This window comes from Copadichromis virginalis, linkage group LG11, assembly GCF_057382275.1.
Source record: "Copadichromis virginalis isolate Kocher_CV1m ecotype Utaka linkage group LG11, C_Virginalis_male_GT1.1, whole genome shotgun sequence".
Classification (NCBI taxonomy): domain Eukaryota; kingdom Metazoa; phylum Chordata; class Actinopteri; order Cichliformes; family Cichlidae; genus Copadichromis; species Copadichromis virginalis.
The window spans coordinates 7381885-7603009 of record NC_140628.1 but is presented as its reverse complement, the minus strand read 5'-3'; the positions used below and the strand labels follow the sequence as shown (position 1 = coordinate 7603009).

Below are 221125 nucleotides of genomic sequence, written 5' to 3'. Positions count from 1 at the left end.
GTTACGGTCTCCTTCACTTACATTTGAGCATCAGTTTTCCTCACTTCTAAAACAGTCCCGCTTAAGCTTAAGACCACTTGAAAAACGGTCGCCTCTCTGGCGTGTCTCATGGATGCAACCCAACAGTTAGTCTAAGGAGCTTGGAAAGGTAAGGATCTGGACTTCTTTAAGTTTCTTGAAGATGTTTCACCTCTCATCTGAGAAGCTTCTTCAGTTCTGAAGTGAAGATTATTATGGCATGGATGACTAAGAACTTACACAGACACCCCAGCAGTTACCATTTACAGTGAGGTCTATAAGTTTATGGACAATAACACAGTTTTGTCTTTATACAATATCTCAGTGCGTTTTAAATCAAATCAAGTTGTGAATAAAGTGTAGCCCTTCGTCTTTAATGGATTTAACAAAAGTGATAAGGAATTATCACTTTTGCAGCCCCCAACCTTCAGAGGCTCACAATTAATTGAACAATTGTCTTATACATAGTTTCATGAGGGTGTTCCCAATTCCAAAGAAATGTTGATGGAAGTGAGGGAGGCTGTCACTGGTCTGAAGGTCGACAGAATAGAAATATGTGGATGGGGAGGTGCATCATTGCCAAAGACACCTTCATGAATGGAAATACAGAGTTTACAACAAGGTGCAAACCACTGGTTACACTCAAGAACAAAAAGGCAGAAAACATCTAAAAGAGTTGCTAAGTTCTGACAAACGTATTTGGACAGATGAAACTAACTTTTACCAGAATGATGGGAAGAGCAACATATGGAGAAGGAGAGAGACAGCTCATGATCCAAAGCATACCACATCGCCTGTCAAATATAGTGGAGGCAATGTACTGTTTACTGATAATGTGACTGTTGATGTAAGTAGCACGATGGATTCTGAAGTGTACAGGACTACATTCTGCTCAGATTCAGCCAAATGATGCAAAACTGATCGGACAGCATGTCACAGCAGATAATGACCCAGAGCGTACTACAAAAGCAACCCAAGAGTTTCTCATATGCGCTGATGCCCACATCTCTTTGGCCTTCACATTTAATTTGCCAGTTTGAATTAGCTCCAGATAGTATGTCTGCCTCCTTTGTCAAGTCTTGCATTTAGCTCTGTCCACTACATGACACACTTTAGTGTTCATTTTTTATAGCTGTGTTAAGCTCTGCTGTACATGGTGGATGGATTCTAGAAGTCTTTTGGCAAATCAACAAAAGTCTGGAATATTCTGGCTGCCAGTTTAGCCCAAAGGGCGAGCAGGCAACCATATGCCACAAGGCTTAATGCTCCAGCCTGGACTCACCTCTGACCCAACGCCTTTGTTGTGTGTCTTCCCCTGCTTTTCTATCCTAAAAAAGGCCCAAAAACCTATGAGCAGAGTTGAGAATAGATTATCTGTCATGGTATTTTGAAAAGTTTGTGTTGTTTTTTTCGTTTTGTTTTTTTTTTTTACAAAATCCAGTTGGAATCCACTGTAAATGCTGTGACTTCATGCTGACTATAGTTGCACAAAGGAACAAACTACAGTTGAAAAGCACCTTTTATGCCTACAGGTGGTGAAGATATGATGGTAAAACTCTACACTCTCGGAGGATGATTCCTTCAAGTTAGTCTATTTGGTTGTGGAATCTCCTCGACTGGCTGATAGTTTGCTCTCCATTTTTCATGGAAGTTTCATTTTACTGGCCTGTCATATCTCCCACAAAATCTTTTAAAATGTTATTAATGGCATTATATAATTTATAGCTGTAACAGAGTTGTAAAATGGAGTGTTGAGATTAATACGGATTTTAATCAAAAATTCATTGATGGAAGTGTCAGTCCATCTGGCCATTTCACACTTATCCTTTGTTGGGTCTTACTGGAAGCAGGCTAAGCCAGAAGTTTGTCTCCAATGCAACATTTTTAAGCTCCGCCTGTGGGATCCTCAAATATTTCAAGACTGGATGACATATATTCTCTATGGCGTAACCTCCTAGTGGGACGTGATGGGAAAACCTGCACAGATAGCAGCCCAGGATGCATCCTAATCCGATGCCTGAACCACCTCACCTGACTCTTTATGATGCAAAGGAGCAATCACTCTACTCCAAGCTCCCACCAGACTGAACTCCTTACTCTATAAGGCACATGCAAATCCAGCCTCCAGCTTGAGTTAATATGGTCTGCTGCCGACCAGGTGCAGTGCGAAGTGGACAGGAGTCAAACCCAGGATCAATGTGTTGAATCTGTTACGGCCGAGAGGGCCCGGCTGTGGGTGTGGACTCAAATGCAGACACAGAGGGAGGCAAACGGGCGTGAACACAGTGCTTTATTTACAAGTGTCTAGTGAAATTACACAACAGGAGACTATGAATGCTATGAATTATGAAATGCTATGAACTGTGAACTGTGAGGCCAAACTATGAACATGAAACTGAGTGCTATGGCTAGGTGCTGGATTTCACGGATGGAAAAAAGGGGCAGCGGCTTGGATGGAGGTACGCAGTCACTATAATGAGAAGAGACAAGTAGTCAGTGGCAGTCCAGTGAATCACAGCTGCAGGATTAGGCTATGGAGGTTAGGGCTTACGCGTTGCAGGTTTAAAGTGTCATGCGAGGAAGGGGTGTCCAGGGGGTTCCGGGTGAGGAGTGTCCAGAGAGGATCCAGAATATGCGTGGAGTGAGGGACTTGGCAGGGAGGCAGGCAGGTGTAGTCCGATGGTGGAGAGGAAGAAACCAGATGACAGAACCAGCGTCCAGGCGGAGATGAGAGTAGTTCGGGAAACGTGACTGCCAGGTGGGTCCTATGACAAAGAAAAACACGGTGAGGGAAAAGCAGTAGTTGAGGGTTCTCACAAGGGGTTCGCAGCCTAGCACTGACATGGGTTAGCAGAAGATCTGGCAGAGGTCTGTTGTGAATGCTGGTCTTATATGCAGGTGACGTGATTGGAACCAGGTGTGGAAGCTGATTGGAGTCTCTGCCTGAAGGTAGAACCCAGCGGAGTGGAAAAACCCCGTGCTCACCCGGACCATGACAGAATCTCAACCAAGCAACCAGTATCTGCGTCTGAAAAATTAAGACAGTGCAGAAAAGGGCAAAAACTGCAGTTCCTCTAGTGGCCACTTGAGGCTGGCTCCATGTTAAAATGTCCAACTAACAATAGCTGATAGCTTAGTACTCTGGCCTCCGGGCTAAATATGGTCACATGTGGCTCAAATATCAGCGGGTGATGTCACAGTGATTGCATTCATCTTTTATGTACAGTCTGCAGCCTGATCTGAACACGTGCAAACAAAAATAGAACAATGTAAATAATAGAAATTAGGTTGACCTGGTGTCCTTTTTCCATATAATACTAGAAATGACTTTGTTCCTTGTAAAAATCAGTCAAAGTACGACCAGCATGGAACCTGTCCCTCCACATGTTGCTACAGTGTTTTGATCACATAAATCACAGCAGGTACATTTTAATCCAAATCAGTGAGAAATACATTTTTGAGGGAAATTGATTCCTGGTTTTAAAACGGATTTTCTGCTGTCAGTGAAAAACAAACTGCCATCTTATATTTAGGTATCATTTACAGAGATACAGTGCATCTGTCAAAATCTCCACAGATAATAAAGGAACCGGTTAATGGGTCGTTAACCATGAGGTACTTTAAGGAAGAGCGATCACACTCTTTTGTGTAGCCTGAGCGATGAAAATAAGACCTTGTGTCTGTGCAAATGAAGCTACTGAGTGACATGGCATCACCCTTGGCTTGTCTGCCTTGGGCTCAGATTCCTGGCTATTGTTGCTTGACAAGCTGCCAACAAGGCTGGCACCACTGATGCTCCTGACTCCTGCACTGATCCTGTGTCTCAAGCATGGCAGCCTGTTAGCCGATGCTTTCAGTTTCTCAACAAACACTGCCAATGCACTAGTTATTACTCCAGTCTTACTTTTGGAACTGCTAAATTTTCCAGGCATCAAGTTCCTCTAGCACTGTATCTGTTCATTTGTTCCTTTCGCAGTGGCTACTTTATAAGGTGTACATGTTTTATTGTAACCACATCTTCTGATGGCTGGCTTAAACTGGCTTCTCAAACACACCAATGACTTCGCTGTACTCTGTACACTGTATGTGATGGAATGACAGATTTGCACAATGCATGTGCATCCAACAAATCTGCAGAAACTGTGTGATGCTGTGTGATACATCACTTTTTGGGCATAATTGCCATAAATATATTTTATACACAATGAAGGTTTATACCCAGCACTATAACAGAAAGTTGTTAATGCATTTTATTCTAAACCCTAAATGTAAATTAGACGGTGCAACATCTTAAAAAAAAAAAAAGAATTCAAACAACCCAGCATGGCAGCCCGATGTGAGAGATTTGGCACTATTTGCCAGCAACCAGCACCTTATGAGTAGTGTGACAGCCAGTTAAGCAAAGTAGAATCAGGTACGGTATAAACCCCATGCTACACTGGTTCAGTGCTACACTGGTTCAGTGCTACACTGGTTCAGTGCTACACTGTTAGAGAATAGATGCAAACAGTGTGTCTTTGTGAACTCTGAGAACATAATTTGCTGCCGGCAAAGTTATCATGGCAGTGCCATCACACTTCCTGAGTGCAAATTGAGTTGAGTTGGTTGCTTTGTGGTCGACCTCATTATGCACTGAATGCTTTGTGGTAATCAGAATCTAGGCATTCAGTGGTGTAATTATCTGAAATTATCTGTTTGAAAAGCAACAATTTTATGATTAACACCCAGTGTGTTGTCTTCTATAGTATAAAATATTGAAACAGAAGAGGAAACGCTCACCCAGAGGTACTTACAGTAAAGGGAAATCTTTATGGCACCCTTATGAAACATGTTTAAAAGTCCATTACCTATATTGGTTTGAGCTTTTCAGCACTCAGTGGGACTCATTTTTGTATAATTATTTCACAGGTAAGCCAGATTTTAAAGATGAATTATAAGCCAAGAGTATGCTCTATTTAAAGAGTCGCTGTAGCTCACCTAAAACCTCCAACCAGGCTGAATTCACTTCCAACCCTCTGAACTGGCTTTCGGGGCTTCTTTGCAGGTGCATTCTCATTTCAATGATAACATGCACACTGTACCCTACACCCTCCTTCTCATGGAAGAGTCCGGGGATGTCAGTGGTGTGTGTGTGTTTATCTGTGTGGTAATGGTACACCACCTCACCTCATACCTTATTAATGCTGATTTCTCTGTACTGGTTCCTTTGGCTCAGAGGGTAAAATGTAGAGAGGATGGAGACTGCTGCAAATTAATGGATAGAGGAGAAGAGCAGAGAGAGGGGAAGAGAAGAGAATGACATGATGGAAAAATGGTGACTTAATGATGTCTTGAAGAACTGTAAAAAAAAAAAATCAGCAAAAAGAAGGGCAGAACAGCAGGGAGGGGAACAAAAAACAAAACGTAGGCATACTGTATGTGGATAGAGGTGAGCCATCCATCCCCATGAAGAGGTCACTGGAAACTGCCTCATTAACCAGACAGAACACATAGATCCTCCCTTGGGTGAATTACTATAACAATGATGAGCCGTGTATCGCAAAAATAACACACACTCACACACACACACACACACACACGCTGCCATAGTAATAATGAGCAGAAGTGCAACGGTGCTTGTATGCAGGGGAAAACCCCTTCCTGTGCTAATGTATGTGAAAACAGCCGATCAGGTTTCCAGACATTAAAGATGCTATATTCTTTAAGTTACCACTTCCTCCCAGAATACACTCGGACACAAGATCACCTGGTGCTTGGAGATGTGCTGCTCCAAGGACCAACTCAGGGAACAAATGCACCTTTGCTCATCGTTCGATAACCTGCCAAAGTGCTACGGAAAATACAAATGCATCATTGTACTTTCAAACCTAAACAAACCACTGCCAGTGTTTACAGGGATGAATGCTGTAAAGTAGACTGAAACCCATCATTGTCACCAGTTGTTGCTGTGTGTGGAGCACCTTCTATTAGTCTAATGCATTACTGTTATCAGTTATCACTCCAGGTTTAATGTGGACTGCATGTAAAAGAGGAGTGTATTGACTTGTTAGTTTTGGACACTGTGTACTGAGGCGTACTGCTCACTGTCATACTGATTTCTCTGGAGCCAGAAGTGACCATATTTAGATATGAAGGTGAGGTGCTAAGTGCTAAAAATGGCCAGTCGGTTAGCAGAATCTATAAATTGTATGGGTTCAAAGCACAGACACACATTTACGCAGATGGATTAAAAACTAGAATTTCACTCAGGAAACTGACACAGTGGATTATAATATTTGACCAGATCAGTGACTTGAATTAGCAGAGGTGGACAGCTATCAGCTACAGTATGTGTTGGCACAGCAGCAATGTGCCTAAACTGAAGCCTTATCAGTATTTGAGGGTAGGATTTTTTTTTTTTTAAATCACCCACCTTACAGCTGTCATGAAGGTGGAAACTAAACAGAACATGTACTATGCTCCAAGAATGATTTTACACATGTCCTGGGATTTACAGCTTCATTTTTACACATGAATCTCAGCCGGAGCTAGGAGAATGGAGTCTGGGATTCGTCAAAGTTGCAAATTTTTATTTTATTTTATTTTTTTACATTCAATACAAACAGCAGATTCACAGCCTCAGCTACGTTCTCACTTGTGGAAATACCGAGTTTTATTTGGGTACAGTGCTGTCTGGACAGAGCATGCAGGGGCAGGCCACATGACATCCACTCAGTATGAATTTTCCAGAGTTTTACCTGCCGCGCTGTCTCATGCATGATATAATTCTGTCGTTTGTACAATCTAAAGCTGATTTTTTTTGTCCAAATCTCTTTAATCAAAGTGGGACTATTATACCATCCATAGTTATTTACTCTGTGAGCATTTCCATGTGGAAAGCCAAAAGGCAAGGATATCAACAACAGCAACCCCCTGACACAACAGAACAGGCATAAGTAAATGCCATGAAAAGCACAAACCGGAGGAGTTTGGGTGGAGGTGGGTTGCAAAATGGCTTGCAAAGGCAGCAACATGGGGCTGAAACTTAAATAGCACACCAAATGGACAATTTGCAATAAAATGTGCCAAAGAATATCAGCTGAGCGAACAGTTGATGTAAAATAGCATTAAATCAACGGATGTACCAAGATTGCTGACTGTGCTTGACACTGTCACCTGCTAAAAGTAACTATGATCAGTTTAGGGATGGGCAGTCCTGGGAATGTGCACCACTGTTCCAAATTCTTTCCATTTACTGGATTCCATAAACCTTAAAAATGACTTTGTAATCTTTTCTAGACTGATGGATAACAATGACTTTGTTTCACAGCTGTTTTTCTAGACTGAGGCATGATGTATTACATTTTTAGTCTACTTCACTTTTTTAGACATTTTCTCTTTAAGTGATTTCTTGATCCAACAGGCCTGGATGTGCCTCGTGAAACTGAACTTTCCATAAAAAAGTTGTTTTAATCAGTTCATTCATGATGTAATAATTGTGCAATTTCTTTTCACATTGGTACTACTTTTTCAGTCATTTGTCCAGTAAATATAGTGGAGTCAAACTTAAACTTTAATTATCATGTAGAGCAGTAGAATTGATGTGGAAATGATTGGTGGGAAAATGAAGAAAAACTGAGGGATTCAGTTACACAGCTGCCTCTCACATACTCTCACTGAATAAATTAGCATGTTTTCACAAAGGTTAAAGGGATAGTTAAAATAAGAACAGTGAAAGAAGTTGAGGCATTACATCTGTTGTGAGCATCAACAGAGCTGAGTTTTTCCATGTCAGCTGTAGTAAAAGTATTCAAGTTTAAATGGCAACAAGAAGAATGCAAGTAAAAATCAGATTTTGAAGGAAAAGTTTTTACGACTGCAGTCTGCAGCTCAGTTTAACATAGTCCAAGTAAAAACATGAAACTGATGTACTGCAGATAAGTTTATAGCTAATTTCCAACCAGTGTCCCTTGTTGGGCTTACATTCACAATACACGGAGATAAATCATGAAACCAAAACACACCATGAATACAGCTACAATTAACAGACAATGTAAAAACAAACAAACACTGTCAGAACCTGAGCAATCTGATTCTGTGTCGGTATGAATAACAGTCCATTTACTACTGCAGAGATAAGCTCCTGAATGAAAACGGTGCCACACGTTACAAAAGCCCATTTTCTAGGTCAGCTGGGTCAACAGTAATACACAATCCAAAGACGGCAATGCCAGCACACATAAATGTATTCCCATAGCTGCTAAAGGTCACTTAATTTTGAAAGGTAATTATAGGTTATAATAAGCTGCTCTCATGCAATATGTGGTTGATTATGTGCAGGAAGATTCTCCTCTTGGAACCGAAATGTCAATGCATTCGCAAAACCATAAGCATAACTGTGAGATACACTATAAATGAAGATCTTGCCTAACGACCCACCTCCCTCATTTGCTTCCCCTTCTTGGATGACCTGGAACACCTTTCAGGATCCTCCATTGGTGAAAACTACTGCCAGAGATCTACACGTCTTCTGAAAAATTACTTTTTCTATACATCCCAAGCAGAAAGCAATGGCTTGAAGTATATAAGTCCAAACAAGTTAGTTTGGACAAGTAGTTTAATTTTTTTGTGTATGCGATCTAGCCAATCAGAAAACAGCTAGGTTTCAGCTAAAGCAGTTTCAGACATATGAGCTGCACAAACCCCCGGTATGATATAAATAATAGTTATTTTGAACTGTGAAGACCATGAAAAACACAGAGCTAGGCATGAGCAGCTTATGGAACAAATTTGTTAGGCCGAATTATAGTGCCCCTCTTATTTTTCCAGCCAATAAAGGCTCCAAAGGGAGATCTTCATAAGGTTGGCAAATTTAAAGGCTGCTGTGATCATTTCTGTTATCATTCTGCAATCTTCGCTATAGAAGGAAACACTGGTATACGGTCAGTGTTGCAGCAGTTTTCTTAAAAGGCGTGTGGTACTTTCTAAAGTAGTCATGCACTAATGCAAGCCCAATGCTATTAAAGTGAAAAGTTTTATTATCCAGTGACTGCTACTGACAGAAACTCTCTAGCATGAACTTTACACACTCCCTGCCCTGCACAATCCCCCAAAGTCACCTTAACCTTTTAACAGAGATCAAAGAGGGGCAAAAAAAAAATACAGAGACACAAGAAAGCTTTAGTCACAGTTCAAAGCACCGATATCTGTGTGTGTGTGTGTGTGTGTGTGTGTGTGTGTGTGTGTGTGTGTGTGTGTGTGTGTGAGTGCAAAGAAATGATGGAGAAAGTGATGAGAGAAGAGAGGGAGAGAGTCAATGAGGCACAACCTGACTTCAAACACATACAGATTAACCTTACACCCCTCCTCATAGTGGCATGTTGGTTCTGCCAGGATCCAGAAACCTATTAGTGAGTCCAAGCTCTCTTTAGAAAGATCGTGATGGGGAAGGCGGGGCACTGCAGTGGCACTGTCTGAATACAAAGAAATCCGCCTGAACACTTGTTTCTTCCCATTTAATTGGATCTGGTTCAGTTTGTACTCATGTATATGTATATTTTTACTAATGATGTGAAGAAACCAACCACAGTTGTGGAAAAGGATAATCAGAAGTCTTATTGAGAGGTTAATAAAAGAGCTGCTCAAAGGTCATCAAACACAGCTGGACCTTGAGTTCAGAAATAAAATAATCCTGCCAATTCCAAGGTTACTAATCTGAATAAAAACAGAATCCAAAATAAACATTTAAAGTCACGAAAATTTGATCTCAATATTTGATCTTCAATATTAATATATTATTTCAGTGTTTGGATATAGCCTATAGGTGATCAGTCTGCTAAAGGAACTAATGTGATGACCAGTAGCTGAAAATTAACATTAAATAATGCTGAAGATCAACAAGAGTCGTGGCTAAAAAAGTTACTTTCACTGTTATATAAGCTACTTGGATATTCTTTGCCTCTCTGAAAGTACTCTGTCAGAAAACTCTGAGGGTCTGTCTGGGGGATTTTCCTCCTCCTCGTTGCTTCTTTTTCTTTTTTGGAGTTCTCTATTCTATGGTTTTTCATCTGCTTGTTTAAGTTCGTGGTGTTGACACAGGAGTGAATATCTTATATATACAGATTACAGTTTACATTGTTCTCATTTGCAGCCATAGAATATCTCCTCTTTTTTTCTGCTATCGTGCTGTCTCACACTCCAGAGTCACATGACAGCATGGCAACAAGACACGGCAGAGCAGGGGAGGAGGTGACAAGCAACATGTGCATGCAAGATGTGAGAGAAGCAGCATTTGTTCAAACCTGTCTACTTTTTGATGGAACAGGAGCAATGTACTGAACACAGAGGGGAGAAACAAACAAAGGTATCGATCCCTTCACACGTATCAATCAACTGGTATTGATACTATCAATATTTGGATCAATTCACTCATAGCAGTAGGTTGTGAAGTCCATATACTCATAGTTAAATCGGCTGTAGTGTGGAAGTGCCAATGCAAAAGGGTCTTTGGTAACATAAAGTAGTAGTAATCCTGCTACTTTTCTCAGTAAGCAATAGATTTTTAATGACTAACAAATTACTTTAAAAACATAATGCTACTCAACACTGTCTGTCAGGCTTATAGTATGATTTACTGTTTCTAAAGTTCTACAACACAGAAACATTGTGTTTTACATTTTGCCTCTGTGCAGAGTAGCTTCACAGTGTTTGGCTAGAATAGACTGCAAAGACAGCAATGGAGGGGTAAAAGATAGATAGATGAATGAACTAATTTAAATATTCATTAATGTCCACAAAATAAAGAAGGTAAAGCTGCACAGTTTCATGCAAATCATTTTAGAGTCTTTTTTAATGGAAAACCTTATAAATAGCTGATGAACATGAAGGCGTTTTTATGGTCTGACCAAGTGAGGTTAGGTCACCTTTTAAAGAAAAGCCAGCATGTCGTATGAAGGTTCAGTTATCTGTGCAGAATATGGCTCAGTGAGATGAGAAAGGTACAGATATCCCCTCTGGCTGCATCAGATTAATCTGTGCCTAAAATGTTTGCACAGGGAGAGAGAGTCTGTATGTGTGATGACCTAAAAAAGGCAGAAAGTCAGTGTAGGTTCAGAAAAAAGGGTACAGATAAGAGATTTGACAAGAACACACTTCAAGGCAACACACCCAACAATAGCAGCAGAGTATAGGCAATTTTCAGGGAATATATAAACATTTTTTGCAAATATGTTTGCTTTGCTTACCAGATTTAGGAGAAAAGACTAATATTAATGTGTTAAATAAGATCATTTTGAGCATCTTAGAAATTTGCTTGAAATTTAATCAGCACGCTCTTCTACCCACAGGATGAACTGTGTTCATTTGAATTCCCCATGAGCTTTTTATTTGCCATATTCTTTAGCCAGAATGTCCCATTCAATTCAATTCTATTTATGCAACACCAAATTACAACAACAGTTGCTTCAAGGAGCTTTATATTATAAGGTGAAGACCCGACAATAATACAAGGAATACACAGCAAACCCCAACAATCAAGTGCTTTGGCGACAGTGAGAAGGAAAAACTCCCTTTTAACAGGAAGAAATTTCTGGCAGAACCAGGCTCAGGAAAGGGCGGCCGCTGCCGTTACCATGAGCAGAGACAGGGCAAAGACACGCTGTGGAAGAGAGTCAGAGATTAATAATAACTAATAAGTAAATGCAGAGAGGTGTATAAGACATGGTGAGTGGAAAAGGTGACTGAAGAAGCAGTGCATCATGGGAATCCCCCAGCAGAATCCAAACTGGAAGCTGGTTCCACAGAAGAGGGGCCTGGAAACTGAAGGCTGTGCTGGGTCCACATCTACAAAACAAAAACCAAACAGCAGTCTCCAGTGGAAGAGCATGCTGTTTTTAAGACTGTGTCAGGTGAGAGTGTTACCATTCGACATTTAAAGTACGCCGTAAACTCAAACTGTCAGTGCCAAGTCCTACAGTAGCATCCTGAACAAGAACATTTGGTATAGACAGCTTCATGGACGTGACTGCTAACGGTTCTCCCGAAGAACTATGTGTTTAGTACTGATTACATTCAAGGGCTATGTAACCACAATGGACCGCAGTAAGTTTACATTATTATTTTGAATTATTGAACTATTACTCAGTACACAATCAGATGCTAAACTGGCTTCATGAATGAATCATCAGTCTCTTCAGCTTTATCTCCAGCTTTGTTTGTCCGACCATGTTTAACAACTTCTGCCTTCCTCACATTTCAGTTCTCTACCTGGATGTGTTGTCTTCCTATTTATTCTCTGCTCACTACTAGAAGAGGTTAATAATTAACCCCTTGCTTACAGTTTTCTTGCATTTTGTACCTCACAAATCAGTCTACACACTTCACTCTTATAAACCCAAAAAATTAAATAAATGCCAGAAGATTCAAATTTTTTGAAACTGGAGTCATTATTGAACCTTCCGGTGAATTAAAAACAATAAATGTCAGTTTGGATACATCAGTTTAATTTATATCATATTTCTTACCTCTGGCATATTTATATTTATTCCTTAAAAACATATTGTTCGGTTTTTGAAGACAGGAAAAACTACACTGATGATGTAGAACTCTCAAAAACTCATACATATGATGCACTTGGTGTAGGGTTAAATAACAATATCTAAGCTGTGACTGTTCATTGGCTCTCTTGCATGAAATACACTTAACTGATGACTCACTGACCTGTGAAATATCTACCAAGAATTGGATCACCAGAAGATGGATGGATGGATGGATATGTCCTGTCACTGAACTATTTAATCACACCTTGCAAGGACAAATTGATAATTCTGAATGTAGCTTAATAACTTGAACAAGTTAGACAGCAAAATATCAAGAAAAGAGCAAATAGACATACTGTATGTCACTTAGTTTATTCAAAAATGTGAGAAAAACTGTTAAATGTTGAAGCTGTAAATTTACTGTAGCTTGGTGAAACAGCTGAAAAGAATAGTTGTGAAAAAACTGTTGGTTTAGAAAAGAAAGCTGAGGTTTGTTTCACAGCCTGCTGCAAGTATTTGTGTGGATGTAGCTCACGAGGTAGAGTATCTACTAATTGGAGGGTTGGTTGTCCAATCCCTGCCTGCTCCAGTCTGCATGCCAAATATCCTCGGGCAACGTGCTAACCCCAAGATGCGATGCATGCATTGAAGTGTGAATGTTAGATAGAAAGCATTTCAGCTGGAAAAAGGAGAGAAACATGAATGGGAGAATGAGGCATGTTGTATAAAGCGCTTTGAGTGCTCAGGCAAATTAGGAAGCTGTCTGTTTATATTATTATTATATTGTTTTTTATATATCACTGATGAAGCGATTACATTTAGAATTAGTTGTGTTGGGTATTTTTTGGCACGATGTATGCATATGGCATGCCATTCTTCCACAAGCAACAACTTCAATTTAAATGTCTTCCAACCATCAAAACTGATCATGTGGTGCTTCTTTCTATGATGTTTCACCACTTTCATATTCCAAACAATGATTTTCTCCATTTGATCCCTTTTCACTCCATCTTTATGTGCTGGCATCTTGCAGGAAGCCTGCAGGGTTAGGTGTATGATGTAATTAGGAAGGAAAGCTGTCTAGAATCCACTCATGCTCCATAAATTCTAGATAAAAGTGTTCGTTTTGAGGGGCTGCTGAAAATCAAGACAGCATTATACTTGTATATAGGGCAGGACAGTTTTTTCTATGCTTTCTTAAATGATAATCATCAAGCACCTTTGAGTAAATATCTATATATTCAAAGAGTGGAAAAATAAGGGATAGCTCTAAAAATTCTTATTAAATGTGGCTTTGTGGTAAAGTCTTCCACCAAATGATGTGCATTCTGTTGACAGATGAAAATATCAATACCTTAATGTGACATGACTGCCTCCACTGAGAGTAGAGAGTCAATATTCAGTGCATTTATCTCTAATTGTCTCTTTCTGTGATATCAGAAAAAGCAAAAAATTACACAAGTACTTTTTTCTCTGCTCTGCATTGCCATCAGAGCTAATAGAGCTCTGACGGTGGGGTGGAGGAGGGAAACAACATTCAGTAGTTGAGTTTGTGTAATTCCATTCGTAATGATGACAAATCCACTCTAGGGAGTCATTCAAATATCCAACGCATGTGAAGGAAATGAGAAACATTTCCCTTCCTGAAGCTCACGAAGACACACTATTATTCTTGTCAAGTGTAAAAAGAGATTTACAATTCGTTAGAGGCCCAGATTATGCTCATCAACATCACACTCACACCCTTCACTGTGTTCAGTGGAACTTGCGCTTACATACACCAGTGGGGGATGGGGATTATTCACTTGTGGGAATCTTATGTTTACACATAAGCAACATCTTTGACAAGCTTGGTGTGCTAGGCAACTTAGTGACCATAGAAGGGCATTAAAATGTTTTCAACAGCCAATCACAAAAGCAGACTACATCCAACAATTCAGCTTGGCTACTTGTTTTAATTGTGTCTTTTCCTCTAAACTGAAAAATTAAGCAAAAAACAAACACAGTAAAAAGAAAGTGAATTGATGTGTAAGACAGTGAAGCCAAATTTACAACAAAATGTGTTTATATACTCAATACAGTAGTACTCTTTGGTACTGTTGATTTTGCCAGTGCATGGTGACACTGAAGAATCATAAATGTACAGTTATATGGCATGACAGACTATAACCTAACACTAAAACAAACCTGATATAAACACAGACAACATTCACATTTTTAATGCAGTTTTACATGCATGCTTAAATTACACATATGATGGACATGGGCGGCACGGTGGTTAGCACTGTTCACAGCACAGCAAGAAGGTGCTGAATTCAGTTCCACCATCAGGCCAGGGAGTTTGCATGTTCTCCCCGTGTTTGCCTGGGTTCTCTCTGGGTACTCCGACTTCCTCTCACAGTCCAAAGACATGCAGTTAGTGGGGATAGGTTAATTGAGAACTCTAAATTTTCCATAGATGTGAGTATGAATTGTTCACTGTGTCTATGCGTTTTGCATCTTGCCCCCCGGTGACCATGAAAAAAGGACAAGTGGCAGCGAATGGATGGATATGTATATTCTAACTGACAGGTTGCGAAAAATCAGAAGGTTGATATATCCTAATAGTACTATTTACTATTAGCATGTATAGTTAATGAGCAGAAACTAAAACTAATGGAAAAGGTTTAGCAGAAGAAAAAAAGAAGTAAAAACATACTAATTAGATGCTGAATGTCAAGATTAATTGACAGTTAGATTAATCTGACAGTCCTTTTGTGCGTTCCAAATTCCATCAATTTTGAAAAGCTCTGCAGCACCACTGGCTGAAATGCTGCCCACATCATGACAGAGCCTCCACTGTGTTTTACAGAAGGCTGTAGACACTCACTGCTGTACTGTTCTACCTCTCTCCTGACCTTCGCTCCTCATATTGACAATAGTTTTAACCAAAAGTTGTCAAATTTGAACCTGTTGCTACTGCTTGCTCATTTCTTCAGTCCAGTTTTGTGTAATTCAGCATATCTCAGCCTTTTGTCCTTGTTTCCTTTCATAAGAATGGCTTCTGACAGCCACCCTGTTTCTGATGAGGCTTCAGAGAACAGTAGCAGGATCATTGGAAGGGCCCGATGTATCTCTCATGCACTATGTCAGAATCTTTGCTAGAACTTATCCTTTTTCTTAAAGACATGACTTTAAAATATACTTTCATTCATACGCTTTCATTTGTCCTCCACTTTCCAGTTTGCTGATATTTTAAGGACACACAGCGCACAACACTAAGATATGCCAGGATTTTACCAACAGATCTTTGGAAATTGCGTACAAAAATAATATTTTTTTCCCCTGTCAAACTGTCTTTGGCATTTATTGCAGTTTCAGCTAAAGAAATGTGAACAAATGACTTTTTTTTTTTGTGATAGGGCGCTTTAACAAAGTGCCTAAAGATATCATTTTAAATTTGGCTCTTTCCTAAGATTTCTGTGATGTGTACACACAGGACTGGTTCATCCCTTGAGTTAGTTGTTCTGTTATTGCTTGAATTCATAGGTCAGTGTTAAGTGGCTTAAAAAAGACATTATTCTGAAAATGGTCAGGTACAAGGGCTGGTTTGAAAATGAGTGAAGAAGCAGTCAATGTCCAAAGAAAAACTTTTAAAGAGCTTCAGAAAGCCTGGACAGCTATTGCTCAAGAGCACTTTAAAAATTAAACAAAGTCTGTTGCTTTGGAAGCAAAACAAATCAGGGGTTGCTCAAGACCATTAAATTTCACCTCCTTTTTGCTCTTAAAATTTAGTGTATCTCCATTATTAACGCTCGTAAATATCATTGTCTTGATTTTCCATCATCCTACAATTCAGAATTGATTTTTGTCTTTTAAATTAAACTTGCTTTGCTTTAGAAATCAAATTTCCTTCTGAGCCACAGAGAGTGGTTTTATAAAATTTTATTACAGTGTAGCTTAAACTTTGCTCAGCCTTTGACATAGTTTCACCAGTGACTGTACAGTCATTGGTTGTCACTGGCTATAGCTGTGTCTGTGCTTCAGTTCGCTGTGCCGTAGTGACTGACTGTGTCCAGTGATTGCTGAGCTTGCTAAGCATATTATTGAAACAGCTGGGCATGTTGTCAACACGATATTTAGCATATAAATACAGCTGAAGTCTGAACAACAATCACCAACAGCTTCACCTAGCATAGTCAGGCAGAGCAGCTATATACTGTTGGGGAATGTTACTGTATGACTTTTCATAATCTTTCCCAAAGAAATGATGTCTTTTGTGAGATAAATGAGACCAAAGCAACATTTTAAATCATTGTGAATTGACTAACACCAGATAATGTTGTCCATTATTGCAAAAGGTAGTAGCAATAACTGTCGCTGCAACCTTTGACTGAGAGGACTTCATGTTTTGCAGTGGTTAAAAACCCATCCATCCATTCATCCATGTCCAGGAGAGATGCCCAGACCTCCCTCTTCGTAGCCACCTCCTCCGACTCTTATGGGGGAACACCAAGGCATTCCCAAGCCAGCTGAGAGACCCTGCATGTCCTGGGTCTGCTCCAGACCTCCTTCAGGTGAAGCATACCCAGAACCCCTCACCTAGGAGGTACTTGGGTAAAAACCAATCAAATAATTACGATTACAATATTAATCAAATATTTAAATGCAATGAATGTAATAAATGTAAAGATTAATTTACTAAGCAATATCATTAATTTGAATATTTGAAAGTATGTGAAAAGAAACCAAATGTAACATTTCAGCACATTTCAGACTTAATCAGAGATCTATAGATATGCCTTCAAATCAGCTAAGTACAGACAGTACACTATATAAAAATTCCCCACTCGCCCCTGCGGGCAGTCTATCCTTCAAGCTCGGGTCCTCTACCAGAGGCCTGGGAGCTTGAGGGTCCTGCGCAGTATCTTAGCTGTTCCCAGGACTGCGCTCTTCTGGACAGAGATCTCCGATGTTGTTCCTGGGATCTGCTGGAGCCACTCTCCTAGTTTGGGAGTCACCGCACCTAGTGCTCCGATTACCACTGGAACCACCGTTACCTTCACCCTCCACATCCTCTCGAGCTCTTCTCTGAGCCCTTGGTATTTCTCCAGCTTCTCGTGTTCCTTCTTCCTGATGTTACTGTAATTCGGAACCGCTACATCGATCACTACGGCCGTCTTCTTCTGTCTACCACCACTATGTCCGGTTGGTTAGCCACCACCATTTCGTCCGTCTGTATCTGGAAGTCCCACAGGAGCTTAGCTCGGTCATTCTCCACCAGGCCTCGAGGGCCGGTGTCCTGCAGGTTTTAGATGTGTCCTTGATCCATCACAGCTGATTTAAATGACTAAATTACCTCCTCAACATGTCTTGAAGTTCTTCAGAGGCCTGATGATGAACTAATCATTTGATTCAGGCGTGTTGACCCAGGGTGAGATCTAAAACCAGCAGGACACCAGCCCTTGAGGCCTGGAGTTCGACACCCCTGCTGTACACTATGCCGGCCACTTGGTTATGGCGTTCCATGTATGGCCTGCCTGCTAGCATCTTGCACCCTGCTGTTATGTGCTGGATTGTCTCTGGGGCATCTTTACACAGCCTGCACCTGGGGTCTTGCCTGGTGTAATAGACCCCAGCCTCTATGGATCTTGTACTCAGAGATTGTTCTTGTGCTGCCATGATTAGTGCCTCTTTCAGTCCAGCCTTGTCCAGCCACTGGTAGGATTTCTGGATATCAGCCACCTCCTCTATCTGCCGGTGGTACATACCGTGCAGGGCCCTGTCCTTCCATGATGGTTCCTCGCCTTCCTCCACTTTCTTGGGTTTCTGCTGCCTGAGGTATTCACTGAGCACGCTGTATATATACATATGCATATATACAGTGTTGGGGAGTAACGGAATACATGTACCGCCGTTACATATATAAAATACAAAATATGAGTAACTGTTTTCCGTTACAGTTACCGTTTAAAAAGGTGGTATTCAGAATACAGTTACTTTGCTGAAATAAAGGGATTACACGGCTTCACAGAGTGGAACGGACCCTCTTAGAAACCTGTTTGGAGTTACATTCACGCAGTCAACTCTCAGATAAAATACTCTGAAAAGGCGTAACAAGTACAAATTCAGTGATTTTCTCTTTTAATATATATAAAAATATTCATGCATTATTATTTTGCTCAGTCTCAGTGAAGCTTTGTATCACACACATGTAGTCCATCTCTCCCTGCTGTGGTGGGCTCCCTCTTCTTCCACTCCAGGGAGGGCCACTGTCACTTAATCCGGCCACTTGGCCCTCTGCACCTGTCAGGTGCCATCTTGTATCTGCGGTTAAGCTAGCAGAAAATAGCCCTGGGAGCACAAAGCACTACAGGAACTGAAGAGAGGAGCTGGGCAGAATCTGAGCTCTGACCAGGAAATCTGGTCCGTTGTTCTGGAGAGGTGATGGGTCATTGTACTGCAGTGTTTTTTTTTTTAACTAAAATCATGTCTTCTGGGCAATATACCTTCTGACAATATGGTGACCGGAACATGGTATATGCCATCTATTATTTAAGTTAGGAACAAACACATGAGAAAAATAAAATCTGAAATTGTTTCTAAAAGAAGTCAGTCTAATTAACCTTTATTACAAAAAAGAGATGAATTAGCCTGTCGAGGACAAATCATAATTGATTTGTCCGTTAGATAATCCACTTAAAAACTACATAACACATTACAGAGCCCCTGGCCACACTTCATTATGTCCACTGGAAAACATACAGTGGTATTGCCTTTGTTGTATATGATGCAAAAATAGACTGGCCATCAGCTTCTCAGAGCTGCGCATACATTAGAGCCTGTGAAGCCCTGCTTGATAGTTAATGCATAAATTATCAGTGAGTACAGAGCAGGAGATGTACTCTCAGTATATACAACTTTAACAATTTCTAACTTGCCTCTAGTCTATTGGCTACTGGATCAGAAATACGGTAATTTAAGACACCAGTCATTGGCTTGTGTTGTCAGAAAAAAGATATTTTCTCCATTTCGGTATCAGAATTTCTGCTTTTTGTGCACCTGTAGTCAGGGCCTTTGTGTAACAATATTGCAGCAGACTGCAGGGAAACTGAAACCTGCTCTCTAACTATGCACACCTTGTCCTCTTAGTTCATTTTTGTGCAGCTGCCTTTCTTAATATTCAGAGAGATTGTAGGTAATTTTTGACTTTTAATACTCATTTGTCCACAGTTTTACAAAAATAACCATTTTGCTAACAAAAAGGTAAGCAAATTATTGGGTGAGCTTTTACTGTATCCATAACACTGTGAAAAGCTTAAACCTCCCACTATCCCAGACAATTAGCATTTCATTACCATTTGAAAAACTGCAGCACCATGCCAGCCAGTAACTAGAAGGTCTAACAGAGCCAAACCTGAGGCACAGTAAAGTGTGCCAAATTTCAGAGATGGTTGTATTTCACACACCTTAGGCTTGTCAAATTTGCATATTTTTGGAAACACGTTTTCTTGCCGTTATGGGTCACGATGCAAAGTGGGCTAATGCTAGTTCTTGGTTAAGATGCCAAAGCTTAAATTGTGTGCATATGTGTGTGAATCATGATCATCACAAGCACGTTAACCTGAAAAATAAATATAACTTGAGTTAGTATATGTGTTTTGCTGTTCTGTGCTCTGTCTTTAACGTGACAGCAAAAACATCACTTTGTCCATCTTTGAAATCTTTGTTCTAGTAGCTGCAAGTCCAGCAGCGTGAAAAAAAAGTGACTTAGCAGCATTAGGACCAAGGCTTAAGTGCAATCAAACTATGTTTGATAGCTTTTGTTTTTACCCACTGTCCGTTCAGATAAAATAAATAAGTTAGACTGTGGCTCGATTCATAAAAAGTACTTGCAAGCAGTGCTGAACTCTTCCTTCTTTCTTCCAAGAGCATGCTGTGACTGGCTCCAGGCCACAGTAACCCTGACAAGAATAAGTGGTTCAGCGAAATTAATTATTAAATGATGGTGGTAATTGAAAAGGTTTAACTCGCACTGTAGGTGCCTGATTCTCCCCTGTACTCTTATCTTATGAACCTGGGGCCAGTTCATTTGCTTCCCTCTAATGGGCTAAAGCTAAAATCCCACTTGAGCAAGCATCTGCATCGCTCAAGTGTCCTTGAGCAACACACTGAATCACTGACAGCTGACTGTGACTCCTGACCTGTGTGGGGAGGAAGAAAAAGATCAATCTCCATAAATTATTCTTGATTATTATCCATTATTGATCATACCCTGCTGGAAGGTATCAATAAGGGAAAAGGGAAGAAGGGCCCACTGTGTTCCTACACTGCCTGGATCCATATTTGACTGTTAAAAACCCCCCCAACAAACAATAAAGTGAAGCTTCCTGTCCACCAGTGGAGTTGCTCTTAACTGAGTGAATATTTGGGTGGCTCCACCACAGCAGCTTTGATTTGGATGAATTTTATTCGCTGATTTTTACTTGAGAGTTGCATCTCAGCAATGATACTGATACTACATTATTTAAAGATTAGTCAGTAAATTAGCAAGTAACACCTCTGAAGTGGAAAACATCAGCTACTGGCTAGCAACTTTATGGGCTTTGAGACGTTTGAGCACTTGAAGAAGAGATACTTTTTCAAGTAAACTAAACCAACAATCTATTTTTAGTTACTAAACAAAACAAAAAAGAAGAACCTTAACATGAAGACACCACTCGACTCACTGTCATCAGCTGTGTTCATCTGTGATGCTGCTCTAATACGTGTGAGGCAGAGGACATTAAGAGTAAAGTTGTGTCCACAATGGAAGCAGTTTGCAGTGACATGGTAACCAGGGACCATAGAAAATGAATGACATTCAGTGACTTATGGACAAAATAACTGCTCCCAGCACAAAGTCAGTGGGACAGACACCTCCAGTGTGAATGCAGCTTTAAAACACAAAGGGGAACGAGCATCTCTGATTGGCAAACACTATGATGACACTAGGTATGAACTCAGTATGTCCTGTAAAAATAAATATACATGTTCATTATCGAAAAAATACACCAGCACATCTAGTTCTGTGTCAGCTTATAATATTACCTGACTGATAAATCATGGAGCTATAACAGATATCACAGACAAGAAAGCTAAGAAATAAGCTTCTTTATTCAATCACACTCACTGAAAAAAAAAAAAACTATTTGCTAACAGAAAACAGAGACTCGTGTTTTACTCGGCACATACAGAGATACACAGAAATCTAATCAACAACACTAACACATACATATCTAATCAATCACATCCTGAACACACAGCAGTTGCTTAAAATAATCTCTTGAACATGCAGTGATAAACAACTGCATATGAAAAGTGGAGGAAAACAGAAAAGGCATGAAAATAAAAGCAAAAAGGAGCAGCAGCCACAACATTGCAGGCGGGACATCATAAAGTGTACAGTAAGGAAAATGGCGCAATCTCAACAATATAAGTCATTATTCTGATGGCAGTGTTTTGCCATTCCATAAAACATCTCTTGCTACATTCCTACTATGACATAGTTTCACCTCCATTTAAAGATTTATCAGTACATTTGTGCACTGGAGCTACCCACATGCAGTATTTAATTTGCAGACTACACTAAAACATGTTTAACAGGCAGCTGTTTCCAGCTAAAATTCAATATTAGTATTTTAGTATTTATTTATTTATTGTCATTGTCAAGAACAATGAAATTGCGTTTGGGGCTTCCATACAACCCAAAAAAAAAAGAAGAAAATAATAAATACCTTTAGACTTCCTTATACCAGCCAGAAAACCTTAGAGGAATGTAAGTTAAAAGACACATAACTGGGAATTTTATCCTAATTAACAGAGGTTCACACAAGGCTGTGAAACACTAAGCTGCAAAAATACCTTGTTAGATTAAGGAAAATGCTTTTTACACAAGGCAGTGAAATCCAACTGTCCAGCAGCAAACTGCTGGATACAGCAGGGAAAATGCTTAACGCTAATTACAGCCTGGCGTAACAGATATACACTCGAGAAAATGATAATATTACAGTTGTAATTACTGCCAATTAGAGAAAAATTAATTATTTATGAAGGAATTTATTTAAGCAGGAAAACAGAGAGAAGTGATTTGTTACCGGGCAGTGTGGAGCTATAAATATTACATAAGAGGAACTAATCTAAAGATATTAAACTCTACGATATGTTCTGAAATGACTTGACTGTGAATTTCCAAGACACTGATTACTGCTGTATTGTGAAACTGTTGCATTATCTGTGAGTCCTTCGTGACATTTTTGGAAGCAGTGTTAAACTTAGCAAATATTAGAAAAAAGCTCTATGATCTGAGGTGGCTGACATGAACGATGAGTAGCTGAAACCATGTGAAAAAGGTTGCTTTGGTTTTGACTAGATCCTGTAAATGACTGTGTATGGAATTTAACAATTGTGAGGCAAAAGACGCCACACAAAAAGTTAGGCCTGGTACTAGAAGTAATATGTATTTTAATTGCATATCAATTTTAATTCCATTTAGATTGCATAGTCTTAACATAAAGCAATAAATGTAATTGTAAAAAATGTGTCAAACAGTATTTATTTGTCAGTAAGACTACATCTTACTGACAAATATGCATTACATTATTTTTATTACTTTACATTTAAACTATGTAAAAAACGAGTAGAATCAAAATTTTTGTGCAATTAAATTATATAATCTTAAATATCAGGCCTGAATATTTTTTTCCCCAAACGGACACCATGAAAACACACACACACGCACCAATAGTCAAAAACCATTTTTTTAAAAATCGTATTCTAAAATGTCTTTTGTTCCTTACAGAGAAACTACATTGCATACTGTAAAAGGTAAAGAACCAGTGTTTTGACTAACACATAAAACATTTTATATATTATTTTTCACAAATAAATCTGCTGATCTGAATTCTAGTTTTATTAGAAGAGACAAAGTTTTTTGCACTTTCTTTCTAAATATAAGCGATGAACTTTTCATTCGTTTCTGGCCGTTTCTGACCATGGTTCTTCTGCAGTTCATCCCGGGCTGAGCATGGAAACAGCACCATGCAACAGCCATTTTACAGACCATAATCCAACAGAGTCCCCCTTTTCCAAAGTGATTGACTGAAACAGTGACTTCACCATTATATGAAACTGCACAAACAAACAAGCAGGCCTTGTGCTCACACTAGGTCCTGCATGTAAGAACATCAGCAAAGGGGCCTAATAGATTCTTGTTGAAGATGCACCTAACCCACACCAGGTAAGTGGTGAAGGGCTTAATGTTTTCTGAAAACGTGTAGTTCTGCTGGGGAAGGATATAAGGCATGTAGGTGTTCTCTCCCTGCTCCTGGATCCACACCTCGTACTTCACCTCTCTCACTTTTAAGAATTTCAAATTCCATGGGATCTGCCAAGAGACTGTGAGTTTAGCCTCATTAGTGGTTTGTACTGAAGTTTGACATTTAGGTTCTCTGACCCGGCCCGGATGGACCGTGCTGGCCACCTTGGCCTTTTTTAAGCTGGGCTTGGTCTTCATGCCTTCTTTGAGGACTTCCAGAAAGGATGGGATGTCCACTAAAGTGTCCTGATAGATCCGGAAGAGCCACTCTGGGTTGCGGCAGCAAAGGTGCCTGGGGACTTCCTTGCTTGCCTGGATCCGATCCTGCTCCTCTTTGTCCAAGTGAGCAATGCCTCCTTGTTCCCAGGGTCTGTCTGGGTGGGTGACAGTATTCTCCTCCTTAGTGTTCCTCCAGGAGATGTAGTGAATGTCCATGCCTGGAAGGGAGGCAAGAGTTTTATATGGTGTATACTGCTCAGGGTTCACAGCAAAAGGGAACAGCTCCACCACAGCAGCACCTCTAGGGAGGAAGAGTGAGGTGATAAGCTGAGCTCCATGCATGCTGACCAACATGGAAGCGCCACTGATGACCTGTACAATACTGGGAAAAGACTGCTCTTCCAAGGACACTGTGACCACTCTCATCTGAAACTCTTGGGCCAGCGCCATGATTACCTCTGCTTCATTCAGTATAAGTCTTGTTGTTGACCGACTGAAAACGACAATGTAGTCATCCTTCTTCTCTTTCTCCTTCTCATCCTCACCGCTTCCTCCCTCCTTCTCCATCTCCTCTACCCTTGTAATGTTCATTTTGTCCATCAGAGCTCTGGCAAACTGCCTGATCTCATTGCCTGAGACCAAGATGTTAGCTTTGGGCCCCTGTGGCTGGACAAAGCCATATTGGTACCAGGTAGTCATTTTGGACAAGCCAACATAAGATTTAGTAAAGCACATGAGCTTTCCAAAGTTCTTAAGCTGTTCTTTGAGAAGCGGTTGCTTACTACTGAGAAGACGGTAAAGGTCAAAGTGTGGGCCTTCGCTCCAGCCCTCCATGAACACAAGACGAGCCTCGTCATCCAAATCTGAATACTGGTTCATGGTATAGTAGGCTGGGAGGAGGTCGTCGTGGAATACATGCATGAGGTTATCAGGATTAAACCGATTCAGGATCAGTGTTATATCTGGTACAAACACAGGCTTGGGCATAAATTTTAAAGCAGCAGCTGGGAGCTCTAGAAAGTTGAAATATTGGGTATTGTGATCTTCTACTGAAGACAAGTCCAGCAGGGCAGGTTGGAAACGTCTGGACCCCAGGTTAGGCAGCATGACAGAGGAATTGGAATGGAAGAACACAAACTCCTCTGCCTCAGAGCTGTAACAGAGGTAGTCAAAGCGGCAGATGCGGTCAGTGTGCATCTTCCCAGTGCAGACCATGCGGGTGCCGTGTTCCTGAAGCGCCTGCAGAGCAACATGGTAGTCGATACGGGCCTGTGAGACCTCCTGGGACTGCTGTGTCATATGCAGCTCTTCCTCCAACAGAGCAGCATGCTCACTCAGCTTGGAATATTTCCAAAGCAGAGCTGCGACCACAGAGACCAGCAGACCATTAACAAGTGCACCCACACTCATCCTGCAACCTGCCACTGAAGCCCGCATCACTGCTGCTGCTTAGGACCCACCTCCTGACGCCAACTGGCCTCCAACCTCAGACGGAGGCGACGAGACATCCGCTGCCAGGAGCAGACTTAAAGAAGGGGAAGAAGAGATGAGCACAAGTTAAAATATAGACATTAAAAAATCTATTTAAAAATAAAATAAAATTTAAAAAAAGGCATTGTTGCTACAAGCAATTATCTAATCAACAATATAGCACACAGAGGACAGCTATGATATAATAACCAAATTAATAGTCAGACCTATAAGGTTGCAGTGCTTTTCATGTAAGCAACACAATATCTGGTGATTCATCTGAACGGATCTCAGCTCTCACCTTTGGGAATAGCAGCTGTTTACCTAAGCGAACAAATGAGACATTTTCCTAACCTTACATCCTCTGTCACCCTCCCTGAATATGTCAAGACAAATTACAGTGCGAGGAGGCAGAGAGAAAGGAACAACACTATTGCTTTCAACTCTACTCATCTGCATACTGAGAGAACAAGTGAGTCATTGAGAGACTCAAAATCAAACCAGCGGCTAATAGCAAGCAGCTGCCAGCAGACACACGACAGCTAGCATGCTAAATACCTACTTCAGGGCCAGCTTGGTTAAAACAACAGTTACTACAATAATCAATTACTTAACATGCTATTCCTAATTTTGAATGATATATGTACCCAGAGGAGGAGGTTAAATTTAAATGTATACTTTGGTATGCCATGCAATAAGTAATAATTTTATAAAAGGCATTTAGAGAGTGAATCGTCCCCTCTCTACAACAGGTCTTGTGACGCAAAGCAAACTAAATCAGGTCAGACAAAACTAAGAATGCACACACGCAAATTAAGCAAATTGTCAAGAACAACACATCGACATGAACCTAGCCTGGGGAAATGTTTGTTTTTTTAGATATAAATGGGTCCTGACCTTGGAAAGAAGATGGTGATCTTCTTTCCAAGGTCAGGACCCATTTATAACTTGCAATGTATGTACTGCTCTAACACTTTTCCAGTACTTTATTTTATCTTGTTCACTGCATCATTTCGTTCCTGTTATGTCATATAAAATTTGCACTTTTGTTTTTTGCTCCCTTGTTGTTGCCCTCCTGGACTCCCCGAGTTTCTTGCATGCTGTCTCTCTTCAGCAGGAGTCGACCTGACTCCCTGGGCTATTTTTGACATCAATGCAAGTACAATATGTTATTGTCAATAGGGTCATTTTTTGTGATCAACCTGAATACACACGGGCACAATATAGGCAAAACTCCCAAACACAAAATTAACAATGCAGTGCATGCTGTACAGTGTAGCGAGGAATGCTCAGACCTCCAGACTGAAGAGACCAAACAGCCACTTCATAATGCACAACACAGAAGAGCCACCTTAACGGGACAAGACTCGGCTGTCTATCTGCATCTAAAGGACAAAGGTCACTCTTTCAAGGATGCCAATGTTCACATTTTGGACAGAGAAGACAGATGGTTTGAAAGAGGAGTGAAAGAAGCCATCTATGTCCACTGTGAGCGACCATCTTTGAACAGAGGCGATGGTTTACGACACCAACTGTCTGCCATTGATAACCGCCCAATCATGATGGGGTTGGGCTAGGCTTCACAATGGGTTCACCCGAAACCTTGGCTGATTGTAACCCACACCCGTTTTCATACCTTGGCTCGTGTGATTAGGTAGAGGATCAATAGGGGGTCCATGACCCTCTTGTGGACACTCCCATAGGGCTTAAAATCTGGGACCATTTCAAATAAATAAGGCAAAGAAGGAAGGAAACAAAGACACACATGGACTGCCACAGCTGAAAGAAAACAGGAAAACAGATTTAACCTGCACATGATTGATGACTGCTTATTTTCATTCTAATCCGATGAGCCCATGATGATGACTACTGAAACCCTGAACCTTCCTTCCTCCAAAACATGGTCCTAAGAGCAATTGGTGGTTCTTTAAGTTTCCCTGAAGATGTTTCACCTCTCATCCGTGAAGCTTGAAGAGATGAAATTTAAAGAACACTTTTCTTTCAAAGCTCCTTAGACTATGATGACCTGGATGACTGAGAACCTTTGCAGACAAATATAAGCAGTTCAAAACGCAGCAATGAACAGCTGCTGCAGAGAATAAAGAAGGGTTGCACCGTCTCGACCTACTCTAGGTCTTAGGCAAAGTCTGCCACAATATGGCACTCTATGTCCAAGGTTTTAAAAGTTGAAGCATCTCGTTTTATTATTTTGTTCTCCGGATGATGACCAGGACAGTATGTCGCTAGCTGGGATGTATCTTGACCAATCTGATGATCATAGCATTTATCTCTTCAGCTAGCTTCATAATTCTCATACAACAATTCTGGTTTTATAAATGTCACTAGCTCATCTTTATTTTCCAAGCTGCTGTCTTTAAAGCCCAAAATGTTACTCTGCAATATACACTAACGGTCATAAGTCTTAGAACACCCCAATTTTTCCAGTTATTCATTCCAATTCAAGTCGTTCAAGTCCAATGAATAGGTTGAAATGGTACAAAGGTAAGTGGTGAACACCCAGAGGTTAAAAAAAAAAGGGGTAAGGTTACCAAAACTGAAAAATAATGTACACTTCAGAGTTATACAAAAACACCTTTTTCAGGGAACACAAAATGCGTTAACAATTTAAAGCTGCAGCAATGGAGGTTGACCAAGCCTTAAAGCTGGTGCTACTAATTCCTACAGCTGTTCTAACTTTTCTGGATTACTTACAACCCCCTCTGTCTGCATAAAAGCAGTGTTGGAACACACTGTGATACCGTACCCTCGTGAGCATCAATTGAACAGTATTGTACTGCAGAAAGTAGTGTGTTATTACAAAAATGGCGAGAAAAAGGCAATTAACAACGGAAAAGAGACAGACCTAGGGCTGCTCGATTATGGCAAAAATGATAATCACAATTATTTTCACTGAAATTGAGATCACGATTATTTGACGATATTTATTTAACCCTTTAAGACCTACTATAGAACCAAGTCCACCAGAGCTTATATATATATATTTTTTTATATGCTGTAGTGCCATTTGTGGGAGCATTTCAAGTTGCTATACATCAATACAACTGTTATAGCCCATATTTTAATAATATGTATGCATTAAGTCCATAGTAATTACATAAATTGCAAAAAAGTGCAATAAACTACAAAAAAAATTGAAAATCGCTTTTGTTTTGTTTACATATATTTCTACTTGGAGAAATTTAAGAGGTTTATCCCTCAAAACTTTAAATACAATAAAGTTGCAAAAAATAGTTTCCCACCACAGGAAATTTATTTTGAGTGTCTTCATAGTTTTATTTTGGAGATACAGCAATTTTTATATACTGCAGGAAAAACAAAAAACAATCCTATGATGCAAATTTGCAAAGAAAACAGCAGGTGCATCATTTCACTGTGGGAAGTGTTACGAACAGCTGATAGGAACGGCAAAGCGTGTTTCTGGAATATTATGTTTTTGTTCCTGCAAGCGCTTTTTATGCAATTTTTGCAAAGCTATATGTGGAACGAAACCGTGACCGAGGACAAGCTGATGGCATAAGATGTAAGTACAACTCCTCCGGTTTCATATGCAAAACAAATTATTGCGCTAGCTTACACGGTTCAGGTTCTACAGGGATTTAACAATAGTTACGCAAAACGGAGCTTACTGCTCTGACCGGCTTTAAAGGGTTAACAATGACTTTAAAAAAATAATATAAAATAGTGTGCAACACCACTGAAGTTTTTTTTTTTTAAACTCTCTTTTCAACCAACGGCAGTCACTCTCCAAATAACTTTTGCTTAGCTTTCCGAGCTTCCCTCGGGTCCTCTTAATCAGCGGTCTCCAACCTTTTTTGCGCCACGGACTGGTTTATGCCCGACAATATTTTCACGGACCGGCCTTTAAGGTGTCGCGGATAAATGAGGGAGGGGCTAATAATCGGCTCAGTCATTTTTAATGATCGTTGAAAGCCCAGATCGTAATCGTGATTAAAATTCGATTAATTGAGCAGCCCTAGACAGACCATCATAACACTTAAAAATGCAAGTCTTTCCTACAGAGAAATTGCAAAGAAAGACAAGGTGTCAGTGAGTACAGTTTTCTTTATCATCAAGAAACACTCAGACACTGGGGCAATCTCTGACAGAAAGGTGTCTGCCAGACCCAAAGCCACAACTGAATCAGAGGACAAGTTTCTGAGAGCTAACAGCTTGCGTGGTAGGTGGCTCACAGGCAACAGCTTCAAGCACAGCTTAATAATGGTCGTAATAAGTAAGCCTCACCTGTTTAATCAAAATTTGAAATCTTTGGTTCATCACACAGGATCTTTGTATGCCTTTAAGTAGGCGAAAGGATAGCTCCACTGTCAAACATAAAGGAGGAAGTGTGATGGTCTGGGGCTGTTTTGCTGGATCCAGGGTCGGTGACTTGTGCAGAGTAAGAGGCACCCTGAACAAAAACGGCTATCACAGCACTCTGCAGCACCATGCAGTACCCTCTGGCATACACCTAGTTGGTCAGGGGTTTATCCTACAGCAAGATAATGACCTAAAACATAAGTCCAAGCTTTGCCAGAACTACCTCTGGAGAAAAAGAAACTTCTAAGCTTGAAAACATTGAGTGACCAGCACAGTCTCCAGACTTCATCAAACTGGTTTGGGATTAAATGGACAGAAGAGTGAAAGCAAAGCAACCTACAGGTGCCACACATTTATGGGAAGCTCTGCTGATAAGGGAAGAACTTTGTGAAGAATATTTGATTTCAATTGCAGAAAGCATGCCACAGGTGAGTTCAGCTGTTATAGCTGCCAAAGGTGGCTACTTTGATGAGTCAAAAGTTTAAAATACATTTTGGCCGATAAATTAATTCCTTTTTTTTTTTTTTTTCCTTCTTTTTTTAACTCCAACTGCTTATTTGTACTATGCTTTCATTTCAGAGTGCAATGAGACATTAAATTGTTTAATGTCTCATTGCACTCTTTATTATATAAAAAACTGGAAAAATTGGGATGTTCTAAAACCTTGGACCAGTAGTGTGACATGTAATATACTGTATGTATGTATATATATATATATATATATATATATATATATATATATATATATATATATATATATATATATATATATATATATATATATATGTCTCAGAATGAGACCCTTGAGCGACAGTTGGAACACATCGCGGAACGGATCACTGCAGTTGTGAGGTCTCAGAATCAAAAGAATGACAACACCATGGAACAGAAAGTTTGATACCATCATGGGGAGGCTCGCGGCTCTCCAACGGGAGATTGAGAGACCAGCATCGGAGTGTTAAAGAGCAGCCTGAAAATTCTCCTGGGCTGCTCGCATGGAAATTTACAAAATCAATATCAAAATTGCGGACTCCCATCACGGCGCCAGCTGCGGCCCAAGGCTGGAGCCGAACACTTTCCAAACGCCTTCGATGCTTGTGCCCTACCGGGGAAGATGGCAGTCAACTGGACCAGCGCAGACATGCTGCAGGACCGGATGCGCTGTCTACACCGGCTCTCTCTTACCCTTTACCCGCCCCTGTTGCTTGTCTTGTGTTTCTATGGTGTATTGATAGTCATGTGCTTTTTGTGCTGAGGTGTTTTTTCTGTTATCAAACTGTTCTCCCACTAGGAGCTCAGTCTGAGTGGAGTTTTTTTTCTCCTCCTCTTACCTCATGTTATGTATTTTCGTTGTTTTTTTCCTATCAGCCTACCTTTCTGACACGTCTCCCCAATGTGATGTTTGTGTAAAGTTGGTCAGAAGGTTCCTTTGTAAGTGCGCATGCGCCATTAGCGTGCTGCCTGCTGTAACCCTAATTTCCTTCGGGATTAATAAAGTATTCCGATTCTGATATATATATATATATATATATATATATATATATATATAAATAAATGTGTGGCGGAAACAAAGTTAGTTTTTATAAGCAGCATCTGCAAACAGTTGCTTTATATGCAAATATATACACTGAACTCAAAAGAGGAAACATGCAGGTCATGAAGACTACAGAGGAAAAGGATTTGTCTTTATTCCCCTCAAAAAAAAACATTCCTTTCTGTAAAATAAGCCGATAAAGAATGCTTAATGCCATTTCCCATGACAAAATGTCACAGAAGAAGCACAATGAATGGGAGTCAAAGCACCATATACAGAAGCATCACATTGATGCTGATGCAGCAGTAAAAATAAAGTCAAACGAAGTGTGAAGAGGAGGCTGCTAGTGAGGCTAACATTAGGCTGGCAGCCTGCATGCGCTGTTTGCTCCACAACGACATGGGTGCGCAAGACAAGGCTTGCAGTGCCAGCAGTCCTGTTTAATCTCCCTGACTGCACACTGGCTCCCACAGGGATGCATGTGAATGCCCCCTGCAATTTGACTGAGCCAAGAAACCAAAGGCTTCAAAATGTCAAAGCCACTGCAAGACACCACAGCATGCACAAAACACTCTCATTTGCATCGCTATGTATTACAGGCTGCAAACAGAGACCTGAACAACTGTAAGCTGCTTCCTGGATCTGGTCACATCACAGAGCTAAAGTAAATCCAAAACATGGAAGTGCTTTCCAAAGTCTGATGTCTCTGTGTATACCTACATGTATTTGGAGTCATTTAAACTGACTCTTTGGCAGTGTGATGGAGAGAGCCAATATACTGCCCAAGAATAACAATGTTCAAATAAGGAAAAGGTCACAGCAGTCACCAAATATAATCAAATTTGAGTAAAGGTCTGGCTCCTCAGTAATGGTTATAATACAGAGTCATATTCTTTTTCATATACAGTTGTGGCCAAAGGTTTTGAGAATGACACAAATATTAGTTTTCACAAAGTTTGCTGCTTCAGTGTTTTTAGATCTTTGTGTCAGTTGTTTCTGTGATGTATTGAAGTATAATTACAAGCACTTCATAAGTTTCAAATGCTTTTATTGAGAATTACATCACGTTTATGCAAAAAGTCAATATTTGCAGTGTTGGCCCTTCTTTTTCAAGACCTCTGCAGTTGGCCTTGGCATGTTGTCAATCAACTTCTGGGCCAAATCCTAACTGATGGCAACCCATTCTTTCATAATCAATGCTTGGAGTTTGTCAGAATTAGTGGGTTTTTGTTTGTCCACCTGCCTCTTGAGGATTGACCACAAGTTCTCAATTGGACTGAGGTCTGGGGAATTCACTGGACATGGACCCAAGATTATTTGTTCCCTGAGCTACTTAGGTATCACTTTGGCCTTATGGCATGGTGATCCATCATGCTGGAAAAGGCATTGTTCTTCATCAAACTGTTTTTGGATGGTTGGAAGAAGTTTGCTGGACTTTCTTGAGTGCCCTGAAGCTGTCTTCACAATAATTAAACCTCTTTCCTTGAAGTTCTTGATGATCTGATAAATGGTTGATTTAGGTGCAGTCTTAGTTGCAACAACATCCTTGCCTGTGAAGCCCTTTTTTTGCAACGCAATGATGGCTACGTGTGTTTCCTTGCAGGTAACCATGTTTAATAGGAAGAACAACGATTTCAAGCATCACCCTCCTTTTAATGCATCCAGTTTGCTATTCTAACTCAGTCAGCATAACATAATAATCTCCAGCCTTGTGCTCGTCAACATTCTCACCTGAGTTGATGAGAACATTATTGAAATGATCTCAGCAGGTCCTTTTATGGCATGAAATGCTGTATGATGAAATGCAGTGGAAATTGAATTTTTGAGATTAAGTTCATTTTCATGGCAAAGAAGGATTTTGCAATTCATCTGATCACTCTCCATAACATTCTAGAGTATATGGAAATTGCTATCATAAAAACTGAAGCAGCAAACTTTGTGAAAACCAGCATTTGTGTCATTCTCAAAACTTTTGGCTACGACTGTACATACTGACTTTTCTACTCTCAATCCAGGAGTCAGAGTTGGTGTGATGATGATGATGACGAAGGACAGTACTATCCAAAATATTGGTCTAAAATTTCCATATGTGGTTAAAGTGATTAAGATCTGGTGACTCTATAAGCCTTAGCATATGGCATTTCATTGATCCGTCCTTTTGAAACTATTAAGTGACTTCTCATGCCCTGTGCATGATGGCACATAGTTATCTCGAAAGACACCTCTCCCTTCACAATAGAAATGGATCGTAGGATAAGGATGATAACTCAGAAACACAGTGCATTGATTTGCTGTGACCATTTCCCCCCAGGACATAGGTGGACCCAATTTGTCCCTGCAAAATGACACTCACAGTTTAACAGACCCAGCAGGACCCCTTCTTATAGACATGGGTTCAGGCTTTTAAAAGGTGTGTTCTGACAAGAAGAGACAAAAGCCCCATTTCCATTAGTACCTACTTGGATCGATCGGTTTACAGAGTTTTCCATAAGGTCATAGTACGTGGTACCAGGTAGGGATGCGCCATATCATACCGTTCACGGTAATACCGGCAACAATAAGAAAATGAAATATCGTGATAGAATATGGGTAAAACGCACATGCGTGGTGCCTTTGTTTTCATACGCACATGGCTGAAAAAGCATGGCAGCGACGGAGAATGAGAAGGGCGAAAGCAGATCGTTGAATGAAACGGATGAACCAGAATTGGTTTGTAAAAATGCTGCAACTTCAGTGGTGTGGAACTGGTTTAGCTTTAGTCCGTCAGCTCTAATAAAGTTGTGGAGTTGTAAAGTATTTTGTCTAGTGTCAATTATATCGTCAGTTATATCATTATCGCAAATTTTCAAATGTATATTGTGATAAATGTTTTTGGTCACATCGCCTTGCTCTAGTACCAGGCACTATTTTAGTACCTGCTCCCCCGGGGTTCCAAGCAATTTGAGCAGGTACTAAAATGTCAGACTGCATGTCACCGATTAGCGGATGAGTAGTGTCCCTCCATGAGTCCTGAGAGCGTTTCAAGCAAGCTACATTGTAGCCACAGCTGCCCTGGGGCGCACTGACAGAGGCGAGGCTGCCGGACACTGGCGCCACCGGGCCATCTGACCACCACCGGTAGGCAAACATGGGGTTAGTATCTTGCCCAAGGATATTTGGCATGCAGCCAGGAGGCAGCATGTGTCACATATTAATTACGTTGCGGGACACCCGGACACATTGCTATGACGACAACCAAGCACGTTAAGTAGTATCGGATTGTAATAGAAAACCAGTCGATACGGGTCGAGTCACGGCGAGTCGATCCAAGTAGGTCCTAATGGAAAAGGGGCTTAACAGCACTGGTGACAAGAGACCGCAGAATCTCAACAAAATCCAAGATGCTAGAGATCCCAAGTTATACTTTTCTAAAGTGACTTAAGCATCTATGACAACCAGTCAGCTACAAAAGAATTCATATCAAACCAATCCACTTTATGTGGACAGTGTATAGGGCAGTTTAATTAAAAATATTTAACAATATATCCTTTATTACGGTATAAACAAAATAAAGAGTTGTTCCTCAATATGGATCAAATCATACAGACACTGAAACTTTGCTTGTTTTAAACATTTCCCCTGCTCATTCAGAGATCCTTTCCTACCATGTTTTCTATCTAAAATTGAAAGCCGCATATGAAATATTCAGTGAATATCTTCCTAGCGATGAGCTGTAGGGATGGAGGAATTGTGAACTGAGCAAGAGCGAATGCAATAGCTATGAAAGGCTTACCTGGCCTCAGTCAAATGACTTCATGTCACTTGATGTGCAAATACAGTTTAGCATTACACGAAGTCTGTGTATTTTGTCTCTTAAAAGGTCCCTTTACTTTTTGCAGTTTAATGTCTTGTAGAATTTATTTAAAATAAATTACATTTTCTGTCACGATTCCACACAAAATAATCCCTTCAGATATCACAACTGTAATTACAGCCAAAGTACTGAATTAAGAACGTGAAACACTTCTAAAACCCTTCTGTCGTTATGACTTTAAGCTATTTAAAATGAGAATCAAAACAAAATGTGAAAACAAAATATCTACAAAAAGTGAAGAATATTTGACATTTTCTGATGATACCTTCTACTGCACATTGACCAGTATGAATAAGCCATGACTGTAAGGTTGATTACAATATAAAATGTTCATTTCTTTATGCCATAAAATTGTGTAAAACAATAATGCAATATAATCACAACATAGTATTTAGAATCTACTGAAATTAAGTAACTGATGTTTATCTCTTGCAGGTTCAGCCTTGGTCACTTTCCTCAATTGAGCCTGTTCTCATATTACGTTAATATACTCAAAAGGAATCCGGATATTTGGAGAAATGTGATTAAGGCAGGACATGAGAGAACATGTTTACCTGGTTACTGTAATACTATTGTTAAGATGCAGTAGTAGATCATATCCCCCTCCTGCTCTTCCCAGCCATTACTCCCAATTACTGTAAGAAGGTACCTTCTAAGTGACACAAGTGATGAGGCTGACTTTTCTCTACTGCCAACAAATGTTTGCTATGGAAATTTGCTCTTTGCATCCAGCTGTGCTGAAACGGAGCCAGTATTATTATTTTGAAACACTAATGTTTTGTTTCCACAATTATGAATGAATTTGTAAACTGGTTAATTTTGCTAATTGTGCTCATCAAGCAACCATAATTCAATTCAATTTTATTTATATAGCGCCAAATCACAACAAAAGTCGCCTCAAGGCGCTTTATATTGTACAGTAGATACAGAGAAAAACCCAACAATCATATGACCCCCTATGAGCAAGCACTTTGGCGACAGTGGGAAGGAAAAACTCCCTTTTAACAGGATATTTCTAATTTTAGAGATGTTGCGCAAATGGAAGAAAGCAGTCTTACATATTTGTTTAATATGTGCATTGAAGGACATGTCCTGGTCAAAAATGACTCCAAGGTTCCTCACAGTATTACTGGAGGCCAAGGTAATGCCATCCAGGGTAAGAATCTGGTTAGATACCATATTTCTAAGATTTTCAGGGCCGAGTACAATAACCTCAGTTTTATCTGAATTAAGAAACAGAAAGTTAGCGGCCATCCAGGTCTTTATGTCTTTAAGACATTCCTGCAGTTTAACTAATTGGTGTGTGTTATCTGGCTTCATGGACAGATAGAGCTGGGTGTCATCTGCATAGCAGTGAAAATGTATGCTATGTCTTCTAATGATACTGCCAAAGGGAAGCATGTATAGTGTAAACATTATTGGTCCTAGCACTGAACCCTGTGGAACACCATAACTGACCTTAGTGTGTGAAGAGGACTCTCCATTTACATGTACAAATTGGAGTCTATTAGATAGATATGACACAAACCACTGCAGCACAGTACCTGTAATACCTACAGCATGTTCTAATCGCTCTAATAAGATATTATGGTCAACAATAACTATCTTTTAAGACACCCAACACCCTCAATGTGTCTGAACTTCCATACTAGCATAATATTTAGCATGGTTAAATAGTATGTGAGCAGTTTTTAATATGTCCCTAACCAATGTTCCCTCTAAGCTCCGCGCGTGCGCAATTGCGCACTGATGGCACGGTCTCTGCGCAGAAAAAATCTGCATTGCGCACAAAAAAAAAATTCTAACGTGGATTGGAATTAAAGTAAATACATCAACAATTCTGTTTTGCAGTGTTAGTCAGTAAGTGACTGGCTGCTCCAGTATGGGATTAGAACGATGCCACCTTATCCCATAGTCCAGCCAATCACGTGATTCACATTCACGTATATACGCAGTTAATCATCGTCGTTGACAGGCTATGACAGCGTCCTTATGTGCCGACACAGGTGTTTTAGCTAGCAAAGCAGCGTGGCTGATGTGGAGTGAAGCCACGTTAATGACAATGTGTGCAACCATTGGAGATGTGAGCAGGACGGACAGAACAATAGACGGAAAAAGTGCGGACTTTATACCAGTTTTTAAATTGTGTTGATAGGCCATGTAAAACCAGAGTTGTGATAAAAATATCTGCAATGTTTGGTTTTCTTCCCGAATACTACCGTTGTTTATATTTACTGCGGGAAGAAATGGTAAAAACTGCATTTTATAAGGAAAACGCTCGAAAGCCTGTGAGCAAAGATGAAACCAAAACCCCCCCACCCTTTCCCATTGGTCGAAAAATGTACCATGTCGACCAATCAAAACATGGCATTTAGTTGTTAAGAAACGGGAGGAAGTTTTAGGAGTGACAGCGGTTTTGAGATGTGAGAGATTTGCGACGTTTAGCGCAAATCTTGTGTCGTTAGTGTGTAGTGTAGTCAATAGTTTTGTTGTGTGTGTCAGAACAATGAGGCGACTGCTGAATGTTACAGGTGTTACAGGAGTGATACCTCTCCTGCTGTCAGGCCTGCAGGTATCAGGCTGTTGTTCTCCTTTATCTCAAAGTGGACAGAAATTATTTTTTGGAGTGGCACAAATAATTTTTGTGGCATCAAATTTGATGCAGAACAGCTGATTGTTCTGTAAATAGTTTGAAATGTTTATTTTAAAAAATGCCTTGGCTGCATTTTTAGGTAAACAAGCTGCAAAAAACTTTGTTGTTTGCATAACTCAGTAACTTTTTTTGAAGAAGTAACTATATAATTAATTGCCCAACATTGGTCATTATTTACTGTATTTTGCAGACAGGGAGTTACAGGACTCTCTTCCAGACCACAGACTCAGACTCATAATACAAGTCAGAGCTTTTTTTTTTTTTTTTTTTTTTTTAAAGAAAAAAAAAAAAAAGAAAGTTGTGTTTTCAAAATTGGAGTTCAAGTTATTTTTACTTCCAATAGTGTTAAAATACTACACAGGTCAAGAACAAGGTTTTTTTTTTTAATTTGCCAAATGTTAAACTTTATTCTTTACTCATTTATTCTATCTTCTCAATTACAATCACTGTATACAACAGTATCAAAGGACCCCTGCTCCTCAGAACCCCCCATTACTTCTCACCAATTGCATTAACATCCACTGTCATGGGTGTATACAAAACCTTGCCTGCATCAGTTTTGCATACAGGATGTAGAATCATCAGGCATCTTTGCATCCCTTCAGCGCTCCAACACTTCACATCTACTTTTTTTTTTTTTTTTTTTTACTGTCATGCGTTTCCTCAGCAACACATGACAGTAAAAATAGGCACATAATTATTATCAACCATCTACACCAACACCAGGGCCCTTCAGGTGGTCCTCAATCCTAAATAAATTCTATGCATTTAACCTATCTAGTCTAGGTGTAGGACTAATGGACAGACAACATGGCTCTAGCTGTAAGCCCGTGCAAGTCAAGGCTCCCAAAGAAAAGTCACAATATGAAAGACTTTTCTGTCTATGCATCAAGGACTCTGTTCTTTTTAAAGAAAAAAATAGATGTAAGGTAATTAAAAATATCAGACATTTTTTAAACCATAACCAATCAGGCTACAAAGCTCTGAGAAGAAACACAATTAGCGAGTTCATCACTATGAGCAACCATTACTTGTAGTCGTTTGATTTATTATTAATGTGAAAATATTGACTAATAGAACTTAGTCAAGACATACATGACAAAAGCACTAAAAACTAGTTGAATAATGAGCAGGCAGCTGCTACTTTTTAAAAACACAGCAGCTGTGTGAGCCTGTAACAACAGAGCCCCCTGTTAGCCTAGTTCCATCAGCATGTGACTTTACACTGTCATTTTCTAGCAGCCAAATACTTACAACAGATTTAATAAATGCAAGGATTGGGGTAGTCAAAGGCTGATTTCACTATGATGAAATTCTGCATTAGTTTTGACGCTTATTTTCCTAATATCCAAATAAAATTTCAAAAGCAGGGCTGAGCACACTTCACTGCACAGTAATGCGGCTCACTCATACATTGCTGAGCTAAGAACCACAGCACAGGCTACCAGACTAGTTAGAAAATCCTTTTGTACATCAGCACTTCTCTGCCCAATAAACCGTGCGGTAATGTGCCTACATGTATAATAATTTTCATCAAGCTGCCTAAAGTATGCATGAAATGGCATATATACAGTATATGAAGCAATGTGGAAAATAGCTTTTTCAAAGAAGACATGATTTGGGAGCAAAAGTGGTCTATGCATGAAAATAGCTTCAGCTTGTTTTATAGCCTTAGTTTTCAAGTAAAACGAAGGACAATACAGCTATTTTTGGTCTAAATTGCAAAACAATGTTTAAACAGCTTATTTTAGGCTTGAAATATAAATTATGGATAAATTAAACATGGATACAAGAAAATTATTCAACCCAATCTACCAGTGAGGCCAATAACCTTTTCCTTTGCATCATTAGTAATACTTAACCGTACTGCTTTCATAAGACATCTACAGCTTAGTCTGTGCTGCATCCACATGAGTGTAGAAACCACTGATGTCTGGTTCTTTATATGTTGTACCACACTATACATTACATGGAAAAAACAAAACACGTGACCCAGCCACTATGAAAAGGTGAAAGCAGGAAAGGATTTTTGTGTCACACATCAGGTGAGCAGTTTTCATTCAGTTTTCATTCATTAAATCATAATTCCCTGTGATTTTCTAGAAGTTGTGACATAAGCACTTCTTTAGACCAGCTTGGACTGGGAATTGATCAGTGGTACAAAAAAAGAGGGAAAATCTGTCTGTAAGCTTTGTATGTACTAATGTTGATAAAGCAAAACACGGTCAGCATCATCAAATGTTGATAAATTTGGAAGGGAACTATTTAATGGCTAACTAATGCTGAAATACTCTATTATACTTCCATTCAAGACAATGACAGTCTCATTAACTACTAGACAATACCATCCATCCATCTTCCTCCGCTTATCCGGGGTTGGGTTGTGGGGGAAGCAGCCTAAGCAGAGGAACCCAGACCTCCCTCTCCCCAGCCACCTCATCTAGCTTGTCCGGGGGAACACCAAGGCATTCCCAGGCCAGCCGAGAGATATAACCTCTCCTGGGTCCTGTTCCAGTGCGAGCTGGAGGACATCATCCGATGAAGCCAACAGAACCACATCATCAGGCTACTATCTAGTACTTCCCTGGTGGGGAAGCCTGGTCAAGTTTCTGTTGTGGCAGTCTTCCAGACTCCATCTCTGGTGTTTTACATTTTTGCTGGCAATAGAAATCTAATCTCAAGATCTGCCTCAAAGCAGAGTACTGCAGGTTCTACAGCCAGAAAGTGTACGGTCACTTGACTGAGGATGCAGAGGTGAACAGGGATTGCCATTGGAAGCTGAAGGCCAATCAAAGTATAATAACAAAGTAGTAATAAAGTATAATAGAAGCTTTGGTGGACAATGTGATGAGCTTTTGTAAATAACTATATACCAGCTTTCTCAAGTGTAGTCTTCCTATGGACTCAGGAGCACATAGAATGATCCTTGAACATTTCGTTCTTCTTGTTACAGGTCAATTCACCTCTTTCTTTGAACTATCAATCACTGCTCTCTCCATGCTAACACCAGCGTTACTGGGTTACTCTGGAGATGGTAAGCACCCTGATGATGTGGAAGGTAACACGGGGCAGTATTTAGCGTTTTAATGGGGATCCCGGAAAGCCGTGAAGTCTCAGGGAGGAGTGGCAGAAGTATCCTGTGCACTGTAGCTGTTCAGCTGGTCCCAGCTGTTTATCATTCCTCATAGCTCACCATCCCTTCCCTTTTAGAGATAACCATCTCTCTTTTTCCATATCTTTATCTACTTTGAAAATCACCTCAGAGGGCCTACCCCTGCCTCTTTCAAAAACAGATTGAAAAAAAGAAAAACAGACACTGTATCACTAGAGTCCTTTCTTTTCTCCCCTGTACCTGTTTTTAGTTCCCTTCGGCCACTTGATTGCTGAGCTCTTCTGGCTGTGATGATGTGTCCTTATGTGTTGTCATCTTTATTCCTGAACTAAATGTGGCCTGTCAGATTGGATCAAGCTGCCTGGAGCTCAGTGTGGCACCAAAGAGAATTAACGGCCCAGTAGTCGTTATCTGGCTGTACAAAGACAAGTCACATAGTCTGTCAGAAAATCTTCCAGGTCTTTGTTTGACACATCTCATGTCTACCCACTTGCCTAGATCAAACTGAGACAGATTACTTGACTGTTTGATAGCCAGCTCTTTAACAACATTTTCTTGCTTCCCTATATCATTTGCTAACAGTGACCCACTGTGCCTTCTGCAATATAGCAGATATAACATCAAGGCTTTTGTGTTGTCTCTTCTCCCCCAGGGATACAGGCGATGCAGAGGCTGGCGTAGACAATCTGCAGAATGTGTGTGAGTAAGTGACAGACAGACAAAAAAGGAACAAAGTGAGAAGGACAACCTCTGAAAACACTGCAGCACAGCACTTCAGCGCTGCCTCAGGACAACAGGCAATATTCCAGAGAAGGGACCGAAATAGAACAGGAAAAAAAAAAAGCTGGATGAACACTTAAGGATATCTGCCAGTGAACAAGATCTCAAGTTGCTGATCCTATCCGTTTTGGAGACTTGGGAGTCCTGTAAATTTAGAAGGATTTTCTTCCATACAAATTTGTGGAGGGCATGGTGGCAGGGGAAGAAAATCTTGAGCATCCTTTGGTGTTAAACTACTGTTAAAGGGTATGTCCATTTTCACTTGAATTAGAATTGTCTGCAAATAGTGACATATTAGTCCTTAGTTGTTAGGATTAACATTATCACGCCTGTGTGCAGCAAGGATGATGCAGACAATAACAAAATCTGTGTCAGGATGAAAGAGTAAAGGTATGATTTCAGTCTGAAGACATCTGCTGCCAGTTCTGCACAACTGAAGTTAAAGTTCCCACAAGAAAATCTGACTACAAACTACTCCAACATCATTTATCTACTTCTACATTGGTGCTTTGTTTGTCATCTACCATTAAAATTTTCCTTTGTCTGAGTCATTGATCTTAATCTGAAGTCTATTTTTTTTTTCACTTCTCTGTAACAGCAATAAGTCTTAGCATTTTGAGAGATTTCCTCACAGTTTCATTTCTGGAAAAAAATGGCAGGAGATGCCATTAACTAGTCAAGAATTTATATTCTCTGCTGTAGCTAAGCATACTAAAAATACCTTTAGAAACTAGTGCTAGAACTGAGCTTTAAAATCCCTTTACAGTCAATTAATCCTGAAAGAAATAAACATACATGAAAAGACTCACTAGTCCTCCAAACAATATAATCCATCCATTCATATACGTACTTACAGTCACTTAACAGGGTCACATGGGCAGCATTCCAAGCACAAAGGGATGTCGGTGGTTTCAGAGGCAAAAATAAAATAAATAATAGATAACCACAATTTAGTACCACCTTTACACTTAATTCTAAATAGATATTTTCCTTCTGTTCTTAATGAAGGCTCTGGCAAATGTGTACTTCTTGTCCCTGACACTTTAGGTAGGGCAAAACAAATATCAGGTGAATTAGAAACCCAAATCTTAGGAACTTAAAAGCTTTTTCACAGGATCTCCATGCATAATTCATAGCCACTCTGAGACAATCAGAGGTTTCACTAACTTCTGTTTTGCTCTGAAACACAAACAAAGAAGGATTTCTTTAAACTACAGCCTAAACTGCATTTAAAAATGCAATGAGTGTTTGAAAACCTGGCAGCCTGCAGTGGTCATATGCGATAGAGCCTAGTGAGGAACTAAATGGAAGACAGTCCTGGATGATTCCCAGAAACAAGCTTCAGACCAACCAACCTAGTCTTTACACTATACATAACTTCTGGTGTAAAACAGAGAAATAATTTTAGGAGACACTTCTGATAAAGCACCGGTTGGTCATACCTATACTAGCAACAGGCTTTGCATTGGAGCCTGTTAGAAGATCAGACTCAGAGTTTCTTCCATTTGGAGCCAAAGCCTTCCAAGTAACATATGTTTGTGTTGTCCTACACACTCTGAAAGCACTATGAACCAAGCCAAACGTAACAAAATACTATATGAAGGTTTCTGGGGTGTCACGCTTTTACCATGAACACAGCAACAAACGTCCAATGTCATGGGTTTAGGAGCTGGTAAGAGAAACATGAGCCAGCTGTCACTCATTCAAGTGTCAGACATTAAAGTCTTCTATAAACTGTCTCAACAGCACCCAAATTAGAGAGCCTGAACTTAGTGAATGGGAGCATAATTATTCAATGAAAGACAAGAAAAAGATGATTTTTGAATAGGAATCATAAGGTACTCCCACATTGGCTTCAGCCCCAGTATAATTGCCACAAATGGCTTGTTACAGTCTTCTGAAGCCAAAAGGCCAAAACCACCCACAGGTACTTCCCAGCTGTAGTGGGTATTCTTGAGCTTATAATCAACACACCATTATATGGGTCAACTGCTCTGAATATGAGCTGGTTAGGAGACAGTACAGGAATTGTACCTCCTACGCTAACATAATCAGAGCATTATAAAATACAGCTTCTGCTGGCTCACTGTTCTACTTTGCTGACATGGGACCAAACTAACTGAGTTCTTGACCTTCTTTGACACAACGTTGATTTCAAGTGTAGCCCTAGTGTTTACCAGAGAGTTATAGACCTCTATCTGGGGTGATGGAGTGATCAGAGTCCATCAATTTCTATAAATAACCTATAAATTTAAATAACCAAGTAAGTCTCAGCAGAGCTACCTTCTCCTGAGTCTAACTACAACTCCATCACTGTAGCAGCAGATGAACCATTTCTTCATGAGCTGCAAGTCCTGGTTAGTGCAGGACTCTAGCTCACAGCAGAAGGTACCAGCTTCAGTCCAAGACAGAGGGATTGGAGTATGTCAGTGGAGCATGCTCTCTGGGGAAGCAGCTGAATAATATCAAGGACTGCAATAATGGTGAACTGGCCACTGGGCCAGCAGGCAGGAAACTTATGTGTGTAGAAGAGCCACAACTAGCTGGTTAGCAGTGACTGAACTTTAAAACAATCAGATTTTGCTCAGTAAGTTCAGCAGTTCAGCAATAAATTGGCACATATACTTGGCCACCCATTAATATATATGTGTGGCTCATCCAAATAAAAACTAAAACAATAAAACATTGAGCCCACTTAAAACCCAAAGTTCAATAAGCTTTAGGAAGATGACCTTCATGTAATACCTAAAGTGTTCTCTAATTGCATTTTTCGTTACATGTATAATGAATTTCTAACAAAGGCTGCAGAGTGCTACACCCTCCAAAGCATGCAGAAAAAAAGAACAAAAATGAAACAAACGATTTTTATGAAGGATGAAAAAAAAAAAAACCATGCCTAAATGACAAAAGCCTGGATGTGCCTCTTCTGGTGCCATATTCACTGACACTGTGGGTCACTGTGCCAAAAATGGTGCCTTCCATTTATCTGACTCATGGGACTGATGATTTGAGGCACATGTACATCAGCTCCACCACCAGCCTCTTAAGCTATGATCACCTGAAGAGGCCTCTTATGGTATAAATCTCTCTCCAGAGGCGTTTGTCTGCCTTTGCAGTGGTATGTTTTCTGACTTAGCCTAATGTATAATCTGCTTTCCAACAAACTGAACTGAACCCATACTGTGTGCACCAGAGTTGCTGTAAAAAGTAATGAGAGTCAATTTTGCTCAGCACTTAGGGGATATGGAAATGCATAAATATCACTTATTTCCACTGTTAAAAATGTAGGGGTCTTCACAGAGGGGACTCAAAATCTGCTAAATAAGCCAGAGCTATAGTGAAAGGTTGCAGAGAATGGCTTTGAATTATTCCAAAGACAAGAGCAGAAATGCAGATCATATTGGAAGTATAAAAGGGACAGGGCAAAGAAACAAAGCCAGGTGACACGTCAAGTCAAATCGCTTATGGTGATGTAATCAAGATGTGACATTATAACCACTGGATCACTTTATTGGTAAATATAAATTATTGAAGGAACACAAGTATGGTTTTAGGGAAAATGGAAGTACTACTTATGTATTAATGGTGATGTTGAAGAAATGCCACAATACTGATCTACAGAAACTTAATACAACATATTACAGTGAATTATTGAGAAAGTTGGCGACATAAAGGCACAAACTCATACCTGGATTAAAAAGCTGTTTGGAAAATAATGTGAAAATTCATTCATCATTTTCGTAATTTAGAAAGGCTACATTTTGATATTTTAGAGATTGGTCCAAACATTTTTTATGCTTTTTGCACTGCTTTTAATGTGAGTAGCTTCCCACTTACCCTCTATCTTGCTTATGGAACATTGCTTTTCAAAAGAAGACAGATGGATAAATTGAAGGAACGAAGGTTTGCAGATGTGCAGCATTTTGAAAATGACTACCTTTGCAGTTCTGGTGTTAAAACAAACATGAATTCTCACTAGGATTTCAGTCTGTTTGGATTAATGTCTGATTCAGAAAACATGCAAAAAGAATATTGGAAACTCCAGAAATATGAAATAACATCTTGTCTGTGAGTTTATCGACCATGAATACCACAAAAGCTTCACTGTGGTATTTTTATTTTCACAGCTCCAGTGTCATTACTGTGAACACCTCTTGTGAACCAATATAGAGGCAACAGCAAGCCGGTTTCCATTTGCTCAGAGTGCTAGGTTACAAAGCTGCACACCAAAGGACCATGATCAGACTGATAGTTATTCTTATTTTTGACAGTACTTATTATTATCAATCAGCTGATAAATGAATATGACAAAAGGGGATGTGTGGGATTAATCCTCCCTTTCTCAAAGGAAAACACAGCTATGGATGCATATGAATGATGTTTGCCTTAGATAATCACTGACTTGAGTCAAGTGCTGCTGACTCTTATAATTACAGTTCAAAGATACCTTGCTTGTATTCTGTGGTTTAATCTACAGGTTGCTTTTGAAATATATCATAACTTTCTTATCACACAAACAGTGGCGGTTGGTGGTTAAAAGAAAAAGAATAAATTTTGGGTGGGTGCAATTGGGTCTGACAGATCAAACAATGAATGTCATGAAAAAAAAACACAAACACAAATAACCCAGCTGTTCTACTATACTAAGCCTGAAAAAAGGTGAAGCTTCATGCTATTGTACAAGTGGCTACAGCTGCTCTCATGTCTTTTGCACTTTTCTGTTAAGTGCTTTATCATATAGCCTGCAGGGGAAGGTTTGTGTATATGCTCTCCCACGGTCCGTGGACTGCTGCTGTCTAATTCTGGATGGTCGAGTTCAAGCCCTTTGATTCTTTTCTTCGACCGACTGCCTTAAAAACAGAGTGTTGCTGTAAACAAACAACTGATTTTAACCCTGTTTCAGCAGCACTTGAAGTCACCATTCTTGGTCAAAAGCTAGCTAATGAGCATCTGTTCTTCTTCTTCAAAACAAGAGTGGCTGTGGTGTGACGATGTGTGAATGACATTGAATCAAATTCTTAAACAAGGCAGGTAATCCATGCCGACTGGTTCAGGATGCACAAAATTGCACCCAAAGGGGTGAATTCAATGCTCCAACTGACATGACAGGAAAACTTTCAGTGTGTACATAGACTCCCATTACTCTGTTTAAACTAAGTGCGTGTTATTTACAACATCACCCAAAAATCTATATTCAAACCCTTCATGGTCACAAAACTGAAAAATTGAAACTGTTAATTGCATTAAAGGACTCTGCCTGGAGGTTAGACTCCAGGACTTTTAAGAACCATGTGGAACGTTTACCAAGAAAATTAGAATAGAATGACTTTATTGTCCAAATTAATGGAAAATTGTCAGAATAAAAATTCTGGTGGCTATCAGCCAACATACATACATATGCATATAAAAATTCAAGACAACTATAGAAATAAATCACAGCATCTTATTAATTAGTACGCTGATTGCTTTTGGCACAAATGATCCCGTATACACCTTTTTACTAGCTAGATGCATCCTATAAAATCGTTCAGAGGTCATTATTTCAAATTCAAAATAAAGGTGTTCACATTCTGCAACAATAGGCCGGGCTTTACTTAAGACAGCCTGATGACAAAGCTTATCCAATGAAGTTTGGTGTCGACCAATCAGTTCTGACAATCCTGTTCAGTTCTTCCTATTTTCAACAATCGAGGTACCATACCAGACTAAGATACTGAACTGAAGCATGCTTTCAATCAAGCTGACATCAACTCTTTCCACAGTTGTGGCTAACTGCAGAGCCTCCCAATATTCTGATAAGAAAAAAATTCTTATTAGCAGTCTTGTAAATGGAATTAGCATTAACTATAAAAGTTTATCTTTACATTAATATATGTTCCCAGACTTCCACAGACTGACCAGAGAGTGAAAGACCTTTTATGGAGCCTGTGTAATTCAAGACAAGCTCTTTCACATTGGCAAAATTAATCAACAACCAATGAGAGTTATGCCATTATTCCAACCTACATTCCTGAGCAAAACAGTTAGAGTTGCTACAAAAGAGATCCACAACAGCTATGTCGTCAGCATATTTTAACATTTTCGCATTCCTATCCTGCAGCTGCATGTAATTTACATAAACATAAACTGGCATAACGATGGAACATACCGTTGAGGGGCCCCGTAGTAACGTGATTTAACTGACAAAATTTATTGATGACAAAGGTTGGTTGGCTGGTTATGTATGTAGAAACAAATCTTGATTTAAATCAACAAGTTGCAGGCTCATGCACTAGAATTGCACACTAGAATATTGTGCAATCCACAATTTTTGCTTGATTAACCTTCTAGGTCCACCTTGAATCCTCTTGATTCTGTGGATCACAGTGCATTACAGTTTATCTATCACAGGTGATTACTGTCTTACTCACCATTGCACCTTATATGAAAAAGTGGGGTGATCCTACCTCGCAAATCGAAGAGAGCAGCACTGTACCAAGGCTCGATTGCAAATAGTGCCTGCTTACCTTTGTTCTTAGACTGAATTTAAACACTGTACACAGCACCTCTTAGATGTACAAAACTATGAATCTACATTCTGTTACCTTTTAACATGTAATATTTATTTATCTTCAGATATATTGTGGTGCTATATGATTTGGCTATGTGTCTAAATTTGCTATATGGTTCTTGGAAATAGATCTCTTATTTTAAAACATACATTTTACATTTATCAAATTTATCATTAAATATAATAAATAACCACTAAAAAAAAATCTTAATAATAATCGTAGCTACATGCATGAATGTATTTTTCAGGTTAGGTTAAGTACTACTTTAAACAAACACGTCAAACACATCTATGCGTGAGCTGGTAGCCGCTGGACACGTTTCCCCCTGTGATATTTACCAACACCTGCAAAGGCAAAGCCCGGTGACAGTGAAGCTGAAGGAATTTCACAAGAACAGAACTGTGTCCCAGCAAAGCAAAAAGCTTTACCTGAACTGCAACTCTTACCTTAGGTCTAAGTGAAAATGTTGATTTTGTCTTTCAAGACAGTTGAGAGGTTAGCTCATTTGGGCAGCATCAGCGTCTCAGTATGTTGCAGAGTCGAAAGCAAAGACGTGTAGTGGAAACGGAAAGAAAAGCATACCGGCGTACACGGCAGCTGTGAGTAACCAAAAAAACACCCGCGTGTTCAGTCATGAAATTTCTCCGAGACTCGGCCGGGGGGTTTTGCTCTTGTTTACAAGCTAGCCTAGCGCTCACAAAAGCAGAACCAGAGAGATCATCTGCCTGAATACCGACTCCACTCTGCTGTGTCCAGTCTCCACCTACCGCCGAGGGGAATCCCGCGCTCAGATCTCGCGATGACACGAGCTCTCTCACAAATGCTCCTGTGTGTGACTACCTAGTAGTGATGTGCGATACCACTGATTTCCTTTCCGATCCGATACCAAGTAAAATTCAGGGTGGTATCGATGATGCTGATCCGATACCGATTCTCTGTACAAAAACTTAATGTTTAATTGTATTTCATAATACAATATAGAATTGCGTTATGTAATTGTAATAATAATATAATAATTGCTTAATGATGCAGAATAATCATATAGAAATAAAAAACCTGAGGTTGTGCGCTATTTGAGTATGTTGCCTGCCTGCAGCACTAAAGGACTCCGCGAGAGACGCCTGTCTCACCCTAGCAGCACCTGTCCTTCTCCTCCTCTTCAGTTCGCGTGATGAAACTGATGCAGTAAAAAAAAAGAAAGAAAATAATCCAGCATTCATTTTATGAATAGTTGCAGCTCTGCTTTGTTGGACAAGATTTGAACTGATACAGAAAACAAACATGTGAAATTAAATGTTACATATGGTACAAGACAATTGAAATGGTAAATGCAACTGGGTCCCAATCCCAGAACGGGTCATTTGGCAGATGACAAGGTATGTACTGACAATTTTGCCTAATATTTAATCTGTTATTATTAATCTATTGTAGGTACCTTGCATTATTTGGATCATCGCTAGTGGGAAGTGCACTGGTGTGTGATGGGAAGACAAACATAAAGCAACACTCCCATCTTGAGTTTGAAAAAAGAAAAGCAAGCAAGAGGATTGTTTCTGTTGTTACTCCATCTATTCATAATCTCTTTATAAATACAAACGCAGCTCTGTCATAACCAAAGCATAAGGGAACCTGAAAGTGACTGATAATCCTGAAAACCAACAGGTTATGACAAATTAAAGGATGACAAATAGCTTCCAGAATTACTTTAGTGCTCCTTGTTATAGACACTGCTCAACTAACTGGCTAACTTATTAACTAAATAAATAAATAAATAAATACATGAATAAATAAACATAATAAAGGAACGCTTATTCATCACAGTATATTATCAGGTCAGTTAAACTGGGGTATTAATCTGCTCGGTTAAGTAGCAGACAGGGTTGTTAATCAGTTTCAGCCTCTTTGGTATTAATGATGTTAACAACAATTGCAACACTGAGATAACCACTAAAACAGTAATGGTTGTACGGATGGAACCCACTGAAATTTGTTTCAGGATGAAAACTCCCCTATAAAATGACCTTTCTTAGTGGGCCCTGTGCTCACTGCTCAGCACTGTAGAGCCCAGTTGGCATTTTCATAAAATACCAGAATTGTCAGATTGCCCACTGGTGCTGTGTATTTTCACACATACTCACACATACTAACATGAAATCCTTCTTCATGTGACAGATGTGAAAGGAAGACAAGTCATTAGAACTTTAAGCTGCCTTGTTGGGTCTGTGATGGTTGAGGGAGGCATATGGGATGCACAGACCGTGCACATAAAAGCCTGGCCTCATGTGATGCAGTTCCTAGAGGATGAACGATTTTATACCATTGACTGCCCTCCATGCTCACCTGATGTAATCCAATAGAACACCTCTGGGACTTTATGTTTTGGTCCATAGGACACTGCCAGGTTGCCCCTCAGGCTGTCCAGATGCTCAGTCATGCCCTGGAACAGATCAGAATCAGAATACTTTATTAATCCTGAAGGAAATTATGGGTTACAGCAGGCAGCATGCTGGATAGCGCATGCGCACAAACAAAGGAACCCTCTGACCAAACATACCCTACACAAATATCACATTGGGGAGACAGGTCAATGAGGAAATCCCACAGTAAACCATCTGTCGTCTCATTCAGAGTATGCCACAACATTGTCAGTCATGCATGTCAGTCAAGCAGATTGTTTCAACTTTTATTTTTGGGACGTCTCCTAAATTCCTCTGTAGTTTGGTAATTTCCATCAACCCTGACCTTGGCCCTGTCGCCATCAATTGGCACTTTCTCTTCTCTGGCCAAAACTTAGCCCTAAACACAACAACAAACTGCTCCAACAAGAGATATTTGGTCTTGTACCTGCTTAGCTTCCAGAATGAGATTAACCCTTGTATGGTGTTCGGGTCTGTGAGACCCGTGTTCAGTTTTTTTCAAAAGAAAAATTAAACAATTAATGATTTTTTCACGTGTAAATGTGTTGTGTCTTTCCACTCACTCCACTTGATTATAACTGATTTATTTATAACATTTTATATAAAAGAAAAACGAGAAGCACATTAATTCATAAATGTGATCTAACAAAGGTAAAGGGAAAAAATTAACCATGTTTGCTGTTCATACGTCTTGTAATTGGGATGAAGTAAACATCTGTTGAGTAATTTAACATAAAATTGTTTGATAGTGTTAATTTGGAAAGCCAAAACTCTAGCGGGTCCATCAGACCCATGAACACTGGCTGAGTAACAAAAATACGAACACCACACAAGGGTTAAATTGGCACATGCTCAGTGTGTTATGGCAGTACGTTGTTGCTTTGATCACAAAGTAAGAATTTATGGATTCAAAGGGTGAACCTGGGCGTATGAACTCTCACTCAAACCCCAACCCTACCCAATATTCTAAAGCCCTAACCCCATCCTTGGCTGTAACCATAACCATTGGAGTAACCCAACCCCTGGCCCTAATCCTATTGGTTAGAGTTATTGCTTGTTTTACCAAAAAACTAACATTAAAAATGTATACTCTCTGCCCATTTCCGTATTTTTCCATGATCTTTCTCTACACATCAGGAACATTCCCATTCTGAAAAAACAAGATAAACTTTAAGCCCCTGGTATTCCCAAGTGGTCTTCTATTCAAGTACTAACCAGGCCCAATCCCGCTTAGCTTCTGAGATGAGACAAGATCAAGCAAGCTCAGGTTGATATAGCTGTAAGCTGATCTTTGTAGCACAAACTGGGAATTTATGGATTCGAAGAGTGAACCTAGCTGTACTGTCTCTGTCTCTCGGAACTACAACCTTTCCAATATTCTGAAACCCTAATTTTCTAAAACCCTAACACTAACATGGTACATGTGTATTCTTTCATGGGCCTCTGCCTTATTTTTCAATGCTCTTTCTCTCCACATCAGGAGCAGTACCTTTCTGAAAAACAAGAAAAGCCTATAGAACCTGGTATTCCCAGGCGGTCCAAGTACTAACAAGGCCCCACTCTGCTTAGCTTCGGAGATCACATGAGATAGGGCATGCTCGGGGTGGTGAGCTCGCAAGCTGCCACTTGGAGCAAAAACTGGAAATTTATGGATTCAAAGGGTGAACTTGGGGGTATGTTCTCTCACTCAAACCCCAACCCTACCCAATATTCTAAAGCCTTAACCCCATCCTTGGCTGTAACCCTAACCATTGGAGTAACCCAACCCCTGGCCCTAATCCTATTGGTTAGAGGTATTGCTTTGTTTTACCAAAAAACTAATATTAAAAATATATATTCTTTGGGCTCACAAACTGGGAATTTATGGATTTGAAGGGTTAACCTAGCTGTGCTGTCTCTGTCTCTCAGAACTCCAACCTTCTAAAACCCTAACCTTAACCCCAACCCTGGCTGGCCCTAACCTGATTGCTCGGATGTTTCTCTTGTCTGATCAAAAAACTAATATCAAAACAGACACTAAACTGTCCCAACTAGACATAAATGGCTTTTGGACATTACTAACAGGTTATACAAAATGGATGCATTAAATGTGTACAATTTAATGGGTCACTGCCTTAATTTTCAGTGCTCTTTTTCTAGACATCAGGAGCAGTGAAAAACAGGAAAAGCTTACAGCACCTGGTATTCCCAGATCCAAATACTAACTATATGTATGTATGCTAAACTGTCAAAAGCTGCTGCCTGTCACACAAACTGGCATTTTATGGATTCAAAGGATAAATCTGGTAGCCACTGCTCCTGTTGCAGAGCTCTTTACTTAAGTGTAAATAAACACTTTGAACTTTCCAACTATTTTTGAGTCTGCTTTGTGAGTTTGTGCAAGAATTCGGTATGACAAAGAGGAAATAGGCCTATGAGCTGGAGGAGCAAAACTGAATAATTTATATGTTAAATTTAGCTCTGCTGTATTTGCTCAGCATTTATGTAGCTACCGTAGAGCACAACACAATGGGATATGAATTACTCAACTTTATCTTGTTGCACATAAACTCTGAATGTCTTACATTTGTTATGTATTTATATGTATGTCTTTTGATTTTGTTATTTTTCACTGCACACATTTCAACATGGAAAATGCACCTTCTCTGTGTGGAATACTTCCGACTGAGCGAGCAAAAAATAAAAGCTGCAACTGAATAATGAAAGTCACTAAGCACCTGTGAGGGAAAGCTGGATGTTCAGTGAATCATTGAGCCAGATAACATGCCTTACTGGCAGATCAGGTATAGGTACACTGTGTGATAGAGCAAAAATAGAGAGAAAAGGTTTAAAGATCACAATTTTCAACTAAGAGTAATACTGAATAAGAGAAGAGAAAGGATGCGGAGTAAAGGCCTAAACATAGATCTGATTGTCTGACACTAGGTGTCAGTGCACACCTTTTACTGCAAAGACCAAACAACAGAGACAGGGAATATGTCCGAAAATGAGGTTTGTGTTAAAGTCTTGAAGTATGGAACCCAATTATTTCAGGTTGATTATCACTTTTGACATTTATCTTTTTTAAAAATCACGGAAGAAGTAAAGTACTTCCTGCTATCTCATAGTATACGGTTTTTGAACTTTCAGGGAAATGTGTCATTATTATTATTATTATTATTGTAACATTATCGTTATTTTTGTTGTTGCTGCAGTATCTGTCTACAATATTTGTGTTGTTCAGCAACCTTTTCCAATCAAGACTGTTTGACGTCAGAGTTGAATGCGGTTGATGATGCTGATATGCTACCTTCAAGTACTCCTCGAAAGAACCTGTATTCAGTCTGCTAGATTGTGAATATATACAATTTGCTGATGCCTGTCCAAATGACTACAACCTTATTAGTGTCAATTAGCAATAATAACAAAAGCGATCAAAAACAATTAGTGTCTATACTGTAGGTTCCATGAAAAAAATGCTACCTTGTTATTGCATTTAAAAAAAATTTAATGGTTTTGTAGTTAATCGTGATCCATATCTATTCAAGAAAGGAAATACGTTTTATACCTTGTGTATAATGTTTAAAGCAATTCTATGATAAGTGTGACGGTGTGACATTTTTGACACTTTCAGCACCCGAAGGCAGCGCCACAGCCCCGCCGCTTCGGCTGGGAGGATACTACCATTCCGATTAGGGCAGCTGTTGCCAACGATGCAATGCCTCCTTCATGGAATGAACGCTGGGCATAGGCACCGTGTAGTGCCGTGGTCTTCTTGAAGAGGCTGCACCGTCCTGGTCTTTTGTGATTATTCGCCACAAACAAACAGCCCCGGAGCGCATAAGGTACCCGGTGAAGACTTGGACACGCGGGTTTATGGTTAGCGGAGAGAAGCTGGAGCGGTGAGCTGAGTGAACCGTAGTAACTTTAGCTTGCTATATGCTACATGCTAACTAAGGCTAGCTGGGTGGTATTGAAAGAAACACCTGTTCCCCCGAGTGACCAAAACGAAAAATGAGTTTGTGTTGAAAATTCTGTAGGGTGGGCTGGTGACGTTCCGTTGTTTCAAAGTGATTAACGTGAGTCATCCGGTAAGCTAACATAGGATCAATCAATGAACAACGAGCTACCCTCGTCCCCCGGGTGGGAGCTAACGTTAGTTGGTTGTGCTACCTCCGGGCCCGTTACACAGCTGAGTTACGAGCTTAAACTCTGCCGTTGTTGTAACAAGTATTTTTAAACATTTAATGTATGTATACATATTAGGAAAGTTCAATTTTTATCAGTACGAGGCAACGAGTTGGGATGCATTAGCTGGTGCAGCAGTTAGCAACCACCCTGTCAAAACAAGCCCAAGCTCACTGCATTCAGAAAGCTGAGTGGTTAAACACACCGGGTTTTGTGCTAACATATATATGTTCAGTACGCTTAGCTGAACTCAATTAATTCTGTCATGTAGCCAAGCCTATTCTGTATAACGCTGTATAAAGAGACAGGCAGATGCATTTAGGCTAGACTGACATGTCACCACAATGGAAAAAGGTGCTTCTCTCTGTTTTTTTAACATCAGCTTTTCTCATGACAGGCAATTAATGCATTTTGCTTGTTTGTGTCTTCTGCGCATTAGGAAGCTGGAACCATGGGTTTAACATTAAGCCTTTGATGAACTGAAATAAGCTGGACCCTCTTGACTCATCCAACCCGCTCCTGCCCATAGCGGGGGCTCCCCTTTCCCCCTCACCTTCCAGAGTTATGGCAGGCTTTAAGCGTGGCTACGATGGCAAGATCGCCGGCCTGTACGACCTGGACAAGACCCTGGGCCGTGGCCACTTCGCTGTAGTCAAGCTGGCACGCCATGTCTTCACTGGGGAGAAAGTGGCGGTGAAGGTGATTGACAAGACTAAGCTAGACACAGTGGCGACGGGCCATCTTTTCCAGGAGGTCCGCTGCATGAAGCTGGTGCAGCACCCCAACATTGTGCGCCTGTATGAAGTGATAGATACGCAGACGAAGCTTTATCTCATCCTGGAGCTTGGAGATGGAGGAGATATGTTTGACTACATTATGAAGCATGAGGAGGGCTTGAACGAAGAGTTGGCTAAGAAATATTTTGCCCAAATTGTCCACGCTATCTCCTACTGTCATCGGCTGCACGTGGTGCACAGGGACTTGAAACCCGAGAACGTGGTGTTCTTTGAAAAACAAGGGCTGGTCAAGCTCACTGACTTTGGATTCAGTAACAAGTTTCAGCCAGGAAAAAAGCTGACCACCAGCTGTGGATCTTTGGCATACTCAGCTCCTGAAATACTACTGGGTGATGAGTATGATGCTCCGGCTGTAGGTATGCAAAAGATGTTTGGCTGATGAATGATGGTAAAGAAATGAAATGAGTCACACAGCTAATTAGAACATTGTATTGGTGAGTTGCAGAGGTGTGTACTAGACAGGATGTGAATGTTGATGCAGCGCATTTTTAAAAGTGTAATGCACTCATTAAGTTTCAGCAGTCATTTTATCTTCCACTGAAGAGCACCGGGCCTGTTGCCTTGAGCACTAGTTCACTATCTTGTCCACTTTATTAACTCCCCTAGCTCTTCCAAAAAAGGAAAGGAAAAAAAGACAAAACTAAAAACATTGTCAGAAAACAGGCTTTTGGAATCAAACTGCACAGAACGTCTTTTCAAAGTCACGTTAATAGCCAGTTTTAGCACACAGCAGTGTGATGGGTGGGAATGTGGCTAGCACCTGTTTCACACAGTTTTGTCTCACCCTGCTGTGACACATCGGCACTTAGTCTTTATACGGAGCCTGAGCATGTGTTCGCTGTTGTTGTAAGATAACTTTAACTCAACAGTTATGAGCCCTGGGACTGTGTAACAGAACTTGTTTTAAATACCAAGGTGTGTGTTCCAGCACTGTGCTGCTGGGCATGGATCATTTTGAGAGCTGCCGTAGGCTACAAGGTCAGCCCAACTACAGCTGATGTCTGTGAGTGTCCCATTGCACTGAATTAACTGTCTCATTGATTTTCCTGTGAGGACTGACAGTGCAGACAGACACATTGCGTGTCCTTCCATGACATAATTATGATATTTGTCATATCAGGTGGCTTTGCTGAGACTAAAACCATGGGACTAAGTCCATCTCCTGAATTGGATAATGAGATGTACTCTGTTAAGCTTGTTTTTCAGACGGTGTGGGTGTGCATGCAGTCTTAATCCTAAAGGAGTCTGAAATCGGTCTCATGATTATTTATGCATGTAGAAAGGGCTCTCAAAGGTGTTCCTTCAAGGGCAGTCAGCTAGATGTTAATTTGCTTTTTCTTTTTCAAATGGAGTTCTCACAAACTTGAGAGGTGCAGTTGAGGCAATGAGGAAGCTGTGGTTACTTTCTCATTGAGCCGTACACACCCATGCAATCACAAACCACACACATGCTCATTTATCCTAAGACTTTGATATTGTACGCGTGACTGGACAGCGTTGTACCCTCTGCTCTGTGAACAGTTTGACTGCATGACTGCAGGGGATATCTGATTAAATGGCAGGCTTCATGTTATCGCTTGCTGCTGTTGGTGGCAAGCAACCAACATGCATTATCCATTAAAGTAAAGAGAAGACAATTTACTTTTTTCTTGTTATGCACTTCATCTAAAGAATGAATTAAGGTATAAACTAACAATGTGGGCCCCCAAAATTGTGGTATGAACCAAAACCATTGTTTGGGAGAAATTGTTACAACCCCAGTAGTAACCAGTCTGGAATGTTTATCAGTTTCATGGAGTCTTCAGTAGCATCCCTACAATTGTAGTATTCAGATTAGTCCACAATGCCGCTCACCTTACTGTTGAGCTAGATGGTGGGCCAGTCTGTGCTTTCTTCCAGCTGGTTGCTGTGTGAGATATACTTATTGGCACACATAGTAATTGCATAGGTACTACTTGTTCCTGTGTTTTCTAGCAGCAGCTCTCTCCAGTTGTTGGGTTGATGGTTATTCTGTGGTGGTTTGTTGTTGTTGTTTTTTTGTCGCTTTTTTTGTTTGTGTTTGTTTTGTTTTTTTAGTGTGGCCTTTGGATCCTGTGGTCAGAGCCATTAGCCACATGGATTGTTGCACTCTAAAATAGTGGAATGAGGAGAAAGTGCTTATTATTTGCACATGTGCAGGCAAGGCTTCTGAAAGGTTTACTTAGTATTCTAGTGGGTGTCCCTAAGAGAGCAGAGTCCTGTTCATCTCCTTGCACAGAACCAAAATCATATTAGATTGTGTTTGTTATGTATAATTCCACAGATTAAAAATGATGGTCTGTATATAGTCTCAGTCCAGGCAGTGTATTTCAGTCACTACCACTTGGTTGTTTCATTACAGAGTATTGTTTCTTACTGTTATGGTCCAACTGATGGCGGGGTTAAACTTTGTACTAAGAGGGTTCAGCATTTTGTGCTCTTGGCACTCTTTAGCTGATGAAAAGCCCTTAACCTATGAAAGCCTTCCTGGCTACAAGCAGCCATTAATGAACCTTATCAACATATTTACTGGCTACTGTGTGTGCACGTGTGCACAGTAGAGCTGTTTTGCTGGATTTGGTTCCATCGCTAAAGCTTCAGGACTGTGTCTACAGAGAGCAGCCAGAGGGGCTCTTAATTGCAGTCCTGGTTACTGTTGCCCACTGCCAGTAGATGGGAAGGACAGTTAATCCATGCTATTGTTTGGACTGGGCCAGGAGAGGATGAGAAAGAAGCAGGATGCAGCTATTTATGCAGTCCTGTGTTGACACAGACTGACTGGCTTTGACTAGAACTCATTCAGCTTGTTCCCACCACTGGGCCCAGGACCATGTTTTCTCATTATGTTCACCATTTTCCACTGAGAAAAAGGATCTTCACATCTTTTTTCTCAGGATCAATATAAGATATCATAAATGGAAATGACTAAATGGGGAAAAAAAACAAACAACGAATGTCTTTCCTGCAATTCCTCTGGACAGAACTGTTATTTTCTTACTTAATGTGTGAAAGCACACTCCCCCTTATAAAGCTAGTCCTTTTAACTCATCGTTAAAGATGTGTTAAAGAGCTTGGTTACACAGAACCTTCTTTGGCTGCCTCCTTCCTTTTGTTTTATTAGCATCATTGTTGAGCCAGTGGAAGAAAAAGGCATCATATACAGCAAATGTTTTCTGGTTTTTATTAATGATTGTGTTTTTGCTCTGTGCTGGTTTGAGTCTCAGTCAATTTGTCATATCTCCACTCTGGGCTTGTTTCATGTCTTTGAACCCCCTTTATTGAAACTAAAGCCTGGTTTATTGCTGTAGCACAGAGCATGCTTTTCTTTAACGTAACCACTAAATAGGAGACTGAAGGAGCTGTGTACCCCTCCTGATTTGCAGATGATTTTGCAAATCAGACAGAAGATTTTCCTTGTCGCTGGATTTGGATTTAAAAAAAAAAAAAAAAAAAAAAATCTACATTGTTCATTTCTTCACTTTCCATTTTGTCTTTGCAGTTTATTTGCTCTGTGCCTGCATCATTTGGTAACCAGCTGGATACAAGCATGCTTCCCAATTCCACACATAAAACACACAAAGTAGTACAATAGTTTCACAGTCCCTTGGACTTGTCAGTGTTTCACAACTTATTCCTCTTTTGCTCTAGTACCTACTCGACTCCACTTGACTCTACTCGGTTTCCGTTGTTTTCCATTCCCATTATTGAGTACCACCTCAATGTGCATGGGGCTGTTATAGCAACGTGTCTGAACATCTGGGACGTCATTTGTTTGCAATGCAAACACCACACAACAATGGCCATAGACTGCTGCTCAGTCAACTGCTTTTTGTCCGGCTCAGGGACCACGGTGTTGGTTTGTGTGCAGCCATTTCCCTTGTTGCCCGGTTTTAAAAATGGCAGTTTTGATTATTGTGAAGATGTTGCTCTCGATGACTATCGAGTGATGCCACTGACTGGGCAATTGGTGGCATGCAGTCTGTTGATGTCACATATTCGTATTGACGCAGCTTGCTTGGAACACTAGCCAAGCAGGTACTGAAAAAGTACCTGGTACCAGGTACTGCCACCTAATAGAAAACCTTAAAAGTTGAGCTAAACTGAGTAGGTACTAGTGGAAAAGAGGCATTAGTGTATCAGCCTGACTGAAGGAAGGTTTGTGGGAATTTTGTGTGGCCAAACAGGCTCCTCAGAGGTGCACAGCTGGGCAGAATCACTGTATATGTCATAGTGATGCTTTATGTTTGTATAAGTACCAACACACAGTATTGTTTTTTTTTTTTTGTTTGTTTGTTTGTTTGTTTGTTTTTTAATAGCGATGCACTTTTAGTGTTTATTTAAAAAAAAAAAAAAAAAAATCTGATAGCTGATGCCAAGAGTGCCCAACGACCCCCAGAGGTCAAGTTAGGCACCAAAGTAGTACCAATACCAAAACTGATGATTTGTTTTCATTACAACATGTAGATGTCAGCCTGCGTTTATTACAATGTGGTGGCCTCAGCCTGTTGTGACATCATTGTCACGTCGCAATGCGTCGTACTAAAAACATAAAAAGTGTATTGTACAGCTGTCTCCATGCCCTTTCCATAAATTACTCGATATGGTTTCTTTAAATGTTTTTTCAAGGTCAATTTTGACCGTGGACCCTAACAGTGAAGGTCAAGGTCAAATGCATCTTCTGTAATTGTATGCAGATGTCCTACTCATGCATACATGCTTCAAATGTGAAGGTCTGCATTGTTTATTTTGGGGCAGTAAACAGTGTAGCATGCAGCAAATTTATGAGATTGCTAAAATGGCACAGCATGTAGCCATCTTAAGAATGTTTCCAAAGATGCTGTGAAATTTGTATCCATTTGTCATGAATTTTGGAAGAAAACAACATTTGTGATGGTCGCTGTAGATACAGCGGGTTGGGTTGGGCTGTTATTGACATATTCCTTTTTTCAGAAGGTTTTAATGACATAATTGTCTGTAGAAGGCCGGGGTGGTATTTTTAGATAAAACACAAAAGAATTACAACTTGTAATTATAATTACTCAATTTCACCAATCAGTTGTATCCATGACGGATTACGTAGCACTTACCACAAAGTCATATTGTGACTGATTTCACTCACTGTCTGCAGAGCTGCTAATTTTTCTGTAGTGTGTAGAAGTAAAGTTGTATAAAGCGACTCTGGCACACACAGCAAAATGCTCATTTTCTGCTGTCAGTTTGTAGGGTTTTGAACTTGAACTTGCATCAGTTATGGTCTCTTCCTTGAATGTAATCACACTGTCTGAAGACTTTATTGCATTTGGTTTAACAACACCATTACATTTGTACTTTGTCCGTTGATATGCAATATCTTTACATGTGATATCTAGTCTCTTAATCCAAGGCTGTCCTCCTTATTACAAAAATAAGATTGAGACAGAAATGTATCATCTGCCCCATTGAAATGCCAACTAAAATGCCAGTTTGTGATATGTGGAAGTTGGTAGTACTTCGTAGCCACCGCAACGTGATATTGACAGTATCATTGGATTTTTTGGTTGTATGAGAACTTGTGCATTTTAAGGTGTCTCTTTAGTCCTGCTTTCTTTAGCCTCTTGCACCCTCAAAAGCATGCTATTGCAGTAGAAGTCAGGGAAACCTGACCTGTAAGTGTGTGTAAAAGAGTGATTTATAAATCCAAGGGGGATGCAGGCCTACTTAGCAATAGTGTCTGTGTGAGCAAATGGTCAGCTGTCAGTCAGTTATGGTGGGGATTAGTCAAAGCTATCTAGGCTTCCAAGAGAGACTCATGTAAATGGATGGGGTGACAGGTGGCAGAGGCTGTGCATTGCATAAAGTCTCAAGACACGAGGACACTCTGAGTCAAAGGTTCCACTGCATATTTTTGCTAAAGCTAAGTTGAAAGTTATAGAATTGCAACAAGTCATTGGCTTACTTTCTTCAAGGCCTGTGTGCTTTTTAGGCGCTGAATGCAAAGTAGGGACTTGTCACTCTAAGTGCCATTAGTTTTTAGGACTTGAGTTGAAAATTGCGATATGCCTGAGAGGGTGGGATTGACACTTTATTTCTGCCTGACAGGGCCCTAACTACTCTGCGCTTTCTTTTGTTTCGGCCTTTTTATTGTAGAGGCTGCAGAATGACATGTTCAAAAGCACTGAGCAGTGTATGAGAGGTTAACTTGTCTCTTGCAGTGAGACCTGTGCAGCTGCCACTACTTTGTATAAGTGAAATAATGAATTGTACACACAAAGCCAGATGGATGGATAGCTGCTTGTGTTTAAAAAAAAAAAAGGCTATAGCCTTTTTGAGAGAATTTAATAGTTGCTCTATAGTGAAAAAAAACAGTACCCTTTATGTTTTTCACTGGATGTACTAACAGGGAAAAAAAACTCATTTTCTGTTTGCCTTATGTGTTGCTTACTTTGATATAGTGGAGCAGGCAATGTCTTTGTTTGTATGAAGGCTATAGTTTAGACCTCAGGCTCAAATAAAAGTAATGACAGAAGTGAAAACTCAAGAAAATATACCCCCTCCCCCAGTAGGTTGGATCCTTTGGCAGGCCTTTTCTGGCTCAGGGGTTCTGTGTTTGAAATCTCTGCTTTACAGTAGGGCTGGGCCATATTATACCGTTCACGGTAATACCGGTACAACGTTAGGCAACGATAAGAAAATGAAATATCGCGATAGAAGATGGGTAAAACGCGCATGCGCAGTGCCTTTGTTTTCATACGCACATGGCCAAAAAAGCATGGCGGCAATGGAGAATGAGAAGGGAGAAAGCGTTTCGTTGAGTGAAGCGGATGAACCAGAATTAGTTTGTGAAAATGGTGCCACTTCAGTGATATGGAACTGGTTTGGTGTTTGTCCGTCAGATACACAGCACAGTTTTTTGTAGAACATGCAAGCGGGCCGTCGTTATTGCCGTATTTGTGGGACTAAGGCGCTTGTAAATCTGGGAGTAATCTGGGTCCTAAACTCCATCCTTTCAGGTCCCAAAGTCAAACAAACACTGCAGCATAACTGAGAGTTAAAAGAAACTGTCTAAATTCTTTCATCTTTAATAAAACGATCAGCATTGCTGCTTTACCAGGTGTAACTATGAAGTTTAACATCCAGGCATCCATGAAAACAGAATTTATTACACTTAACGGAGTTAGAAGCTAGCAGGAAGATGGCGGAAGTTAGCTCGCTAGTTTCCTGAGCATTATATAGCATGTTCTGAAATTTCTGGAAAAATTCAAACGTACAGCTCTGCTATCACTTCCAACATAAATGAAGACAGGAAACTAAACAGCACTGACGTTTGTAAGGTTACTGAAGTTGGGCTAGCTGGTTTATAATGATGTGCTACGTGATCGCTAGCGACACAGCTATAACATAAACAGTGAATCTGGAGGAATCAACGCTAACACTTTGCCACTCATTAAAAGTTAGCGTGAGGGTTCCTGATAGTTAGAGACAAATGCAATCGCATGGCAGGATGCTGTAAACGGACCAAACTTCAGTCAGGAGAACAACTGAGACAATCCATCCACAATACCAGGTTAGTCATTAATATACTGCAACAACATGGGAATAGAGCAGCTGTGATAGAATACAGCATTAATGAATCAATGGTACAGAAGTGGAAGAAGCAAGAAATATGAGTTGAATAAAGTTTTATTTATCTGACTGCTTTGTTTCGCTTAATGTGTCTTATAATCCCGTGCACCTTATGGTCTGAAAAATAAATATTTGACTTTTCTATTTGTCACACTGCAGTTTAATGTTGCAAAGCACCTCTTTTTAACTTCAGTGGATATTATACATGGTTATGCTCAGGATATGTCAGCCCATTTCTGCTGGAAATGCCTTTTGTTAAACTTTTAGCAAGGAATTTCCATTTCCACTGTTAAATTTTTATATAGCTTTAATGCACATAAAAACAGCTGCTTGTTTAAGTGAAAATACATGAATGTTTTTTTTTTTGCTCTAGTAAAGTTGTGGAGTTGTATTTTGTGTCGTGTCAATTATATCATCAGTTATATCGTTATCACAAATTTTCAAATTATATCGTGATAAATACTTTTGGCCATATCGCCCTGCTCTACTTTACAGCATAGTCAGTGATTTATCAGCCAGAGGCAGAGATGAGCAGCACAAACCAGACCAGGCTCTGTTTTCTGCTTCGCTTTGAGATGTTGCCATTTTCTTCTTACTTGGGCCATCCTCTGTACCTCTGTTAGCTCCTCCTCTCCCACCCACCTCCTGGAGAACAGGAGGTGGGTGGGAGTCCTGCAGCAGGCAGAGCTGGCAGATGTCTGCTCTGCTTTCGATTCAACAGGTCTGCTATTAATACACACACTGAGAGGGACAGTGACTGTTTGGCTGACTTATCCAAAAGTTCACATCCTAGATAGAGCGGCAAGAGTGTATTGCATCTGGCCAGCACTTGGTGAGCTAGTGAAACAGTCAGCTGTGTTCACATTTGTTGTCAGTATATCTTTCCACTGCCAGCTGACACCCAATCTACTGTTGTTCTTAGTTGTTCTTAAGAACAAACTAAATAAGGAGTTAGATGTGGCTATTTTTTTTAAGAAGATGGATCGGAGGAGATAAAGAAAGGAAATTATGTTAGCCTTAGATCTAACCATAGATATACCTCTTAGATTAACCATTATCACTGCAGGATTCCACTTTAAAATGGACTCTTCACCCTCCTGCCTTTATTATTGCTTATATATATTTTGTAATATATCTATATCATGGCTAAAGCACTTCTGGATGGATGCAAACTGCATTTCGTTGCCTTGTACTTGTGACATGTGCAATGACAATAAAGTTGAATTCTATTCTATTCTAAAAAGAGCAGAGAGCAGGCATCGAAAGGGGTGATTAAGTGTAATTATGCCTTTCAGTCATCCATGACAAAATGGAGGTGGGTGCTGTTGTGTGCAATGAGGCCTATCATTCCAAATCATTGCAGTCCACTGTGTAGCCTACTGGCTGCTTGGCATGCTAATTGACTAGCTGATATGTAGACTAACACGTTTGTGGGTTAACTTTCATGCAAGCTAGTTAGCTTGAATTTTGGTTTTGCTTCAAGGCTGTACATTTCTGGAATTATATAAAGGGGACCAAAAGTATTTTCTCCTATGCAGAATTACTGGAATGGTTTCTGCAGTTCTGAATATATTAATGAATTGTTACACTTTTTCATCTAGAAATTTTTTTGCATTAGATGTCTAGACTAGGGCTGCCACAAACGATTATTTTGATAGTCGACTAGTCACTGATTATTTTTGCGATTAGTCGACTAATCAGATCATGAACGTAAAACGTACAGCTTATTGCACCAGCATGCATCTGGTCTTATATAACTATCATTAGCTTACAGCTTTAAGTGTTTAAGGTATGTGCTAAGTAAAAATAAAGACAAAATGATAGTTTAGATTGTTTCGGTGAAGTTTAATAAAAACCTTTCTATCTAAAATATAACGGGACACTGGAGTATATTCTCGAGCATCTCACACTTCTGGTAATCAGTTGTCTGCTTGACATTTATTCAGCTGTGTAAAAACTATAACTTTAATCTCAGCCAAACCGATTTACTCAGAAACAAATAAAATACTGAAAAAAAGCCAAACAATAACATTTTTAAGTTATCTAAGTGACTTATATATCATGTTTAACCTGAGTAGCGAAAGACGGCGGTGGGTTTGAAAACGATTTGCCAGGAGTCTGGTGTTCTCACTGGGTCTAGTGAGCCTTGAACCTCGGCTAGCTATCGAGCTAGTGGGTAACAGACGTCTCCGACAACGTCCGAGCGCTTTTGAAAATATGTGGTGTCTTGATAAACTGAGCAGATATTTGAGGTTTACACAGCTACATTCCTGCCTGAAAATATGTTAGACGTTTATTTTGTGACCCAGAAAGAATAATAAGAGTAACATTAAAACTAACTAGCTGCTGCCATTGCTGGAAACTGAGCAGGGCTGCGCTATGAATTCTGGGACACAGTCTTCTTCTTCGGGGTTTGGCATCCTTGTACATGCAGTGCTGCCATCTTCTGTTTCAGTCCGTTATTACACTCTTAAATCCTAGTACTTATTCCTGCGTCTTTTGGGATCTTACAAAGCTTCAAACGATGCGTCGACTATTAAATTAGTCATCGACGATTTTGATAGTCGATGTAATCGTGACTAGTCGACTAATCGTGGCAGCCCTAGTCTAGACAACTGGTCGCTAGGGCTGGGCCATATCATACCGTTCACAGTAATACCGGTATAATGTTGGGCAACGATAAGAAAATGAAATATCGCGATAGAATATGGGTAAAACGCGCATGCACAGTGCCTTTGTTTTCATACGCACATGGCGGCAAATGCATGGCGGCGACAGAGGATGAGAAGGGCGAAAGTGGATCGTTGAATGAAACGGATGAACCAGAATTGGTTTGTAAAAATGCTGCAACTTCATTGCTGTGGAACTGGTTTAGCTTTCGTCCGTCAGATACACAACAAAGCACTATTTTTGGTAGACCACGCTAGCGGGCCGTTGTTATTACCGTGGTTTTTGAAAAATACGGCACACTTAAAATCTGAAAATCGACAGTGCCCCTTATAATTCCGTGTGCCTTATGTATGAATTCTGGTTGCGTTTACTGACCTTGAAACGATTTTATGTGGTACATGGCGCTCGAAAATCTGTCAAATGTTTTAGTACGACTTTGCTAAGCTACAAACTGCACCGCCTGATGGATTGTCGGAGCATTGCGGCTATCGTAGGCAGGAGCCTCGCGGAGTGATACGTACTGTGCTTCAACATAATATTACGGTATTGTGTGTGTATAACCTCTCTTTAAGTTTTGTGAATATTATACATGGTTATGCTGAGGATTAGGGCTAGGCCATATTATACCGTTCACGGTAATACCGGTATAATGTTAGGCAACGATAGGAAAATGAAATATCGCGATAGAATGGGAGTAAAACGCGCATGCGCAGTGCCTTTGTTTTCATACGCACATGGCCGATTGTTGAGTGAAACAGATGAACCAGAATTGGTTTGTAAAAATGGTGCAACTTCAGTGATGTGGAACTGGTTTGGTGTTTGTCTGTCAGATACACGACAAAGCACATTTTTTTGCAGAACATGCAAGCGGCCGTCGTTATTGTCGTATTTGTCGGACTAAGATGCTCTTAAATCTGGGAGTAATCTGGGTCCTAAACTCCGTATGCTTCAGGTCAAACAACACTGCAGCATCACTTAGAGTTAAAAACTGTCTAAATTCTTTCATCTTTAATAAAACGATCAGCATTGCTGCTTTACCAGGTGTAACTATAAAGTTTAACTTCCAGGCATCCATGAAAACAAAAGTTATTACATTTAACGGAGTTAGAAGTTAGCAGGAAGCTAGCGGAAGTTAGCTCGCTAGTTTCGCTAGTTACCTAAGCATGATATTGCATGTTCTGACTGAGAGATTTCTGAAAAAAATCAAACGTACAGCTCTGCTATCACTTCCAACATAAATGAAGACAGGAAACTAAACAGCAGTGACGTTTGTAGGGTTACTGAAGTTGGGCTAGCTGGTATATAATGATGTGCTACGTGATCGCTAGCGACACAGCTATGTTAGCATAACATAAACAGTGAAGCTGGAGGACGAACACTAACACTTTTCCACTTATAAAAGTTAACGTGAAGGTTCTTCATGGTTAGAGACAAATGCAATCGCATGGCAGGATGCTGTAAACGGACCAAACTTCAGTCAGGAGAACAACTGAGATAATCCATCCACAATACCAGGTTAGTCATTAATATACTGCAACAACATGGGAATAGAGCAGCTGCCAGAGAATTCAACATTAATGAATCAATGTTACAGAAGTGGAGGAAGCAAGAAGAATGAGTTTAATAAAGTTTGATTTATCTGACTGCTTTGTTTCGCTTAATGTGCCTTATAATCCCGTGCACCTTATGGTCCGAAAAATGCGTACTGCACACTGCAGTTTAATGTTGCAAAGCACCTCTTTTTAACTTCAGTGGATATTATACATGGTTATGCTCAGGATATGTCAGCCCATTTCTGCTGGAAATGCCTTTTGGTTAAACTTTCAGCAAGGAATTTGCATTTGCACTGTTACATTTTTATAAAGCTTTAATGTACATAAAAACCAGCTTCTTGTTTAAGTGAAAATAAATGGAAGGTTGTCTTTTTGCGCTAGTAATGTTGTGGAGTTGTATTTTGTCTCGCATCAATTATATCGTCGGTTATATCGTTATCGCAAATTTTCAAATATATATCGTGATAAATATTTTTGGCCATATCGCCCTGCTCTACTGAGGATATATCGGCCAATTTCCACTGGAAATGCCTTTTGGTTAAACTGTCAGCAAGGAATTTGCATTTGCATTATTAAATTTGTATATAACTTTAATGTACATAAAAAAAAAAAAAAAACAGCTGCTTGTTTAAGTGAAAATACATTGATTTTTTTTTTTTTTTTGCACTAACAAAGTTGTGGAGTTGTAAAGTATTTTGTCTAGTGTCAATTATATTGTCAGATATATCGTTATCGCAAATTTTAAAATGTATATCATGATAAATATTTTTGGTCATATCGCCCTGCTCTACTAGTCGCACATGTGTGACTACTTGGTAAAGCATTAAGCTGTTTCAGGTTGTCAGAGTCTCAGTTGTTTATCCTTTTCATGTTTTTAACTAAGAGTACAATGGCACCAAGCCACTTAACAACCTCAGTAACATTGTGGACTCTGTAAAGATAATCTGATATCAACTTAAAGGTTCAATTTGAAACATTTTTTTCTCCTCTTGGATCTATATGATATCCAAAGTATGGCCATCTCAAGCACACACCTCACTGTGTGCAGCCGTAACCATCTGCTCTTTACACTCTGTGTTTATAAGGAGCAGCCAATCAGAGAAATGTTACCTTAAGAGGAGAGGGGCTGAAATGGCTGAAGCCAGAATGAAGATTAAATAAATAAAAGACACCAAGATTAAATAAATGATATGTAATGATAATTCAGATCATGGTTCAGAATCAAGCCAACTACTCTTAATAGGTAGAATAAAAATATGTCAGCTTAAAATTAACGTAATGGGCCAGCTGTGAGTTATAAGGAAGGTTTTACATACAGGTTTAGTGCTTTTGACCTTGTACACCACAGATTTCTGAAATTAAGAGAAAATCACAAAAGGCATAAAAAAGCAACTAATTGACACATCACTGTATTTAACTTAGTTAGACTCAAGGACACGAGTTAAGACTTATTTGTTTTCCTCTTCCAGCGCAGTCACATTTAACCCTTGTAACACTGAGATGCTGCTTTGCACTTTCAGCCCGAAAATATGCACATGATGCATAAGTCTGCATAGTAATTTAGCTTATTGTTCTTGACAGTTTTGTCAACATTGTCATTATTGTGAAGTCAAGGACTTAATCATTTGACTGTTATTATTAAGAAAACCTTTAAACAGGGGCAGGGATAGCTCAGTAGGTAAAGTGGTCGCCCCATGATCGGAAGGTCGGCAGTTCGAATCCACTTAACGGCTACCCTGAGGTACCCCTGAGCAAGGTACCGTCCCTACACACTGCTCCCCGGGCGCCTGCTTAGTGGGCTGCCCACTGAGTGAATGGGTCAAATGCAGAGAAAAAACAAGTAATTTCCCCATGGGGATCAATAAAGTATCCATTATTATTATTATTATTATTATTATTATTATTATTATTAAACCAGTTATTACAGTATATCTCAGCCTTGATGTGGTTCAGTTCCTCCTACTAGTTCTCTGGCTGCTGTCATTTCAAGCTGCTTGGTGGTTCATCAGAGTAAAACGGCTGAATGAGAGGAAGAGATGCCAAGAGACACAATCTCACAACCATTAATTAAAGCATCATGACTGTAATACAGAGAGAAGGAGGAGATTGCACTATGACTTTTTTCTTCTTTCTCCAGTAACCAACAGAGTAGTGGATTGTGATGGATTCCACAACCAAACTGGTTGTAGCTGGAAGTTCTTGCTAAAGGTTAAGTACCTGTAGAGGCACTGTCAATGTGTTAGAAGGATTTAAAGTGGCTGAAGATTGGAATGGAAGACATGTTGTAAAGGCAAGGAAGATGCTGCAATTAGGGATGTATGTGTAAGGTTTTTTTCGGGATATATAAGCATGTTCCTATATCCTTGCTGTAGCACTGGTATGTGTTTACATTCCCTAGTGTGCAATATTGAGACAAGCCCTGTCAAGGCATGTCTAAGACAGTGGCAAGAGCTCTGTCCCAGCTTGACAATTTACTGCCTAGAAAGCGAGTTACTTTAACAACCAGTAACAAAGTACTTAGGAAAAGATTCAAGGAACCAGTTCCCGGTGAAGCAGGAAACAACACATTTGCTTTGCCACTGGAGGTAAAAACATACTGCCCCGGCTACAAAGGAAGAGATGCTACTAGCTGATGATGTTTGACCCAAGAAAAAAAACAAATTACTCCACCAAGTGTTGCTGGAGCACTTGCGCAGTGCACTCTAATGGAAATTATTGATGCATTTACATGGTGGTTGAGAAGCTGGTTTAAAAACCTTGCACCCAAGATACACCATCCTAGGTAGAAAACATTTGTTATTTTTATTATGTAACAGTGTTGTGCAGCTCCTAAAGAGCTATAGGTTTCTTACTTTAATTATTGTTAAACTAAAATGTTAAGCAGTTATATTATACTTTCACTTAAGATTTAGAGGGAAAACTATCTGGGCTAGTTTTGTGCTTACATTTGGTTATTGCACTATAATGCTGCTGCTGGCAGTAGTGCTGGGCGATATGGAAAAAATATTTATCACGATATGAATTATTTTATATCACGGTAGCGATATATATATATATATATATATATATATATATATATATATATATATATATATATATATATATATATATATATATATATATATATATATATATATATATATATTGTACAAGATCAATGGGACCCTAAGAGCCTTCATCAGGAACTCAATGGGGATGTGGCGTACAACACTAGAGGCCAACTCCAAGCCCATAGCACAAGTCACCATCAAGTGCGGGATCTACCAAGGAGATGCTCTGTCCCCACTGCTGTTCTGCATAGGCCTGAACCCCCTCAGTGAGATCATTAACAAGACTGGCTACGGATACCGACTACGGAACGGAGCAGTTGTCAGCCACCTCCTGTACATGGATGACATCAAGCTGTATGCCAAGAGTGAACGAGACATCGATTCACTGATCCACACTACCAGGCTATACAGCAATGACATTGGAATGTCGTTCGGACTGGAGAAGTGTAGTCGGATGGTAACAAAGAGAGGGAAGGTAGTCAGAACTGAGGGGATTGAACTACCAGAAGGCAACATTGCAGACATAGAGGACAGTTACAAGTACCTGGGGATCCCGCAGGCAAATGGGAACCATGAAGAGGCCGCTAGAAAGGCTGCAACCACCAAGTACCTGCAGAGGGTCAGGCAAGTCCTGAGGAGTCAGCTGAATGGTAAGAACAAGATCCGGGCCATCAACACATACGCCCTGCCCGTGATCAGGTACCCTGCTGGGGTAATAGGCTGGCCAAAGGAGGAGATAGAAGCCACTGACATAAAGACAAGAAAGCTCCTGACCATGCATGGAGGGTTTCACCCCAAGTCCAGCACCCTGAGGCTGTACGCTAAGCGGAAGGAAGGGGGCCGGGGACTGGTGAGTGTCAGCACCACAGTCCAGGATGAGACAAGGAACATCCAAGAATACATTGGGAAGATGGCCCCAACTGACCGAGTGCTCAGTGAATACCTCAGGCAGCAGAAACCCAAGAAAGAGGAGGGAGACGAGGAACCATCATGGAAGGACAGGCCCCTGCACGGTATGTACCACCGGCAGATAGAGGAGGTGGCTGATATCCAGAAATCCTACCAGTGGCTGGACAAAGCTGGACTGAAAGACAGCACAGAGGCACTAATCATGGCAGCACAAGAACAAGCTCTGAGTACAAGATCCATAGAGGCTGGGGTCTATCACACCAGGCAAGACCCCAGGTGCAGGCTGTGTAAAGATGCCCCAGAGACAATCCAGCACATAACAGCAGGGTGCAAGATGCTAGCAGGCAAGGCATACATGGAACGCCATAACCAAGTGGCCGGCATAGTGTACAGGAACATCTGTGCCGAGTATAACCTAGAAGTCCCGAGGTCAAAATGGGAGATGCCCCCAAGGGTGGTGGAGAATGACCGAGCTAAGATCCTGTGGGACTTCCAGATACAGACGGACAAAATGGTGGTGGCTAACCAACCGGACATAGTGGTGGTAGACAAACAGAAGAAGACGGCCGTAGTGATCGATGTAGCGGTTCCGAATGACAGCAATATCAGGAAGAAGGAACACGAGAAGCTGGAGAAATACCAAGGGCTCAGAGAAGAGCTCGAGAGGATGTGGAGGGTGAAGGTAACGGTAGTCCCCGTGGTAATCGGAGCACTAGGTGCGGTGACTCCCAAGCTAGGCGAGTGGCTCCAGCAGATCCCGGGAATAACATCGGAGATCTCTGTCCAGAAGAGCGCAGTCCTGGGAACAGCTAAGATACTGCGCAGGACCCTCAAGCTCCCAGGCCTCTGGTAGAGGACCCGAGCTTGAAGGATAAACCGCCCGCAGGGGCGTGCTGGGTGTTTTTATATATATACACACACACACACACACACACACACACACACACACACACACATTAAAAAAACAAAACAAAAAAAAAAACGATATACCACCTGACCTGTGGTCATCTGGAAAGTACACAGTCTGTAAACAGCAAGCGCAGAGGGTGCAATCTTTGTTAATGAAATGGATGGTTACGCTCATGTAGGGGTGCGTATCTCTGCTCGTCCATAGGTCAGTCGTCAAGGCATAATGCACGACACTGCAAACATCCTTCAATACTTTGGCCTGGCATGCGTCATATAAACGAGGCAACTTGACTTTACTGAAGTGCTTCTGTACCTCGGATCAAGGACTTTGACGAGGTAATGAAAGCTGTCCTTCTCAACTTTACAAATGTAACGCGAGATGGCTCCTGTGGTTTGTTTATGGCGCTGGGACGTTTTCTCTTAAGGGCCTTGTGTGAAAGACTGGTGTATCTTTGGCTGGCTATAGTTTTTCTTTTCCCAACTTGCTGCAAAGAAACAGCATGTGCATCAAAATAAACTATTTCCAACAGTGTAATTTGAGTTCTAAGCATCCCAGAAACGGTACAGAAAAGCATAAAGTCAAACACAAGTTTTAAAAACACCAGCATAGGCTTATAAGGCCCTGAAGGTAAAAAATTACATTTTCCTTGAAAATGACGTCACATCCAGTTTCGGGCAGGTAATGGCGGACATGCGATAGTTCGCGCTGACCTATATTCCAACGTAGGAAGTGTTATGAACAGCTGATCGGATCGGCAAAGCATGTTTCTGTACCCTGCCTCTCGCCCTATGACAGCTGGGATAGGCTCCAGCGCCCTACGCGACCCTGAAAAGGATAAGCGGAAGCGAATGCATGCATTGTTGTTGCAAGTGCTTTTTATGCAATTTTTGCAAAGCTATGTGTGGAAGGAAACCGTGACCTAGGACAAGCTGATGGCATAAGATGTAAGTACACCTCCACCGGTTTCATATGCAAAAGAAAATTATTGCGCTAGCTTACATGGTTCCAGTTGTACAGGGATTTAAAAATAGTTAGGCAAAACGGAGTGTTTTAAAGGGTTAATGATATATTTTATGTAATAATTTATAAAATTATGTTAGAAACAATAGAAGACAAATGGCACATTTTTCTATCATTCACACGATATATATTTCGTCATATCACCCAGCACTAGCTGGCAGCTTGTTTCAATAGATTTACACTTCAAATTAGTAAGTTTGTCATCAATGACAGTAGCTTATTGGAAAGGAGTGATGGAAAATGGCCTTTATTCACTTGCACATAAACATGTGGCCGTGTCCATCTTGTCGTTGCCTGCAGGTGAAGCGATGGGGGAGGGGGAGTTGGGAGGCAGAGTAACATTTGCGTAGAGACTAGAGCAGGGCGATATGACCAAAAATATTTATCACGATATACATTTAAAAATTTGCGATAACAATATAACTGACAATATAATTGAGACTAGACAAAATACTTTGCGACTCCACAACTTTATTAGTGCAAAAGGAAAAAAAAAACATCTGTGTGTGTGTGTGTGTGTGTGTGTGTGTGTGTGTGTGTGTGTGTGTGTGTGTGTGTATTAAAAGAAAAAAAAACAAAAAAAACCTGCGGGCGGTTTATCCTTCAAGCTCGGGTCCTCTACCAGAGGCCTGGGAGCTTGAGGGTCCTGCGCAGTATCTTAGCTGTTCCCAGGACTGCGCTCTTCTGGACAGAGCCTCTCTGATGTTGTTCCCGGGATCTGCTGGAGCCACTCGCCTAGCTTGGGAGTCACCGCACCTAGTGCTCCGATTACCACGGGAACCACCGTTACCTTCACCCTCCACATCCTCTCGAGCTCTTCTCTGAGCCCTTGGTATTTCTCCAGCTTCTCGTGTTCCTTCTTCCTGATATTGCTGTCATTCGGAACCGCTACATCGATCACTACGGCCGTCTTCTTCTGTTTGTCTACCACCACTATGTCCGGTTGGTTAGCCACCACCATTTTGTCCGTCTGTATCTGGAAGTCCCACAGGATCTTAGCTCGGTCATTCTCCACCACCCTTGGGGCATCTCCCATTTTGACCTCGGAACTTCCAGGCCATATTCGGCACAGATGTTTCTGTATACTATGCCGGCCACTTGGTTATGGCGTTCCATGTATGCCCTGCCTGCTAGCATCTTGCACCCTGCTGTTATGTGCTGGATTGTCTCAGGGGCATCTTTACACAGCCTGCACCTGGGGTCTTTCCTGGTGTGATAGACCCCAGCCTCTATGGATCTTGTACTCAGAGCTTGTTCTTGTGCTGCCATGATTAGTGTCTCTTTCAGTCCAGCTTTGTCCAGCCACTGGTAGGATTTCTGGGTATCAGCCACCTCCTCTATCTGCCGGTGGTACATACCGTGCAGGGCCCTGTCCTTCCATGATGGTTCCTCGTCTCCCTCCCCTTTCTTGGGTTTCTGCTGCCTGAGGTATTCACTGAGCACTCGGTCAGTTGGGGCCATCTTCCCAATGTATTCTTGGATGTTTGTTGTCTCATCCTGGACTGTGGTGCTGACACTCACCAGTCCCCGGCCCCCTTCCTTCCGCTTAGCGTACAGCCTCAGGATGCTGGACTTGGGGTGAAACCCTCCATGCATGGTAAGGAGCTTTCTTGTCTTTATGTCAGTGGCTTCTATCTCCTCCTTTGGCCAACTTATTATACCAGCTGGGTACCTGATCACGGGCAGGGCGTAGGTGTTGATAGCCCGGATCCCCTAATAATAAAAAAAAAAAGAAAAAAAAATTATATATAAAAAACACCCAGCACGCCCCTGCGGGCGGTTTATCCTTCAAGCTCGGGTCCTCTACCAGAGGCCTGGGAGCTTTAGGGTCCTGCGCAGTATCTTAGCTGTTCCTAGGACTGCGCTCTTCTGGACAGAGATCTCCGATGTTGTTCCCGGGACCTGCTGGAGCCACTCGCCCAGCTTGGGAGTCACCGCACCTAGTGCTCCGATTACCACGGGGACCACCGTTACCTTCAACCTCCACATCCTCTCGAGCTCTTCTCTGAGCCCTTGGTATACCTCGTCAATCTCTAGCTGTGAGAGCAGTCCCTTCTTTCGAATGTTGGAACACTGAGCTACTAGTTGTTTCGCCGTCATTGTGGATGTTGGGTATCGAAGAATCCATAGGTCCCTCATCCTATTCATGTAGCCCCTTCCGCCGGGGTTACTTGCGTAGTAGCATTCCAACAACGCCCTGTTTTCGTCTCTTGCCCACCGATGCCTTCTTGTTCCAGTAGCCCACTTTTCGTCAGGGTGCCCTGGTTCCTCAACACCTGACAGCTTTAAACCTTGTTGATCCGGGCGACGTCCGAGCCGGCATGCCTTCATGTTTATCTGTCTCGCCCATGTCTGCGGTAGGCTTGCTTAGCATAGGGGGTCTAGCCTTAGGACCCTTACTGGATACAGACGCCCCAGGCAGGAATCGAACTTGCGATCCTCTGTTCCAAAGGCGTGTGTGTGTATATGTGTATATATATATATAATATATAGAAATAAAAATAAATAAAATTTATTTGTTAGGGGTGCAACAATACATGTATCGATATTGAACCGTTCGATACAGTGCTTTCGGTTTGGTACGCATATATATCGAACAATATAAATTTTTATTTATTTTCTCAACTTTTCTTCTGACGATGCTGTCTGTGTTGAGCGCTCAGTGGATCTGCATTCGACTACTCTGCCTAGGCTGCACTGTTGAGTGCAGATCCACTGAGCACAGCGCAAGCTAGCAAGACAGAAGCTGTGCCACGCAATGCTCAATTGGTGGGAAGTTCTTTGTTTTTTGAGTTGTGGGCCACTAGGTCACGTAAATATTGTTAAAACATAAATAACATTAAAGACAATTGTCATTCTCCAAGTAAGTTCACTTACAGGAGTGATTTAAAGTAACGTTTTTCTAGAAATAATGACCCTGTTTGAAGTTGGGTGAATGGCAAAAAGTGACTTGAGTGTTTCTCATATGTTTGGATCCTGTGGTTTATCAGGTTTTTTGGTGTTGCTGAATTGGTCAGTGAATTCCTTCTTTTTAACATGGTGGTAGTCGGGATTTGGAGGGGGACTTGCACACTGACCCAGAAATTGCAGCATTCCTTCAAAATGCACTACTCTTTCTCTTGCTATGTTGCTATGTTTTTTTTATATATATATTTTTATAAAAGGCATTAAATTATTTAAATAAAAATTCTAAAATGTGTCTTCACACTTACTTGGCTGGCCTGTATGTAGGAAGCACTGAACTTGAACTGAGGGGGGAAAAAGCAAGAAAAGGATACAGTGACCACATATTTAGGTGATGCACCGGTCTACAGTGTGGAGCTGCAGCATGTCTGTATGTGACAGAATGAGATCTCTAGTCATCTGGAGTGCTCTTTCTACTCTCTCTGCCTGTAAGTGACAGGAGCATTTATGTTGATGTGATGAGCGCACACGTGTATGAATCTGAAGGATTGATGAGTGGGTGTGTGTGCTCTTCAGGTTGACAGCTCTATACATGTTGGAAACCGCCTGTCTGTGAAGGTGATCGCAGAGTTTTTGTGATGTTCTACGTTTTCTTAAAACTAAACTGTAAAATATGTGGTGTGTGAAGAGTGTAGTTGGCTTTGGTCTAATTGGGTCACCTTTTTGTCTTCTAACTATTTGGAGGCCAAAGATGTCATCATTTTGTGTAGCATGGTAACCTTGGTTACATATTTAATTGTCCTTCTATGGTGGGTCACTGGAAAAAGAATTGTTTACCACTGGTTGACAGTAAATCAACAAAGTGACTCTCTTCAGTATAATTTAGCTGTCATTTCAAGGTTCAGTTGTTTGAACAGATCAACTCTCCTCTGTCAGGAGACAGAAACCACCTGGAGAGTCAGACTGTAATAAGGTAGTAATAAAGCATAATAGGAGCATACTAAATTGCTCTGACTCAGGTAGTTTTTCAGTATTTATTGAAGCTCATTGTGACCAGTGTTAAAGGCTTCTCATGCTCTGTAACTACAAGAAAGATGCTGCACTCCTGAGAGAGAAGGAACAAAATACTACTTTGTAAGAACTTCATTTTAAGGCTAATGAAATCTCTTTTCATGCTTACTGAAATATCCAAGCTTAAGTTTGAGAAGCATTCATAGGTAGGAAAAAAATATATGTATGCTTTGCAGCCTAGCAGCAGCAGCTGACATTTCACAAAGTTCACATCTTTCAGAGAGTGGGCCTAATTAAACAAGTTCCTGAAGCAAATTTTGGGTGTTTAGACATGCTTTGACTTTGACAATACAAATCCACATACTCTGATCAAGCACCTGAATAAACCTGAAGTGTATTTCTAAGCACGCCAACCTGTTTATTTAATCAGTCTTGAAACACATTGGCACACGGTTTGGGAAAGACAAAAATAATGTATACTGTCATCACTGTAATGTCATACATGGAGGGAATTAAATATCACATGTGTAAGGCTTACGAGTAGGTGTGTATGTGTGTGTTTGTGGGGGTTCATGGCAGTGGGGTGTAGCTTTTCTGTAGATCAAGCGTGTCAGTCAAGGAAGCCAACACATTAGTCATTAATGATAGAGTAAATAAAATACTCTATTGGAAACTCATTGTGAAAACATTTTTTAATAATCCTTGCCATGTAAAATCCAAATGGGTATCGTGAACAAAGGAAACGAACTAGGCCTCAAGAAATGCAATCTGAGAATTTTCTGTCATCTTTGTGGGGGGTTTTTAGGGACTGACACGGAAAACATATAAAGGATCCCTCTGATCCTGTGTGTGTGCCAGCACGTTGAGATCTAATTGGTACATCGAAACGTGAGCTTCTACGACCAAGGTTAGACCAAGCTGAACTTTCTCCACATCCATATCCTGTTAATATTTCAGCAGAAGAGGAGACACTGCTACAGGCTGAGAGGGAACTCTTTTATGGCGCTAGCATACTGCAGATGTGGGCACATTAAGGCTGTGATATATTTTATAGCAGAGTGCAACATCAGCCTCAGCGTTTGGGATGAAGACCTCTTTGGTGCTTATAATGTAGAGGTACATATTGTTTTAGCACTTTATACTCAGGCAGCTTTTTGGTCCATTAACACGGCTCCAGTAAAATGCTTGATCTGCTTCTCTAGTAGCTGTTAAACAACTCATTTCAAATAAAACCACTGCAGGTACTTTGTAAATGGTTTTAGACACACAATAATTGCACTGATGCATTTTTTTTTTCTTTTTTTAAGGAGAAATGTTCCTGTAACACCCCATTTGTTGGGCTTTAGCAGTGGCTCGGTGATACATCACTTTTTCAGAACAAATGCCATCTGGAAGTCAGACAGGAATTATCCTCTGAAGTGCTACAGAGCGCCCCCCCCCCCCCCCCCCCCCCCGCCCCTCCCAGTGGGGACTCTACTCTCATAAGACAACCTGCAACTGCACCGCTGTCTGCTGCTCGCACACTGAGCTGGGAGAGAGCCATGGATGGCTCCTGAAATCAAATGTGATGGATGGTATCAAAATGCATACCACAATAATTAGACTCAGTATTCAATCAGGCAAGCTGTTTCTTCAGAAAGTTCCTCTTAAAGGCACTCGGCCCTCTCTGTACGGCCATTTGGTTAGTTTAATTATACACAGCACTCCCTAGCCTAAGGCCAAATCTGGAGTGCTGATAGTAGCCCAGCAAAGCTGAGTCTCAAGATGCAACAACTCACGGCTGTCCGTTTGAGTTAAAAACATTTTAGAATCAGTTTGAGTTGTCATCTTTTTTTCCTCCAAAAATAGTTTTTGTTGGGGATTTTTTTTTTAATTTTACTATCTGGCATTTTCTCTAGCACATCCTCAAGGCTCCACTCTGCCAAACCATTTGGTATTGAGGGCAACTATGTGTTTGAGCTTAATTAGAAACTTACTTAAAAATCCTCATCATGGTAATTACTTTAGGGCTGCCAATATTTGATTAGAGATTCTGTGATGTCTCCCTCGCTCTTCAGCCTAAGTAAGTTGGCCCTGTTTCTCTGCTAAGTGATGAAAATGTTACACATTAATGCCCAAAGCTTTGCATGTGTTTATACGGGCATGGCAGGACATGCAGTATAAATACTGTATGTGTGTAATGAACTTGGCTCAAACATCTGCCTCTATGTGTGCCAAACAAAGTTGAGAACATACCGTACTATACGGAGCGACAGGACAAGGTTTATTGTCCTAGCTCTCTATTCGAGGCTGTTTCTCGTCCTTGAACCAAAGGCTGTGTGTATGTGTGCATGAATGTGTCTTTAGTTGCATAAAGTGTGTATGAACCGGTGCTTCTGCATGCTGACAGTTTGCTTTCACTCGGTGCAACTAGCAAGTGCAAATTTGTACACTTGAATAAGCATATGCATAGATGAATTAACATGACTTTGATTATGCTGTTAGCACACGTGCACTGTTGCTTGAGAACATTGAACATGAGCTTGTTTTGGGTTTCAGTGACATTTTGTTTTATGCAAGCAAACCAGAGAAAATTAGGATTTAAATTGCAATTGAGAAAATGCAGTTTTAAATTGTCTTGCATTATCCAGTACAGGGTGTAGTTACATGGGCCGGGACACTAGGGGGTGTTAATAAAATAATGTGGTTATGTTCTATTAATACCTAATAGCATACAGTAAGAGGAAATAAGGCACTCAAACATGCTGATTAGAAATGTCTAGGAGAGAGGTGAAAGCGAGAGATGGCTGTTATCCTGCTTCTGCCTCCATAGTGCCAATCAGCAGCAAAGGGAAAATATTTATTTATATTAGAGATATAAGAATGGATAGATGGATTGATGGCGATATAGATATGGGTAAGCAGATAGTTGGTTTCTTTATGGTTTTATGGTTTGTTTGCATCATTTGGACATTGCTTGGTTTTGATTTAAATTTACTGAGGTCTTATAAAGCATTTGTTGTTCTTAAATGGTGGAATTACACTCAAAAAAACTGACTGCTATCTTTGTACAAAGTTATACAGAAGTATAAGTTGTATAACGTGTGGAGACGACAGGTCAAAAGGCCTTGGAGGAAGACTTTACTGTACTTCTCACACTTCTATCCATCACTGTTGTTTACCACACTGGCTGAGAACATCTTAGTTCCTTTAATTGTCTGCTTGTTTCCGATCAGTGGCATCGTTTCCATTGCAGTCATCTTTTCTCATGACGTAAGAGGGTGGAGAGATCAAGGGGAAAATACGCTTGTAAAATGAGATGTCTTCCACACTGGAGAATTATTTGAAGCAATGTTAATTAGGGACGATGGCTGAACAACAGGATCAGCATGTTATTGGTTTTTAATGTCTCTGTAGCATTTTTCAACAAATACACTACAGATGTGCTAGATGAAAACACTGGCACGCCACAGTCTCTGTTTAGACTTGGTACAGATAGAGGGGTTTTTTCCCCCCCTCTTTCACATGCTTCAACTTCTCCACTTTCTGACCTTCCACCTGCACTTAGTTTTTAAATATAATCCATATCATGATGTCGTAACTAGGTTTTGTGTGATTATTCAGCCTTGGATTCAGTCCGAGAGGACAGATATAGTTTAACAATACATTTGACACATCTGTCGTAGGTAGCACACGGCTGTGGATCATACAGCCATATTTGTGTCTGAGAAATTGATGTGTTAATAAATGTCCTCGTAATATTTCACCTGTTAATACCATGATAAATGTCACCCAGTCCTAAGTCTGACCTCGTGTCTTTCTCTTCCTCAGATATCTGGAGTCTTGGTGTGATACTGTTCATGTTGGTTTGTGGCCAGCCACCCTTCCAGGAAGCTAACGACAGTGAGACCCTCACCATGATCATGGACTGTAAATACACTGTACCACCTCATGTCTCCAGCACCTGCAAAGAGTAAGTAATGCACAGCATTTTTCTTCTTTCACTCTGCCATTTGAAAGCTTGTGTGTGGTCCTTTTGCTTGCATACAGAGATGGATCGAATGGGTGGATTTTCAGTATTTGCTGGTTACACTAGAGGAAATTGCAGTCAGTCACTGGTTTGCTATAAGATGGTGTACAGAGACAGTGTGCCTTTTTTTTCCCCTCAAATGTTTTCTCTTGCCCGGGCTTGACAGTGTTGTGTTAAAAGCTATGGAAAATTAGAGACAGTGCATCCTGCATAATGCTCCACTGTCACATCTTTTGTCAGAAAGTAAACTGTGGGATCTCTGCTGCAGCTGGCCACTGAAATTAGGGCCATGTTCAGGGATCAGATTAAGTTTCAGTGACAAAGGTGAGTGCATATACACTGCAACAGGAAAGCTGTGAGGTTTTGACTGCAACCCAAACCACATCAGGTTGGTGGAAATGTCATATGCTTCCTGCATTAAGTAAAAGGTTGTATAATCATCACTAAAATGGAGCAACAAAGCAACGTGGTGCTGAGAAAGAGTGTTAGACTTCTCAGTTAAAGCTTTGTTTTTGAAACCACTCTCAGATTTGTCAACAGCTCACATGTAAAAGGAAGAAAAATAGTACTCTGTGTTTCTCCATCCAGACTAGAACAGGATCAAAGCTCGGCTCCAGGTAAACTCTTTGGGGTATTCTAGTCCTCATTTGAAAAGTTTTTTACTTTAAATCAGAATCTGATCTTCAGTCATCAGCAGTGCTTTCACATATAGAACACAGGAACTGTTCATGCCCTGCATTAACATTTGTCTTGGATAGACTATAAAAGACAGTACATTTGACTGTCAATTGTATTTTGATGTATCAGATACAAAAACAACTTTTGTTTTTTTTTTTTTATTCTCCCAGCTCTTATTAGTGTCCCTGCTAATACAGCAAAATTATAAGCTATCTTCTATATAGTTTGCTGAGTAGAGGTCAGTTAATTGATTGATTGATAACTTGTTTGGTGCTTTTTAAATGACTTTATCAGCTCAAATTATGAACATCATCAGATTTGTTGCAGCAGCTGGCTGACTATGTCCTCCTTTAACTAAATTTAGTCTAAAAGAAATGCTAGTTTGCCAAATCATTTCACCAGTTAACTTTATTCATGATAGTATAAGGAGCTTGGAAAGAAAAGCGTCATGATACTAACTTCTGTATAATGGCTAACACAGGGGTCAGCAACCTTTAACACCCAAAGAGCCATTTGGACCCGGTTTCCACGCAAAAGAAAACACTGGGAGCCGCAAATACTTTTTGACATCTAAAATGAAGATAACACTGTATATATTGTTTTTTACCTTTATGCTTTGTGTGAACAACTAAGGTGTGCTGCTTATGAAATCCATGAAGTGCTACAGAGAAAATTACATTTTATTTATGTAATTAACACATTTTGAACTCTTAAAGAAATATAACAAAAGGAAAGACACCCAGCTGAACGAAAATGATCCAAGTAGTGAACAAAAACTGCTGTGAGCTGCCACCCTCATATCACCTTTGGGCTTTTGGAGCCTTGACCTGGCTTTTAAAAAATTATTGAAGAAAAGAACACTAAAATTCAGCCTAAATATGTATTTTACCTGGTTAATGTGTGTGGCGGGGCGTGGTCTGCAGCGCCACTGCAGGGGAGGCGGACGCACCTGAGCGGCACCCACAATCACGCCTCACCGCCTTAACGTCTGTGCTATCTATGCTGTTGTGTTGGTGTGTGTCGGGCTGTGAGCTGAAAAGCTACAGCGTATGCGTACAGCAACCGTGTGTGAAAAGTGGTCAATAAAGAGATGCTGAAAAGCGTGTTCATGGAAACATCATCGGGTCTGCCGTGATATGTTTACAATGGGACTTCTGCTCCTGAACCTCTGCGCACAGCGTCTGCAAATCGGGGCTGTACGAAGTCACTTTCATCTTTACGCAGGACTGTAAGCTGTCATCTGTGAGGCGTGAGCGGCGTTTGTTTTTAACATAGTTCACGATGGAGAACACCTGCTGACATAATGTGGATCCGAAGATCCATAATTGGCCTACCTGGGCCCTATTTCAGGAAGCCGGTTTAGAAAACTCAGAGTGAAAAACGATACTCAGGGTTGAGTAACCCCGAACTGTCCAACTCGGAATATTCGGTTTCAGAAAGACTGATAACAATTAGTTCAATCAGCGCGGAGTTGCTTTAACCCCAAATTAAGCGCGCGCAGGAGGATACATAAAGCCCTGATTAGTGGAGCACAGATTAAGCGAGTCACCATGGAGACGGAGGGAAAGAAGGCGCGGTCAATGTATTTTACAGCGCTTGAGGCCGAAATTCTGATGGCAGCATATGCCGATAACATGCAAATTTTGCAGAAAAAAAGTAACACAGCCTCAGCTGCAAAAGAAAGGGAGCATGCATGGCAAAACATAGCCGACAGAGTCAATGCGTGAGTGTCAATTTAAACATTGATCTAGGGATTTCCACCCATTTAACACGTTATTTTATTATATTTTATTTTTTTTTAAATTTCATACATTTTATTTTGTGACGTGATGTGAGCGCAGGTGCAACCCAACAGGCCCCAAACGTTCCTGGCAGCAAGTAAAAATGAAGTATAAAAATATAGTCCAAACAGGTAAGGTGTAATTGTATTATGAGCCATAGTGCTTGGTCTGTTTGTCCGATGTAAATCAATTGCAGTTAGAGGCTACATTAATTTCCCCTCTGTAAGCACTTATTGAAATTATCTGAGCATTACAAGTACATATTTGCTTACTCTGTATGCTCAAATGTGACCCGTTATGGCCACTAGAAAAAAAGCGGAGGCCCGAAAAACAGGTGGGGGTCCTCCACCACCACCACTCACAAAGCCTGGCCACTTGGCTTCCACATTTGTGATAATGTTGGCAGCATCACATATGATCTTCACAGTGCAAAGAACACAAATTAGCATCCATTACTAATAATGAAATAATTTGTTAGTTCCCTGTAGCATTTCAAACTATGTACTGTACATTAATGCTGTGGAAAGACTTCCTGTTCACATAGTCTCCTTCATTTACTGAAGGAGCAATGATTGGAATGTGAGTGCCATCTATACAGCCAATCACGCCTGGGAACCGTGAGAATAAATGTAAAATTTAAGTAGTAGTTCAAGTATCACCACATCATGAATTAAGTTTCGTTCATCCTGATACCTGCAATTTTGTGGAATCCCTCTTTGATAAATCTTGTGCGTCTATGACCGGGGAACACCACAGACGAGTGCAGGAGACGTTTCAGTGCAACTGTAACATTCCTGACTGCCCGACAGACAGTAGCCTTGGAAACGTGCTCAGCGTCACCAATATTATACAGAAAGCTCCCGTTTGCAAAAAACCGAAGTGCGATACAAATAATATGTACAGAACTGAGAGGATGTCCACGATGTGTCACATGAGCAATATTAGGCCTGAGGATGTTATTCAAATAAATTGTAGATTGTGCTGAAAAACGGTAACGTTCACACAGGAGATCATCAGGAAATGATAAAATGTCCAAACGCGCTCTAATCACTCTCTCCCGGCGGAGAGCTCTGCGGAGAATTTGGGCTTCAACATCTACTGGCTCTTCAAGGAAGGGACACGCCATGTCTGACACTTCCTACAGTCAGGTTTCCGACAAAGAGGCGGAGAACGTCAGGGTTAGTTGAAGTAAACCTGCTAGGGGGCAGGTTAGCTTCACGGAGTGTGTCGTCATAGTAACTCACTCAGAATTAATCTAAACTCGCTTTGTGAAACCGAAAACCCAGAGTTTTCGTTAACTCAGGGTGTACTTACTCAGAGTTTGCACTAAACCGGCTTCCTGAAATAGGGCCCAGGGGTTGAAAGTCTTGATAAATGCACGGTGTTTCGGCGGGTACACCGGCTTCCGCGAGTGTGACGCTTATTTTGAATGATGAAAAAATAATAAAATATAATTTTATTTTTATATTTCAATATCACAATAATCTTCCAATTTAGAACTACAAGTTAAAAAAAGAACTAACCTAAATAAAATACACTTCAGCTAAATACTTCTATTTGCCCTTCTAATTTATTTTCCCAAACCATGTGGAGCCGCACTATAAGGACTAAAGAGCCGCAGGTTGCCGACCCCTGGGCTAACAGAACTGATTGTAGGAATCAGTAAATCATGTTATGGCAGAAGGTAAAAATGTATGACTAACATTATGTTCTACAGTAGTAAACGCATCATGAATATGTAGCATATATGTGTCTTTGCTTTATTATGTCTGTCACTTTTTCCATTATACTGATATTCAGCTGTATAGTATCTATGCTGCTCTACCCATTTGTCCAAATCATTTCACACAGTACATCATAATCGTGCACAACAGTCTTCTATACATCTTATCACTGTGCAATCCAAGCTGTGTGTGTTGATAGTTTAGGATGTCATCCAGTTTGAAATACCAGCCTCACACCTGAAAATGTTACAGACCGGATGGACTGAAACTTGCTTCTTCCTCTTCTGTCCCAGTTACTTTACATATCTGACCATGTAACAATGTGTGTATGCCAGTTTCCCCCTCTGTCTGTGTCTGTGTGTAGTCAACATGTTGCATCTCTGCTTTGTAAAAGCCTTGTAAAAGTCTACTGTTGGATACATCAGCTTGTACAAAAAGTTCTGTTAATGTGAACCAGTAAGCCGATAACATTATAAATAGGCCATGTTGTCAGTGTGGAATGTAGGGCCACCCCTAATCTCTAAAAACCTGTTATGTCAGTGGTATGTCATAAAACAATCCAGTTATTTCACCTGCAAAGCGAAAGCAAAGTTCACATAGTATTTCATCGACTCAAAGTTGATCTCTATGCACAGTATGAGTCACACCTAATTATTCTCATCAGGAAATGGAGCAGCAATTAGTCACCAAAAACTTATAAATACACCTTATGGTCTTTGACTGTGACTTTGGAAACTGTGACTAATTATGTAGCAGTCACTAATCCAGACTGACAGACTAGCAGCCGGCTTGTCCCTTTTATAAAATGTTTATTCATAAAAAAAAAAAAAATCTCATTTGAGCATTTTGCAGCTTCATCGTCACAAAAAACAATTGAAATACATGAATGAGTTCACCCACAGTACCGCCAGTAAAAATACAGCATGTCGAGCTAAACTGGAACAGGAGAAGAAAAAAATGCATGCTGTGATAACATAGTTCTATATTTTGGCAGAATCTCCAGAACAATGGTGCTAATCACCGCACTACCATGCTGCCTCTGTAAAAGATAATACAAAGGTTTAAGTGCAGTTTGATGTTGTCTTACAACACGTTATTACTTTAACATTAACACTGATTAATATCGAGTATCAGCAAAGCTGATCAGCAGACTTGATCATCTGGGGGTAGGGATGGGTATCGTTTAGGTTTTATCCGATACCGGTGCCAAACCGGTACTTTTGAAACAGTGTCGGTGCTTAAAGAATGGAGAACACAAACTTTGTCCAAAAACCTCTCATATGCGCTCTTGTTTTATCCATTGTTGTGCATCATAGCCTAGAAAGAATTGTTTCTGCACTGGCTGCAAACATAGTGACCACATGTGTAGGAGGTGAAAACTATGATGTTCTGAAAACTTAGATGGCCGTTATAACACCAGATGGGCAGTCATGTACATCTGAGGTGACACAAGGAGAAATGGGTGGCTTCCAAGAACACAAGAGATGGCATTGTGCTGAAAACATTTTCGCAAACAAACTGCACAAATGATTATTTTTAGACCCAGGAAATAAATGCTTCTCTCTTCAGAGTCGAAGGGGAGATGTGACTAGATTGAAATGCTAAGCTGAAGCAGCTGTGCACAATCTGATGGGCTTTGATTTAGAGGAGAAGAGCTGGTTGCCACACACAGAGTCTAAGGGTTATATTTTTACAGTGTCAAACTGGTGAATTATCTGCCCGTGTCACAGTCTAGCATTTCTAAATGCTTCTTCCTTACATATTATATATTTTGTTTCTACTAACAATTCTGTCAAAATTGCCAGTGAGAATAGTAGTCATGCTGCTATGGAAGCAGCTGTTACTCGTGAATATAGTTGTAAACAACTAGTGTGGTTGATTATTGGTATAAGAAAATGAGAAGTAAAAGGGGAAAAAAGGAAGAATCACATACACATTGTTGCAAACCTGATAAAAAGCTGAAGTAGCTGCTTTATTTCACCTTCAATGAATCTTCAAAGTTTCGTTTGGATTGTTTTGATTTCATTAATATTTGACAATTCACCATAGTTCTGTTCTAGTTTAAAGAAGTTGTACACAAACTAAGCAACCTAGTGCTGTAAAATAAGTCTGCAGCTGTATTTTAATCACATTATTAAGACCATGATAACAAAGACAGTATCAGATCATGTGTACGTCATCTTTAGAGCCACTCCAAACCCTTTAACTTACTCTGTAATATCATTTTGTAAAACAGAGTTAAGCTCAACTTCAGTGTTTTCACATGGGATTGTCGATTTTAAGAGTAGAAAAGGTGTGGAAAGCTACTCAAGCTGTTAGCTTTCTTAACAGCTTGTCAGGCAACACATTAAGAAAACATTTATCTGTTCCTTTGTGCTGGAATTAAAAGAATGAAGTTTAGTCTCTTGGGTGAATATATGACTTCTCTTTCCAACAGTTTCTGACGTAAGCGAGGACTACTGTCAAATAAAGGAACACAGGGAAGTTGTTTTTTTGACGGCTCAACCAGTATTTGCTTTCGAGACTGGCTTTTTGGCCATACTGATGTAATAAAAAAAGTGGTTACTTTTTACTGGGCACTTGCACACTTATATAGATTAATAACATTTCTCTTTTAACATGCTAACTGAGGCCTGTAGAGTCAGAAATGTAGCTCTCGGGGTTGTGCAGTTTTTGCTTTGCTGGGATGTTTATTCTTGGAAAGATTGAATGTTTCATGCTTGCAAATAGTAGAATGATAGACAAACGGCCGTATTATTGTAGGGTCCACCTTACAATATAAAGCTCCTTGAGGAGACTGTTGTTGTGATTTGGCGCTGTATAAAAAAATTGAATTGAATAGAACCCATCTCAGATTGATGAGCATGTGCTTCTCGAAGGTCATTGCTGATATCTTTCCTAGTTGCCATTGTGTTAGCACACACCTGAATGCTCCAGACTTGCAGACTGTCAAAACTGCTTGTTTTTTACTTCAGTCGTAAAAGGCTGATGAGCTATTGTTGTCCCCCTGCCGGGCAGGTGGGCAGACAACATGGACACCCAAGTTTGTGAATGCGATAACTAGAGAATGAAGTCACATAGGTGTTTCAAATTGATACCATTAGCGCATCTACTAAAATACTTTGAAAACTTTGAATCTCAGTGACCTTGACCACAGAAAATCTAGTCAATGTGGTAACGACTGTTTTTTTTTTTTTGTTTGTTTTTTAGAAATGCTCACGCTTACTGATGATCTGTTAATGAAGTGTATTTGATTAGCAGCATAGAGCTGCTACTTACTGCTTCCACAGGAATTAAAAGTAGTAAGGGTGGACTTAGTTACTCACCCTTCTTTGGCATTTTGTCTTAATTTTTGTGGTTGAATATGTCATGTGGCATTGTTCATATGAAGTCGTATTTACGTCATTTTAAGACCTGCTTGGGACTAGATGATTTTTTTTAAATTATGTTGTGTTATGTAAACTTAAGTGAAAGAGGATCTACTTTCTTTTTACCATGACTGTTTTACTTTTGCGCCCTTAGTTCATATTTTAAAGTCTTTCCTGTTCTACTCTTTTACCTCTCTGACAACTTTCTGACCCCATTTTCCACTAGACAATGAATCAGCCACAGTGTATGAACTAACCTCTTTTAATTAAAGAGATTAGCATTGAAATAACATAGTTTCACTTGTGTCAGCTGCTTCCTAATCCCTTACATCTCTTGGTAGAATTCTTGTACTGAACAGTGATTCCAACTACACATGCTTGTTTCGGTCCTTTGTGATAACCAGTGTAAATTAGGTGCTGACAGTTTTGATAGGCATTTCTAACATTCATCCTGGATAAGAGCTCTCCTCCTCTCCTCACTACACACCTTTCTCTGGCCTGCTTTGTGTGCCACCGCGCTGGATCATCACAGGGCTCCACATTTTACTTTTTCCATTTTGTCTGTTTGTTTGGATGCACCTCTCTTTGTGCTCTCCATTCCCTGTTGATGCACCAAAATGCATTTACATGCCACAGTTAATTAATTATTCACCATCTCTCTTTTGCTATCCCTCCTCCTCCATCTGAGCTTTTGTTTGTTTTTGTAATCCTTAATTTTAGTTTCTTGGGATTACACTGAAAATAGTGCTTGTTTTATATGCCTACCATCCATAACGTCTGCCTGCTTCCTCCCATCAGCCTGTACAAACAAAGCTACTGTAGTTCTGGTCTGTCTAATAGCTTAAGCTGAGAATGGCGATTGTGTGAACTGTGTGAGCTGCTGAGAAACCGAACGCTGTGTTTCTTGGGATGCTGATTGTTACCGAGCTGGAGCTGATTATGCTGCATGTGCTTCATATTGTTTATAAGAATAGATAAAAGCTCACAGCATTTCCTGCAGGAAACAAGCTCTGCAGAGAGAGTCTTGACACATCTTAGCAGCACAAAAGAAGCAACGTTAGGTACATTGGAACTTCACAGAAATTTAGACTCTTGAACAATATAAAGACAATAAAAACACCATGACGGCCCGTCAGTCCAAGTTAGTCCAGGTGTGTTGTTTTTGTACAAGCAGTCGGGTTGTGTGCTTTTGTGCTTTCTCTGGGTTAGCTGAACATCTTTGCACGCTCCGAGTGACACACAGCAGTCTGTTTCTAACATCTGTTTGTTTGTACGTCTGATACAGTGGAGGGGTTTCTGGGCTGCATGTTCTCAAGTTGCAGTCAGACAGTTCTGTGACATAAAAAAGTGAAACATACCACGTTTGTATTTGGCCAGTCTCCCTTTTTTATGAACCCTTGGGCAGCACTGTTGATATTTTAAGATTACAGGTGCACAACTGCACTTTCATCTCAAACACCAACTTCTATGTCAAGCCAACTTGACCTTCATTATCAGGGATAATCGCTGGTGATGAAATCTACATCTGCAGGTATGACCTAACAAGGGAATCGTCATTTAAAGGGGCCAAGACACCAGGAGCATGCATGTCATTTTCTTTACAGGTCACAGGATTGTGCACTTGTTCTTCCTGTGGAGTCTGAGGGAGAATGGTCAGGCTGCCTGTGTATGATCAATACTAAAAAAATCAACATGAGCACAAAAGCTGAAATGGTAAATGGACTGATTCTTATATAGCGCTTTTCTACTCTCCCGGAGTACTCAAAGCGCTCTATACAACATGCCACATTCACCCAATCACACCGAATCTCACAAGCACTTTCTCTAATCCGAGTGCTTTCTAATGACATTTACACACAGTCATACTCTCTTGGATGCATCGGAGAGCAACTTGGGTTTAGTATCTTGCCCAAGGATACTTGACATGCAGGCTGGAGAAGCCAGGGATCAAACCACCAACCTTCCGATCAGTTGGTGACCTGCTCTACCTCCTGAGCTACAGCCACCCCAACCCCATCATTTTGGAATTAAGTGGATTCTTAATTCCAAAATGATGTTCCATGTAAATGGCCTGCATTTGTATAGCGCTTTTCTAGTCCATAGGACCCCAAAGCGCCTTACACTACATTCAGTCATCCACCCATTCACACACACATTCACACACTGGCGATAGCAAGCTACATTGTAGCCTGGGGCGCACTGACAGAGGCGAGGCTGCCGGACACAGGCGCCACCGGGCCCTCTGACCACCACCAGTAGGCAAACACGGGGTTAGTATCTTGCCCAAGGATATTTGGCATGCAGCCAGGATGCAGCCTGGGATCGAACCACCGACCTTCTGATTAGTGGCTGACCTGCTCTGCCACCTGAGCTACAGCCACCCAGATGATGCATCAGGATTGGTGTTTAGTCAGTTTGCTCCCTGTTGATTTCCTTTGTTTGAATCTGGAGGAGTGCTCAAAATATGCATGCATGCATGCATATTTTGATGTTCATTTTTTTTTCTCTCACAACCTTTTTCATGCTTACACGTTTTTCTGTGGTATCTCTCACACACTCCTCCCCAGAGAATGTGGGGACTAGCTTTTATACACCAGTGTAAGTGTGTATGTGTGTAATCTGTAGCAGGAGAAAGAGCAGGCAGCTTTGTGTGACTGCAATACTACACAGCCTCTTTCTGTATAGGCCCCAAGGGAATGAGAGAAGGAGCAGGAGGCATGGGACAAGACAGCAATTTGTAGGGAAGTGCTGGTTAGAGCAACACATACAAGTTCAGGAGGTCAGATGTTGTTTTCTTATGCTGTAATCCCAGTGGACTGTGTGTTATTTGTAAGATATGGTGTTGAAGGCACAATCTTCAAATGCATGAATACTTAGGTTTGGGGCATGTTATGCAGTTTCAATGGGCCTTACACAGCAAGCACTTTTGAACTTTAAAACCATGCTCTTTACTTACAATGTTTAAGTAATTATAAAAATCTAAAGATGATTGTATGAGATAATGTGAATGCAGCTCTTGGTCATCCATTTGAACTCTCTTCTTGCTCCTTTTAACCAAGTATTTTCAGATTGATTGCCCTTCATGAATATAAACCTGTTTGAAATTTGCCATGGTTAACATGAGCATCCATGATTGGCACAGTATATATTTGAAATACAAAGTTTAATATGATACATTCATTCACAAAAATATCCCACTAGATGTGGCAGACGACCACTCAGTGTAAGGTTTATGCCACAGCTGCCATAGTACTGGTAATCATCAAAATGTTGATATCCAGGATTTATTGTTTTATAATAATTTTACAATAATTAAAAAAAAAAAAGAACATATTATTGTTGACATTGTTTTGGGTTAGGATGAAAAATGTAGTTATTTACTTCCATTCCTCAGCAGAAAAGAAAATGTTTTAGTGTTTGAATGTTATGCTTGATTATTTCTGATGCGTTCTGGCTGGGTATAAAACAAACAACATTTTCGTGTTGTCTTGTTCTGCTGTTGGATGTGTTTTTTAACCCAGTGTGTGTGCATGAACTGTTACTACTTTGTAATGCACTGTTGCTTTCAGTGTACTGCATCTTTCTCCCATCAACCGCTCCTGTTGCTGCTGCAGCTGGATTTGGTCTTCAGGGAGCCTTGCTAGCTCTGACTAATCCTCAGAATGACAGGAAGCAGAGCACTGCTGTGCCCAGCTTGTTAACCTGTAGCCTCCACCACCATGGTCTGTTCATTCTTTGCTGCAAATAAACTTGGGAATTTGATAAAGTTGGGAAAATGAAATTAGTGAAGTCTGAATGAGATGCAGTGCACTGGCTGGGTTGCACAGTTGAGTCTGTGTGTGTCACAGAGTGTGTATGTGTGTGTGGATGTCATCAGCCTTATGTCAGCAAAGAACGAGTTTACTTCTGTGTCCTTGCTCCTTTTTTTCACTCTCGTAACTAAAATCCTACAACTACCCCAGAGTTGTCCCTTGTTGTGAGTCAAGAATCTAAAAGTTCAAGTCATGTTATGCTCGCTACTTGTACTCAGTTTGTGTTCTGTCATTCTTCTCCAACTACAACATTGCTGCTGTTTCTCTGAACATTGTTTTCACAGCTTTTTTTCCTTAGTTTCCATGGCATTTTTGTTCTTTCCCAAAAAATCAGACACTCAGACTGCTCTTAGAAGGCCAAGCTCTACAATGCTTTTTCTGTGCTCTGTAACATCAGCACCATGGTTCTACAAAGGAGCAGCTCAGTTCAGGGCGTTCATACAGGAAGTTTCTGTTGTCACCAGAAACTTAGTAAGTCAATGACGTCAAGCAAGTTCAAGGGATGACAGGTGAACTAACTGCTGGCAGTGGGCCCTGAGTTCAATTTTTCTCATCCTTGATGCAAATGAATGAAGCAACTAATGATAAAAACAAGGGATACCATGAAGTGATATGAGGGTAGGTTGTGAATACATTAGGGGGTTACCTTGCTAACTGGAGCCAGAAATGAGTCAGAGTGACCAATATCCAGCTACAAAGTGATGTTTAATGAATAAATTGGTGAGAGTGGCAGATGTACTCTGACCCAGTTAATCAGGAAGTGTGCATGCAGTCTGAAGGTGCTACACAGCATTACAAACTCACATCTACATCTTGCAACTGTGTACTGTCATCAGGAAGCAGCATCAAGAATGTGGGATACTGTTGTCCAGGTGCTGTTGATATTCCACAGAGGAGACAAAAATGGAAACATAATTTCTTTGTAATAAAGTGAATGTTAAAAACAATGAAACTGTTAACTGCATTCATTGTCTTTGCCTCTTCCTCTTTGTGGTGAACTTCATGGTTGCTCTCTTTCCTGTTTCAGCTAACGCTTCACTATGCACAGCATTGATTTGGACGGCATACAGATGTGTCTATACATCCTATACAACGAGTGAATTCCCAGAATCGCTTTCTTTGTTTAGCCAAAAAGCTTGCTATGGTACACTAATGTGGGGAGATATATATATATATATATATTAGGGGTGCAACGATACACAAAATTCACGGTTCGGTTCGGTTCGATACTTTGGTGTCACGGTTCGATATTTTTTCGATACAAAAAAATGTTCATGCATTTTTAATTTGTCATTTATTAAAATTATAAATATATATTTTAACTCAAAAGTACAGTTTTTAAATTTAACCCTAACCCTTGTGCGCGTCTTTTATTTTGACAGCGAATGCGCACCTGCGGACCACTTATGTGCAGCCCTGGTTATTTAGCTCGTCATATTGCAGCCACAGAAATTCTTTTGTCCATGAAACCATAAAGCTGCACTTTCTTTTTGCCTTATAGTCTGATTTGTCATAACTTCTCCGTTTTGTGGTAAGCTTTTCTTTGGCTGTCACTTCTTCACCCCGACCTGTGTTATTTGGCTCAGCAGAACTGAAATGCTTTTACACACGCACTCACATAAGCTCAGCGATTCTCTGCGCGATCAACCTCTCACATGTTTAAGCTGCGGGAGATTTCACTTGTCATGTTTGCATAGTAAGCTACCGATTAATAAGACGATGTCAGAGGAATTGGTGCACAAATTATCATCACTCACAGATCAGTGCTGTCGCTCTCTATACACAGTTCGCACGATTGCAAAGTGAAAGCAAAAAAACAAGCGCAAATTCAAACGCGATTTCAATATGTCACATATTGACAGTGGCTCACCAATGCCAATGACATAATTACCCAGCTACATTTCTGAAAGAATGCAAAAGCATTGACATATATTTTTCCTACAATAGCCCGACGGGCAGGGAAGAGATAGATTTTGGTAGCCCGACTGAAAAAATCGCTAGCTCCGGGACGTCGGGCTAGCGATATTGCGAGCCCTGTATCTGATTGAGGAATCACTCATCTTTGGAAAAGAGAGTTTATTACAGAGAAATGGCTCTTTCCAAAATAAAAGCTATACTATCCGCTTCTTCTGGGCTATATTCTCAGCAGCATAAGGAGAATCATGTGCTAACAGCTGTCTAAATGACTCGGCTAAAGTTAGTAGCATGCTTGCTCTTTTTTTGTCTGCTTCCACTTGTCTTTGCACTAGGATGATGTCGGCGTAAATGTGCAGTCATATTCGTCGTGTTCCCACTAGTGCTTTCAGGTTAATGTCGTTGAAATGACCTTAACGCCACAACACGGCAAATCTCCGTTAACGAGCTACCGCCGATCGCTCCGTGCATAGGGCTAGACGGCCAACACGTTAACGAGCTAACTGCGCTAGCACACTAGTTCACACCAATGTAATAGAGCATTGCATGGCACATCCAACATACTGTTTTACTTTAGTCCATGACTCGCTTACCTTCAGGGTCATACGTCACATGAAAACCAAAATAATTCCAAACGCCAGATCTGAATGAGGGTGGGGGAGGTGCCCTGCGCTCTTCCTTCTGACTATGCTGTCTGTGTTGAGCGCTCAGTGGATCTGCGCTGGACAGTGCAGCCTAGGCGGAGTAGTCGAACACAGATTCACTGAGCGCTCAACACATCGTCAGAAGGAAAATTGATAAAATAAATTACAAATTTTGTATTGTTCGATACATATGCGTACCGAACCGAAAGCACTGTATCGAACGGTTCAATATCGATACGAATATCGTTGCACCCCTAATATATATATATATATATATATATATATATATACACACACACACACACACACACACACACACACACACACACACACACACACACACACATATACAGGGTAGGCCATTTATATGGATACACTGTAATAACATGTGATATGGTTGGTGATATTAAAGTCCTGTTTGTGGCACATTAGTATATGGTGTGCTTGGTTTCAACGTAACTTTATTCTTTCATGAGTTATTTACAAGTTTCTCTTTGTTCACAGCCATTGACATGTCGAAGAGGTTAACATGTGAGGTTAGATAGATAGATACACACACATACACAGATCATCTGTAATCCTTCTTTTCTCTTTTTGTTTATATGTATGAAGGAAAAACTCTTAATAAGGCCTTGTTTAAAAGAGCTTGAAGACAACCATCTGGTGTTCTACACCAGTGCAGACATTGTGCTGAACATTATTAGACATCACCCTAAAATGTGTGTGGGAATTTCCTTCATTATAAGGGTTGTATTTGTAGGAATCTATTAAATTATGCACAGTAACCACAATCCCACACTGAAATTCAAGCCCTCTGTATTAATGTTAGTCATCTCACTAGATTGCAAATCCCACCTAATCCTGTTAAATTGCAATCTCAGCTTTCAAGAGTGTCATTTGTGTGGAATTTAAGCTGCCAGCTGACCAGCTGTAGTTTGACATACCCAGCTCATTCAAAGCAAATCTCAAACAGTCTGTCACTCTACATCATCTGCTCCTCCTCTCCACACAGAGCATCACATTACTGACGCAGGCTAAACTGTACTGAGACAACCAGTGCTGAACCCCGCAAGAATGAAGTGTCCAGCCACAGTGCTGCTGGCACTTCTACAAAACGTCTTGCAACAACAAATAAACCTAAAACAAACTTAAGGAAAAACACCACCAAAATTGAGTGTTGTGGCATTCTTAACACTAAACAAAGCACAACGCTTGTTCTAATAGGTAACCTAGCACCGGCACAAGGGACAGGTGGAGTTCAGCATGCAGATGGGTCCAATCTGATCCGGCAGCATCTGTATCTAATCACATAAAACAGCCACTGAGAGACGTGGAATTCTGGCCCAATAGCAGCTTCTGATACAGTTTAATTTTTCCCCCCATTTTCTATTTTATTTTTTTTATTTCTTCCTTTGTTTCACAAAAAAGAATTACGTAAAACTGAACAATTTTAAAGTCTTTCACTTCTATTTATAAACATTTAATATATGCAGAATGAATGTGTCACATTAATAATTAGCTACTCACATTGATAAACCTTCACAACAGGGACCTGGCTAGTGCCAAGAAAGGGCTGGCGATGAATGCGCAGGAGCCAGATCTTCCAAAAAAGAGCAAAGGGTGTGCCCACTGTGGGTGAATCGTGTAAATGTACCTAGGTGGTTCACTCAGAGAAAGTCTGTGTGGGAAACTTTAGGTGTTACAATTTGAAGCTGTTAATATTCAACTAGTCAGAGACCACTTAAAGCCATACTTAAAGTGATACTTTAACCGGATTTGATTTAAGTGTGTTTTCCCCTCTCTCCTTTTCTCATTTTCCTCAGTCTGATAGACCGCATGCTGCAGAGGGATCCCAAACAACGAGCCTCCCTGGAGGAGATTGAGAGCCATGCCTGGCTGCAGGGGGTGGACCCATCCCCAGCCACCAAGTATAGCACTCCCCTGGTCTCTCACAAAAACCTGTCAGAGGAGGAACATAACAGCATCATCCAGCGCATGGTGCTGGGAGACATTGCAGATCGGGAGACCATAGTCGAGTAAGTTGTGCTTCAGCTTTTTCTCTGGTGTTTGCACAGTGAAACCACAACAGATCCAGGGTGATGTAATCACATTTTTATAGGGTGTTCTCTGCTCTTAGTGATCACTCAAAGTCAACTTTAAAGATTTTACTGATGAGCATTTGTAGATGGGGGAGCTGTTTGCCTTTTTAGAACCTCTTTTTATAAAATGCTGTTCAGTGAACCCTTAAATGTTTTGGCTGCACTTCATTTTAAAAGTAGGTGATTAAGGGGAAATTGTCTCTCACTTCAAAACTGATATCATTTGCAAACTCATCAGGAAACCTTATTTGAAACGGAACTCATTAGACCAACACAAGCATCATCAGTGCCGATTGATGCTTTATTTTTGAGGAGGGGGTCAATGAACAGATTAGCCTATAACTTTTGAAACTTTAATAAAAATGACACCAACGGCACTAAGCAGTCTGCCATTGTGAAACCTGTTTCACTTTAATGTACAATTGTACAAGGAGCCAACTAACACAGCACGCATCAGCACAAAGCCCAGAGCATCCTGACAGATGTTTAACTCAAAGAAGCACCAGCTCGTTACTTTCCAGCCCTCAGAGAAGCCTGGTGTGTGCTTACATACTGAAAAGCAGAACGTAAGAGGAATTAAACAGAACATCTGTTGATTTCAGAGTCAGGATTTCAAGTTCACACTTGTTTCTGACAGACTTGCAGTTCACTGCTACCTCCTGCTGTGAAGATATTACCTGTGGTGTGATAGAGTAAAGAAGAATATCTCTGTATGTGTGGGGATGCTAGCCTTTGAAGAGAAAGAGGCATTGAGAGTTTTTGTTGTTGTTGTTTTTGTTGATTTAAAGTTGTATATAAATGAAGACCTTGCCAGCAGAGTTCCACACAGTTATGATGAAGCTTATCAGCAACGGTTAGGTTTCTAAGTATGTGGAGATGTTCCAAAACATGCAAATAGACTAGCATATTTATAAGACTTTTCTAGACTAATTGACAATTCAAAGCATTTTAGACCACAAGTCACATTTATTCATGCATGCATAAAGTGTTTTATTCTATATTTCACACCCACAGGTGCTTTAGTACCAGTTAACCAACTCCATGTCTTTGCACTGTGGGAGGAAACTGGAATACCTGGAAGGGTCCCTCGCAGGCACAGGGATACAGTGGGGCAAAAAAGTATTTAGTCAGCCACCGATTGTGCAAGTTCCCCCACCTAAAAGGATGACAGAGGTCAGTAATTTGCACCAGAGGTACACTTCAACTGTGAGAGACAGAATGTGAAAAAAAAATCCATGAATCCACATGGTAGGATTTGTAAAGAATTTATTCGTAAACCAGGGTGGAAAATAAGTATTTGGTCAATAACAAAAATACAACTCAATACTTTGTAACATAACCTTTGTTGGCAATAACAGAGGTCAAACGTTTACTATAGGTCTTTACCAAGTTTGCACACACAGTAGCTGGTATTTTGGCCCATTCCTCCATGCAGATCTTCTCGAGAGCAGTGATGTTTTGGGGCTGTCGCCGAACAACACGGACTTTCAACTCCCGCCACAGATTTTCTATGGGGTTGAGGTCTGGAGACTGGCTAGGCCACTCCAGGACTTTCAAATGCTTCTTACGGAGCCACTCCTTTGTTGCCCGGGCGGTGTGTTTTGGATCATTGTCATGTTGGAAGACCCAGCCTCGTTTCATCTTCAAAGTTCTCACTGATGGAAGGAGGTTTTGGCCCAAAATCTCACGATACATGGCCCCATTCATTCTGTCCTTAACACGGATCAGTCGTCCTGTCCCCTTGGCAGAAAAACAGCCCCATAGCATGATGTTTCCACCCCCATGCTTCACAGTAGGTATGGTGTTCTTGGGATGCAACTCAGTATTCTTCTTCCTCCAAACACGACGAGTTGAGTTTATACCAAAAGGTTCTACTTTGGTTTCATCTGACCACATGACATTCTCCCAATCCTCTGCTGTATCATCCATGTGCTCTCTGGCAAACTTCAGACGGGCCTGGACATGCACTGGCTTCAGCAGCGGAACACGTCTGGCACTGCGGGATTTGATTCCCTGCCGTTGTAGTGTGTTACTGATGGTGACCTTTGTTACTTTGGTCCCAGCTCTCTGCAGGTCATTCACCAGGTCCCCCCGTGTGGTTCTGGGATCTTTGCTCACCGTTCTCATGATCATTTTGACCCCACGGGATGAGATCTTGCGTGGAGCCCCAGATCGAGGGAGATTATCAGTGGTCTTGTATGTCTTCCATTTTCTGATGATTGCTCCCACAGTTGATTTTTTCACACCAAGCTGCTTGCCTATTGTAGATTCACTCTTCCCAGTCTGGTGCAGGTCTACAATACTTTTCCTGGTGTCCTTCGAAAGCTCTTTGGTCTTGGCCATGGCGGAGTTTGGAGTCTGACTGTTTGAGGCTGTGGACAGGTGTCTTTTATACAGATGATGAGTTCAAACAGGTGCCATTCATACAGGTAACGAGTGGGGGACAGGAAAGCTTCTTACAGAAGACGTTACAGGTCTGTGAGAGCCAGAGATTTTCCTTGTTTGAGGTGACCAAATACTTATTTTCCACCCTAATTTACGAATTAATTCTTTACAAATCCTACCATGTGAATTCATGGATTTTTTTTTCACATTCTGTCTCTCACAGTTGAAGTGTACCTCTGGTGCAAATTACTGACCTCTGTCATCATTTTAAGTGGGGGAACTTGCACAATCGGTGGCTGACTAAATACTTTTTTGCCCCACTGTATCTGTAAACACCACATAAAAGTAACCCAGCAGGGGTCAAACCCCTGGGTAATACAGTGCTGGGTGATACAGTGTTAATTCATACCGGTGCTAGTTTTAATAGCTTTCTACTGTGTAAAGTTGAGCCCTGAGCGTTACATACGTTAGCAGGAAACAGATCATATTTTGGTGGTACCCAAATGCAACATCAGTGTTTTGACTTTTCTCTATGCCAGGGATGGGGAACTCCAGGCCTCAAGGGCTGGTGTCCTGCAGGTTTTAGATTTCATCCTGGGTCAACACGCCTGAATCAAATGGTTAGTTCATTACCAGGCCTCTGGAGAACTTCAAGACATGTTGAGGACGTAATTTAGCCATTTAAATCAGCTGTGTTGGATCAAGGATGCATCTAAAACCTGCAGGACACCGGCCCTAGAGGTATGGAGTTCCCCCACCCCTGCTCTATTCAATACTGAGTTATTGAAGCACTGTCAGATCAAGTTCTTTGTTTCTATGAAAGCTGCAAATATTTTCTGTGTTTGTAGGGAGCATTGATTTCTGATGGATGTGTTGTGTCAGTGTGTGTGATGTTGTTACTGCAATTAGGCTTTAATCCACACCCTCCACTCTCCTCTTTCATGAGTTTCATGCAGCATCAATCTGCTGCATGAATCTTCTAAATCTAAACACACATTGAAAGCGAAATGGTGATCAGGCAAAAACTGAATGACATTCTATGAGTGCAAAGGACTACGGGCGAAATGACTGCAGGCAACATGAAGTGGATGGGACCTGAGATAAATTTGAAAGTGAAGAATACTGTTGACTGACATCATTTGGATAGTCACCTAGGCAACCGGAGTGTGGCATGTCGACAAGCGACCTGCCATTAGCTTCAAAGCGATGTGTGACAAATAAATGGCTTCTAATGTAGAGCGCCGCTTTAACAAGTGTGTTCATTCAGTAACAGCCCTGACAACAAGATTTGAATAACCTTTAATACACTCGATTTAAAAAAAAAAAAAAGTAGATGCAGCACATTTATTAACAGAAATAGCCAGAGGAAATTACTATTTATTTATTTATTTTTATAAATTAATGCTGCAGTTAATGTAGTGTTATCAGTCTGCTTTAACACTGATAAGGTGCAGACAGATATTGGCTTAGGTGCATCTTTGCACACTGAGTAATGAGAGATGCTGTAGATGTAAGTGGTAGGTGGTAGGTTAAAACAGAAGGGAAAACCTTCTAACGGGAAGAGCAGTGGAGGAGCCAAGGAAGTAGAAAATATAAACTCACGTTGTTAAAACTATAATTTATTTACAAGAAAACACTAAAATACTCTGGCCAGGTAGAACATGAAATTAAAAACATTAAAACAATACAGCTAAAATCCAATGGCCTCAGCCACGAAGATAAAGTCCAATAAAAGTCCAAACGGTGCAGAAACCGGCAGCATCGTCACCGTCCTGTCTGCGTCTTCGTTCTGATGCCAACTAAAAGGAGAGAGGGGCAGCAGCAGTCACCATTCTTTGATTCCACGGGAGATTCGTCCTACATGGGACTGATTGGGACTTACCCCGGATGGGCAGAGCTCCAAACTCTGCCTGCCACTTTGCTGTGCTTCACACGCATAGCCATGGTCTCGCTGTCCCAGGGACATAAGGCGCCATCCCGCTGCCTCTCAATCCCTTGCCATGGGCCTCTCTCACCGAGGAGCTAGCTCCCCTCAGCACCAACACAGACCGCTCTGCTCATCCCCGATCACTCTCTCCAATGCGCAGTTGTCTGCGATCTCCAGTCCCGTTCTCCTTTGCCGCACGCCCCGGTCAGCTGCCTGTAGCCGGGCCTCCGTGCTGCTCTGCGCGGCCGTCGCCAACCCCGGTTACCACGCCATGTTTTTCCTGATGTTTCTCACGCTCTCTCTCCCTATTATTGAATAGCTGTGGCGAACCCTGATTGGTCCCAGGTATGTCAGATTAATGATCAGGAGGGGCGGTGGAATGGGCATCCCCCCCCGGAACAAATCACATATCAAAACAAAAAAGCATGTAATAACCCCGCAAAAATAAAACACTACACGCTAATAAAAGATAATAAAAAAATAAAACACAGCACTACATGCAAGGAAATAAAAACACCAAGTTAAACTTGACCATTCCACCCTGTGACATCTTTACAGTGTACTGCAAGTCTACAGTGTAGGCAAAGCTGTAGCATAAGCCTAGATTTTAAGCTGAACCTTAGGCTGTATCCTGATGTGCACAGTCCCAGAAATGAAACTATAAATCACAACAATGCAGACCTTAGTGGGTGTGATTGCTCTGTTTGATTGTAATATGTACTGTATATTGATGAGCACCATGAGAAAATGTAATGTAAAAGTGTATATTTATGTCTGACTTGTTCACCAAGCTTATGCAAATTCTGATGGTGTAGACATGGGCTCTTTTTCTCGTTTTAACCACGATTCTAAAGACTTCTCTCCTTCCTTGGTGTCAGTAAAAGGATTGGTTGTTCAAGGTTTATTAGTTCCAAGTCCGACATGTACATGAACTTAGTTTTTGTGGTGAACTGTAGATAAAGCTAGACAGGGAGAGACACTGTACAACCTGTACCAGCAAAAGCACGGAATCACACTCCATGTCATTCACACACAGCAAAGAGTGATCTGGCTTACAGTAATCCACATCAAAGAACAAATTAGGCTGATACCCATTGAATACATAAAACCATTCTAAAATATATGTACTTCTTTAAACATTTTCCTGTTGTTTTGAGCTGCTTTGTGTGAAATTAAAATTAGTTCAATATAGTTCTGTAGAAGTTGACCACATGAGGGGAAGCTGTTACTGTGAAACGGCAGTGTCACTGGCTAATGATATCTCAGTGATGTTGTTACCAAATGCACTGCACTGTGTTTCAGAAGCAACTCTTTGTGCCGTGTCCCTTTTCAAAATTTCCACACCCATCAACTGCACTGCACACAGTATACGAGGAAGGGAAGAAATGAGACACAGGAAGGTCATAGTGTACCAACAAGTTTCAAAGACCCTTTATAGAATACATGGCCCATTTATGAAATTATGCAAGGGCCAGAACAAAACCAATTCATATACTCTTATGTCATAGATGCGCACCCTGTGCATTCCCAGGATTACTCTGACAACATTGCCTGTTTTAGTGTCTGGTTGTGAATCTCAAAGATCGTTCTGCTGTCAGAGGTGCAATGTAAATGTAGAGAACTCATTCCTCTGAGCCAGCATCATCGTCAAACTCATTTTACATTAAGGGCCTTACACAGCACACCTTTTAATTAAGTGGGCTGGACTAGTGAAACTCCTTTCTATCAGCGTAAGGACATTCAATTACACATTTATACCTAAAATATATATGCTTCATAATCATCTGTGTTGTGTCTGTGGAAAATGCAGCACTGTCAGGGGACTTTGTGATCTTTGCAGCACAATTGTCGAGTTCACTGTCTGAAGATGACAGGGAAAAACTGGATTTTCTTTTTTGAAATTGCACTTATGTGTCTCAGTGTATCTCAGGATTTTTGTAAATGGATCACCTGTAACTTCTGTTATCTGGTAAATGCTTAGAGAAGCATGTTTCACTTGGTCTTTTGGTTTCAGCTTTCAGAAAACTTTGGCTAATGCCCAAGTGAATATTTTCAGAATGCGCTTATACTTCCTTACACTTTACACATGCAAGCAAAACTATGTTCACTGGGTTTTTTTTAAAATATACATTGTTATGTGGTGGTTTTACTGGTTCAACTTGCTTGAGATGAAGTTAGAATGTATGTAGCCCAAGAGCTAAAATGAGTTCTCAACTCTGTCCCTTTTTTTTTTTTTTTTTTTTTTAAATCCAACATGCTGTCTACTTTATATGGTCCTAAAGTGTGATTTGTTGTTTCAGAGCCCTAGAGACCAACAAATACAACCACATCACAGCTACATACTACCTGCTAGCAGAAAGAATCCTGAGGGAGAAGCAGGAGAAGGATGTGCAGACCCGCTCCTCAAGTCCCAGCAACATCAAGGCACACTTCAGGTAAAGAGCAGCAAAAAACTCAAACACTGCTAAAGAAAGGAAATATCCCTTCTCATGCGTGCACAAAAATTCTGATATTTTAGCAAACTAGTCGAGAGCGTGAGTAACAAAATATCACTGCTTGTGGTCATAATGAGTGTCTGAGTCACTGTATGAGCCCAGAAGAGGGCAACTGACCTATCTCTCAGCTGCCTCACACGGCAACCTGTCTGACTCCACTTCGCAGGGCTCAGCCACAATTACTTAAGACTAGGTAGATCTCTAAAGGTTTCATTTCCATTTCTGGGTTCACCGAGCCTCCACCTGCTGAGCTCAGGGGAGACAGTGCAGAGGAGATGGTCTGAGTCATTAGCATATTCTCCAACCTTTTAAAGTTCACCCTTTGTCTTGATGCTTCCATTACTGCAATTTTTTTCTAATTCTAAAGTGAAAAATGGGAGCAAGGCTCCCATCCAGCTAGCTGTCATATCACTAAGAACTGAGAACATATCCTGGTTCATGCTTTAGCTGTCCCAAGTATTTCCTCTTTGTTGCCTTGCCAACATTGTTCCTTTGGTTATAAAAGGAAAAGAGACAAAGGAGAGGAACAAATAAGGAAGAGAAGAGTGAGGAGGCTTCAGCGGGACTGCTGTGGTTGTAAAACTCCCTGCACATTCCCCTATCCAGTTTTCTGTGAAATGCTTTGGGTTTAACTCTCATTGCTACCTACACAGAACCAAAGTAAAACATTGGGTTAGTAGCAAGACAAGGTTTGTGTCATTGTATAGATTTGGGAACAACAGGTATTTTTAAGGGCTCAGAGCTGAATAAGCTCGGATACATGATAGAAACAGAAGCTTGGGTCATCACATTTTCAGTGCTGCGTATGTAGCAACAGCGACCTGGCTGAATACTGAGCTGATGATGATCTCTAGGCCTGCATAGTTGGTACCTGTATCAGTGTGTGAAATCAGGATACCATTATCCGCTGCTAGAAAAACTGAGAGGTCAAATCTTTATCAGATTCTCCATTTGATTGTAACTCCATTTAACTCATCTCCTGTGTTACTGATCCGTGGCCTGATGTACACAGAGCAGGGACTAATGTGTTTTTTTAAGGAGGGGTCAGGCTAAACGTTTTTAACTTTCTGGAACCAGATGGAGTCTAACTGTTATTGTTACTGGTGTTTACCCTTAGATGTATTCACCTCTACATGGTTGCCTGTGCTTGTATGCATGGGACATGCTTCCTGTGCAAATGGAATTTCAAGTAAGCAGAAGCGGAGCAACTTCTCTTGTGGGATTAATTGTTTATGGACACATAAGTGTGCCCTCGATGATTGCTCTGTCTCACTGTTTGTTCCACCTCCATCATGTGAGCACTTACCTCCAGGAGTGGGTTCACCAGGCTGTTTTTCTTCAAATAAAGCTGTTAGTTCAAAGGTAACGGGTCTAATATACAGTGCATATCCTGAGGTGACATAACAACACTCTGAATTTCTCCATGTCTGTATCATTTTAGGCCATTATGTAAGATGACACTGATATATGTAATATTTGCTCACTCGGAATCGTTACACAAATACAAAAAGACTTAAATTTTTTTGATTAATTTTTTAGGAAAGTAAATATAACACACAAGTAGCATTTACGATAAAGTTTTGCTCTCGTGGTGCTCTCCGGCGATGCTAACCCTATATAAGAACCAGTCCATTTACCATTTACCAGTGACCAGTTTAACAAATATATTTTAACACTTAAAAGATACTGATTCATAATTTAATGCACATTTAACAGTCAAACCAAAAGAAAGAGAGACTTAATTCTAGCATAAAAATTAAACTACTAAACTCTAATTTTTCTGTGCCTGCCAATACGATCAATGCCTCTGGCTTTCCCAGCCAGTAGTCTGAACAAAGGCTATTCTCATTATGGATACACCAAGCAAAAGAAAACAATAAAATTCGCTTACCCTACAATGTTAATACCATATCAATCAGTAAATCAAGCCACACAGCTTGAACTCTACTGTGCACATCATCTCTGTGATGCTTTTTTTTTTTTTTTTTTTTTATGCAAAACTGTTTACTTGAACCCTGTTTGTCACTTAATGCAGATACAGTGTGCCAACCTAGTGTAAATACATTAACTGCTAAAGGACTGTAAAAAAGGGTCTGGGATTGCCATTGACAAAGTCAACATGTTTACAGTATATTTAAAATTAAGGGAATGTTTAGTTAGTGCTAAATAAATAAAATACTAGAATTTCATTCACCAAAACCGAGACAAAAAATTACTGACCATAGCACGTGGTAGAGATGTCCAGTTCAATGACTCCAGTCATGAGTGGACAGACCTAACTTTAGGCAAGTTCTAAAACCGTTTATCCATCGACATCCATTGATCTATAAGGGGTGAAATAAACTAGAGACAAATTCCCTTTGTGTACCAGGCTGTGCGCATGTCTGTATTTTAACATGGAGTCTAGTAGGGCTGGGCAATATGGCCTAAAATTCATATCTTGATATTCTTTAGCTGTGCTGCAGTGGTTTGTATCATATCTATCTAATAGACTCCAATTTGTGCATGTAAATGGAGAGTCCTCTTCACACACTGAGGTTAATTATGGAGTTCCACAGGGTTCAGTGCTAGGACCAATTCTGTTTACACTAAACATGCTTCCCCTAGGCAGTATCATTAGAAGACATAGCATACAATTTCACTGCTATGCAGATGACACCCAGCTCTATCTATCTATGAAGCCAGATAACACACACCAATTAGTTAAACTGCAGGAATGTCTTAAAGACATAAAGACCTGGATGGCCGCTAACTTTCTGCTTCTTAATTCAGATAAAACTGAGGTTATTGTACTCGGCCCTGAAAATCTTAGAAATATGGCATCTAACCAGATTCTTACTGTGGATGGCATTACCTTGGCCTCCAGTAACGCTGTGAGGAACCTTGGAGTCATTTTTGACCAGGACATGTCCTTCAATGCACATATTAAACAAATATGTAAGACTGCTTTCTTCCATTTGCGCAACATCTCTAAATTTAGAAATATCCTGTCTCAGAGTGACGCTGAAAAACTAGTTCATGAATTTATTACTTCCAGGCTGGACGACTGTAATTCATTATTATCAGGATGTCCAAAAAACTCACTGAAAAGCCTTTAGCTAATCCAAAATGCTGCAGCAAGAGTCCTGACAGGGACTAGAAAGAGAGAGCATATTTCTCCTGTTTTGGCTTCCCTTCATTGGCTTCCTGTTAAATCCAGAATTGAATTCAAAATCCTGCTCCTCACATACAAGGTCTTAAATAATCAGGCCCCATCTTATCTTAATGACCTTGTAGTACCATATCACCCTATTAGAGCACTTCGCTCTCGCACTGCAGGCCTACTTGTTGTTCCTAGAGTATTTAAAAGTAGAATTGGAGGGAGAGCCTTCAGTTTTCAGGCCCCTCTTCTGTGGAACCAGCTTCCAGTTTGGATTCAGGAGACAGACACTATCTCTACTTTCAAGATTAGGCTTAAATCTTTCCTTTTTGCTAAAGCATATAGTTAGGGCTGGACCAGGTGACCCTGAATCCTCCCTTAGTTATGCTGCGATAGACATAGGCTGCCGGGGATTCCCATGATGCATTGAGTTTTTCCTTTCCAGTCACCTTCCTCACTCCCTATGTGTTAATAGACCTCTCTGCATTGAATCATATCTGTTATTAACCTCTGGCTCTCTTCCACAGCATGTCTTTTATCCTGTCTTCCTTCTCTCACCCCAACCGGTCACAGCAGATGGCCGCCCCTCCCTGAGCCTGGTTCTTCTGGAGGTTTCTTCCTGTTAAAAGGGAGTTTTTCCTTTCCACTGTCGCCAAAGTGCTTGTTCATAGGGGATCATATGATTGTTGGGTTTTTCTCTGTATCTATGAAGCACCTTGAGGCGACTTTTGTTGTGATTTGGCGCTATATAAATAAAATTGAATTGAATTGGCTGGATGGCGATATACAGTATATATCTTGATATTTTTTTTAAAGCCATAAAGTAAGAACAAAAAGAGTTCTTAGTCAAAGCTGTGTCCCAGATCTCACATAGGTACTTTTATTAACATACAGCGCAGATGTACATGAAAAAATTACTCAGAAATAAATTATCAGGATTTATTAAATAATAATTCTCCATAAATAAAATAAAACAATGTTGTTTTGTGCATAACAAAAAGCTCACAATTGTGCAGTCAATGTAAACTAAAAAGACCTGAGCATAAAAACAAAGACTGGGGGAGTTGTGTTGAGTGAAGGAGAGAGGCGAGGCAGAGGAACACAGCGTAGAGGCAAAAGTGGACGAAAGACAGGCAAACTTGCAGTTCCAAGTATAATTATAACGTAACATAGACTATATCAATATAAACGATATTGTCACATCTCTTATCTCGTATAAAAGTATATCCATATATTTAAAAACTCGATATATCGCCCAGTCCTAGAGTCTCAAGTGGCCATTAAAAGAATTACAGTTGTTAGAAGTTTGATCGTGTTTTTCTTGAGTAAATGCTACACTTGTGTACACCCTGAAACATAGTTCAGATCAAGAAGGAAGCATACACATTGTATCTTTCGCTTATCAAAGTGGTTTTCTGCCAGAGACATAGAAATGAACCAGGTCCTGTACGCTTGTTTGTGAAGAAGAATTGAGCTGCATTTTGAGCTATGGGTGACATGCAGATGATGTAAAAACACAGATTTGAAATTACTTTATTAATAGAGACACTTCATGGGATAAACTGTATAACAGATTGCATACTGAATACTGACTGTTCTTTGATTTGAAACACTCTATAAAATATATTTGGTGTTACTCTGATAACACGAGCTTTAGTTACAACTGTATTATTGCCTAAATCTGTCTTAGTTTACTAAGAATATTCCAATTTCCACTGGCTGACATTCACAGGTCCCTGCATCACTGACTAATCTGCTTTACAAGCTTCTTTTTTCTTCTTCCACATACAGACTGTGTTTCATCAGTGCATTATTCATTATACCACTGAATAGAGAGGCTGTGGTTTAGCTAACAATGAAAAAAGATACAGTGTGGCCTTTGTGGCAGCTCTATTAGAGGATGGTAAAATAAATAAAGCACAGTAATGACCTGTAATTGGATTTGTCAACCTGATTTGAAAAGAAAAGCCATGATTTCCATAAAACATTTTGCAAAATCAGTTATCACTCATCCATTTATCTACAGACACAAGCTAATTTCCGCCTCGCTTTCTATTTAAAATCCTTTATTTATCAATCCTTAACTTTTCGGGGGGGCCCTGATTATTTTGAATGATTCTTTTGATATAGTCAGTCTACTTGTTCTAGACTCCAGGAAGGTAATTCCACTTTGTGTTTGTGTGCACGCTCGTCCATAACAGAGAAAGTGGAGCCACATCCATATGTTTACCACATCAATTTATAGTAACTTAAAAGGAACAGATGCTGCCATATAACAGAGTGTAGCTTTAATAAATATAGCTGCTATAGAGTCAGACCAAAATAAAGTTCATCAGTCAGTTAATCAATAAAGAATTTAATGCTCTCTTCAGCCAAACTGTACTTCAGGTCAAGGTCACATTTTTTGTTTTACGGTCAATAACCAATGAATTGTGATGGATCATGAACCAGATGATCTAGTCTGGCGGCTGCAAATAGTGATGAACATTTTGATCAAAACATTGGACACTGTTTATAGTTAAAGTTATAAAGATGCTCATAGCTCCAAACCCTAAGCCCTCACTGTTAATTGCCTACGTACAGTTGGATACTGCTGCAAGTGATTGCACTGGATGAACAAAAAAGCACCCTGCATCATATGTCTCCAGTTAAAATCTCTTCCCACTTATATACTGTAATGATATTATTTACGCAGTATACCCCGCTTCTCACCCCATGACAGCTGGGATTGGCTCCAGCACCCCCCGCGACCCTTAAAAGGATAAGCTGTAGCGAATGGATGGATATTATTTACGCAGTATATCATTTTGAAGTCATGAGTGTAATCCCTGTGTTGTCCCTGTCTTCTCTAGTTGTCTATATTTGAGTGATCTATTCTGTATAAATAACTATCCAAGTCACTTGAGGAGAGTATAAATTGACTATAAAGTCTTTTGAAGATCAAAGAAAACGTATCAACTGATGCAATCCTTTTTCTTATCTCTACAGGCAGTCCTGGCCCACCAGAGTGGATATGCACCAGGATATTGAGGATAGTTTAGCAGCTTCGTCCATCTCTCACGCAGGAGGCCCTCAGTCCCCTGCTCGCAGTGCTGAGAACCTGCTCAATGGACATCGCTCTAAAGCCATGATGGAGCTGGGCAGACGGGAAGAGAGCACGGTGACTGACTCTCCGGGGTCGGCACAGGTACACTCATCATCATCCCTTGTCTGTATCAAATGAAGCTTTTTTTTTTATACATGAAATGCAGTGCTAGTAGGACCATCTGAGAGTAAATAGGATTGTTATTGCCTCTGTAGTAAGTTGTTCTATTTGTGTGTGTGTGGTTCTTTTCTGGGTCCTCAAACTTTACACTTGGGTAAAGCCTAAAGGCAGGGACAGCAGCAGTGAGAGTCATTTTCAGAACAGAGCACACTTCGCAGCTACTTTCAGTTGTAAACAGTGCAGCTGATCATACTTGCACCCTGTTTTAATGCCCATGCTCTTGTATTTTCTTCTTGCCTCAGGGAGCGTGTGCTGCTGCTTCAGGTCCTGCTCCTGGCACCATCAGGACTCCCACTCCCTCCACCTCAGCAGCAGCTAAGCAGCGAACCTGCCTGTTCAGGTCTGATCTCTGGACTCAGTTTTCAACAGTGTGACATTATTTTGTGTCCTCAGTATCCCTAAAACTGAAAGCAGAACAATAAGTTGTACTCTATTTCAATGTGTGCATTTCGTAGCTTCTTAAATGTTCAGGCTAAATTTCTTTGTATTATGTCACAAATTGAAATTTTGAACTTTTATTCAGAAACTAGACAAAATGAGACATCTGAAAATGGCGGCTGTAATAGTCCCGTCCCCCCTGTAGTCTAACAGAGCAAATGATCCATCGAGCAACTGATGATAAAACAGAGGATCGAGTTTTCTGTCATTGCTTTGTGGTTGTATTCTAATGTCAACTCATTCATGTCTGATTGTTTGGCAGAGTGGAGGAGGATGAAGAGGAGGAGGAAGAGCAGGACCCGTCTCCCCTACCAACTCAGGTGATCCTGCGGCGGAAGCCCCCCTCCATTACCAACCGCCTTACGTCCAGGAAGAGTGCCCCAGTGCTCAACCAGATCTTTGAAGAGGAGGGAGAGTCCGACGATGACTTCGACATGGATGAGGGTCTGCCGCCCAAACTCAGCCGTCTCAAAATGAACATGGCCGGGAACGCCGGCACTCTGAGCTCGTCGTCGTCCCCGGGATCCACGCAGAAGCGCTATCATCGGCGCAAGAGTCAGGGAAGGGGATCGTCATGCTCGAGCTCTGAGACGAGCGATGATGACTCCGAGAGCCACCGGAGGCGCCTGGATAAAGACTCAGGCTTCAGCTACAGCTGGAACAGGAGGGACAGCAGTGAAGGGCCACCTGGCAGCGAGGGGGGGAACGGTGGAGGCAGCAGCTCAGGGCAGGGGAAGCCCCCCACTGAGGGAGGAGGGTCCTCTGGCCCAGACAGGGGGAGTCCTGGAGCGGGAGGTAACGGAGGAGGACAGAGTGGCAGTGGAGGAGGGGGGAGTGGGGGAGGAGGAGGGGGTAATAAAGGACAAGACAGCCCTTCCAGTTGTTGTAACAACAGTAGCACTACTAACCCGTCCCTTGGCTCTCAGCCCCGGGCCTCGCGCACTGCAAGCCGCAGCGCTGAGCTGGTGGAGAGTCTCAAGCTGATGAGCTTGTGCCTCAGCTCACAGCTGCAGCACCACCACGCTGGGAGAGGTGGTCGAGGGGGTGGGGGGAAATTCATCATAGACCCCCATAGCCTCTCAGGAGGGAGTGTGAAAATCCAGGAGAAGTCCACCTGGAGGATGTGCATCGGGTCCACTGGGAGCCTGGACACCATCACCCTCCCCACCACCACTATCACCGGCCTGCCTCGCACCCATACCCCACAACACCATCACAACCGCAAAACGGTGCCGCACAGCGGCCCGGGTGGCAGGAACACTCATGGCAACCTGAGCACCCTGAAGAACAGCGTGATTCAACTACCTCTGTGCGAGAAGACCATCTCTGTCAACATCCAGCGAGGTGGAGGCTCCAGGGATGGCCTGCTCTGTACCTCAGCTCCAGCCAGCTGCTGCCAGGTCATCTGAAGCTCGCTGACACCCTGTGGACCATGACCCACCGACACCAAGTTTTCTCAGTCACTCTTCCCCTCCTGCTTCAGGTAGTTTCTTTGAACACTACTCTGCTTTTGAACCTTCCTGTCTAGTTTGCTGTAGCAGGTAGCTGAGCTCCCACAACCACCTGCCTCTCAGCTCACCACCTCTCCTGTCACTTTTTGTTCCGTGCCCTGCTCCCTACCAATTGTTGGTGGTTATAAATGTCTATTAGTGTTTTTATGTTTTTCATTATATTCTTGTTTTATGTGTCCTGACTGCACTTTGACATTCTAAATGATTTGTATTAGAGCATTTAAAATAAGGAGGCTCGCATTTAAAGTGGACCTGTTCTGCTCATTTCCAGCTTTGTGGTTTTTATTCGTGGATTCTATTAGAGTGGCTTTGCATGAGTCACTGTTTAAAATAATAATTGCTTTTCATTTTTAATTAGACTGACTTCATACTAGTTAGTTCACCCTCTGTCTGAAACAGTGTAAAATAAGCTTCCGTACTGTTTCACGTAACAGCGCCTTTATGAGAAAAGAAGGAAAAGCAGAATAGGTCCACTTGAAGAGCAGAGCATTAGGGCCACTGTGAAAAGCATTTTGAGAAGTATTTATTGGAGTGTAAATTTAAAAAAAAAAAAAAAGGAAAAATACCACGAGGTAAAATTGTAATTTTACAAACCTGTACATATAAAAGTTGTAACTGTATGACAAAGTTGGGAAGAAAAAGTGATTGTACTCTGAGATAAAGTTTACATTTTCTAGGAGAAGGTCATTATTATAATTATATTCCTGAAAACATATTACAAAATCTTTCACTTTGTCAACCAAAGAATGAAAGATGGTTGATATAGACAAAGTTGAATTTCTTAACATTTTTGGTTCACTATTTCTAACAAAAATCCACAATAATATCAGAAATAGGTGATAATAAATATCAGCTGGAGCTGTTAAGAAGTAATACTAACAGATGGGTAAATGGAACAATGAAATAACCTATTTACAGTCAGCATGCAGCAAATGTACAGGTGCTAAAACAAACTTGTATACATTTGATTCATCCACTGTGACAAGAAGGTAAATCATTCTTTACAAAGGTCTTAAATAACTGATGTGCAGTTTAGTTTAGTCTGGAAGTCAGAAATTTTGAGTGGCGTTGCAGCTTTCAGGAAGATGTTCTTGGAAAACGTACTGCTTTTACACAACTCAAGGCTACAGTGACAGTTTGGTTTACATTACCACTTTCATGGGACCAGCTCACTCAGAATGGTTGATCAGTCTCATATAAGTACTTCAAGTAAAACAACATTTTAAAAAGGTTTACTGAATGTAGTAGAAATTTTCAGCTGTTTTTCATTTGAATGGGGGGGAAAGCGCCTCATTTTTCATGGGGTCTAAAATGAGCACAGCGTACACCTGTGGGTGTGGGAGGGGCTACTGGAAATAATCATCAATGATGGCAGATTTCCAGATTTAATTGATTTTCAGTAACAACTCCAATTTGTGCTAACTGTGCTGCTAACAGCTGATTCTTAAAAGTAATTTAATTCAAGTGTTGACCGATTGGGTTCACATTCACAAGACTGAGACACCGAAAAAGAAAAAAACGAAACAAGACTTCTCCATGTCAGCAACAGATTTGATAATCTCAGCAGACGCCCTGATGTGAATTTAAGAGGACATCAGAGCAACATGAAGTGGTTACAGCAGGCTCAAAGTGTTTAACACAGTTGTCAATACTAATTATTTTAAAGAGCTGAAATATATTTTTTGGCCTTTTTAAAGAGTAACTTCTTTCTCCTTTGACCTTGTAAAATACTTAATTTCTTCTTGAAATGGCAATTTTTGACTTCATGGGGGGTTTTTCACTTGTAATATTTTGATCCTTTTCCTTGTAAAATTAAAACTTTAGTCTCATAACTTTTTCCGATTCCCATCAAATCAAAGCTTCTTTCTCAAAGTATCAGTGGTCCAAACACTCCAGGTGTAAAAATCGAAATAACAAGCACTTGTAGTTGCAGCTGTAGCGGGCAGCTGGCAGAGGAGAGGGACGGGGACGCCTGCTTATTGATACAACTCAAACTCACACTTCTCCCTCCTTTACCTCGAACCTTCGCTCCCCTCTGAACGTTAGCTGCCAGTGACATCGCTGATGATAAATAGAAAAACATAAAGTGGATTCCATTCGTTTGAGTCCGTTCAGCGTATCTGACCACCTCTGTCCACTCTGGGCTCTGTATTGCACTCAGACAATCTGTTTTCTGTTCTTTTTTTAAGAACCATGTATCCTCTGCTGAATTGAGCTCGGTGCAAACTGTTGGTCATAACCCTTTAAATCTGTACCAGTGTCTCTTTACAGAGGCGGCACGCTTTCAGCTTTTAAATAACACACACACAGAAGCTGGTGGGAAGAAGTGTGTGTGTGTGTGAGGGCAGCATTGCATTGATACTGTAGCAAGATGAACAAACAGGTTTGGAAGAGTTCCTGCTGACCACACATTCAAAAATGAGGTGTTCTTATTTTTTTATTCACATGATTTTGTGTTGTTTATTGACGGAACATATTGTGTTTGCCTACCATTAACCCAGCTGCTGCTGCAAGAGACATGCAGCTGCTTAACCCTGAAGAATGATCAGAATTTCTGCAGCAACTCCTCCTAAAACATGCTCCGACGTTCATCTCAGTAACACACACTTCTCGTGCCTTTCTTTTAAACAGAATCTCTCAGCGCAGGCTTGAAAAAAGTAGCTCCTCTGACTATGTTGAACCTCGTTTAGCAAGAACAACCTCCATGTTTCCTAACGCTGTTTCTGATGGTGCCTTCACACCAAAAGCAAAGAAAAATTTAATGCTGGACAAACGTTTCTGCAAAACATCTTCTAGAACTGGCTGTGTTTTCATCACATACCGTGAGGCTTCATATTTCTGTGATGTCAGCATTAAACAGCAGTCTTCTCGCTAAAACACCTCAGGCTAAAATCAGATTTTTTTGTTATTATTTTGCCATATCAACCTCATTGTGGACTGCTGCACTGATATTCTCTTCTAAATGTGTAGAAGAGAAAAATACCAACATTTATTTCATACTTTAGTAGTGGAATAAAAGTACTTGGTTACATCAGAGCCCTTGTAGATTTAAGTCTTGGCACCTCTTTAATAATCCATTTAATTTGAAGTCCCCATCTGAATTTGCTTTTCCCCAGATATAAAAACGAGTCACCAGGCAAGACAAATAAACACTGCTTTAAAACTTTGGGGACTTCGCCCTGTTACCCTGCAGTTATCTTTGTACTGTGCATGCAGCATGTAGCATGCATGCAGCATGCATCTGTGTCCAATAGGAAAAACATATGTAGCTCTAGGCAGATGACCGGCCCTCCTTAGTTTGGTTCAACTGGATGTTTCTTCCTGTTAAAAAGGAAATTTTCCTTCCCACCGTTTGTTTGCTCATAGGGAATTAACAGATTGCTGGAGTTTTCTCTCTAATATTGTCGGGTTTTAACAGTATAAAGCAACTTGAGGTGACTGTTAAGATTTATTCATCATGCCCTCTGTAGTGGACAAAAGTTAAACTGAAAGATACGTTTCTCCCCTCGGATATAGATGAAACACAACTTTGTAAATTGTTGATTGGCTCTATGGGCTTAGGAGCAGAATTCATAACACTCACATTTCTGTTTCTATATTCTCTGAATGCCGTCACGTTCCTGGATGTCATATCTGGTTACGTTGTAGCTGAATGAGAAATTATCCAAAAAAAGAGAGACTGATGAGAAGAGAGAGGGGAAAAAACAAACACCTTCATTGCATTATTGTCGTACGTTTCTTCTTCAGGGCATCCAGCAGCCAAAACCATGTTGCTCCCTCCACTGTGCTTCAGTTGGGATGATTTGTTGAATGTTGAATTGTTGAAGATGTTTTACACTTTTTTTGTTTTTCGTAAACAGCATCTATCTGTTAAAAGATTTCTTAATTGCTGACATTGGACACTTTAAACAAAGGTTTTAGTCATGTTAGATGTGTTTCTGTGTTCGGTTTTGTAGACAGTTTGTCTTAAATGTCAGTCAGCAAGCTGCGATTGAAGAAAGGGGGGAAAACCCCATCGTCAGTTTGTGCCTTTTAATAGGAGCTGCATCTCTACAAACCATACACCGGCTCCATACAGAAACACCTGAAATTACGAGTTTGTGTGTGTTACTTCAGTCACACCGCGTTTGTCTGCAATTGTGACTGAGATGAAAGTCGGAGCACGTTTTGAGGAGTGGGTGCAGAAGTCGTGCTGTTTCTTACGGGTTAATCACTGTTGTCCTGCAGCCGTGGTCCTGCCCGCGCCAACGGCCCCCCCCCCCAAAGTTAAGTGTACATGAGGGTGCAGCGTATGTATATACAGTGAAAAAGAAAGTTTATTTTTTAAAACTTGTAAATTTTTTTGAGCAATCTGATGTTTGAAAATGTTTTATTTTTATGATGGGTGGGCGGGTGTGAAGCTTTGAGAAGCGCGTGCCCTGGGTAAACCGGCAGGAAGCGCGCACGAGACAGAGCCTCGCACCTTCCGGCTTTCGGAGCTGGCTGTAAAGACAAACAAACGAAAGTAAGAGAGAGGAAAGGGAAAATGGGGGAACTCTTTAAGGGCATTGGCAATAAGCTATACCGTGTGTTGCAGCTATCTGTACAGAAACACTTCATTAGTTTCTTTTTTTTTAGATTCCAAACTCGTGCAGCCTCACACAGCAGCTGCTTCAGACTCGGAAAAAAACGAAAAACAAGGAATGTTCTAAATATGTTTTCTCTCTTTGGTTGTCGTCTGAGATTCGTTTTTAAAAACCAAATGTAAATAGAGTTGTAAATACGGTGCTCTTTCTCTTTATCTAGAACAGCCGAGTGAACCTTTTGGTGCATAGCTGTACAGTAATCTAGCCTTATGATAATTACTGTAGTAAAACCGTATGGGTGTCTCAGCTAAAAATAAAGCTGCGTGAGGAAAAACGATCCGATTCTGTTCATACCGTCGAGTCTGTTTGACTGTTGTCTTACTCAGCTGTATCCAGGTGAATGACGTGCATGTGTTTCAATGTTTGACATTCAATGACACTGAGGAGAGAATCAGGCAGAAATGTAACCGGACCAAAAAGCAACAGAAGAAGAAGAAAATGGTTGAGTTGGAACTGACAAATTTTCAGTGTATTATTCTGTAGTTGATACCTGTTGTCAGATGTTACATATAGCTATGGTAATATCAAAAAATAAAATGTGGGAAACTGTCTGTTACACTCAAGTCTCTGGGTCTTTCTTTTTAAATCATCTGTCCTGACCAGTTTGGCGTGTGGGGAAAAATGTGGACAAGAATGTTAATATTAGAAATGATTCACTGATTTGAAAATCAATATAACCAATAATTTCTTACAGATTCCAGATTAACTGTCTCTCAGCTTTTTAATCCGTGTGGGTCAGCATATGTGTCAGTGAAGGTGTTGAAAAGCAGCGAGCGGTGATTAACGGTCTGCGTGACACCGAGGAGGTTTACTCTCTACGTTTGGCAACCTCAGCCCTCCCCCTCACTGCTCAAGTAACCAAGAAGTTTCCAGAGCAGATGGTGCGGTACAACTTTATTCAGAGTTTATCATTTTAAGAGCTCTCCATTTCCTGTCCTCACAAACGACATCAACCAGGAATAAAGAGCAGTTGGACTGAGACGGGACACTTCCAATAAGTACAAACACAGAGCAGATACAGCTGGTTTCTTTGGTTGTGAGTTTATTCGAGCATTGGACTATTCAAATCTGGTGTTACATGTTTTTTGCCATGTAAATAGAGCATATAAAAGCAAATATTTGGGACTGCATTGCATTCCAAGGCACCTGGGAGTTTCATAAGAGTGCATTGAAAACATATCCTGCTCTAAGACTGCTCAATAACATCTCTTGGGTATGGAAGCAAAGGAAGGCTAAGACATGGATCATATTGTGAGATTTAACATTTACTGAAGAACCGGTCATGTTGATAAATGCGCATTCTAAACTTTACTTTTAAAGACTTCTGTGTGAGTTGATGTGTGAAGGTAATTTAGAGTTTTGCCATGTTACAGACCAAACTAATTACATCAGGATCAAATCCACATCATTGAGTGTGTCGATGGCTGCATTGAACCTTTACATCTTTTTGGCCTTTTTTGCCTCCATACTTGCTGTGCTGAGGATAAAAAGCAGATTAGATTGTTGAGGCGAGATACAATCAGGTCAGGTGATTATTAGTTATTACATCCTGAAGGCTTAGAACTCCTTATTTATTCTAACTGCAGTTTACAAAGTTTAACACTTGAACACTGAACCAAACCCGAAGTGACTTCAGCGGCAGAAGAACAGAACATAACAGAAATTACTTAATGAAAAGATTTGGATATAAAATCATTATTTTCTATAGTATATCATGTGTACAGCATCCCTCTGTGATTTGAACATCTGTCACATTTATCTCATCTCCTGTACATGCACCACTGCAACACAAAACATGGTACATCCAATTTAAAGAGCAACGTATAACATTTGGTACACAGCAATGAACCTGAATCAACTGTCATGTATGCTTCACAAAACTGTACAACTAGTCAATGGTGCAGTGAAGATATTGCAGATTAACAGTACAAGCCAGTGTGAGGGAATGGGGGAAACAACAGCCACGCAACTCCAAAGGTAACACTTTTGTTCTTGTGAATACATACACATGTAGAGCGAGGTTCAGAACGGTAATGTAAACCACAGTGTGTCATCATCAGTATCTGCAGGCACACCTATCCTCCTCACTGGACAGTCTTACTGAGCTGCGAGGCTTCCAGCATTTTCTGAAACACAAAAGACAAACAGCAACATTCATTCAGTTTACTGCAGAAAACCTCTGTGTGCACGTGTAGTTAGTAATATAAAAGGGCAGCTCATGTTAGGTATGCATATTAGCGGAATGAAAGCAGAGCTAGTCCTTCACACTAAATTCTGGTAGGAAGGAGCTTTGGACATTAGCAGGCTGCTGCTGCAGTGAAACTACTTGCTCCTTCGCTCACCTTTAAAGTAAAGTTACCACGGATTGTTTATTGAAGTTTTATTAAATATGAATAAAACTGTGTTACTAAGACCTTAAACTCATAGAAAAAGTGTCTATAGAGGTGGAGTCAGAAAGCTGTTTTCCTGTAGCCTCCTATGGGACTGGAAGTCTTTTTGCAACCACAGGTATCGCCATCTGGTGGCCTTCAGTTAAAATGCAGGTTTAAGGCACTAATGCATTGGCGTCATTTTTTCTTTCTGCAGGTCACTGAAGTGTTACTGTTGAGGTGAAGAACAAATATTTCAACCTCTACATCACATTAATATGATGTTGATTGGAGCTGCGTTTGTAGTTGCTTGTAGTGCCCAAAGCAGTCGAGCCCTTTAAGTAGCTCAGAAATAATCAGACTAAAGCCTGGGTTGCTCTGGTTTGTAACAGCTTGAAAACAAAGATGATGGTAGTTGAGCTGTTTGAACTGATAAAGGAAGGTAGCCATGACAAATGCTTCGTTTTCCATTTCTCAGTCTTGCACACAATGTTCCCCTGCGGGGTTCATGTAAACTCCACTTTACTGGATGGTGATACCTGCTTTATAAGTCTCCCACAGTGTTTCTGTTTCCTAAAATGACATTATGTTGTGAGCAGTGAGAGGACCTGGATTTTTTTTATTCACATTTTATTACATGTTTGGCTGCGGGGTCTGGTCATTCTCCTGCAGATGGAGCCTGTCAGAGAGCGAGGACTGGCTCTCGGGATCAGACAGAAGCAAAACAACAAATCTCTACTGCTCTGCTAACTACATGTTTCTCTAAGAGGACTGAAGGACAGTGTAGCTCATCTTCATCGATGCAAGCTTTAGTTACACTGTAAGCAAAAACCTGATCCTCTGTCACAGATCTGATTTTGTCACAGCTGTCCAAACCCCACAGGTCTGCCTGCTGGAACTTTTTCCACAAGGTCACACAGGAGCTCAGAGAGGAGGACATATACAGACTAAATGGAGGTGTAGTCTAATAGTGCGGACAGTTTTTGGCTCAAGCTGGCCTTAGCAGTTCCAGCTCACACTTTAAGAAATTACTGCGCAGGACTTTGAAGATGCCCCTCTTCCCTTAATGCTGATCTTGGCAGACTCATGTTTTAATCAAATAATTCCTCCGAGCTTCTGGCAAGAGGTTAATGAATGTATTCTAATGCAAACAAAATCTAAAGCCTGGTTTTACATCATACAAGTTAAATGTAATTCTTGCAGACTGGACAAGGTAAAGCAAATACGTTTTCAACTGTTTAATTATTATAATTCAGTTTTGTTTTTCCCTCAACATAAGGGATACTTGCATCATTCAGGACAGAAACAGGCCACTGTTGTTAGTCAGATAAAGGTGCATTGCTTTCTCTGGGTAGTGGACGAGTTGCTGCGTCGAGGGCACTGTCATCGGCAGATTGACAGGCAGACTGGTTCAGCATGTCTACAGATATCTTAGCCCAAAGGTGAATCTGTTGATCTACATTCCTACCCTTCACCTACAGCAATGAGCTGGAGCTAATGCCTGGAAAAGTGAAACAGAAGTACTTCTACAGATAGAAGTGGCTGAGAAAGGGTGTCTGAGCTCATCCTCAGCAATGGGGCAAGAAGCTGAGTCATTCAATAAGAGCTCAGAATAGAGCTGCTACTCCTTCACATTAAAAAGGAGCCAATTACGGTGGTTCAGACATTTGACCAGCATGCCTCCTGGATGCCTTACATGTGATCTGAGAAGGTCTGGGTGGGTGGATGGACTGTGAAATGTTCACACTGACAAGCAGGATGAATGATCAAAGCTAGAAAATGTACATATATGTATGAACACGTGGTCTCGAGTCAGCAAAGTAGTTCTTACAAAGTTCTACACAAACTGACAGACAAAGACGGTGATGCCGTGTCTACACTGAGGGCTAAAAACACTATTAGCACAGGTCCAGCTGATCACATTAAAGCAACGCTTTAGAGGCTGACAGCTACACTGACACAACTGTGTTTTGCCTTTTCAGACAATCTGCTTTTATGAAAAACACTTGGATATTCTGTTAAAAACAAAAATGAAACTAAGTTGATTCATTTATTTTGAAAAACAAATATTTTTGAAAAATGGTTTTTCACACATTTTATATTTCTAAAACCACAGATTAACAATTCAAATGATAGTTTGTATCAAGATCCTGCCTTGATACAAACACAGCTCATTACGATGAAAATCTTAGATAAAGCATCATCTCTTGCTCACAGTGCTGTCTACAGACCTTCGCCTCTAAACCCAGAGCCACTGCTAGCCCTGCTAATAGTCCGAACACGTCATTATTCATCAGCGAGGACAGAAAGCAGGACTTTAAAAACCCACAGCACAAACTCACACACAAACACACACAGAGTTGTGTCTCCATGTGTTTGGAGGGCGTTACATTAGATATTTCACAGCGACTTATTTAAACCTTTACCATAATTAGTGCCCAGCCTTACTCTAACCTTACACTGACCCTAAACTCGGACTAGTTACATTACTGTGGAGTTTAACTGAAGCTACAACATGAGTAAAATAAACGCTAAAACAAGCTAGTCCACCTTCCACACCAGAGTCAACCCTCGCAACACACGTGACCACCAAAGACATTTTTGTTTGGGACCAAAGAACTCTGGGGACACCTCTAGATCAAACATCATACAGATGTAACACAGTGTGAGGTACTTGAGAGTACCTACCCTGAGGGAGGAGCAAAAAAAACCAACAACCCGCAAATACTCCCAAAACATGCACATATGCATTTGTGAATGAAGGTTGAAGTCTTTACACACACACTTATTAGCGTCGTGAGGGACGCTGTGTTCTCCTCTGTGAAAATGAATTGTGTGTGCATGTGACAAATGCTGCACTGCTAAGCTGCAATGTCTTGTCAAGGTCTGAGGTGTTGTTACAAAGTGTGTAGTATGAAGAGTGCACAGCTCTCTGTTGTGGACCGATTCTGCTGAGTGTTCATCCCTGACTGCTGACTCTGACTTAAAGGAGCTCAGGACCTTATTTAAAGCCCAGTCGCCCCGACCCCCGCAAAACTTCAATCAAACTAGGAGGCTCAAATCTGGGAACCCATCACTTTGTAATTAAGTAATTAAGTTTTTCAGGCAATGAGCAATTGTTCCTGGCTTCAGTGTCCCTAGCAGATACTCAGATCAAGACATCCTGTTCTATCAATCGCTCACCATTTAGGTCAGCGGTCCTCAACCCCCGGGCCACGGACCGGTACCGGTCCATGAGTCGTTTGGTACCGGGCCGCGAGAGTTGAGACTCGGGTGTGAAATGTATGGTTTTCAGGGTTTTTATCTTTTTTTTCGTTAACTCGGTTTTCCTGGGTCTTTTCACGTGTGTTATGAATAAATCTTCTTTTTTCGGTACCGGTACTAGTTTTATTTTGTTGTATTTATCCGCGACTCCTTAAAGGCCGGTCCGTGAAAATATTGTCGGGCACAAACCGGTCTGTGGCGCAAAAAAGGTTGGGGACCGCTGATTTAGGTAACCAGTTACTTTATAACAAATCTAATGAAAAGTCAAACTGCTGTCACACAGAAAAACCTGACAACCTATAAGAACTGAACCACCTTTCAATGATGTTTAATTAGTGCAGACACCCACAGACTGTCAGATTTCAGTAAAGTTAGATAACTGTAGGCCGTAATGCTACATGGACAGAGCAAATCAATCGAGCGTGGTTCGTGTAGACTGTGCGATGGCTTTGATACATGGCTGTTAGCCTTCAGCTAATTTCTTTGGCAGTCATGATAACAGCAGAGGACACCTTATACAAACAAGGCTTCTGCTGCTTTGACCACCATCGTACTGTTGCACTTGCATCAACCGGGATAATCAACACTTTAAACGGGCAGCTTGAACACTTGGATAAACCAACAAGTTCATGCCGTCACTAATGTGCAGTGCCGTGTTTAGAACAGAGCTACAGAAAAACACTCTACACGCAGCCCTGGAAAGTCAGACATGTATCCACTGGGATGGCATCGGTGTGACATGTATCTACCAGTTCTCTTCCTAATGACAGCAGGGTTAAACTATGGCAGGATCTTGTGCCGGCCTCTCAGTCTGCTGTGACTGATGTGTTCAGATGGTGGTGCAGAGCAAGGTGACATGTAGCTGAAGAAGTGCAGCCAAGAAAGCTGCTAATCCGTCTGATCAAGTATCTCCTGTGGGAATCTGAGATCCTTGCACGAGTTCTCCAAACGAGTCCATGCTGCATACACACTATGATACCCTCTATGTCTGAATGCATTTCACCCCACCACATTATTACTCTATAGAGTAGCATGAGGGAGAGAGCTTCATGTTCCGTTTTAGTCTAATCAAACACTTCTTTCCGATTTTCAAATTTAATGAACTTAAACCATAAATCCTAGAACTCTCTTATTGATCTGGTTCTTGAGTGAATTAGTCCAGCTGTCATGCTGGAAAAAACGTTTCACTAAGTGAGTTTAAAAAGCTCCGTGGCTCTCAGCCAGCTGTACCACACTAAAGGCAAACTGGCTCACAAACATTGAGCGTGCCAAAACCACTGGTGTATCACATCGACACATGAGGGGTCCTTCGGCAGTAGCACATGACACACTGAGTTATAGCAACAGTGTCACTTCCTACTCGTCATATATTGATGTCTTGTGGTGAAATAGCAACAACCTGAGTGTAAAAAAGCCAAACAAAGCAAAACCAGGTAAAAAAAAAAACAACAAAAATAGGATGTACACATTCTCCTGACTTCTAAACAGAGACTCTGTGGATCTGTAAAACTCTCAGCATAAATATTCTTATGATTTTGCACCATAGAGTATATACAACTGTTGAAATTACACATCTGCCTGATTTTCTAAATGATTCCTTAATAAATGTGAAAAGCTTCAGAATGTTGTTGAACTTCTTCATAATTATTACAGAAAAAGAAGGATGTTTGTTCCATACGGTTATTACAGAATGATTTTACTCTTATGGTTCACTTGAGATGAAACTTCGGTTTACGCAGTTCATAATCTAAATTGGAGTTCTGCTACAGGAACATCAGAGGATAGATGTTACATGTGCATCAGATTTGTGTGCGACACAGTCTTGTAAAGAACCACTTCAGCTTTAGAGCTTCAGGTCAGAACTTCTGGTTCAGACTGAGAACAGGAATCAATGTCTGCTTGTTTTGTAATATGTAATTTCTCAGGTAGCTTCTTCTACCCAAGATGTCTTCATCATTGGCCTCCAACCTCCGACACAGCATGTCTGCCTACTTGAGTTACTACATTAATGTAGCAGCTTGCCTTAAGTCGCAGAAAACCATCTTCATTTAGCTCTCATTCTGTCTGAATGGCTGTCTTTCTGAGGACAGTCAGACTGATAGAAAGAAGGCTGACAAGGTAGGAGAAGCCTAGGATATACATTTCATATTTGAGGAGTCATTCATTCGCTCAGATGCTACGACGAGAATCTTCTTTCATGCTGACAGGTGAATCACCAGCATCTGTTTTCCACCTTGATTATGAGCATTAAGTGGTTCTCTTACTAAACTGTTAACTGTAGTATCACAGCATCACACATCTCCGCTTGTTAGATCACAAACTCACACCAAAAACATCTGTATTAGAACACACGGTGACTAGCCAACTTTATAAGTAATTAAATATCAACCAAGTGCTCGGCAGTGAAAACACAAAAGAGTCTCCGCAATCGCACACAGCCTGTGAGCTACTCACCCTCCGTGGAGCTGTCTCTGCAGAAGCAAGAGACCACAAATTAAAGCCAACATAACTGGTTAATAGGAGAGTGTGTACATGAAACAGACCAATTAAAGATGAATATTCAGTCAGGAAGCAAACATTAGCATGATGTGGTTATATATTCAATATATCTGTGGTAACAACTGATGAAATCTAATCTATTTACATAGTGAGTATGAATAATGAGCGGTTCTTTTTAAAGTTCTTCTGGTAAGACTGGCAAATGGTATGTAATGAGTCAGACCATAAAACAGCAATATATAGAGGAGCAGCAACATACTGAAGGGCAGCAAAGACCATATGAAAGAAATGATGATCATCAGAGAAGCACTCAGCTCTGTCAGTCCACATCAAACAAATAGCTGCGGCACACAGAAAGCCACTGCTTTACTGTGGAGCCGTATCAATACTATTAGCATAGGGCACACCATTTATCTTCAGTAAAGTGGTCTGAGACAGACATTGAGAGCTCGCCTTAATGCTAAGTGGGAAGCTCTGGAGCTGTACGTTGTTATGGAGATATACACAAGCTCCCTGCTCTTGTATACATCTGACACTTCACAATAGCTACTAAATACAAGCACATCATAATGCATGTTGAGTAAATAACTATATGAGAAATGTCATGCAAGTGGGGTTTCTATGCTTATCCACAGAGCTGTGTTCCTGAGATGACCATATTAGGAATATACAATCAAACTGGTAGAAATAAATAGCGATTAGAGAACTCTGAGATTTTTGCTCAAAGACATTACATACACATACACTGACCGTTAGAGCAGGGCGATATGGCCAAAAATATTTATCACGATATATATTTGAAAATTTGCGATAACGATATAACCGACGATATAATTGATGCGAGACAAAATACAACTCCACAACATTACTAGTACAAAAAGACAACCTTCCATTTATTTTCACTTAAACAAGAAGCTGGTTTTTATGTACATTAAAGCTTTATAAAAATGTAACAGTGCAAATGCAAATTCCTTGCTGAAAGTTTAACCAAAAGGCATTTCCAGTAGAAATGGGCTGACATATCCTGAGCATAACCATGTATAATATCCACTGAAGTTAAAAAGAGGTGCTTTGCAACATTAAACTGCAGTGTGCAGTACGCATTTTTCGGACCATAAGGTGCACGGGATTATAAGGCACATTAAGCGAAACAAAGCAGTCAGATAAATCAAACTTTATTAAACTCATTCTTCTTGCTTCCTCCACTTCTGTACCATTGATTCATTAATGTTGAATTCTCTGGCAGCTGCTCTATTCCCATGTTGTTGCAGTATATTAATGACTAACCTCGTATTGTGGATGGATTATCTCAGTTGTTCTCCTGACTGAAGTCACCAAACCAGTTCCACATCACGGAAGTTGCACCATTTTTACAAACCAATTCTGGTTCATCTGTTTCACTCAACAATCGGCCATGTGCGTATGAAAACAAAGGCACTGCGCATGCGCGTTTTACTCCCATTCTATCGCGATATTTCATTTTCCTATCGTTGCTTAACATTATACCGGTATTACCGTGAACGGTATAATATGGCCCAGCCCTACTGACCGTGTTATTCAAAGCCATTTCTACCACACTTAATTAGGTATACCTTGCTAGTACCAGCTTGGACGCCGTTCAGAACAGTCTTAATTTTTAGTGGTAGCTTGAAGCATTCACCACATAATTTGGTCTATATTGACATGACACTATTATGCAGTTGCTGCCGATTTGTCAGCTGAACATTCAACCACAATTTAAAGGTATTCTACTGAATTGTGATCTGGTGACTGTGGCGGCCATCTGCGTGCAGTCAACTGTTTGAGATGATGTGAGCGATGTGATACGACAAGTTATCCTGGTACAAGAAAGATTAGTACACTGTGGTCATAAAGGGATGAGCATGGTCAGCAACAATACTCAGGTAGGTTGTGGCATTTAAGCAATGCTCTATTGGTAGTAAGGGGCCCAAAGTGTGCCAACAAAATATCACTTACCAAAAATGCATTATCACCCAGAGAAATGTTGCTCACCGGATATTCTCTTTTTTGGACCATTCTCTACAAACCCTACAGATGGTTATGTGGGAAATCCCAGTAGATCAGCAGTTTCTGAAATACTCAGACCACCCAGTCTTGTACCAATAACCATGCTGTATTTAAAGTCACATTCAGTACTTGGTATGAACTTCAGCAGGTCATCTTGACCATGCCTGCATGCCTAAATGTACTGAGTTGTTCCTGTTGGATGTTTGCGCGTTGGTGGTTAGCAAGACTGGAGTGACCATTAGCCTCCTCCGGTACGACTCCTTGGATGACTTCCAAGCTGTATACCAGGAGTGAGCAAGTCATTGACTTACTGATTCACTTCACCACAATCCTCATTCGGACTGGACTGAAGGAGTGGATCTACCAGAAAGCGGAATAGCAGACATACAGGACAGCTACAAGTACCTAAGTATCCCACAGGTCAACAGGAACCATGATAAAGATGCCCGAAGGTCGAAGATTGAAGCCACTGATGTCAAGACATGAAAACTCCTCACAAGCACCAAATCCAGAGAGGCAGGAATCTAGCACCAGCCAACACATAGTAGCAGGATGTAAGATGCAAGCTGGGAAGTGTGGACCAAGCAATGTACAGCAACATCTGTGAAATGCATTAGAAGTCCTCAATTCTCGATGAGAGACACGACCAAAGGTGGTTGAGAAGAACAAGGTTAATGTCCAGTGGGACAGACAAGCAGTTGCTGGCCAACCAATCAGACATAATGGTGGTTGACAAGGTACATAAGACTGCAGTTGTGTTTAGATGTGGCAAACTCAGTGGACAGTAACATGAGGAAGAAGAAACACGAGGAAATAGGCCGTGGAATAGTAATGGGGCTAAAGGAACAAATGAACCAAATGTGGAAGGTAAAGTCCAAAGTGGGTTGAGTGGCAATAAGAGATTACATAAGAGGTCTCTGTCCAGAATGCAGAGTGCAGTCCTGGGAATAGCTAAGATACTGTGCAGAACCCTCAAACTTCCAGGCCTTATTAGGGATACTCTGATATTTGGATTGGATATAAATCTGACACTGATCCAAAAGGCTGGATCGAATATCAGTGACAATGAGTCGATGCACAGTGCAAAGAAAGAAATCCTGCTCTGTGTTATTCTGGGTTTACTTATTCACACAACAGCAGCAGCTAGCAGTAGATCAAATGTAGGATGAAGGAAGCTAAGCACAGAATTTGAGCAGTCTGACCATCTTCAAGTGATGTAAAAAATGTTTGCAAACCTCCAGACAGAAGCTGTTGGTATAGTAGTATATGCATTATGTGTGAAATATCTTCAAAGTGAGCCTGCAGGACTGGAAAGATCTGATAAAGATGTTTGTTTACTTTCACTCTCCTTATACCCACGGCAAAGGTAGTTTATCAGATCAGAACTCGGAAAAAGGTTGGATCGGTCCATTAGGGATGGACTGAGCCAACTGACAACAACAACAACTTTACTTTATGTATTGGTAAAATCAAGTTCAGATCACATCTTGTTCTCAGATGGGAAACTGTTCTTTGTGTTTCTTGCTGACACCATTTACTACAAACAGAGTCCTCTGGTGATGAGGACTCCTCCCACTAAGCAAAGTGAAAAGAAAATGCCGTGTGGCTCGTGGTACCCCTCAGCTTCATAGTTGATACACCTACGGTATCAAATTGAAAATCCTACATCATTTCGTTCTCAAATTATCATGTTCATAAACTTTGGTGTTCATGTTGCCTGCCAGCCTGGCAGGGTTATGACCAGAGATGAGCAGTAACGCATTACCGTAATCCGATTACTTTTTTCAAGTAACGAGTAGAGTAAGGGATTACATTTCAAAAAAGGTAATTCGATTACTGTTACTTTCCCGTGAGCATGCTGCGTTACTGCGTTACTAAAACCGTGATTTTTTTGTGTCTCATGACAATGACGTAAGCGAGTGCGACGTTCGTGGCAACAGCTGTGTGCAGATCAAAAACGGTTAATATATCGAGTGCGGCAGAGAGTTTGAGCGTGCAGCGTTTAAAGCGTGGAAGTACTGACCTTACTTTGAGTTTGATTCTGTAAAAAGTGACAAAAACATTAGTGTCCGCTGTTCACTGTGTGGGAAGAAAACTTCTTTTTACAGCGAAAAAACCCCTAAACGTCCGCGCAAGCACCGAGTATGCTGCCACGGGAATGTGAAATTCACAGAGAAACTGCCGGATCCTTCCACTGACATGATGGCTGCGACACACCTGCACCAGGGCAAACCTCCGCCTGCCCCACTCCTGCTAAACAGGTGAAAATAGAGCAACAGGACTGCTGAGCCTTTGATTTTATTTATTTTCTGCTGTGTTTTACGTGCAAGAGTGAGTGTAAACACAAAAAACTATTTTATTTTATTTTTTTATGCTGGAATGTGCAGAATGTTTGTTTAAATGTTAAACAAATTTCTTCCAGTCAGGGAATGTTGCATATAATTTCATTTTTGCTTGATGCATAAAGTTAAAAGATTAAAACTAATAAAACAAGTTTTAAAAAGAGACTTTTCCATTTGATTACATTTTATATGATGGATTATTCAGAAAAAGTAGAATTGGGCTGAAAGATCTATTGCTTTATTACCTATTCAGGTTGTAAATCATGTTTTTAAAAAGTAACTAAGTAACTAATTACTCTCAAAAATAAGTAATCGGTAAAGTTAAAGGATTACTTTTGGGGGGAAGCTTTTTTCAAGTAACTTGACCAACGCTGGTTATGACATTGCCCCATCAGCCTTTTATTGTTGTCAACCAATGTCAGAGGACAGGTAGCAACTTGCTGAGTGGTAACAAAGTAAAGAAAGTAAGAGCAGAGTCAGACTTTACCTTCTTCTTGAGGGCCTCCAATGATTCAAACTCCAGACGGGCCAGTTTGTCCTGGATGTGTTTGGGAACATCTTGGATGAGGAAGGTCAGAATGAACTTGAAGCCCAGCAGTACATGCTGAAATCACAGACAGACAATCACATCATAGGGATTAAGAAGTTCAGGGTCAGCGTTTTATTTACATCCTTTTAGTTCCGAACAGAGGAAGGAGAGCATGCTTTGAAAGATACATCAACATAACCTGATTACAGTTTTTAAAGATTGGTGTCCTTCACGGGACACACTTTTTTAAAATGACAGAGGACAGAAGAGGAGAAGGGGAGTGACTGAGTGGACCGTCAGAGTGAGACAGACAGCCCCGGTACGTGTCCTTGAAGCTGAATGAGAATGAAAAAAAACCCAGCACAGGCAGCTTTGACTCTGCCTTCTAACAATGACTCTGAAAGGAAACAGTAACCGTCGACACGTTCCCGTTTGGAACAGATCTGACAGCTAGAATGCCAAAATTCTGCAAGGAAGATGATTCAAGGAAAGCTAACAAGACAAAAATGTTATTTTGAGTACAAAAAAATCGCGTCTGTGTCTATATGACATGATTTAGAGTAACTTTTGATGAATATATCCATGGGCCATAATATGAAACTTTCGTGCTACCCAAACATTTTGAGCAGAAAAAAAATTAAAAACATATTTCATGTGCATTGCATATTAGGATACATACAGACCCAACACCCAGAACACTTTGTGCTTGTAAAAGTCTTAACTGGGTCCACAGATCTCAGTTTCTCTCTGTCAGACCTCGAGTAATCAAATACAGCAAACTGCACACTTCTGAATCAGCAGAATATGCGTTTTCCCATAAAGATGATGAAACACACACACACACACACACGCCAGTCCATCTGGAGCACGGCCAGCCGCCATCAGCTTCTTTGATTCAGCACCCTTTTCCTCATCACAGTAATGGACTTATGCTACAGTAGATGGAACAAAAAAAAGAGCAGATAACAAGGTGCACTGCTCCACAGGAATGGCTTTCAGGGTTATCAAACCAAGTGATTTGAGTAAGACAATGGAATTACATATATTCCCACGCTAACACTAGCTTTCACTGAGGATGGTAAAATAATTTATCTTGCCTAGTTGGACATAATATGACCCCAGATTATGCTCTGATTGATGCCACTTGGAACACTGTGAGCTTGAAGTTGCATAAACTAAGACATTTTGCCATTCCAGTCAGCACAGCAGCTCCAATAATTAACAACCAGAACATGCTCAGAAATCCCTGACCTCAGTGGTTTGTTACATTGATTGAAAGTGCAGAATAAACAGTCCAGCTCTTAGCGAATTGCTAATGCTATTGAAGGCTAATTTATATTTGTGTGTGTTCAACAGCACAAGGTTAGACTAAAGACAGAGGACACTCGGTGAAGGTTGGAAGAAGGTAACTTGTGAAACATTTGAGCCTGACAATAAATTCTGCTTTGTCTGACACAATGGATGTGACTGAACTTCAAATGCTCAGTATGAAAACTATTTGTATCATCATTGCTACGCTGATTAAATTACACCAGCAAAGGCTGATGTTCTGCTTCATCAAGTAAATAAATGTAGGGCAAACAGAAATGTTACTACAGCTGAGAAATGTTCTAAAATTATTTAAAAAAATCTATAAAGACAAACTCTGGATATTACAGGTTTGCCATTTCCTATTTGAAGAACAAGTATTTGATATACAGCTTAATATTGTGTAGCCCTACGTAAAGAGGAACACCTGGACACTCCTCCAAACAAAGAAACTAATTAGACCTGTTATTATCTCGCATCAAATCAAGATATGAGCAGATTGATATGAGCTGTCTGGGTTTACTATAAAGTTTGCTTTGTTTGAGGCGCTCAGGCAAAAATACACAGAGAACATGGAGTGCAAACTTACAGGTCACTTTGTTAGTTACACCTTGGTTGTTAAATCATGGGTACCTTTGCCAACTTGAAGCAGTCTAGCCATTCTCCTCTGACTCTGACAAGAACAAATCATTTTCAGCTGGAGAACTGCTGCTGATTGGATATTTTCTCTTTTTCTGACCATACTCTGTAAACCACAGAGATGGTTGTGAGAGCTGCCGCTCAGATCAACAGTTTCTGAAACATTCAGAGTAGCCCATCTGACGCCCACAACCATGCTTAGTTTGACCACTTTGACCAGTGGAAAGTCTACATGTCTGCATACCTTTCTGTCGTATGATTAGCTGATTAGATATTTGTGTTAACAAGAATTTGAAGAGGTGTATCTAACAAAGGTGTTGGTGAATGTCACTGACTCTGGTATTTTCTTTGACATGCTATTCAGTGACACAACTTGAACTTACTAAGAGAATAAAAGAAATGGATTCCAAGAATACCACGCCAAGTCAAAAAAAATCTTGTGGTGCTAAGATTTTTCTATAGCCTCCTGGTGTATTCTTTGTATTAAATGAAAAGATAACAAGTGGATTTTACTGTTGGTTTGCTATCCTACTTATTCTGGAAGGGTGTACAGTTTTAATTAAAGCAGACCTAATAGCCATTTCTTGACTAATAACTCACAGCAGGCCTGGGCGAGAGGCTGTCCTGTAAAGCAGCGGTCCCCAACCTTTTTTGCGCCACGGACCGGTTTATGCCCGACAATATTTTCACGGACCGGCCTTTAAGGTGTCGCGGATAAATACAACAAAATAAAACTAGTACCGGTACCAAAAAAAGAAGATTTATTCATAACACACGTGAAAAGACCCAGGAAAACCGAGTTAACGATAAAAACGATAACAAAATAACGCTGAAAACCGATAAAAACCCTGAAAACCAGACATTTCACACCTGAGCCTCAACTCTCGCGGCCCGGTACCAAACCACTCACGGACCGGTACCGGTCCGAGGCCCGGGGGTTGAGGACCGCTGCTGTAAAGGACAGAAACCCCACCCACCTGCTTTTCGAATTTGCTGCAGGAAGGAAGCTCACTAGAAGGGTGGGTGGCCTTAAAGGAAGAGGAGCAAAAATAGCCGAGTGGCCACCTAACAAAAGAAAAGCAAGAATTGTTTTGAACTATGAATCATGCAAAGCCACTTCCCTCTTTGACTACTTTGGAATTCATTCTTTTGTTGCGTTTATGTAATGAGGAAAAAACAAATAGGAATTGTGAATTCTTGGCCATACTGCCCAGATTTATTGCTAATGTTACCTTAGCCACCGCGCTAATGCTCAAATCATTTAGTACATTTTGCTGTTAGCATGGAACTGACTACATTTCATTCCACCGTCAATCTTACTAATGAGACACAAACAGAAAAACTGCCTTTTCATACGTGATCTGAGCAGAACGCATCTTTCTAACAGCTAGCTGCCATACTGTGTTTTCACTACAGTCTTCTTCATGTTGCCTTAAAGTCTTCTGAACAATTCATCCTACATGCTTCAAAGCAGTGAAGCAAAAGCTGTGAATATTTATCTGCATGTTATGTTGTGATTTTTAATACATTTCAGCATTTTATTTCACTTTGTCATTATTGGGTATTGTGTGTAGAATGTTGAGGAGAAAAATGAATGAGAACATGTGGAACAAACAAACAAACAAAAAATTGTGTCGCAATTTTTTTTGTCTGCAGGAGAAACCCTGCTTTTGCTTCTTGATATACGCAACAAGAATAATAAATGTATTTAAATATTTTTTTAATCAACTTAGTCAGGAAACAGGAATGCACCAGCATGTAGTTTGAATACAAAAGTCTGGTTTTTATGCTGTGGAGCTCATCACTCACCAAAAATATTGTATATCAAATTAGGGAGTGATGATGAGCAGACATGCGAATGCTGGGGACAGCCAACAGCGGCGCAGGGAAGCAGCGGCACCGACGTGAGAGGGAGAGATCGCAACTTTTGGGAGAGTGTGTTTGCTGTATGATGTGAGGACAGCGAGGCATGTCAGTCTTTACGATGCAGTGCGACTTGATTCGTGAGGTCTGACTCAGCGTAAAGTAAAGCTGCATACACCGATTTTATTGACCAGGTGGCAGCACAATGAGCTGTTAACACAACATGAGGTCTACATTAGACGATTAAGTTATGTCATGATCAACATATTTGCATGCAGTAGCTTGCACATCTAGCAGATACACTCATTAGTATTCATTTTGAGTCATGACTTTCTTGTCAGCCAATAACTTTAAGGCCAAATCTAAGTCTCCTCTTAGCTGTGATGCGGTCTCCAGACTACTGAGGGAATTACACAGTGAGAGTCGTGATAAACTTGAGTCATCCTGATGATGGGTCAAATATCTATGCATACTAATGAAGGTGCCACTCAGGGACAAACACACCAGTGGAATTATAAAAATACTGGTTCTAGATAATGATTAGGGAAGCAGGAGGCATCCTTCTCTAATTGCTCAAAGAAATTCTATTAGCTAACCGTGATAACGTAAAGTCCAAGGAAATAATAACACGACGTTGCATTCAGTGCTATCACAAACAAAACAAAACAATGCATTGCAATACAAATAGCTGTAGAGTGGGGTCATTTAATTACATAATATAGGTTTAGAAGATTAAGTTGCTTTGCGCACCAAGTTCAAAGCTCCTCCAGTGTAAACAAAGCTCAAATACAGAGTGGGAGGCTAGACTAGTTTATGGGTGGATCCTGGCCTGCTGCTGCTCTGTGGTTGCCAGCAGATAAGATCATCTTATTGTCTTTAAAAACAGTGTAATGAGATTACTGTGTGGTGGGCTGCTGAAAAAGACAATTTGACAGACACACACAAAAAACTGTCCCATGCAGGCACCTTAATCACCACACAGAGCTATGTTAATGTCAGGTCTTTGGCTTCATTTAGATTACAAAGTTAATAATGTACTGTACTGTACTGACCCGTAATCAGCTTTGTGAGCAGTTAGTATGGTCTGTATTATAATAACGTACTTTACTTTGAACTGGTAGACTTTGGCAGCACAGAAAAGCATTTTTATATTACCATGACACTGCTGTTCCACTCTGCTCTATAGGCTATAATGTAACTGTTCGTTCAGTCTCGTCGCTCAACTCGGTCCCATTTATGATGGTCCCAGAGCATCTAACAGCCTTTAAGACAGATATTTGCCTCTAAAAATAACCATCAAACCAAATTTTAAAGGAGAGCGATTGCTGGACTTCATAAAAGTTTGTGTATTTAGAGTGAATATAAGCTTTACAAATTAAATTAAATGCATAATAACCCCTACGGATGCTTTTATAAACAATTATGGCCAGCAGGTTACATACACTCATTATGGGCATGTGCAATCATCATGTATGTAGTACAATCAGCTCCAAGAAGCCCAAAATTACTGTGACATTCATACCCATGATGAGTGGGCATGAGTGGATGTAAACCTCTGATAACACATACTGACTACTATTGCTTCTTCCAGCTTTAACTTAATGTATTGTTGTTTGCACTATAGACTGTCTCAAGCTGTAAACATCACTTAGGGCCTTAGGACATATCTGTGTCCTACGCACTAATATTCTCAATTCAAATACTGCATTTATGGTTCGAGTCAGTCTTAGAAGTCGTGTAAATACACAATACAGGCTACACACAAACCATGATAACTAATTCGTTTTCCATCATGCCGAGATATTTTGTGTTAAAAGTTTTGTCAAATTGAAAACACCTGTGTGCTGCACACCAGCTCAAATAACCAATAACTGTGAACCCTTTCTTGTTCCATGCCATTAGGCTGTGATCTTGTCTCCCGTCCTTTCAGGTCCCTTGTAAGCAGACACACTTCATAGTCCCTGCTCTGTTTCCTCAGCTCCTCCTCTGAAATGAGTTGATTATAACAGACAGACCCGTGACTCTGAAAGAAAGTCTCTGTCTCTTTCAGCGGCAGGCTGGCCAGTTGCCTAGTTACTGCTCACTGATGTGTGTAAACCCTACACAGCAATTACCCAGGTATCATAGCACTGATGCTGGAAAGCGGCGCGGCGAAGCCCTCGCGCCTGTTCCCAACCCACCCCCATAACAGAGATAAGAGGAGCTGAGGGTTTTGATTTGAACCCTCAGCTCTCTGAATCAGCCTTCTCTTATTAAAGAGATGACGACCGACTTAAGAAGAGCAATGAGAAATGCTTCGAAGGAAAAAAAAAACATCTGTGATCTCCTGTCTGTCCGCACTAAGATAGTGGGTTAGAGGCTCTGCTCCGCCTGGAGTTAGCTGTATTTAACAATGTATGCACTGACAGACCTGTTAGCAGCTTTAATTAGAAAGGGTTTCTCTAAAAGCAATATACTGGCTGCTGAGTCAATAAACCACATGTATGTGTATTCATGTGCAGCTCTTCTTTCACACACTTAACATTACACAAGCTGGCTCTCACTGTTCTTGTTGTGCCATCTCTTTAATAGCCTGTTTGCTCAATTCTAGGAAATGTGGTGGTAGCAGGCAAGAACGTGCTTGGATCTCGCTCGCTCTCTCTCACACAGGTTTCTTTTCCTCAGTCAATCGTTTTCCTTGTCTCTCTCATCAGCCCTGGCAGTTCTGCTCTCAGTCCCTTCCTTCCCGTTTCTCCTCCTTTTGCTTCCACATTCACTCATTTTATCTCTACTTTGATCCAAGCCTTCCATCACAGGTCTGCAGTGTGCACTAAAGAGAAAAGCAAGGAAATGCATGACACACCTGACTGATGCAGTGTGTTGCGGCAGGATGGATTGCTCATATACAACCACTGCAAAGCGAGAGTGTAAGCCAAACACCAAGCTGTGAGCTAACCTGGTTTCCCTCTGTGTTTGCAAAAGCAGCATCACACCTCCTCTCATGATTCAGGTGAGTGAGGCAGAGTGCAAATCAAGCAGTGAACATGACCCCCAGGCCCAAAGCGCAGCCCTCTGCTATAAAAAGTCATGTTCACTTCTACTCAGCCCAAAAGACAGTTTGGAGGAGGTTAGGATGGATTAGAGGCAACATGCTGTGAGTGTGATTTACTGGAGTCCCTGGAGTCTTTAATCAGAAAACGTCTAGAGTAAGGGCTCATGTAATGCACACACACACACACACACACACGCACACACACACACACACACACACACACGCACACGCACACACACACACACCAAACAAACAAAGGTCATATTCACTCTGCTTCACTGAGGGAGTGGGTTAAATGCAGAGAGGAATTTCCCCACGGGGATTAATAAAGTATACATTATTATTATTATCATTGTTATTATTAAAAGTGATGAAAAAAAGCTGCCACTGTGTTACAAATTGAAGCTGGAGGGAATATCAGAGAAGTTGAGAGTAATAAGTAATAACAAACAAATTGCGGAAAAACACACCTGGTTGATTAAAAGCTTAAAATATCTTCAGTCCTACTAAAGGACATCCGTTCATTCGATTATCATTACATTCTTTAACTCAACTGGATCAGCACTACATGGTTCATGTCTTAACCTCAGTGTATAGACTGAATAGATGGATGTAACATTCAGCTCTTAAAAGTCAAAGAAGCCAGTGTGGAGGTGTCTTAAACCTGCATTCTACTAAACCTGTGTGACTCCTCTGTTGGCAAACAGAAGATCAGCTGTTTGGAAGTTTATGGTAAAATGATCCTTGCAGGCCTGATGAGTTCATGGCTTCTGTTGCTAGTTTCAAGTCACACCGCATGCAACGTGATATTCATTTAGTAGATTATGGCCCCCATTACAGTCAGAAAGGGAGGATTAACCATGGTATGCTCACTGGCTAATGACTTGTGAAAGACAAGTGTTTAACTAAAGACAGCGATGGTGAAAATCTTCTGATTTTGGCTTCCCAACAAGAAAATAGCGTGTCTTATACAAGCAAATATAAAAACAGACATCAATTAAAATGATACTAAAGTGAAAACAATCTCTGTCCTTACAGCTCAGACCAGCATTTCGGACCAAAACAGATCTCATATTGCCCGATTACATCTATCCTGAAATTTACTGCCCCCCTCTGGCTGCACTTGGTAATTGTCTTTGGAAGCTAGCTTGACTATCAGCTGTTAAATCTCTCATTTTTTCTGGGAGCGTTTATGTCATGCTGACAAAGGCTGGAACTGAGAGGAGAGTAGCAGGAGTCGATGTAGGACAGTCATTCCACTTGCTATTAATTTCAATTAAATTGTCTGCAATTCAGCCAGAGGCACAGCAGGTGGCACTTGAGAGATATTTCTCTGAATACTTGAAAGGTGGGATTTCCCACGAAACCCTTCTCTAGCATTCTTTCTATCCTCCTCTTTTACCCTCATCCCTGAACTGTGGAAAGGGCAAATGGCATGTTCAGCCTCCCTGAGCATGGCTCTGATGGGGGCTTCTTCCTGTTAAAAGGGAGTTTTTCCTCCCCTCTGTTGACAAGTGCTAGTTTGCAGGGGATTAGGCAATCATTTGGGTTCGTTCTCTAATATTGCAGGGTCTGTATTTTTCATATTTCCTCATGACGTCTGTCACTGTAGGTGATACAGCACCCCAGACCAGTACAGACCATTGACCCATTTACTTTACCTTCAATGAGCATGAAAGTTGACCTCTTTGACAAACTTCACAATATTCAGCTTTTTAAGATGCTCAGTCTTTTTTTGGCCGTTTGTGTATGTGTACTGCTACACTGTTGTCAGAGATGATGAGGAACTGGAATGCAGTTGGTTCACCCACTCGTCTCACCCATCTGTAAAAGTCTCTGCATGCCATTGATGGTGCATGAGCAGTTACCTGCGAAACGACCTATTGTCATCAGTAACATCTGCACTTGGAAATTAATCCAAACACAGAGCTGTTACACCCCCTCAGTAAGTAAAGTTAACAACAAAAAAAATCAGTGAGCTGTGTCATCAGATCATGTATAATGTAGCATGTTGTCATCAGACCCATGGTTCTCAAAGCGGAATCTGTTAACACCACAGCTCCCTCACAAAGGGCTCCAGAGGGGTTTGATGATTCAATTCACTTGATTCTATTTGGATTTCCTATTTATCACCATACACTGTGGAAGAGACACATACCATCCCATTTCTCCCACTTTCAATTTCAACAGCAGACCGTAGCAGATGCATAAACTCTGACCGATCATCTTTTCCAAATGGTGACTCTTTGGACAAAAGACACATCTAGGAGGCAGATTCTGCAGCCCATGAGACAAAGCAAGGCTAAAACGATTCAATCCATCTCACACTAATAGAGAACTCCCAGCAAAAAGAAAGGTTTAAACAAACCCAGGCTTATCCTGGCAGCTGCTGCAGGAGAAATATCACCCACAAAGAACAACTTCTCTGTGAACTGCAGAGTTTTCAGCTGTGTGTGCCGACCACACGTTCAACATGCAGACGATCGATGTGACCCAGTTTCTGCCTTGGCATCAGCAGAGAGATGTTGTACAGTGAGCTACAGTACTTTAAAGAGCATTTACAGTCTCAGGCAGCAACCAGACAGTTAAAACAATCGTCCCTCAGGAGGTTGTTAAAGCAGCACAAACGTACAACTGTTTTCTTTATGAATGTCCTTAAAAAAAAATCTCCATACTGCAGCACCTCCCATTCACTACATCCTCACCTGTTTGTGCTGTTATTTTGAGCCCCCCCCCCTCCGGAGGCAGGAGGTGTGTTAGGCTGCACTGTTTGAACAGGGCACATAGAAAAGGGGAGCGGGCTGACGTTATGTTAATAAAGGTAGAATCAGGAGAAGAGGAATCTGCAGCGTGAATGCTCAAATTAACACACACACACACACACACACACACACACACACACAAGCTCAAACAATTATAGGCTGAATACGCACAGTGCAAATTTCATTTATGTGCGGACACACACACACTCTCCACTCTGCCCGTCACCCTCAGCCCTTGCTTTGGGCTGTGGCTCCATCTAGTGAACAAAAATCTGCATCTGGCACAACTACAGAACAGCGCGGTGTTAACAAGAACGCTATTAAACACTAATGTATCCAAAAATGATTATGAGATCTATAGAAAATAAAAAATACAGGAATAATGCTACAAGTCCAATTTTTGTGTTGTCTTCCTTGGTAAATTCACTGATCCTTAAATGAAAGTGAATGGCAAAATTGCCTCTATAACCATGCAAAAAGAATGACTGCACAGTTATCACTATATCTAACTAACTACATATAATTATAACCTATCAGAATGGAGAATACAGTTTTTTCAAAACAGGCGTATTATACTCGTATTATATACTATATTATATCACAAAGGAGGTATAACAAATTGCTTCCTAGCATTCCATTTAGACGTGTTTGTTCCACTCCTGGCAAAACATACACAGCGGCATGGCTCTGTGAGATGCTTGTGCCATCATCAATGGAGTCATTTCTGCTATTATAAATATACCATTTACTTTCTGCCAAACCAAGTTTCAGTTGTGTCACTTTTGAAATTTCTTATACAAGACTAGTCAAGTTTTGTTTCATAACATCACAAAGTTACTCCAAAATACTACATAAATCTGACCTTTGTTTACCAGTCTGAGGTCACACATTACGTGTGTGCGTGTGTGTGCGCGCGTGTGTGTGTGTACGTAAATTACCTCAGCAGCCACTGTACACAGTATGAGCTGTGTCTCTGACTCGGGGAAGTAGGATCTGACTTGTGGAGACATGCCAATCAGTGCACAGTTGGTCACAACAGCTATCACACTCATGGCTTCAAAGGCGAGCTGCACACAGAGGTAGAAAGACAGCGACAGTTATTCGTTTCCACGAATGGAAACCATACCTGGATGCTGGGCACAGCACAGAGTCAGTCATATGTCATTTTTAATGGAGGAGCTCTGTTCAGATTAGGACAGCATGTTAAAAAAATACAATGACCTGTCCACAGAAAGCTTTAATGTTCAGAGTACCCCAATATCATTTCTGAAGGACGTCCAATATAGCAGTAAGGATGTGGAGGATATCTGTGTCCTTTGGTAGTTTATAGTTGTACAGCAATATTTGTTAAATAAAAAAACTACCAAAAATCATTCTTTTCTCATAAACATCAGCAACTGCATTCAAAACTAAATGAAAATACCTGCCAGACTCCAATGTTTGCAGCTGGGTCGGCAAAGGGTCGTTTGAACACTCGACACATCTTGAAGGCGTCAGAGTAAACCTCGGTGATGTTGTTTAACACCACAAGGACAGCAGCCAGAGGAAAGACACAGGAGAACAGACTGACATAACCAAACAGCAGGAAGAGCTCCAGGTAGTCATCAAATGTTCCCTGAGCAGGAATGAGAGCACAGACAGACACAAATTAAAGAACGTCGCAGAAGACGTCATTTGATTTCTGATTAAAGATCACATGTACTGACCAAGTATGTGCTCATGTCGGCCTCGAGCCGGACCTGCTCTACCAGCGGAAGCTCTTTCTCCTCGTACAGTCTTCTCTTCTGGATTTTGCGAATCATCTTTTTGTTGCGTCTCCTCTGCAGCCAGTAGGGCAGGAAGGCCTCCATGAACTGATTCAAGATCTGACTGGTGATCAACAAGGTCGCCAAACTCTGGAAAGAGCGCAGACACAAAGAAATATCAACAGAAACCAGGGTAGAGGGAGGTGAGAGAAACAAAAGAAAGGAACTGTAAAAACTAGAGGAGCAGAACGATGGGAAGTAGAATCAAAGAAGGAACGAAGGAGGCAGACCTACCTGTCTGAGAAGCTCCATGTCCTGCATGACAAAGGCAATGTAGAAGAGCGACGCGAAACAGTTGAAGAAGTTGAACTAAAGAAAAAAAGAGTTAGGGCAGTTATGAGAAGTGAGGTGGTGATAAGAAAGGCTGCACTCTCATCAATAAAGGGTACAGTTGGCAGAAAACTGTGGATAACTCATTTCACTCACCACCAAGACTTTGAGCACCAGGTGATTTTGATATGAAGACTCTAGCCTGTGATTTTCTAAACACACGGAAAACATGTCAGCAATAACTCATCGCAATGTTCACAGCAGAAGCTCACTGGATGAAAACCAGTCAATGACTGCCAAAAATCTGGAACTCCAGGACCTGACCAAAGCCTGACTTTTCCTGGGGTCAGCCCTTTAAAAACATTCCTTTTATTTGCCTTAAGAAGCATCTAAGTTACTTTCATGGTGTGTTTGTGTTATTATTTATCTCCAAATCTGTGAGAATGTTGAATTGAATCAGGGCCCATCAGACCTCATACTACAACATTATCCCAACGATCTAAGTTTGTGCTCACAGGGGATCACATGATTGCTGAGGTTCTCTCTAACAGTGTAGGGTTTTATCTTACAATATGTGTTTGGTTGGTTTATCCTATTGATGGCTTCACTTCTATTTACTGAGAGCTGTACTGTATTGTGTTGCTGTCACAAATAAAAAGTTCCTGTGAACAGTGATTGAATGATACAATGGATAAAACTCTAAACCTTTTGATCTCCATTCCAAAAGATTTAATGCAGTTTCTTCGCTAAACGATTTGAAATACACAATTAAAGTCTGTACTTTTATCGATCATCCATCATTAGCTTTTCATTTATTTAATTAAATCAGGTACACAAACTGATTTACTAATGCAACATGCATTTTACTGCCAATTGCGCTGAGGTTGAACGCTGGGGGGGGAGCACATCTTATTTTTGTGCTCAATATGGTGACAGTTGCTGTGCGGAGGAGGAACAAAAGTGTCGGTTACCAAGCTATCTAATTCTAAATTGGCTCAGTGACCTCAGAGATGACCTGGACCTGGATGACCGGCAACAAAACGTCTTACAACACTTTAGCTTTTGGTGTCTTGAACATGCTGTGGCTTCTGTGTCAAGAATTTCGCAGCCTGCACTGTGGGGTTCAAAGTGAAATGGCTGAAGAACAAAGAGAACAGATGGATAATGATGTTAACTTTGGACCCTGTCCTGAAAGTAATCAGACCTCAGATGGACATCAAAGCATGGGAAGTCTGAACAGCAGTCCATTTTTAATTTTGATGTTTTGAATTGGTTTCATAGTTTGAAGGTGCTGTTTGCTTTTGTTCTGGTCAATTCATTTACATTCATCAACTTTAAAAACATATATTTCCTTAATAAAGTTTTTATTACACTCAAATGAAATCGTTCTAATTTCAGCAATATGAACAGTGCAGATAGTTTTCACCGTGATCTCATGAGCTGTGCTCTTAAACACATAACTGTTTTTTCATTCATCTGCATGATAGTACCTAAGATGGAGATCACACACACACACACACACACACACACACACACACACACACACACACACACACACACGATTATTGTAGGGTCTTGAGCGTATAATAAAAAATTATTTGGCCTTAAGTCTACCCAATGAGACAAAATGGTGCACACTTAAAGGCAAATCAAGGGACTGTTGAATTAAAACATTTGAATTACAGGAAAACCCTAGCTTCACGCTGCATTGTGAAAACTCATCAGCTCTGGATTCTCTTGTAATATCATCAGCAATCAAGCCCTCTAGCCAGAGCTTGTATTAATGCAAGAAACATGGTTTGGTGTGAATGCACAATAATGAAAAAGTGGACTTACCCCATTCAGTGAGGAACTCGGCAGCATATCTGTAGATGAGGTTCATCGCCTCTATGACCACAGCATAGATGATACTAGGGATGAATAGCAGAATGTGTGTCCAGAATGTGGGGTTCTCATCATAGATGGACAGAGCCCACCCCTCCATCTGGAAGTAGATCATCATGATGTAGAGGGACAGGTAGAGGCAAAGCAGGACGAAGGGCAGAGACACAAGGTAGACACGCAGGTGCCTCTTGGAGGTGGGGTAGATAGGCTCTGCACGTCCCGTCACAGGGTTGTGACCAAGCACGCCGTGAAATCCAGGCCGAGGTTCTTCAAAGGCCTTTTTTCTGCACAGTGTGCCCCAGTAGTAGGCTAGTGAGGCACTGCGTCGCTTCCATAACTGGTGGGCACAAAGGTTCAGAAAGTCAGCTGAAGCATTTTAAAATTCTGTTACGATTTTAATAAACACTTTTGGAGTTAAGACTACATTGCAAGCAGCAGAGGGTAATATTTTCCTTTACAATTAAAGGGTGAATTTTCTCTCTTGTTTAGTGTATAAAAGAATGAAAAGTTAAACCACACATCACAGTTAAACTTCTGAAGTGCTTGAAAAGATTCAATCCCTTTACATCAAAGAGCTGAAGATTCACTTCTACCGCTCCCGTTTTAACCCCTCCACCACCCCAGCATCCACCTGCAGGCTTTGGAGCATATTTACACATCACTGCCCAATTTCTATGTGTATCATATTTTTAGGATGGTGAGCATTGTGCCTCCACACACCAAACTATATTCTGCAGCCATCACAGATTAATAGATCAATAGGTAGAACGATATTGTTACGGCCCTGCAAAATTCGTCATGAAACGGTTATGGACTCATTTTTGGTTATGGTAATTTGACAAACCATGGGTTTGCATTTATGGGAGGGGGTGTTACGGCCCTAGCAGGGCCTCTCTCTCTCCTGAGGGTGCCTGTGTGGGCGTGTCCCACTACCTCCTGCCTGAGGTGCCACCTTTCCCTCCTGTACAGCTGACTCCCATCAGCAATTAAGGGTATTTAAGCCCAGAGCAGGGTGAGCTCTGGGCCAGAGTGCCATTTTGTGTGGGTACAGCTAGTGAGCTGAGTGTTTGCGGTAGTTTCCAGCTAGTGAGCTGTGTAGTGTGTTGTCCAGCTAGTGAGCTGTGTAGTGTGGTGTCCAGCTAGTGAGCTGTGTAGTGTGGTGTCCAGCTAGTGAGCTGTGTAGTGTGGTGTCCAGCTAGTGAGCTGTGTAGTGTGGTGTCCAGCTAGTGAGCTGCGCTTTCCTTTTGACATTTTGCATTACTGACCAATGCCTGAGTTTTGTTTGTGTTACTTTTATGGTGATAGCGGCTTGTCCGTCTCTTTTAGTTGAATTACTTCAATAAAACTGTTTTATTTAACTGTTTCGCCTCCTTGACTCCTTTTTCTGACCCGGTCACTTTTGTTGCTTCCCCCTTAACGCCTAGACCCCCCAGGGGAACGTAACAGATATCATACTGCATACTGTTTCATGTCTTCTTACCTCCAAGATAACAGTGCACCAGATCAAGTTGAAGACAGCAAAGACTACATATTTGTCATAGTCCTCCCAGTCAAACAGATAGTAAGGCACCCCAATGAGGGCCATAGGCACCAGCGCAAAGGTGAAGTACTCCAGGAAGCCAAAGTAGAGAGCCTGGCCCTCACCATAGTAGTGTCTGATGTCGTCTGGGGATAGAGATGAAAGAGTCAGTAGTGATCAGGAGCACTGACAGTGCATCGCTCCAATTACAGTCTGGGGACATATTAGAAATGCAGATGTACAGAGACCTCTTTTGCAAGTGTGCATACTCCATAACGTGGACTGTTCGTTTTAATCACACAATGTATTCAAGAGTGACCATGAAAAATAATGGCACAAGATGCACTTACCCAGAGGCTGAAGCGACACCTTCACTTTTTTATACCAGGAAAAAGAAAGCCTCTTGAGTTCTTCGTTTTCATGCAGAGGAAACATCTGGATTAAGATCCCTTTGGAGAGCAGTCTGCGAACTAAGATGCAAGTAAAGAAAACAACAAAAAAAGAGCATGTTACTTTCTGTCTCACCCCCCACTCTAGTCATGTACAGTGATGATAAAACAGGAAGTTTTTACTCAAACTTGTGAATTATTTGGAAGATATTCCACATGAAAACCTTCTGGCTGCATTTCCATCCTTCTCTTGAGTTTTTCTGAACTCACTTTCCCAACTAAATAAACATGCATTTCATTTTGTAAAACAAGGGCAGGCTAACAATAGCTGGGAGCCGGCCCATTCCACACAATACAATAATGACTATAGCAATAATTACTATTGTCCAATATGCAGCAGCTAAATACGAGCACATGAAAGCGCTATCATTTCATCTGCCATTTTTTGAGTGCATCATTTGTCAAAAAATAATTACATTCTATTTTAACACGATTTGTCAAACACAGGCGTTGAATAGAGGCACCCTATCTTCACTGCAAGTTCATTGGTTCCTTATCTCACTTTGGGACTATTTTACTGCATTTGCATATTTATTGTTTCCATACTGAAGACAGACGAAGGGAGGGGGTTGCAGAGATAGCGGGGTGGAAGGAGGACACAGTCTGTGTTCAGTCTACAATCTGCTACCGTTACTACTACAGGAATCTCTAAATCAAACCGCAAGCAAGTGTGGATGAACCGCAGGAGAGGCTCAAACAGTCAAATCTTGTCACAAGCTGAAACTGAGAAAAAAAATAGGAGTGAAATTATCTAATCTGTGTATCAGCTAATAAAAACATACTCTGCTGTGGCTAATGTTGTTATAAACAGGTTCTAACAAATGTCTTTCTGATAGTTTTATGATTAAATGCCGAGTGTATACTTAACTAAGGTTGAGGAGTGATAAATCATTTAGCCCCGACTAAACCACGATTTACACAATGTGTTCTCTTTGTGCATCAAAATGAAAACAGTCAAGTCTCTAAGATGAGAAGCTGGACCTGTATTCCTATGCAAATGAAATGACTGATCAATTATCAAAATGTTTATCTGTAAGCGACAGAATGAAAAACAGTTTAGGGGAAGAGGACAAGCATAAAATTGGCCACAGCTTCAAAACCCTGTATGATAATACACTGCCATGTTTTACTCACATCACCTGTGTATGGTTTTACTTCTGAGGTTGATCAGTTTCCCAGTTTTATTCTGGGATGTCTGCACATCCTAATTTAGTACAGTTTCCTGGAATTTCAGCTGTTAAATTCAGCAGTGCTATGAAGTACCGGCAATCTGTCCAGCATGCACCCTGCCCACCTTCAGCTGCATAAGCAACAAAGAATATGTATGCATGCAAGAAGGAACTAGATGAGACCATTTTCTTTTGTCTTCCTGTGAGTGAAATACACAACATCAGCAAACTGATCACTGCAAAGCTCATTTGAAACAGATTGAGACATGAACACAGACTCACTGATAGATTTCCCAGGGTAGAGCTTGGCATGACTGTATCCTGGAACATTAGTCTCCTCTTTGGCTCGCAGCGTGTCCAGCTCATGCTTGATAACATACTGACACTCAGCCATACTGAGGAAGCCGTCTCCATCCCCTGAAGAGATGGAACAGAAACACAGTGCCATTCACCACAAAGGCATGTTTTCACAGGCTGTTACAGTGACGCCACTTATTTCAGACAGAGTATGTGAGCGGTGATGAGACTCAGGGGCAGTGATCAGATTGATTTGTGTTGAAGAAGAATCAAATGATGCATTAAATTCTCCTTATTTATGCAATTCTGCACAGAGCTGACTTAACAAGGAGGCTGACAAATATGGTAGTGATACGAGTTACCTCTGTTACTGTTTAAGGTTTCTGAAAACCAGCTAACACAAAGAAAGCCTGGCTGTGTTAAACTGCAAGGCTGCAAGTTAACAATAACAATAAGATGCTAGTCTAAAGCATACATTTTCACAAACTAAACAGTAGACTTGCCTTTAAAATCTTTGAAGTTGTGTTTGCTGGCAAAAGTGAAGGCTCTCATGGACCCGTCAGTACACTCCTTAAAGAGCCCCAGATCTTCTGCACCACAGAGCAGCCTCTGCATGGAGGCCCCCACCAAAAACATGTTGGGGTTTTCCTTCTCTTCCACCCCGATTCCAGGTCCCAACTGCTCCACCAGCAGCTCAGCACCTGGAAGAAATTACAGGATGAATAATACCACGTCAAACAAGGGAAGATGATTCGAGGGGCGCAGACGATCTTCCACACCTCCATTCTGTTGCCGGTCTCTTATCCTGCTCAGCAACCAGGCAATGGCCTCCTCCTTGGTGTCTGAGGCCAGCTCCAGCACCACCAGAGGAGCAAACCTGGAGCCACTGCTGTCTACTGACGACTCCTGCAGCATCGTCCCTCCTCCCAGGAAACCTGCATAACAGAAACGTCCTTATTTCCTTGAGTCCCAAGTGTGAAATACAGCACAGACTGCTGTAGAACAAGCTTTGCTTTGAACAACCAACAGTAATTATTGGTATTGCCAATAAACGGAAACACTGCTATCTGCTAGAAAGGCCTGTTTGTCACTATCATCTTCAATTTCAGTGTACTGCAAGGCCGACAGGGCAAGCTGAGCTCGTGCTAGGCCTAATCATCAGAAGTTTCTGTATTTCTACAATTCTGGGAGCTGGAGCCTATCACAGCTGTCATAGGGCGAGAGGCAGGGTACACCTTGGACAGGTCGCCAGTCTGTCACAAAGTTAGCTTATAGACGCAGACAGCTATACACACCCACATTCTCTTGTAATATTATAGAAAAAAACCTATATAGTAATATAGATGAAATAAAATTTCCCATTAACATCATGTATGCCATTGTACATGATGACAATTTTTCTTTAGGGACTCGCAGTAGAAGTACTTTGCTATTTTTCTTTCTTAAGTCAAGTCTGGATACAATAACAAAGTCTGTTCTTGTTTTCTTGGGCTCCCTGTCTCATCCTATTCACAGACTCCTAGAGTTCCTGCTGTGCTGTACAACAAATTCAAAATGTCTTTACATGACTAATGTAGTGTGTGAAATGACATCTTGGCCCAAAGCAGGTAAAGAAATGACAGATAAAGTCACAATGTTCATTGAACAGGTTTACACAAGGTGTGTCAAAGCTACCCCTCCTTAGTCTGAACACGGACCTCCCTGCAGTAAAATCAACTAATCATACGTGGTGGAATCTGTACTGTGGGTCTGCTGCAGATCAGCTCATGTATGACCTGTAAGGAGAGACAGACCCAGAGTACAGACAGAAACAGCTGAGACTGCTGTACCCAGAAAGGGAGGAGCATGTGTGTTAAAGAAAGCCCTGACATGCTGACTGCTACTCCTTCCGTACTTGTGTGTGTGTGTTGTGTGTGTGTGTCGTTCGGGCCAGCACAACACTCACCCAAATCTGTGTATGAAGCGGCAGTGTTCCAGGCTCGGGCCGGGAACCGTGATCATCTATTGTGAACAGTAAGAAAAGAGAAGAGCGTGTGGTGTTGTAAGCGTGCTGCACCCGGTGTTCCACGTCACAGAGTAGCACTGACAGCTGTCACACCCACATCTGCCCCACTCCCCCTGTAGGGAACTTTAACACGGATCAGCGTTTTTTGTTTGTTTGTTTTTTACTGAATCTAATTTCTGAGCTCTCTGTGGTGGTCCTCAAAATAAATAAATAAATCGGTAGTTTTTAAAACTGACATTTTTGAAAATTTATTTTGCAGTCAACTTGTAACACTATCACTTCCTGTAAAAGAGTTGGGAAAGGTTGAAGAGTTTATTTTATGAAGCACGTTGAGGTTACTGCTGTGATTTCACGCTTTATGAATAAAGCTGAAGGAAACTGAATAATGTCCTGACACATTTCATCTAAACCAAATAAAAGATGGACACAGCCACGTGACATCGCATCCTCAAGTGACCCGACTACAGGAAAGGGTGGAGTGCTAAGCTATCTGGTATTAGCAAGCTGCATTTGTAAAGTGAGGAGCACAGGTTCTCATGTCAGCTAATTAGTGCTGAGTAACAGACTGATGAAAGTTAAAGTAAAAGTGAAGCACGAACATGTCTCTCACACACAAAATAACCCATAATATTAATCAAATAATCCATTAAAATTGCTCCGATACGCACAACCACAGGCGAAGAAGAGGCCTAGCTCCGCCTACCCGTGTCCCAAACACCTGTCAGTCACAGCAGCCACACCTCTAACTGTATTTATCATCTAGGCAGATGAGTTATCAAAGACTAAGTATTGTTTCCAGTGCTGTCAGGCGTTTTAACATGGAAGTGTATGGAGACTGACTCAACGTCCAAATTAGATTTTCTTATTTATTATGTACAAATGTTAGCCTGGTGGCAGTGTTGGAGCACATGTGAGAGTAACAATGAGAGTGAGAGTACTAAAATTCAATATGATTCATGCTCTGAGCGCCACACATATTCAAATTTTTATTAAAGAGTATGTAGCGCTGATGGTCAGAAGCCCTGAAATATCATCTACAACAGGGTTCAATTAAAATGCGCAGTTCAGTTAGAGGAAATTATTGACTGTGATAATCCTCCTTTCTGCCACTTAGAATGACTAAAATTTACAAAGTGGACTTAATGTTTTATTCAATATTACCCAAAATTAGTGACTAGGCCCATAAAGTTATAAAAAAAAAAAAACAACCTGTTGACCAATGCTAGGGGTGAGCGCTGCGTTCCTATCCGTTGTTAAGCGATGACGTGACCAATCCTACTTCCGGGCCTAAAGTAGTCTGCGTTTAATATGGCTTTTGTGTTGTTAACATATTTAATGTCTTGTATTTTCTTCTATTTAATCTCAAAAAGCTCCTAAAACAGTCAGTGATCACTGTTGACCTCCCTCAGCTTTTATTACCGCTAATCATTTATTTAAGCTCAGTTTTTAAAACCTTAGGATGTAACTACAGCCCAGCCCATGCAGCAGTATATGAATGACTAACCTCGTATTGTGGATGGATTATCTCAGTTGTTCTCCTGGCTGAAGTTTGGTCCTTTTACAGCATCCTGCCATGCGATTACATTTGTTCCTGACCACCAAGAACACTCACGTTAACTTTTATCGAGTGGAAAAAGGTTAGCTTGTTTATGTTATGCTAACATAGCTGTGTCGCTAGCGATCACGTAGCACATCATTATATACCAGCTAGCCAAACTTCAGTAACCCTACAAACGTCACTGCTGTTTAGTTTTCTGTCTTCATTTATGTTGGAAGTGATAACAGAGCTGTACGTTTTAATTTGTTTCCAAAACTCCGCAGTCAGGACATGCTATGTTGTATTTAGATAGAAGCTAGCGAGCTAACTTCCTGCTAACTTCTTTTTTTTTTTTTTTCTTCCTGCTAACTTCTAATGTTAAATGTCATAAATTCCGTTTTCATGGATGCCTGGATGTTAAACTCAATTGTTACACCTGGTAGAGCAGAACGCTGATCATTTTATTAAAGATGGAAGACTTTAGACAGCTTTTCAACTCCCAGTAATGCCATAGTGATCGTTTGATATATGGACCTGCAGCGGAGTTTAGGCCCAGACACGGCTAGTGACGTCAGACTTAACAACCGCATTTCTACAGCAATGAGAGGCACACAGGTATCGACCTCTAGTGCCCATTAAAAAGAATTACAGTATAGGATATTTCCACAGACCCAGAAGCTATGTCCACCTTTTATACAGTTTATGGGTATCTGAACCATATGTCGTAAAAAATAAAAAATAAATAATAAGTTGGATTGTGGAAGTTGGATGTGGTGACTGTGATATCAGCCATATCAGTTTGCTCTTGGAAGTCCCAGCTGAAGGTTAAACTTCACTATGATTTCAGATGGGTTTTTACCTTATTAAGATATTTTTTACTGTCTACTCTACTGCTGTATGTACTGTGTGCACACACACACGCAGTCCTACCAATGCTGTCACACTATTTGAATGATTTGATAGAACAAAGGGATGTAAGAATGAAGTAGGGCTGGGCAATATAGCCTAAAATCCATATCGCGATATAATTTGAAGCACGTGTGGTAACGATATATACCGCGATATATTCTTTTCTTCTGTATAATGTATTTTACACACTATAAAGGCACACTTAAAATCCTTTAATTTTCTCAAAAATCGCGAGTGTGCCTTATGTATGAATTCTGGTTGTGCTTCCTGACCACGAACCGATTTGGGCGTGCAGAAATCTGTTAAAAATGTTTTAGTACAACTTTGGTAAGCCGCACTGCTTGATGGATTGTCAAGAGCATTACGGCTGCCGTAGTGAGGAGCTTCCATGAAAACAGAATTTATTAAATATAACGGAGTTAGAAGTTAACAGGAAGTTAGGTCGCTAGTTTCCACCTAAACATGACACACCATGTTCTGACTGAGATTTCTGAAACTAATTAAAACGTACAGCTCTGCTGCCACTTCCAACATAAATGAAGACAGAAAACTAAACAGCAGTGGTGTTTGCAGGGTTACTGAAATTGGACTACCTGGTATATAATGTTGTGCTACGTGATTGCTAGCGACACAGCTATGTTAGCATAACATTAGCACAGTGAAGCTGGAGGCTGAACGCCAACTTTTTTCCCACTCGATAAAAGTTAACGTGAGGGATTCTGTATGAACAAATGCAATCGCATAGCAGGATGCTATACACGGGCCAGACTTCAGTCAGGAGAACAACTAAGATTATTCATCCACCATACAAGGTTAGTTATTAATATACTGCAACAACATGGGAATAGAGCAGCTGGAGCGAATTCAACATTAATCAATCAATGTTACGGAAGTGGAGGAAGCGCAGTTTTTGGCTTTCCCGATATTTCAAACGTGCTTCATCTCTTTGCTATTACTGTCCCCCGGCATAATTTGCAGATGATAATGGTTGTAGCCGCTGCGATGCTTTCGACCAAAACAGGCGCTATCACGATAGAGCGATCTCTATCGTTGGCCAAATTTATATCGTTTCTATCGTATATCGTTTATATCGCCCACCCCTAGAACGAAGCACATATACATACTAACAATGTTAAATATAACCAAATTTACAGTGATCAGAACAGGTACCCTAACCACATGCTATGTTATTTTTAGCCTATGTATTGTCTCCAGAGGTTCAAGTATTACCAGTTTTACAGGTAACAGTTGAACTTTCCACTGATCTCTCACGCTTCCAGTTTTGTTAAAAAGAAAAACAGCCTTTGTATATTTCATTAATATAGCTCTATGTGTGTGTGTGTGTGTGTGTGCGCGCGCGCGTGCGCGTGTGTGTGTGTGTGATCGATCACATAAATTCCACTAACCTGGCCCACGCCTGTGCAGCTTTAAGTGACAACACCTGTGTGGGTGTGCGGAGTCTTTAATGAGTGTGGTTTAAAACTCAAATCCCATAGCTTGTTGAGTTGACTTTGGATATCTTTCTGTTAGGGATTATAATCAGTAACTGTTTTCACTTTATAATCCAGTTAACTTGTAATGAAGGTAACAGGATTATTTCTGTTATTTATTTTACACCGAACACTGAAACATTTTCTGCAGTTACACAACAAATCTTCATGCTTCATCCTGACGGTGTCAGATTTTGGGGAAAAAAAATGGCAACTATCTTAGTATTTTAAACAACTTTCCTTAGGGTGAGTAAATATATATGTATGTGTGAATGTAACATACAGCTTTACATTTCACATTATGTAGCTTCTTTGTTCTCATGTGTTTTAATTAGGAGTTCATAAACAGCAATCGCTATGCTATGACTGCAAGAATCTGTTATAGTTCTGTAGTCTTGCTCCCACTTTTATTTGAATACTGGTGTCTGTCAGGAAGATTACACAAAAATCAAAAAAAAAAAAAAAAAGAAAAGAAAAGAAATTGGTCAACATGTTGAAGAGATTAAACAAAGTTATAACATATAGGAGGAGGAGGATTCAGGGATAACAGGGATCACCCCTGATGGCCATTAGAAAAAAATGCAGGTTTACCCCGGACCTAAATATATACGTTTAGAGAAATTACGGGAAAATTAACAACTCCAGTACTGTGCAAAAGTCTTGATTCACCCCTGATTTCTTTGTATTTTGGTTACAAATGCCCAGAGTTTGTTGTTACTTTACAGTGGTCTTGAGCAATAGTTCTCCAGCCTTCTAAAGGTACAAAGAAAAACTTTGTAAATATATGTTTACCAATATATTTATTGGATTTTATATTCATAAATATCCAACACTTTAAACATCTTGAACATATGGCAGTAAGAAAGCAATAAAACCACAAGATACCCAAAAAAACAAAAAGAAATAATTTTTAAAGAAAAGAGAAGGGAAAAAACCCAAAACAAACAAACAAACAAACAAACAAACAAACAAACAAACAAACAACAACAACAACAACAACAAAACAGGAAAAAAACAAAATAAACATGGTACTTTAAAAGTTTTTCTTTGGACTAATACTTACAGTCCATGTATGTGTGTCATTAAAAAAAAATTAAGGAAACTGGACAGATGAGAGCAAAAGTAGCAGTGACAGAACCCCCCCCCCCCCAAAAAAAAAAGAAAAGAAAAGAAAAGAAGATGTATCAATACCAGATGAGAGTCATGAAATAAGACAGAAAAATCCATCAAAGACCCAGGACTTTCAGTCTGATCCAGCTATGGTTCACTGAAGCCATCAAACAGCCTCAGTGGAAGCATGGAAGAAGCTGTTGTTTAGTAAATGAAACAGAGAGCAAAGGCTGAGGTATGCCAACATACACAATAACTGGACTGAAAACCAGTGGAGTGAAAAATCCACATTTGAATTTTTTTGGTTCGATTTTTTTCAATACGTAAAGAAAAGGTCAGAATCAAAGTACAACAGTGACTAACTACAGCCATGTGGAAAACACAGTGGAGGCATGGTGGTGTTGAAGATCTTGTCAAAACTGGTAGAATTATGAATGCAGAAAAGATTTGTCCATCTGGAGAGCTTCTGATTGATAACAGCTAAATATTTAATTGCGGCAATGATCCCAAAAACACTGTGAATGCAGTAAAGGCATACCTTGATGGAAACAAATATAATGGTACACATCCATCCATCATGGATTGGCCTTGCTGGAGCCCAAATCTCAGCGTTATTGAAGCAGTGTGTGATCATCTTCACAAACGGAATGAAAGGCAAACACCCTTCAAGAAGCCTGTTTTTGAAGACCACTTAAATAAATAACAAAGCAAGTGGCCTCAGAGAGTTCAGCTGTGTGGAAAAATAAATGTTGTCATACCAAATATTGACTTTTAAGTCTGTACACTGTGCTTCTAATTATGTTTGCACATAAATCACATCCCATTCGCCTAGCACAATCTAAACGATGTGTGGCTCAAGACTTTTGCACAACACTGTAAATAAAACTTTTTTCTACATGTATCTTTCACGCTGCAGGTTACATGTGCATGAGTACCTGTCCCCATTAAATGTAAGACCTGAAATATCAGATAAGCAAGATAAATGAGTTTAAAGACCGTTGAGAACATTTCTAATGACTTGCAGGATGATTCACCGTAAGAACTGAACCGAAGAGCTGAACAGCAGCAGCTGCCCGCGCAAGCTCAACACTCTTGTGTTACTTTTAAATACCCGAGTAATGTAAAACAAGGAACACAAAACGGAGTTTAAATACTTACCAAGACCCACTTCCCCGATCAGCAGCAATGTTTAGACATGACAGACACGCCAGTTCCGCAAACTCTTCCTGGGTGCGTTTGTTTTACTCTACTAGGAAGAAACGAAGCGGAGATAGGTGGATCCACAGTAGGAATAACACTCCCCCCCCTTGTCTCAGTCAACTGACGCTATAAATGAAATGCGCACAAGCTCGGCAGCTACGTCAGAGCCACGTGACTGTGAGAAGCGTCTCGGGGACTGTCGCGCTATGGCTGAGCAAGCGGTGATCGAGAACAGAGGGTGAGTATTTCTATTAACCTATCACATTCCCCGGCCTGTCAGAGTATGTCTATCCACGGTAATGTTCCTTTATTATTTAACAGACACTAAGTGTTATTGGAACAGCGACACTGTGCACCTTTTCCTGAAAAATGCCCGAGTGTTGTTGTCGAAAGTTAGACAGGCTGTCAGAGAGAGGCACCACTTGGGTCAAGGTAAACCTGCCCCCCCCTCCTCCAACCTCATTAGTTAATTGCTGCCTTCTTGTAAAGTGGCCCGTACTAAATGAGAGTGCTCGAAGACTGCAGAAGGTCGTTGAAAAACTCACCGGTGCTTTGAAGGTATTGTCGGTGTGGTCCACAGAAGTAAAATAACGCTCTTATTGCAAAGCCGCTGGACTGCCATGTTTGTTTTACCTCAGAGATGGTAGAGCAAATTGGAAAACAGGTGTTCTTAGAATCCATCCTACCTCGCAAACCATCCTACCCGTTGTTTCTGTGCATGCGCACAACACGAAATTAAGTAGCGAACCGTCCTACCTTTGTAAATATTAGCTACAAAAATACTCTGATGGGTAAAATTAACTGCCAAACCATCCTACCTTTGTGAATTTCACCTGCAAGCATACTTAAACAGTTAAAATTCAGTGGCGAACCATCCTACCTTTGTTAATAACAGCTACAAACATACTGACGGGTAAAATTAAGTGCCAAACCATGCATGTTTGGCACTTAATTTTACCCGTCAGAGTGAATGTTACCTACAAGATACTTTAATGGGTAAAATGAAGTGGCAAACCATCCTGGCTGTATGAATATGACCTATAAGCATACTCTGATGGGCAAAGTTAAGTTGGTGTTGGAATTACTCTGTGACAGCAGAGTTACGGTAGAACGTTTTGCCAAACTAGGATGGTTTGTCAGAACACCGGTTTTAAACAAGAGTTTTGCAGTGGCGCGAATATTTTTATATTCATGTGCATAAAAAGCCCTCTGGAAATGCACAAAAAACCTTGATAAAACCATAAACTTTTTTTTAAGTGTTATAGTAAATGCTTGATAATTTAAATAATGGAGATGATAGTTTTGCTGTCACGCGTTGTCATCGGCCAGTCCCTGTCCTTTGCCCTCACGCGCTTACTCTTTTATTATATCTCCAGGGTCATTCATAGAATGCTGTCTACTGTTGGTGTTCCCAGTCTGGCCAGGAGTGTGTGGGGCTATGTGGATAAAACAATAAGGTAATGTTATGAGCATCCACACACAGACACAGGTGTGACACTCTTTTACACAAATATCCACCTCCACTCAGACATTAGCTTTCATTATTGTAGCCTCACTTTGTTAGTTTGTATGTGTCACTGTGCAGGTCCAGTTTCCTTTCAGCTGGGTGATTTTCATGAGACTTAGTAGAGTAATAGAACGTAAGCAAAGGGAGAACTAAACGTAAAGTTTTGTGACTCTTTAACTTACCTTTCACAATAACACACAGGGTGTCTCCTGCGTTTTGATAACCCTGGCAAACTCACGGGTTTATCAAGTAATTGCGTCTCCAACAATTGAGTCCAACACATGTATGTTAACAGGCTGAGACTAAATGGTTGCTTATCAGTGCAAAGCAATATAAATGAGCAGCACCACCCCGATTAACAAAAACCTGTTCAAAAGGCATTGAAATTGACGTTTCCAGACTTGTAAAAGGCATTTAGAGTGGGTTAAAAGTGAAAGTGCAGTTCACAAATCACAGCCATCTCCTTGAGGTGTTCTGCATTATAAGGTGAAGACCCTACAATAATGCAGAGAAAACCCCAACAGCAGCCCAGATGAGAAACACATGCGCATATAGCGTAAATGTGCTTTTATGTTAAAAAAATAATTAAGTACAACTAGTTTTGGATTGAACCTTCAGGACCTTCCTTGCTGCCCAAGCATCATGTGTAATGATTTGAAAAAGAAAACGACAGCCATGGGGGGTGGAGGACAGTCTTAAAATGAGCAAAATGACCAATGAGCTCCCCAAACAGTAAAACCTTCATGGGGGGGGAGATGATCAGAGCAGTTAAATTAGGCTAATTTTTAAGTCTGTGACTCTAGTTGTGCCTAAACAACACAGTAATGAGGCTGCTTCATTATGTCTGCCACATGTTGGAAAGGACTTTATGTGAGTTCTCTTGCAGTACTGACTTATTTAAAACAGAGGACCACTCAGGCAGCACAGATTCACACCAAGGCCAATGCCATACTTGATCAATTTAAAGCTAATTTTGAGGCTGCTTTGTTTTGAGGCTGCGCTGCTGCTGCTCACTTAGAAAATAGACAGAAAAATCCTTGGTGTGTGTGTGTGTGTGTGTGTCACATTTGTTTAATTGTAAGAATTATTAGAAGTAGGCTTAGGTAAATGTTGAAACATGTGAAAGGGACTGATTAAAATCGCATCAATCACGTCCTGTATCGATGTCTCAGAATTCAAGGTGACATATTCAGGTGTTCTATCCACTTAGCAGCCGAAAACCTTACAGACACACAGACAAACAATTTAAGTTGCCCTTTATCAAAACAGCTGTAGCTAGTGAAAAGGACAAATAGTCCTTTATCAAAACAGTTGGAGATAAGATAAGATAGAACTTTATTAATCCCTCGGGTCGGTTCCTCTGGGAAATTCGATATGAATGTTTTGATAATTACTAAGTTAACAAGATGTCTATGGTTAGACTCTGTAAAGAAGGCCTTGTTAAAGAAACTAATGTGACCGATGTCAGGGAAGGAGAACATTGAGTCAAGTGTAGTGTGACGACAGCCGTTTGTTTCCTCTTTTGATGTCTCTGCGTGTTGCTACATGAGGTTTGCATGTCACAGAAGAACATTTTGTTGTTATGGTTTTTGTTTTGGGGTTTTGTTTTTTTTGGGGGGGGGGGGTTGACTTGCCTAAAGACAAAAGAAAGCAAAGAAACTAAATTTTTGTGTCACAGCTTTGTGCTCTGTTATGCTTTTCCCTCAAGACCACACTGGGCCAGTGGAGGAAAGCAGAAGAGCTTATTTCAGAGCCAGCTGTGAAGTAAGAAGTTGCTTTCCCACACAGAGCAGCTAATGGAGAGGTCATGAGATATGACACTTTTACAATAAACACAGCTGTTTAGACATTCAGCCAAAAACCTTTAAGTGTCTCCTTACTCTTAAGTCACACCCTTCTGTAGTTTAGTTATGCCTTCTAGTAGAAGGCCTGCCATAACACGTTGCCATGAATTAGGAATGAAAAAACCTTTTCATTAAAAAAGAACATTGCAGCGTGTGTTGGGTTTGCAACGTTGTATCTGAACAAACCACATGATTTCAGGAACAATGGGACTTGTTAACTAACAGTGTGTCCACATGAATCTGTGCAGAAGTCATGCATGTGAATGTTTACAGAAATATCTCAGATTTATCAACATCAATTTAACATTGCTTCTGCTCATTATTTACAGTTTTCCAGAGTACCAAAAACCACAAAATGCTCAAAATTACAATTTAAAAAAAAATCACACAAAAAACCCCAAAGTGGAAAGATGTAGGCTTTTACCTCTCCATCAATGTTATTCCATTCATCTGAAAAAAGAAACAAATCCCTTTGGGTATCTTAAGAGATCTGTGCTTAAATAAATACCTCACAAACGGCATTGGGTCAGAATTTTCTCTCAACAGTATGGGAGACTGATAAAGTCATACAGAGAAGCATTAATACAACGTATTGGTTCCTAAAGCATAAAGCTTCATGGATGCTTCATATTAAGGACTGCTCTGTTACATTAAAATACCAACACGGAACAATCTAAACATTCAGTGTGAGGACTCCATGAAGAACTAAATGACAAAGCGATCTCTCCCTGGCAATGCAAAACTAAATTAACACTCCTAACAGCAAATGTAGAAACCTTATCAGTTGAAAAATATGGTGTATATTTATTTTTCTGCATGAAATTGTTTGCACAATTTTGCATTTTGCAATTTGTTATCAAATCATATTTGGATCATTTATTTTTTACCCAGATTTTGCACTCTGGAAACTCCAACAAAAACATACACCATAAGGCTACAGTCTTATGGTGTATGTTCACACCTTTAAACCACTACATTTTTCAAAGCATCTGTGATAAATTCTGATGGTAATTTTGTGTATCAAGCCTGTTTTTTGCTTGCTTAACCTGTTAGTAACCCTGATTGTTTAGCGTGTTGCAAAACGCAGTCCAAGCGGTAGAAAGATGAGAAATGAGTTAAGTGAGGACCATACAGTAAGAGTCTGGTTAGCTAGGAGTCAATGTTCTGTGGTGCAGGTTTGTGTTATGAATCTTAGCCCTACGACTGTGAGTACCCCAAAGCAGCATGATGATGAATCATTATTATAATGATGAACGTTTGAAATATTAATATAAGGCAAACCATTCATATTCATACTGTTGTGCTTTTGTGTACGTAGGTGGTGCTGGATTCCCAACTGGCTGCCATCGTGGTGTCCAACTTCAAAGAGCCATCTGCAAGCTTCAGAGGAGAAGATGCTGCAGTGTAAGGATAAACCCAGTGTAATTTTTTTATTTTTTTTTTTTATTTAAAACATACACTTTTTGTACAGTGTGCAAAAGTAAAAACTCACCCACCTGTGGTCACTCACTCAAACACAACCTGTTTTGCTAAACAAAACCTGTATTGGCTAGAAATCAAATAACTTTTTGTAAATATGAATTAAATCTGCAAGCAGCGATGACCAACACCTTAAGACTTTCTTTGGCAAATTTGAGGTTGCTGCGGTCAGTCACCTTAAAACTGTAGCCCAAAGTGCATAACATGACATTTCTTGTTCCCACTAGGTGGTGCAGTGACCACCATCAAATATGACAGGAGAAATGTTTTCAGGGGCGGAGCCTTATAAAACGTGGGAAGTTTGGTCCAGATTGGACAATGTATGTGTAAATAAGAGGAAACTATATTTTCATGGCGACTGGTTGAAATTTGCCGTGGTACCACGGCCACGCCCTTTGAAGAAAGCTCAAAAGTGTTGCAATTTAATATGGCCCAGGTCTGTAGTTTAGACTGACCAAATATGAAGTTGATCCTTGGAGGAGTTTGCAACAGTATAATGCCAGGAAGTCGCCAAAATGTCACCTTCAATTCAAAATGGCGGACTTCCTGTTGGGTTTGGGTCAGTGGGCTTCCAGACTTTACGTATGTGTGTACCAAATTTCATTCATGTAACTCAAACCGCATGCTGGTAGTACTACCATAGGTGGCATTATTGAACCATTTCCTACTCTGTACATGAGAAACTTCACCCGTTGCCTACTGGTGGTGGTCAGAGGGCCCGGTGGCGCCAGTGTCCAGCAGCCTCGCCTCTGTCAGTGCCCCCCAGGGTGGCTGTGGCTACAATGTAGCTGCCATCACCAGTGTGTGACTGTGTGTGGATGACTGAATGTGTAACGCGCTTTGGGGTCCTTAGGGACGTGTAAAGCGCTATACAAATACAGGCCATTTACAAACCAATAAAATAAGAAATTTTGCACGTGTTAGATCTGGTGAAAATGTACATGAGGTTTTTTTTTAGCATCTTTAAGTCCTCAAAAATGCAATTGTTGACATAAAATAATAATAAACTGAGCAGATGCGTTGGGCCTTAGCGTGTTTCATGCTAATTACAAAATGTGTCTGAGATCACTTGTAAAGTATGTGTCTTATCGAAGACTACAAACAGCTCAGGGAAAAAGTAACTCATGACTTTCGTTGCTCAAAATTTAAAGGAATATTAGATGTCGGTCTTCCAGAAAATGTCGTGACAACAAGTAGAGAACATTAACCACAGTAGACTAGGAACTTATAAATAAAGTGATTGATGATTACAGCTTTGAAAAATCAAGAAGTTCAGGGGCTGTTTTCTATGAATGACTTTAACCCAACTGTGCCTGCAGGATGTTATTAATGAACCAGTAAGTGTGAGAAATCGCATTGCTCTTGTTTTAGCTTGTTGCCGTGTTTGTGTGTGGTGTTGTTGTGTTTTTTAGTTTGTTTTTTTTTTTGTTTTGTTTTTTAAACCCTTTTGTAGAGAATCTCACTTTTGGTGACGACACCTGATTGATTCAGTAGTATCAAAAAAGAGATGTTATTTAGATTAATGTGAAATGGAATATTTGACCCATCGTAATGTTCTTGTACTTAAAAGTAATCTTGTGCTTTTCTTTTCAGATGTCAGCACTGAATTTACTAAAGTGTTTGTTCCCATCTCCAACGACAATCTTCTGTGGACCCTGATGTTTTGCAATGACCATGTTAAAGATAAAACTCCCTTAGTTCTGCTGCATGGCTTTGGCGGCGGGGTGGGCCTGTGGGCTCAGAATCTGGATGATCTCTCCCAGCATCGGCCTGTCTTTGCACTGGACTTACTGGGTTTTGGCCAGAGCAGCAGGCCTGTGTTCTCAACAGATGCAGCAGAAGCAGAGGATCAGTTTGTCGAGTCCATAGAACAGTGGCGGGCCAGCGTGGGTCTGGAGTCTATGATACTTCTTGGTCACAATCTGGGAGGATACCTCGCTGTGTCATACTCAATTAAATACCCAGGCAGGTGGGTGCAGACAATGGGATTTCTCATATCTTACTGTATCATGACCCACACTGTCTGATACAGAAAGGTGGCAGGTTTGTGTAAAATGTCAGGATCAGAACTGTAGCATAAGCTAAAGTCAGGTTTTAGTCTCTTATTATTATAATGATGCGAGTGTTTTAGGCACTCCATATAGGAGCTCATCTTTTCTAATGTCCACTGTTGGCTAGCAGCTCCTGTCATCTGCAAGAGTGGCTGAAACGGACAGAGTTAATATTGTGATAATCTTTGCATATCATCTCTAACTATTATTTCTATCCTGCCTTTTGAGGGTGGTGTGTGAATGTTGGTCTGCAGAAGTGTTTGGGCCTCTTTACACCTGCTGCCTCACAGCAAACAGCAGGCAGATACTGTCAGGGACTGTTATGGAAAATACAGTGGAGTGTGTCAGTGGACACAAGAAAACTGATTTATCAACACATCAAACAAGTTTGTGTCATAATGTCTCATTTTCTGTCCCCAAGAGCAGCTTGTTGGTCAGATCAGCTAAAGAAAGCCATGTGTTACAGCTGAGAGCTCCAGTGAGCAAGTCGGCAGAGTGTTGATTGCTCTATAAAACCAGAATAATATACCTTTGAATAATCCTTTCATCACTGCTGTAAATGGAACAAATGAAGTGGAACTTGCCTAGGAGGAGAAAAAAGCAGAGTCTGCAGTGAACACTGTTATGAATAATGATTCTGCCCTTTTGCTGTTAACATGATTGTAGCAAAACATGTCAGCATGAGTAGAGGATACAGTTGTAGCGGTGTGCCTTTAGGTGCTGGCAGCCTGTGATAACAGCAGTGTCCTCCAAAACGCTCTCTCCTCCCACTAGACTCTATCTCTCCTGAACCATCTCCTCCTGCCGCAGCTCCAGCTCGGAGCTTCCAGCATTCACCCGGCTCTCCCTAAGCGGCGCCTGATAAAATGTCCTCAATCCCTTATCACCCCTCTTCATCAGGAACACTGAAAATTCCCGCTTCCTGTCTTCTTATTGTTATCTTAGCGTTCCAAATGGTTTTAAGTTATAACTTCAGATGCTCGTGATCAGGCACATGCGTCCCCGATCTGTGCTCACTGCCCCCCCCACCCACCCCCACCCACCCCTCCTCCTTGAACTTCATTCGTATTGGGAACCACAACAATGTGCTCTCTGTACCAGTACAGAGTCCATTAAGACCATGACATGTCAGATTTAAATGGCTTATAATCACCTGTCAGTTTAGCTTCCAGTTGATTATGAAAATGAAAGTAAACTGCTTCATGGTGTCATGTAAATATCAGCCTAGCTCAGGGGTCGGCAACCTGCAGCTCTTTAGTCCTTATTAGAGATGGCACGATACCACTTTATGTCCGATACCAATATCATAAATTTGGATATCTGCCGATACCGATATGATAGTGTTTTTTTGTTTGTTTTTTTTAATATCTTGCTGGTTTTGTATAAGTTCATACTCAAGTTAAAAATAAATAAATAAACAAACCAAAACACTAAAGCTATTCTGTTAGACCTGTATGTTAAAAAATAAAAAAAATACACTGCACCCAAAATATTTCATAGTTCAGCAATAATGATTAATCTAATGAACTTAAACCTACTCCATCCTCCCTATTCTGGTATTTTAAAGAGTAAGCAACCTAACTAATAAGGTTGCAAACTCCCAGCAAAAAAAAAAAATGGGGAACCACCCTCCACCTCATGATGCTTAATTGACGTAAACAACTTCAATTTGCTGCAGTGTGAAAGAAATGCACAGAAATAAATTATTTTTCAAGAATAATTAAATAGATTCAACATCTTTCTTCAACAGAATTGCAGACTGCACAGATGGTATCTTCCCAAAGGAAAAAGTACTATAGCTTACTAGGGTATATTAGACTTAATAGTTATTATATACAGTAATGGACTTCTATACATTTTACATCAGATTAAAACTTTGGGTGTAAAATTCGGATAATTATTTATTAAAAGCTCGACATTTTAAATGAGAATAAGAAAGAAAATGATGTCTTTGTGCCCCCTTTTCCCTATTAATGCCCTATCGGCCCCCCTGGCTAAACTTTGCTAGATCCGCCCCTGCACAGTTACCAGCCGTCAGCTACGTAGAAAAGGATCCTGGTGTAGAAAGTAATATTAAACAAATTCTAACAACAGCTTATCAAGGTTAAACGTGCTGCTGTTGTTCTGCCGCTGTTTTCCTCTTTCTGGCGCGAAGTGGGCCAAAAACAAAGAAGAGAGACAGACTCGCGACACAAAAGCCGATCAGCTGATCATTGATCAGTTTCATGATTGAAGTAGCAGCAGGAGAGAGAGAGAGAGAGAGAGAGACCGGCTTCCACAAGTGTGGAACGCCGTGCAATTTATTGAGACTTTCGACCCCAGGTAGGCCAATTATGGCTCTGCGCAGAGGCTCATTGACCACTTTTCACACACGGTTGCTGTACGCATACAGCCGGCTGTAGCTTTGCAGCTGACAGCCCGACACACACCAACACAACAACATGGATAGCACAGACGTTAAGGCGGCGAGGCGTGACTGCGGGTGCCGCTCAGGTGCGTCCGCCTCCCCTGCAGCAGCGCTGCAGACCACGCCCCGCCACACACATTAACCAGGTAAAATGCATATTTAGGCAGAATTTTGCAAATATCCATTTTTCATTTTTTAGCAGCATAGAGCTTTTTTTTTTCCTCTTTTTTTTTTTTTAAGTCAGGTCAAGGCTCCAAAAGCCCAAAGGTGATATAAGGGGCGGCTCACAACAGTTTTTGTTTGCTACATGGATCATTTTCGTTCAGCTGGGTGTCTTTCCTTTTGTTATATTTAAGAGTTAAAAATGTGTTAATTACAGAAATAAAATGTAATTTTCTCTGTAGCACTTCATGAATTTCATAAGCAACACACCTTAGTTGTTCACACATAGCATAAAAGTAAGAAACAATATAAACAGTGTTATCTTCATTTTAGATGTCAAAAAGTATTTGCGGCTCCCAGTATTTTCTTTTGCATGGAAACCGGGTCCAAATGGCTCTTTGGGTGTTAAAGGTTGCTGACCCTTGGCCTAGCTTGATTGCGACCTGTTATACTGTCAGCCATAGCTGGTTTTGTTCATATTTCTGCAGCACTAAAAACGGCCATCATCATGTCTGAAATGCATTTTAGCTCCCTTCCTGCTTCCTTAAAGCCAGTTTTCTTCTGATAGACTCCACCTTACAAGGGCTGTGTAAGTTTTCATATTAGCAATATCTGATCTTGGTGACCTCAAAAGTCAAAAATAAAACTGTGAAACTGGGCATTTAGAGCCATCTGAAAGTTTTTGGTCCACCGTTCATACTCTGTCATTATCTGAGAATTGTTTAAAATGTACATTCAATGTAGGGCTGGGCGATATGACACAAAATTCATATCTCGATATTTTTTTAGCTGGATGGCAATATAAGATGTATATCTCGATATATATATTTTTAAAGCCATAAAGTAAGAACAAAAAGAGAGTTCTTAGTCAAAGCTGTGTCCCAGATGTCACACAGGCACTTTTATTAACATAGAGCAGATGTACATGAAAAATTACTCAAAAATAAATTATGAGCATTTATTAAATAATAATGCTCCATAAATAAAAGAAAACAATGTTGTTTTTGTGCATAACAAAAAGCTCACAAATGTGCAGTCAAAATGTAAACTAAAAGACGAGCACTATAACAAGGACAGATTTCACAGCTGCTCTGTTCCCAACTTGTACTGCGTGACTGACAACCTGGAGTTTGAAATCCGCTTCGCAACCACGTCTCTTAACAGGTGCCATTTATGGTCCTTATACACAGTAGGGTAATATTACGTTGAAGCACAGTACGTATCACTCCGCGAGGCTCAGCCGTAATGCTCCGACAATCCATCAAGCGCTGCAGCTCCGTAGCTTACCAAAGTCGTACTAAAACATTTTTTGACAGATTGCTGAGCGCCGTGTTCCACATAAAATCGGTGCGCGGCCATCAAGCACAACCAGAATTCATACATAAGGCGCGCTGTCAACTTTTGAGAAAATGAAAGGATTTTAGTCCGTGCAGCACCTCTGGGCTGCGTGGCGTTAGCGTGGTTAGCTCGTTAGCGTGGTTAGCTAGCTAACACGTTGACGCCGTCCAGCCCCACGCACGGGGCGATGCGCAGTAACTCGTTAACGGATTTGCCGTGTCCATCTTGTCGCTTCCTGCAGGTGAAGCGATGGGGGAGGAGGGGGAGTTGTGTTCAGTGAAGGAGAGGCGAGGCCGAGTAACGTTGCGTAAAGACGAAAGTGGACGAAAGAGAGGCAAACTTGCGGCTCCGCAAGTATAATTATAACGTAACATAGACTATATCGATATAAAGGATATTGTCACATCTTATATCTCGTATAAAAATATATCGATATTTTTTAAAAACTCGATATATCGCCCAGCTCTAATTCAATGTAACGGTGTGTGTGTATATATGGCAGAAATAAGCAAAAATAGAATGGATCACCATTATTTAATTGTAAAAAAATACAAAAACAAAACAAAATGCTGTGCCAGAAAAGTTATATTTGGGGGGATGTATTTACTTTCTTGATGAAAAGATGTATGTCACATTCACATCTCTGTTAAAACAAAAAAATAATGCATGCACCAGGATACTGAATGCTTACAGTCATGTGAGGAAAATTAGGACACCCCATTAAGTAATCAGCCCTTTGATATGTGAACTGTTCATAATAATTTCCAATCATGATTTTATGTATTACTGGAAAAGAAAGTGATTGCAATTAAACAACAAGAATGAACATTTGTGAAACATCAAAAAAGATATGAACAAAAATGTTTATTTCAATGGAGAAAAAAGGACACCCTACCCCCTAATAACTAGTGTTGCCCCCTTTGGCTGATATAACCAGCGAGACGGCTTTTGTAGCCTTTTACCAGTCTCTGACATCGATCAGAAGGTTTGCCCCACTCCTCAATGCAGAATTCCTTCAGCTGTGAGATGTTTCTTGCATGTACAGCCTGTTTCAAGTCACCCCACAGCATCTCAATGGGGTTGAGATTAGGGCTTTGACTTGACCATTCCAGGACTCTCCACTTCTTAGTTTTTAGCCAGTCCTTGGTGGATTTGCTGGTATGCTTTGGGTCATTACTGTATACTAGTATTCTATTGTATATGTTGTATATCTTATTCTTCTGTTCCTCTGTCTCTCTTGCTGCATTGAGCATGTGTATGACAAAAGAATTTCCCTCATTAACAGATGGTTTCACATGTTCTTCAAGCACCCTCTGATACGCAGTAGAATTCGTGATGGATTTTATGATAGTGAGCTGGCCAGGTCCTGCTGCAGCAAAGCATCCCCAAACTAGGATACTGCCACCTCCATGCTTGAGTTGGTATGAGGTTCTTTTCTTGGAAGGTAGTATTTGGTTTACGCCAAACATGTCTACTGTTCTGGTGTCCAAAGAATTCAATTTTAGACTCTGGATCTGTCCAAAGAACATTATTCCAGAAGTCGTGGTCTTTGTCTATGTTCGCTCTGGCACTCTTCATTCTGGCCTTTTTAACGTTTTTGTCCTTTAGTTGTAGGTCTGTAAACAATTTATAACTAAAAGAGCAGGTTAACTTTTATTTTTGTTGTGTTTGTTGTCTGGCTTACAGAGTAAAGCACATTGTCCTGGTTGAGCCCTGGGGTTTACCTGATCAACCGGAGACAACAGAACCAGACCGGCCCATCCCTGTGTGGATCAAAGCTCTTGGTGCCATGTTCAGTCCTTTCAACCCCCTGGCTGGCCTGCGACTGGTAGGACCACTGGGTAAGGTGCTAAAAGACAACAAAGTACCACAGTGCTAAAAGCAAACCCACAACCGGACTAGCTTAATAATCCCAGGGAAATGTGTCCATGCTGTGGCACACCAAAATATTGGGGAAAAGCAAAGCTACAACAAAAGTATCAGGAATGGAGATGATGAGCACGTGAAATTTCTTTTTCTTAAATGAGAAGAATGGAAATGAGAGGATGCAATATAATGGGTGAAGATTTTCACTTATTGTCTGGAGACAATAAGTGAAAATGTATGCAGTATGAAACTGGGGGGATGGTTTTATATTAGTTTAATATTGCAGTATCACAGCTAATGTTCTCTTTGCACACCCAGAAAACTAGGAACTGCTTGTTAAAGCAAGTGATGTGACGAGCACAATGTCATTCAGTAGAGTTTTCGTGGTTTTTGCTTTGCCTTTGAAAGGAATTTAAGCCAAAACCTGGGCTCTCCCCAGTGTGACTAATCATGTAAAATGTAATGAGTACTCCTCATCTATTAATGGCTACATGCTTGTGTTTGACACCTCTGTCTCTTCCCTGGTCCCCTGCAGGTCCCACTCTGGTGCAAACACTAAGACCCGACTTCAAGAAAAAGTTCTCCCTCGTGTTCACTGACAACACTGTGCCAGATTACATCTACCACCTGAACGTGCAAAGCCCCAGGTCTGTCTTTCTCTTTTATTAATGCCACTTGTCTCTAAAATGGCCATGGAAGCAATTTCTTCATCACCTTTTCTGCTCTCATCCACGTTTTACTACCTAGTATTATGTTTTGTCATATCCATTTTCTGTCATGTGCTCATTGATTATCTTTTCCTTGTCTTGTCACAGTGGGGAAACTGCTTTTAAGAATATGACTGCGCCATGTGGCTGGGCCAAGAGGCCAATGTTGCAGAGGATTGACCAGCTGCAGTCTGATATCCCCATCACCATCATTTATGGCTCCCGCTCCAGCATAGACTGCATCTCGGGCATCACCCTCAAAAGGATGAGGCCACGCTCTCATGTGGACATCATAGTAAGTTTGTGTGTGTAGATGAATGGATTGATATCCCTTCAAAGGGTGGTTTTTGTTTTGTTTTTTGTTTGTTTGGTTTTTTTTGTTGTTTTTTTTCTCCCCCCTTCCCTCGAAAAACGTAAATTTCACAATACATTTTTAAGGAATAAATTGCCAAAAACAGTTTTGAAAACAAATTTTTGAAGCGAATTTCCTGGCAGTTATTTCATGGTTCAGGCTTCAAACAAAAATCCAACTGTCTTTCTGAATTTGGGTTCCAGATCATCAGTGTGATGACATTTTTATAGACTTTCTAAACTTGTAACTAATTTCTTCACACTTCCTCAAAACCTGCTTTATTGCTAAGATTTATTTATTTTGTATCGAGCTTGAGTTTTCAGATCCAACTGCACAGATCCAACCAACTGCGTTGGACAACAACTGTTCTGTAGCTCAAAGTGAACTGGTAATCTGTATATACAAATGGTAAAATAATACTTTTTACCTCAGACACACAGCTTGATACTTTAGGTCCTTGATGCTTTAGGCCAATCGGCTCTGAAATGACTCCTCTGCCTCCTCAGATGTGGTCTGACATATATTAAGAGTTTAACCTGCCCCACTGACATCCTGAAATATGGACAAAAGTGGTCGTGACACAGTTCCAACTCCTGGATCAAACCATGACATTCTCCCTGCTGCTGCCTGCTTGTGAGAACTGGATGAACCCAGAATCTCAATTTCTTTGTTTTCTTGTTTAGAAACATCAGGACCAGTTCATTACGTATGTTTGTTATACTTAAGTTTTTGAGATCGTCAAATTTAAATATTGGACAAAGATGACACAAGTAAACACAAAATGCAGTTTCTAGGTGTTTGTGTAAATAAAACTTACATGGCTCTGTGTGAAAAAGTGATTTCCTTCTAAACCTAATAACTGGTTGGGCCACGCTTAGCAGCAACAACTGGAATCAGTTGTTTGAAGGAATTCTGACCCACTCATCTTTGCAGAGCTGTAAAAGACTCTCCCCCAGTTGTCGCAGAATTGTTGTAATTCAGCCACACCGGAGGGTTTTTGAGCATGAACCACCTTTTAAGGTCATGCCGCAGCATCTCAATCTGATTCATATCAGGAGTTTGACCAAGCCACTCCAATCTCTTCATTTTTGTTTGTCTTAAGCCATTCAGAGATGGACTTGCTCGTGTGTTTTGCATCATTGTCCTGCTGCAGAACCCAAGTGTGCTTCAGCTTGAGGTCATGAACACTTCAGTGTTACTTTTTGCACCAGAGGTCTTTGGGATCAGTACTGGTTTTTGTTTTGGAACTTAGCCATGTCGGCTGGGCTGACTCTCTTATGGTGGAGTCATGAACACGGTCCTTAACTGAGCCAAGTGAGGCCTGCAGGTCTTGGGATATTGTTCTGGGGTCTTTTGTGACCTCTTGGATGAGTCGTTGCTATGCTCTTGGGGTAATTCTGGTTGGCCAGCCACTTATATTAAGGTTCACCATTGTTAAGGTTTACCATTCAATGATTTTGCCATTTGTGGATAATGGATCTCACTGTGGAGATTGTGGAGTCCCACAGCTCTAGAAGTGGCTTTATAACATTTTCCAGACTGAGAGATCTCAGTTACTTTGTTTCTCATCTGTTCCTGAATTTCCTTGGATCATGGGGATGATGTCTGGCTTTTGAGGACCTTTTTGGCTACTCCACTTTGTCAGGCAGGTCGTATTAAAGTAATGTCTTGATTGAGAACGGGTGGCAGTAATCAGGGTGGCTAGAGAAATTGAACTTGGCTTTCCAAAGATGTGATACACCACCATTAATTATAATGGGAAGGGGGGAGAATCACTTTTTTTTTCACACATGGCCATGAGGGTTTGGATTTTTTTCCCCCCTTTATAATAAACACCTTCATTTAGAAACTGCATTTTGTGTTTACTTGTCATCTTTGTCTCATTTTTAAATTTGTTAGATCTGAAACATTTAAGTGTGACAAACATACAAAAACATGGCAAACACTTTTTTTCACACCGATGTATATGTTACATGGCAATTTGGAATTTTGGGTCATTGTTTTGCAGCACGTTCTGTGTAATGGCCTTTAGGACTGGGTGAGAGTTGGGGTAAGGGTTTAGCACTTAGGGGAAAAAATGGGCAGTTGCTTTCATACACCTGTCAAGGCTGAGGAAGACTGGATGAGCAGCTGCCTAGACAGGTGCAAAACAGACACTGAAACATGATATGCAAAGACATTCTCATTACCACGGACTCGAGACATTTTAATTTCCTAACTCTGTGTTAATGAGTACAGATATATGGGGGAAAATGTCCATTTAAAAAAAACAAAAGAAAAACAAAACTACAGGCTGCTGCAAACAAACAGTCATTATCTGACCTCTACAACAGTGTATTAGGGTGCCATCAAATGGAAAAAAAAAAATATTGATAATATATTATTATTGATTGAAAACAAAGTTGAAACTTCAAGATTAAAGCCTACAAGCTTTTTTTTTTTTTTTTTTTTTTTTTTTTTTTTTTTTTTTTTTTTTTTGGAGAAAAAAGTTGAAATGTGGAGAATTACAGCTGTTGTTTCAACACAGACTGCCACTAACTCAGAGGGTTGCTAGACCCTCTGAGTTAGTGGAATGTTCCTTCAGAATCTGTTTTAGTAATGAGGAAAGAAATGATGCCTCTTTTAGCACAGAAACAGTGCGGTGATCAGTACATGGATGTTGAAAAGAGAGGATTTGCACAAAATGAACTGGCTGGCTATGGTTACAGCCTCGTGCAATACAGAGGATGTATGTTGTATCACAAGAGGGCTGATCAATTTGTTTCACTATATAATTTTAGTTTATTTCAAAAAAATAAATAAAAAAAATACTACTCTGTAAAAGTTGGAGGTTTCGACTAAACCAAAAGAAAAACATTTTGAGGCTTCATCAAATAAAAATCGCTGGACAAAAGACTGATTTGTTGCTTTTGTACATGGGGTTTAGTTTACTTAAGCTTAAAATACATTTGTTTAATGAATTATATAAAAGAAAACCTCTCAGTTTAGCAGACTTCCACAGATTCAGTGCCTTAAGCATGATTGCTCCACATGCAATTATGTGTATATTGACACATCAAAGGTAAATTTTTCTGCCATGAAGAACCGTGGAACTGACTGTATGGAGGCTTGAAATAAAACTGATGCATGCTGTAAATTTGAATGTTACTTTCCATCTTTGTTTTATGAAAACTATAAACCGGAGACACAGCCCTCCTCGTTAAAATCATGACCTCCCTTTATGACATGCCTTTATATAGTTTCCATAATTTTTAATTGGCTGCTTCCCTTCTGATTCTCTTCCCTTCCTGCAGACAATCCGTGGAGCCGGTCACTATGTGTATGCCGACCAGCCTGAGGACTTTAACTACAAGGTCTTGGAAGCATGTAACAAACTGGAATGAAGGCAGAGACGAGCTTGAATGTTGAACTCCGGTGGGGGAAAAACGGGGACGGACATCATTCTGTCACACACTGTGGAACCTCAGAATCCCACTTTCCCAAAGGACAAAAATAAGTGTTTGCACATTAAAAATATTGCAAAGTGAACAGTGGCCTGGTGTGACTCGTACATGTTCTATCATCTGACCAGTGAGTCAGCTGTATTCTCGGAAACTTGGTGAATGGTGACTCTGAGTTGACATCACTGACTGGGGCCTGTTGGCCTCCATCACATGCTTATTTTGCAGCACACAGAATCTTGTGGCTGTAGCGTCACTTGTTTTTTCTTTGTTATAAAGGTTTTTGGGGTTTTTTTTTTTTTTTAAAATTGCCTCTCCCAAATGCAGTAACCTCAGTGTTAAGTGAATGCAGGTGATTATCACCTTTTAATACCATTTATAAACTATTTCATGTAAAAACTGTTGAAAGATAAATTATCACATTATTTTTTCTATTTCTGTGAGATACTGAGAATGAATATTTTAGCATGCTTATTTCATAAATCCAATGACAGCTGCACTAATAATGATATGAATATTAATATGATCACTTGAGTGATGTCTCACTGAAGCACAACGGGTATTTAAGAGTTACAGTTACAATGTCATGTATTTGGTGTCCCATGCATTGTGTTCAGCCTATGGTTTGTGGTTTTTCCCATTTGATTCTGATACAGATACAAAACCTCGGCATACAGGACCACTGCATCAGCAACAGGAAGAGGTTTTAAATGAATCTGCTTCCAATAATAGCACGTGTCCTCTGTAATGTGCTTTCCTGCCAAACACAAGTGGTCGTTTCATCTGCAATAACTGTGAATATCACCATAAACCCTCTGTTGTACTCCTCCTGTTTTTGACTGCTCTATTTGCATAAGTTATATATATTTATATAAAGACTAAAGTGGCTTCATAGTGTAATGTTCTGCACATTTGTCTGGCAAAAAAATCCTGGAAGGAGACAAAAACCTCGTTGGCTTAGCATCAGGAAGGATGTCTGGTTTAAATTTAAAAATTAAAACTTTCAAATTAAACGTGGAGCTTTCTGTTGTGATGACCTCCTGTGAACGAGGGAGCAGCTGAAAGTAGCTTTATAATAGTCCATGTTATGGAGCGTATCATGTAATGCAGGCAGTATATTCCATATTATTTATAACGGCATAAAGATACTATAGATTTCAGCCTGGCAGTGTGGATCTATACAGCCTTACTGTAACAGTGGCTACTGTGACAATATGCGATATTTTGGTGCGCTCTATGGATTTTTGTCATAGACTATTAAAAGACAGACACACACACACACACACAGTTACAAGTACCTGGGGATCCCGCAGGCAGATGGGAACCATGAAGAGGCCGCTAGAAAGGCTGCAACCACCAAGTAGGCAAGTCCTGAGGAGTCAGCTGAACGATAAGAACAAGAGCCGGGCTATCAACACGTACGCCCTGCCCGTGATCAGGTACCCTGCTGGGGTAATAGGCTGGCCAAAGGAGGAGATAGAAGCCACTGACATAAAGACAAGAAAGCTCCTTACCATGCATGGAGGGTTTCACCCCAAGTCCAGCACCCTGAGGCTGTACGCTAAGCGGAAGGAAGGGGGCCGGGGACTGGTGAGTGTCAGCACCACAGTCCAGGATGAGACAACAAACATCCAAGAATACATTGGGAAGATGGCCCCAACTGACCGAGTGCTCAGTGAATACCTCAGGCAGCAGAAACCCAAGAAAGAGGAGGGAGACGAGGAACCATCATGGAAGGACAGGGCCCTGCACGGTATGTACCACCGGCAGATAGAGGAGGTGGCTGATATCCAGAAATCCTACCAGTGGCTGGACAAAGCTGGTGGACTGAAAGACAGCACAGAGGCACTAATCATGGCAGCACAAGAACAAGCTCTGAGTACAAGATCCATAGAGGCTGGGGTCTATCACACCAGGCAAGACCCCAGGTGCAGGCTGTGTAAAGATGCCCCAGAGACAATCCAGCACATAACAGCAGGGTGCAAGATGCTAGCAGGCAAGGCATACATGGAACGCCATAACCAAGTGGCCGGCATAGTGTACAGGAACATCTGTGCCGAGTATAACCTGGAAGTCCCAAGGTCAAAATGGGAGATGCCCCCAAGGATGGTGGAGAATGACCGAGCTAAGATCCTGTGGGACTTCCAGATACAGGCGGACAAAATGGTGGTATATATATATATATGTATATATATATATATATATATATATATATATATATATATATATATATATGTGTGTGTGTATACAGATATAGCATTTTCTCTTAAGCTCTCCTCATCAGCCCCTGTTACAGAGAGGGAAATGATTCTTGTGTGTTCCTGTTCACCAGCGTGCCTCAGTAGTTTCCTCTTGCTGCCACTAGAGGGCACTCATATGTAGAGGTGCGGCTCTGAGGCCAGCTCTTCGTTTTTATTCACCAGTATCTCCTCTCATTTCCATCTTTTCAGTTCATTTGCAGAAATCAGACATATGACAGCAGATAAGTTTCCACACTGGTAATTACAGAGGCAGTGCATGAGGAGAGTGAGGACTTGAGGTGTGAGATGGACTGAGGATGTCAAGCAGATGCGCATTGTGTTTACCCCCATCTCACCCCACTCCCTTCTCTGTTTCCTCTTCCTTAGATCCGGACTGAACATTAACACAGACATCGATCGTAAAAGACATCCTATCTGTTTTTATTCTCTCCGTGCTTTGATCGATATGGAGAGAGGAAATATGCAAGCTCATGTGAAAGTATTTCCAAGTCATATGGAGCTGGTGAGGGCAATTTTGACCCACTCAGCTGTTTGCAGAATGACTGAAGTGGGTCTAATGAAGTTTCCTTTCTGTACCTTGAAAATGGGTGGAATGTCATTTGTTTCACTATGGAGTTTCATGGGGCTGTGCCCTTACATTAAATTATTACTAAGTAGATACTTAGCCTCACATTTGGATTATATTTGGCTCAGTTTATTTCTTATATGTGAAACTGCATCCCCACCCACTGAGACAGTGAAACTAGAGCTTTTCTGGGTGGCTCATGAGTGCCATTAGTTGGGTATCAAGCAATTAACTTGGAGCACACCTCAGGCTACACACTAAAGCTACAGTAATGCCATCTTCTCTCTGACACAAGACCATTAAACACAACATGGCAAGGTGGGGCCAGTACAGACCTGTGAGTCACTCCACTCACTGAGAATATCCCACTGATGAATCACAGGACTGATTGGACTGGAGCTGGAGTTTTCAAACACTCATCGAGCCAAATCAGATGCAAGGAGGTGCACCATCATCAGAAAATCAGGTCCTATGCGAAGGCTGCCGATTCTCCCAAGGTAAAAGCACAGCGGGAAGCAGGGACTTTATTCTGATGCCGAGGCCACTGAAGGAAGGAAAGCAGAGGCTTTTAGAAGCTGCTTGTTTTGCTGTGTCATGCCTTGAAGCTCCTCCGTCTGACAGCTGTCAAACAGCACATGCACGTCTGACCTGACCAATGTGTCCTGCTTTGCTTTGCAGGTTAAGACTTCATATGAGCCCCACAGGGGAGGAAAGAAGTGATATGGACACCCTATGTGCATCTCACACAGCAAATCCAAATAACATGTTTTAAGCTGGTGAAATCAGTTTGTGTTATTGCCTCTGCATGTAGAGCTACCTGTAGGTTAACCACTAAGAGCTTATGAAGTAGAGTAGACGTGATCTATTTTTCCCTTACATTTCATATGAAATTATGTTACCGTAATTTAGAGATAACAAGTTTAAAACTCTTTATGTTGCCAAAATTAAAGAGTTATTATTTTCAGTGCTTTTTAAAAAAAAAATGAAACATTGTCACATCACCCAAGGATCTGTATCCGGTTGTTCAGTCTGACGTCACTAGCCGTGTCTGGGTCTAAACTCCGCTGCAGATCACTATGGCATTACTGGGAGTTGAAAAACTGTCTAAAGTCTTTCATCTTTAATAAAATGATCAGCATTCTGCTCTACCATCCATCCACAATATGAGGTTAGTCATTCATATACTGCTGCATGGGCTGGGCTGTAGTTACATCCTAAGGTTTTAAAAACTGAGCTTATATAAATGATTAGCGGTAATAAAAGCCGAGGGAGGTCAACAGTGATCACTGACTGTTTTAGGAGCTTTTTGAGATCAAATAGAAGAAAATACAAAACATTAAACATGTTAACAACACAAAAGCCATATTAAACGCAGACTACTTTAGACCCGGAAGTAGGATTCGTCGTGTCATCACTGAACAACTGGATTATTTTTGTACTGGAAAACACAGAGAGTTTGAAGTTCACTTTACAGGTCTTTATTTTTTTACACTGAGCACTTACAGGAGTTTGAGACGGGCTCACAGATCCATAATGAATCCTTATTCACTAAAAATAACAAGCAGTCCTCGTTAACTAACAAATAATATCTCTTGATGGTAAGTAATTTGCAATAAGTTTATCCCGTTCATCTGGATGTTGTATTTTCAGAAGTCAGTTGGATGAGTGAGGAAACATAGAATTCTTCCACTAACAGTGAAATGTCCAGATGAACAGCTGATCAACTTTCTGGGAACAAATGAAACAGTAGAGCAAATGTTATGTTTTTCACTCTTGTTGTCTGTGACATATAACTTTATAAAATTCATAATCAAATCATTTTTAAGTGATGACATGAATACAGATGTGACTGGTGGTTTTAGTGTCAATTATTCATTACATTTCATTGCTGGTAAACCTTTAACAATAATGTTTACACATTAAGTGATGCTTACTGAATCTGCAAAATAATTGAAGTTAACCCCAAAAAAAAAGAAAAAGAAGAAAAGAGTTAAAGGCCTTCCTTTAGTTACCTCTAAATTGAATTGGTGGATGGAACTCTGTGAGTACTGGGAACTCACTGTCATGTTCAAGAAGCAAGTCTGAGGTGATTTGAGCTCTGGGAGCCCGTGTGATTTTTAGCCTGAATTTTTGTTCTTTTATTCTGTTGCTTGGTCTGAAGTTAAACAAGTTATATGTATACATGTCTACAGCCCTAAATGTATTGAGTTGCTATCATGATTGGGTGATTAGATATTTGCACCAGTGTATGCAAAGTATTACATGTGCCAAGTCAAGATTTTAGACAGAATTACTCATGCAATTTATTTTCTTTATTTCTAGCATTTTCTGCATTAAGACACCACTAATCACATCAAATTAAATATGAAATAAGTTCGAAATAACAGTCAATAACAGTGGTGCAGGTTTACCTCAGATGGATGAGCACCCAACCATATGGTGCATGAATGACAGTGGACGGCCAGGATTCGAGTCCGACACTGAGGCCTTTGTAGTGGTTTTCCTTTCCTTCACTTTGTCCTGTAAATCACTTAAACTCTCAACTGCTCTTCCTGATTCCATTTAGGTAGGTTCATGTAGGTCAAGTCATCTGATGCAGCATTGAGTCACTCTGTTTCTTGGTCAAACAAGCCTTACAGAAGCTTGAAGGTGTGCTTTGTCTCAATGTCCTACTGAAAAAACAATGATGATGATGTGTTATCGCAGACAGCTGTGGTAGGCATGCTGATTAAGTGTTGCCTTAAATTCGGATTAAAATAACATCAGTAGCACCAGTACTACACAGTAGGACCCACACATTCAGATACCATCATCTGTTCACCTTCTCTGTGTCTCACAAAGACATGCCAGCTGGAGCTATAAAATCTCACAGACTAATCACATCAAAATCCGGATTTCCACTGGTCTAATTTCCTTTTCTTATGTTTCTTGGTACGAGCAGTTCTCTTCGTCTTATCAGTCGCCCTCGGTGAGTGTTTCTTTCCAGTATTCCACCATGAAGGCCTGATTCACACACTGTTCTCCTCAAACACTTGATGCTGAGATGCCACTTGAACTTTGGGAAGCACTGATATGGTCTTTAATCTAAGGTGTTGTTAGCTCTTGAACCAAGAACTCTTGTTCTGTCCTTGACTAACCCTCACAAATGCCACTTTTGTTACAGTGTTTGATAATTTTTGCACTTGCACAGACCATACTACAGATTCCACCAGTTTGCTTTCTGAACCTGTTAAATGAAAAGTTGACAATCTCATAAACTGTTTAATATGAGATGGCATGTGCAAAGCTGTCATTAAGATAAACAATATCTATTTCTTTAACAAATAATTCCACATGTTATTTTAAAGTGTTGGTGTTTTTTTTATTTTGCACTGTCAAAACCAGCAAAAATAAAGAACAAGCTGTTGACTTCTACCATATTTACTGACTACAGAATCACACACTCACTAGCAAGGCTGCTGTCAAAGGGTAGCCCAGGTGTCCAAGAAGCCTAAAATTGCAGTTTGTCTAGTTGTCACTGGAGGCTGAATAATTTCTCCTTTCACAATAACTTTACAGAGTGATTAAAAAAACAAACCTGTTGACTGACATGTGTGCTGACATATGCATAAGGAGATAGCTTTCTGCTAATCCTCACTTCAACCATTCTGGTAATAATGTGTGTCTGAGTCGTACACACCATCCAAGAATTCTGAGCTTCAGTTCTGGTGAGTTTAGACAATAGCTGCTAGTTCGTAAGTATTAAGGTTTCTCACGTGATGCCATGTGGACATTGCTCTAGAATTGTCTGCCATATTGGGGTGGCTGCTACAGCAGGAGGTAGAGCAGGTCACCTACTGATCGGAAGGTTAGTGGTTTGATCCCTGGCTCCTCCAGTCTGCATCCTTGGATGCAGTCTATGCTTCAGATGTTAACCCCAAGTTGCTCTCTGATGCATCCATCCAGAGTATGAATGTAGTTAGGAAGTTTAGAAGTTTTTTGAGTACTCTTGAAGAGTAAAAAAGTACTATATAAGAATCAGTCTGTTTTACCATATTGGATGTGATACAACCACCAGTTGCCAAGGGAAAATAGGTATTCCCCCCACTTGTTGGCAATGGTTTCAGGATGTTGCTGGTTAAACTATTGCTGAATGAAACTAGTTGCAAAGACGGTGCTGCTCCAAAAACCTCCTTGTGATTGCTTTCGTTTCCTGTAATTTTTCATGTTTGTCTGAGAATATTCACTAACTACTAGGCCAGTGGTAGTAAAACCTGAAAAAGTGTGAAATAGAAAAAGGTTTCCAGTCTGTCCTTCAAAGTAAAAGTAATGCATTTTGAAACATTTTTGTCGGCTTGAGTTTTATTTTGAAGGCAGGTGTCCCCATTTCTGATTTGCGTTACACTTTTCACAGTTTCGCTGCAGTTGAGTAATTGGATAGTGTGTGTAGAGAAGTATGACTGCACAATCCAGTATCACGCCAAAACATGTAACAGACACACCAGCCCATCGTTTCCATTTCACGCTTTGCTTCTCAAAAACCTGAAATGCACACGCACAGAGAAGTTTCAGTAAGTTGCAGTACCAGCAGAGCGAGATGTGTTATTTCAAGCCAACATAAAAATAATCAGAAGAAAGGGTTGAAACAGACATTATTAACGCATTTACATGTATATGCATATTAGCCACCTAGCTTAATTGTTCCTGGGGATTAAGGACCTTAACGGTGCGGTGTGAATGCACCGCAGACGCAACCAAAAAGCGGCAGACGCCCCTAGCTGGTCGCTCGCACATTCGCAGCTTGAAGCGCGTCCAAAGCGAACTGGTCGCGCTTCAAACTATGCAATTTTCACGTGCATGAAGCGGAAATGTGGGAGGAAGTAGTGCCAGACGCAGTAGTGGTTTTTGATACGGGCGACACGGGCAGTTATCCAGGGTGGCATCGTGGTGGGGGGGCGACATCACGGGCATTGGCAAAAAACCCCCAAAACAAAAACATTTGCTCATACTCATGCTGCCCCAACATCATGCCAGCGCATGGGAATGGCATATGCACCGATCCTCGATAATATATGCAGATCACTCAATTATAAATATCAAGGATTAACAGAGGTGATTATGAATAAATATCAAGAAAATTGACGAGAATATTCCAGAGTAGAAAAGAGCGTGTGTAAAAAGGGTGTAACTATTGCAGTGTTTACAGTGTATTAGATGGAGGAGTTGTACAGGTAGATGGCCACGGACAGGAATGATTCAGGGGAGAAGGAGGAGAAAAATAAGAACACCCCCAGTCGCGCTTCATCGCGCTCCTCCATTGACTAGAACCTTACTTCCTAAAGTTTTTGCTTTTTATCTCCTCCTGGTGGTAATGAAATTTCTGCATACAGTAATGCAGTGGTTCCCAAACTTTTTTTGCTGGGCCCCCCTTTGTTTTACAAGAAAAATATCCCCCCCTGTGACTTGAAGAGCCCAGTAACCAGACCGAAAAGCAGCGCACATTTCGGTGCTTTATTTCGGTGCTTTTTTTCCTGAGATGTCATACACTTTAGATTCTAGCCAAACATTTTACCTTTCCAAGGATAGTATGCGGGCCAAGGTACGTACTTTCTTTTAGAACAGAGCTACAGATTAAAAATGCCCAAGGCGAAGCGGTCAAAAGTCTGGCTGTACTTCACAGCAAAATATGCAAACTCAGCAGCCTGCAACAAGTGCTTTAAGCTGATACTATGCAAAGGAGGTAACACCTCAAATCTGATGAAACAGCTGGTGATGTATAGCATTTTGTTAAAAGCCGAGAAATGCGCCGTATTTGATAGCTTGCTGCGAGACCTCACAGGCACATCTACGGCGGGTGTGGTGCCTGTTAGCAACATCCCCCAAGAACCCGAAGAATAGAGTGCTGGCCCCTAGCCCTGCCAGTGTAGCAGAAATGATGACGGACGATGATGGCAGCAGCAGCCGTTCTTCTCTGCGTGAGTAGCTTAATGTTGTTCGTGTGTAATTCACGTTGAGTAGGCTAACCACGTTATTACATTAATGCATGTAAGGTGAACTAGCAAACACCGTCGTAGTTACATGCGGCTGTCTTCTTGTTTGATGGCAGATACTCCCTGCACCCTGGCCAAAAAGGCTAAAATGACCAAAGAAAAAGTGGAAAACAGCTAAACATGAGAGGTTTTTGGACAAAGTTTGTGTTTTTTCCATTGATTAAGCACTGCTTCCTGCCAAGAGTGATATCATAAATCCCCTATAGCTGCTTTTTACAAAAAAACAGCTGAACATGAGAGGTTTTTGGACAAAGTTTGTGTTCTCCATTCTTTAAGCACCGGTTTGAGCACCGTTTAAGCACCGGCACCGTTTCAAAAGTACCGGTTTGGTACTGGTATCGGATAAAACTTAAACGATACCCATCCCTACAGACAAGTAAATGTGTGGTTAGTGGTAACATGTCTGCAAAGCCTCAATAGGTGTCTGTGTGGTACAACAATGTAGTTTGAAGTTTTACTTGTTGGTACACCATCTATCTTAACCAAATCCCACAGTTGTTCCATTAACATTGAAAATTCTCCTACCCTTCCCTCCCCTCAGGTTAAGAGTTTGGGTGTCATACTTGATAATACTCTTTCATTCCAGTCTCACATTAATTACATAAACCGGTCTGCATACTTTCACTTACGTAATATTAACCGACTCCGTCCCTTCCTTACTCCCCATGCTGCTGCCATCCTTGTCCATAGTCTTATTACGTCCCGTGTTGATTACTGCAATTCCCTCTTATTTGGTCTCCCTAAAAGGTCCCTTCATAAACTCCAACTCCTGCCAGGGGATACATGAAAGCCTTAGAATTTAAGAAAAGAAAAGAAAAGAAAAGAAAAGAAAAGAAAAGAAAAGAAAAGAAAAGAAAAGAAAAGAAAGAAAGAAAACAGAAAACAAACAGTCTTTGGAAAAGCAACCAATATTAAAATTACAAGAGAAAAAACAAGGTCACATGAAATTAGAGAAATTCAGCTCAACTCTGTTGGGCTACACGTTGATTTCATGCAGACATTTGAATTTCTGCTTAATTATGATGCGACAAAAACAAGTGAAATGATTCTTTGAAGTTCTTAGACGATGAAGAGATTAAGAAATTAAATGAAAAAAATAAATAAATAAAAACATTTCAAACCTAAAACAATATGAAGCATGTTGTCGTGGTAACCTAATGAAGCATCCTATTCTTAATTATACCATTTTAAGCCCTCATCAACTGAAACCAAGCACTGCTGGTACAAACACAGGTGATATTATTTAACTGTACTGAAAAAGCAGTTTATGATATGTGCTGATCTCTTTTGATTGAACATTTTGACTCTCTCTCAGCTGCCCCTCTCTATTTTAGATGGATTACTCAGTTCCTCTACGTACGTTAACCTGCTAATTTGTGCTACTCTTGATAGATTACTTTGCATTATTGAAATGCACGGGCTCTTTCTCTGTTTATAAAACATGTATGCATTTTTATGCACTTCTGACCTCACGGTGCATTGAGAACATTTTGGTCTATATAAAAGATGGACATAGTCACCATGGTGTGACCTGCTGGTAAATGAAATTTCAACACAAAAAAATTATCCGTGTGCCCATCTGAATATAAAATTGCAATGATTTTTGCTCCCTGCTGGCCATTAGAAACAATTCAGTTTAAGGACACTTCTACATTTTTCAGACTTCAGCTCCGTCCATTTTCTCTAATAGAGTCCATGTTCGTACATTACTTTTAACGAGACACTGATATACTCTGAGTCACTATTCATTTTAAGACCACTACAAAATTGCAAACTCAGGCATAGTCTAAATAAATGTACAATGTGTAGACTTTAGCTATTAGAAACAATCCTTAAACACACCAGTGTCATGGAAAATATGGTAAAAGAGTAGTGCTGCACACTGTGGCACTGTTTTACCTCAATAAATGAATCTGCTTCTAAATATACTCGTCTCTAACAATGACTGGGACTTTGATTGTGTCCTGATATGAGTAAGCGGAGGAGGAAGAAAGGGAGAGGGAGATGGAAGAAGAGGCGGAGGAGAAAGACCTTTACTCTGGAGCACAGACCAGGCCAGACCAGGCTCATCTTGTCTGGGTTGCTAGGAAACCAGCAAGGTGCCTGATCTAATTTATTAAATTCAGCCTCTCGCCTCCTCTATATCTCTCTCTTTCTCTTCCTGTGTCTGTCTCGCTCGCTCACTTTCGGCCTCCATGCTGCTTTCCCTATCTGTCGTTATCTTTCCCACCCTCTAAGGTGCTTATCTCCCACCCCTCCCCTCCTCTCCTCACTCTTCCTCTGTTCCCCCCTGTGTGTGTGTGTGTGTGTGTGTGGCTGTATCTTTTACTCTCTCTCCTTCCCATCCTCCCTCTACCTAAGACCTCTGACAGCGTATCTTCTCAGGCTTGTGCAGCAGTGCCACCCCCATATCTTTCACACTGAGCCGTGAGTACTGCCCTCAGGCAGGCCAGACCTTCTGTGACTTACCAAGCACACAACACATGCACACATGTAAACACACACACACGCACGCACACACAAACAAATTACCATTTAGACTGCGACTTTGTCTTAGTTTCCTCTTGCAGTCTGGATTCATAAATGCTGATGCATCAGCCTCTCACTGCAAAGCACTTTGCTCTGCTTATTGCCAGAATTATTCACCGACGCCATTGCTATCTACAACTCGATCAATGGCTGTTCGCATTTCAGATAATCAATAAAGGAGCGGGTGTACACACAGAACACTTTTGAATGCTGTTGCCAAGGAAGTGTTTCACAGACATTCAAAGGTATATAAGTAACTGCTAAGTACAACTACAGCAAGTACTGCAAAGTAATAGCAGGATGAAACGCCATTTAACGTCCTCTACAAAAATTCGACACGTTCTCACTCTGGGGTTTCACATAATTTTGTTTTGTCAGATGCTGCCTGCATCCCACCATTACACACTCTTTTGATGCTCCAACTACAACTACTAACCTATGAGTAATAGCAGCCCCGTTTTAGAGACCTATCAGCCAGGAGAGCATGGTTTGGGTACTATTTAGACCTTTACGTTTTGCACTTTTTAAAATACTTTCTGCTTTTCATTTCACATGGTTATGCTAAGGCTTTAAAAACCAACAAGTTAAGTTTAGGTTCTACAAAATAGAAATGGACCCATCCAATACACAGTATCGGTATTGGTCCGATCCCGACCTAAATTACTGCATTGGATATCAGGGAGAAATAAAAAAACGTAACCCGATCCATTAAATATCACAAAAGATCTCACAGAACTTGCAACATGGTGTAACCAAGGTAGTGACCTTATCATGTTTGAGGATTATGCGTCACGTGATAGAGCTGCTGTTGCGTGCGAGACCTGTTGGCGGTCTGAAGTTCAGACTGAAAGCATCTGGAGCCTCGCTACACACTGCCAAACCAGCTTTTAATATTCGAGCAAGCTATCCCAAAGAAGTAAATCAAGTGTGTAAGTTCATGTCATTGCTAAGTCTGACCGTACAATGATAGACTCAAGTTTTACCTTGAAAAAAACTGTGTTGCAGGCTAAACAGTTCCGTGGTTCAAAAAACAAAAAATTGTTGAATAATAACTTTATTTTGTACTGATATTGTACTTTTTTTTCAGAACCAAAGAGTTTGTGAAATCTGCATAAAATTGCATTTGAAATTATTTTTGAATAGTACTTTAAATACTTAGATTTAAAGCTCTGCTAAAAGTTTAAATAAAAAGATGAGTATTGCTAAACTGCAAAATATTTTAGGTGCAGTGTATTTTTTGCATACAAGCGTAGTAGAATAGCTTTAGTGTTTTGTCTTTTTAAATTTGAGTATGAACTTATACAAAATGCAGCAAATATAAAAAAAAAAGGTCTTGATTATAAAATAGACTGTATCGGATTTATGTCGGTATCGGCAGATATCCAAATTTATGATATCGGTATGGCATCGGACATAAAAAAGTGGTATCGTGCCATCTCTACTAACTGTTGTAAATCTCTGGGTCTCTTCCACAGTGTCCTTTGTCTTGTCTCCCCCCTCTCTAAAACCTAACTACCACTGTCTTGCCACTATTGCCAAGTGGGGATTTGGCACTATGTAAATAAAACTGATTTGAAGTTAAGTGATTCTTTTTTTTGTCATCCACACATCTGATGTGTTTCCTTAGATGAGTTTAAATCAAATTCTGATTTTTCTGATGTGTGAAAAATGAAATTTTACTGTATTAATTGTTTAATTAGTTAATTAGTTGCAAGGGTTCCCCCCCCCCCCCTTTTTTTTTTCATAGGTAACCTCTCAGTTATTTTGTCATTACATTAGTTTTTGGGTTTGATGTGGGTCTTACACTGTTATTTTATATATATTTATAAGTCGTTGTAGAGAAAAGAAGCTGAATGAGTGCATTTCCAGTTTTACGTTTTAACACAACACTTAAAGTTCAGGTAACTTCAACCTTGACCTTGTTTATAGATGATCTTATCCCTACCCTTACTCTTTCCGTGTGCAACAGATTAGATGACATTTGACTGTGACTTACACTAAAAGAAAAGGAGGAAAAGCTATCAGACTTCCCCGAATGGTACAGCTACCTTAAAATAAATTTCACGGTGTTGACAGAATGTCATCAAGCTGACTGGGCTTTTGAATCAGCTGGCTGTGAAAAGGCTGGATGCCTGTTTTTATGAGCACTTTCAATTTGGTCATGAAAAACCCAGAGGAAAATGTAAACTTGGGGTAATCTTGCAATAGTACATAACTTGACTGACATTTATTTATTTTTAAAATATTTTTTAAAAATGTATTTATTCATTCATTTTACGAGTGCAGTGGAAAACTATTTGTTGTAGTTGGTCACTGGTCTTGCACACATTTCTTGCACACATTTCAGGAGGGATTCTGGGCCACTCCTCTGTACAGAAATTCTCTAAATTCACAGTTCACATTATTTGACTATTTTCAAAGATCCCAGTGGAAGAAAATGGATGGATGGATTTCCAAAGATCACAAAACATCAAAAAAAGGATTTAATATACAGAAATATCCAACATTACTGCATCAGTGTGGTGTGGCATGTTGGTGATCACCTTCTGATTCTGCTAAGTTGTTACTGAAGCCCAGGTTGCCTTGATAATGGCCTCCAGCTTATCTGCATTTTTGGGTTGGTTGTTTCTTATCCTATTTTGACAATAGGATAAGGAGTGCTGCCTGGACTATCAAGCACAGTGATAAAAACAAACAAACATTTGGTAGCTCTGTGGGCATGTCCTGTGTTAAGTCCTGCTGAAAAAACAAACAGGCACCTCCTTAAAGCTTGTCAGCAGTGCTTTAAAATCTCCTGGTACATGGCTTCGTTGACTTTGGATTAAACATAGTGGACCAGCCACCACAAACACCATTAAGTGATACAGGTCCCCAAATCATCCACTCTTCGTCCAGACTCTAGGACTATCCGTGATTCTGATGGTCCGTGACTAGTACCGAATATCCACAGTGACAGTGTTTGAAGATGCCCTCAAGGGAGGTCCTGGTGTAGTGTGGCTTAAATGTTGGAACTTGTGTGGCGACTCCGATCATAAGTATGAAGACAGGTATGGTCCTGGTATTGGTAACCCTCAAAGCAGGATGTGGTCTGGTGTTAACCAAAGCTCTGGAAGTTCAGCTTCCACCGGGCCCTCTGACCACCACCAGTAGGCAACGGGTGAAGTGTCTTGCCCAAGGACACAACGACCGAGCCTGTCCAAGCCAGGGCTCAAACCGGCATCCTTCCGATTACAAGGCGAACTCCCAACTCTTGAGCCACGACCTAGATGAATACAAAAGAAAAACACACAAGGGTCTCCACTGAGTGTGACCTCTTTTAAGGCCTTCCCCTCTACTGAGACCTCATTAAACAGGTGGGTTAGCCACCCCCCCCCCCCCCCCCCCATTTAGAGCTGAAATAGCTTTATTGCCCAGTCTCTGAATCATCGCAGAATAATATGCACATAGTCCATGACCTTTCTTAAAGTTTGTCTTTAAGTGCTGCAGCTTTGGGAACTGGTATTCTATTCAAAGATCCCTGATAGTAGGTGGTGCAGTTGCAAATATTTAAAGAATTGAGGTCTGAGTATAGTTTTAATTTAGTGATGCTTAATCATCCACTTAAGTAAGCAGGTAAGCATTTAATTTATACTGGGGTAACATCTGGATGCATTTTGTTCTAACTGGCACAAACCAACAAACCCTCGTAACAAACAGATGCTTGCAATGCTTCCAGATGCTTGTTTCAAACAAGTATCAAAGTATATTGTGACTGATCACTGAAAATCTACACTTCATCCTGTGTGACTATTGTGTGGAAAAATCTGAGTGAGTAGAATACAAATTTCATGTCTAGTGAGCTGATGAGGTAACACATTACAGTAGCTCTCATGACAGGTCTCACACACGGAACTTACAGTCATAAAATGTAAAAGATGAACAAAGTAGCATCGGTGAAGTCATCTTCCACAGGAAAGAAGACAGCGGTCACCCACTGGGCTAAATGCAGCTCTTCTTATCATCAAGGGTGTAGTTGATTGTGACCTCAGCTGAATGAGATCAGTGGCATCGTGTATGCCCGTAAGCCCACAGTCATCATTTTGCCAGCGTTGACACAGCAAACTAGGGATGCTATAGCAGATTATCCAGAGGTGCAGTTAGCCGTTCACAGCCCCAGATGAGATGTGAAGCCTCACAGTGTGAAACACCCTGGAATGCACGACCTCTAAAATGCTTGTTAAACCAGAAATTTTATCTACCCCTTCACCTATTCCATCCCACTCTGCCTTGTTTCTCTGTGAATCATCACCACCCCTAGGTGCTCCTGTGTGTGTATGACAGAATCAGAGAGTGATGAAGAAGAGAAGTAATACCCACCCACTGGTGTAATGCCCCAGGAAAGCAGAAGCTTGAAACAAATTGGAATAAGAAGATGTACTATCCTGTGTGGGTGTGCTTCCATCTGTGTGTGTGTGTGTGTGTGTATTTGCTTTTGCTTTCAAGTATTCAAGTGAGTATTTGGAAATGTGAAAGCCATAATGTAGGAATTTAACTTTTTCACATCTTTATTACTGATGCTTAGTGAAGCGAGTGTGTTGAGAAGATGGAATGAGTACTTCGAGAATGATGAACCTATGAATTTAGAAAATAATAGAGAGAGAAAGATGGATGGAGGACAGTTAGTGAATCAGGCAGTGCAGAGGATGGTCCAGGCGCTGGTCCAGATGACATACCTGTGGAGGTGTAGAGATGTCTAGGAGAGGACAGTGGACTTTTTAACCAGACTGTTTAAGATGATCTTGGAAAATTCCCCTGAGGAATGTAGAAGACGTATACTAGTGCCAGTTTTCAAGAACAAGGGTGATGTGCAGATCAGTAGTAACAATAGAGTGATAAGGTCGGTGCCAGGAGAGGAACTGTAGTACTGTGTGAGGAAGTCAGAGTCCTGACTTTGTATTGGAGGGTGGTGCAGGACATGTATGAGGACAGCGAGACAGCGGTGAGGTGTGCAGCAGGACTTAAAGATGCATTCAAGGTGGGGGTGGGGTCACATCAGGGATCTACTCTGGGCCCTTCTTGTTTGCAGTGGTGATGGAAAGGTTGAAGGAGGTCAGGCAGGATCTCCAAGGACCATGATGCTTGCAGATGACATTGCAATCCAATGAGGTGGAAGAGAGTCAGTCCAATGCACTGGAGAAAAGAAGAATGATAGGGAGACAGGTGGTAAGGTGAACATGCAAGGACTACAGATGGTCAAGAAATTAAGATTTTAAATACCTGGGGTCAAGTAATGGACAGGGCACGAGACGTGAAGAAGAGAGTACAGACGGGGTGGGGTGCCTGTGGCAGAAGGACAGCAGCAAGAGTGGCAGGGAAGGTTTACAAAGTAGCAGTAAGACCTGGTGTGCTGTCTCATTTGGAGACAGTGACACTGGCAAAAAGGAAGGAGGCCAAACAGGAGGTGGCAGAACTGAAGATGTTAAGATTTTCATTTTGATGGGCCCTTCATCCAGTCTCTTGGCTTTAATATCTTGCACATCTGTACTTACAGCTGACGCTTCCTCATAAGAGCAACTGTTGCATTTTGACCACATGAGTTATCTCAAAGGTAGTCTGAATGTGGAAGTCAGATGGCATTATGTTTTTGTATTTGCTCTTGTCTTTGAGCATAAAATGGCAGATGATCAGTAATCAGGGTTTCTGACTGACAGCTTGCTTAATGGTGCTGAAGAGGAAGGACCAGCTGCTGTTTGCCAAAAAGCTGCAAATGACATTTGTACAGTGGTGAAGTGGTGTCAGGGTGTCAGTATAATGCAACTAGCACCATAACCCCACCTTGCTCGACAGACGAACAGTTGGCTTGTTGGATGCAGCTGGCTAACCATGCTTGCTAGCATTAGGAGTCTGCATTTTGACTCCAAAAATCAATGTGTGGAATTCCCTCAACTTTGTGTCAAATTTGTGATTTGCTATGATGAGTTACAGCTGGAGAACACCCTCCATTTGACTGATGAGGACCGTGGTGTACCCTGTCATGTCCCACTAATAGTGTATCCAACTGATATAATATCATACCTAAGTTATATGGCAAAAAAGCATAGATGAAATATCAAGCAATTACAATAGCTCTCTCTGCGTATCTCAGTATGCTGGCTATGAAACACGTAAACAATACATTTCAAGATGCTGATAAGGCATTTTTTTATCCATTCTTTTTGCCCATTCTTCTCTGGTGCTCTATTATTGTTGTGTTCTCTTGGTTTCTTTTTATGTTTGTCTTTCTCCACTTCCTCTAAAACCATTTTAAACAGCTTTAACTGTGCTGGAGATGTCAGGGGAGCATCACTGCTCTGCCAAACAACGCATAGTTTGTCTCATTGTAATTCCTCACCACTGGCAGTACTGCCCAGTTCATGGAGAACTGTCAACCAGATTAATGAATTAGTTCATTGGCCACGCAGACACACAAACACAAATCCATCTCTTGTCTTAAGCTTTGACTTTGTGACAAGCTGCTTGCGGTTTTGTTTAAAAGCATTTAAATTCACAGCCAAGAGTTTCTTGCCTCATCTCTGCATCGACCTGTGGAGAAAAACAGCACGACGGCCGGTGAGCTGACATGTCACTTTGCATCATGTTTCATCCGTTTCATGCTAATGAGCATTTATGGGTTTATGTTTTGTGGCACACTTTTGCATAGCATTGCCTCTCAGGCTGTATGCAACCACTATCAGTAATGTGTAATGCAATACACTGTAACCTGTTGCATCTTTCTTGTAAAGTTGCTCTGACAAGTAAACTGTCATCTAGCATTTACAGTAAGGTCCATAATTTGCTGGATGGAGACACCACATTGGATTTCAAATCAATCAACTGAGAGGGGATTGGGATTGAACAAAAGTATTGGCTTGATTGTTTAGGGAATACATAGTCTGTGCTTTTTAGAGACTCAAAATTAATTACAAGCAGTTTCAGGGCCAGCTTAGGCCTTTTTCTCTTGTTATTTCATTGCAAAAGAAGCAGACATAATGTCTGAAAGTGATTCAAAGGGTTGCATTATGGCCTTTCATTAACCCTAACCCTAACCCTGGGCTAAATTTAAAATACTGATGATGTTCCGCTAATAAAGCAGAAGTGCTGTCGAGCAGAGGAATGGGAAAAAATTCTTTCTGCCAAGATGACAAGCTCAAAAAGATCTCCCTCTGCTGGAATCTTCCTGTTAGACAGCAGCACTGCTGTTTTGTGGTGGACTTATGAGTAGAATAGTTCAAATGACGAGTGGTTATACAGTTTTAAATTCAGGCAGCTGCTTCACAGAATGCATTGAGAGCGTGGTTTGTTGAAAGCAAACAGAGACAGCAAACACCAGTGTGGGGAGCTGACAACAAGTGTGCGAAAAAAGTTGTTTCGCAGATTGAAATTTTTTTCCAGCAAGAAAATATTTGGCAGACTTAGCCCTGGGTTTAGCAAACCTTCATCTGTCAGGGGCTTTAGTAAAAATCCACTCATGGACAGTTTCAGCATTTCTATGGGATATTTCTGATGCATTTTTAAATTAAAAAAACAACAACAAACTTTTATAGCTATGTAATCTAGTTTTTGGTGCATTCCTCCAGTGGGCTTTGTCATACACATTTGCCAGACTGAAAAACAAGTTAGTTTTTTCTTTAAATTTTCAGTTCATGCCACTGATGATATATAATGATATAAAGTTATATGAAAAAAAGTTCTGAAGAAAACAATAAAAATTAGTTTTTAGTTCACATAAAATCATGCACCTAGGCATGCAGACTACTTCTCCAAACATTTGTGAAGGAATTAGTCGCTTTCAGGAGCTCAGTGAATTCAAGCATGGTACCGTGATAGTGGGCCACCTTCGCAAGTGAATTCCACCCTTGAAATTTCCTCGCTGCTAAATATTCCAGAGTCAACTGTTATTTGTGATCTAAGAAGCTTTGAAAGAAAAGCGTCTGGACTTCTTTATGTTGCGTGAAGACGTTTCACCTCTCATCCGACAAGCTTCTTCAGTTCTAGGGTCAAATGGTGTAGAGTCCAAGATTTAAGCCCTGTGGGAGTGTCCCCCCAAGAAGGACAATGGACCCCCTAATGATCCTCTACCTAATCACATGAGCCAAGGTGTGAAAACGCGTGTAGGTGACAATCAACCAAGGTTTCAGGTGACCTCTTTGTGAAACCTGGCCCCACCCTATCATGTGATTTCCTGAGGTCAGATGGCCCAGGATATGAGTGGGCGTTAAGGCGTCTGGGAAGGATCTCAAAACTGGATTATAGATGGCAGACAGTTGGTGTCGTAAACCACAGTCTCTGTTCAAAGATGGTCACTCACAGTGGACATAGATGGCTTCTTTTACTCCTCTTTCAAACCATCTGTCTTCTCTGTCCAAAATGTGTACATTGGCATCTTCGAAAGAGTGACCTTTGTCCTTTAGATGCAGATGGACGGCCAAGTCCCGTGGAGGTGGAGAAAAAGGGATACCACTTTCCCATGCTGTCAAACTCAAAACTCCTTAATACTTAAACTAGTCCAAAGATCTTGTTGCCCACCTGCATGGTTTAAATCTCAGTGCTCTTCTGTCATTCTTGCAACCCACCTCCTCCCCATCTAGACCTCATCCGACTGACTCCATCTAAGCTTCCATCTTCATCTCCCCACTATTGGCATCTAAACAGTGGCGGGGTCCTGTCCTAAATCCAGTCACTGCTGGGATTTAATTCTGCCATTAAGGGTCATCAGAGTCTAATCACCTAAAACATTTCTCTATCTCAATAATTCATGTTCAGTTCTTTCAAATGATCTCTCTGTATTAAAATGGTGCCACTACCAAAAATATTACATAAGGAGAGGACATGGCACTGAATGCTGAATAGAAATCTATGGAAGAAATACTAAAGATGGCCCTAGCGGCCAAAGAGTCAGTCAACATATAGTGAGACACATATTAGCCAGTAATGTTGCTGTGGTGACAGGGAGTAAGGTTTTAAACTTTTCTTGCCTTGTAATAATTGTAAGAAGAAACAGCTTCACAAATCGCTTTATACAGCTTTCCTCATTCACTAATTCATACAAGCACTTTTTTTGATGTAAGTGCTTTCTATCTAACATGTACACACATTCATACTCATAGCATCTTGTCCCAAGGATATTTGCGATGCAGCCTGCAGCACTTAGGGCTCAAGCCACCTACCTTCCGATTAGTAGATGAGCTGCTCTACCTCCGAAACTACAGCCACCACACTATACTGCACTCTCTAGAACAGCCCACGTCTATATCATCACCAGGTTTCCCAAAGCTTCCTCTCCAGTGAGTAAAAATGAGTCAGACCTAAACACTCATTTCGTCACACAAGTATATTTTTTGGAGGCTTTAGTTCCTATGCTGGCTAACAGATTTTTTTTCAGTGAAAAAAATAAATTTTCTGCCGCTGATCTAGCTAAGAGAAGACTGAGTCCTCGATTTTCAAACCACAGTATCATAAGGTTTTTGTTTTTACGCCAGCTGAAATTACAAACAAGGTTTTTGCTTCGAGACTGGACTATAACAAGACAAGACAACCTAACCTAAAGACTGTATTTTCTGTTCCTAAACTGGCTAGTGTGCATTTTGAATTTCCTGTTGCTGAGACCATAGATATACAAAAACTGTATCATAAGTCAGCCAATATAGAGAGTATTTCACCTGTGCTTCAACCTTTAGTGACTGAGTTTTCAGCATGTAGTGGCTGCCTGTTGCTTGTCCAGAGACCATGCACTGTTTTCTAGTCAGTCCACTCTGAAACTGTTCATAATGCGTGAGTGCAGGCCCCTCCAGCAATTGTTAATGTTGCATTGCCTTCCTCCTCAGAAATCATTGCCCTGCTTGGAGCCTCACATGACACTAAGCCTGACCCTACACTGGTCCCTGTTTTCAGGCTAAGAGCAGCCATGGTCCAGCCTATCCCTGTACCCATCCCTGCTCCCTGGGTGGGGGTGGCCAGGACTCAGCCAGTCCCTGCACCTCTACAGCAAAGTGAAGGTTGCAAAGTATCAACATCAACCCCAGCCGGAGCTAAAGCGTCTCAGCCCCGACTCCTGGCCACCACCCAAGCCACCAGTAGGTCTTTGCCACCATTGTCAGGCTGTGATGTCATTGTCAGTGGTGTACTGTCACCCCCAGCTGACCCCGGCCTTCAACCAAGCCATTTAAGAGTCTCCATCATTGGCCATGCAGCCGTTTTGTTCTTATCACTGCTCAGCCAACGACCAGAACTGATTCATACTTTTTGGGCTTCCAGAGGTTCCATGTTTTTTGTTCTGCTTTCTTTAATTTAGATTTATGGAATTTGTTTTCTGTGAAACACTGAAACAATGAAGGTCAGTTTTAATCTGCTCAGCACTTTGTTTTTGGGTTCACATTTCCATCACCATCCTTACACCAGCTGGGTTATCCAGTTATAATCAGTGTAATATTGTCACGATCCTGGGTCAGTGGTTTGAGTTTTAGTTCATTTTGATGTTTTAGTTTATGTAAGCCCTTCAGGTTCCTAAGTTCATTTGTTATCATGCTTAAGTGTTTCTAGTTCTTATTATTTTCCCCTCGTGTTTCCAACTATGGTAAATCTCCCCTGCTCTTCATGTGTTTCATGTCTGTGTCTTACATTGTGAAGTTTGGGTTGTCATGTCTACGTCTCATTATGTTTCCTGTTTTATTGTGAAGAGGTCTGGTGTTTCTGTGTTCATCGTGTTCAGTTTTACTCTTCCCCTGTGGCGTTGTTATGTTCATGTTGATCTACTGTGCCTTTCTGTTCCATGTTTCAGATCCCTATGTTCTGTCTCCCCCAGTCTGTTAAGTTCACATGTCTTGAGTTCCGTCAGTGTGTTTCCTGTTTTACTTTCACAGTCTGTTCTATGTTAATGTTTCTAGTTTTGCTTCCCTTGCCTCGTCCTGCTTAATTACTCTCAGCTGTGCTCTCCTCCTGTGGCTCATTCCCCCTCGTTATCCCTCAGTGTATTTAAGCCCCATGTTTCTCTTTGTCAGTGTTGCGTCCTCCCTCATAGCTGTGTGATTTTTCCCTGTGGCTCCTTGTGCTTTAGTTTTCCCAGTTTAGTTTAGTTTAGTTTGTATTGTTTTTCGTGTCCCACTCCACGCCAGCAATAAAGCTGTGTTTTTTGAGTTTACCTTTTGACTCTGTGAGTTTGCGTTTGGGTCCTACTCTTGCCTGCACACAGCCGTATTGTGACTAATATAATATAATATAATATAATATAATATAATATAATAGTGTTGGGCAAGTTACTTTGAAAAAGTAATTAATTATAATTACTAGTTACTTCTTCAAAAAAGTAACTGAGTTAGTAACTGAGTTACAAGATTCTAAAAGTAATTAATTACTTGAAAAGTAACTATTGCGTCACTTAAAAAAATAAATAAATTGTTTAACCCTATGAGGTCCAGGGTATAATTGGCCATTTATAACTACTGATTTTCCCTGTACATTTCACCTTTAAAAACTGTTTATTTGCCTTGTTTGGTATCCTTTTCAGCACAAACTCACGTGTCTGAATTTACAATGAAATGTTTTCATTTTGACATACTGAATTATCACAATTGTTCTAAAATCAGACAAAAAATATAAAATTCGAGTAGAAAAAGTTATATTTTTTACTGTAACAACCACAAACATGTTTAATGAATCATGTTTTAAATTTAAACTTTAAATGCAAATATAAATTGTCAATTTTAAAATCATATGCATAAGTTTTGCAAACAAAGTTATTTGCAGCCATTTATCCCAAAGCTCTTTACACTACATTCAGTCATCCACCCATTCACACACACATTCACACACTGGTGATGGCAAGCTACATTGTAGCCACAGCCACCCTGGGGCGCACTGACAGAAGCGAGGCTGCCGGGCACTAGTGCCACCGGGCCCTCTGACCACCGCCAGTAGGCAACGGGTGAAGTGTCTTTCCCCAGGACACAACGACCGAGACAGTTGGAGCCGAGGCTCGAACCGGCAACCTTCCGATTGCAAGATGAACTGCCAACTCTTGAGCCACGATCGAGTTGTAATGATAGAAATAGTAATTAGTTAGATTACTTGTTACTGAAAAGAGTAACGCCGTTACTTGTAACGCCGTTATTCCCATCACTGGTTATAATGCCCTTCTACCTTGACCTCTGTCTCTCAGGCACTCGGGGCCTGGGGGCGGGCACTCGGCGCCTGTGATTAACCCCTTACATGCCGCTCAAACATAGACAGGTCTCAGACTGTGGTATCGGTCCCCGGTATCGGGGGACTTTTAACAAGTACGAGTACTTTAGAAAATGTGGTATCGAGGCCGATACCCGATACCGGTATCGGTGCATCCCTATCCACCCCTGTGCTTGACTATGGAGATGGTGTTTTCGGGTCATATTCAGGATTTCTATTCCTCCAAACAAAAAGCTTAATTTTTGTTGAACAGGGAGGCCTTGTTGGGCTATAAAGGATCAAATCCTTATTTCACATTCAAATCAGTTAATAACCTTTATGTACAATCTTTTTTCTGGATTTTTGGATGATGCTCTGTCTCTCTCCATTAAAATGAAACTGACATAAAAAATTAGAAACTGTTAATTTCTGTAACTATAATGTTAAGTTACTGCATTACTGAAAAATGTAATTTGTACAGGGATATTTTACTGTGGCACTCATTACACCTAACACTGAAGACCACCCACTTTTTGTGTGTCCTCTCAACCACCAAATGATTTCTACATGTGCTTGAGCCAGAAATGTTGACACATGAGACTTGATTTGACTCTGCCACTCTTTTATTAGGATCAAAGGGTAGATGTTTCAGGTCACCAAAAATAAAATGTATAACATCAAAACAAAGATTACATAAGAATTTCAAAGGTGATGTCTTTCTTCAGTGGCTCAGTATTGTGAAGTGCTGCTCAGTCTTGTGCTGATTGTTGCAGCCTGGTAAGACTTGCATATCCAGAGGCCATCGTTCGTGAGATTTTACAGCACCACAGATGCCTACAACAAACCCAAGCATAAATCGGTAAGACATAAAAAGCATCCAGAAAACAGTATTTTTAACACCATCCAGTTGTCCCTATCTCTCTGTTCTTATCTTTCTCTCCATCATCCCCCACCCTTCCAGATCCCTCCTTTCTTCCCTGAATGTGTTGTAGCATCAGTGGAAAAATACTGTTTGTTGCCCTGCGGATGTTGTTTGTGCCTCCCACCCCACAGGACTGCTGGTCCTATTGTACACACAAACATGCGCGCATGCACACACACACACACACACACACACACACACACACACACACACACACACACACACACACACACACACACACACACACACACACACACACACACACACACACACACACACAGATTCTGCTCATGGCAGGCCTCAGCTGCTGTGACATGGCACAGGGAGTATGAAAGCAGGGGAAGTAGAGAGAAAAGCAGAAGAGGAGTAGAAGAAAAAGAAGACTACTGAAAAGTCTGCAAAGTGCCAGAAGCTGAGAGAATGAATAGAAAGCATGGGGATGGTGGCTGAGAAAAAACAGATGGAGGGGGAATCTAAGGAGAAGAAGTGTGGAGAGGGAACGCTGGAGAGAGGCAGCGGGAGAGTTCTTGCACGCCAAAATCAATTTGAAGCTGCTATGTTGGGTTATGCGAAAGCGGATAGAAAGAATGAACACACGCCTAAAAATACGCCGCGACTCCGATCGACAGCAGGGAAGCAAGAACAAAGGGATGGTGGGGAATCCTTAATACATGATGGCTATGATATTGTATAGGTGAGGAGGTATACTGATGTCTGCCGTGCCAGGCAGCGCCGTCCAACACCCACCGCGACACGCCCACATATATGCAGGTCTCCATGGTGATATCTTCATGGATGTGATAATGATGGTGGTGATATGTGCCTGTACGTCATGTGTCTGTCTGTCTTTTCATCTATCAGTCTGGAACGCACACACACACACACACACACACACACACACACACACACACACACACACACACACACACACACACACACACACACACAAAATAATTTTTTCTGGTCTGAGAGGCCATGTTGCAGCAGTGTTGTTATTACTAACCTTTTGCTGTGGATAGGGTTATCACAGACAATCTTTGGGCTGCAGTTTTGTCCATTTTCTTCATTTCAGCAGATACCTAGGGCCCCATGTACAGTCAGGAGCCCTTTCAAGAGGTCAGTAAAAAATGGAAGGAATTACATTTTAAAAAAAGTGAGCCAGAGTATTATTGTCTTAAACCTGACATCTTTAAACCTATATTATCAAAACATTGTAATATATTCTATCATATATATGGTATAAGGTACTTCCAAAAGAAACGAAAGAAGCAGAGCTGGGTTCAGCAAATGACAGAGGAAAATGGAAAAAAAGGAGAATGTGCTGGATCCAGGGCTGGTGACTTGTACAAAGTAAGTGGCACCCTGAACCAAAATGGCTACCACAGCATCAGGGATTCATCCTACAGCAAGATAATGACCCTAAACACAGTGTGTGAATGTGTGTGTGAATGGGTGGATGACTGGATGTGTAAAGCGCTTTGGGGTCCTTAGGGACTAGGAAAGCGCTATACAAATACAGGCCATTTACCATTTAAACACAAGTCCAAGCTATGCCAGATCTACTTCAGGAACAAAGAACAAGATGGTAAGCTTGAAAACTACAGACTCCTGACCCCATCGAGTTGGTTTGGGATGAACTAGACAGAAGATTCAAAGCAAAGCAACCTACAAGTGCTGCACATTTATGGGAACTTCTGCAACAGATATGGGAAGAACTTTATGAAGAATCTTTGATTTCTATTGTAGAAAGAATGCCATGGGTGAGTTCAAACAAAGAGTAACAAAGGTCACCATCAGTAACACACTACAACGGCAGGGAATCAAATCCCGCAGTGCCAGACGTGTTCCGCTGCTGAAGCCAGTGCATGTCCAGGCCCGTCTGAAGTTTGCCAGAGAGCACATGGATGATACAGCAGAGGATTGGGAGAATGTCATGTGGTCAGATGAAACCAAAGTAGAACTTTTTGGTATAAACTCAACTCGTCGTGTTTGGAGGAAGAAGAATACTGAGTTGCATCCCAAGAACACCATACCTACTGTGAAGCATGGGGGTGGAAACATCATGCTACGGGGCTGTTTTTCTGCCAAGGGGACAGGACGACTGATCCGTGTTAAGGACAGAATGAATGGGGCCATGTATCGTGAGATTTTGAGCCAAAACCTCCTTCCATCAGTGAGAACTTTGAAGATGAAACGAGGCTGGGTCTTCCAACATGACAATGATCCAAAACACACCGCCCGGGCAACAAAGGAGTGGCTCCGTAAGAAGCATTTGAAAGTCCTGGAGTGGCCTAGCCAGTCTCCAGACCTCAACCCCATAGAAAATCTGTGGCGGGAGTTGAAAGTCCGTGTTGCTCGGCGACAGCCCCAAAACATCACTGCTCTCGAGAAGATCTGCATGGAGGAATGGGCCAAAATACCAGCTACTGTGTGTGCAAACCTGGTAAAGACCTATAGTAAACGTCTGACCTCTGTTATTGCCAACAAAGGTTATGTTACAAAGTATTGAGTTGTATTTTTGTTATTGACCAAATACTTATTTTCCACCCTGGTTTACGAATAAATTCTTTACAAATCCTACCATGTGGATTCATGGATTTTTTTTTCACATTCTGTCTCTCACAGTTGAAGTGTACTTCTGGTGCAAATTACTGACCTCTGTCATCATTTTAGGTGGGGGAACTTGCACAATCGGTGGCTGACTAAATACTTTTTTGCCCCACTGTATATGTTTTTGTTTAAGTTTGTGGCAGAGGTGTCGTCTATAGCTCCGCTGCAAGGCATGGGTGGTGCAGGAGGCTCGAGGGCCAGTGCCAGGGAGGCTGGCAGGTCAGCTGCTGCATCAGTAATCACACTCTCACCCTTTTTTCAAGGATACCGGGGTGTGGAGTGAGAGGTGTGTGTGGAGTCAGCTAGAAGGCTGCTCAGCAGTGGTGGTGAATGACGGTGTGCAGGCAAAACTCTGTTCAGTATAAATAAAAAAAAACTCAAGCACAAAAGTGTTACATGTCATGACTAGGGTTACAAAGGTAAACCAACTGTGAGCAATAAATTGACTCTAAAATGCAAAAGGAGCAATTATACAAAGTCAAATGAGTATTATTCAATTACTTTACAGAACTAAGTATAAGAAGAAGAGGAACACAAAGAAGTAAAAGAAAATTCAACAATATTAAAGTGTGCAACAAAACAAAGCTAATCAAGCGTGCGAGGGGAAAGTGCACCTTTGAATTGCATTTAAATGTTGATGATGGAGTTTGTCTCATGTAATCTGGCAAACGAATCCAGCAGCTAAACTGACAGCAGCTCTACTATCTTTGTATTTAACCCTCATCAACATTCATTTAAAATCACTGCAAAGCCAACATAACTCATTTAAGAGCCACATCGGTTTGATCTGCAGGACTGATTAACAGCTCCGAAATCCAAACATGCTCCGAGTGCCGCAGCAGATGCAGTGCTTAATAACACGAACACATTCATCCCGACAAACCTCAATGCTTATGAAAAACTATATTCAGTCACCCCTCATTTGGTTTTGCCTCACACGTTACGTGAATGATCCAAAATAAAACTCTTGGAATGAGTTGGGTAGGTGAAGATATTTTTTGGAGATATGCAAATCAGAGGATAAAATACACTGAAAAATGATTTATAGAATACAAAGCTTACTGTTGCCAGAGGTCAAAGTGGTTTTTGATATCAGGATGTGAGTTTTCTCATAGAAACAGAGATGTTCGCGCTGATGACATCCACTGCAACTCCTGACCACACAGCAGACAGTCCAGCCCTCTGTGACTCCCTTCCAACTCCCTAGCAGCCAGTTCTCCCCCTATGTGAACTAGTTGTTTCTGTAATTTAAAAAGCATAAATACTGCCTATTGATTTTGAATTGTAAAATGCAAACTAATGAAAAAATGTTTTAAGAATTCACAGAAACTGTATGAATATGAAGGATCATTATCAATCTACTTTTTTGTTTAACACCTGAGGTCTAAGTCATCATGGGACATGACCCAAACCCTAATGCTAAAGCTACGTACACACTGGTAGCAATTTGCAGCAACATTGTTACTAAGTGAATTTTTATTAGCCGACTTCATGCAAATACAGGTGACATAACCATGACGAGCTAGGGTGGGTAAACTGAGATAAACTTTTTTCAACTTCCAACACTCTTCCAACTCTTCTAATCCTCTGAGATCTAAGTCATCAACCATAACACAGATTTGACACCCAACTCTAAGCCTAACTCTAAAAAAAAATCTAAGCATCAGAATATGTCATCTCAATTTTTTTGTTTGTCGTAACTAAAAAATTTTTTTTTTTTAAATGTTAATAAGGACCATTTGCTACACCCCAAAACACAGGGTTTGTGTTCAGGCCGAGGTTTGTGGTTGTTACTAATAACATGTAGGCTTCAAAGGGTTAAAATTAAGAGCATGGACAAATGAGTCTCTATCTGTGGATGCAATGTGCTAACCAAACTTGCCAATAACTTAACACATGACCTTTTTGTCTAAATATGGTTACTTCTTGTAGGCTGTAGGTACATAATTTATTCAGTACAAGTATAATGCTGTTTTTCCTCCCAGTGTATTCTACAGTGCTTTTTATGTAATGCATCTAATACAATAACATCTATGGGATGATAAAATGAGCCAATTTAAACACATGCAAAACTTGCTATATTACTTTCCTTATTTGCTCCATTTTCCCTCTTTTCTCTGTCCTCCTGAAACCTAATCGGTGGAGCCATTTTACACTTTCTCAAACCAGTGGCATATTATTAAAACAATGACTTACACCATAGGATATTTAATAAAGAAAACAGCTTAAGGCTTATCAGGACTTAAAATATAGGAAAAGTTTCTTTTAGTGGTTAGGTTTGTACCTTCTTGTGTTTTACTTCAAAGGATCTGGATGTATGAAACCCTCCTGTAATTGCAGTATGATGATTGTCTTGTGCAGCTGGACTTTCTTTGTGAAATTTGCACGTTCCACCTGTTCCTGTGTGGGCTTTCTCCAGGTACTTTAACTTTCGTCTACAGTCCAACTACATGCAATGGAAAAGATTTGGGGTAAAAGACATTTTCTTGTTTCTGTTTGTTGCCTTACTATTACTGGTCAGTCATACTTGAGCTCTGGTTTCATGTAAACAGTAAATGAAAAGAGCAAAAGGGGGATTACAGGGTTTTTTAAAAACTACTTTTGCAGCTACTTTATGTCATTTGAAATTTAACAATGGGTTACCGGACTGGGTTAAGTGGTAATTCTAAGCAATGCCATTGGTAGGGATTCGAATGGCCCACGTTCTTGTTTTTGGGTGAACACTGCCTGTTGCCCCAATGTCAGTAAGCTGACACAGCCTGCAGTCCTACCACCACAGGTGAGAAGTAACGAAGTACAAACACTTTGTTACTGTACTTAAGTAGAATTTTCAGGTATCTGTACTTTAGTAGTTTTTTTTCTGTACTTTCGACTCCTTACATTTTCAAAACGTTCTTGTTAGTGTGCTTTACCGTATTTGGGTCGATCTATATCGTCACTGCGAGTCTCCAAACATCAAACTGATTTGAGCCTAAACAGAAACACATGAAAGGAAGTGCTGTTCATGAGATGCCGCATAAAAAGAGACGACGTGGTTAAAAGTTGGATGGTGGGTTTTTTTGTTATGTTTTTGTTGTTGCCACAACACTGGAACAACTGCAGGTGTCCATAAGATGCGGTTGCTGTACTTTGGCATCTAGCTAGCCCTACAAAAGAGGAGCTAGGAGCATAAAGGGAATTACTGTTTAAGTGTCAGGTAATTTCAAATGCAGCGTTTCTATCAGCTCTACAAACATCAGCAAACACACAAACTGTTTGTTTGTCACTCAGGCCACGTCCACACTAGCCCGGATAGATTTGAAAACAGCATCCACACTAGCGTTTTCAAAGAGTTGCGCGTCCACACTAAAACGGCCGAAAACACTGACGTTGCAGTTCCGCGCATGCGTGAAATGCAAGATGACTCGCCTACCAAACAAAACAACTGCTGTCCGATGCCGTCCGCCATCTTGGTTTAAGTGGTCACATGACTGCATCATATGACCAACATGCGTTATCGTTTTCGAAAGTCTGCGTTTTCGAGTGTCCACACTGCGACGGGACAGCTCCGTTTTTAAATGTATGTGTTTTCGAGTTTTTCCTTGGGCAAAATGCCGTCTCAGTGTGGACGGGAGGCCAAAACGGAGAGAAAACGATGCGTTTCAAACGAAAGATAAGAAAGACAGGAGAGGAAGATGAGAGCTTTGATTTAAAGGTAAGGACTGCTCATTCAAAGTTTACATGCAAGTCCTCATGTTTTTAAATCAGATATTGGGTCTGTACGTGTGACATGTATGTTTTTTTTCATATTGTGAAACATGCAAATCAAACTGAGGTAGACTAACTGTGTCATTTAATAGTTGCATGACAATCCTCTGCAGTGCAGTGCAGGATAACCAGGTTAGTTTGCTGCACTGTGTGTGACTAGTGCACAGTGACTGTGGTTATGGTCAGGAGTTAGGTTACATCAAGTGTAGCAGAGATTCATATGAATTTTTAGCTGATGATGCTGAATTCCATTCACTGAAGTCCACCATCACACCAACTTCATACCATCTAGAAAACAGTGAGCATAAACAGTGTACTGTCAGTGTAGAGGATGGACATCAGCCAGGACAGCTCATGAAACATCTGCTGACATCTGGTTGAATTGAGTTGTGTACATCCACAAAGAGCAGCAGGTCAGCTGATCACAGCCTGTACACTAAGAAAATCTACTGAAGCTCTCAATAGACATTATTGTGAGTGTGATTCTTTTCCCCACACTGAGCGACTGCAACTGCTCAGTGTGATCTTTATATTTTTCTTCTTTTTCTTCAGATTCAAGCACAGTATAATTAGAATTTTAAAAAGTATAGTTAAAGTTTGTATTCCCATCTACTGATATTATTGTATCATCATTTTAATGTAGCACAAGGTTCAGTTAGCTTTGAACCTTGTGCTACAAAAATAGACAAAACAAAAATAAAAATAGAAACATCCTCCAAAGAGCTACTTTTTACTTCATTACTATGAGTACATTTCAGAGCCTCTACTTCTTTACTTTTACTTAAGTCAAGAAGTTTAATCAGTACTTCAACTTTTACTAAAGTATTTTTAATAGTATTATTTGTGCTTTTACTTAAGAATGTCTGTACTTTTGCCAACTGTGCCTACCACAAACCTGATTGTATAAATAGCTAAGAAGATAGCCATTTCTATATGTGATGCCTCAGCCGTGAAGGAGTTACCTACTCAGTCAATAGAACTTCCTCAGCACTGTTCGTTACTTGTACCATAAGTTCTGCATTTTAACTATGGACCTCAAACTCATACAAATATTAAAACATGTCTTTCAGCTTCATAAACTTTCTCTGTGGTCTTTATCTTACCTCCTACCCGAAACCTGATCTTCAGCATCCTTTGTGGAGTTTATCTGCTATCCCTCCTCTGCACATGTCCGAACAATCTTGAACTTCCCTGTCTAACTTTGCCACCAAATCACTCAACCTAGGCTGACCCTGTGATACACTCATTTCTACTCCTGTATAAACTCTGCTTCTTACCCAAATGCTCACTAGAATCTGCTCCGTAAATAAAAAGCAACTTAAAGGATGACTCATATGACACACAGGAGGAGATCTCACATGGTTTGGAGATATAATAGTACAAGAGAATAAAACAGTGCTTCCACTGGAAAATCTAAAAGTAGAAACACACTGAAAGCACAATGGACAAGCCCAGGAAGTTGATCTTGAAGGGGAGATTGGCTTTATTTGATTTATTTTCATGCACTTCTTTTTGTTCACAACTTAAAGGGATGTCAGGAACTAAAAACCTTAAACAGTCTTCATATGCACTTAATGATTTTACTTTATTATGCACATTGCGTAGAATATACACTCAGCCTTTTTTAATGTTTAACATCAGTTGCACCTGTTTGTTATTATGCAAAACAGTATGCTGAAAAAGATGTAGAATGCATTGATCATCAACAGCATATCACAAGGTCAGAGCATTCAAGCCAGCAAACTAAAAGAAATGTAAGCAGAAATGCTTTTTATTACTCTGACACAGATGCTCATTAGTATTTAGGCCACCAGCCATTCTGGACAGATTCTTTACTGAGGCTATAAATGTTGCAAACAGATTCAGCAGTGTCTTGACTTTAAAATGACCATGATGCACTGCTGTGCAACAATATATTGTGTTTAGGTGGGCAGAGAAGTGAATCGATATATAAACAATGCAAGCGAGAGCATAGAAGTCCATGAGGTTATTTTCCAGGGGCCTGCTACTGGTTGCCTGGGATTTAATCACCAAGTTCACCAGTGGATCTGGCATGTGTAACAATGGTCTGACAATGTGTGCCACTCATTAGAGGCGGCAGATGGAACACATACCTGTTCATCTTGTTCAGATGGCTGAACAGATAGGTAATCACCTGAAAAGGGAAATGTTGTCCTATATGGATGCAACACACGGGAAAGTATCAACATTAATCTTTGCTGGGCCTTTGCGGAATCACTATCCCTATCAGAGAGAATTGCCTCTGAGGTGGGCAGGGTGTACTGAAAGTGAAGCAGTGAAGCAGATACAAAAATATTATCTTTGTGGTAAAACGGTAGCACTCTATTGGACTGACACACCCAATGTGCTGTGCAGGAGGGGGCAAAAAACAAAATAAGGTTGCTTTCCCAACAACAGGTCGAGATAGTATTATTTATATATCTCAAAATCCCAAATTTACCTCAGTGAGCAAAATGGGAACAGGATAACACACAGTCTGTCCTTATAAATAACATAGACTTCTCTATTTAGATTTAGATCTACTTAATTATATACATGTGAGTAGCAAAAATAATGAATGGGTTCCACAGTAATAGCTCAATGTTTAATTCCAGGCTTCCTTGACACACATTTGTAATGTCTACTATGTGTCCACTTTTTGGAATACGCTGACCACCCATCTTTTATGTTATCATAGGGAGGCTGTAGCTCAGGAGGTAGAGCAGGTCATTTACTAATCGGAAGGCTGGTAGTTTGCACTTTGGAAAAGATACTAACCCCAAGTTGCTATCGGATGCATCCATCAGAGTAACGTAGAAAGAAAGTGTTTGTTTGAATGGACGAAAGAGGCAAGTTGCATAAAGTGCTTTAAGTGCTCAGGAAGAGTAAAATTAATAAAAACTAGATAAAATATTAAAGTTGCTTCCATACACGATGTTTCAAGTATCTCATGCAGCAGGAACATTACAACATTACGCTGGCTGCTCTAATAGCTGTGATGTCAAACGATATTAATTTAGATCAGATCATGCCCAGAAGCAAAGGTGGTGGTAGGCCAGTTTGCTGTAACTTTGGAAGTTGCTTTCTCACATCCATGTAAATATTTTAATACTCAAGTTTACAGTATATACTATATGCTGGCTTCCTCCTTTTTTCTAGGTTGAATGACAAATATTTCTCTTTGGAGGTGGAGGAGAGTGGTAGAGCAACTACCTCCTGACTGTTGTGATAATAATTCAAGTGAATTTGAAATGCTGCAAATGTGCAGCAAAGAATGTATTGTGCACAATTAACCTTCCTCGAGAGACAGACAGAGAATATGACAGGGGAACTGTTGACTGAGAGTTTTTTTTTTTTTTTTTTTTAAGGTAAAACCTCAAAAAGTAGACACTTGAAGGAAAGTGAAATAATAGCTATATGCTGTGTCCGAAGTCAGGGGAAGGATGCTAATAAGAACACTACCTACCTACGTCACAAGGTAGTGTCCTTAGATGGACGGGTAGTCAGGAAGTGAGCGGCTGTGGACAGCCCCCCCTTTTTTTTTCCATAGAAACTTTATTGAGCAAACAATGAGTATCCAACATAACCGATGGGCTGTGGACAGCCTCCTAGCCTTCAACTCCGCCCTTACTTGCGTGTTTTTCCGGTCGCTAGCGCCACAGCGCGAAAACTTTAAAATAGACCCAGAAATGTTGCTCTGTTGTAGGGCTGGGTATCGTCACTGATTTCTAGAATCGATTCGATACCGATTCTCCAGGTCCCGAATCGATTCGATCCACGATTTGATTCAATTCGATTGATTCAATTTAAATCTGGGAAATTTTGCCTCAGACAGTCAGAAATATTATACATATTTTTACATGGTTTACATATTTTTGTGTCTATAAAAAGGAAGCTGACACTGGCAAGACTTTATCAAAGGTGTGAGCATCACAGCAGATGCCTTTGTGTCAAAGTAGCTGAAGATAAAACACAGAAAAACATGAAGGCGATTTTCCTGGCCTGGGATTTTATAAAAATATTCTGCAGTACATCAAAAACGAAAGAAAACCATTAATCAAGATATGAACATTACCTGATGCTGCTGAAGTGAAGCAGAGCAAAGTTACAGCGGTTTTATTAGAGACACGGCTGAGCGTTTTGCATTTTGCATAATTTTAAAAAGTTTACATTTGTTCAGAAGCCTATTGAACAGCAGAAATGAGGCTTTCTTTTCAGAAGTAAGTAAAAGGAAAAAAAACAGCGGCCGACAGCACTGTAAACAACGGTAGACTTGTGCGTAACAAGCAAGCGAATAATGCAGAAAACAGATTTTTAGATGGGAAACTGTTCTTGAAGTATACAGAGAAAGCGAGAGAGAGAGAGAGCTCTGCATGAAGTGTGATTTTATCGTGGTGGAAGCAAAACAGCAAAAGTAAGAGGGAATTCATGACGATGTTTTTGTGAAGTGTAGTTTGGATCTTCTTTTGCTGCTGGTTTGGTCAATAATGTTTGGAGAGAGATAAAACTAACAGCTTTAGAATCACCGCAAAAAGGGCGTAAACACAAAGCGCGGACCCGCCGAAACATCAGAATCAGCGAGCTGTCGGCTTTCAGCCCCGACCGTGTCCGTGCCGTCGGGTGAGAAAGGCGACATCTCACTGATTCTGATCCGTCTGCAGTCCGAGCTTTGTGTTTACGTCTTTGTGCAGAATCTGTATACCTGCTCTAATTTACTGTTTTAGCTGTTTGGTGGTTCTTGAAATTTTGTGAGGTTTAACCTGAGATTCTGGCGTTTCTGGCAAAATAAATTATTTAAAAAATTGATTCAGGATTTTAATGAATCGATATCACGTTATCCAAGCCAGAATCGATTTTAATCGATAAATCGATTATCAAAACCCACCCCTACTCCGTTGTTTGGACAATTTTAATTCTCGAGGAGCTAGAAAAACCTTATCGTCGTCGCCCGCACGTTTTGTACCTTAGGCTCATCAGAGACAATCAAATCTAGGTAAAATAATTTCCTTTAATCTACACGCATTTAGGAATTACTTAGCTAATTACACGGATAATTGAATTATAGCCAGCGTTGTGCCAAAAAGTGTTTGCCTGCCAAAACTGATTTCCAATGTTTCCGTGTGTAATATCTTTATGTATGTTGGTAAATAGACTTCGGTGAACATGGTTTACAAAGGGGTTTTATATATACAATAATTACCTGTTGTTCAAGTATTTTTATAACTCTGGTTATAATGTAGGTACAATTTGTTGCGCTGCCTGCTGTCCTCTTGACCAGATTACTCTTAAAAAATAAATTTCTAATGTCAACAAGATTATTTATCCAGTTCAGAAACAAAGGATATATAAAAGTCACAGCCAAAAACTGATTGCAGCTTCTACCTTGTTACAGGAATGTTGCTGGTGGCTCAAAGTGACTTGATATCATTAATGAGGGATACATTTGACATATGTTTCACGTATTATAGACCAACAAGTTATTCATAGCAGGCAGGTTAGTTTGCAGTTTAGGGCAAAAACCGGAAATCAGTTTTGGCAGACGATCATTTTTTGGCACATTGGTCATTCTTACACATGTACTGTATCATATAAAATATATAAACTAAATATCTTTGAAACGTATAGAATCTAATCTTTTGTTAGTTTTTTTACATAGCACTTTATCAAACTGTTGTCTGCTACAGAGTTACAAGTATTATACTAATAATATAGCGTCCACCATCTTCTGCTTGCATATTTCTGAAAACATCTTAGTGGTGTGGCAGCCGTTGATTGAGCCAGCCCTGCAAACCCTGTGAGTAGTATTACGATGGCACTAGTCCAATATGGCGGCCAACCAAACCGGTTTGACAACCTGTTTGACCGGTTTTGTGCTTGTGCGCATGCACGTTCAGGTGTGTTCAGGGGAATTCGAGTTCATGTGTGGAAACGCACAGGGCGTCATGTGTTTTTAACTGGGTTTTAATTTAAACAAACCACAAGGTTTTTAATTAAACTATTTTTATCGCTTTGGCGTGTCTCAACATTCAGTTATGCAGACATATGTGTTCTTAAAAGCAATTCTTTGTTTTTGCGTGGAGGGGTGGAAGCCGTTTTGGTTCACAGTGCGCCTTAACAGAGCTGGAATGCTTTTTATTTACATCTAGTCAAAAGCGTTGGTAATAGTGTTTTAATCACACTAATTTTGTGATTCTGACAATGTCTCAGCTTGTGGTGATGCAAGCATTTTAATTTAAAAATGGCACTAATGGGAATTTCTTCTGAATGGGCAATGTCAGCTCGTTCACAAGCGTTTCATTTAATCAAACCACTAGTTTTAATCTAACTAGTTTTTATGCATCTACTGGGGTTTCTTTCACGGGTTGATGCGATCATTTTATTTAAAAATCGGGATTGTTGATCCAAGAGGGAGACAGAGTCTGCTAGTTTTCAACGCAATAGATGGTCACAAATAACATTCAGTCCCTTTAGAAATAAATGCTGCAGTGATACTTCTAAAACCAGTTGCGCAAGCCCCACCCGTCTTTCAACAGCCAGTTAATTGTTTGAATTTGTTCAGGAACGCAAAAGCCCGCCATGGGTATCATTTAATTGTTGGGATTCCTTAGGAAAAGGTAAAAGCTGACAGGTGTACCAGTCGAGCGGGGACCCAACCTATTGTTTAAAGTGACCGGTATCAGCTCTTTTTGTAATTAGACCATTAGGCCTATTTTGGCCAGTTACACCGGAGCTCAGCAACTGCATGCCCCACCCTCATTGTTTTAAACTTGCACAGCAAGGTGATGCCCTGCAGGTGTATTGCCCCAGACTTATCAGCGCCGGTGCAGACCATTTTCTACCCACACAGAGCGTTTCTGACAGGCGGGCGTTGCTTATGCATAAGAGAAAAGAACAATACAACGCGGTTCTCTGCTCCAAGACATCCGCGGTCCTTTCACACGGTAAGCATGTGTGTTATACCTGGCGCTTCATAAATGTCTGTCTGTCAGCGCAGATTATTCAAACTGTTTTTTAAAACGGGACTCATTTGTTGTCCCAAAAGCATTTCCTCTAAATTTGCAAAGTTATAACTTTTATATAAAAGTTTTTTATATTTTTAAAATATAAAAAACTTTTATATTGTGACGTCATTGCATCCAAATATGGCATTTTAAGCATCCTTCCCCTGAATTCGGACACAGCCATAGACAGTGTCTGAGTGCCATCAGTTGTGTGTATAGGTTTATGTGTGCAACCTCCAGACTATTAACTTGATGTGCCGGTGAGTCAGTGTCCATATTTAACAGCTGTGCACTTTTCTGTGTCACAACCCTGACTCAAGGAGTACTGAGCTCTGATTCCGACAAGGAGTGATCATCTACCAACAGAGAGCACATGTGAAATATTCCAGTTGCAAATGGCATGACTAACACCCACCAGCACAACGTGCAGAAACAAATTATTCACTCAGCCCAGTGTCTATGAAGTGCTTACCGGACAGTGAGAATTCCAGCTTAAACAGAGAATGAGACACTATAGTGCTGCTCCACAATTAATAGTTTGGCCCCAATTAGGCTCCCAGCACTCTCCTTCTCTCGCTCACACACACAGTGTTAGATGGGTATACAAGTGCACATAACCCATATAGATTCACACAAACACAGTTTTTACAGTAACACAATGTACATACAGTATGAAACCTAGGGAAGGGAATCATTGCCATGGTAACAACAAATGGTAGTTAAAAAAAATGTAGCATTAACAAAGATGAGGAGATACATTTACTGAATACCAAATAAAGGCACCTTCAATGCTAAAGATATCACAGGTATAATGTAATGTTGCTATGGTTTAGATTTTATTTTCTATCATTCATAGACTATGATGTGTTTGTAGCCACATGGACATCTCACACTGATTTCAGGACCCTGCAAAGAAAACATGGCCACCATGTTGGATTTTTGGAGTCACAAATCTGGGCTAACGTTAGCAAGCTGCATTCAGAGAAACTATGGATTTTGGGACTTGTGAGCCATACTTTTCGCTGGCAGCTTTATCTACATTTAAATTAAATCAATGTCTCTCCCAGAGCTCCAGTTCGGTGGCGTCTTATATGGCTCGATCACCTTACACTGGTACCAAGATCAAAGCTTTCAAAGTACGGACATCTACATGCGTTTTCGATCTGGATGGGTAAATATGGTTGTCATCAGAGAGGTGAAGAACAAGAAATTGTTGTTTGCTGAAATGAATGATCACGTGTAAATCTTATATTTTGTTGACTTGGAATTTTACAGTGAATCAGTCCTACAGTTTAAATGAGCCTCCATTGACAGACTAGGTTACTGTGGAAATGCAGGGATTGGCGTGATTTGACCTGTAAGGCAGGGTCAGGAGGGGTGTGTTCACATGTTGGTGCCATATTCTACGCCCTTCTGGCCGCTGTAAAGAAACACGAAAAGGCAGCAGCTATCCGGCATTTTGGCTAAACTCAAAGACGTTCATAAGATGGCTGGAGAGCAAAGGACTGCACTACTGTTTTGACTTTCATGTGTGCATGTCCCAGTAGCTCTGATGTCACGTGAAGACTCTTTTAAAGCAAAGAAACAGATGAATAAAATACTAGCATTTTACTCAGCAAAACTGAAGTGGATGGTTTGTAGCAGTTAGCAGGCCAGACTATTTGTCATAAAAAAAAATTACTCCAAAAGGCACCATGAGCACAAACACAGTTGAGAGGTTCAGTTCAGCCACAGTGTATTAGTGGAAGCCAAAGAGTTCATCAAAGAGGACATGCACCCAAACTTTAAGCCTCAGCAAAACTGAAGCAGTTTAGTTCTGAGAAAGAGTTCAGTTATCATAGACAGAAACTATCCATGTTTAAAGTTGGACATTTTAACATGGGACACCCATGATTCCCAGCCTCAAGTGGCCACTATTGGAACTGCATCTTTCAGCACCTCAGTGCTGCTTTTCTTTTCCAGCCCCAAATCAAATCAAATCAAATCACTTTTATTGTCACATCACATGTGCAGGTACATTGGTACAGCACATGTGAGTGAAATTCTTGTGTGCGAGCTTCACAAGCAACAGAGTTGTGCAAAATACAATAATGTAAACAAGCAAAATACAAGAATGGCTACATCTGAAACTAATAAATATATGTACAATATATAATAGTATATGCATTTCTGGATGTGTATACCAAATATTTTTCTACGTGTGTGTGTGTGTGTGTGTGTGTGTGTGTGTGTGTGTGTGTGTGTGTGTGTGTGTGTACATATTTTACAAATTAAATAGAGTAAACAATAAATAAAATATATAAAATAAAATATACAGAGTGAGACATGTGCAAAACAGTGGTGTTACTGTACAGTATGGAGTGCATAATGTTAAAGTTCCAGTAGTGAAGCTGAGGTGTCTATGACGTGTTCAGCAGTCTGATGGCCTGATGGAAAAAGCTGTCTCTCAGTCTGCTGGTTCGGGACCGGATGCTGCAGAACCTCCTTCCTGATGGAAGTAGTCTGAACAGTTTATGGCTGGGGTGACTGGAGTCCTTGATGATCCTCCCCGCTTTCCTCAGGCACCGCTTCCTGTAGATGTCTTGGAGGGAGGGAAGCTCACCTCCAATTATCCGTTCAGAGCACCGCACTACTCGCTGGAGAGCTTTGCAGTTGTAGGCGGTGCTGTTGCCATACCAGGTGGTGATGCATCCAGTGAGGATGCTCTCAATGGCACAGTGATAGAAGGTCCTGAGGATGCAGGGGCTCATGCCGAATCTTTTCAGTCTCCTGAGAAAGAAGAGGCGCTGCTGCGCCTTCTTCACTGTTTTGTTTGTGTGTACTGACCACGTAAGATCCTCAGCCAGATGTACGCCAAGGAACCGGAAGCTGCTCACTCTCTCCACAGCAGCGCCGTTGATGGTGATGGGGGTGTGTACTTCTCTGCACCTCCGGAAGTCCACTATCAACTCCTTTGTCTTTGCGACGTTGAGGGTGAGATGGTTGTCTTGACACCAGTGGGTCAGGGCGCTGACCTCCTCCCTGTAAGCCGTCTCATCACCATTGGTGATAAGACCCACCACTGTAGTGTCGTCCGCAAGCTTCACAATGATGTTGGAGTTGTTAGTGGCTGTGCAGTTTTAGGTGTAGAGTGAGTATAGGAGAGGGCTCAGTACACACCCCTGTGGAGCACCAGTGTTCAGTGTGACGGGGGATGAGGTGATGCTGCCCAGTCTGACCACTTGGCGTCTGTCAGACAGGAAGCTAAGGATCCAGCTGCAGAGGGAGCTGCTCAGTCCTAGATCCTGCAGTTTCCTGTCCAGCTTCGAGGGAACGATGGTATTGAATGCTGAGCTGTAATCTACAAACAGCATTCTCACATACGTGTCTCTCTTCTCCAGGTGTGACAGGGCAGTGTGTAGTGTCAGGGCTATGGCATCATCAGTGGACCTGTTGTGGCGGTATGCGAACTGTAGAGGGTCCAGTGAGTCGGGTAGTGCAGAGCAGATGAAGTCCCTGACCAGCTTCTCGAAGCATTTGCTTACGATGGGGGTCAGGGCTACAGGTCGCCAGTCGTTCAATGAGGAGATGGTGGAGGATTTGGGTACAGGGACGATGGTGGCCATTTTGAAGCAGGCTGGGATTACAGACAGAGAGAGGGAAAGGTTGAAGATGTGTGTGAACACTCCAGCCAGCTGAGCCGCGCATGACTTGAGGACGCGGCCGGGAATCCCGTCCAGACCAGTAGCTTTGCATGCGTTCACCTTCCTGAAGCACCTCCGCACATCCTCCTCAGACACAATGTGCGCACTGACATCATCCGCGGTGCGCACACTGTCCGGTCTCATGGTGTTCACTGTGTCGAATCTAGCGTAGAATACGTTTAGATCCTCACACAGAGAGGCCGTGGTCTGCGGTGTGCTGGTTTTCCCTCTAAAGTCTGCGATCGTGTTTAGTCCCTGCCACATACTCCCCAGATGATATAGCTTTGTGTACCTATCTACACCCTAATTACAAACATTGGCAAAAAAAAAGAAAAGGAAAAAAAAGTTTTCTTAAGTTTCTAACTTTGGCTTGATTCATGGCTTCCTCTTCATTGGTCCATACATGATGTAAGTATGTATTCTAGTTGTCAACTAGAAAGTGCATTTTCTGAAGAAACTGCAGTGTGAATGCTTGAATCTGAATGTATGCATTGAAATGAATTAATTGCTGAATTTTAAGTTAAAAAGTTTGAATGAGATAAAAAGAAAAAGAATTTAATCTGAAAACAAAAGTGCTGAAGTGCTAAAAGCTGACGTTTACACAGAAGAAGAAGTTGGAAAAAAGCTGAAAATGTTTTAATTGTAAATTAGAAAAACCTTGGAAATGAGAAAAGAAAATTTAGAGTCAGAAAACCTCTGAATGAATATTAAAAGTTCATATTCTTTGAGTCACTGAATGACTAAAATGTGATCCCTCCACTTGGATCCACACAGTTTAAAAATTTTAAATGTCTGAGCTTTGAAAGACAAGGTGTTGGAAAGAGAACAACGATGGCAACGTTTTGAGGGTAAAATCATACCTGTAGAGCAAACACTGAGGACACAGCAGCAGTTGAAAGAGAAGTGTTTAAGATGAATCTTGGCAGAGTGAGAGACAGAGCTAGTTAAGCAGGCAGGTGTGAGCCTGGTTGCTATAGTGACTGCACCCAATGGCTCCATACACACGCACACAGACATGCGCCTCACTTCTGCTGCTTAAAATGAACAGAAAAGTCATGTGAGTGAAGTTGGCCCCCCCACCTTCTTCAAATCCAACAAAAGTGGTATCAAACGTTTGTGCTACGTTTGTGCTGCAAAAATTCTCATTTGTGCTACTATCATTTTAAAGATATTAATCAAAATTTCTAGAGGTCATCAGAGGTCAACCAGCCCCCGCACATTACCCAAATCCAACAAAAGTGGTATCAAATGTTTGTGCTATGTTTGTGCTGGTTTGTGCTGCTAAAATTGTCGTTTGTGCCGCTTTCATTTTAAAGATATTACCAAAAGTTTCTAAAGCTCAACCAGCCACTTTCTTTACCGTAAAGAAATTGAGAGATATTAACCAGCATTGGATATTTTTTTCTTATGATCACACTCTTAAACCTAGTAATCAAACTGCAATAACTTATTTAAAAACTAGGTTAAATATAGCATTTAAAATAATTAATGCATTCGGTTAGAGAAAAAACTATTTGCTGGTAACAAAATACAAAACTACGAGAACAATGTAGTATATATGTTTCCTGTTAGAAAAGGTAAATACATTGAACTGTCTGAGCCTCACAAGTCTAATACAATAACTGAAAAATAACAGCTATTTCCATCATCTAACTCACAAACTAGAAAAGGACTTTCTTTCATGAGATCTTGCCATCATTCCTTTGTGTAGAGCAGAGCGTGCGGACATACGCTGGTGTTTTCAGATGCTATGGTTACATCCTTTCTTAGGTCATCATACATCTCCCAGATTCAAACAGTCATAATTGTACATGGCTTAGAAGTTAAGAGTAAATACTGCTTTATTAATTATGATTTTTGAGTAAATGTTATTTTTCCGAGCTCCGCATGTGTACGTCAACTACGTCATGACGTTTTCTCTCTAACCTGAACGACGTTGACAGAAAATTCTGTTCAATATGGCTGCCCTTCTCGAGCGACTGGAGAGCACATTTGGAGAAACTTGTAAGTAAAACGGAACCTTCGTTATGTTTATTTTTTCCGTAAAAAAGCAAGTATATGTTGCAGGCAAGAACTTCGATTTCGAATGCGCTGTTGTGTTAAAAAGCACAGACCCAGGTGGTGAATAGTGGTTCGCTGTTGTTCGCGCTCTTTTTCAAACATAGATTATGTCGTCAGTTTTAACCGATTAAAACAGTTTTACTAAGAATTACATAAAAAGAAAGGGTCTTAATGATATTTTAACGACCACTTGCCAACGTAAGAAAGTTGGCGTTTTTACAACAGCAGCCTCATTGTTTGGCAGGTTTTTTTTTCTTCTTCTCATTAGCATGATTCAAAACTGACTTAGCTAGCAGTGGCAACTTCAATCTAAAACAATTGAAATATAGCAAGGTTTTGTATATTTAGTGTGCTAATAAGTTTTTCAATATTTTTATTTTTTCCTTCCAAGGCTGAAGACCGAAGACAAAAGGACAGAAGAAAAAAAAACAATTCAGACTGCAATTAATTTCAGGTGGAGACAGTAAACACAGGTGAGTTGAAAGATCTATTGAAGAGTCCTTTCTTCATGGCCATTAAAACATTTTTAGGTTAAAAGACCCGTGTCATGAATTGCTGTGCGGCAGGCAGGAGTTGGACCCAATTCAATTCAATTTTATTTATATAGCGCCAAATCACAACATAAGTCGCCTCAAGGCGCTTCATAGATACAGAGAAAAACCCAACAATCATATGACCCCCTATGAGCAAGCATTTTGGCAACAGTGGGAAGGAAAAACTCCCTTTTAACAGGAAGAAACCTCCGGCAGAACCAGGCTCAGGGAGGGGCGGCCATCTGCTGCGACCGGTTGGGGTGAGAGAAGGAAGACAGGATAAAAGACATGCTGTGGAAGAGAGACAGAGGTTAATAACAGATATGATTCAATGCAGAGAGGTCTGTTAATACATAGTGAGCGAGAAAGGTGACTGGAAAGGAAAAACTCAATGCATCATGGGAATCCCCCGGCAGCCTATGTCTATTGCAGCATAACTAAGGGAGGATTCAGGGTCACCTGGTCCAGCCCTAACTATATGCTTTAGCAAAAAGGAAAGTTTTAAGCCTAATCTTGAAAGTAGAGATAGTGTCTGTCTCCTGAATCCAAACTGGAAGCTGGTTCCACAGAAGAGGGGCCTGAAAACTGAAGGCTCTCCCTCCCATTCTACTTTTAAATACTCTAGGAACAACAAGTAGGCCTGCAGAGCGAGAGCGAAGTGCTCTAATAGGGTGATACAGTACTACAAGGTCATTAAGATAAGATGGGGCCTGATTATTTAAGACCTTGTATGTGAGGAGCAGGATTTTGAATTCAATTCTGGATTTAACAGGAAGCCAATGAAGGGAAGCCAAAACAGGAGAAATATGCTCTCTCTTTCTAGTCCCTGTCAGTACTCTTGCTGCAGCATTTTGGATTAGCTGAAGGCTTTTCAGTGAGTTTTTTGGACATCCTGATAATAATGAATTACAGTAGTCCAGCCTGGAAGTAATAAATGCGTGAACTAGTTTTTCAGCGTCACTCTGAGACAGGATATTTCTAATTTTAGAGATGTTGCACAAATGGAAGAAAGCAGTCTTACATATTTGTTTAATATGTGCATTGAAGGACATGTCCTGGTCAAAAATGACTCCAAGGTTCCTCACAGCGTTACTGGAGGCCAAGGTAATGCCATCCAGAGTAAGAATCTGGTTAGATACCATATTTCTAGGCTTTTCAGGGCCGAGTACAATAACCTCAGTTTTATCTGAATTAAGAAACAGAAAGTTAGCGGCCATCCAGGTCTTTATGTCTTTAAGACATTCCTGCAGTTTAACTCATTGGTGTGTGTTACCTGGCTTCATGAACAGATAGAGCTGGGTGTCATCTGCATAGCAGTGAAAATGTATGCTATGTCTTCTAATGATGCTGCCTAAGGGAAGCATGTATAATGTAAACAGAATTGGTCCTAGCACTGAACCCTGTGGAACTCCATAATTAACCTCAGTGTGGGAAGAGGACTCTCCATTTACATGAACAAACTGGAGTCTATTAGATAGATATGATACAAACCACTGCAGCACAGTACCTGTAATACCTACAGCATGTTCTAATCGCTCTAATAGGATATTATGGTCAAATGTATCGAATGCTGCACTAAGGTCTAGCAGACAAGCACAGAGATGAGTCCACTGTCAGAGGCCACAAGAAGATCATTTGTAACCTTCACTAAAGCTGTTTCTGTGCTGTGATGAGCTCTGAAACCTGACTGAAACTCTTCAAATAAACCATTCCTCTGCAGATGATCTGTTAGCTGTTTGACAACTACTCTTTCAAGGATTTTTGATATGAAAGGAAAGTTGGAGATTGGCCTATAATTAGTTTCATCAGTTGTTCAGTTCTTATAAAATGTTGTATAATTGTACCAAATCACTGAGGATACATCCATTGTGTAAATCACAATCAACAATTTTACTGTGATATTCGCTCGTGTTTAGAGAATCTCCATTATCTTTGTTACTGAGTTTTAATTTTTGTAGGGCCAAATTTGTATTAAAAATTAATATTTTCATATGATGTGAAATGACTCAATCATTTCTAATTTTTAGAAGAAACCATTGATTAAGTCCCTTAAGGTGAAGATTTCATATATTGATAATGATAAAATTAACACAAATTAAAGGTTTCACTGATAAACACACAATTTTTCCTTGCTTTGAACCCCATGTTCTATATAGATTACAGCTCTGATCTGGAGAACACTATTTTAAAATGCTGTGTAGGGTTTTTGTCAAATGATTAAGAAACAGACTCTCTGTCACAAGAGACAGAAAGGTTGTATCTTAAAAGAAAAGTCTCCAAAATTTGGTAGAGTCTGATGTCATGCAGTTTCATAAACATGTATTCTCCCCAAAGAATGACACCTGAAAACTTTGCGTTAAATGAACTTTTCTTTTCCCTTTTTAGGAGGCGCCTGATATCAACGTGAAACGCACTGCAGTACTTCGTGCCCTTCCTGTATGTCTATGTCTGTGTTAATTTTGGGCTCCTGAGAGGGGTTATCATCCACTTCCTGCTCCACAAAGGCTTTGTGTGGATACTGACGCTTCACTGTACCATCCTGTCTGGCAACCTCTGCTTCTTTTCGTATTTGTTTTGCAGAAGAGATCCGCATGTTCCCTTCAATAAAACCAAGATGACGTGCAATGAATTTATCTATCCTTATAGGGAGATTTTCATGCTTGAACAGACCATGTTTAATATTCTTGAACTCTGCTTCAACATTAGCTGAAGTTGCAGTGAGTTTTTCGCTCTGAAATAGGGGAACCATTTCTCCAGTCCAGAGTGGTAGGTATCCTCCCAATCTAATTAGGTGTGGGACGAGCTCAGGTAGATAGTGCATATTGTCTCGATCACCATGATCTTCAGCATGGCACCTGCTCCCCTCACAAATATCTGCCACCCACTGCCTTAAGTCGGTGTTTATTTCTGTGCATGGATCCAATCTAATGTCTTCTTCTTCCTTGTCATCAGAAACAGACAGTCTCATCTGCAATTTTTCTTTTCAGATTTGATTTGGACACTTCTGACATAATGGGGTTTCCAAAACTGTCACAGCCTTCTGTCTCACTTAATGCCACAATAGCAATGCTGCGTTTTAGGACCTTTGCTTCTTCCAAGGATTGGGACTTGACAAGTTGTGCCATTGATCGCACGTAGAAATCCCTCACCCGATGAGGCTTTTTTCCTCAAACAGTCCCACTGGCAAATCATTTTGATTAAGTGTGCCATATCCACTCTAATGAAACATTCAATTCAATTCAATTTTATTTATATAGCGCCAAATCACAACATAAGTCGCCTCAAGGCGCTTCATAGATACAGAGAAAAACCCAACAATCATATGACCCCCTATGAGCAAGCACTTTGGCGACAGTGGGAAGGAAAAACTCCCTTTTAACAGGAAGAAACCTCCGGCAGAACCAGGCTCAGGGAGGGGCGGCCATCTGCTGCGACCGGTTGGGGTGAGAGAAGGAAGACAGGATAAAAGACATGCTGTGGAAGAGAGCCAGAGGTTAATAACAGATATAATTCAATGCAGAGAGGTCTGTTAACACATAGTGAGTGAGAAAGGTGACTGGAAAGGAAAAACTCAATGCATCATGGGAATCCCCGGCAGCCTATGTCTATTGCAGCATAACTAAGGGAGGATTCAGGGTCACCTGGTCCAGCCCTAACTATATGCTTTAACAAAAAGGAAAGTTTGAAGCCTAATCTTGAAAGTAGAGATAGTGTCAGTCTCCTGAATCCAAACTGGAAGCTGGTTCCACAGAAGAGCGGCCTGAAAACTGAAGGCTTTAATTCGATTCCATTAATGTGGGGGGGGGGGGCTGGTTGACCTCTGATGACCTCTAGAAATTTGTATGGATTTCTTTAAAATTATAGCAGCACAAACGTAAATTTTTGCAGCACATACCAGCACAAACACAGCACAGTTGATTGACACCAGTTTTGTTTGATTCCATTAATGCAGGGGGGCTGGTTGACCTTTTGACCTTTACATTTTCATTAATATCTTTAAAACAGAGGCAGCACAAACAACAATTTTAGCAGCACAAACCGGCACAAACGTTTGACATCAATTTTGTTCGATCCCATTAATGGGGGGGGGGGCTGGTTGACCTTTTGACCTTTACATTTTCATTAATATCTTTAAAACAGAGGCAGCACAAACGTAGCACAGTTGATTGACACCAGTTTTGTTTGATTCCATTGATGTGGGGGGGCTGGTTGACCTTTTGACCTTTACATTTTCATTAATATCTTTAAAACAGAGGCAGCACAAACCAGCACAAACGTAGCACAGTTGATTGACACCAGTTTTGTTCGATTCCATTAATGTGGGGGGGCTGGTTGACCTTTTGACCTTTACATTTTCAT

The 221125-nt window shown here is 40.8% G+C and overlaps 4 protein-coding genes across 8 annotated transcripts; 2 read left to right on the top strand and 2 right to left on the bottom strand.

Moving 5' to 3' along the window:
* Positions 1 to 21650: 21650 nt before the first annotated feature.
* On the bottom strand, positions 21651 to 49134 carry pomgnt2 (protein O-linked mannose N-acetylglucosaminyltransferase 2 (beta 1,4-)). The gene is made up of 2 exons (XM_085472925.1): positions 48825 to 49134; positions 21651 to 25612 (listed from the first exon to the last, which is right to left on the bottom strand). Exon 2 carries the CDS (start codon positions 25522 to 25524, stop codon positions 23716 to 23718), a length of 1809 nt encoding a protein of 602 aa, XP_085329051.1. The 5' UTR covers positions 25525 to 25612; positions 48825 to 49134; the 3' UTR covers positions 21651 to 23715.
* A 5288-nt stretch (positions 49135 to 54422) lies between these two features.
* Positions 54423 to 117778, top strand: snrka (SNF related kinase a). Of its 2 annotated transcripts, none has more exons than XM_085472924.1 (8): positions 54423 to 54619; positions 55402 to 56115; positions 81217 to 81358; positions 97160 to 97372; positions 104048 to 104182; positions 110370 to 110568; positions 110889 to 110986; positions 111347 to 117778. In XM_085472924.1, exons 2-8 carry the CDS (start codon positions 55527 to 55529, stop codon positions 112491 to 112493), a joined length of 2523 nt encoding a protein of 840 aa, XP_085329050.1. In that variant the 5' UTR covers positions 54423 to 54619; positions 55402 to 55526; the 3' UTR covers positions 112494 to 117778. The 2 variants fall into 2 exon arrangements, with proteins under 2 accessions (XP_085329050.1, XP_085329049.1); XM_085472923.1 differs by having other exon boundaries at positions 54423 to 54676.
* Positions 117779 to 118242: 464 nt separating this feature from the next.
* Positions 118243 to 155522, bottom strand: ano10a (anoctamin 10a). 4 transcript variants are annotated; one of them, XM_085472918.1, is made up of 16 exons: positions 155457 to 155521; positions 149193 to 149248; positions 148027 to 148182; positions 147751 to 147948; positions 147233 to 147367; positions 145683 to 145802; positions 145294 to 145478; positions 143766 to 144150; positions 142086 to 142141; positions 141894 to 141968; positions 141561 to 141749; positions 141278 to 141469; positions 140793 to 140921; positions 130210 to 130326; positions 125308 to 125324; positions 118243 to 119346 (listed from the first exon to the last, which is right to left on the bottom strand). In XM_085472918.1, exons 3-16 carry the CDS (start codon positions 148160 to 148162, stop codon positions 119277 to 119279), a joined length of 2004 nt encoding a protein of 667 aa, XP_085329044.1. In that variant the 5' UTR covers positions 148163 to 148182; positions 149193 to 149248; positions 155457 to 155521; the 3' UTR covers positions 118243 to 119276. The 4 variants fall into 4 exon arrangements, with proteins under 4 accessions (XP_085329044.1, XP_085329045.1, XP_085329046.1 ...); XM_085472919.1 differs by lacking the exon at positions 155457 to 155521 and adding an exon at positions 150462 to 150744; XM_085472920.1 differs by lacking the exon at positions 149193 to 149248 and having other exon boundaries at positions 155457 to 155522.
* Positions 155523 to 155568: 46 nt separating this feature from the next.
* Positions 155569 to 173539, top strand: abhd5a (abhydrolase domain containing 5, lysophosphatidic acid acyltransferase a). Its single transcript, XM_085472922.1, has 8 exons — positions 155569 to 155736; positions 156875 to 156955; positions 160168 to 160253; positions 161922 to 162297; positions 167973 to 168127; positions 168688 to 168799; positions 168968 to 169154; positions 172505 to 173539. The coding sequence occupies exons 1-8, from the start codon at positions 155636 to 155638 to the stop codon at positions 172592 to 172594; spliced, it is 1188 nt and encodes a 395-aa protein (XP_085329048.1). The 5' UTR covers positions 155569 to 155635; the 3' UTR covers positions 172595 to 173539.
* The last annotated feature ends 47586 nt before the right edge of the window (positions 173540 to 221125 follow it).

What these genes read in the sequence shown, in the direction of transcription:
- abhd5a (XM_085472922.1), top strand. Translation starts at nt 155,636, where the DNA reads ATGCGCACAAGCTCGGCAGCTACGTCAGAGCCACGTGACTGTGAGAAG. An exon ending in TCAATTAAATACCCAGGCAG is followed by an intron (nt 162,298 to 167,972) that starts GTGGGTGCAGAC and finishes TCTGGCTTACAG; the next exon opens with AGTAAAGCACATTGTCCTGG. An exon ending in CTGAACGTGCAAAGCCCCAG is followed by an intron (nt 168,800 to 168,967) that starts GTCTGTCTTTCT and finishes GTCTTGTCACAG; the next exon opens with TGGGGAAACTGCTTTTAAGA.
- pomgnt2 (XM_085472925.1), bottom strand. Translation starts at nt 25,524, where the DNA reads ATGCGGGCTTCAGTGGCAGGTTGCAGGATGAGTGTGGGTGCACTTGTT.
- snrka (XM_085472924.1), top strand. Translation starts at nt 55,527, where the DNA reads ATGGCAGGCTTTAAGCGTGGCTACGATGGCAAGATCGCCGGCCTGTAC. An exon ending in AACATCAAGGCACACTTCAG is followed by an intron (nt 104,183 to 110,369) that starts GTAAAGAGCAGC and finishes TTATCTCTACAG; the next exon opens with GCAGTCCTGGCCCACCAGAG. An exon ending in ACTCTCCGGGGTCGGCACAG is followed by an intron (nt 110,569 to 110,888) that starts GTACACTCATCA and finishes TTCTTGCCTCAG; the next exon opens with GGAGCGTGTGCTGCTGCTTC.
- ano10a (XM_085472920.1), bottom strand. Translation starts at nt 148,162, where the DNA reads ATGCTGCAGGAGTCGTCAGTAGACAGCAGTGGCTCCAGGTTTGCTCCT. An exon ending in GGTGCACTGTTATCTTGGAG is followed by an intron (nt 144,151 to 145,293) that starts GTAAGAAGACAT and finishes TGTGCCCACCAG; the next exon opens with TTATGGAAGCGACGCAGTGC. An exon ending in TGGTGCTCAAAGTCTTGGTG is followed by an intron (nt 141,969 to 142,085) that starts GTGAGTGAAATG and finishes TTTTTTCTTTAG; the next exon opens with TTCAACTTCTTCAACTGTTT.